The 288358-nt window shown below is 42.0% G+C and overlaps 1 protein-coding gene across 3 annotated transcripts; it reads right to left on the reverse strand.

Annotated features, from left to right (window-relative positions):
• Window positions 1-18644: 18644 nt before the first annotated feature.
• LOC129836223 (VPS10 domain-containing receptor SorCS1-like) lies at window positions 18645-161631 on the reverse strand. Of its 3 annotated transcripts, XM_055902096.1 has the most exons (27): window positions 160605-161629; window positions 91567-91634; window positions 87987-88086; window positions 71874-72032; window positions 61327-61400; window positions 58988-59052; window positions 57908-58026; window positions 57490-57579; window positions 55566-55745; window positions 49792-49938; window positions 48663-48765; window positions 45599-45675; window positions 44287-44378; window positions 43483-43590; window positions 41275-41392; window positions 39122-39255; window positions 37698-37811; window positions 36779-36950; window positions 36313-36499; window positions 35046-35179; window positions 34371-34494; window positions 33987-34099; window positions 29322-29456; window positions 25554-25653; window positions 24764-24869; window positions 23553-23722; window positions 18645-23204 (listed from the first exon to the last, which is right to left on the reverse strand). In XM_055902096.1, the coding sequence occupies exons 1-27, from the start codon at window positions 161415-161417 to the stop codon at window positions 23140-23142; spliced, it is 3867 nt and encodes a 1288-aa protein (XP_055758071.1). In that variant the 5' UTR covers window positions 161418-161629; the 3' UTR covers window positions 18645-23139. The 3 variants fall into 3 exon arrangements, with proteins under 3 accessions (XP_055758071.1, XP_055758080.1, XP_055758089.1); XM_055902105.1 differs by lacking the exon at window positions 18645-23204 and having other exon boundaries at window positions 23569-23718; window positions 160605-161630; XM_055902114.1 differs by lacking the exons at window positions 18645-23204; window positions 23553-23722 and adding an exon at window positions 25102-25199 and having other exon boundaries at window positions 24780-24869; window positions 160605-161631.
• Window positions 161632-288358: the final 126727 nt, after the last annotated feature.

The raw sequence follows: 288358 nt of genomic DNA on the forward strand, positions 1-288358 counted from the left end.
TTGCTGACTATTTGAAATCAAATAGCTGGGCTTGATTGAGCTTGTCTGGTGCAGTGGAACCATTAGAATAGTTGCAAAAGTGTAAACCCCGCCCATCTTGCACTCCTGGCAGAATAAAGCAAACAATATATATATTTGAAAGATTTCAAATAATACTTGAGCCCAGGTCTGACAGTCAGGAGCAGCATTGGGCTGCTGAGCTGCAGTTGTCTTTCAAAGGGCCAATGTCAACGCACTAGAATGGGACCACATGAGAGAGAGAGAGATCTGGGATTCCCTTTGCATCTCAAAATTATTATTATACAGTCCCCATTGACGTTTGTCCTGCGTGATATTCAAGCTTATGCAGTTGGCCTAACTAAGCATAGATATTGAGCTGCTACCAGACTGTTCTATGTAGCTCTTCTGGTTGCTTTTAAACCCACCACTCAAACTTCATTGGGGTTGTCATGATCCAAGACAAATTCAATATTAAGAACTCAATGGGATTCCTTTTGGATCTGCCAGCTCTTCTGATAGTATGAGGCTGTTGAATACATGCATAACCCAGATGGGGAATGGTGATACAGTATTGCGGATGAACACTCATTTTGAGAACATGAAATCAGGGGCGATATCACAAGATGTATTTACCGCGAGTCCGTCGCAGCTTTCATTGGCATCCATTGAACCTGCACCACCTGTTTTTTAAATGAAATGTATCTTTTTTTATATCCTGGAAGGGCTACAGAATGTCAAGAAAGACCTGCATAGTTTCCAACAAACACACATGTTTATTTATGAGAGTTTTGTCTATCACCAGAGGCCAAGGGGCTATAACACCCACTGTGCAACCACTGTATAACACCCACTGTGCAACATTCAATCCAATTGCAGTACCAATCGTAGAAATATATATACATTACTTTCATAGGAGGCTGCTGAGGGGAGAACGGCTCATAATATTGGCCAGAACGGAGTATGTTTGATGTATTTGATACCATACCACTGATTCCGCTCCAATTATTACCACAAGCCCGTCCTCCCCAATTAAGGTACCAACACTATACTATTTTATAAGTGAGAGTTGTCATTTTTGAGTATTCCAAGACATACACGTGGGCCAATAAGATGCCTTGGCTCATTCGAGACAAGACGGCACCATCAATTCTACACCATAGAAATGCATGAGAAGAAAATCTAAGCCCAAAATGAGCCCCGATTCCTATTGGATGAACAACTACCGGTTGATAGACAAAGCAGTCATATAGTTAGTGCCAAACACTGACAGTGCACATCCAGCTATTCACTTTTAGCATACAAGTACTGCACCAACTGTTGACAGTCTGGCATGAGCTGATGTAGTATTTGGCTTCAAACAAAAAGAGGCAAAATACTCAGCACCTAAAGTGATGGAGAAGTCCCTATCTAATACACCTGTTTGTCACCAAACATAGTATAGGCCATTCAGTTTACAATTGGCTCATTCATCCCCCTCCTCTCCCCTGTAACTATTCCCCAGGTCGTTGCTGCAAATGAGAACGTGTTCTCAGTCAACTTACCTGGTAAAATAACGGTAAAATAAAATAAAAAATAATAAAAAATTCTCTTTTGCTGACTCAAGTCTGCATTGTGTAAGAGTGTCGACTAGGCTACTTCGGTAAGATGGGGGTTTCTTTCTGTAATTATGAAATTATTATAACTGCAGCGGCCATAAGTGTTAAGTGGATAATAAAGTGATTTTATTGATGTGAATTGAGAATACAGACACACTGATGAGTCAATAATGGCTTTTAGTTCAACTTTGAAGATGGAGAAAGTCATCAGACTATTCATTACACTTCTGCTCAAGACTGTGTGCACAGTGCCACCGAATGGAAGTCAAGTAAAATGCATAGATGGAATATATGGGAAATGTAACTACGTGTACTATAGCTGGGTATGAGAATATGCCAGTCTTGGTGGTGGGTATGATTGCTAATTCTTTTTAAAAATTGCAAATTTACCACGTGGTAAAAATACCTCAAGTAGTGGTACTGTACAAATGTGTTCAGTATTTTGAACATACTCAGAGGATGAAGGAAAGAACAGACATAAGGCTTAGCATACACGTTGGCTTCTCAGAGACTGCAGTGTTCAATGTCATTTCTTTCCCTGTTGAGGTATTATAACAACAATAGCAGTATAATTCGGTTCTAAGTGAAATCGGGGCTAAAACCGTCAATATTGAGAATTGGGAAATAAATGTCACACCTACGGAAAGCCGAGACCCTCCTCTTTCCAACTGTCACAACAGCTAAATGGGAGTAATGAGACAAAATGGTCATGGTATTGTAGGCTCGGTCTGGTCCTGCATGTCCACGCTTGGAGCGGGAGTGTAATTTGTACCTTTCTGGGGTGACTAATCTAACAGCTCACATTTGTTGCCTATTTTTTGGACCTAGTGCTTATTTGACTCAGGTATCTGGCTTTATTTGACAACCTTATTTGAAAGAATTTAGGGTTAGTTTGAGGGGAAAATCCCCTCCGAAACATATATTTTGATATTTACAGTGCCTTAGGAAAGTATTCACACCGTTGACACCGTTCTTCCACATTTTGTTTTGTTACAGCTTGTTTTTGAAATTGATTCAATTGAGATTTGGTGTCACTGGCCTACACACACTACCCCATAATGTCAATGTGGAATTATGTTTTATAATTATTTTTAAAAAATTATGAAAAGCTGAAATGTCTTGTGTCAGTAAGTATTCCACCACTTTGTAATGGCAAGCCTAAATAGGTTCAGGAGTGAAAATGTACTTAATAAGTCACATAAGTTGCATGGACTTAAAAGTTGCAATAAAAGTGTTTAATAAACATGATTTTTTAATGACTACCTCATCTCTGCACCCCACAAATACAAGTATCTGTAAGGTCCCCCAGTCAAGCAGTGAATTTCAAATACAGATTCAACCACAAATGCCAGGAAGGTTTTCAAATGCCTCGCAAAGAAGGTTACCTATTGGTTGTTGGATAAAAATAAATCAGACATTGATTATCCCTTTGAGCATGGCGAAGTTATTACTTACACTTTAGGTGGTCTATCAATGTACCCAGACACTACAAAGATACAGGGGTCCTTCCTAACTCAGATGCCGGAGAGAAAGGAAACCACTCAGGGATTTCACCATGAGGCCAATGGTGACTTTTAAACAGTTACAGAGTTTAATTAATGGCTGTGATAGGAGAAAACCAAGGATGGATCAACAACAGTGTAGTTCACAGAGTGAAAAGAAGGAAGTCTTTAACCTGTCTAGGATCAGCGTGGCGCTAGCGGCACACCCCCCCCCCCCCCACTGAAAAACCAGTGCCGCGAAATTCAAAAAAATTATTTTTTTAAAATATTTAACTTTCACACATTAAAGTCCAATACAGCTAATGAAAGACACAGATCTTATGAATCCAGTCAACATTTCCGATTTTTAAAATGTTTTACAGGGAAGACACAATATGTAAAGATGTACATCTATTACCTAAAAACACATTAGCATAATCCACCATCTTTTATTTGTCCACCAACACCAGTAGCCATCACCAATTCGGCTAAACTAAGATATTTATAGCCCCTAACCAACAAAAAAACTCATTAGATGACAGTCTGATAACATATTTATGGTATGGGATAGGTTTTGTTAGAAAAAAGTGCATATTTCAGGTATATGGCATAGTTTACAATTGCACCCACCATCACAAATGGACTAGAATAATTACAATGAGCAACGTGTTTACCTAACTACTAATCATCAAACATTTCGTAAAAATACACAGCATACACGAATCGAAAGACACAGATCCTGTGAATACAGACAATATTTCAGATTTTCTAAGTGTCTTACAGCGAAAACACAATAAATCGTTATATTAGCTTAGCACATAGCAATTAGCAGCCCAGCATTGATTCTAGCCAAAGTGAGCGATAAAAGTCAACATCGCCAAAAGATATTAATTTTTTCACTAACCTTCTCAGAATTCTTCCGATGACACTCCTGTAACATCACATTACAACATGCATATACAGTTTGATCGAAAATGTTTATATTTAGCCACCAAAATCATGGTTAGACAATGTGAAATGTAGACAAGCTGGTAAAGAAAACGTCCTTGCGCCACTTAGACAGTGATCTACTCTTATACATAAATACTCATAAACGTGACTAAAAAATATAGGGTGGACAGGGATTGATAGACAATTTAATTCTTAATACAATTGCGTTATTACATTTTTTAATTTATCCTTACTTTTCAATACAGTTTGCGCCAAGCGAAGCTACGTCAAAAAACATGGCGTCCTAAGCCACTAAAATGTTTCGACAGAAACACGATTTATCATAATAAAAATGTCCTACCTTGAGCTGTTCTTCCATCAGTATCTTGGGCAAAGGATCCTTTCTTGGGAGAAATCGTCTTTTGGTGGAAAGCTGTCCTCTTGCCATGTGGAAATGTCAACTACGTTCGGGATGAACTGAAAAGCGTGTCCAACTTTTCACATCGTTGCAAAAATAATAGTCCCAAAATCGCACTAAACGGATATAAATTGCTATAAAACGCTTTAAATTAACTACTTTGTGATGTTTGTAACTCCTATAACGAGTGAAAAGATGACCGGAGAAATATAACAGGCTAAACTAACGCTTGGAACAGGAGAGGGTCGGTGTCTTCCACGCGCGTTACGCAGCAAGAAAAGACTTGCTAGCTAAAGGTTTTTTTCATTTGTAGGGCCTGTGAACGAGCAATCGAGCCCGTTGGAATCGTCATCACGTAAAGGCATCCAGGGGAAGACGTAAGAAGTGTCCGTATAGTCATAGCAACGACAGAGCCCTTTTAAATGACTTCAGAAAAGTGGCCAACGTTTCTCAAATCTGACTCCATGTCAGGGAAATTGCTGTAGAATGGGCTCTGTTCCACTTAGAGACAAAATTTCAACTCCTATAGAAACTATAGACTGTTTTCTATCCAATAATAATAATAATATGCATATTGTACGATCAAGGATTTTGTGGGAAGCCGTTTAAAAAATTAGCCACATTAGCATAAATAGTCTAAACAGCGCCCCCATCCCCAACAGGTTAAAGAATACAAATATTCCAAAATATTAATCTTGTTAGTAATAAGGCACTAAAATAATACTGCAAAAAAAGTGGCAAAGCAATTCATTTTTTGTCCTGAATACAAAGTGTTATGTTTGGGGCAAATCCAATTCATCATATTACTTAGTACCACTCTCCATATTTTCAAGCATAGTGGTGGATGCATCATGTCATGGGTATGCTTGTAATCGTTAAGGACTGCAGAGTTTTTCAGGACAAAAAATCAACAGAATGGCACTAAGCATAGTCAAAATCCTACAGGAAAACCTGGTTCAGTCTGCTTTCCACCAGAAACTGGGAGATAAATGTACATTTCAGCATGACAATCACCTAAAACACAATGCCAAGTCTACATCGAAGTTGCTTACCAAGAAAACGGTAATGTTCCTGAGTGGCCAAGTTACAGTTTGGACTTAAATCTACTTGTAAAATCTATGGCATGACCTGAAAATGGTTGTTTAGCAATGATCAACAACCACTTTGAGAGCTTGAAGAATTTTTTAAATTATAATGGGCAAATGTTGCACAACCCAGAAAGACGCACAGCTGTAATTTCTGCCAAAGGTGCTTCTACAAACTATTGACTGAGGGGTGTGAACACTTACGTAAATGAGATAATTCTAAAAACATGTTTTCACTTTGTCAATATGGGGTATTGTGTGTAGATGGGTGACATTTAAAAAAATATTTAATCAATTTTGAATTCAGGCTGTAACACAACATATGTAGAATAAGTCAAGGTGTATTAACTACTTTCTGAAGTCACTGTACATTTTCAAGATTTTGGACTTTCAAGAAGCGAAGTGTCACTAGCCACATTATCATAATAATGCAAAAATCATGACGTGGCAGGTGATATTTTGCTTCTTGAAAGTCCAATATCTTGAAAACTTGACTGCTGACAAACAAAACATTTTGGGTCTGTATCAACAGTGGTCTTATGCAAAATAAATAGTGGATTTACCAATTTAAGAGTTGGGAAAAACAGGACAACAAGGCATCACTCAATCTTCAACTGTGTAGGCCTAGTTGACCTAGGCCAAAGGTTATAAGTGCAGCAGTGGTGCAGCTGATGGGATACCTTACTGACGGTAAGAAAAGTATTTCATTCTGTTTAATGCAGTTTGTCTTTGAGGACAATGAAGCTGATTTCAAATCTGAACAAAAAACAATGTTAGCCTATTGACTTGTTAAGTCATTGAAATTCATACCCAGCAATGAGTGAGTGTGGAGTGTCACCAAGCGCAACATAGCTTCAGCGTGTAAATCAGCTAGAAAGCTGTGTCGGCATCGAGTGATTGTCTCTGGTCCCCTCCCAGTTAGGGGGAGTGATGACCTCTACAGCAGAGTCTCACAACTCAATCCCTGGTTGAAAACTGTTTTCTGCCCCTCCCAAAAGATAGAATTTGTAGATAATTGGCCCTCTTTCTGGGACTCGCCCACAAACAGGACTAAGCCTGGCCTGCTGAGGAGTGATGGACTCCATCCTAGCTGGAGGGGTGCTCGCATATTATCTACGAACAAAGACAGGGCTCCAACTCCCCTAGGTCTACAATGAGATAGGGTGCAGGCCAGGCAGCAGGCTGTTCGCCACTATAAACATACGTAGTGCGTTATGTCACATTTGGCATTTCTCCCTTTGGTTGGAATGGCTATGTCATTCTTTACACACCATTTAGAGAGTATGACACATGATTATAGATGATTTGTGAAGCATTTATGTTGTGCTTATGAAGCCTTATGTATGCTATATAAAACCTTTATAAGTTGTACTTCGTTTAAAGTGGGACCCAAAAATACAACACAAGGTTCCTAATGTTTGGCATACTCAGTGTAAAGGGGACAATACCATGTGGGAAGATGACACACTTCTTTTGAGTGTAAAAGGAAGAAAAGTGTCCCAACATTGTAGGAGGAGATCCTCCCTCAACTTAAAATCCTTAGTGTATTATAATACAGATATAGACATTCGTCTTGTCCTATATCTATGTGTCAATATCTTATCACATGCAGCACACCTGGATATAATAACAGATGTGTCTATTTCATTTCTCTCCAACTTCCATGGAGCCTTAGTTCAATAGCCTGTATGATAGAGGCAGTCTTTTACTCAGCTATGTGCCTATATCGTATGACACATACCGCACCTGGATATAACCACAGTTGTGTGCTGCTCCTATTCTGTGTATAAGTCTAAAATTAACTCCCGTTCTTCCAAACGCCTTTATGACAGAGGCATGAGGTTTTGAGAAGAAGATGATGATTCACCTCCCAGTCGGTGATCTTTCTGTCAGACAGCCTCCTGCTAGATTTTTTTCGGATGGGTAATAACACGATAATTACAACATGACCTAACAGCTCTTCTTCTAACAAATCTCCCTCCCTCCTTCAATCACTCATTCCCTCTATCCTCGTCTCTTCTCTTCCCACATCTCCCTCTCCCTCCCTACTCCCTTTACTTATACCCCCTCTATCCTGCTCTCTTCTCCACTCATCCCTCTATCCTCGCAGGGGTAAATGTAGCCCCGTCAGAAGAAGCATATGCAGAAAGCAGGAGAATCTGCAATTGCTGCAGATGTAAGATGCCTCTGAACCCATGCACGGGATCTCAGTGTGAGCTCTAGTCGCTGTGCCCATCAGTGACGTCACTCTCGGTGCTACGATGCGGTACACACTAACCCGGCGCCCAGCAGTGGGTGTCGACCCGTTTCCTCTCTACTTCTGTTTTGATGTTGTTTTGTTGTTCCATATCAACCTTCATACAACAATAAGCTACTGATATTGTACCACAGACGTGTGCCTGCATGGAACATACAGTACAGTGATCTATAAAGAACTTGTACCATAATACATATAATACATGCTCAATGTATAGACCTAACCTTTCTATGGAGGTGAACGGCCACTGTTTTGATAAGCCATACCGAACGCTTTACTATGGTCTGTTCTCTCAGTATGTTGCAGATCTACTCAGTGTGAAGTACTTTAACCTGACAGAGCCACACCTCCCCCTGTTGAGGGAAAAGCGTACTGCTGCAGACAGTTTCCACAAGCATAACCACTGTTACTGATAACTTTAAAACACCTCATAACTAGGGCCAGGAGATTTTCCTGATCATGTGACAGGGATGTGAACAGGAAAAACTCCAGGCCCTACACCATCAAACTGAAACAAGACCCTTTTCATATCGTCAGAGTATTGGATAAATAATGGTACTCCAATGACTGTTGCTCAACAAATACACACAATAAACTCTCTATGATGTTCTACGAAAGGGTCTTGAAGTCCAAGCAAAGTACTGTACCCATTACCAGGGGTTCTTAAACTTGTTAGCTCGTGACCCAAAAGAGAAATTGACCATTCTGCCAGGACCCAAATCGTCATCCAATGACCCAAATTAAGAAGAAATAGTGGGTAATTATAGACGCATTCTCATAACTCGCGGCCCACCTCTCACATGCCCAGGGCGCAGTTTGGGTCCCGACCCATAGTTTAAGAAACCCTACATTAGACAAATGTTTTGCCAACATGTTGCACTTCTGATCATTTACGCTCTGTTTCATTTCCGGCTGTCTAATGGAAGAATTCTCTGGGCTAGTATAGTTCACAGAAATTGCATTTTAGTCCCATGAATGATGAAAACGTTTAGTTAGACTAAAAGCTTACGATAGCTCCTGGTTTCTGCACTCACAAGCGCCAAAGGAAAGGAAAAATGTCATGCATTTAATTGGCAATCATCAAGAGATATGGCTCTCAGGGATATTATCAGATCATATGACTGTCTGTGCGCCAACTAGTTTGATTCAGGTTTTATGAGAATTTCATTTTTCCTCAATTAATTATGAATCCATTTTAATCTCTTCGATTTCCTTTCAATTGAATCACAGAAAAGATGAACAGGAAGTTAAAAATAAGCTTTTTGGGAAGAATTGTGTTGATTATCAGCTGGATCATCTTTTTCAATTCAGAATACATGCTTTATTATCTATTCATTACCAATTAATAAGACATTCTTCGAAAACAAAACTAGATTTGACTCCATTATTCAACTTAAAGGAAGGCTTCTACTCTACAGCGTTCATAACACAATGCAAATGAGTTTTAAACAGAGCTATCACAGAAACAGAGATAAGCGAGGAATATGAGGCACCCAGGTGGATTCTAATGAAAACCTGTCAGTCTCACTGCATCTTGGCTTCATATTTGTTTGAGTTGCTAGTAACATTTAAATACCAAAAGCAAACAGTCGCACAATAAACTGCTTCATATTGACTACTGCCTTTATTTCTCTGAATGTTGTCTGTCTTTTATTTTTACCGTTGTACTTATCGTAAAAGTGTCTGAAGCTATTATGAGTTCACCAATCATTATGCAAGAAAGTGAGTGTGTGTGTTGTGTGTGTGTGTGTGTGTGTGTGTGTGTGTGTGTGTGTGTATTCAGTATTCAGCACCATGGCCCAATAACTAAAGAGTCCAACCTCATTGAACTCAGTTTTAACTACCTGGCTGTAAGCTTCCCTTCCAAGGAGAGACCATTAACGTGTAAGACCATTAAACTCCCGGGTACTGTATGTTAATGATCTTAGGAAGGCGGTGAGGAGTGTGTGTGTGTGTGTGTGTGTGTGTGTGTGTGTGTGTGTGTGTGTGTGTGTGTGTGTGTGTGTGTGTGTGTGTGTGTGTGTGTGTGTGTGTGTGTGTGTGTGTGTGTGTGTGTTTGAGTGTGTATGAGTGTGCACGACCATGTGTGTGGGAGGGTGTGCATGTATGCATGTGTGTGTGCCTGTTTACGTGCAGCTGGCCTACTGTGTGTGTGTGTGTGCGTGTGTGCGTGTGTGTCTGTGTGTTTGAGTGTGTATGAGTGTGTATGTGCACGGCCATGTGTATGGGAGGGTGTACACATATGCATGCCCGTGTGCCTGTTTACGTACAGCTGGCCTACTGTGTGTGTGTGTGTGTGTGTGTGTGTGTGTGTGTGTGTGTGTGTGTGTGTGTGTGTGTGTGTGTGTGTGTGTGTGTGTGTGTGTGTGTGCGTGTGTGTGTGTGTGTGTGTGTGTGTGTGTGTGTGTGTGTGTGTGTGTGTGTGTGTGTGTCTGTTGTATTGTCAAATCCTTGTCGAGCCTCCTGTAGGGACATCATCGTCAAATCACATTAATTGTAAGCTCAATGGATGAACACACCATCTGTAGTCAAAACAAAAGGCCTATTGTAGCAGCCTGGTCTTCATTCAAAATATTGCAAACACAGAACGCCCCTAGAATGAATTGAACGAGTAATCAGTAGAACCAAAAAATAAATTCTTTGTTTGTGTTGGTGTGTTTGTGTGTGTGTTGTCTTTCTGCGAACGTTTCCCTTTCATATACAACCCTTCTCCCAAGAAAATTGCCGTTGTGTTTCATATGTGTGTGTGTGTGTTTGTTTGGAATGCATGTGTTTGTGTGTATGTATGTGTGCATGCTTCTGTCTGCACATTTCTTACCAGTCCCTCTCCACTCTGCTGCTTTAGAAGGTTACCAGCAAAGGCATTTCTCCCTCTAACTCTCTGCTCTGAAGCCTCTCTGCAGACGTGTCCCCTCAGGGAACCCTCTTTACTGAAATAAAGCATTTCCAATGACAATTAATATTAGAGCATGCAAATCACTGAGGAGAGGACCAAAGTGACATTCCCTCACCAGTGTCCTCACTCGCCCTCCCTCCTCCTCCCTACTTCCTTCCTTCCTTCCTCGAGGGACAGCCAGCTCCCTCTCTAAAGTACACGACACAGGCTCCATCATGTGGAGTTAATAGAGAGAGGATGGCTGGTTTGTTACTGCTACACTGCACGCTGGCGCCCCTGTATTAGAGGTCCCGGTTCTAACCTCAGTGGTTCACTGTGTGATATACTTCTACAGTTCCTGGGTGGTGTGTGTTTGCTAGACTTTGAGGTGTTGGCTCAAAGTGAAGAGAAGACATGTCCTGCTATTGCTTTTTATCAGATGCATCTTTGGGTGTAAATGTTGTTACAGGATGAATAAGCCTTCTGATAAGTCTACTGATGTGGAACGACCACTACCAGTAATACAGGTTGTTGTCTGTAAAGTAATTCAATTTACTGCAGTGTGCTAAATCAGAGTCACACAGGGTGTTTCTTGGTAATCCTAAACAAATCAACTTTGAAACAAAAGTATACGCCTCACATGGGCTTAAAACAAAGAAGAAACCTGTACTGTGTCAGAAGCATACCACTCTGCATCCTCCTGCTGGCTTGCCTCTGAAGTTAAGCAGGGTTGGTCCTGCTTGGTCCCTTGATTGGAGACCAGACGCTGCTGAAAGTGGTGTTGGAGGGCCAGTAGGAGGCACTCTTTCCGCTGATTTAATAAAATATCTAGGGGCAGTGACTGGGGACATTGCCCTGTGTAGGGTGCTGTTGTGTCTCTGACTGATTAAATGAGATGACAGGCTATTTTATCAAGTTGATTACCTAACGTTTAATTGATTACGTGATTGAATTAAACCATGCAACAATTAACTCATTAATAACATGCGGCACCACGGAAGAGTGTTTATAGAGCTGCTCTCTTCCGAATAAACTCTCTTAAAGATCTGAAGACCTTTTGTATCAATAGTAGTCAATTATTAATCGTCACCTCATTCAGTCTCATTCTGATTGTTGTAAAGTACTAGGTTATCTGCACGAACCCTGGCTAACAAGTTGAATCAGCAATACACAAATTGGCTTAATTATTTATTTACTAATCACACAGAATGACATGTATATACACAGGATAGATCATACATCGATTACTAATCATGTCATGAAATCATGAACTAATCCAATATGACGGCTGGTTACACAAAGGAAGGGGGTTGGGTTTGAAGGAAAGAGAGGGAAGACTGAGGGACAAAGGAATTGGGTCTCTATTGGACCTTGAGAAGCTATGCTTCTGTAAATGCAGAATCGTACGCATTCTAATAACCACTCATTCGGAAAAGGAAAATGCAAGATATATATTTACTCTGAGCTGTGCTTCGATAGAAGGGTCGAAGATGAAATACTGGTTTGCCCAGCAGAGATTGCCATTGTCCTTTGAAGAATCTTTCTGGTCGTAGCGTTGTAGAGCGAATACGTTGAAGTACCCTGTCGTTCTTAGGAGATTGTCTGACCTTTCCTAGGCCACATATGTTTACAGCTGCAGCTGATAACTCGACATCTAGGATGTATCACTTCTTCTTTCGTGAATAATAGTTTAAAGTTCATACCGAGATTCCATAATCAGCTCGTGCTGTATTCTGGCTGGTCTAGTCGAAATTAACCATTCCAGCTTGGTGATCGTCACCTCCATGTTGAAATTCGCCCTTTTTAACGTTCGGACAGCAGTCTTCACATTTCTGGAACTAAATGTTAATGATCGTTACGGGGGCTTTTGTATTGGGTAGTAGAAGGTGCGTGTTTCATCCTTCTAACCAATGTCTGTGCTCCCATGGGTGGGGTTACTGATTGAGTAAAAGTTTACTTATAAAACAATTCTCTCATTTAGAAGCTAAAATCACATTTTATCTTCTCACAAATAGTTTCATGTTTAATCACATTAAATCACAAGTTTTGCAACATTTTGATGTAAATCTGATAACTAGAATGTGTAGACTTTCAAAGATATAATTATGTCGTCCTTTCATCAGTAACAATCTACCAAAACAATGACTGATCTGACATCATATTCTTGAAGTACCAATGGACCCTTCCATTACAGAAATATGGTCTCATTGTTCAGCTTTCTGATGTTACCATCCTGTAGAGTCTTTCTCTGTGGCAACAAAGGGCTTTCCAAAAGTCCATTCTGTAGAGTGGAGAGAGAGAGTTTGGGTATTTATGGGGGGGGTCATAAACTGGTGGGGGGGGAGTGAGAAGGGGGGGGGGGTATGACCCTCACCCAATAGGACAGTCATGACAGTGCTGACTTTTGGATATGACTTTAAATGGATATCCTGACTCTCTGTGGTCACTGAAGATCACATGGCACTGTGCCCTGTGAAGCTGTTTAGAAGCCTCTAGGACCTAGACTTGGCGCTCCAGTAACGCTAGCCGTGTGGTAGCAGAGAGAACAGTCTATGACTAGGGTTGCTGGAGTCTTTGACAATTTTTAGGACCTTCTTCTGACACCTCCTGGTATAGAGGTCCTGGATGGCAGGAAGCTTGACCCCAGTGATGTACTGGGCCGTTCACACTACCCTCTGTAGTGTCTTGCGGTCGGATGTCGAGCAGTTGCCATACCAGGCAGTGATACAACCAGTCAGGATACTCTCGATGGTGCAGCTGTAAAACCTTTTGAGCATCTGAGGACCCATGCCAAATATGTTCAGTCTCCTGAGGGCGGATAGGTTTTGTCGTGCCCTCTTCGCGACTGTCTTGTTGTGCTTGGACCAAGTTAGTTTGTTGGTGATGTGGATACCAAGGAACTTGAAGCTCTCAACCTGCTCCACTGCAGACCTGTCGATGAGAATGGGGGTGTGCTCCTGGACTGTGTTATAACTATGTAGTTCCTTGTCTTTGATTGATGTAAAGGCTAAGAAGGGGCTTTAATTACCCAGGGTGTGTGTGTTTCCACCAGAAACACACACACTCTCCTGTACTCCTCCTGTACTTCCCTTTAAACCTCCTCTCTCTTCAAGCAATTACGTCTTCTTTTCTTCAGCGCTAGACTCCCTGACTTTAAGTCTGGGCTTTAACCTGTTGGGGATGGGGGCGCTGTTTAGACTATTTATGCTAATGTTGCTAATTTTTTAAACGGCTTCCCACAAAATCCTTGATCGTACAATATGCATATTATTATTATTATTGGATAGAAAACAGTCTATAGTTTCTATAGGAGTTGAAATTTTGTCTCTAAGTGGAACAGAGCCCATTCTACAGCAATTTCCCTGACATGGAGTCAGATTTGAGAAATGTTGGCCACTTTTCTGAAGTCAGTTAAAAGGGCACTGTCGTTGCTATGACTATACGGACACTTCTTACGTCTTCCCCTGGATGCCTTTACGTGATGACGATTCCAACGGGCTCGATTGCGCGTTCACAGGCCCTACAAATGAAAAAACTCTGAAGCTAGTCATTCTTTGGGAGCTGCGTAACGCGCGCGGAAGACACCGACCCTCTCCTGTTCCAAGCGTTAGTTTAGCCTGTTATATTTCTCCGGTCATCTTTTCACTCGTTATAGGAGTTACAAACATCATAAAGTAGTTAATTTAAAGCGTTTTATAGCAATTTATATCCGTTTAGTGCGATTTTGGGACATTTATTTTTGCAACGATGTGAAAAGTTGGGCATGCTTTTCAGTTCATCCCGAACTCAGTTGACATTTCCACATGGCAAGAGGACAGCTTTCCACCAAAAGACGATTTCTCCCAAGAAAGGATCCTTTGCCCAAGATACTGATGGAAGAACAGCTCAAGGTAGGACATTTTTATTATGATAAATCGTGTTTCTGTCGAAACATTTTAGTGGCTTAGGACGCCATGTTTTTTGACGTAGCTTCGCTTGGCGCAAACTGTATTGAAAAGTAAGGATAAATTAAAAAATGTAATAACGCAATTGTATTAAGAATTAAATTGTCTATCAATCCCTGTCCACCCTGTATTTTTTAGTCACGTTTATGAGTATTTATGTATAAGAGTAGATCACTGTCTAAGTGGCGCAAGGACATTTTCTTTACCAGCTTGTCTACATTTCACATTGTCTAACCATGATTTTGGTGGCTAAATATAAACATTTTCGATCAAACTGTATATGCATGTTGTAATGTGATGTTACAGGAGTGTCATCGGAAGAATTCTGAGAAGGTTAGTGAAAAAATTAATATCTTTTGGCGATGTTGACTTTTATCGCTCACTTTGGCTAGAATCAATGCTGGGCTGCTAATTGCTATGTGCTAAGCTAATATAACGATTTATTGTGTTTTCGCTGTAAGACACTTAGAAAATCTGAAATATTGTCTGTATTCACAGGATCTGTGTCTTTCGATTCGTGTATGCTGTGTATTTTTACGAAATGTTTGATGATTAGTAGTTAGGTAAACACGTTGCTCATTGTAATTATTCTAGTCCATTTGTGATGGTGGGTGCAATTGTAAACTATGCCATATACCTGAAATATGCACTTTTTTCTAACAAAACCTATCCCATACCATAAATATGTTATCAGACTGTCATCGAATGAGTTTTTTTGTTGGTTAGGGGCTATAAATATCTTAGTTTAGCCGAATTGGTGATGGCTACTGGTGTTGGTGGACAAATAAAAGATGGTGGATTATGCTAATGTGTTTTTAGGTAATAGATGTACATCTTTACATATTGTGTCTTCCCTGTAAAACATTTTAAAAATCGGAAATGTTGACTGGATTCATAAGATCTGTGTCTTTCATTAGCTGTATTGGACTTTAATGTGTGAAAGTTAAATATTTTAAAAATATATTTTTTTTGAATTTCGCGGCACTGGTTTTTCAGTGGGGGGGGGGGGGGGTGCCGCTAGCGCCACGCTGATCCTAGACAGGTTAACTCAACATGACATCATGGACTATTGAAGTTGACATTATCAGGGGTGGCGCTAACTCTATAAGGGATGATAGGGGACCAGGATTACAGTCATTGCTAAAACCGATGTATTACTGATCATCAATGATCAAACGCTATGTGTACAGTGCCTTGCAAAAGTGTTCACCCCCCTTGGCGTTTTTCCTATTTTGTTGCATTACAATCTGCAATTTAAATGGATTTTTATTTGGATTTCATGTAATGGACATACACAAAATAGTCCAAATTTGTGAAGTGAAAAAAAAAAACTTATTTCAAATTTAAATAAAATATAATAATTAAAAATATATATAAATAAATAAAGTGCATATGCATTAACCTCCTTTGCTATGAAGCCACTAAATAAGATCCGGTGCAACTAATTACCTTCAGAAGTTACATAATTCATTAAATAAAGTCCACCTGTGTGCAATCTAAGTGTCACATGATCTGTCACATGATCTGAGTATATACAGTGATCCCTCGCCACTTCGCGGTTCACTTATCGCGGATTCGCTATTTCGCGGATTTTCAAAATGCATTTTTTTTTTTTTTGGTGCATTGTGCTCTGCATTCTGATTCGCTAAAAACTCACTCCCGCTTCTTGTATCAAAACATGCTACGAATTGTGCTATCATTTTGTCGTCTCGTGCAGTTATGTGTACGTACATAAAACAGCTTAGCAAATTTACATTAAGTTGGCCAAATTATCTTGTAATTTCGAACATCTCCTAAACCCATAATGTCGACGAAACATGGATAGAGGCTGGTTATATGGATAGGGATAAAAAAGTTATATGGATATAAAAAGTTATATGGATAAAAAAGTTTTCCATTTCGCGGATTTCACTTATCGCGGGTCATTTTCGGAACGTAACCCCCGCGATAAACGAGGGATTACTGTATACCAATTCTGAAAGGCCCCAGAGTCTGCAACACCACTAAGCAAGGGGCACCACCAAGCAAGCGGCACCATGAAGACCAAGGAGCTCTCCAAACAGGTCAGGGACAAAGTTGTGGAGAAGTACAGATCAGGGTTGGGTTATAAAAAAATATCCGAAACTTTGAACATCCCACAGAGCACCAATTAAATCCATTATTAAACAACTTAAAGAATATGGCACCACAACAAACCTGCCAAGAGAGAGCCGCCCACCAAAACTCACGGACCAGGCAAGGAGGGCATTAATCAGAGAGGCAACAAAGAGAGATTTGAGACTGGGATGGAGGTTCACCTTCCAGCAGGACAATGACCCTAAGCATACTGCTAAAGCAACACTTGAGTGGTTTAAGGGGAAACATTTAAATGTCTTGGAATGGCCTAGTCAAAGCCCACACTTCAATCCAATTGAGAATTTGTGGTATGACTTAAAGATTGCTGTACACCAGCAGGAACCCATCCAACTTGAAGGAGCTGGAGCAGTTTTGCCTTGAAGATTGGGCAAAAATCACAGTGGCTAGATGTTCCAAGCTTACAGAGACATATCCCAAGAGACTTGCAGCTGTAATTTCTGCAAAAGGTGTCTCTACAAAGTATTGACTTTGGGGGGGTGGATAGTTATGCACGCTCCAGTTTTCAGTTTTTTGGTCTTATTTCTTGTTTGTTTCACAATAAAACATATTCAAAGTGGTAAGCATGTTGTGTAAATCAAATGATACAACCCCCCAGAAAATCTAATATATCTATCTATTTTAATTCCAGGTTGTAAGGCAACAAAATAGGAAAAATGCCAAGGGGGTGAATAGTTTTACAAGGCACTGTAGGTATCATGTTCCTTGGGTGAAGAACCATTGAAGTCAAAGCACACTAGAAATGCAATCACATGATTAACTTCAGTGTTTGATGCCATTCTCTCTCTTCTCTCTCGTAGAGTCAGGTGATTTATCAGGAGGCTAGAGGAGAAGTGTTCCAGTGTACACGTCAGAGGCAGAGTTGGCTACCCCTGTGTCTCACTGCTTTCCTTCTCTCTCTCTCTCGCTGACTAATATTGGCATTGCAAGTTGAACGTCATCATCACATGTTTTACTTCAACAGTGTTAAACGCCTTTCTCTGTGTCTGTATCTCTCCTTCAGTCTAATAATACCAGCCCTATATCGGCAGCAGGGCTACACTGTGCTGTGTTGTGTGCTCTGGCTGCTGGGTGTCTGGGGGCACTGCAGTCCATTTCCTTGAGATGTCAGGAGCAGCAGTAGGGAGCGCTGGGCTGGCCCCCTGTTGGCATTGATCTTTGGTTAATCTCCCCTCCGTCTCCCAGGGCACCGGCCCTGATCTGACTTTGAACGATTAAAGAGTCCCTCAAGTCAGTCTGATGCAGCGTCACCATGCATCACTAATGGCTCCGGACGTTACTTTTCTGGTCTCCGTCTCTCTTTCCATTGTTATTTCTCTTTTTCTCCATTCTGCTCTCCCTCTCCCCCTCTCGGTCTTTCTCTCTCACCTACATCGCTCTCTCTCACTCCCTCCATATCTCTATCCCTGTCTCTTCTCCATCGGTCTCTTCTATCGCTCGATCATCTCCTTTCTGCCTCTCTCTCTTTCTGTCACTATCTCCATCGCTTGCTCTCTTTCTCCATCTCTCTCTCTCCCATTAACCCTTTATTAGGGACACAGGGTTCTGTATTACCGTCAGAATTATCACCACTCTTGCATTATGTTGCCTCAGATACCCTCACCGGACAGGGAGCGTGATGAGGATTTTATCGTGAAGTCATTGTTGTGATAAAAGAATAGGCTATATTGAGTGCTTTATGCATGGTAAGGTTTGTGCTATTACTTAAAGTTGACATATTATCAAGTATACCATTACTGGAATCACTTATGAGATGCTAAGTCACATCTACTACACATACTGTACTTCAATGTATTTATCTCTCGAAGTATGCATATGAGAAAATACATTTTGTCATTGTATTTACCAAGTATGCATGTAAAGGTAAATGCAACATTTGTCAATGTATTTGTCATGTATGCCTGGATAAGAAAATACCAACACCTGTTTGATTCGAATTTTCTTTATAGGTTGAATATAACTTCCTCAAATACATAGTATTTTTTTTTACAAATATTGTAAGAAAATGAAAACACTGTTAACATCAACTTTCTTTCCATTTAATAAATATGATTGTAAATGCATAAAACAATTACACACAGCACATTTAAGGTCAAAACAAAAAACATTGTTCACCTAAACTTTTGTATTTTTATATAAAAGCTTTACAGTAATAAAACTCTGTCTACAAAAATAATCTCACTAACTCTATGGGGGAGGAGAGCGAAGTTATAGCTTAGGGATGAACAAAATCAAGTCCTTGTGAAGTGTGAGTGTCTGCTGGTTTCCTTTTAATGCCTTCACACATCTGGATAATGTCCTAAAATGGACACCATACTGCTGGTTTCACTGGTAGAAATCAGACCTTGTTTCAGATGTTAAACAAGGATTTACGGTGTCCATATTAGAACTGCTTAAGAAACAAGACATTCATGCTGTTGAGAACTGGACATGCCCGTTTCTTACTCTAGCTAGTCTGTCGTTCGTATACAGCCCAGCCCACACCTTGGATTCCTGTCCTGTGACATCACAGTATGTTATAACATCCTGTCCTGTGACATCACAATATGTCTGAACATCCCGGCCCAGAGTTTCCCTATCACTTGCCAGCAGAGCTTCCAGGAAGTTCCACCTGTCTGCCTCCATATGTGAACCTGAAGGATTCAAAGGCAGAAGGTGCTTAACTTGAGCCAGTGTGGGCCGGTGGATTCGTTCTCAGCTGAATATTGCCTAAGGGGTGGTTCTGAGAGCTCCGCCATTGTTCTATAGGTCAAAATACTTATATGGAGCACGAAAGCTTGTTATTCGAAGACTTACGTTAAAGAGACCATTCACTCAGAAAAGTCTCTTAAATCCTTTAATGTGATGATAATCAGGAGTAAATATAGGGTCATATTGCTAGAGTTTCCTGCTGCTCTGATGGAGTTATATATTCTGTAGTTCAACCAGTCATTTGTTAAAACATTAGCCAAAAGCTGTTACAATGTCATAGTTTTTGATATACATAAAATAGCAACTTTATAGTATTCTTTCTGAGGAAATGCCTATGTTCTTGTCGACTTGTAAGTAAAAAATAAAACAAAATAAACAAAAGATTAAATTAGGTTTGTTATTTAAAATAGTACTAGCATGCAGCCTCAAATATACATGTTTAAACCGGAGGATGGGCTGTATTTTTTATATATCTAAGAAGCTTTGTTATGAAACACTATTGGAAGATTGCAATGTAACAATGAGTTAGTCCAGTCCATATCTATGTGAAAATACCTCTTATTTCTAAGGTCATAGACATGAACATTGCCCTGTTTCTTTCTCGATTTACAGTACATCAGTCAAAAGTTTGGACACACCTACTCATTCAAGGGTTTTTCTTTATTTTTACTATTTTCTACATTGTAGAATAATAGTGTAGACATCAAAACTATGAAATAACACGTGGAATCATGTGGTAACCAAAAAAAGTGTTAAACTCAGAATATATGATATATTTGAGATTCTTCAAAGTAGCAACCCTTTGCCTTGATGACAGCTTTGAACACTCTTGGCATTCTCACACCCAGATTCATGAGGTAGTCACCTGGAATTAATTTCAATTAACAGGTGTACCTTGTTAAAAGTTCATTTGTAGAATTTCTTTCCTTTCCTTCTTTCCTGAGTTTGAGCCAATCAGTTGTGTTGTGACAAAGGTAGGAGTTGTATACAGAAGATTGGTAAAAAACCAAGTCCATATTATGGCAAGAACAACTCAAATAAGCAAAGAGAAACGACAGTCCATCATTACTTTAAGACCTGAAGGTCAGTCAATGCGGAACATTTCCAGAACTTTGAAAGTTTCTTCAAGTGCAGTCTCAAAAACCATCATGAAACTGGCTCTCATGAGGACCGTCACAGGAAAGGAAGACCCAGAGTTACTTCTGCTGCAGAGGATAAGTTTGTTAGAGTTACCAGCCTCAGAAATTGCAGCCCAAATAAATGCTTCAGAGTTCAAGTAGCAGACACATCTCAACATCAACTGTTCAGAGGAGACTGTGAATGAGGCCTTTGTGGTTAAATTGCTGCAAATAAACCACTAGTAAAGGACACAAATAAGAAGAGACTTGCTTGAGCCAAGAGACATGAGCAATGGACATCAGACCGGTGGAAATCTGTTCTTTGGTCTGATTAATCCAAATTTGATATTTTCTGTTCATACCGCCATGTCTTTGTGAGACGCAGAGTAGGTGAACGGATGATCTCCATATGTGTGGTTCCCACCGTGAAGCATGGAGGTGGTGGTGTGATGGTGCTTTTCTGGTGACACTCTGTGATTTATTTAGAATTCAATGCATACTTAAACAACATGGCTACCACAGCATTCTGCAGCGATACACCATCCAATCTGGTTTGCGCTTAGTGGGACTATCATTTGTTTTTCAACAGGTCAATGACCCAAAACACACCTCCAGGCTGTGTAAGGGCTATTTGACCAAGAAAGAGAGTGATGGAGTGCCTCATCAGATGACCTGGCCTCCATAATCACTCGACCTCAACCCAATTGAGATGGTTTGGAATGAGTTGGACCGCAGAGTGAAGGAAAGGCAGCCATAAAGTGCTTAGCATATGTGGGAACTCCTTCAAGACTGTTGGAAAAGCAATTCCAGGTGAAGCTGGTTGAGAGAATGCCAAGAGCGCAAAGCTGTCATCAAGGCAAAGGATGGCTACTTTGAAGAATCTCAAATATAAAATACATTGATTCGTTTAACACTTTCTTGGTTACATGATTGTATAATAATATTGAAGACATCAATACTTTGTAGAAAATAGTAAAAAATTAAGAAAAACCCTTGAATGAGTAGGTGTGTCCAAACTTGACTGGTACTGTACATTCTAGGTTGTGTGTTGGTGGCTGGGTGTTTGTGTGTGTGTATACAATATGTATGCTACATAGTTCAAGTCACTTGGAATATTTTAGCATCACTGTCCAGCTACAGTAGAATAATGCTTATATGAAGATTCCAGAAACATAACAATTTTCCCTCCATAATTGTCTTTATGGAATGACAATAAGGGTCTTCTGAAATGCCATAACCATCAACCAAACAATCACGTCTGTCAGAACAACACTTCGGGGTTCGACTGCGTCCAACGCTGCTTCTCAAAACAAGTTAACCATCCATGTACCCTACCATCTGCGCTCTACTTCCTTTGGTTCTTGAAAGGGGGTACAATACGCTACAGAGATGGAGAACACGGGGCCGAGACTGGGTGACATTAGCCTAAATGTGTCACCAACCTTAACCAGCATTGAGCTTGACTGGCTGCATTAACTAAATTCCCGACTAGACTTGCAGTTCTGTTCTGTTCTCCCTATTTCAATGCTCTGGTGTGTCTTGCCATAAAAGGCAGTCCACTCTTTTTTCGCTCTGAACGCTCCACTAGAGCTCCGCTCCACTATTTCATCTTAAAGTAGCTGTTTTTCATTTTAACTTTCGCAACCTCCAGTTAACTTGGGAAAAAAAGGTTACTTTGAGAGGATATTGACTGATTTTGATGCCCCCCCCCCGAAATAACTGTCTTCTGCCCATTTCTCTTCTATGAAATCAGGTGTAACTAATGCATGGTGTCAGAGGGAACTGAAAACGTAACGCATCTACATTGGTTTATCTTGAAGTCCCTACCATGGTAGCAGGCTAGCACCATGTTTCTCAGGCAAGCTATTACAGTGGGGGAAAAACAAAGTGTCATACAACTAGTGTTTCTCGTTAAATATAGCTCATAGTGTAGAGATGAACAGAAAAGTTCAATAAAATCACCAAATCGAGACAACCAAACCCTGTATCTGTCTTCGAATTATTACATTGTAAGCAAAAACAAAACATTTTAGTACAAAAGTGTATTGTGCCATAATCAGCTTTTCGTGAGACAGTGATTGGAACGGAAACAAAATGGTTGTATTAATAATTGATATCGTTTTTCAGTTTGCAATTTGTTATTAAAATACACAAATATCACAGACATTCATGATTTACAAAATAAATGTGATTTTAAATTCAATTATATACTTTAAAGTATGTTCTTATGAATAAATAGTGTACCACTTCTGTTAGCGACACACAGTAGCGAAAAAGGATGTAAGACACTTACAGAAAGCTAACCAAGAGTGTTGTTTTTTATGCAGTTTTTTCTTTAGATCATGCTGGCTTTCCATTTGTAGTTATGTACTTGACTTTGTATAAATACATTTCATCAAAAATTATTTTTTATTGGATAGACATATATTATGTATAAAAAAAAAACCTGTATACAGTTTCTTCTGGTTTTCACAGAGCACAGTAAGTGTCAGCAAAGTCAGTAAAGTCCAACATGCACAGGTATAAAGCTCAAAACCATTGTGTCCGCTCAAATGATTCAAAAAGTCCATGACACAGAATGGAGTCGCTGTTTTCGGAGTTGTCCAGAGTTTTTAAACGTTGATGTACGTGGGGAGTTCCGTTGAGAACTTGACATGTGCGTGAGGTTTGATGGATCCTTTAAAAGGAGAAAATGATGGGAGACAGAGACATGAGGAAAGATGTCAGAAGACATTCCAGTCAGTATGAGTTAAGTCACATTTCTCCACAATGAATGAGGCTCTTGCTCAAACCTAGAGTGGAATGGGGCTATCAATTTATTAATCAAAACCTCAGTGAAAGTCTCTTATGTGAATGACGAGATTATCTTCATGGCAACCGATATAGTATGTGAAAGCGATGGAACAAAATGTAATTATATGACAAGAAATTGCAGTCAAAGTGAAATAAAATTTGTAGTACTAGACTTAGTAACTACAGTAAAAAAATAAATATATTTTTTAATAAAAGTGGCGTATTTATTCACCGATGGGCCGTGTGTTTAACTCTGCGTCCATAAGCTCCGGAGAAGTCACCAGCTCCCTCGGAGTGTTCGGGGACACCAGGGTGCTTTCCGTCGGACTTACTGGACTCGGGATCATTTCTTGTTCTTTTTCGTTCTGCATCTGCGCATAGACGTTGAGGCCTGGGATCTTCCTTGAGGAAAGATTTACAATGAGACGGGGGATAAAGAAATTTGCCAGACTAATAAAATGGGAGAGGGATTGCCTGCCTCGGGGACCAAATCATTCTGATGCTCCTCTTTACAACCCAATAATGTGTAGCCGAACCCAGGAGATATACCCAGTTGACTTAAATGCTTTGTTTCGATGCCTTGCGGCCTTATGTCTAATTTTGTATATATTTGTATGTAAAATAGGATTATACTGTATGCTTTTGGAAGGCAGAGGGTCTGGGGAGTTGTAGTCGTGTTTGTGTGTGTCTGTAAGTTGCTGTTCGTATGTATATGTTTGTATTTGATTCAAAAAAAGGGAACACAAAAAATACAATATTATTAAAAAAAGGCAATTAAATATTCTACTGTATAAACACATTTATGTTGTAAGAACTATGCGCTGTTTGGCTTTCGCTCTTTCGCTCTTTCTCTCCCTCGTCTGTTTCTCTCTGTAGATCTCGTCTCATTGACCCCTACTGCTCTTTTCACACAGAACTGTACCAAGGTGGACGGAAATAATTTAACATTTCAGAAAGGTCAACTAGCAAAGCTCAAAGGGCTAAATATTGATAATGCCTGAAGGCTGACTGGCATTTCATTTGCGGACAGAGAAAATGCCTCGACAAAAGGATTCTAAGAAAGTTGAAAGAGATAAGCCATTTCTCCCTTGAAACTGAAAGTTTTCAAATAGACGTTTGATAGACAGTATTTTTGTTAAATGCCAAATGTCTAGACACTCAGTAACTCCCATTTGGTTAGTAATTTTCCCCAATGTCCTTTCTGATGTATAACCATAATTATAATGTAGCTCATAGCTCACAATTGGTGTCAGAAGTGGGATTAGACCCTAGTCGAACAGTGAGATCATAGATCACTCCTCAGTGTCCTAGCCAATTCAAAATGTTTCGTCAACACTCAGGAACTTTCCCACTTGGTTAGTAACATTCTCCCAACGTCCTGGCAACTTACAACCAGATATGGGTTATAGAGATCATCTCTACAGTATATCATGAGCACTGTACCTTTTGAATTTGTAGACGACAAATATCGCCAAACCCAGAACCACAACCGACAGCAGCATCAGCATGGCCGAGCCGCTGTGGTTCTCACTCGTGTCCACTAGGGGCGCTGTAGAGGTGGGAGACAAGAGTCACACAGTACAGTATACATTAAATTCCAAACAGTTTCCATAGAGAACAAGTAAATCATGTGTTTAAGAAGTCAACATGAAAAGTGACACCTACTAATTAATAAAATACAAAACATAACATAACATAACAATAAAATTATTTATAAAAAAATATAAAATTGTATTGTGATTACGTTTTTGATACGGTAAGTATTTATTGACTTCTCTTACTCTTTATCTTATAAGCCCCTAGGACAGTAGCAGCATCCCCAAAAGGAAGAGGCACACATACTTGTAACGATGCTCACTCTCTGAATGTCTCTGTGTAGCTACATGATGGGAGCCAATCAGACAACAGGGTTGGGGGGGTGTTAGTCGCTGGGCAGGAAATAGACCTCCTGGGCCTGTATTCACAAAGAGTCTTAGTGAAGGAGTGCTGATCTAGGATCAGGTCCTTCCTTTCCATATAATCTTATTTGTTATGATCTAAAATGCAAAACTGATCCTAGATCAGCAGTCGTATTTTGAGACACTTTGTGAATACGGGCCCTGGCTCTCTATTTCTATCTAGAACTATCTCTATCCATCTATATAGTCATTAAAAAGACCCAGTTATCCTCAATACACCGAGCAAACACAAACAAAATGTAGGTATTTGTACTCGAAGAGATGCAGACACTTACCTGCTGACAAATGTGCAGCGTATACTGTGACCTGGACCCCAGGCCGAAGGGTGAACTGGACCAGGTTTTGGTTGAGGGCGCTAAGCAAGATTTCAGAGAGCTAGAGAGGGAGAGACAAACACAACAACAAAAAACATTAATTTCAAGTATATGCGCATCAATTGACATAATAATTAGAGTATTAAGATTTCTAAATCAACTTATTGGAGCTTTTTATATCAGAGATATGTGAGAGTAAATTTACATTGAGCGTCTTATCCAGAGCAACTTACAGGAGCATTTAGGGTTAATTGCCTTGCTCAAGGGCACACAATGTTGTCCTGTCACCGACAACGATGAGACAGCCTATAGGGAGGAGGTCAGAGACCTGGCAGTGGGGTGCCAGGACAACTACCAATCCCTTAATGTTTTTTTATTTTTTTATTTAACCTTTATTTAACCAGGTAGGCTAGTTGAGAACAAGTTCTCATTTACAACTGCGACCTGGCCAAGATAAAGCAAAGCAGTGCGACACAAACAACACAGAGTTACACATGGAATAAACAAGCATACAGTCAATAACACAATAGAAAAAAGAAAGTATATATACAGTGTGTGCAAATAGCGTGAGGAGGTAAGACAATAAATAGGCCATAGTAGCGAAGTAATTACAATTTAGCAAATTAACACTGGAGTGACAGATGTGCAGATGATGATGTGCAAGTAGAAATACTGCGGTGCAAAAGAGCAGAAAAGTAATTAAAAACAATATGGGGATGAGGTAGGTAGATTGGATGGGCTATTTACAGATGGGCTATGTACAGCTGCAGCGACCGGTTAGCTGCTCAGATAGCTGATGTTTAAAGTTAGTGAGGGAAATATATTGCTGATATATTTGTGAGCAAGACAAAAGGAGCTGATCGTGGACAACAGGAAAAGGCGGGCCGAACAGGCCCCCGTTAACATCGATGGGGGTGTAGTGGAGCGGGTCGAGAGTTTCAAGTTCCTTGGTGTCCACATCACCAACAAACTATCATGGTCCAAACACACCAAGACAGGGCACGACAAAACCTTTTCCCCCCTCAGGAGACTGAAAAGATTTGGCATGGGTCCCCAGATCCTCTAAAAGTTATATAGCTGCACCATCGAGAGCATCCTGACACGTTGCATTCACCTCCTGGTATGACAACTGCTCGGCATCTGACCGTAAGGCGCTACAGAGGGTAGTACGTACGGCCCAGTACATCACTGGGGCCAAGCTTCCTGCCATCCAGGACCTATATACTAGGCGTGTCAGAGAAAATGCCAAAACATTGTCAGAGATTCCAGTCCCCCAAGTCAAAGACTGTTTTCTCTGCTACCACACGGCTAGCGGTACCAGAGCACCAAGTCTAAGACCAAAAGGTTCCTTAACAGCTTCTACTTCCAAGCCATAAGACTGCTGAACAATTAATCAAATGACCACCGGACTATTTATATTGACCCCCCCCTCCATTTGTTTCTACACTGCTGCTACTCGCTGTTTATTATCTATGCATAGTCACTCTACCTACAAGTACAAATTACCTTAGACTAACCCACTGTATCGTCATTAGCCTCATTATTATTATTTTGTACTTTAGTTTATTTGGTAAATATCTTCTTAACTCTTTCTTGAACTGCATTCAATGATGGTTAAGGGCTTGTAAGTAAGCATTTCACGGCAAGGTCTACACTTGTTGTATTCGGCGCATGTGACTGAGTAACAGATGTTCACTTAGTCGGATCGGCGATTCAGACCAGCAACCATTCGGTTACTGTCCCAGCGCTCTTGACCGCTGGTCTACAGATCAACACTAAATCAACTCCAACTGTATCTAAACTGCATAAATCATCTCAATACACTTCACCATACAGTATAAGAGACATCTAGCAGTATCATTAAATAGTATAACTACTCTAGTCATATTATTGGTTCGTTTCAGAACGAGTTTCTTCTCATGCATACCATGCTGGGGCAGATCTTTCCACCACATACTTACTGATACCCACCACGACTCACTGATACTACACACCCCCACGGCTCACTGCACGCTCCCTCCACCCAGAAACCCATTTAAAGTGAAATATCTATGGATGAATCCATGCAGGTTCTCGCCACTTTAATACATAATGCAGGGCCTATTTGATGAAAAACCTTGCTTTTACTACGGTTTTTAGAGCGACAAGTAACCTTCTGCACAGAGAACGTGCAGTTTGGACATAAATCAGACATATCACCCTGACCTTGAGGCTACAGCTGGAATACAGTGTTTCCTTTCTTGATGCTTCCAATTTAGTCCGGACATGGTCCCCTGAACTATACCGTCCATGTGATATCAAATCACACAAATGATGATTTGTACCATTATAAATCTAAACTGTAACACATTATGTCAGATATGTCATTTAACAATGTTGTATCCTTTTTACTTTGCATTCAGGCCAAAGACTAAAACAGAGAATATATATGCAGGTCATGCATAGAAAGACCCCGGCTAAACAAATTCCCTTTTCCCTGCGGAATCCATCTTATTTCTTTGCTCGGCTTCATTAATTTTATCTGCCTCATTTACCAAATTAATTGTGATATGAGTAGTTTCTCCCAGTCCTTCACATTCCTTCCCGCTTTTATATTTCTTACCAAGTTTAAAATTAGACTATAGCTATGAATAATTACTTTTTCCTCACTGTATCGGGTTCACTAAATCTATTATACATTCTAATAAGCACAACCGCACATTACACTTTCAAGATGCAAGCCTTGAATAAAGATGTATTGCTGGGGCCTGAGTGAGAAGGGTCTTGCCATAGCCAGGCAGATTTGGGGGGGGGGGGGATACAATTCATTTCTTCCTAGTTCTATTCTACTCACATCTTTTTAATGATCATCCATGATCTATTATATGGGCCTTGGAGCTAATTCAGTACATCTTGATACCTGCTGGTGATTCTGTGGCCAGTTTCAGCAGAGACACTATCTTTGTCTGGGTTTATTCCTGTGAAAGACTGCAACCCCCGCCCTCTCACATAGAGATGACTCGGGGTATTCTACAGTCAAGTTGTCCGCAGTGATGGCTTTTAAAAGCTTGTCACACTTATTGATGAGGCTAGTTGATATTCTGCAGAGTGTGCGTGTGCGTGTGTGTGTGTGTGTGTGTGCGTGTGTAAGCCCATGTGGACAATATTGACATCTACTGGAGAAAATATGAAGCCTTAAAAGCCATACAAATACGTTGCAATTCTGTTTTCAGACCATGTAGCAGTATAGACCAACACAGCTATGTGTTAGTGAAGAATGTCAGAAAAGGGAATAGTTCTAAGCCTACTCATGTTTAGTTCAGTGGAAACCTCTAAATTATGCCAAATGGAATAACAAGGAAATCAACAGATGGCGAACATGTTGGTGCAAGAAAACAAGTGCTTAGCTGTCAAACCCAAACATCCAACAAGCAGAGTAATATCCCCCTAAAATATAGCTCCAAGTGTCATTCAGTGATAAGTATTTGTCAAATTAACACATAAAAAGTATGCTCCTACTCCCACTCAAACATCTGGCATGAATCAATATAGGAACTTAATGTATTCAATTTTATGGTTTACTTATGGAAATTATGAAAACCTAGTTGTCAGATACCCATTTTGCTAATAGTTAACTGACAGGTAACACTGACAGATATGTTTTTTTAACCTGTTACAAGCATGAATAAACCTTTATATCATGTTTTTTGAATAACTCACAGAAAACGCCTGTAATTGAATCAATCATACCTGGTCTAAATGAGCTGAGTTCTTCTCTGGCTTGCCCTCCGTTAACTCTTTGTCTAGCAGGAGGAAAAACTCTGCTGCCGTGGGCAACCCTGGTAGGACGGTGACAAGGAGCAGCTCCGGGCTCACCCCTGTGGCCTAGAGAAAGATGAGGAGGAGGGAGAGAAAGAAGAGAGAGATGAGAAGGGAGAGGGGTAGGATGGGGAGTTGGGAGAGGAAGGGGAAAAGAGGAAGCGGGAGATGGAGAGAGAGACGAGGAAGATGGAAGAAGAGGAGGGAGATGGAGAGGAAGATGAAGATGGAGAGGAGGAAGAAGAGGGAGATGGAGAGGGAGAGGAGGAATAGGAAGATGGAGGAAGAAGAGGAAAGGGAGGAAGAACAGAAAGAGGACCAGACTGGATTGCTTTTCATGTCACTCAACTTGGAAAGCAGTCGCATCGAAAAATAGGAATTGTCTGTATGATCATAATTAGTGTGACTGTGATACAATGCTGTGAAACTCACTGTGATGCATTATTACTAACATCAATGAGACTTAGATCTGAAATTATTATACTACTCAGGTCCTGAGCTGTTTGTATCAAATATGGTTTGATTTCCGTTCTCAAATATACTGAAGACTATGAGCAATTCAATACATTTTGTGGATACTACAATGTCTATCCAACATGTCATGTGTGGATTTGAAGTACATTATACAGTTGAAGTCGGAAGTTTACATGCACTTAGGTTGGAGTCATTAAAACTCGTTTTTCAACCACTCCACAAATTTCTTGTTAACAAACTATCGTTTTGGCAAGTCGATTAGGACATCTACTTTAATTTTTCCAAGTAATTTTTCCAACAATTGTTTACAGACAGATTATTTCACTTAAAATTCACTGTATCACAATTCCAGTGGGTCAGAAGTTTACATACACTAAGTTAACTGTGCCTTTAAACAGCTTGGAACATTCCAGAAAATGGTGTCACGGCTTTAGAAGCTTCTGATAAGCTAATTGGCATAATTTGAGTCAATTCGATGTGTACCTGTGGATGTATTTCACAGCCTACCTGCAAACTCAGTGCCTCTTTGCTTGACATCATGGGAAAATCAAAAGAAATGAGCAAGTCTGGTTCATCCTTTGGAGCAATTTCCAAAATGCCTAAAGGTACCACGTTCATCTGCACAAACAATAGTACGCAAGTATAAACAACATGGGACCACGCAGCCGACATACCGCTCAGGAAGGAGACGTGTTCTGTCTCCTAGAGATGAACGTCTTTTTGTGCGAAAAGTGCAAATCAATCCCAGAACAACAGAGGCCGCTCCTCTGGTCTGATGAAACAAAAATAGACCTGTTTGGCCATAATGACCGTCGTTATGTTTGGAGGAAAAAAGGGGAGACTTGCAAGCCGAAGAACACCATCCCAACCGTGAAGCACAGGGGTGGCAGCATCATGTTGTGGGGGTGCTTTGCTGGTGCACTTCACAAAATAGATGGCATCATGAAGCAGGAAAGTTATGTGGATAGATTGAAGCAACATCTCAAGACATCAGTCAGGGGGTTAAAGCTTGGTCGCAAATGGGCCTTCCAAATGGACAATGACTCCAAGCATACTTCCAAAGTTGTGGAAAATGGCTTAAGGACAACAAAGTCAAGGTATTGGAGTGGCCATCACAAAGCCCTGACCTCAATCCTATAGAACATTTGTGGGCAGAACTGAAAAGGCGTGTGTGAGCAAGGAGGCCTACAAACCTGACTCCATTACACCAGCTCTGTCAGGAGCAATGGGCCAAAATTCACCCAATTTATTGTGGGAAGCTTATGGAAGGCTACCCGAAACGTTAGACCCAAGTTAAAGAACTTAAAGGCAATGCTACCAAATACTAATTGAGTGTATATAAACTTCTGACCTACTGGGAATGTGATTAAAGAAATAAAAGCTGAAATAAATCTCTACTATTATTCTGACATTTCACATTCTTAAAATCAAGTGGTGATCCTAACTGACCTAAGACAGGGACTTTTTTTACTAGGATTAAATGTCAGGAATTGTGAAAAACTGAGTTTAAATGTATTTGGCTAAGGTTTATGTAAACTTCCGACTTCAACTGTATATAAAAAAGTATGTGGACACCCCTTCAAATTAGTGGACTAGGCTATTTCAGCCACACTTGTTGCTGACAGGTGTATAAAATTGAGCATACAGCAATGCAATCTCCATAAACAAGCAATGGCAGTAGAACAGCCTTTCTGAAGCGCTCAGTGACTTTCAACGTGGCACCGTCAAAGGATCCCACCTTTCCTACAAGTCAGTTCGTCAAATTTCTGCCCTGCTAGAGCTGCCCCGGTCAACTGTAAGTGCTGTTATTGTTAAGTGGAAACATCTTGGAGCAACAACGACTCAGCCGCGAAGTGGTAGGCCACACAAGCTCACAGAACAGGACCGGCGAGTGCTGAAGCACGTAGCTCACTACCGAGTTCAAAACTGCCTCTGGAAGCAACGTCAGCACAAGAACTGTTTGTCAGGAGCTTCGTGAAATGGGTTTCCATGGCCGAGCAGCCGCACACAAGCCTAAGATCACCATTCGCAATGCCAAGCGTCGGCTGGAGTGGTGTAAAGCTTGCTGCCATTGGACTCGGTTACTGTCCCAACACAGTGGAGAAGCTTTCTCTGGAGTGATGAATCACACTTCACCATCTGGCAATCCGACAGACGACTCCGGGTTTGGTGGATGCCAGGAGAATGCTACGTGCCCCAATGCATAGTGCCAACTCTAAAGTTTGGTGGAGGAGGAATAATGGTCCAGGGCTGTTTTTCATGGTTCGGGCTAGGCCCCTTAGTTCCAGAGAAGAGAAAACGTAATGCTAGACCATATAATGACATTCTAGACGATTCTGTGCTTCCAACTTTGTGGCAACAGTTTGGGGAAGGCCTTTTCCTGTTTCAGCATGACAATGCCCACGTGCACAAAGCGAGGTCCATATAGAAATGGTTTGTCGATGTGAAAGAACTTGACTGGCCTGCACAGAGCCCTGACCTCAACCACGTCGAACACCTTTGGGATGAATTGGAACGCCGACTGTGAGCCAGGCCAACATCAGTGCCCGACCTGTGAGAGAAAAATTACGTATTTACTTGCTTTGTTTTAATATTAATAGTTAACAATTATATGCTTAACAAATAGTAAGAGATTTTCATAACTACTAATGCTGTGCTTTTGTAAAGAGATGGTTCTCCTCTAGCTCCCTGCAGCTGGTCTGTGAGTTTACTCAAGGACATAGGGTGACCTGAGATAGCCTGGACGGAGTAGAGCAAACCCCTATTTGTCCTAATCCAGCAATGACTAAGCATTTTTAGGTCTGCTATATGGTGCCTCTGTTTTTTAAAAGTATTGTTGAGCTCTCGGTCCAACGATCAAGAGTGTGGGGTCAACCAGCTTCATTATTGAAATAATTAATTGATATTAAATAAAGATGATTGTTTGAAGAAATGACAAAGTCTCTCTCACTTGGTTAGAATTTCCACCATAGACCTCACTAATACTCTTGTGGCTGAATGGAAGCAAGTCCCCGCAGCAATGTTCCTACATCTAGTGGATAGCCTTCCCAGAAGAGTGGAGGCTGTTATGGCAGCAAAGGGGGGACAAACTCCACATTAATCCCCATGATTTTGGAATGTGACGTTCAGAGAGAAGGTGTCCACATACGTTTGTTCATGCAGTGCATGTCCCTCACACTGACGGTTGATTAAATTCAGAGCTACAGTCCAGCTGGGTCTAAATTCACTAAACCATGACAATCAGACATTCAGTGAGATTTATTTGTACATGTATGGCCTCCACAAATACGACCCTGAACTCACAGGCGACCAGCAATTCCATAGTTCAATGTGACAAGGAAGGGAGTGCAACAGCAATTTAGAATTTACTTGAAGTAATTTTCCCTTGCCAGTTATCATAAAATGTGGATTCATCTCAGTCACGACCTGAGGTCACAGGGAATGTATTGTAAAGTGGACCACAGACTAAAAACACTGAAACAAAATATAAACGCTAAAGAAGTTGATAAACAAAGCGTTTCATGAGCTGAAAAAAAAAAATCCCAGACATTTTCCATATGCACAAAAAGCTTATTTCTCTCAAATGTTGTGTACACATTTGTTTACATCCCTGTTAGTGCTCCTTGCCACAATAATCAATCCACCTGACAGGTGTGCAATTGGCATGCTGACTGCAGGAAAGTCCACCAGAGCTGTTGCCAGATAATTTTCATATCTCTACCAGAAGCTGCCTCCATTAGAGATTTTGGCAGTACGTCCAACTGGCCTCACGTAGACCACATGTAACCACGACAGCCCAGGACTACCACACCTGGCTTCTTTACCTGCGGCATCGTTTGAGGTGGTGGGGGGGGGGTATTGGTGATTGGCTGGGCCTGGCTCCCAAGTGGGTGGGCCTACGCCCTCCCAGTCCCACCCATGGCTGTGCCGCTGCCTAGTCATGTGAAATCCATAGAATAGGGTCTAATGAATTAATTTGAATTAACTGATTTCCTTATATGAACTGTAACTCAGTAAAATCGTTGAAATTGTTGCATGTTGCGTTTATATTTCTGCTCGGTATATACTCTGTGTGTGTGAGTGTACGTATGTAACATACAGTTAGATACAAGGATCACTCACTTTGACCATGGAGTTCTTGATGACTCTGCTGACGTCCAGTCTCCATTCGGCCACGTCGGGGTTGTGGTCGTCCAGGTTAGATGAGAAGGCTAGTAGATGTGACCTGAAATATTCTGCACAGAGAAACAACTATATGACGATCAGCTGATGACGATGCTTTTCTATTTCTGCCCTATTGTCTGAAATAATGAATGTGTCAAATGAATGAGTAGTTAACAATTACTTTTAAACTACTTCTAAATAGCTACTTTAAAATCATACTTACTAGCCAACCTCCAGTGCATTAAAATCTACAAAGTCACCTAGAAACCAACCTCTAGCAGTATACATGGCTGTCTGGCTGTTTACAATACAAAACAAACAAAAGAACAGCTCACTGCTCACCGTGGACAGCGATGGTTTTCCGGTCCTGCAGGATGGCGTTCCCAGCGGACACCTGCACGGTGACAGTGTTGACGCCTTCCCGGGAGAACGTGCACGCCACGCTCCCTTCCAGGGTGATTATCGGCTGCAAAGAGAAAGAAAAAGAGAGAGAAAGAAAGAGAGAGAGGGAGCGAGCGAGAAAAGGGAAGAGCGAGAGAGCAAGGAGGTTCCCATGGGAGGCCCTTATCAACCTTGTTAACATCTCACACAGGCACTATTTACACTACAGAGGTGTCAGCCGGGAGGCAGGCAGGCAGCCACAGACATAAACACAACCCACATCGCCCCCCAAGGAACCATGATCGCAGCTGTGCTACATAGAACTGTCCGGGGAGAGTTCCATGAGACACCAGCATTTCTCTCTGTCGTTACTTGGATCTCCATTTGTTCTTAAAATGGCTCTGACATGCTAATTCTGGATAATTTCCTCATGTACTAGAGTAGCTAGCAGCTGCATTAGTAGCTAAACTCATTGCCCAACCAAAAAAAAACAAATTCTGAATTAAGTCAGACAAATACTGCTCTAATTTGTAAATCTGGCACAAATCCTTCTTCACGTCACTTTATCTTACAGTGTGAAGGATGAGCATACAATAAAACTACAAGTCCCAGCAGTATTGAAGTATCTTATCTTACCTCAGTGTTATTTCCGAACCACCAGATGTAGGTGACTGTTCCCACTTGGCTAGGCCACAGCACAGCGGTGAGGTTGACTTCCTTACTCTTCACCGCCACAAAGGGAGCGGAGAGATGGATATACTCCAGCTGACCTACTCAGTCACAAAAATACACGACAGTGAACCCACTGAGACTGACTCCACAATGTTTTGGGGCCTCTAATGAAATGGATAAAGGTGCATTCAAAATGATCTGCCCTAAAAATGCATCACAGTGAACTGACTGAATCCACAAAGTAAGTTTGTAGCCCCTTATGATATGAAATGAAGGCACACAAAATACATATTACAGTGAACCGATTGACTCCTTAAAGTTTTCTGGCCTCAAATTAAATAAAGGTAAGCAGGAATCTTCAGAGTATCCGTCTATGGGCCCCTTATGAATTGAAGGCACATTAAAAAAAAAGTGAGCTGCATTCAGAGGATCTGGTCCATTCTGGGACGTTGTGGTCGCCATCTGTGTGTTATTTTTCATCCCTGGCACTCCTGGGTCCTGGCTGGTCCCATTTGTAACGGCTGGCACATCAAGATCGACAGATTGCAAGGTCCCACAGCTCCCTGATCAATAAGTCAACTACGTTACATCTGTCACCCATGAAACCACCAGTGGTGGTCAGCCCCATCATCACAGAGAAGACGGGAATGACTTGCATGTTAGAGTTAGAGTGGGGGTACCCTGAAGGGGCATTATATAGAGAAAAGGGCTTCGGCTTGACTGGAATTGTAATGGATTTAAGCTACCTTCATCTCCACTGATGTCGGACCATGACATGCATATTACACAAACAGATAACAAATATAACGTTCTATGCCAGTGTTTCCCAAACCTGGTCCTCGAGGTACCCCAAACAGTATATATTTTTATTGTAACCTTGGACAAGCACAGCTGATTCAACTTGTCAACTAATCATCAAGCCCTCAATGAGTTGAATGAGGTGTGCTTGTCCAGGACTACAATACAAATGTGTACTGTTGGGGGTACTCGAGGACCAGGGTTGGGAAACACTGTTCTACGCAAGTAAAAGTCTGCAAAGGAACAATTTTGTGTGTCAGAATTGTATAACTACCTCACTCATATGTCTGTAGATTACGGGCTACACTGACATAAGGTAAGGTACGGGAAGAGATAAAACTACACTCACATGTTAAAGGTTGAAGACCAACCATGAAGTATGGCGGTGGAAGACCATGACTTGGTGAACCCACAGTGAGAGAGACAGACTCACATGTGACGTGGAGGTACAGCACCACGCTCTCCGACCCCAGGCTGTTCTCTCCTGTAGCGGTCACACGGTAGATCCCCACAGCCTTGTAGACGTGCTTGACCCCATCCTCTATGGAGCTCACGTTGGAGTAGGTCAGAGCGTGACCGTCCCCGAAGTCCACCATGATGCTGGTCCTGGCTCCGTCGCCCTATACAGGAGGTAACAGTCATCAACGATCGAAGAAAGAGAACGCTATTCTTACAGTAGCTACTGTCGGTATGTTTGAAATAACATTTCCATGAACATGTTATTAGCTAAGACTTTATATGAAGATGAAATGGCATAGTAATATAATAGAGAGTATTTTGTTGCTATTACAGAAGTGGAGAGTTGACATACGTTTGACAATACTGAGTTAAAGTCAGCGCCCGGTCTGAATGAACAGGGAGCCAGTTACTGTTTTGCTCCTTAGGAAAAAAACACTCACCTCTTCAAGAAACACCAGGAAGGTGACATTGGTGCCCAGCGTAGCTGTCAGCTTTCCTTCACTGGTGACGAGGTGCAGGCCTTTGGGGGCCTGGGTAGGACAGTGCTGCCTCCTGGCCGTGTACTCTGCTATCACGCCCGCTGTGCAGTTATTGGACACAACCTTCCTGTAGCTGAATGTACATAGGTCACAACTGCGGTTAGAGGCTTTGCTGATGGATACATGAGCATAGAGAAGGACGACCTTAGCAGGTTGGCAGGTTGGCTATTGAGAACACATTCTCTTACAATAAAGTCCTGTCATTTGAAATATCCTTATTCCAAGTGTACCTTCGCGGTCAGTTTTAATTAAATAGTGAATGAGTGTACATACAGATGTAGGAACTTAATTTGAGGCAGAAAATAACCTTTTACTGCAGTAGGCTAAATCAGGGTCACACGGTGTGATTCTTGGTAGTCTTAAACAAATCTACTTTGAAAAAAAGAGTATACAACTCACACACGTGGTTATGGGCTTAAAAAAGAAGACACATGTACACATGTCAGATATAGAGTTGAAATGTATTCAATTTTTAATTTTCATCCCAAAATTACTCTTTATATACACATCACAGGAGACTGAACTATACCAAAACTGTTTGACATAGAAACACTGGATTTTAGATGTTTTTATGAAAAATTCCACCAAAAACAGCTACTTTGGTCATTGATGGCAAGAAAGGGCTACTGAACATTTTTGTAAGGTTTGATAATTTTTTTGTAAGGGAAAATGATAAACTTCAGAAGCCTTTTTAAACCTCAAATAAACTACAAATTGTACATTTCCTGCATTGTAGGAAAGTTCTCCTTCAACTGGGTGATCAAATTAAGATCCAACATCTGTAAGAGGCTAATGAGAGTCCTGGGGAATATCTGCTTACCCAGTGCTGTTGATGAAAGTAGTCCCTGTGGTACAGCTTCTAGACATGGACGATGGGAGGAACCAAAAGGCGGGGGTGCACTTGCCGTCACTTCGCCTCTCGTAGCCATAGTCACTGTAATGTTTGGATCATACCAAAATAAACAGTCGAGTGAAATGCTACGCAGTAAACTTTTATAAGTGATTCAATTCCTGACTCATAGTGGTGACCCTGGAGTGAAAATAATTGAAGAATTTCACTGGCACTTATTGATTTTACAGAAATGTTGTAATAATATGATTGTATTTTCAGTTTTTCAAACCCAGCCAAAGTTGTTTATGCTACAATAATAGCATTAACACAGTCAAGTGAAATTCTACAAAGTTTGTTTTGATACATTTGATTTATGTGACAGAGGAATTGTCTTTGAGGGTTTGGGGTGGGACTCTGCACTGGGGCCTGAAAACACATCTCAAACAAACTGATTTGACAAAAACTCTATTTTATTTGTACATTTTTTTAAACAGGTCTCTGGTTTGTTTGTCCTATAATTAAAAGGCAACGTTGCCAGCACGCGCGTCCTCAAAATGATAGGAACAAATTGGCCCAATTAGGCCGACATGCACAGAGATGCAGAAGTGTTGTGATAGTTAATGAACACTATTAAGCCCGATGATTAATTGTCTCTTACTAAAACTCATTCCAAGTTCACCGCCTCACTCAAGGGGCCCATGGATTTGGGAATTAACAAAAGCAACATTAATAATACTGATAGATAATTAAAAGAAATGGATTGTGAAGTTTGTAGCAAATATGCTTTGGAAATGCGTCGTTGATGAACAGAGTCACTGGCAAGAGCTGAAAACCACACAAGCAGTGACAGAGTTGGTTTCTTAAACGTATGGTGACATTCAAGGAGAAACACACACACACACTTCCCTATCCCACTTCCTATCCCCATGCAAACTTGGATCCTGTCAACCCTCCTCTCTCTCTGCGCTTTTTCCTTCATTCTTCGACACACACACAGCTTGGAGTGGTGCAGTTGACTGCATTCCACTTAGCCGGGGAAGCCTCCAAGAGAACCCAGAAGCTAAGTCTCTGCAATTCTAATCTGGAGTGAGCTTCACCATGACGGTGATCCCTTATCTTTTCATCCTCCACTCCATATGCCAGTGGTATATTGATAGGGCGGCTTAGGCAGAAGTTGTAACGCTAGATGTGTTTGTGGTCGAGTAGTGTGTTGGAGTCTCTCCTCATGTACCATCAGCCAGTTCCGGTTAGTTGATCTATTCCAGTACTATTCCATTCAAGTAAACCGTTAACTTGTGTAATGTTTACCATGTGTATTGTGTGCCAGTTTACTTACATTGTATTTACACTGTACCTACTTCTGCATAATTTAGGGATCCTTAATGTGAAGCGGGACCCATCTGTCTACTCACCACTCAAAGTCGGCCTCTGTGCAGTCGCAGGGCGCCGAGGTCATCGTGACCGAGTATGTCTTACCCATAACGCACCTGGCTATGGGCTTCAACTTCCTGTAGATTCTTTTCACTCCCATGATGCACGGCTCGCCCTGTGGATATATTTTCCGGGTTTAAAATGTATTTGGGAGAAAAAGGGTTGCTTTTGTTACATTTCACCCCATCGCCATACATAATTTACTGCGGTGCGGTGAACCATGCCTGTATCATACTGTGTGTGAAAAGGCATGCCGTTGCTTTTTCATCGCTTATTTTGCATCGCTGCCCACTGAGGCTCATGTTGTGTGGTGTGCTAGCGGTAAGCGATGCTAAACTTAAAAACACTTCTCTCTCTCATGTATCCTAGACCCAAGCTGTTACAGCTCGCTTGACTTAGTTTCGGAAAAACATGTAGATTTTTCGTTTTGGTACATAGGGCCGTGCTGGATGAATCAAAATGTGTTTTTTTTAGGGGTAAAACAGTAGTTCTGCTATTCTCTCTCGTAGAGTCAGGTGGTTTAACAGGAGGCTAGAGGAGTGTACCATTCAGAGGCAGAGTTGGTGTCTCTCTCGTTTCAAATAGTGATACCTACGTAGATTACATACATATGAATTTGGACTATGACAGCAAATACACTGAATGTGGAGTCAGGTGGTTTAACAGGAGGCTAGAGGAGTATACCCCTCAGAGTTAGAGTTAGTTCGCTCTCTCTCAACGTGATAACACAAATGGCCTGATTGTGGCTTTAAGGCCATTTGGACACAATCTGCTATTTCAACACCTTACCCTGACACAGACTGTTGCTTTAAAAAAAAAAAAACACACACCACAGCCTTTCCTTTGGGCCAGTTCCCAATCTGTTCTTCAATGTTTACCTCAATAATTGAATTGGACTGTTGTCCACTTCCATGGCTATATGTTTTGATCGTTAGGGCCAGCCCAATCATATAGCTGTCTGAGTCAATTATGGTAGCTTGGTCAGAATAAAGAAGCACTCTCCGTCTCATCCTTATGTTTCACTCTGGGTCTGTCTAGGCTTGAGGTGGAGCATTCGCTCTGGCTCAAACGTATGCAGTGATTTATAAAGAGAGTTGTAGAGACATGCATATACATCAGCAAGAATTAGAGGGACTATGCCTAAGTGCTTTTGGGCCTGAGGGAGACGAACGCCCGGCACCTGTCCAGCGCACACTCAAGAGCTCAACGCAAAGCAGAGGGTGGAGGTAAGGTAGTGATCAAGCAAGTACACTGCATGCCAAAACTGTTATTCACTCTATCAAGGGTCTCGGTCTATCTAGACCTCTCTGTCAAGTAAATGATAAGAGATGGAGGTTTGTGGGAATGGCCCCAGAAAACACATAGTAGCAGTTGGGGCAGCATGTAGCCTAGCGGTTAAGTGCGCTGAGCCAGTAACCAAGAGGGCGCTGGTTCGAATCCCCGAGGCGACTAGGTGAAAAGAAATCTACCGAGTTTGAGCAAGGCACTTAACCTGGATAAGAGAGTCTGCTAAGTGACAAAAGAATGCATGTAGCAGGTTAAAGACGCATTATGCAGAAATTGCTCCGCTGTTTCCTGGTTGCTAAAATTCTAATAGTTTGCCTAATTTCAGTGTGTGACAAGTATAGTGCAGAGAATCATTGTAATATCTAAACCACTGTGAAATCTATTTTCTGTAACCAAAACTGTTTGAAGCTGGTGTACAAAATTGTGAGACTCAAAAACAAAACTTATGAACAGGAAGCATAGAAGTAGGACACACAGAACAGATCTACCACTTCTTAGAATTGCTTTCAATGAGAATGACAGAATTTGGTCGGGTCGCCCAAAAAGTTACATATTGCAGCTCTAACGTGATAACATTTTCCTGACGTTAGACATCTTTTTGAAGAAGTCAGAGTAAGTTACAAGTTTTATCCCCATCTTAAAAGTTTGGGTGACACTTCAAAATAGAGATAAGTGCAAGATATAAAGTGCTCACAACTTCTTGCAATGGAAGTTGTTTGCTCATAAAGCACAGAGTTGGGTTGTTAGTGTTCTACATGTCAGGAGCTATCCAAGGCTGAAATGACCAGGCTGAGGTAGGCCTGTGAAGCCAGTTCTTCTGCAGACAGAGTTATGTAGGTGCCATTACCCGGTTGTGTAGGTGCCATGTCTGGTAATCCCCCTCTGTACATCTCCGGTTGAAGATGGACCTGAAGTCAATCTTGACCAGCTGCCACTCGGACCGGTGACTGACGTGGCCAAAGATCCTGCAAACAGCAAAGACCCTTACAGCTGCAGCAGAAAAGGTACACTGGTATCTGGTTGTCAGTTAGCAAACAGTCTGGTTATAAGGACAGGTGGCGGCAGAGGGAAAAACTCTAGTCAAACTAAGGAGTGTCGGGTCCGGCACCCATAATAGGAAGTCCCTCAGTTGTCAGACCGAGGCGTCAGTCAAGACAAGAGACTTCTGAGCTGAATAAAATATACTTAGGAGTAGTTGGCTAGAGGAATGTAAAAGTGTGAAGTCAACATATTTTCTTTCTTGGACTTGGACGAACAGGACAGTTGTTACTAAAAGCTTCAGAGAAATGGCATTTGGCAACTAATGGAATGTATACTATGGAATCCAAATGAATCACTTTACAAGACGAGATATGTCTTAAATATGTGTATTTCCCTCAGATTCAACAAAAGTGTCAGCCGAAATTCATGGTTATGACACCACAGCATTCACAAGTCTCAGAAAACATTCCTTCTCAGAGAAAATTGGGTGGGAGTTTAACTGGAATTGACCTCCTCTCTGCTAACCAAACACATTTATCACAATCAATCCATCAATTAATGGACTGAGGCGCTGGTCCATAACTCTCACTAACTGTAAAATCATTATTAATTGATAAGAAAATGATAAATAATGAGGTGTCCATACACAGAGATGCAGAACAGCTGTACTAGGCTGTCAACAATCTCCTAACAGTATCATATCCCACAGTCATGCCTGTCTCAGCTGGTTCAGAGAAGTGTATAGCACTCTGGGCCTACAGAGAGAAAATCATTGATCCTATAAATTCCTTCCATCTTCCCTGCTCTCTCTTTCTTTCCTTCCCTCCCGTCATCTGTCTGTCTCTCCCCTCATCTCTCTCTCGTCCCACTTCTGTCCTTCCCCCACCCAGACTCAGCAGCTGTGGCCTATCCTTCTGTTGCCGTGCCCGACTACAAAGTCAACTGTCTGTCCGTCACTCAGTTACGGTGATGACAGGTGTTAGAAAACACTGATGTAAGGGCTACGGGAAACCTTTTGCAGCAGCCGTCAAAGTTTTACACCAAAAAGTGCAATGCGAGCAGTATCATCTCATGTAGTATAGCTAAGTGGGTCATTCTAGAACGAAAGACGAAAAACTTAATATGCCGTGTTTCTTAAAACTATTGAGTCAATGTTGCTACATAATGCAGAAAGAAGTTGTAGAGTCGTTCTTTCCTCTTCGGTCCTTCAGACAGAGTCTATTTTATTTTTGATGATGTTCCTCGTGTTCTTCAAACGGAGTGCTCTGCTGTCGCCGGTCTCCCGACACCACTGATGTCTCTGTGACCATAATCCCGAGACAGATGGTTTTGATGTGAGGCTAAACCTTGAGAGGGATCTATTCCATTCATGTTAGGGAAAATGAGCAGTGAGCGCTGCCGTTACTACCAGGGGTTTGGATACGAGCAAACTCCCACCCTCGCACACAACGTCAACACATCTAACACGGTTACGGTTCATTCAATCTCAATTCACTATGTTAACATATCAAACATACTGTTGATCTGCAATCAGATGGGATTTCATTTTACTGTGTGGTGTAGTGGTAGCGCTGCAGTCTATACGGACAACATACATGTAACGATCGTCTGTGGTGGTAGAAGGATCGGACCAAGGTGCGGCGTGGTAAGTGTTCATGTCTTTTTAATAAACAAAACTGAACACTGGAACAAAACAATAAACGAAGTGAACAAACGAAACATGTGTGGCGACAAACACTGACACGGAAGACAAACACCCACAAACCAAAAGACAAAACAGGCTACCTAAATATGGTTCCCAATCAGAGACAATGACAAACACCTGCCTCTGATTGAGAACCATATCAGGCCAAACGACAAACCTAACATAGAAACACAAAACATAGATAACCCACCCAACTCACGCCCTGACCACACTAATACAAAGAAAATACAAAAGAACTATGGTCAGAACGTGACAATACAGTACACTTCTGGGCCAACGTTTGAATCCTGCATCCACCCCTTTTCGGCTCGGAGATTCCCATTACCGGTCTCCCTCTCATTCAAAATTGGGTAAATAAAGTTGACTTACGTCATGATGAGAGTCTCCTCCCCCGGCTCCCCTAGTAATCCGTCCACAAACAGAGGCGACATGGTGAAACTGTATTTATTCCACTGTCTCCCCTCGTCGAAACTCATCCTGTGAGAGGAACCATAGAAATAATGTATTTAACAGTATTAGAGTATTTTGTTCTGTATCTCTATGGGAGAGACCATAGCAATAGAATGAGAACTCCATTCGTGTATTTAACAGTATTATGGTATTTTGTTCTGTATCTCTATGGGAGAGACCATAGCAATAGAATGAGAACTCCATTCGTGTATTTAACAGTATTATAGTATTTTCTGCTGTATCTTTATGGTGGAAACCATAGCAATATAATAATAACACATACCAGAACATATTACAGTGTACAATATTACAGTATTATATGCATCTCTACAGGAGAAAACACAAATCTTCCCCAGTGTCTCATCAAACTAATACAAACTGAATTTAAATTATTCCACCATAACACAGGATATGAGCACTGCATTCTAAAGGCACTGAAAGGCAAGGCTTACATCACGTAACGAACAGGGAAAGGTGAAATTGAATGGCAATCGTCAAAGGAGGCGAATATCTCACGGCCTACTGGTTTGGAATTACACTAATAACTTCCTATGTTCTTAGACATACTCATTACACTATCAGGCTTATGGGAACGTGAGGATTGAGTCTTCCAGAGAGAGAGAGAGAGAGAGCGAGAGAGCGAGAGAGCGAGAGAGCGAGAGAGAGAGAGAGAGAGAGACGATGCAAACCATGCCAAATTCTATTTCTCTAATAGAGATTCACCATAGGTGTCGGATGGGGAGTGGAGTGTGTCTTATAGCCACCAGGGCCCCTCCTTGGTCCAGGTAGAGAACACTGTACTCCTCATCAAAGATCTGAAAGACAAAAGGTATAAAGTATAAACTCATTAATTTACTAGCGTTATTGATTACCAAGACATTTTTGTTTAAGTAGTGGACTTTAATGTTGATGAAAGAGCAACCTAATGAATGAAAGTACACACACACAGGCATGCAAACACATACACACACACCCACTACACACAAACCTGAAATGAGTTATGGCTCAAATCAGCATGATGATAATACATCAGACACCCCTCCCCCGTATGCCCCTCTTTCTCTCCCTTCACCCCTCTCCTACCCGCACTCCCTCCACCCCTCTCTCCCACCACCCCTCCGTCCCTCTCCCCCTCCGTCCCTCTCCCCCACATCCCTCTCACCACCACCCCTCTTCCACCACCCCTCCCTCTCCCCCTCCGTACCTCTCCCCCTCCCTCTCTCCCTCCACCCCTCCCTCTCCCCCTCCGTACCTCTTCCCCTCCCTCTCTCCCTCCACACCTCTCCCTTCACCCCTCTCCTACCCACATTCCCTCCCACCACCCCTCCCTCTCACCACCACCCCTCCCTCACCCTCTCTCCCACCACCCCTCCCTCTCCCTCCACCCCTCTCCCTTACTCCCTTCCCCTCCCTCTTCACCAATCTCCCTCTTTTTCCACCCCTCCCTCTCCCTACCCCTCTCCCTCTTCACTCCAATTTCACCCGCTCCCTCTCGTCACCCCTCCCTCCCTCTCCTTCCATCTTCACCGCTCCCTCCCCACCCATCTTTCCCTCCACCCCCCTCCGTCCGTCCCGCTCTCCCTCCATCCATCCATCCATCCCTCCCTCCCTCCCTCCCTCCACCCCTCCCTCTGTCCCGCTCTACCCCTCCCTCTCTCCACCCCTTCCTCCCTCCCTCTCCCTCCCTCCACCCCTCTCCCTCCCTCCACCCCTCTCCCTCCCCCTCTCAATCTACCATCTCTCCCTCCACCCCACTCCCTCCACCCCCTCTGTCCCGCTTTCCCTCCCTCCCTCCCTCGCTCTCGCTCTCCCTCCCTCGCAATCCACCCTCTTTGCGGCCGTCAAATAAGGGAGGTAGAGGAGAGGTGGCACAGACACCCACCCACAGGCATCGTTGCAAAGGCAGGCAAAGGCAGGGGGGCTACCGAATAACATTAGTCTAGAGAGCTCATTTGATTATCTGCACTAAATCACAGCGGCGGGTGGCAAGGTGGTGGATTAAACACCATCCTGGGGATCTCTCCCTCCCTCTCACCTGTCTCCACGTGTTGCCGGCGTCCGAGGTGATGAACATGCTCACGTTGCTGGTGGTCAACTCCGCTCCGATGGAGCCTGAGGAGAAGAGTGGGGTGAGGTTGGGTGAAGTGTTCGGGATGAGAGAGTCCCGTAATGATTTTAGCCAAGTGCTAAACTATTGATATCCTTGAGGGTGTGGGGCTGATTTAAATACAATCCAAACTTCCACAGCTGCCTGATGTACTGTACATAACCTTCATGAAATAAGTTTCTTAAATTACAGAAGTGATTGATGTCATTTCTCCCTGAAGGATGTAGATTGTACACTCGAGTCAAAGTCAGTCATGTCCTTTCATACATTAACTAAAAAGGTTTCCTAACACACATTACAGTAGTATAGTCCATTTACTGTGCTGTATTAGCCATCCAGTCTCCTCTATCACAGACCTCTGCTATCAGACTGAGGCTATTGGGCCTTCTACTATAATTACTCCCATTTAGTGGCTAATTAGAGTCACGTGGTTTAACAGGAGGCTAGAGGAGAAGTCTCTCTCTCTCTCTCTCCCCTTCATGTACATATCTACCTCAAATACCTTATTATTACCTATCCTGACGCCTAGTCACTTTACCCTGCCTTCATGTACATATCTACCTCAAATACCTTGTTATTACCTATCCTGACGCCTAGTCACTTTACCCTGCCTTCATGTACATATCTACCTCAAATACCTCGTACTACTGCACATTGATCTGATACTGGTACTCCATGTATACAGCTACATTCTTGTGTATTATATTCCTCATGTTACTATTTTTCTTTTTATTCAAATTTCTTAAACTCTGCATTGTTGGGAAGGGCTCGTAAGTAAGCAGTTCACGGTAAAGTCTACACCTGTTGTGTTCGGCGCATGTGCCAAATGAAACGTGATTTGATTAGATTTGCACCCTAGGATTAAGGGCTTTTATCCAGTGTTGAGGTGAAACAGTGCTCTGCTCAACTTCCCTATAGCTGTTGCTTTAGAGATCTATCCCCCAGCAAAACACGGTCGGTTGCAGTAGCCTACTTTGAATGGATACAAAGATGTGAAAACACTATTTGTGTGTTTGTATGTGAATGACTGGTCCCACAGCTGTTGTCCCAGAGCCATGACTCAGCTAAACACAGTCAGTCAGTAACATTATGGATATAATATTCTATATAATGGATACAGAGATGTTCTGTAATAACAATTCCACTTGTACTAGCGATAACCCTTCTGTCATACTATGCCAGTTATACTACCCCATGAAGTCCTCCAGAGTTCTCCAGAGACCCCATGGCGCGGTCTAGTAGTAGACTAGACACACTCCTGACTCCTAAGGCGTGTGGAGACATGTCATAGACTAGTCTAGCCCAGCAGGAATTAAAAGCCCTACAGCTACAAATGGGAAGCCATTCTGAGACTGATGCTGATAGTGAGTCCAAAAATGGCACCCGATTCCCTATTTAGTGCATAGGCTCTGATCAAAAGTAGTGCACTACATTGGGAACAGGGTGATATTTGGGACACGACATAGTCTCTGACCCTCCTGTGGTGTTTGTTTTACTCCACTAACGGAGGGGAGATGATGAGTGCATCGAGGGGATATGCACTCCTGTGCCCGGACTCCCAGTCGGCAGCCATAAAGGGCTAAACCGTGATGGGTATAGTTTTGGGCACCACTGTGGGTTTCTGTAATATGGAAACCTGTGTTTGGTAACACATTTGAGCTGACACAGACATGCTGCCACCTAGGTTCCCGTGGGAGAGAAAAAACGCACTGTGGATGGTAGGGCTGGGTGGTTTGTTTTACAACAAAAAACGAGTGTCCCTTTTTACACAACGGGTGGGTCTAATCCTGAGTGCTGATTGGTTAAAACCGCATTCCAGCCGGTGTCTATTCCACAAGTTACCACCGGCTAAAGCTAGACGTTATAATGCCTATTTACTCTGTTCCATCTGACTGCGCAATCCACCGTCTCATCAGCCCAGCCAGGCACTTTATAAAGCTCACATTTCTTTTAGACTAATATTTCGTTTTCAACAGCGGAGAAACCTTGCTGTCTGTCTCTCTTTGATTCAATATTCAAATTCAATCTCCAGCTGTCCCATAGTAATGAACGTGTTGTGAGTCGGGAAGAGACAGACAGGCAGGCAGGCAACGTTTCTCAGCCAGTTTAAATCATGAATCAGATGGCATCATTTTTATGGATGTATACAAAGAAATGCCAATTGGAAAAAAAAGGTCAAACGAAACAAAGTGCAGCTAGTTTGCAGTCTTTCCAGCTTCAGTTTGAAGTGATTGACTTCATCTCGGGCCTAACAACACCCGTGCCAATATATCCTCCAAACACCGGCTTCTCTGCATTATCACTTAAATAGAAGCATGTTCAGTTGGGTGGCAAGGGTGGTATTTTAACATTATATATTTCGTCTAGATTTAGTCTCTGTTCATGTGCAAATGGGAGAATGTCATATCTGACTGAAAGGGCCATGTAAAGCCAGCGATGAGCAGTGTGTCACGAAGAGTCAACAGTTCCATAGAGCACAATATAAAAGACAATAGAAGGGCGCTAGTCAGGCAGTGACTGGAGGAGAATAAGAAAAGGCACTTAAGAGGAAGAGCAGGCACTCTGACGATTCTGTCCCACTCTAGAATTCCCAAGTGTAGCACTTAGCTAGTAAATCTATCTGTATACAACGCACAGTGGTGACAGAGCGGGGACGTCAGTATGGGTCCACAACAAATAGTATGCATGGCCGTCCTAAAGTATGCCGGATCAGAAACTTTTCAGGAAGTGCTTTGGGCTGAGTACATCATTTAAATCCAGATATATTTGCAACGTGAATGAAGCCCCTGAGTTGTATAACTGCCTGGGTTTGAAAACTTTAACACAGGCCTATATGTTCTTCCCGGAACGATAAGGTATGTAAATTGTCAAAACTCAACTCATAAAGTCAAAAGAAACACCTCAAGTATCTGAGCTTCACAAAATCTTCGCAAATAAACGTAACTTTAAAAATCCACACTGTCACTTTAAATTAAATCCCATGTTCACCTACCTGAGGCCACAATGATCCCCGGGGCAGAGTCCTTGCTCTCGATATTCCCCGACGTGTAGGGGTTGGCCGACACATGTAGGTGGAGGTGTAGGGAACAGTATGGCTGGGGAGGAAGGACAAACAGAACAGTTAGTCTGACTCATTAACAAACAGGGGGGGGGGGGTCTGTCAACAGAATAGACTTAACTATGTCAACACAAACGCTCATCAGAGAAGACCCCCAAGCAAATCGAGGTGGGATTTATTAACACATACAGGAACACACACAACCCCCCCCATCATAAATCCTCACACAAACACTACTCCCCATTGGCTCCTTCCACCATTAGTTTTGATGGGAATAACCTTTAGCTGCACAATTCTCATTAGGACACTGCAAATGCCAGTAGTGAGAGCGTGTGTGTTGTGTGTGTTTAGAGGTTTATTAAAATGCTGACATTTTCTGACAAATGACTGCATCATACTGGGTGAAGGCGAGGTGCGCTATTGAATCACTAATTACTTTATCAAAGGGTAATTCTTTTGGGGTGTATTAAAGAAGCTAAAAAAGGGGGCTATGCTCTACCCCTTGGCTGACTGGGACCTGTCTCTATAATATACACTGTAATAAAGCTGACCATTAGAGCAAATCTGTGTTACTTTTAGACGGCCAGCACACTTACCTATTAGAAAGACACCGAATAGAGTTGATATCCACAAACAACACAGCAATGGTCTCAACTTTGGCCACTGAAAGTAGCTACTAGCTAGCATGAAGTTTGAGGAGAAACAAAGAAAATAAGGGCATAGTTTGTCTCTCTCTTTATCTCTCTCTCTCTCTTTCTGACACATCTCCAGCTCTAAACGTAAGATCAGTTGATTGGACTGGATCAAAATCAAAATGGCTGACCTTTCAGCTCCGCTAGCTTCCTCCGCTGCACAACCTCCGGAGCGCTCAGCTTTGACGAGCAGTGCTCTTTCAGAGCTCTATCCCCCCCTCCCTCACCACCGCGGCAACGGCCCGGCTCAGTCAACTTCTGACAAGGCCCCGTTGACAAGTCCAACAGTGTTATGACGTGTGTGCGTGTTTGGTACGTGCGTGCATCTGTGTGTGTGGTGTGTGTGAATCTGTGTTTTTGTGTGTCCTCACTAGTTCACAGCGGATGCTGTTGCCCCTCAGGTCAGCAGTGGGAGCTTGAAGTAGCCTCCAGTCTCTCCCTCTGTTGTAGGTGATGTAAGTCTTCACCACGTTGTCCATCTTCTTGTTGGCGAGGAACATCCCTTTTATACCTGCCACCTAGGAGATAGAGATTAGGGAAAACATGTTTGGAACATGTAATTCTTCTATTATATCCTGCTATCAGCACCAAATTGTAGCTCGTCTAATTATGAGTGGTTACTTCAAGGAAGGTTCTAGACCTATTAGTAGGGAAATGGTCAGACACATTGTTCTCAACTGAAAGTGCTCTTATGGCATTCTTTGCCTTTTATTAACATAAAAAGTGAAAAATGTACGTTTGTTATGAACAAAATACAAGACCAGGCTGTCTCATCAAGATAATGGATGAGGGTTAAAAATACCTGACTAATGTTACGCATTTTCATAGAGTCCAGACGATAAATCAAGTCTTGCTTATCTTGTAATACAAACATATATTATATGGTGTTTAGCGAGATGTTATCACGCTTTTACGGCTATAGGATGTTTGTGTGCAACGCCAGAGGGGATCTACTGTAATATGCATCATAATATATTGTGCTCTGCTTAATGCAGGAGATATTATTGTTATACAGATGTCGGATCTTAAATTAGACCTACATTGTCACAGCAAAATAACCCTGCAGCAGCGGGATTTGAATGTTAAGTCCATGATGTTGCTTGATTGGTGGTTAGGCTGTTAGCTGGCAAAAAGTAGGCTACATAACCGTGTGTTAGTGCGGGTTTTCAGTCCATTTATGTCAATCACAAAGCTCATCTGCATTTTCTGCAGTGCAGGAATATTCTCAGCAACAAGAGAGAGATCAAATTAAGAGCCGACATCTGTAACACAATCATATCTCCCTTATTAAGCAGAGCACAATATATCATGATGCACATTACAGTACATCCCCTCTGGCGTTGCACACAAACATGCTATAGCCATGAAAGCGTGATAACATCTCGCTAAAAGCCATTTATTATAAAATAAGTAAGAAGCGATTTATCGTCTAGACTCTAGAGACTGTAGTAAGATACGTGTGTCCTAAGTTAATCTGACTTGGGGGCTTGGGAATAACTCTGAATATGAAATTGAGTTGAAGTCCTCACGTGCATCTGCCAAGCACTCCCTTCTCGTCAATAATTGACAGATACTTCAATCTCGCCTGGAGCTCAGATTTTAGCATATGCTGTGTTTCGGGTCCCCGACCCCAATCAAGGGACTGGATTTGATTCTATCGCCGATCGCAAGGCCAAATGAGGGGTTTAGACACGGCTGGTATATCATCAACAGCCTAATTATTTGATTTTCCATGGAGCTGATATCCATTCAGAGCTGCTATTTTCTTCCCTGGCAATCTGTTGCCCCTCGTTTGTATCAGGTATGTAAGCTAATGTCTGCAGTTACTCATCAAAGAAAATAAGGTGCGCGTCAGCAGTTCTGTGTTCATTCCAAAGCGCGTTTGAAAATGGAACAGCAACTCGGTTAACGTCCAAAAGTGACAGGAGATTACTTGATTCTCCACACCTCCTGGTTCTTAAACTCTCCCACATTGATCGCTAGTCAATACAATCTAATATTACCGGAGTAGGTAATATAGAGAAAGAATAGGTCTCTTTGGGAAGATTGCATTGAAACGAGGCTGTGTTTGATGGTTATTATCAGTGATGTATTCATTCCATCTGTCAACTGTGTGATTGGAAATCGCTCAATACACCTTGTACTTGGGGGTCGAACACCTTGAAACTGTATAGTTTGTACTTCTGCAAACAATCGATATCATGGCCCCACAGGGACGCCACCCTTCAAAGCCTACTATAGGCCTGGGCCTATATTCTGTACCACTAGAGTATGTGGTATAAGTGTTCCAGAGCATTATGTATACTGTATACAGTATTTACCCCATACAGGTCTATCATGATGTTGTATACAGTATTTACCCCATACAGGTCTATCATGATGTTGTATACAGTATTTACCTCATACAGCTCTATCATGATGTTGTATATTTACCTCATCAAGGTCTATCATGATGTTGTATACAGTATTTACCTCATACAGGTCTATCATGATGTTGTATACAGTATTTACCTCATACAGCTCTATCATGATGTTGTATATTTACCTCATCAAGGTCTATCATGATGTTGTATACAGTATTTACCTCATAAAGGTCTATCATGATGTTGTATACAGTATTTACCTCATACAGGTCTATCATGATGTTGTATACAGTATCCTAACCTCATGCAGCTCTATCATGATGTTGTATATTTACCTCATAAAGGTCTATCATGATGTTGTATACCGTATTTACCTCATGCAGGTTTATCATGACGTTGTATATGTACCTCATGCAGGTCGATTATCACGTTGTAAATTTACCTCATACAGGTCTATCATTGAGTTGTATATTTACCTCATACAGGTCTATCACGACGTTGTATATTTACCCCATACAGGTCTATTATGACATTGTATATTTACCCCATACAGGTCTATTATGACATTGTATATTTACCCCATACAGGTCTATTATGACGTTGTATATTTACCTCATATAGCTCTATCACAACGTTGTATATTTACCCCATACAGGTCTATCATGATGTTGTATACAGTATTTACCTCATAAAGGTATATCATGACGTTGTATATTTACCCCATACAGGTCTATCATGATGTTGTATACAGTATTTACCTCATAAAGGTATATCATGACATTGTATATTTACCCCATACAGGTCTATTATGACATTGTATATTTACCCCATACAGGTCTATTATGACGTTGTATATTTACCCCATACAGGTCTATTATGACGTTGTATATTTACCTCATATAGCTCTATCACAACGTTGTATATTTACCCCATACAGGTCTATCATGATGTTGTATACAGTATTTACCTCATAAAGGTATATCATGATGTTGTATACAGTATTTACCTCATAAAGGTATATCATGACGTTGTATATTTACCCCATACAGGTCTATCATGATGTTGTATACAGTATTTACCTCATACAGGTCTATCATGATGTTGTATACAGTATTTACCTCATACAGGTCTATCATGATGTTGTATACAGTATTTACCTCATACAGCTCTATCATGATGTTGTATATTTACCTCGTAAAGGTCTATCATGATGTTGTATACAGTATTTACCTCATACAGGTCTATCATGATGTTGTATACAGTATTTACCTCATACAGGTCTATCATGATGTTGTATATTTACCTCATACAGCTCTATCATGATGTTGTATATTTACCTCATACAGCTCTATCATGATGTTGTATACAGTATTTACCTCATACAGCTCTATCATGATGTTGTATATTTACCTCATACAGGTCTATCATGATGTTGTATACAGTATTTACCTCATAAAGGTCTATCATGATGTTGTATACAGTATTTACCTCATACAGGTCTATCATGATGTTGTATACAGTATTTACCTCATACAGCTCTATCATGATGTTGTATACAGTATTTACCTCATACAGGTCTATCATGATGTTGTATACAGTATTTACCTCATAAAGGTCTATCATGATGTTGTATACAGTATTTACCTCATACAGGTCTATCATGATGTTGTATACAGTATCCTAACCTCATGCAGCTCTATCATGATGTTGTATATTTACCTCATAAAGGTCTATCATGATGTTGTATACCGTATTTACCTCATGCAGGTTTATCATGACGTTGTATATGTACCTCATGCAGGTCGATTATCACGTTGTAAATTTACCTCATACAGGTCTATCATTGAGTTGTATATTTACCTCATACAGGTCTATCACGACGTTGTATATTTACCCCATACAGGTCTATTATGACATTGTATATTTACCTCATACAGGTCTATCACGACGTTGTATATTTACCCCATACAGGTCTATCATTGAGTTGTATATTTACCTCATACAGGTCTATCACGACGTTGTATATTTACCCCATACAGGTCTATCATGATGTTGTATACAGTATTTACCTCATAAAGGTATATCATGACATTGTATATTTACCCCATACAGGTCTATTATGACATTGTATATTTACCCCATACAGGTCTATTATGACGTTGTATATTTACCCCATACAGGTCTATTATGACGTTGTATATTTACCTCATATAGCTCTATCACAACGTTGTATATTTACCCCATACAGGTCTATCATGATGTTGTATACAGTATTTACCTCATAAAGGTATATCATGACGTTGTATATTTACCCCATACAGGTCTATCATGATGTTGTATACAGTATTTACCTCATACAGGTCTATCATGATGTTGTATACAGTATTTACCTCATACAGGTCTATCATGATGTTGTATACAGTATTTACCTCATACAGGTCTATCATGATGTTGTATACAGTATTTACCTCATACAGGTCTATCATGATGTTGTATACAGTATTTACCTCATACAGCTCTATCATGATGTTGTATATTTACCTCGTAAAGGTCTATCATGATGTTGTATACAGTATTTACCTCATACAGGTCTATCATGATGTTGTATACAGTATTTACCTCATACAGCTCTATCATGATGTTGTATATTTACCTCATACAGCTCTATCATGATGTTGTATACAGTATTTACCTCATACAGCTCTATCATGATGTTGTATATTTACCTCATACAGGTCTATCATGATGTTGTATACAGTATTTACCTCATAAAGGTCTATCATGATGTTGTATACAGTATTTACCTCATACAGGTCTATCATGATGTTGTATACAGTATTTACCTCATACAGCTCTATCATGATGTTGTATACAGTATTTACCTCATACAGGTCTATCATGATGTTGTATACAGTATTTACCTCATACAGCTCTATCATGATGTTGTATATTTACCTCGTAAAGGTCTATCATGATGTTGTATACAGTATTTACCTCATACAGGTCTATCATGATGTTGTATACAGTATTTACCTCATACAGGTCTATCATGATGTTGTATATTTACCTCGTAAAGGTCTATCATGATGCTGTATACAGTATTTACCTCATACAGGTCTATCATGATGTTGTATACAGTATTTACCTCATACAGCTCTATCATGATGTTGTATATTTACCTCATCAAGGTCTATCATGATGTTGTATACAGTATTTACCTCATACAGCTCTATCATGATGTTGTATATTTACCTCATCAAGGTCTATCATGATGTTGTATACAGTATTTACCTCATACAGCTCTATCATGATGTTGTATATTTACCTCATCAAGGTCTATCATGATGTTGTATACAGTATTTACCTCATACAGGTCTATCGTGACGTTGTATATGTACCTCCTGCAGGTCGATTATGACGTTGTATATGTACCTCATGCAGGTCTATCATTGAGTTGTATATTTACCTCATACAGGTCTATCATGACGTTGTATATTTACCCCATACAGCTCTATCATGACGTTGTATATTTACCTCATACAGGTCTATCATGACGTTGTATATTTACTCCATACAGGTCTATCATGACGTTGTATACAGTATTTACCTCATACAGCTCTATCATGATGTTGTATATTTACCTCATCAAGGTCTATCATGATGTTGTATACAGTATTTACCTCATACAGGTCTATCGTGACGTTGTATATGTACCTCATGCAGGTCTATCATTGAGTTGTATATTTACCTCATACAGGTCTATCATTGAGTTGTATATTTACCTCATACAGGTCTATCATGACGTTGCCCTCGTGTCCCATGCTGCTGACTACGTTCTCCAGGGCCAGGGTGTAGAAGACCCCTCCAGTCTCTGACACGTACAGGTTGTAGGTGTCGTTCTGGTTCCACTCCTGCACCGCCGCAACCACCCGGTTCTCATCCGTACTGATCACATGCAGATCCTAGCAGAGAAATAACGTCAGCGGGTTACATTTGACATTAAGTTGCATATATACTGTATCATGTAATTAATTACAGACGAATATACACAGAGTGTACACGCCCAACAGTTTCCTGTGTGTATCAAGAATGGTCCACCACCTCAAAGATATCCAGCCAACTTGACACAACGGGGGGAATCATTGGCGTCAACATGGGCCAGTATCCCTGTGAAACCCTTTCGACACCTTGTAGAGTCCATGCCACGACGAATTGAGGCTGTTCTGAGGGCAACTCAATATTAGGAAGGTGTTCTTAATGTTTGGTACACTGAGTTAAATGAACATTTAAATTAACCATTTTTACAGCGATTTTGTTTCATTACAATTCAATAATTAGTTGGTAGCTAACCATTTCAATTAGATTGCATTGGTGAAACAATCAGGTTTAATTAATGCCATGCAGGCCCAACTGTAATTTCAGTTACACAAAATAATTACACAATACTAATTACACGGGAATGAATGACTTAATGAAGAGAGTATCAAGCAACATAGACTCAAACGTCCAATTTCTAAATCCCCATGTAATTATCAAATTAACAGAGGTGATGCAGTATGTAACTCTCAAAATGTATAGCTTCCCCCTCCTTTTCACCAGTAAGGTAACAGAAAAACGATCTACTGCTTCAGAAGTATTGCACAGTGGAAGGGATCTGATTAAATACAATTTTGATTTGATACTATCTCTAACTACTGTAGCTCCGCCATGGAGAGAATAGTTCAACCCTGACAAATTTTGCATGCATCTACCCATTTAGAACGCATTCTAATTAATCCAGCACATAATCACAAGAAAATAACAAGTTATAAATTGAATCTAACCTCTCCCTTGATTAACCTGAACAATTGACACTCTGAACCAGCTTTGATTTCTATGTACCCACAATCAACGCCTGTTAATAATAAGATGTCAACGGGTGTATTACAGTGGCCTTTCGAGAACCTCCGTCTACCCAATTTACCATCCCAACCCCGCTGGGTTTAATCATAAGAATAAATCAGTATCAGACCTCATTCTCACCAACGTAACTCCAGCGAGGAGGATATTACACTTATTAACTTGAATTGTGTGCTTGTCGGCCCGCACTAACACAGAGGGACACAAGCTGTTCTCGCTGGTGAATTTCATCTACCTCTGACTGCACCTGCAACACCTCAGTGTGGAGAGAGAAAGAGCGAGAGAGAGAGAGCAAGAGAGAGAGAGAGAGAGAGAGAGAGAGAGAGAGAGAGAAAGAGAGAGAGAGATGAGGATGGCCCATGGCTTGATTGAATAAAACATGTTTAATTGTCAACGGAGAGGCGGGAAGGCCACAAGAGAGGCCACAGGCATATAGCTGCATTGAATAACAATGCCAGAAACAACGGTAGTCGGTTTCGGCCTCAGTTCACTCATAAATAACAAAGAGATGCTGGATAGAAAGCTACCTGTGTTGTTTCCAGTATTGGTCTCATGATGGCTTAGGTTTGAATTCCCATAGAGGTTATTCTTTTGATGTATTTAAGGTAGGTTGAATCATAGATATATAACCACTGGACAGGAGTCTGGTCGAGTGGGTAACACTCTCGCTTCCGGAACCATATACTCCCTCCTGCAGCAGGGATCCCGGTTTGTTCCCAGCATGAGCCCTAGACACTTCTGCACGCTCTACTCTATCCTGGCATGTTGATAGACACACATGGTCACGCAATGGTTGGTGGGTTATACCTTAGGCAAGGTGTATTTGGGTAGCTTCATGGGTGTGAAGACTTCCCGCTTGGCTGACACGTAGTAGATTGGACGCCCACCAGTTGACACCTGCAGGTCATGAAACCATTGAATGAAAACACATTCAAGATATACGACCCATCAAAGCATACTACACACTAAAGCACTGATTAATATGATCTGTTATAATTCATTTACAATAAACGTATTACATGTTCTCTCACTCACACACACCCCTTTGGATTACATTAATAAAACACGTTCATCAGTAAAACGCACCAATCCCAAAAATACATAATAGCCTTAAAATAAACACTTAAGTGTAATATGATCTTCAACATTTCTGATAATCCTACTACATGTTGTCTTACACACACACCTCTGTTCTGGTTCACGTCAGATATGGGCAATTACCTACCTGGACAAACACATACTCGTCTTGCACCACAAGGGAATTGGGGTCAATGTAGCCAGGGAACGGCTTGCCCTTATTGGCCTCGGTGCAGTTCTGCAGCTTGCAGGTGACGTACAGCGCCTCTGCACACACGGAGAGAAGAAACCGCAGCCATAGAACCAATGATCATATTAGCCAATGGGGGACAGGCAGCCTTCACCGCGAGCTAGCCTTCCATCAGGTGTCTCACATTAATTGCATCAATAAAGTGGCGAGCAAAAAGCGAGAGGAAAGTGGATGGAGGACCAGGGAGGCCAATTGCTTTCTTTCCTCTCAACAGCGGTGTGAGGTGGGGAGCGAGGTGTGGGACTGGCTGTCCCTGTGTGTTAGGCTTCAGCTAAATATGTTGTCTGGTTTACACAGCGAGCCGCGTGATCAATGGTGATAGCCATACATGGGCAAGGCTTGCGCTGTCACAAGGGTGTCTGTATCTGTGGCGGCTGCTAACTGGGAGTGATTCTGCCACTCCGGCCAAAAAGGTGTTTTTTTGCTTTCTGTCAGGGATTAGAGGGGAGTTTCTATTTTTGTCTATTGAGTTAGTTGAGGACCGGGGAGAATAACCCTTAAGTTTTGAGAGACGTATCCCCAGTACAATGGCGAAGATTAACTATGAGCTGTGTATGTCATGTGTTACCTCCATATGCGTCTCACCCTTTTGACGTTAGGATACATGTTCATGACAGAATAGAAAAACATAAACTGTGAATTGGTATTGTATCATGCATATTGCGTCACTGTATCAGGTAGATCCATTCAAATTAATTCTGTTCTGCCAAACCATGGACGGATGGCCATTGGGTTTCCATCCATTCCATTGACATTCAGAATGTTGAGCATCGGGATCACTCTGGTTTTAAAAGGCATTCTAATATATGCATTACTTTCCTCAATCGTCATTGTGTCCCCCCGCGCCTTTAAATCGTGTGGCCAATAGCCCTTCATACCCTCTCAATCCCTTTCCATTTTAGTTCAAGGCCCATGGTACAGTAGAGACACTGGAAAACTGAGGAACAGAGCAGGAACTCTGAAAATGTAATTACTCACGTCCTTCAGAGATTATGGTTTCCAGGTGAATTAAGCCCGGTTCTTTGTCTAAACCCGTTTTGGACCTGCGAGGGAAAATACACATTTCTTTCAGGTACATCACTATTCTTTAGCAAGGAAAGACAGAAGGATATCACTGATGCTAACGAGCCTATACTTACCTTCTTATCCCTGACATTGCTTGTCAGATAAATTCAGAACACTGAGGGGAAATGACAACCAGAATGACAATTGCAAGAAACTTCAAGGGCCCCAGGCTATACCTCTGTGGAACACCTCAAAAGGTTGTACATTGAGGTAAAAAGGAAAACTACCTCAGGTGTTGCGTGTGATGTCACCGTGTTCAAGGCAAAACCTTACGAAACTGCCCTTACTTTCCTGACAGATTGATGGGGAACGCATCCTGACATCATTAGTAAGAGGGAAAGTAATTGATTTGCTTGCTCAGAACGCCCGCAGACAAAGTGCAGCTACACAAAATCATTACAGGCCTGAAAGATTTACTAAAAGGAAATCAGAGGGATATCTTCATAGAGCAAAGGAGACAGCACACAAAGGGAAAGGATATCACGCACAGAGCCCACCCCCCCGATCTTAATTATGGCAGTTTGTCAGTATTGGTGATTTCCCAGATAATAACGCATCATCTCTAATTCTCCCTCTCGTTCTCCCTCATTCGCTCTTCAGTTTAAAAACTAAGGGTGAACAACCATTCTTTAAGCTCACCTATTTCAAGTCTCATAGACTGTACTATAGGGTGAATCTGAACCTACAGCATCTACAATGTGAGAAGATGTAAGGGGCAGTAATAATGATTTGACGTTTCATTAGCTGTGATGTTGTCTCCCTTGAGACTAGTGGTAAAAAATTAGGAGAAGGATTGTCATGAGATGGAGCTCTTGCCTCACATTAAAAAAACTCAGAGAGAATGTGACCTATAGATGTGATCCAGATTCCAGATGAAAATCTGCTCACGACTGGCAGGTTGACGTTTTTTGGGACGAGTCCTGTCCTTGAGTCAGAACTGAGCGATTTCCACTTGATGGGCCAGCTGCAAAGTCATATTGGCTATATTGTACAAATGTATAAGCTCTTTGGTTTAATTTAATGTTAGGGTTAGGCATCAGGGTTAGCAGTGTGGTTAAGGTTAGGTTTCAAATCTGATTTTATGAATTTGTGGCTGTGCTAGCGACACAAAGCTGCCTCTAGAACAAGATTCATGACGAAACATGTTAACCTGCTCACGACTGTGCCTTTTCTTTTCAACTACAATGGTCTGATTCAGAAAGGAAGTTTCCCAAAACCTTATTAACAGGGTTGACACAGTTCTAAAAATACATCTCACTCACTCAAGGAGTGCAGAAGCAAACCCTCTAGGCATCGTCCTCCCAGAACTGCCTAGCTTGTTACCCCTGACAGTTTCGCACAAATTTACTCAACAAAAGCTTTTTTTATACATCCGACTTAAGCCAGTTGTGTTAAAAAGGACTGGATTTGACAGTTCGTGTCTGGCAGACGTGGGACCAGCTACGAAGTAGAACAGATGGAGAACAGAGGAGGATAACAAGAAACGAAACAGAAGGAGGAAGATCAAATCCCTGCAGAATATAGATAGAAGACAAGAGCATTCTCATGGGGTGGATTTGACTGACACGGTCAAGTAAGGTCATGCTTTCGAATGACCTAGGGCTATTTGGTTCAAACAGAAGATCAAATCAAACTACAATGCTCTTATCAAATATTATCAAGGACTGCTGTATCCCAAGACAGAGAAATTCCAAAAAAATATATTTTTCCAGCATTAATTGTACAAGGTAATTCATACATATCCAAATCCATTTAACGCCCTCAAATTAACATTCCAAACGTAACTCCAAAACCTTGTATATAACTTTGCTTTAGGAATAACATTGAACAGGACCCTCCAGGGCTCCAACAGGTCCAACTGAAATCACAAAACTCATCCAAAATCCAACTCATGTGTTGACTACTCCGTCTGTTCACATTCCCTTGTTCACTAGCCACGCTCGACCAAACGAAGACCACATCGTTAGCTGCATTCCAAACGCTGAACCATTCAGCACAGTGAGTTCACTAACAAGCCCTAATGCGCCGCTGCATTCATTAGAAGTCTGAACCTCTTTGGAGTGTCAGTACCTTGCTATCTCATGTTGAGAAAGAACAGGCGCAGACACATCAATAATGTAATGCAAAGAAGAGGATTCACTCTGGCATATCTCCTTCCATTAAGAATGTGGAACGACCAATGTATAGTTAAATGTATAGTTAGTCTCGACATTAGGGAAGACAGGAAGAAGGGTAATGGTTGCTGTGCTTACCAGTAGAATCGATTGGGGGCCACCCTCTCATGGACAAGTTGCCACCTCCTTCCAAACTCCACCGAGCTGTACAGCTGTGGGGAGAAAGCCGATGGGAGTTACATACTGTATTCAGTCAGACAAGACAGATTAAATGAATAGTGTAAAATAAACATTCAACACAAACCCTAAAAGTCCAGATAGTTAACTTTAATTCAAATAGTTTAGCATTTTCCCATTACAGTCAATGTGATACAATATGAGCATAACTCGTTATAGAATTAGTCCTGGTCACTTCACAAATAATGCAATTACTTATACCTCCCTAGGAAAAAAATTCTCTCAAGTTCATTTACATTCTTGAGAAGCTATGTTACCTACATGGCACAAGAGGGCAACAAAAATGTGCCTCAGAAAGAATCACCAGAACAGGGCAGAAGCTGAGGACACAATTGACACGGTCAATTCTCCACACATTCCTTCCATGTGAAAACCCCACACACATTCCCAGGTTAAATATGAAGCTGTAAAAGGGATTGTGTATGGTGAGGGTGTCATTGTGCTGGAGATATGGCTACATACTCCTAACAAGGCTAGAGATCAGCGGGGGGGGGGGGGGGGGGCTGATGTGTGTGTGTGTGTGGTGGGGAGCCTAGCAGGGGAGCCGCGGCACAGCCGGTGGTCTCAATGTGAGCATTGTTTCGCTAGTCAGCACTTCGGTAGGTTGCTGAGATATCCCAATCTCTACTGAGAGCTGCTACACAGAGATGGTTCTCACACACACACATAAACATCACAGTCTCTATCGGTAGATGATATGAGCCGAGGGGGGATTCTTTCAAGAAACAGGAAAGCTTATTTGGGGAAGGAAGCATGGTACAATTGAATATCCTGAATAAGCATGGAATAAATGCCTTTTGTTTGCCTTATTTTTCACTATTTATTGTGGAGTCAGTATTTTTTTCTTACTAACTGGTTACTGTGAAGTATCCAAGGTAAATACATGAATAATGTCAATATCGGGCTTTGTTTTGTTTGTTGTTTTTTGAGCTTAATGTGTTTAATGCTGTCCAGCCAATGAGGCGCAAACCTTGTGAGAATGGTCAAGTTGTGAAAGTTTGGATGTTACTTTTTTTGTTTGTTTTTTTGTACAAAAACAGCTACAACAGCTAAGCCAAATTATGTATTAGTTTACTGATTACAGCAGAGAAGTCAACGAGGCATAAGACTTTATTTAATTGTTTTAGTTTGTGGACTTTTTCCATTTTAAATGTGAGCGATCAAGCATAACATGCAAACAGTAATTTATTAACGGCCGACTGAATGGTAATACTGTTTGTTTATATTTGTTTATTTTTTTTAAATTGTAGTTATTTACTCTTTCCTGAAGGGTGAAGTCAAGGCCTCAGTTAACAGACCTCAATATCAGCACATTTTCATTCAAATAATCCCCTTGAAAATTATTGTTATTCAATGGATAATCATATTTAATTAAACTAATCCGAACCACTATTAAAGCCAAGCTGAATTGCAGGCATTTGAACTGTAGTGAAATGATGTTCCTTTACTTCAGGTCTTTACACAATGGTCTTCAAAGAACACCAGTGAAGGCCAACCATAAAGGTCTTCAGTCCACAACACATACTAATACCATTTGTAACATCATTAACCATTCCATAACATTAGATCACATTGAACACGTTACTATGCTTGTACTAAGCTGCATGTACTATACAGTCTGTTCCTTCCATACCATATGTGCCATATAAAATATCTGACTATGAGCATATGCTATTCTGGCCACAGAACAAGGTCAATATATTTCTATGTCAATACATGGCAGTGGAAAATGTGAAAAATGCTATTTGAACTGAGCTATGACTTTCATAAGGAACAGAGTTGAATTAAACAGATGCAAGGAGAAGGAAGGAAATCACTCTGGCTAATTAGCTAACCCCCACAGTGAGGTTGTGTCTCAAATTGCACCCTATTCCCTAGTTAGTGCAATCATTTTAACCAGGGGCCATATGGATCTGGTCAAAAGTAGTGCATCATATAGGGAATAGGGTGCCATTTGAGACACACGGTGTTAGCACTTAGTCAGGCAAGTCGGAGAGGGATTTGTACATTGAAATACGGACTGGCTAGAGAGCCAGTTCCTCAATCTAGGAAATGCCAAGGAGGAATAGCTCCAGGGCACCATAGAGAGTAAATAAAGAGAAGGGGAAAGACAGGAGCAGGAGAGAAAAGGGAGGGAGGGAGACGAGGGGCGAGTGTGAGAGATTGAGAAGGAGAGAGAGTGAGATTAAAAGAGACAGAGTGAGAAAGGCAGAGATAGAAAGAGAAAAGTCAAGAAAGTAGTGACGGTGTATAGAGCCTAGCATATATATATATACATACACATACATACAGTGGGGAGAATAAGTATTTGATACACTGCCGATTTTGCAGGTTTTCCTACTTATAAAGCATGTAGAGGTCTGTAATTTTTTATCATAGGTACACTTCAACTGTGAGAGGTGGAATCTAAAAAAATCCAGAAAATCACATTGTATGATTTTTAAGTAATTAATTTGCATTTTATTGCATGACATACTGTAAGTATTTGATACATCATAAAAGCAGAACTTAATATTTGGTACAGAAACCTTTGTTTGCAATTACAGAGACAATACGTTTCCTGTAGTTCTTGACCAGGTTTTCACACACTGCAGCAGGGATTTTGGCCCACACCTCCATACAGACCTTCTCCAGATCCTTCAGGTTTCAGGGCTGTCGCTGGGCAATACGCACTTTCAGCTCCCTCCAAAGATTTTCTATTGGGTTCAGGTCTGGAGACTGGCTAGGCCACTCCAGGACCTTGAGATGCTTTTTACGGAGCCACTCCTTAGTTGCCCTGGCTGTGTGTTTCGGGTCGTTGTCATGCTGGAAGACCCAGCCACGACCCATCTTCAATGCTCTTACTGAGGGAAGGAGGTTGTTGGCCAAGATCTCACGATACATGGCCCCATCCATCCTCCCCTCAATACGGTGCAGTCGTCCTGTCCCCTTTGCAGAAAAGCATCCCCAAAGAATGATGTTTCCACCTCCTTGCTTTATGGTTGGGATGGTGTTCTTGGGGTTGTACTCATCCTTCTTCTTCCTCCAAACACGGCGAGTGGAGTTTAGACCAAAAAGCTCTATTTTTGTCTCATCAGACCACATGACCTTATCCCATTCCTCCTCTGGATCATCCAGATGGTCATTGGCAAACTTCAGACGGGCCTGCACATGCGCTGGCTTGAGCAGGGGGACCTTGCGTGCGCTGCAGGATTTTAATCCATGACGGCGTAGTGTGTTACTAATGGTTTTCTTTGAGACTGTGGTCCCAGCTCTCTTCAGGTCATTGACCAGGTCCTGCCATGTAGTTATGGGCTGATCCCTCACCTTCCTCATGATCATTGATGCCCCACGAGGTGAGATCTTGCATGGAGCCCCAGACCGAGAGTGATTGACAGTCATCTTGAACTTCTTCCATTTTATAATAATTGCGCCAACAGTTGTTGCCTTCTCACCAAGCTGCTTGCCTATTGTCCTGTAGCCCATCCCAGCCTTGTGCAGGTCTACAATTGTATCCCTGATGTCCTTACACAGCTCTCTGGTCTTGGCCATTGTGGAGAGGTTGGAGTCTGTTTGAGTGTGTGGACAGGTGTCTTTTATACAGGTAACGAGTTCAAACAGGTGCAGTTAATACAGGTAATGAGTGGAGAACAAGAGGGCTTCTTAAAGAAAAACGAACAGGTCTGTGAGAGCCGTAATTCTTACTGGTTGGTAGGTTATCAAATACTTATGTCATGCAATAAAATGCAAATTAATAACTTAAAAATCATGCAATGTGATTTTCTGGATTTTTGTTTTAGATTCCGTCTCTCACAGTTGAAGTGTACCTATGATAAAAATTACAGACCTCTACATGCTTTGTCCATGCTCTGGACACTATATTAATACATACATACATACATACATACATACATACGTACACACATATACATATATATATACACACATATATATATACACTGCTCAAAAAAATAAAGGGAACACTTAAACAACACAATGTAACTCCAAGTCAATCACACTTCTGTGAAATCAAACTGTCCACTTAGGAAGCAACACTGATTGACAATAAATTTCACATGCTGTTGTGCAAATGGAATAGACAAAAGGTGGTAATTATAGGCAATTAGCAAGACACCCCCCAAAACAGGAGTGATTCTGCAGGTGGTGACCACAGACCACTTCTCAGTTCCTATGCTTCCTGGCTGATGTTTTGGTCACTTTTGAATGCTGGCGGTGCTCTCACTCTAGTGGTAGCATGAGACGGAGTCTACAAGCCACACAAGTGGCTCAGGTAGTGCAGTTCATCCAGGATGGCACATCAATGCGAACTGTGGCAAAAAGGTTTGCTGTGTCTGTCAAAGTAGTGTCCAGAGCATGCAGGCGCTACCAGGAGACAGGCCAGTACATCAGGAGACGTGGAGGAGGACGTAGGAGGGCAACAACCCAGCAGCAGGACCAGTACCTCCGCCTTTGTGCAAGGAGGTGCACTGCCAGAGCCCTGCAAAATGACCTCCAGCAGGCCACAAATGTGCATATGTGTGTGCGTATATATATATATATATATACACACACATGTATATGTATATGTATGTGTGTGTGTGTGTGTGTGTGTGTGTGTGTGTGTGTGTGTGTGTGTGTGTGTGTGTGTGTGTGTGTGTATATATGTATGTATACACACACATATACATGTGTGTGTATATGTATATATATATAAATAATACACACACACGACCAGGTGCATCCTATAACAACAGCAAAAAAAACTCCCGAAGTACAATAAGCATCTCCCCTGGAAAAAGTATTATTATTATTTATCAGATGTGAAACATTAGGCCCAAATGGCTCTGGCTGCAAGCAAGGCATTTTATTAATGGTAATGGTCATTCTCAAAATGGCTATATATCGCAGGTCTGGAATATATCTTTTGCATAATTACCTTCTCTCTTGTCTCAGTAGTTCACCGACAATTACCATCACAAGACAGTGTCTCATATATTAGATTATTATCTATTCGATAAAAATATGCACTTCATTCCCTTAGACTCAATGAATTATAAGCACAATGTTTATATGTTTGTCTGATTCATCGAGCTTAAATGGGGATATCAAATCCCTGAGTCATGGAGGAAAGGAATTAGTCAAACCATTGGTCTTAGGGTATATAATACACGTTTAACCTTTGTGAAGGTGCTTATGACTGTTTATCGGTGTTCACCTCTGCTGGTTTTGCAGAGTGAAAATGTCACGGCATCAATGAAAATGTCACGTTTCTATCTTTTGTAGTAAAAACAATAGAGAAAGATTAGTCTTTCCAAGGATATCAACCAATTAGTAGAGAATTAGTAGGCAATTAGTTGGCAATGCCTACTCACAATTGGTCAAAATCACGCGATGCACATCTTCCTCTATTTTTTTTTACTACCAAACATAGAAATAAACTATTGTCAAATATGTTGATGTTGGGGGTGGTGCTGGAGATGATGAATTTGAAGTTTAAAAATGGTGAAGTTTCCTTTTAATAAGGGACTTCGGTATTGGTCCTCAAAAGTCCCCATACAGCAAAAGAAAGTCCTCATGTAGGGCCATCTGTAGGACTCTATGAAATATAGGAAGTAGGTTGAGTGTATGGCACTATACAGTCCATTTGGAAAGTATTCAGACCCTTTCCTTTTTCCACATTTTGTTATGTTACAGCCGTATTCTAAAAAGGATACAACAATTTTTCCCCCTCAATCAATCTACACACAATACCCCATTATGACAAAGCTGAAAAACATCCCCACAGCATGATGCTGCCACCACCATGCTTCACCATAGAGAGATTGGGAAACTAGTCAGGATTGAGGGAAGATGAACAAAGCAAAGTACAGAGAGATCCTTGATGAAAACCTGTTCCAGAGCGCTCAGGACCACAGACTGGGGCGAAGGTTCACCTTTCAGCAGGACAACGACCCGAAGCACACAGCCAAGACAACGCAGGAGTGGCCTCGGAAAAGTCTCTGAATGTCCTTGAGTGGCCCAACCAGGGCTCGGACTTGAACCTGATAAAACATCTCTGGACCTGAAAATAGATGTGCAGCAACACTCTCCATCCAACCTGACAGAGTTTGAGGATCTACAGAGGAAAATGGGAAAAACTCCCCAAATACAGGTGTGCCAAGCGTGTAGCGTTATACCTAAGAAGAATCAAGGCTGTAATCGCTGCCAAAGGTGCATCAACAAAGTACTGACTAAAGGGTCTGAATACTTATGTAAATATGATATGTTGTTTTTAAATACATTTGCAAAAATATCTAAAAACCTGTTATTGCTTTGTCATTATGGAGTATTGTGTGTAGATTGATGAGGAAAAAAACCAATTTAATACATTTTAGAATAAGGCTTTAACGTAACAAAATGTGGAAAAAGTCAAGGAGCCTGAATACATTCTGAATGCACTGTATATGGAGTACATGGCTCTATATACAGCTTTGGTCTCAGCCACAAGAACTGAATTTATTCAAGTATGAGCAAATCCGTTTGAGCAAGTTATGACTAATTGACTTTGCCACTCAGTTGAACTTAAACATATTACACAGTCTAGTGTTGTTATGTCAACAATCATCAATCCACTTCGTGTGAATGCTACTCGCTTTCAGGAAAGTTCAGGGCTACATTCAGGACTACTTTTAGCTTACATCCACCGACACCAATCAAGTCTCTAACTCGTCTAATCTCTCTCTCTCTCCCTCTCTCTTTGTCATATCTGAATATGAGTAATGAGTCAGACAATAGCCTCTCGCCATGGTTACGCCACTCAATCACCGGCAGAGAAAATCGTCCAACTGATGCTGCCTCACCCCTCACTCTCACCCTCCACCTGACTCATAACAGCTCACCTTGTTTTGATGTCTGACAGAGGGCAAAACCGACAGAAGACAGAAAGCCTCTGATGACAAAAGAGACAGTAGCTAGCTACCAGATACAGCAGTTAAGTGATCTCTCTCTCTGTGTGTGTGTGTGTGTGTGTGTGTGTGTGTGTGTGTGTGTGTGTGTGTGTGTGTGTGTGTGTGTGTGTGTGTGTGTGTGTGTGTGTGTGTGTGTGTGTTTTCTAGAAGTCCCTCAATCTAGGACATGCAAATAATGAGGAGAAATAGCTCTAAGGGCCCACTGCAAGAGAAATGAAGGGAAGGGGAAAGACAGGAGTAGGGGAGAGGGAGTGCGGAAGGAATGGAGGGAGGTAGAGAGGTTGCCTGACGACTCAAACTGAATTCTTCCGCTGCTCATCTAAGACTGCCATCATTGAAGCCATTTGCCTTGACGTCAAAATGAGGGGTGTTGTACAAAAAATGTCATCAGTGATTGGATCATTTCTAACTAAGCAGGTTATCAAAGTATTCAAACCCACTGCTTTACCCACGTTTGTTCTGGCTCTGGCCCAACCCATAGGTTTCTGGGAACAATCAAAATGGTTAGAATTTGTTTGCTTTCAAGAAATCGTCGGGGGAGGTACTCAAATTCAGACTCATTGCTGAGAATGATCTAACGCTCGTGGGCGTAGCGTAGCATTTATCTTGGGCAAGGAGTCTGGGTAATCAGGTAAGTAGAGAGGGGGGGTGGGTAGGTAAGGAGAGAGTATGCAATTGAGATTGAAAGAAAGGGAGTTTCCTGTGTGTAACAAGAATGGTCCATCACTCAAATGACATCCAGCAAACATGACAACCGTGGGAAACATTGGCATCAACATGGGCTGGCATCCCTGTAGAATGCTTTCGACACCTTGTAGAGTCCATGCCCTGACAAATTGAGGCTGTTCTGAGGACCAAAGTGGGAGGGGGGGGTTTGCTTCAACTCAATATTAGGAAGATATTCTTAATGTTTTGTACACTCAGTGTATATGCATGGCCAGGTGCATCTTATAACTACAGCCTAACACCTCCCAAGGTACACTAAGTACCTCCACAGGAAAAAAAAGAGAAACATTCATTATTTATCAGATGTGAAACATTAGGCCCAAATTGCTCTGGCTGCAAGCAAGGCATTTTATTAATGGTTATGGTCATTCTCAAAATTGCTATAAATCGCAGGTCTGGAATATATATTTTACATATTACCATCTCTCGCCTCAGTAGTTCATCGGTAATTACCATCATCAGACAGCGTCTCATATATTAGACGGTTATATATTCTTAAAACATACGCACTTCATTCCCTTGGACTAGACTGTTGATGATTAATCGCCACATTTTTTACACCTTTGATGCCTTGCCCGAAAATACTGTAGGGGATATCAAATCCCTGACTCATGGAGGAAAGGAATTAGTCAAACTCTCAGTCTAAGGGTATCTAATACACGTTTAACCTTTGTCAAGGTGCTTAGGACTGTTTATCTGGGTTCACCTCTGTTGGTTTTGCTTTCTCCTAAAGTTATTGGAAGGGATGCCGGGCCTACCTTTAACGGATGAGGAGCTTAAGGGACTTAGGGATTCGTCCTTGTAAGTCCCCAAACTGCACCGGACAATCCTCATGTAGGGCCACCTGAGCCACATATACAGTAGGACTCTATGAAGAATGTGGAGTATATTGAGTGTATGGCACTATATATGGAATATATGTAGAATATTGAGTATACAGTATGGCACTATATACGGAGTATGGCTCCATATACAGCCATATGTAGTAGATTGAGAATATGGCCCTACAGTTGAAGTCGGAAGTTTACATACGCCTTAGCCAAATACATTTAAACTCAGTTTTTCACAATTCCTGACATTTAATTCTAGTAGAAATTCCCTTTTGCCACAACTTTGGAAGTATGCTTGGGGTCATTGTCCATTTGGAAGACCCATTTGCGACCAAGCTTTAACTTCCTGACTGATGTCTTGAGATGTTGCTTCAATACATCCACATACTTTTCCTCCCTCATGATGCCATCTAATTTTTCCCACAACACCATACTAGCACCCCCGTGCTTCATGGTTGGGATGGTGTTCTTTGGCTTGCAGGCATCCCCCTTTGTCCTCCAAACATAACGATGGTCATTATGGCCAAACATTTCTATTTTTGTTTCATCAGACCAGAGGACATTTATCCAAAAAGTATGATCTTTGTCCCCATGTGCAGTTGCAAACCGTAGTCTGGCAATTTTGGAGCAGTGGCTTCTTCCTTGCTGAGGGGCCTTTCAGGTCATGTCAATATAGGATTTGTTTTACTGTGGATATAGATACTTTTGTACCAGTTTCCTCCAGCATCTTTACAAGGTCCTTTGCTGTTGTTCTGGGATTGATATGCACTTTTTGCACCAAAGTACGTTCATCTCTGGGAGACAGAACGTGTCTCCTTCCTGAGCGGTATGGCGGCTGCATGGTCCCATGGTGTTTATACTTGCGTACTATTGTTTGTACAGATGAATGTGGTACCTTCAGGCATTTGGAAATTGCTCCCAAGGATGAACCAGACTTGTGGAGGTCAACAATTTTTGAGGTCTTGGCTGATTTCTTTTGATTTTCCCATGATGTCAAGCAATACATCCACAGGTACACCTCCAATTGGCTCAAATGATGTCAATTAGCCTCTCAGAAGCTTCTAAAGCCATGACATCATTTCCTGGAATTTTCCAAGCTGTTTAAAAGGCACAGTCAACTTAGTGTATGTCAACTTCTGACCCACTGGAATTGTGATACAGTGAATTATAAGTGAAATAATCTGTCTGTAAACAATTGTTGGAAAAACTACTTGTGTCATGCACGATGTAGATGTCCTAACTGACTTGCTAAAACTATAGTTTGTTAACAAGAAATTTGTGGAATGGTTGAAAACCTAGTTTTAATGACTCCAACCTAAGTGTATGTAAACTTCCGACTTCAACTGTATGTATGTATGTATGTATGTATGTATGTATGTATGTATGTATGTATGTATGTATGTATGTATGTATGTATGTATGTATGTATGTATGTATGTATGTATGTATGTATGTATGTATGTATGTATGTATGGAGTTTATGGCCCGAGTCTCAGCCACAGAAACTGAATTTGTTAAAATAAAGCAAATCGTTGAGTAAGTTATGAAGACTTGACTTTGTTGAATCGATTCAATATATTGGAGTTTAGACGAGTGGAAATCAACCTTAAAACCCACTCAGTTTCTTAGTTGAGGGCTATCATAAGTTTAAATCCACTGGATATGCTAATCACGTCTCTCTCCCCGGTAACACACCTCACTCAACTGCAGAGTAAATAGTCCCACCACATCAATCACCCCACCGCCTGACTCAGAAGAACAGTCATTTAATTACCATAGTGAATTATTGTAATGTTTGTTTGTCAATTAATCCCATAAGGGATGGGTTGCCAATTGGCGATTTGATGTCGTCTTGTTTTGATGTCTGACAGAGGGCAAAACCGACGAAAGACAGAAAGCCTCTGATGACAAAAAGATACAGTAGTTAAGTGATCTCTGTGTGTCAGTCAGTTCTCACTCCTCTTACCTTCTGGTCATGGCTGTAGGCAAGGATCCAGTCCTCCTGCTCGGGGTGGAAGAGCAGGCTGAGGATGTAGAAGCTGAGGCGGTACTTCTGATACGTGGCTCCCTCATCGGAGCTGATCAGCAGGCTGCTTTCCACTTCCGGGTCAGTCAGAAGCATGATCTGAATGAGAGCAGACATAAATAGAATCAGAGCTAGCCATGGAGGGAGCTGGTCCTGGAAGACTGGGAGATATTATAGTTGGCTTGGAAGTGAGGCTTGGTTTCAATCAGTGTTGGATAAAGATACCAAAATATATACAATTTAAATCTGAGTTAAACCATGCAGTGGAGGCTCCTCAGAGGAGGAAGGGGAGGACCATCCTATTCAGTAAATATCATTTAAAAAAATTGTGAAACATTAAAACAGTTATCCTTTTTTAGAAAGAACTATACCAAATATATTCACATCAACAAATTATTTATTAAAACACACTGTTCCGCAATGAAAGTCTACAGCAGCCTCAACAGCACTCTGTAGGGTAGCACCATGGTGTACTCGAGGGGACAGCTAGTTTCCGTCCTCCTCTGGGTACAACAACAACAACAAAGAAATGTCCGGAAACTTGCAGGTGCCTTGGTGGAAGAGTCGGGTAACATCTCACAGCAAGAACTGCCAAATCTGGTGCAGTCCATGAGGGGGAGATGCACTGCAGTACTTAATGCAGCTGGTGGCCACACCAGATACTGACTGTTACTTTTGATTTTGACCCCCACTTTGTTCAGGGACACATTCCATTTCTGTTAGTCACATGTCTGTGGAACTTATGTTTATATGTCTCAGTTGTTGAATCTTATGTTCGTACAAATATTTACACATGTTAGGTTTACTGAAAATAAACGCAGTTGACAGTGAGAGGAAGTTTCTTTATTTGCTGAGTTTAATTTAGCCTACTCAAACACCTGGCTCAAACAGAGAGGGATGCTATGTTAGCTAGCTGGCTATGGCTATCCAACACTGGAACTCTTCCAAGTCAAGGTAAGCTTTTGGTTTTATTAATGTATTGCGACCAGGGCCCATCAGTGTAACTGCTAAACTGCTTGCTGCCTGTACACTGTACTGCATGATTGTAGCAGGTTTACTAACATGTTAGTTCTAATAACCATGTTTACTATGACCTTAGCTAATATGGTGACAATGATGTAGGCTGTGTGTCGCGGTTAGGATGATATGAAGGTTTGGCTTGGAAAGTTTTTTTCGGCTGGTCACAGACAGCTGATGTGTTGTGTACTGAAGTCCATAAGCGAAGGGAAAATGTGAGCGGCGGAGAGCGTGTAGATGCGAGAAGCAAAATAATCATGCTGTTTGTATGTGGCTGCTATGAAAGTGAACTGTGTTTGCGTGGGATTAGGGTGTATTCATTCCGCCAATTATGTTGAAAAACATTTCTTAAACAGAAGCAAATGTAATGAAACAGGGATAAACATACCTGAATTTGTCCAATAAAAACTCTTGTTTGAAACTGTTGGATTAATGATTACACCCTAGATCAGCTAGATGCAGCCAAGAGTGTGCAAAGTATTGACAATACTGTGTGCACAGTATTGTCACTGTCTGTCATCTTGATTACTCAAATGTCTCTCTCGACCTTTGCAACCAAGTGGTAAACCTTTCATAGGTTAGACTGTAGCAACCTCGTGACGGGAATTTGAGTATCATGTAGTAACCTAAACCTATCAATTGTACATTGAGCTGGTAACAGAAATAAGACCATGCCCATCCTCCCTCATCTTAAATGTCACCGACCGCCACTGAATCCATGTGATGGGCAGCTTGAGAGTTTGAAGTTGATTGAAAAAAAGTGATATTATTATTAGATTATATGATTTGATTACAAAGTCTACATTTAATAACAGATATAATGTACGTAATTTGCGGTTCTAAATTGGCGTCTTTAGACTCACAGTCATGTCCTGCGTGTTAGATATCTCAATTATAAACCTGTGTTCCGCTTTGCTAGAGCCTAATTATTGTTGTACAGACAGTCTTTTAAACACACCCTTTGCCTATCTTGTAGCGAGTGTGTATGGGTAACGCATTCAGATTTCTCTCCCTATTTTTCTCCTGCTGTCTGTTCAGTCGGGCTTTGAAAGCTCTAATTTCCACAAGGCTTTGTTCTTTTCTTGGAAGTTCACAATTTTTTCCCTGTGATTGTGCCAAGAGAGAAAAAAAACACATATATCAAAAGATATAATCAGCAGCAAATGTAATTGAATCAGTCATCCTGAACACTTACATAACCCCTTATCAGTAGCACAGTGGGGAAGTAGAGAGTGTGTGTGTGTGTGTGTGTGTGTGTGTGTGTGTGTGTGTGTGTGTGTGTGTGTGTGTGTGTGTGTGTGTGTGTGTGTGTGTGTGTGTGTGTGTGTGTGTGTGTGTGTGTGTGTGTGTGTGTGTGTGTGTGTGTGTGTGTGTGTGCGTGTGTGTGTGTGTGCGTGTGCATGTGTGCTTCTCGAGTCACTATGTTAATAAAACCATGAACTGATTGGCACTTATCCTAACTCATCCATCCCAGTAGTGCCCACAATTACAATGTCAGACAACAACTCTGAAACCTCCACAGTTTCAGTGTCAAGACATTATGGCACCGTCAAACCGTCGAAGTCTAGGAGTCTCCTCACACCACCATATTTCTATAGTTCACCAACCCCAGCAAAACCACTGTTCACATTACGCCAGCAAATTGTCATTAATGACATCAGTCGTGCAGGGATCACACCGCTATGGAACAATGCTGACTGGGTTATAGAGGATAGAGATGAGGCTAACAGAGTAGGGAGACAGAACCTTCAACAAACAACCCAAGGTGATTTTAACAGGTTTCCCCATTTGACAAATCTCCTAAGTTTCCCTGATTACCATCAATAGGCATGGATTTGGGAATGGGGCATGATGTAAAACGCCTAACACACTTCCAGCAGGCACCATTGGCTATATAACATAGCAAGCTTGAGCAGGCGCGGCTGAGACTCTAAGTCATTTGTCAAACTATGCATGATAATGGTAGCTATAGTGGGCCGACCCCAAACACAAGTTCATCAATCACAGTGAGCTAGCGTAGCGCCATACGTGATCCACATGCTGACCAATCCAATCAAATATCAGATGCAGCAGCCAACACATATTATTTTTACATTCCATACACAATTAACAGCGTTTTAACTCTGGGCACTATTAAAACTTTGTCTGCTCCTATAACTGTGGAAACAACACCCTATTGTGATACAGCCCTATTCTAGCCTATGTAGGCTAATGCAGCTATTGTGATACAGCCCTATTCTAGCCTATGTAGGCTAATGCAGCTATTGTGATACAGCCCTATTCTAGCCTATGTAGGCTAATGCAGCTATTGTGATACAGCCCTATTCTAGCCTATGTAGGCTAATGCAGCTATTGTGATACAGCCCTATTCTAGCCTATGTAGGCTAATGCAGCTATTGTGAGGGGAGGATTATAAGCGGTTTCATGAATTCGGGAACACTCACATGACTTATTTCAATAATTTGTTGTTAGAATATGGAAATCGATATATCCTAGTGCGACGTGAAAATGGGTTAGGGAGATTCTGGCGAGCTTCTCAGGGATCTGATTAGTTCCACTTCTAACCTTCAGATGAGAGAGAAATGAGGGGAAGAGTTGGACAGATGTGGCAGTGAGGGAATGAATCCTGTAGGAGTTGTGTTGAATACCATATTCTGCTTCATAAGACGACATTAACCATCAGCGGTAAACAGGGCAATGACGTTGCCAAGTATTCAGCTGTTATACTGTCATCTAAAAACTCATCTTCACTTAACATGGTTAATATACGCTTAGCTTCAAGCCTTTAGACTTATGTTATGGCAGAGCTTTACCTTGTCATTTTACACATTTATATAAAATTGTGTAAAAAATGTTAACAACATCCTCATCATTCAAAAGGACATGACTGTTTGTTTAGACATAACTGTATCTTTAGATACACTATCTTGGAGCTTCACCTTGTAATTTAACAGATTTATATTACAAGCTGCATAGAAATGTCAACATCCTCTTCACACAACATGACAATACGGTGTCATGTTTAGACAGGAAATGACAGACGTAACATGTTGACTCAATCAACGTTTCCAAGGGTCATTTGAAGAAACCATCTCACACTGGTCGAAACAACTCTGAAAATGCTTATGCAAATGTTGCGTCATGTTATGCCGCCAAATTAAATCCTTCACTTTTTGCTTTACCGGAGTTTTATAAATAAAAGGAGAAACACTAAAAAGGAATCATGCTGACCCTGAAACTTTCTCCAGAGTTCCATGCTCTGTAATCCACACAAACGCTGGCATTTTGTTCATTTCTACACTTCACACTTTCCCCTGATGGAGCACGGGGAAAAGAGAGGGCATGCCTGGAATTGCTACCATTGTGTGTGTGTGTGTGTGTGTGTATGTGTATGTGTGTGTGTGCACGCTCCAGTGTGTTTATACCAATGTGCGTGTGCATGTATTTAGTTTATGAGGCCAAAGGGGTTCAAAATGACCAAAGGATAATGAAGCAGCCACCAACTGCAAGACGTTTAAGAAGTGTGCGATGAATAACACACTGAGTTAATAGCCGTGCAGCAGTAAATACTCAGTGATAGAATATTAATGAAATTAGGCCCATATTTTCCATTTCACCCCAGTCACAGTAATTGGATTGTGAAGCCTCTCTCTAAATCCAAGCGTAACACAGTCGGTGCCCAAGCAACACATATACTCTGTCTGCACTATAGGAAGTTCAAATGGCAAGATTTCAAGGAAATTCATGGAGAAGAGTAGAGGGAAAGTAGAACTCACTAAATTGTAGCTCCTAACAACAGACCCCCACTTTTAGGCTGACATGCTGCTACTAGTTTGACTACCCAGACATGATTATGAGAGTTTGAATGGGCATGTTTGAATGGGCATGTTACCTGTAAACCAGCAGCAGGTGCGTTGTTGTTGAACGGAAAACAATAGTTGTTGCTTGTTTGCTCATGTCATCCCATGGACTGTCGGTGACCAGTAAGTGAACTCCTCAGACAAAAAGGTCAGTCTTGACTGTCTCTTTAGCCTTGTAGAGATGTCTGAAGAGCAGCAGTAGTGTAGAAGCCATGAATCAGCCACCATCTAGTGGCCCAAGTCAAAATTACACAATACCCAACATAACTAGACCAAGGGTCTTCAACCTTTTCTTGCCAAGGGACCCCCCCAGGAAGTGTAACTCCAAACACATTTTGTCTAAGAGCACTGGTGTAGCGCAGTTTCTCTGGACCCCCGCAAAGCCTACTGCGTCAGCCCCTCAGTATAGACTTCCGATCGCTGTCCGTGGTTCTGAAATGGCAACGTCTGTGTGTCTGCCTATCGATAGGCTATCAGATTGGTGCTAGTGCTTGTAGTAGCCTACAGCTTTGCTTTACTGGATACACATTTGTTTTTTTGGGTCGTCCTTTTCTCATGTTAAGCCTAACATTTATGTTTCACTAAGTTTTAGGCCTACAGTGTTGCAATGCTGCTATTTAGAATGCTGACTGGTTGCAATTATGTATTTACTTGCTCGGTAATTAAAGTAGGACATTCAAACATTGCAGATTGTAAAATGCATGTTCTATGCAACAACATACTAATCAGTAACCAATTTATGTTTTTAATAGGATACAACGGTCCTGTAGACCTATAGCCTACCTTTGCCGTCCTCACGTTCTCGCGCAGCTTGGGTCGAACCAAAGATCAAAACAATAGCTTACTAGGGATTGTTTCATTATGCAGACAATGCAGTCTAGCCTACTAGCCTATCTATAGCTATATACAGTATTTAGCATGGTAGCCTATTTATATTACACACTGGAACTCGGACTCCACGCTGTGGGCTATCCGTCTCATCACTTGTAGGCTTACCAATGTTCACAGAAGGAGGGGGGGGGGGGGGAGTCTCTGGCAGTACCCATCAGGTTGGTTTTCTGGGAGAGGAGGAGGCTCGATACTCTCACTAGAGGAACGGTCACTATTCGCAAGAAGTGGGGGAGCAAGGCCCCTCTCATAGCAGGGCCCGGGCAGTGAGGTCTCAGTCTGGACTGGCAAGCTGCTAGCTGCTGCATAACTAGACCTACTAGCTTCCACCTGGTGTTTCGTTTCGCTGTGTTTTTGTGCACCACTTGCCTTTTGTTCATCCATCTTGAACAATGCACTCACTCTCCATCCGAGTCCGACCTGATTCACCTAACTTTTTTGAACTATTGATAGCCAATTAGGTGAGGAGTCCGTAAAATTAAAAATATCTATTTTCGCAGACCCCCTACAGTACCTCCATGGACACCCCAGAGTTTTAAAATAACAACTACCTCTGTTTAAAACTTAACAATTTGGCCGTTCTGGTCAGCTAGTCCAATTTAGATTTTTGTTAGGGCGATTCCAAAATGTGTGCAAAAACAGAAGAAACCTCCCCAGCAAATAAGTTCGAGTTTGATGGACAGGAAGTTTATGGGTTTTTCCATGGGGGAAATCATGAATAGAAACCATCCAACTTCGCAGGAGAAAAGGCAGCAAGATCATTTTGCGTAAATCTTATAAGACATACTGCTCTTGAACTACAGTAAATTTGAATGTACATCTATCTACTGTGAGTGAAATGTTCCAATATTCACATGGACATTCTATATTAATGTCTTAAGAACGTATCTTAATAATGCTATTACAACTGAGTTAATTGTCCACAGTGCATTTTAATTACTGCCAGAATTGCTTCATTTCCTCTGTATGCCCATCTGGAATTAATAAAAATGGCCTACTCTTTCCTTTGTAAGAAATCTCAGTCTAACACACTCACTAAAACCTAGGAAAGATAATACATCTTTAATGAAAAGCCCTGCAATGCCTTGGAGAGATCATTTCTGCCTAATGGACTTCACTCTCTTCATCTGCTAATACAATGTACTGTACTTGCGCTTACTAAAGACATACCTAAGGCGTTATTTAGCGGTTGCTGCTTTGAACCCAGGCTATAACCTATTTATGGAGAACATGTCAGCAATAGAAAGGGATTGAATGGGTTTAACTACAGGGTTATGTTCATTTAGGGCAGGTTTTAAAATGTTTTACAAAGGGAAACTAAAATGAGCATTTCTTAGTGGACAGGTCCAGGTAGTCTCTTCCTCTGTTTCAGTCCGTTTTTGTCCATTTGAACACAACCCAGGTCTTGCTTTGGATGGGAGACCGAGTAGATGGCTAATTGAGGCTACGGGCAAAAAGGGCAATCAAGCAGGGACAAGGTCTGGCATGGGAAAAGAAGGGAAGTCTTCATAAGAGGGTAATAAAAATGTCAGCCGGGAGACTTGGGTTGCTCGGGCAAAGGTCTCACCAAAGTGAAATGGGGGCCAAGCGGGAAGAAGAGAAAGAGGGACATTGAACAAGTGAGAACACACTGCGACAAATGGTGCATGGATCATCTTCTTGGATTTCTATTCAGACAGACAGTATCATTATTGCCTCGTCATCAGTTCACCTCTTCATTTCACCCGTATTTGATCACTCCCTTAAAACTTTGTCTTGTCTTTTGCATACACTATTACAGCTCTCTATTCTGGACTATAATGAGCCCTTCTCTTTATTTTCCTTCCCCGATGGAGTCCACAAGCCAACCAGGAGCTGCAACACTTTGAACTCTCCTTATTAACACAAGTACTGTCTCTTGAGCTCAGGCATTTGAGGTCTAGACTAATTGACTATCTCCTTGACATTCCCACTGCACTCCGGCCCAGACCTCACCAACACTAACATTGCATCTTCACACTGACGGTAATTGGGGCTTTATGACTCCCATCCTAGTCCCTACCACCCAACACACACACAAAAACAAATTGGAAGACTTGGTGGAGTGTTGTGTACAACAAGCACATCTAAATCGGGGATTGATGCATAATATTAAGCATATTAACGATAACACTGTTTGCGTTGCCTCTAGAATAATTTTTTTTTTTAAGAATTTAAAAAAATATGTATATGATATTTTTTGGAGTGCAGACCCTCATCACATAATGAGGTCATACAAGGAAAGGCACGCAACAAAGTTTGAGCTAGGTCTACTTGAAGGGCAAGGAAGCACACCGTTTTGCCACACCCTTGATTTTGCTTCGTCACAAACAATCACGATACGTGGAACATTAATAAATCAGAAGGGAATGTAAGAATAATCGCACGTGGCGTCATGCAATGCGATCTGTTTGAGATTGTGGAAGCACTCCAAGGGGTTCTCTCTCTCTCCATTGGCTTCTCCCTCCCTCTTTCTTTCTCCGCCTGCTCATGGGTCTTAGTGTTCTTGCCTCACTCTCATTTGTAGATTCTGCCTTAGGGCTGACAGATGTTCTATATTTTTTTCCACCGTTAGGTTGTTCGCTTCCATCACATTTACCACCACATGCAAAGCTACTCCCTTCCTTCATCCAGAGCATGGGTAACTCGCCTTGACTCAGATCACGCCTGTATTGTCTCCCATGAAGTACAGTGAGATGAGTAACCACTCCCGTGCTAGTGTTTACCTCCACCAGCTGAAGGACGGTGAGGAACAGGTCAATTGCACCATGCTAGCATGCTAAACTATCATGCTAGAGCCAGTTGGGTCCCATGGCAGTTCCAGTTGCTAGCACGCTAAACTAACATACTAGTGCTAGCTGGCTCGCATGGTAGTTCAAGTTGCTAGCACGCTAAACTAACATACTAGTGCTAGCTGGCTCGCATGGTAGTTCAAGTTGCTAGCACGCTAAACTAACGTACTAGTGCTAGCTGGCTCGCATGGTAGTTCAAGTTGCTAGCACGCTAAACTAACGTACTAGTGCAAGCTGGCTCGCATGGTAGTTCAAGTTGCTAGCACGCTAAACTAACATACTAGTGCTAGCTGGCTCCCATGGTAGTTCCACGTCCCTGTTTTGCTTTTGAAGTGTCCCTGTATATGGGATGTATCCTGCAAACAGAAGTTATCACACCATGTGTTGCAGCTAGCTGATCATCCACTATAGCTATTAAGACAGATGTTTGCAGTTAATGATATCCTTGCATACTGAGTTTAGCATTCGTATGACATAATCACATGCGTTGTAACCTTGGTGTGTTATCTTACAGTCAAGGCTGAAAGTAAGATTTTCTTAACCTTTCTAAGACACACGTTCTGCTAGCGGAACCTCCCCCCCAACATTCCGCTGAAAAGGCAGCGTGGGAAATTCTAAAATATTTTTTTGAAATATTTAACTTTCACACATTAACAAGTCCAATAGAGCAAATGAAAGATAAACATCTTGTTAATCTACCCATCGTGTCCGATTTTTAAAATGCTTTACAGCGAAAACACAACATATATTAATGTTAGATCACCACCAAATCCAAAAAACACACAGCCATTTTTCCCAGCCAAAGATAGTCACAAAAGCAGAAAGAGATAAAATGAATCACTAACCTTTGATAATCTTTATCAGATGACACTCATAGGACATCATGTTACACAATAAATGTATGTTTTGTTCAATAATGTGCATATTTATATCCACAAATCTCGGTTTACATTGGCGCCATGTTCAGAAATGCCTCCAAAATATCCGGAGTATTTACAGAGAGCCACGACAAATAACAGAAATACTCATCATAAACTTTGATGAAAGATACATGTTGTACATATAGTTAAAGATACACTTGTTCTTAATGCAACCGCTGTGTCAGATCTTTAAAAAACTTTAAGGAAAAAGCATACCATGCAATAATATGAGACGGCGCTCAGAAATACACAACATTTCTCCACCATGTTGGAGTCAACAGAAATACGAAATTACATCATAAATATTCCTTTACCTTTGATGATCTTTCATCAGAATGCAGTACCAGGAATCCTAGTTCCACAATAAATCGTTGTTTTGTTCGATAATGTCCATTACTAGTATCCAATTAGCTCCTTTTGCTAGCACGTTTAGTTCACATGTCCAAACGCTGGCGCCCGTCGAGGCGAACTCGGACGAAAACTTAAAAAAGTGATATTCCAGGTCGAATAAACTGGTCAAAATAAGTAGAGAATCAATCTTCAGCATGTTGTTATCATATATATCCAATAACGTTCCAACCGGAGCGTTTGTTTTTGTCTACAGAGTAATGGCGCTATTATGAGTAATGCGCGTAACCAGGAACAAGCATTCTGCCAGACCACTGACTCAAATAGCTGCCATCCGGCCCCACATCACACTAGAGACTTCATTCCACGTTCTACTGACTGTTGACATCTAGTGGAAGGCGTAGGAAGTGCAAGCAGATCAATATCTTATTGGGATGTGAATAGACGATGAGTTTAACATCAACCAGCCCCAGAATTTCCACTTCCTAATTGGAAGTTTGCCTGCCATATGAGTTCTGTTATACTCATAGACATGATTCAAACAGTTTTAGAAACGTCAGAGTGTTTTCTATCTAATAGTAATAATAATGTGCATATATTAGCATCTGGGACAGAGTAGGAGGCAGTTCACTATGGGCACGCAATTCATCCAAAAGTGAAAATGCTGCCCCCTATCCCTAAAAAGTTAAGTGATGGCAGTGGAGCTGCTTCTTAATCATTTTACTGATGTATGAGGTCAGTACTAAACTGACATATGGAATTGTTTAAAGATGTTCATATGATGGATCATTTAGCTATTTGATTTAACATTTTAGGAGCCCTTTAGGTATCCCAATAAAAAATGTTTTTTAAATGGGATAAAATATTGAATTGTGTTTAGCCCATAGAAAAACATTCATAAATGTCCAAAAAACATAGTCAAAAAAATAAATCATAAGGAAAAAGGTTTCAAAGTGTCTGTCCTATATAGGTAATATAAGTAAGCTCAGGAAATATTTGAGTTTTTTTGGACACATACTTAATAACCCCTTATGTTTTTTTGGCACAAAGCTACCTCCATACCTCCACTCAATTACATGGGTCACCTTCAGATGAATCCTGTGACACTTGTGGGGGTTGTAGAGCAAAACAAAGAACACCATCGTGTTTGTGAGATTTCCCCCCTTTCCAGGGGTTATGGGCCAAACCGTTCGGATGCTACAGACGTTTTCGTGAGAAGACCAATTTTCGGGATGTCTCATGGTCTGACAAATACCGCTGTAGCTCGGTCACCTTCCACCGCAGACGCTGAAGGCCAACATAAGCGGATGCGGTGGATTGAGACGCAGCCAATATATCTAGCTTAAACTGACAGATTTTAAATGGGGATTTTTTTATTATGTTACTTAGATTGACGCATTGGTACGTCAATACACACTTAAAGATTTGAACCAGTGTGCTACAGAAGGAAAATAATCCTGCAGCAACATGGAATTTGCATTATGTGGATTATAATTAATGGACATTTTTTGTGGGGGTTGATACATTTTATGTTAGGGCAAATCAAGTCTGACATTTTAAAGTTGAAATTACAAACTTTAGAAGCCTTTTTAAACATTGAATACAATCGAAGTCTGCATGTCCTGCCGTGCAGGAAAATTCTCAGCAACAAACGAGTGATCAAATGAAGATCCTACATCTGTACGTACCCTCATTTGCACTTCTTTGGGAAGTGATGGGGACATTTCTAAAGAGTTTGTCTTTACTACTTTGAGGACAGTTCGAGGACATTAAATATGAATTTGCACTTATAAATATGTGCTTGTTCCAAAAAGAGTGGCAATGAATGGAAGTATTTGAACTCCGTAGTGGGAGAGATCTCATCTGAAGCAAATTCATATTCCACCCACCTGCCTGTTGATGCTGTCTGAGCTGGACAGAGGCTGTCATTGTTTTGGAGCACAACCCACACACACAGAAATAATTAAGGCCTTCGCCTGAAACATTTGTGCCGATGACTGCCGCTTTAGTCAATATGTTCATGAGAAAAAGCATTCTTCAGTATTTTCTATAAGCGCCGGCCGTCGGGTAAATAGCCGATAACACTCATTGTAAGCCGGCTACTTTTTCCACTTCATAAATTACCTAGGCATTTTTCATTTAAAAGTTTATAAAAGGTGTCGAAATGACTGAATAAAGTCAATCTCCTATGTCCCTTTGCTATTCATAAATCATACAATGTAGTTATGTCCATGGTATTGCATCGGGACATGTAAACCAAAAGATCTTGTTTGTTTTTTCCGAGGATTCGAAGCCCATGAAAGACTTGCCAGTGACCGTAAAGTGGCTCATCAGTGTAGCCTAGTGATGGGTTGTTCGCGAACTAACGGCTCTTTTTTTAATGGATCTGCTAGGTGAACGGAACCGGATCTCATCGGTAAGTGACGTGTGTTTTGGCTCCCTCATTTGCATAGGCCAGCAGCATACCACCCTGCATACCACTGCTGGCTTGCTTCTGAAGCTAAGCAGGGTTGGTCCTGGTCAGTCCCTGGATGGGAGACCAGATGCTGCTGGAAGTGGTGTTGGAGGGCCAGTAGGAGGCACTCTTTCCTCTGGTCTAAAAAATATCCCAATGCCCCAGGGCAGTGATTGGGGACACTGTCCTGTATAGGGTGCCGTCTTTCGGATGGGACGTTAAACGGGTGTCCTGACTCTCTGAGGTCATTAAAGATCCCATTGCACTTATCGTAAGAGTAGGGGTGTTAACCCCGGTGTCCTGGCTAAATTCCCAATCTGGCCCTCAAACCATCATGGTCACCTAATAATCCCCAGTTTACAATTGGCTCATTCATCCCCCTCCTCTCCCCTGTAACTATTCCCCAGGTCGTTGCTGCAAATGAGAACGTGTTCTCAGTCAACTTACCTGGTAAAATAAAAAATAAATAAAAAATACTGGTAGGCTACTCCTGCTTTTTAGTCGATTATCTGCAGATAAATTATGAAAACATTCTGATGAAGATGTCGAATTCTCACTGCAGGAACAATAAGAAGTGGAGAGAGCGCCTCATTCTGGTCCAAAATATGATACAGATTGAAGGTTACAAAAGATCACGTACATGATACTTATACGCTAGTATTAAAGATATTGATATAGGCCTACTGATTTAATTAAAGATAACAGACAACTGGTGCTTTCTGTTTAGCAAAGCCCATGTTTAACACCTGCTTCATTCTTCAATCATACCTGTTGAAGTAAGACTGTAAATGTGACTTGAATCTCAAGATAGGTTTAATGTTAAAGAGGTTTTCTTACTTAGAAAATAGTTGTGATCAGAACTAGGCCTAGACAATATCCAAAACTACTAACACACCACATTGCAATCATTTTCAGTCATATTACTGTAAAGAAATATCTTTCTACAACAACAAATTTGACCAAAATGCGAGGAGAAGTCATTCAATTATTCTATAATTTAGGGGTGCATTTTGGATGGAACCAAGGCATTAAAATATACCAGAGGGCATCAAAATTGAGCTTGTTCTGCAATTTTCACGGAAAAAACAGCTATTACTTCCAATAACAACAAAAAAAACGCTGCTTCCGAGAAAGAACCAGAGAGGTTGTTTGTCTGAATCTGTCCGTCGCTCAATCAGCCTCCCTTCAAATTCCTTTCTTTTTCTGGAAGCATTAGCCGCCCTACCAAACATTTATACAAGATAATGATCTGCAAGCATGTCAGAGGGGTTGTCGATATTTACCGTCAGTACGCGTTATTTCTTACACATTTCTCTGTATTAAAACCTGTTTATCCACTATTTTGCTTGTGGTTACTCTTCAACTGGACTGCTTTGATTCTCTGCACCTTAGCACACATGCACTCACCCACACAGACATATACACATCACAACGGCTGCTACAAGACTATTTATACATTGCCCCCCCCCCCCGCCAAAACACGTGTAAATATTGGACTATAAATTGTGCCTTCCTGTATTATACTTATGCTAAAATGTTTATTCTATTCTACTGAACCATTAACTTTATGTATTTATTATTATCTTTTATTATGTTTTATTGTGGTTTCACTGTCCGGAAGGAACCTGCCAGTAAGCGGTTTGTTGGACGATGTATACCATGCGTATCCCATACATACAAGTAATAAAACTAGAAACAACTGATACAGTTATTTGCCTTCGCAAGCGTTTCCCTTATAAGCGTTCTCATACTCAGAACGAGTCAGAATACATGCAGTGTTCTGATCTCAGTGGTAAAATAGTGGTCCATTGTTTCTGACTGGTCCTTGTACACCAGTGACCCCATGCATCTCTCTTCCACTCCTCTCTACTCCTCCATTCCCTGCAGTAACAGAAAGTTGACTTACCCCAACAGTGTGGGTGACAGCTAGCCAGAGTGATGATGACAAAGGTAACCTGGGTCCCACAGGCTCTCTCTCTGTGTGTGTGTGTGTGTGTGTGTGTGTGTGTGTGTGTGTGTGTGTGTGTGTGTGTGTGTGTGTGTGTGTGTGTGTGTGTGTGTGTGTGTGTGTGTGTGTGTGTGTGTGTGTGTGTGTGTGTGTGTGTGTGTGTGTGTGTGTGTGTGTGTGTGTGTGTGTGTGTGTGTGTCATTAGCACCCAGCTACTCATTTTTACATGTCATATCACCTGAGTTCAGTGTTAAAGGGGTGGCTCTGCAGTAGTATGCTGTTGCCATTTTAGAAACCCACTAGCTGTGTTTTGTTTAGAGAGACGTACACTGAGTGTACAAAACATTATGGACATCCTTTTTGAACACCTTTTAGAGTCCAGTGCCCCGACGAATTGAGTCTGTCTTGCGGGCAAACCAATATTACAAAAGGTGTTCCTACTATTTTGTACAGTCAGTGTATAAGCTAGAAAGTTTGCTGCAGAGACGGGTTGAATTACTAGGTACGGTCCAGTAAGGTCTTTGTATGATTACAGGCTATTTGACTCTTGACCTTCAAGGCATATACCTTCCACTTCTTGTCAATAAAACGTTTTAAACAGCGCGGGCTAACGTTCCACAGGCTAACAGTCCACACTATTCCGCAGGCTAACAGTCCACACTATATTTAAAGGAAATGGTCAAGCTCACTAAACTGTATTCCCTGTATGTCACACTATCAACATCTGTTAGCTTGACAAGCTTTTTCTGGTCTTTGATGTTTTTTTATTTTGCATGATTATCTAGGCTTACCTCCTACCTCTTGTTAATACAAAGTGTCCATGTTCCAAACAAAACAGGCCGGCATTCCACATGACAGTCCACAGCAATGATAAAGCTCACTGCTGTTTTTCCCATCCTCTCACCATTAGCGTGACACCTCTTTCCTGGTCTATGACAGAAGCTTTCTCATTGGACTGTACACGGGGGTGAGGAGAGGTGGAGTGGAGGTTAGGGAGCGCATTTCATCTTCATTATCAGACGAGAATTAACTAGGAGAAAATGACCTGTTCCGATTAGAGTCTTGTTAAAAAGGGAGGAATGTGAGAACGGAAAGGATGAAGGGAGATGGGACTAATGGTTCGAATTGTCAGGATGGCTCCTCTTGAGGGTTGTGGGAGAAGGGGTTGGATGGGGTTGGGGGTGCAGGGGGTGGAGGGGGGGGGGGGGGTGAGCCAACGGTCGCAAATATGAAGAGCTTGTCTATCCTTTGATTAAAACACTGGAATTTATTAAATCCTTCTTCTTCCTTCCTTTTTTTTGTCTGGTCTATAATTCATTAGTTCCGGAAAGAGAGAGAAGTTATAGGGTCGGTATAAATATTAACGATTGGAAGTATTTTCTTAGAAGATCACTGCTAACTCTCTGGGTGGAGATTAGCATGGCTTAATGGATGTGGCGGATATTGTTGAAGATGACAGAGGCACCCAACAGACATGTACTTACTTCAAAAATGTATGTTCGTTTTATATTGGCAGTTGACATCAGCATTGCAAGTCCATTGACGTGCCTTCGTAAGTGTGTCCAACTGCACCGCAATGAGTAGATCAACTTTTTCGACTTCAAAATGACTTTTATCAGTTATACTGATAGATCGTTCGAATTTGAGTCAAGTGGGCTGTTTTATATGAGTTAGGACATTTGTCAGCATTTACAGTGTAAGAAACACCCCACACAGAGAGGCATTTAGAAAGCAGATGGAAAACTAGAATGTTAACTATGAGATAAGACAAAATAACAACACTTAAAAACGCATAAATGCACCTTACCTTCCTCTTGTTGTTGGGACTGACGTACAAGTAGCTGAGGATTGTTTTCGCCCCCACTTTCTCATTGAGCTTCTGGTAAGTGGTTCCGTAGTCGGTTGACCTGGAATTTAATCAGAGTGTTTGATGAAGACTTGATGAATTACTTGTTGTAATTAAAAAATCCCCTGGAGAATGTTTAGTAGTAGCATGCACAATTACGTCCCACCTCCTTGTGGTTCGCTGTTCTACGACGACACACTCAGATTACAAGGGATAAACAACCATAACCTAGCCAGGGTGTATGTCTCCAACTCTCTGACCAATGTCCAGCTCTTCTTTTAAAAACAGCACAGAATTCGAAACAGCATCACCCAGGAGCAATTTTTCTGGAATAGTTTCTCTGTTATGGTCCAGGAAAATATTTTAAGTCAAATCGTGTCATTTACTCCTTCAGTCCAAACTGTTAGGAGAAAACGGCACAACAAAGTGCAAAACTTCACGTAAAAAGCTGAAAGACATGCTGCATAGCCTCAAGTGGACTGTTCTATAGCTGGTCAAAGATGAAGCCATTGAACCATGAGTTAGACTAGCTTTATGTAAAGTTTTCACGTGGCCTCCTGCATTGTCATTCACACAAAGCTTCCTGTTTTGAAAGGAAGTAACGGCAATGTTCCTGTGGATTTTGAAAAGAATACTGAAAAGGCAAAATAATGTGTGAAGTGTTTTTGGAGGTCGTGTCTAGGTAGCACAACTTTGTGGTTTCAAAGTATCACCATATCTGTCGGCATAAAACTACTAACCCAATATGGATCCCAACAGTTGAGTCAAAGCTAACAGTGGATGAAAGGGGGATTGTGCTGAAATATTTAAGCGATGGTCAGAGTACTAATGTGAAATGTGTGTTCCGTCTGGGATGTGACGTTCCAGAACGTCTCGAAGTTTGAACAACTTATCTCCCCTGCCAGGTTCATTTTATTCATAGAGAAGCGAGGCTCAATCAAGGAGCTATTTCATGTTCAGCTAAAACACACACACAAACACACAGCCGTGCAAAGCAGGCAAAGCTTCATAAAACACATCATGCATCACCCTTCAATGCTTGTTACTACTACAAACAAAGCAATCACCGACTTCGATAGAGGGTTTTCATTCATCCTGTGCTTATAGAAATGTTAAATCCTGATTTTGGAAACTCAATTGAAATGGAAGCGGTACAACTTTGAAGTCGTTTTTTTGTAGTGAAGTTGACAAAGAACAAACAGAAACACACAAATAGCTCAGCCCCGTGACACCAGCCTGGTGACTTTCATTTTCCTTTTTTCAGATTTATTATGGGATGGTTTCCATGTCGATTAAATATGGGCGAACTCCTGAATACCAGCGGTAGCATCTATCAACGGGTGGATCCATTGACACTTTGGACCACAGGACAATGACATCATCTGGCTATTGATCTGCTCCTCATAGAACCCCATCATACGGCTGCTGTGATTTAAGGCCCAATTACTTACTTTTAGTGGTGCAGCAACTCTCGACATGAACCAATGAAACTAATACAAATCGGCCACCCCCCCTCACATCATATACCTAGCTACTCCTCACATCATATACCTAGCTACTCTTCACATCATATACCTAGCTACTCCTCACATCATATACCTAGCTACCCCTCACATCATATACCTAGCTACTCCTCACATCATATACCTAGCTACTCCTCACATCATATACCTAGCTACTCCTCACATCATATACCTAGCTACTCCTCACATCATATACCTAGCTACTCCTCACATCATGTACCTAGCTACTCCTCACATCATATACCTAGCTACTCCTCACATCATATACCTAGCTACCCCTCACATCATATACCTAGCTACTCCTCACATCATATACCTAGCTACTCCTCAAATCATATACCTAGCTACTCCTCACATCATATACCTAGCTGTTTTAGTTGAGGGTTCAATTTCAAGCTCTTTTATTCATACAGGACTAACGTGATACTGCCTTGTTCTTTTCATGGACAACAACAACTTTATTTTGGGAGGAGACGTAGAGCACCCCCAGTACATGCCCAATTAGATTTCCCCCCATATATCTACTGTACAGCCCAAAGCCCTGTTGTCTTCCCTATTGGAGTTTAATCAATGAGTGGGGGGTATCTGGAGATGGTTAGCTAGAGGTCGCTAATCGCATTAGCGGGGTGCAACGTAAACAATAAACAGCTTGAAACGTCCAACGGATGGCAGCTTTGCTGAGTATTCCAAATTAATTCATGAATGCCTCGGCGCACTCTGATAGCATTTCTCTCTCGCCACGCCGCTTTGAGAGCAGCAGGTTGGGCTTGTACCCCTTCCCATTTCTGCCCCAGGTTTGATGGCTGTCTTCCATTCTTAAACTACCAGCGTCTCCGTCTCTCCCTCTCGTGAAGTGAGGGAACAGTCAATGTTAGACGCACCATTAACAGGGTAATGAAGTGTCACGCCCGTTCACGTTTGAGCCATCCACGACTTAAGCCACTAAAGGCTAGTGGTTAGGACTTAAGTGGAGACAGTCATATAACGCTACATTTACCACTGCTGTGGCTGGGAGATAGGCCGTGGGGTGACCCACAGATCTGTTGTGGGCAAGACCGCTGAAATTACTAGAGAATCCTGAGGTCCATATTCTGTTTTCCTCTTTCTCATATGAGGGCCGCAATGTTCCAGCAGTCCCGCGCCGCTGAGATTTGTACAGATTTGACAGGCCTACTGTTACAAAGTCTCTTAAATGCCAAAACCGCATTCTATCAACTTTAATGAACGCCAAGTGGAACAAATGTAAGAGCATTCAATTTGTCCCTCTTTTTACGAAAGCCCGGGGTAAAATAAGGCGAGACGTCATAAAACGTGTTCCGCTGAAAGGAGTCTATAGAAGAACAACTCAAATCCTCGAACTGCGGAGTTTACAAATGGACAGTCAAACACTTTCTATTTTCAGCCAAGTCTCAAACATACTTGTACATCACAAATAACCTATTGGGCAGCGAATCTCAAGGTAGCAAGAACGCAACCTGTCGACCTACAAAATACAAGATATTACAACTATAGCCAAGGGAGTGGATTATGTATGAATTCAGTTCTCAGTAATGCGGAGAAGCCCCTTGAGCTGAACGTGCAGCGAGACTCGCTTGAGCTGCACTCAAGGCCAGTCAAAGTAAGTGCACTTGGACAACACTGGAGAGCACATTGGCTGTCCGTGAGTAGCTGTGACTCATATTCACACTAATGCCTGTTTGCTTTGGTCTGAATTAAACATCTGGTCGGTCGGCTGGAAGGTTCTGGCGACAGGTGCACCATTTTTGGCCGAAAAGTCTCCTCGATGAGGAGAGGGCAAGTTGCACCGTTTAAATATTCAAGGTGATTTTGTGTAAGCCTTTGATTTGTCAAGCTCTTTTGGTGATGCACTTATGTATTTATAATGCGGTATACAAAGGAGACAGAACACGAAACACAACCTTGTTGCTCCTAAAATCCGATATACAGGCAGTCACTGAAGACTTTACACAGAAATGTACACAGAAGACTTGCAATGACAAAGTATGATGGTGCGTTACCTCCACAATGAGCTCTCTGTGACACTGTTCAGGTTGAAGTCAAACAGCTTGGTCAGCATGAGAATCACCTGCAAGACATGAAGATAAATCCTTATTAATACACTTTAATACAGAGCCTACAATAAAATGCACGTTTCAACACACAATTCATCTTAAAACATAAGCGTAATCACATGTCACATAGCCTTTCAAAACATTTTATGATTCGTCCTGAATTACATGGTCAGCAGTCAAGGAGTTCGTGTTTCTTCTACAGTATGTGAAATCCAAGGAAATGATCTGTTATTGGAGTTACAAGCCACAGGTCATCAACAATTTGGCCTCTAACACCCCCAAAAGGTTGCTGAATCAAATCCCCGAGCTGAGAAGGTACAAATCTGTCATTCTGCCCCTGAGCAAGGCAGTTAACCCACTGTTCCCCGGGCGTTTATGACGTGGTTGTCGATTAGGGCAGCCCCCCCCCCCCCCCCCGCACCTCTCTGATTCAGAGGGGTTGGGTTAAATGTGGAAGACATATTTCCATTGAATGCATTCAGTTGTACAACTGACTAGGTGTCCCCCTTTCTTTTCCCATGTTCAAGTGGTGTCCCTTTATTTCATGATCACTGGTGTAATACAAGATGCTTCTTCCATACTTTCGAAAATCACCCATCACATCCTTTCAAAATAGAAAGCAGAAGGGACAGACAGGAAGATATTAAATGTTGGATATGTAGCTTCTGTAGCCACACATGAAAAGGCTTAGGCACCGTGGGAAACTCACGGTCTACCTGATTATACTATTATACAAATGTGTCCTCCACCTAGCTTGTTCATGGGATCTGACTGCTGACTAGCAAGCTCAGCTGAACTGTCAGGGAAAGGAACTAAAAGATACATCAGACGAACAGCGTGTGACGACTAATTATTAAGAGCTCATTACTTGATCACATCCTATTCAATCTAAACGCGGCACTGTAAATATTCTTTATAACTGTAACACCTTTAAAGTGCATGGAATTTAGAAGGAAAATCTGGGTCGATCCAAGTTCAGGGAAAATGAAAAGACAGATAAATTGCATTCTGCCCAAAGCAGAATGAGAACGACAGAAGCACGGATTTACAGAAGCACGGAACTACAGAAGCACGGAACTACAGAAGCACTTGCAATCTATTTACTTTATGACTAGAGGTATATTTCAAATTCATTGCAATTTGTGAAGGTGGAGCTATTCACCAAGCACACCTGTAGTTTACCAGTCTACTTTGACATGGTACCATTGACATTTCACCCAATGTTTGCTGTCTGTTAGCATGTTGCTAACTGTGTGGAATCACCTGGAGTATGACGTCATGGGTTTGACAGTTTCGGGATTGTTCAAATGCATGTGGATGTCATACAACAAAGAGGTCAGTAACAACATGGACAAGTCCAACAGATCCAGCAGTAGTCTTATGTCCATCTTTATCAGCCTCATGTCATCCAGATGACCTTAGCATCACCTACATAGCCTATTTTCCTCCCTCCAAACACCCATAGGCAGGCTGAAACTTTTAAGAGGAACTGCACTGTATGCATATTCAGGGAAAAAAAGTCCATAGTGTAAAGCAAAAATAAAACTACCGGAGCCTATAAACAATTTGTACATGCCGTCTCCAAGACCGGCTACACAATGTTCCTTGGCTGCACGCTGCGTCATGGCAACATCCAACTGTTTCTCTGTACCTCGGATACCTTTGAGTCTACCTCCCGCTGCATGTTGGAGGCAGGCATGGCGGAGGAGGAGTCACCGTGGGAGTTGTGTGACTTTGTGAAGTGTGTTCCGCCAGCGTGGGGGCCCCGCGAGTGAGTTACAACGGCAGAACAGATGCACCTCTGCAGTGGGGAATTACATTGTGAGGCAGGCCCCTTTGATCACCCTGTATTATGTATGAGGCAACATCTGCGACCTCGGAACGCACCGAACCAATACCACCCCCCCCACACACACACACACACACACACACACACACACACACACACACACACACACACACACACACACACACACACACACACACACACACACACACACACACACACACACACACACACCTGCTTTGGCTCAACCTGTGGAGGAGTTTAGGTTAGAGAGAAGAACCCATCAACACAAAACTCCTTTAAATTAAGAGCTTGTTCACAATGTAGCCCGGTGTCTCCTCTAAGCGTCTGAGTGGTAGATACTCCGGTGAGGAGAGATTTACCCCAAGGGATGAATAACCTTACATGTGCAGATGAGACCAATGCATGCTAATGACCCAGTCCATTTTGCTGGCCAGCTGGAGGGGGAATTCGCACACAGGCCCGTACACACACGCACAAAGGTGCGCACACACACACACCCACACACAACCACCTCCACAAGGCTTCTCTCTCTCCCTCTATCTCCGTCCCTCCTAAATTCTACCAAACCTCTAAATTCAGTTTTTCTATGTCTGTTTGACAGAGCAGGTGCCCTTGTACCAATGTATCTCTGTACTCCATGCCTAGGCCTCCACCTCCGCCTGTTTCTGTGTACTAGAGCCAGGTTCTCTATCACCTCGCCCAAACAACCAATAACCTGGACAGATAAAGTCCTTTAAAAGCAAAGTAAGCAAAGCTTTAAAAGCAGGGCAGGCCAGGCGGGGCTGGCTGTGTAGCTGGCATCATTAGCTGAAGGACAGTGTGCATGCGGACCCTTCTGTCTGCCACATATGGAGCCTAATGTGGGTGGCCATCAGCGTGCGTCCGTGTCAGATGGTCTCCCCGCTGGAAAGTGCATATGCTACATTACCGAGCTTGCCAATTAGGCCCGTGGGTAGACTCCTACTGTAAATATTACCTTGCCGAGCAATAGAAGGAAAAGACAGACTTAAAAAAAAATTAAGATATCTGAGAAGGGCTAACGATGGGGAGCGAGCTGTGTGAGGGAGTGAAGAAGAACAAGAAGAAGGTCATTCTACCAGAAGCGGTTAGGAGTTGTTTGAGGGAGAGAAGATGGAGGACTGTGACTTTCATCAGCTTGGAAGGTGTTTGGGTTTACGTGGCTGTGGTAGGTTGAGGCGGGAGCTCTGTTTATGGATGCATTATGCTGAAAACCCCACATTGAAGTCAGTCACTGGGCTTCAGAAGATGTTTGAGGTGGTAGGCCTGGTGAGGTCTGTATTAAGATAAGTGTCCCTCTTTCGAATAAGTAAAACTTTCAAAGTGCATTGAAGGCCAGTTGGAGGGAGTTTGCAAATGTTATGCTAAGTCTCTGGTTGGCAGAATTTTAGGGGGTATTAGAAATGCAGAGAGGTTTGAGCTCAGGGTGCGGATCAATAACAGCTGTGTTTCTGCAAAGACTTAAGTGCTTAGAGTTTCTCTTTCACACACAAATACACACAGAGAGAGACAGAAACAGACACAAACACACACACAGAGAGACAGAAACACACACAAGTACACACACAGAGAGACAGAAACACACACAAGTACACACACACAGAGAAAAACGCACATCTTTGTTGCCAGAAAATGGCTCGTTGTGTTTCCCGCTATCTGGTGATTGTCCTTGACAAGGGGAGAAAAAAAAGAGAGAGCCCAGAACTGTAAACAAATAGAACACATAGGGACCCTAGCCACAGCTTTGTCTGACTGTGTAACTCCCAGAAATGAGACATGTTAAGCACACACTTCAGGGCATTCATATACAAAAAACTTTTTCTGAAATCCCCTTTTTCTTCTGTATTTCTTCAACTAAATTGTAATCACGAGAGAGAGAGAGAGAGAGAGAGAGAGAGAGAGAGAGAGAGAGAGTTGTCATGTTTTTTCCTGACTGCATGCTAAAGTACAATCCCGTATTCCTCACTCTCGTTAATGTTTCAGGTATCGTCTCAGATATTCAGATACTGTAGTAGGTGGATGCACTCTAGAGTCTTGAGTGTTCCAAGATGCAATTTCGTAACCATGTAGTGAACACCGCACGCACTCAATACTTCTGTGCTTTTCATCTAGAAGGAATGCATTACACCTCTGCACACTACATATCTATTATATTCTTGAGAAAAAACAAGTCAAATATATAAATATCATATCTAACCATGATTCATCTTCCTAGATGTTCAAAAACCTGAATCTGTCAAACTCCGGAGGGATCATCGTGACAACATGCCTTCTCTCTGTAGGATTAGCTGTTGTCGTTTCATATTTTGGAAATATTTCACAATCCATGCCTATCCCAGATATGAAAGTAAAATGTAGCTGCGAAACCTTGATTTTCAAGTCATCTGTCAAGTTCTTGGATATCCCACCAAAAATCTGTCTCCATTGAGGTTCAAAATGTGTCATTTGAGAGCAATGTCCCAGGGTAGGAAATGTTAGTTTAAATACCAGACATTTATAGTGATGTTCTGGGTTTTGGGATGCCTATTTCTGGGGCCTAATTAACTAGTCTTGTGTTAATGTTTTTTTCTTTTTTTCTTCTGACAATATTACCCAGAAACCACAGTGATATCGTTTTCTGTATACTTTAAGACCAACATATTCAGTGTTGTAAACCCATTTGTTGACATAGCCCCAGGGTTTTAGTCAAAATGCATGGCTGGATATCGTATGTTGATATGTATATTCCAGGTTGGATACTATGTTAATAAGATGTTATATTGTACTGACATACTTAGTAGTTATCTGCCATGTGTGTATGTGTTTAGCCCTATCAGCAGAAGAACAGAAACAGACACACCATGGTGGGAAGAAGACTAAAGTTACTAATATACACATCCAAAGTGAAAACACAGATTTTCATTGCTGTAGTTTGACTGCCACCTACAACGCTAATGACCTGACTAGATGGCAGGATTCACTTTCTTCCCAGCGTGATCACTGTTACAGGGGAAGACATGGAGCTACTGTGTGTGTGTGTGTGTGTGTGTGTGTGTGTGTGTGTGTGTGTGTGTGTGTGTGTGTGTGTGTGTGTGTGTGTGTGTGTGTGTGTGTGTGTGTGTGTGTGTGTGTGTGTGTGTGTGTGTGTGTGTGTGTGTGTGTGTGTGTGTGTGTGTGTGTGTGTGTATGAGCTACTGGGCTCCCCGACTTCATTTCAACTGAACACTGTTGAATTTACTTTTATACTACCAGTCAAAAGCACCAGCAATTAACTAACTGCACCTCAGATTGCAGCCCGTTCAGAGGAGACTACGTGAATCAGGCTTTCATGGTCGAATTGCTGCAAAGAAACCACCACTAAAGGACACCAATAAGAAGAAGAGACTGGCTTGGGCCAAGAAACACTATCAATGGACATTAGACCGGTGGAAATCTGTCTTTTGGTCTGATGAATCCAAATTTGAGATGTTTGGTTCCAACCGCCATGTCTTTGCGGGACGCAGAGTAGGTGAATGGATGATCTCTGCATGTGTGGTTCCCACCGTGAAGCATGGAGGAGGTGTGATGGTGCTTTGCTGGTGACACGGTCTGATTTATTTAGAAACCACACTTAACCAGCATGAGGTGACTACCTCATGAAGTTGGTTGAGAGAATGCCAAGAGTGTGCAAAGCTGTCCAGTCAAAGGGCGGCTATTTGAAAAATCTTAAATATATTTTTATTTGTTTGATACTTTTTTGTCTACTACATGATTCCATGTGTGTTATTTCATAGTTTTGATGTCTTCACTATTATTCAACAATGTTGAAAAAAGTAAAAATAAAAACCCTTGAATGAGTAGGTGTCCAAACTTTTGACTGGTACTGTATACAGCAGGGAACTATGCATATAGACTGCAGAGATCTATTGTTTTTGGGGTTTGAGAGTGTGTGTGTGTGTGTGTGTGTGTGTGTGTGTGTGTGTGTGTGTGTGTGTGTGTGTGTGTGTGTGTGTGTGTGTGTGTGTGTGTGTGTGTGTGTGTATGTGTTTCTCGAGTCACTATGTTAATAAAGCCATGAACTGATTGGCACTTATCCTAACTCATCCATCCCAGTAGTGCCCACAATTACAATGTCAGACAACAACTCTGAAACCTCCACAGTTTCAGTGTCAAGACATTATGGCACCGTCAAACCGTCGAAGTCTAGGAGTCTCCTCACACCACCATATTTCTATAGTTCACCAACCCCAGCAAAACCACTGTTCACATTACGCTAGCAAATTGTCATTAATGACATCAGTCATGCAGGGATCACACCACTATGGAACCATGCTGACTGGGTTATAGAGGATAGAGAAAAGGCTAACAGAGTAGGGAGACAGAACCTTCAACCAACAACTCATGTGCGTGCGAATGAGCGTGTGTGTGTCTGCGCATTGAATGTGCGCACGTGGGTCTTCAAATGAATGATGTGTCTGAAAACAATGTTGATTCGGGTAATAAATCACTCTTCAGTACTTTGCCATAAGGGGAAGATAACACTTGACACAATTATTGAAATTGAATTCATGGACACTCTCGCTCTAGACAAAAGATAACGGGACTATTCACATTATCCCAAGTAGGTAAGGTTCCTGCCTGCGTAGAATGAAAAGCCAGAGCTCCAACAATTGAGTTTTACCTTCCAAAGTAGGTTACAATCCACCCACTGGTTAAATATAGTACATCACTTCCGTGCCGCGAGAGAGGAATGTGGTTGCTCACTCCTGATCATTTGACAAATAAAACTGAATATATGAATGTTAATCCAATGAACCCGTTCACATATCCCCGGGGAATATTGCAATAACCCATAAAACCTTGAACTGTCAACGTGGAAAATCGAGTCTTATGTTAGCGGTGACAGAAAGGTGTGGATATGAAAGCACTATGAAACTCAAGCACTCAAAGTTTCTAGTGGCATTGAATAGGAATGACAAGTATGTGGGTATATGATTTTCAACGAGTTGAATATCAAGTTTTATGTTAGCGGTAACAGAAAGGTGCGGCTATGAAAGCACAACACAACACAACACAAACATACTCAAAGTTGAGACTGGATGCCAAACCGAGTCTATGAGTAAAATGCTGTGCCTGACTTTGGATTTTGGTATTAGACTACAGAGGCCCAAGAGGCCCAAGAGGCTAGTCTAGTGGCCGATTTCCCCCTATGTGTTAACACAACCTACATGACATTATTAACTACAGTCGCTACACTACTAGACAGATGGAGCGTGATAAATAAAGCTAAAAATAATCTCGCTCATTGCAGATTCATTATTTAGATGGTCATCCTCAGAAGTAGCATCAGCTCACAAACGGGATAATAAAAGGTATTTACAAAGCTAAATCTATCCATCTATCTATCTGGCACAGGCACTCTCTTCTCCCTCTCTCCATCTGAGGCTAAATAATCGGTCCACTTTTTGTCTCAATGATATCCCTTGATTTGCCTCCAGTTTGGGGCTGGGTAGTTTGAGTAGTAGGAGCCGAAGGCAGATGAACAGTCCCTCCAGGCATTGCTGCCAGAGCGAGCGAGCGAGAAGCAGGAAGAGGGAGAGAGAAGAAGGGAGAGACAGAAGGGAGAGACAGAAGGGGGAAGAGGGAGAGAGAGCGAAGGAGGAAGAGGGAGAGAGCATGAGAGCGAGAGAGAGAGAGAGAGAGGGTGGTAGTAGCTAACAAGCTCTTCTCTGTCAATCTCTCGCTTTGTTCCCATTATTCAGAATCAAAGACTCCTGATTCCCAGCATTTGCATGTGATTAAAGGTGATTAGCAGTACAGCGCCACAGTCTAAACCAACACTTCCCTTCCTTGGAATCACCACGGCACACCCACCTACTGCTGGTGTTGCAATCACCACCGCCATGACAGACCACCTTTTTGTTGCTGTTCGGCTCTGTTGTGTAACCATTGTGTGAGGCACCTCAATGTCAACATCATTCACGTGCTTCATTTGCGTCAAAGAAAAACACGTTGGGAAAAAGACAAACCAAAGTAGACATGTTGAGGGATAAAAACGATACAGATGAGAAACAAGCTTTTCAAGTGGCTGAGTTTGACGCGGTGGCTAAAGAGATAGCCGTTAACACGAGAACACAGAGGAATGAGAATTGCAATCAACGGGGGTCTTAACCTTGTCTCGCACGTCACTGTAATGAGATGATAAAACGGATCCCCGGGGGGTTGGAACAAGCCGTATTCTAGCGCGTACACAGAAAGCTGTATCAATACGGGAGCAATTGCTGCTGAGCTTCATACTCTGGTAATAGAATAGGAGACACGCGCTGCACACCAATAGGCACACTCAATTTCAGCACAAGAGAGCATTGTATAAGCTACAGTAAGAAAATGTATGGCATTCAGAAGTAAAAAATGTCGTCAATGTTAGAGATATAGCAGTATTCAGCGTAGTCAACAATGTTGTCAATGTTAGAGATGTAGCAGTATTCAGCGTAGTCAACAATGTTGTCAATGTTAGAGGTATAGCAGTATTCAGCGTAGTCAACAATGTCGTCAATGTTAGAGATGTAGCAGTATTCAGCGTAGTCAACAATGTCGTCAATGTTAGAAAAGTAGCAGTATTCAGCGTAGTCAACAATGTTGTCAATGTTAGAAAAGTAGCAGTATTCAGCGTAGTCAACAATGTTGTCAATGTTAGAGATATAGCAGTATTCAGCGTAGTCAACAATGTCGTCAATGTTAGAGGTATAGCAGTATTCAGCGTAGTCAACAATGTCGTCAATGTTAGAGATGTAGCAGTATTCAGCGTAGTCGACAATGTTGTCAATGTTAGAGGTATAGCAGTATTCAGCGTAGTCAACAATGTCGTCAATGTTAGAGATGTAGCATTATTCAGCGTAGTCAACAATGTCGTCAATGTTAGAGATATAGCATTATTCAGTGTAGTCAACAATGTCGTCAATGCTAGAGATGTAGCATTATTCAGCGTAGTCAACAATGTCGTCAATGCTAGAGATGTAGCAGTATTCAGCGTAGTCAACAATGTCGTCAATGCTAGAGATGTAGCAGTATTCAGCGTAGTCAACAATGTCATCAATGTTAGAGATATAGCATTATTCAGCATATTCAATATTTCCTGTATAAAGCAAAACAATTACAAACAAGAGGAAGGAGAAGACAGAACTCTGGTTTCAATCACGGTCCAATGGAGTTTGATCAATCTCCCCATGATGTCAGATCTGACCAAGACTTCAACCCAGTCCACACAGGAAATCATTCAAGGCCAGGCCGTTAGCGCCAGCCTTGGCTGAGGAGGCCACACACAAACAAGGACAGAAGGGAAGCCGCCATGCTAGGGCCAGAAACACCAAAAGATTGATAGGACCAGACGAGACCAACACTGTAGCCAGCAAGGGGGAAAACACAATCAGTTGTCGAGTCAACGGCACCCATTTCTAAAGTGTCATCTGGAGACGATCTCATTGGCTACCATCCACCGAATCCATTTACAGGGGGTGCAATGCGATTCATTGATCTGAACGGTGTCATTAACTAGGGGTTAATACAGGGGACATGATGTAAACACGATCAATGTCCGTCACACCGAGGCCTCTCCTTTCAACACAGCGCTTAATAAATAGCCTCACCTTCACTGTAATGTAAACTCCATTCAAGTACAATTTATAGGCCTCTATCACCTCCTTGATTACTTATGGTATATCATCATATGGGGGGCGCATTCCACGCCATGAACAGTAGTACTCTAAACTTGGAATTGCCGCGACACCTTTAGCGTTGACCTTTGCATAGATGTCCCAGTAAATCATGTAAATAGTGGGGTTAGTGAGCTGTGGTGTATTTGTTTACTACAGAGCGACATGCCTGGGCAAGTCCAGGCGGAACCATACGGCTATTTAAAATCTCAACAATAATGAGTTGTTGTGTAACGGACAGGCGGGAGGCCCCTTTTGGTTAGTGGTTCGGGATCGGGAGTGATTGATTGGTTGGTTGGTTGGTTGACCCGCGTCCGCCGGCCCCCTTTACTGTTTTTAATGGCGTTCTTGACACTATATCCAATTACTTAGAATAATTATTTGGGCTTGGAGAGCTGATGACTGGCTGCATTTTGGAAATGTGAGACTGGATCGCGTCCAAGTTAATGCATAAATTAATAGGGCAGGCCACTGGGAGGGGAGTTGTTCAATCTCTCATGGAGAGAGGAGGTTACTGTATACAAGGACCTCCTCAGTGACGAGTCAGTTGAAAGCAATAAACCCAGGGGGTTATTGGCAGGACATAAACCTCCACTCCCCTTATCCTCTTGTCTATTTAATTGTTTATTGTGACTTCACATATACAAACGGCAGCACACGCAGATCCACTCACCTCTATAGGCCCGAGAAAGGAAAAAGGGGAATGGGATTCTCCTTGGTCAGCTAAAATGGAGGAGAGCGAATGAGCCCTAAGGGAAAGCAGGGAGATTATGGAAAGGGGAATTAACAATTGAGAGACGCATAACTTGTTTAAAGTTTTTATCTATTGACTAATCGACAAAGACTCAGGCAGGATCCATAGAAAGCCAAGGGAAGCTGACCTTTTTGTTGCAGATCGTTCCACATGTTCTTGTAATGCAGGGGAGAAAAGTCCCGTTTGAAAGGCACGGCTAAAATAAGCTGCTCTGCAGAATACAGTGTACAAGTTGGCGGATAGGAACATTCTGCTTACTTTTCAGGGACAAAAGTTCAGCTCCGTCTGTGGAGAAAAGTGTCAGTGGAAGAGACTGAGCATACTAATTAATAAACTCTAAAAACATACTGATGTTCAGTAGGTACTAATACCATTCTAAATTGATGCATTTAAATCCCAAAACTTGAAACAAACCCTTCACGAAGTTGTTCTTTTTGACACTGACTTTGTGAAATTAAACTCCCTCTCCCTAGACAGTTATTACTTGATGATTAAATCTTCAATCTCAAATCTATGCTAACTGTAAAAAGGTCGCCAGCTAATTTGATTTGTGGGCTCCCAAAGAAATTCATTATAAATCTGAAAAACACATGGAGGGAATTCGTATTTGAAATGTGTTTTATGATTACAGAAATGTAGAGAGCGGCTTTATTGTACAATATGTACTATACAGCTACGCAAAGTTCAGTTAGATGTAATTCATTTTGTGTATCCTGGGGATATGGTTATTATTAGCAAAGGGATGTATGATAATACCTGAAATGAGGAAAACAAGCCTGATCCATTCATTACAATTAATTTCCAGCATTCCAAACTCTGCCAATTCAGCACTTAGCTTGCCTTACCAATCGTACTGTCCACCGTATTTACCAGATGGAATTAGTAATATGTAGATGTATTGACTTGGCGAGGTCACAGGAGGTAATTGTTACCCACGTATGAGACGGAATCCACTGTACTACAAACTAGCCACTTCTCTTGGTTTCAAGTGAGATGAATGGCAAATGAGGATATTATCTGAAATAATAATAAATATATATATTTTTGTCAAGTGTTTGGCAAATGTCCAGTTGTTTGCCATCTATCATTATTTGGGTTCCTCAGGAATAGTTGTAATGATTCTGTATAAATGTTACAGAAACTATTCAACACTATACAGTACTTACACAAAACGGAGGACTCATCAGAACCACAGCTAGTTTGTTCTCCGGCTGACGTTTATATATAAATACAGTATACATCCAGTCTCTGTGCATACCCAAACATGCTTTCCAGCCATCCTCTCATCCCCTACTTCCATTCCTCAATCCAATCATTTCAATCTCTTTGTACCAGCATTCGATGGTGATGGCAGGCACAGCTCTTTTTTTCATATTGATGTGCAGGAATAGACAGACGAAACAGATTTCCACGGCTAGGCTAGAGGCAGGGAGCTAACTGGAGCAAGCAGACGTCAGGGCCCATCAGCATGCTATGGGATGATTGCTATAAGGATCCCATCCGCCATTTTAGCGCTAGGCACTAGATTATGGGGTGGCGGCTAACATGTGACGAGGCTAAAACGGCATGAAAAACCTGGTGTTCATCGAATGAGTGAATCTGGGTTGATGGTGGATTTGAGTTCTGCAGTGAGCAATGTTTGTGTCTTTGGGTAGATTTTGGATTGTTGTTGATGCTGTCATTTTTCCACTCAAATGATACCCTTACAATATATTTTGATACAGATGTAGGATCTTAATTTGACCTATAATGTGACAGGAAAATAATCCTGCAACAACAGAGTTTGAACTTTTAGTACATTTGTGTTGCTTGATCAGTGGTTAAGCTATTAGCTGGCCAAAAGTAGGCTACATGAAAAGTGCAATACTGTTAATACAACCATGTGTTAGCGCGGGCACAGGAAAATTGTCAGAAACAAAAGAGTGATCAAATTAACATCTTAGATCTGTATATCTTTAGTGTATTACTACATACAGGGTTAAGTGGAGAAACACTGTTGAGGCTCTTTGCTCCACTGGGAGCTAAAATGAATAAGTCAAGTAAATAAGTCAGTCATAGTGTATAACTATTTTAGTGTTAGCTGTAGTAATGTGTTAAGAGGGGGTAATACTTAAGTAACGCAGACCAACTTGAAGTGTTTAACATGCTAGGCATTCTGGTGCTGCCGTTACAGTTTCCAGTCGATGTGTGCCTAACCTGCCAGATGTGTTTGTTTATACTCAACACACAAGATCATATCTTTGCCAGAATCTATGCAGACGGCTGCATAATCAGTGGTAAGACAAGGATGTCCTGTCTCACCACAAACTGATTGGAAAGAGAACTAAAACAGTGGGCGTGTTACAGTTAGCTAAGATGAAACATTTTCTCTGTCATCAGACAGTCTGTCATACAGGTAGATGTTCGGGATATTTACACAAACCTTAATAAATTACATCAAATTACTTCCCTCGACATCTGGCCTGATCCCTATTGCAAATATTCCCCTGAGATAATTAAATTGATGCCTTATACACTACCAAGTAATACACAGTCAATATATCTCACTGAACTTTAATAGCAAAACAAATTATGATTTGAGTAACCCTCTAACCCTCTAAATGGAATTGACACTTATTGACCTGTCATATGGTAATATACATGTAAATGCATTAACTGAGGGTACTCCTTTGTAGGAGAGCGATGGGGAATTCAGAGCGATGGGGGAATTTACAATGAGTGAATCAGACTTTCATTAGTGATGGAGAAAGAAGTTATTTGACAGAGTAGCGTCGACATACGACATCATAGGATCTGACACCAGGGCTGGTGATGAGTGATAAAAGAAAGACAGCATGACTTTTAAACAGATACACACAATCTCTCACATACACACACTCTCTCACACACACACACACAGTCATGCAGACACACCACCCACATCACATTAAAATGCTTGTTAATTTCAAGCAGATCTGACACTAAAATATGCCTCCAAACAGCTAAAACTCCCACATTCAGTTGAAAATAAAAAATTATATAAATTAGACCAATTAACAGGATGCATATTCTTGATTTTTTAGTCCAATTAGATGAATGGAATAAATGCTACCGCTGGCAGCGTTTTTTAAGACTGTGTGTGTGCGTGTGTAATTCCCCATATTGAGCTGTCTGACCTTCTTGAAGAGTTTGAACAAAAAAAGATTCCCCTTAATTTGGATGACGGAGACAGCCGGATTTTATTAATGAGCTTTCGCATCTTTCCACGCTGATATGAAAAAGACTGCCTCTTTCTAACTATCAGATCATTTATAAGCTGAAATAACATGCAGGGACCAATTAGGTACTGCCTGGAAAGGGAAAGAGGAGAGATGGTCTAATGGGATGGTTGGAGGATTAGAGGAGACTTCTGAAGCATTGCCTCGTTCACTTTCTGACCTTGTTATTGTACCTTGAGATGCTAGAGATGATGTCTTAGAAAACAAGGATGCTAACACGTGAACAGTTCATTGGAAAGACTGTTGATACATTAAAGAGCTAAAGCTTAAGTAGTTTAGCTAATATCTTTGAGATATAGTGGAACGTGGGTACAGGAAGGGATAGTGAGATTCTATGAGACATCTCCATTTATTCGCTGACCATCTCTATTTTGGCACATTTACAAAAAAGGATGTGGTTTCATCACGTTATCTATGTCATTCGTGTGTGTGTGTGTGTGTGTGTTTTTTTTACTTGTCCATTTAGGTTCCTAAATGAATGTGGGAAACTATAGGTCCTTATCAATAAAACTTCACAATATGGTACAGAGTGTTCAATTTGGCTGCTTGCCAATTTGACCTGGTCTATCAATCAATGTAGCCTATCATGTCAATCAGCGGCAATTGTGATTAAACACACTGAAAAACAAATGTTGAAAATGGGCTGTTAGCCAACTTCGCTAGGTAGGCCTACATTAGTTGAAGAAAAAAAGCACATTAGATCTACTTAACACTATACTGTATGTTTATCCAACTGCACAAAGTTTCTACTGGTAGCTTGCAAAGTAAACATTATCAGCTAACAGTACATTGGCAAATGTGCCCTTCTACCGCTTGACAGGCAGAGCCCACAAAGGATGGGAAATTAAACTAAACCACTCATAATCGTCTGGTATAGCTCACTTTTATTTTGTAATACTCAAATATACACATTTATGCTAGCAAATATTGAGAGATATTGTGAGGTTACCCTCCGTATCTGAAATGACCTGATCAATTGAGGTTTACTGATTATGAAAAACAGTTACTTGCTGTATAACTCTGATGATAGAGCTAAATGTGTGCAATTGTTTTGCATGGAATAAATGGGAAATTTGATGTTCTGACTACACTCTTAGAACCTTTTTTTCTATCAAGAACCTGAAAGGGTTCTTCGGCCGTCCCCATAGAAGAACCCTTTTTGGTTCCAGGTAGAACCTTTTTGAGTTCAATATAGAACCATTTCCACAGAGGGCTCTACATGGAACCCAAAAGGGTTCTACCTGGATCCAAAAGGGGTTCTCCCGTGGAGACATCCGAAGAACCCTTCTGGAACCCTTTTTTCTAAGAGTGTATGCTGTTAAAGAGGTGATGATTTCACAACCAAATAATTAACAATCCCTTAAACTGGGGATCCTTGACCCCCTGCAGGCAAATCGAACACTCTGCACCTTATTGTGACGTTGTATTGATAACGATCTGTAGACCGGTTGTGCTGAGAGGGTTAAAACCACATTCAGCATTCCGAGGGAGAGCACAAACACAGTTGTCTCTTCAGCAGAATCAAGTGTTGTGATTATATTGTTCCCTCGCTGTCCATAATGTGTCAGAATCGAATCTCATGGAGCTATATACATATACTGTAGGTAGGGGTAAAGGGACTAGGCAACAGGATAGATAATAGACAGTAGCAGCAGTGTATGGGGTGAGTGTGAAAGTGTGTGTGTAAGTGTGTTCGTGTTATGTGTGTGTAGTGTGTGTGTTGGGATGTCAGTGGCAGTATGTGTGGCTAGAGTCCAGTGTGTGTGCAGTGAGTCAGTGCAAAAGAGTTAGTGCAAAAAGGGTCAATGCAGGTAGTCTAGGTAGCCATTTGATTAGCCATTTAGCAGTCTTGTTTAGAAGTCTTATGGCTTGGGGGTAGAAGCTGTATCATAGCATGTATCTCATGACTTAAAAATCCTCAGCCTTTAAAACAGAAGGTCAGGGATCAGCAAATCCTCACCGCTGGCCAAGGAGCTTATGAGTCCATTGAGAGGGAATCACATCTTCTCTGATTACCTTCCCAGCGTGAACATGAAGCCTATTGATATCTAATCTGTCTGCAATTTCATCTGTCCATGTTCTGACCGATTCCCTTCTCTAAAGCCTGATCCCTCCTGTGATTCACCTGAACACGAAAATGTCATCCTTCCTTTGTCGACATGTGAACGCATGACAGCCTTTAGTATGCCGGTCGACATTTACTTTTCACATACAAATGACATCCGTGGTATAATCTATTTGGACTATAAGTAGGCCTGTGTGTTAGCATAACATCTTTACATTGACATCTAAATGACGTGTGTAATATATATGGAATATAACTCCAGCACAATATCTGAAGAGGAAATGTCAAATTAGATTATTTGGTCAGTAGCCTTATAACGACATAACCTTAGTTGTAGCAATAAACCCTGAAGAGAATATGAATGTAATGGGGGTAAAATGAAATGGAATGTCTTACGTCACATAGTGAAGTGCTAGGGCAATTTGTGCATAAATGATTCTGAACAGATGGCTTGGTTTGTGCGGATATCTCAGGAGAAGACTGCAACTGTTGCGCAGTGGCTTTTTTTTTTAAACAAAACAAATGTATTCCAAATCCCTCCTTACCAGACCAACAAATCTGGAGTTTAAAGAGAAGACATTTTCTAAAAATAACAACCCTCAAAGAGTTTCTCGGTAAAACACCAACGGAGGTATAAAGCAAAAAAGTGAACGGCTAAGCTTGGAGACCTTTGGGATAATTGCATTACGTCGCTGTGAAAATGGCATCAAATGATGCATAATTCGATTTCTGGGAGGTGAAACAGCGTACCTACAGCTATACGAACAGGTGGTAAACCTGATTATCATGGTAGAGTTGTACAGGGAGTCTTAGCTTTACCCAGGAACCACTCTGGAAGGTATTGCATAGATGATTTATGGGGTAGAAGTGTCAAGATGCAGCTGACACTCAAGCATCCGCTGATGCCATATCATCACATAAACTACAGTAAAAGGCCTAAAGTTTTTGGTTATTAGAAGGACAATATCAGTCTAAGTTTTCAGCAGTCTGAGTGTCATATATGTGACTCACCACCTGGATTCGGTCTTAGGTAGCAAGTTTTGAAATTGTGTTTTTTACATTATACAAAAGTAGAGACTCAGAGCTACAAAATGGTATATCATGCACTGCATTTGAGGAACAATGGGAAAGTAACTGCTTTGAAAGTTGAAAGTCAGAATTTTTGTGATCACTGTTAAAGCTAAAATCCTTAAATCGAAACAGTTTACTTTTGGGGTGGGGGGGTAAAAAGCTGAAGGATGGGCCTGGAGAAATGTAACGACTCACAGAGATTTGGATGCAAGGACATGATAACAATTATAGTTTTAACCATGTTTTGAGGCTATACAGTGCTTGGTAACATTTACATTGTTTACAAACATTGGAGTAAAACAAGCTTGTATTTTGGGTTCAGAAGGGGTACAACAGAACTAAGCTCATGATGCATTTATAAGTTATATTCTTCAAGAACCAATCGGTACATATTAGTACTATAGTCCAAAAATGGATGTAGCAACTAAGACTTCCAGCCGTAATCAGGGCGAGTCGTCGATAGTTCAGCCTTATGTCATCAGCGTTCCATTGACTGTGAACCCATCCACTACACCATAACAGTTGGATATTATATAGCAACTTTAATATCGCATGGCATCATCATTCCGTATGTCTTCGTTTACTATAAGTGGCCATTCAAACACAGAGCGTGTTTTCCTCAGTATCCAACAAAGAGGTCTTTATGTCTTTATCGAGCGGAGCTTGAGGACCATAAAGACTGCTAAATATACAAGGAGGAATGGTCAATTGTTTGAGGGAAACTGGCTGAAGGTTTGTCTTAGAGATGTTCAGCATTGTTGTATTCAGGGTATGTACTGTTGTTCATTGAAAAGATCTGTATACTATCGGTAGAATACATAACGCAAATATGAATATTAATGTCTGTCATTATTGCACAGCCTTATTCACTTTGTTCAAGACTTCCTTTGGAACTTTCAAACGCTAGCGCTTAGCGAGAACCATAAAGATTCAAGGGTGAATTATATCTCAAGTTTCCCTTATCAGTGGCTGACACACTAGCTTACCCCCAACAAGCCGCGCCGTGCATTTTGACGACTAAGTGGAGAAAAAACACTGGCGTCAGCTAAATAAACGGTATCGGAGTATGAGAACATATATAACCCGATCAGGAGACAAAAAAGGGGAGAAAGGAAGAATTTGTTATAACGAAACAGCAGCTTTTGAAATTACATTCATTATGTATTCGATGCTAAGAGGGTACCGCTAACACAACAGCTACAAAAAGAACTTGTCACACTATTTGGCTTCCAGACTTGGGAATAATCACCTGGGCAATGTAAAATTAATTCAACAGGAAAAGTATTTTAATACCTGTTATGTGCTTACATTTTAAATCACGGCCATAATTGGTGCACATGCCCCTGTTCCCATTGATTCCACTTCTTCTACTGCTTTCCATCCGCCCTTGTTGCCTCCATCTCCCAGCTCCTCAATATAAAGGGAGCCTTTTTAACAGTATCTGTGTCGGCTACTCGGCTCGGAAACATGACTAGGAGTTGTGCCAGGGGCTTGCAAATGGATTCTGAGCCCCTTCAATAATGGTGCTTTGAGCTGGTATCAGCACAAATAGAATAAAAGGGGGCCTCGCTTTACATTTTCATTGATTGGGACGTAACTTCTTTGGTGATAAATTACTCTTTCACAGAGGCATTGCACGCATGCCTGTCTTCTGGCCACGGGTAGCCTGCTCCATTAGACTAACGTGCATTTCGCCTCTCGGGTCCCTGCCAGATTGTTGTCAGCAATCTATAATATCCACGAGCACCGTTCTACAGCATGATGCTTGGTTCTGAAGATGCACTTACAGTATACCTTTGGCCAAAAATAGACAGGTGGCTTTTCCTTTCTTTTAAAATAGTCACCTGACCGGGGAGGCTTCTTTATAGTTTTTAGAATGACGTCATCCTAATTGTTCTATAATACATAGCTGTGGTATTCATTAGGTCATGTGTAAGGTTGTGTGTAAATGTGATGTTCTGTTATGGATTCTGACACACTCACTCTAATACATCTACCCCTGGATAGTTAAAATTGGACTCGTTCTGTCATTTCTTGATTTCTTGTTTGGATTTTTTCATTATTTGCGCATTTGTAATTGAGCTAGTAACATAAGCATTTCACTGCACCAACTATCACACCTGCAAATCTGTTCGCGCGACCATTCAATTTAAGATTTCAGATCTTTTGAAGACAACACACTACCTAATAATCTATAACTACTTGGTTGTATAAGTATACAGGGGAAACTGCAGTCATGTTGCATGCTGTTAATGTCAATATAGCTAATTGGCCAAATCTGGATTCATGACAGGAAATGTTCATTATCTCTGAAAGTGGACTAGCAGTATAGTCTCAGATTAGCCTATTATGACTCCACTATGTATAAATAGAGTGCATTGGTATCCCCACGGAGAGACTGCATTTCCTGAGTACAGCTGCAAGGATGCAGAATTTAATATAGAAGTCATTTATGCAGATCAGTTTAGTGTAAGCTGGGCCTGTTGGGCTTTGTATTGGAAATTGCAGGTGTAAGCAGCTCTGCCAACTTGGATGCAAACATGCCAAGCTGGTCTTTACCAACATGTTAATGAGCACTTAGATTATTCTAATGTTCAAGGTCCCAGAATTGGACGCAGACTTAAACAACCGTACCTCAAGCCTAATGAGCATAACTTTTTTTGAAATATAAATACATGGAAAAATTCAAGGCCATATTTTCTGCTGTGATGAATAAAACATGGTTTCAAGGTAACTGGGGCACCGTGGAACTCTAATATGTCTGGGGCTTGGGACACGGTAAGGTCAATAATCTGGCAATTTGGAACAATTTTTTTAATGTTAACTGCTATAGTCACATTGAAACCAAAATATTCACTTATTTATGTTAACTTAATTCATCGTGAAGCTTTCCGGGACAGGCCATACTACGACTGTAATATGTGGTTGTCTCACCAAGCCATCTTAAGATGAATGCACTAAGGTCACTTTGAATAAGAGCGTCTGCTAAATGACTAAAATGTTAAACAAAAAATGTCAAGAAAATAACTACTAGCCCCAACTTCTATGTAAATGTGTGAGCTGACCAGGAAGAATTCCTGGCACCAAACTTTGATAGACATAAGGAGGATTGACAGCTAGCTAGGGCATTCAACAGGCCTATATTCATCCAGCTAGCTAGGGCATTCAACAGGCCTATATTCATCTAGCTAGCTAGGGCATTCAACAGGCCTATATTCATCCAGCTAGCTAGGGCATTCAACAGGCCTATATTCATCTAGCTAGCTAGGGCATTCAACAGGCCTATATTCATCCAGCTAGCTAGGGCATTCAACAGGCCTATATTCAACCAGCTAGCAAGGGCATTCAACAGGCCTATATTCATCCAGCTAGCTAGGGCATTCAACAGGCCTATATTCATCCAGCTAGCTAGGGCATTCAACAGGCCTATATTCATCCAGCTAGCTAGGGCATTCAACAGGCCTATATATTCATCCAGCTAGCTAGGGCATTCAACAGGCCTATATTCATCCAGCTAGCTAGGGCATTCAACAGGGCTATATTCATCCAGCTAGCTAGGGCATTCAACAGGCCTATATTCATCCAGCTAGCTAGGGCATTTAACAGGCCTATATTCAACCAGCTAGCAAGGGCATTCAACAGGCCTATATTCATCCAGCTAGCTAGGGCATTCAACAGGCCTATATTCATCCAGCTAGCTAGGGCATTCAACAGGCCTATATATTCATCCAGCTAGCTAGGGCATTCAACAGGCCTATATTCATCCAGCTAGCTAGGGCATTCAACATGCCTATATTCATCCAGCTAGCTAGGACATTCAACAGGCCTATATTCATCCAGCTAGCTAGGACATTCAACAGGCCTATATTCATCCAGCTAGCTAGGGCATTCAACAGGCCTATATATTCATCCAGCTAGCTAGGACATTCAACAGGCCTATATATTCATCCAGCTAGCTAGGACATTCAACAGGCCTATATATTCATCCAGCTAGCTAGGACATTCAACAGGCCTATATTCATCCAGCTAGCTAGGGCATTCAACAGGCCTATTTATTCATCCAGCTAGCTAGGACATTCAACAGGCCTATATATTCATCCAGCTAGCTAGGACATTCAACATGCCTATATTCATCCAGCTAGCTAGGGCATTCAACAGGCCTATATATTCATCCAGCTAGCTAGGACATTCAACAGGCCTATATTCATCCAGCTAGCTAGGGCATTCAACAGGCCTATATTCAACCAGCTAGCAAGGGCATTCAACAGGCCTATATTCATCCAGCTAGCTAGGGCATTCAGCAGGCCTATATTCATCCAGCTAGCTAGGTCATTCATTAGGCCTATATTCAACCAGCTAGCAAGGGCATTCAACAGGCCTATATATTCATCCAGCTAGCTAGGACATTCAACGGGCCTATATATTCATCCAGCTAGCTAGGACATTCAACAGGCCTATATTCATCCAGCTAGCTAGGACATTCAACATGCCTATATTCATCCAGCTAGCTAGGGCATTCAACAGGCCTATATATTCATCCAGCTAGCTAGGGCATTCAACAGGCCTATATTCATCCAGCTAGCTAGGGCATTCAACAGGCCTATATTCATCCAGCTAGCTAGGGCATTCAACAGGCCTATATTCATCTAGCTAGCTAGGACATTCAACAGGCCTATATTCATCCAGCTAGCTAGGACATTCAACAGGCCTATATTCATCCAGCTAGCTAGGGCATTCAACAGGCCTATATATTCATCCAGCTAGCTAGGGCATTCAACAGGCCTATATTCATCCAGCTAGCTAGGGCATTCAACAGGCCTATATTCAACCAGCTAGCAAGGGCATTCAACAGGCCTATATTCATCCAGCTAGCTAGGACATTCAACAGGCCTATATTCATCCAGCTAGCTAGGACATTCAACAGGCCTATATTCATTCAGCTAGCTAGGACATTCAACAGGCCTATATATTCATCCAGCTAGCTAGGACATTCAACAGGCCTATATTCATCCAGCTAGCTAGGGCATTCAACAGGCCTATATTCAACCAGCTAGCAAGGGCATTCAACAGGCCTATATTCATCCAGCTAGCTAGGGCATTCAACAGGCCTATATTCATCCAGCTAGCTAGGGCATTTAACAGGCCTATATTCATCCAGCTAGCTAGGGCATTCAACAGGCCTATATTCATCCAGCTAGCTAGGGCATTCAACAGGCCTATATTCATCCAGCTAGCTAGGGCATTCAACAGGCCTATATTCATCCAGCTAGCTAGGGCATTCAACAGGCCTATATTCATCCAGCTAGCTAGGGCATTCAACAGGCCTATATTCATCCAGCTAGCTAGGGCATTCAACAGGCCTATATTCATCCAGCTAGCTAGGGCATTCAACAGGCCTATATTCATCCAGCTAGCTAGGACATTCAACAGGCCTATATTCATCCAGCTAGCTAGGGCATTCAACAGGCCTATATTCATCCAGCTAGCTAGGGCATTCAACAGGCCTATATTCATCCAGCTAGCTAGGGCATTCAACAGGCCTATATTCATCCACTCAAATAAACTGTAGATACAGCAAAGTCTTTTACATAAAAGTAAGTGAAGCAAAGAGTGGTACCACCTATACTGTAAGACAACGCAGTGTAACTGGTGCAGATGCCTAATGAATATGGTTTGCGTTGGCTTTTCTGGCTCCCAGATTTATTACCTGCATATTACCACTTCATGAATTAAACATAAAAAGTATTTGAAAGCAATTTTAAAACATTTGGGATTATGGCTTATAGTTCTGCAACTGATCCCATAAAACAACCACTTTAGATGCATACTGTTACAGGAAGAGAGCGAGAGACACACGGGCATTTTCCTTTTTGCAAGTCTTCAGCTTCAGTGTAAAATAAAGAGTAATGGCTTGCATAAAATAAAAGCATGTGAGCTAAATAGTGTGTTGTAGAATAGCCACATATTACAATGACAGCATGGGTTCCCTACTCTGTAGTATATCATTCATAATGAGGCATCGTTACAAAAGCGAGAGACACCATGGAGTATTGCTGGGGACCCTGAAACACCCCCTCATTTGGACTATGGATAATCCAAACACTAATCAAACAGGTGATTAGTCAGCAGAAGTTCATTGGTTCTCCCTCCTAACACATCCAGTGGGATTGTAAGATAAAAACGTAATGTGAAACGGAAACGGAGGGTCCATCCCACTTGCTCTTAAATACAACATTACGGCAATTACCAATAAGCAAAGAAGCTCCAGAGGCTCGAGTGGGAATTCGGGAAAATTGTTAACCTCAAAAAAGCTAAACTACTTAGCATAATACGGCAGAACATAATCCCTCCCCAATGTAATCAATTTAAAGAGAAATGTGTAGTAGGGGGGTACAACTAAGCCAACCGCCACTTCCTCCATGTAACAGCTGGCAAGGGCTTCCATAACAGGGAGTCAGGGGACTGGCCACAGCTGATGCTTCCCCCATTAACTTTCAACTTATGGATAGTGTGGCTCTCCTCCAAAGATATCTTGAACCTGGCTCCATTATGATTGCCAAGGTCGTATCTGATGAAAACCTGATGAACCAGCAGTTTGTTTTTCAACGCTTTTATTTTTTCTTCCTTTCCTTCTGTCCTGGCGAGGGCTTCTTATTGAACAGTAGGGGACCGGGAGCTTTTAATTACAACGAGAACCGCAGAGTTAATTGAACATAACAGAGGCACTAATTTCGTGTTACAGCAAATGAAGATGTTACTTATGTAAATTGGGTCCTCGTCCCACTAGGGGGTTGGGGACTTTGCTTTAGATGCCAATGTCACACTCTTCTCTGGTGCCAAGTGAAATTCGCAATCTCAGAAGTGACTTTTCATATAAAGATTTTCTCTGAAAGTAAATAGGCTATCGAATTACATTATTTTTTCATCAAGACATCTCATAGGTCACACATCAATCATTCCTCTTCTACGTCTGCTCACCACTTTTCCTTTTGAGGGCTGACAACCCGAAAAACTAAAAAATAATATGTTTATTCATCCCCTTGAGAGCAGAACACAACCAGGACTAAAAAGGTCCTCCCTTCCAGAATAAGCTTAACAAATGGTTTGGGGGAGGGAGTGTTTTTCAGTGTTTTTCTCCTCCAAAAACGATTGCTGTTGAGATGCCCATGTTAAAGCCCCCATGCAAGGGGGGGGGGGGGGGTGACGCAGGGCCGAGTTTGGGAAACCAAGCACTAGCTCACCAGAAGATGCAGGACTAGAACAGCCTGTCTGGCCTATACCCTGTCTGCCATCTATTAACTGCAGAATGCCATGATTATCTACAGGGCAGACTATAGGTCACTGCGTCTCAGAGGCCTGACACACTAAGTGCTACTTGCTGTTTTCCTCTGAGATGCAGAGGCCCGTGATTTAATCTGCAGTATCATCAAAGTCTATTTCATATTTTTGCAAAATAGACTTTGCGATGATACTGGAGATTATGAATTGTTTAAATGTTTCTAATGAGTAAACAGACTTGAATTAGACATTTCGGAATGTTTTCTGTTGTCGATAGTAATACATTCTCGTCAGTTATTTACATAACATAATTAACAGATGGTAAACAAGGTTATGATGAAAGTCAAAATCATGGCATTTAAGTATCTTTTCAAGTTCGTCTTTTATAACTCAAGCTCTGGAAGGTTAAACTCACAGTAAAAAGTATTTATATTCTGATCCTGACAAAATAAGGAAGACCTTTCTTAGTGACTGATTCTGTTTTTGTGTCTGATTGTATGGAATTGTTCGTGATCAGACACTTTCTTATCCTGATAGTATATTAAATACATGTCGGGACCAATTTTTTTTACAGAAAGTATTGAGTATTACATATGATAAGGAAAGACACACTATTAATATAATATTAATAAAACAATAACTTTATTGAAAGAATATGGTTAGGGGAATACATTGTCTCACTCAAACTTGAAAACAAAGTTGCATAATATAGACTAGGTCTTTACCAAATAGGGCTATATTCTGTATGCCACCCTTACCTTGTCACAACACAACTGATTGGCTCAAACGCACTAAAGAAAGAAAGAAATCCACAAATGATTTTGAAGATAGTTGAGTGAATGCCAAGAGTGTGCAAAGCTGTCAAAGGCAAAGGGTGGCTACTTTGAAGAATCTCAAATATATTTTGATTTGATTAAGTTTTTTGGTTAATACATGATTCCATGTGTTATTTCTTAGTTTTAATGTCTTCACTATTATTCTACAATGTAGAACATAGTAAAAATAAAGAAAAACCCTTGAAGGAGTAGGCGTGTCCAAACTTGACTGGTACTGTACTTTGATATACATACAGTGGGGAGAACAAGTATTTGATACACTGCCGATTTTGCAGGTTTTCCTAGACATGTAGAGGGCTGTAATTTTTATCATAAGTACACTTCAACTGTGAGAGATGGAATCTAAAACTAAAATCCAGAAAATCACATTGTATGATTTTTAAGTAATTAATTTGCATTTTATTGCATGACATAAGTATTTGAAACACCTACCAACCAGTAAGAATTCCGGCTCTCACAGACCTGTTCGTTTTTCTTTAAGAAGCCCTCCTGTTCTCCACTCATTGCCTGTATTAACTGCACCTGTTTGAACTCGTTACCTGTATAAAAGACACCTGTCCACACACTCAATCAAACAGACTCCAACCTCTCCACAATGGCCAAGACCAGGGAGCTGTGTAAGGACATCAGGGGTAAAATTGTAGACCTGCACAAGGCTGGGATGGGCTACAGGACAATAGGCAAGCAGCTTGGTGAGAAGGCAACAACTGTTGGCGCAATTATTAGAAAATGGAAGAAGTTCAAGATGACGGTCAATCACCCTCGGTCTGGGGCTCCATGCAAGATCTCACCTCGAGGGGCATCAATGATTATGAGGAAGGTGATGGATCAGCCAAGAACTACACGGCAGGACCTGGTCAATGACCTGAAGAGAGCTGGGACCACAGTCTCAAAGAAAACCATTAGTAACACACTACGCCGTCATGGATTAAAATCCTGCAGCGCACGCAAGGTCCCCCTGCTCAAGCCAGCGCATGTCCAGGCCCGTCTGAAGTTTGCCAATGACCATCTGGATGATCCAGAGGAGGAATGGAAGATGGTCATGTGGTCTGATGAGACAAAAATAGAGCTTTTTGGTCTAAACTCCACTCACCGTGTTTGGAGGAAGAAGAAGGATGAGTACAACCCCAAGAACACCATCCCAACCGTGAAGCATGGAGGTGGAAACATCATTCTTTGGGGATGCTTTTCTGCAAAGGGGACAGGACGACTGCACCGTATTGAGGGGAGGATGGATGGGGCCATGTATCGCGAGATCTTGGCCAACAACCTCCTTCCCTCAGTAAAAGCATTGAAGATGGGTCGTGGCTGGGTCTTCCAGCATGACACCGACCCGAAACACACAGCCAGGGCAACTAAGGAGTGGCTCCGTAAGAAGCATCTCAAGGTCCTGGAGTGGCCTAGCCAGTCTCCAGACCTGAACCTAATAGAAAATCTTTAGAGGGAGCTGAAAGTCCGTATTGCCCAGCGACAGCCCCGAAACCTGAAGGATCTGGAGAAGGTCTGTATGGAGGAGTGGGCCAAAATCCCTGCTGCAGTGTGTGCAAACCTGGTCAATAACTACAGGAAACGTATGATCTCTGTAATTGCAAACAAAGGTTTCTGTACCAAATATTAAGTTCTGCTTTTCTTAAGTATCAAATACTTATGTCATGCAATAAAATGCAAATTAATTACTTAAAAATCATACAATGTGATTATCTGGATTTTTGTTTTAGATTCCGTCTCTCACAGTTGAAGTGTACCCATGATAAAAAATTACAGACCTGTACATGCTTTGTAAGTAGGAAAACCTGCAAAATCGGCAGTGTATCAAATACTTGTTCTCCCCACTGTATATAGTGTAGCTCAGAAAGTGCATTGATCGAGTAGTAGAACGTTTATTCTGGCATCAGTCCTCAAGAGAACACTCAAAACAATAGAGTGACGAAGCGTGCAACTCGTGATTAGCATGTCCTTTACTTATAAGAGAAAACTAATATAAGTAAATTCAACGACAAACATCCATTGGTCTATAATAATCAGATCGCATTGTGACGTTATGCGACGGCCAAAAACTCCATCCCACCTGAAAAGGCTGAAATTCCTGGCATTTGTTTTTTCATACAGCTATTGCACAAAAAAAGCATTACCATCATAGTGTGGAAATATCCTCCAAAAAACAGGAAAATCTGATTTGACTGCACAGGTCCTTTAAGCATGATTGCATCCCATTGAGCATTCAAATGACATCAAATAGATTATAATAATAATTTAGTGCTAACGGTGTGTAACCGAGGACTGTGACTTTAGACCCAATATGCCAAGGACTTTAAGGGCACTATGCTATCAACTAAATCTCGACCCTAATGCTGGCTTCTGTGGCTACATAGGGCCAAGTCATCGACGCTGCATTGTATTAGTACTCATATTCTGGGACAACTTTGTCCATATTCTTTGATTTCAAAAGGGAGGTTATCATTTGGGAGGGAGGGGGGTTAAAATGTACAGTGCCAATTCAAATCTAGGGAGATGTAAGTAAAGAAGGCACCCAAAATGTGTTAACTAAATTTCGCCCAAACCAGCACTCAGCTGGATTTGCTTCATTAAAGTTTTTCTACTAAAACTCCCGAACGTTAAGCCCCAATGGTTTGCGGAGAAGCAGGTGGAGAAGTTAGGAGAGCACTCAACTCCGCATACAGTCTGTTTGCACTCAGTCCCATGGGAAATCCCATGCAGCCGCCAGCACGGTTGATAACAAAATTAAATTCTCACACTCCCTCCTTGTCTAGCTCTTTCCTTTCCTCACTCTCCCTCCCTACTTTTCTGTGACTACCCCTCTCGCTCTCTGAATACCCCTCTCCCTCCCTACTTTTCTGTGACTACCCCTCTCGCTCTCTGAATACCCCTCTCCCTCCCTACTTTTCTGTGACTACCCCTCTCGCTCTCTGAATACCCCTCTCCCTCCCTACTTTTCTGTGACTACCCCTCTCGCTCTCTGAATACCCCTCTCCCTCCCTACTTCTCTGTGACTACCCCTCTCGCTCTCTGAATACCCCTCTCCCTCCCTACTTTTCTGTGACTACCCCTCTCGCTCTCTGAATACCCGTCTCCCTCCCTACTTTTCTGTGACTACCCCTCTCGCTCTCTGAATACCCGTCTACCTCTCACTCTTTCTTTCCATCCATCTCCCTTCCTTTCTACTCTCCCTCTCACTTTAGCTACCTCACTTTCTATCCTCCCTCTGCCAGCCTTTCCTCTCCTCCTTGACCTTATTTTAAATACCTGGAAGTGGAGGCTCTTGGGGAACTGTGTAGGAGCTGTCAGCTGGGGTCCAATGAAAAGGCCTCAGCGGGGTTGATGGGTAGTGGGTAGTTCAGTTACCTCTCTACCTCTCCTCTGCCCTGTTGCATCGAGGCCAGTGAACCACACACCTACAGCCCACACCTCATACTCTCTAAAGGGCTAGCACTGGAGTTTTAAAAAGTGTATTACAGGTGCATGAGGAGAATGCTAAGAGGCTATTCAAGCGACCGGTCTGGTGGAGATTCATCAGATTTGTAGAAGATCTGTAGAAACTCTTCATGCTAAGGTGTAAGTACTGAAAACCAGACTGGGAAGTGTTGGAAAGATATCTACCAGAGACGGAAGTGGAAGTGAGACACCCCACTCACAGTTTAATTTCTGGTTCAATGAAAGTCAATGAAGTATGTAGACCAGATCCAGCTGCTATTGCACTGGTGTCTATGGGAGACACACCCAGTTAAGTAGACCATAACTACAATTTCAATGGTAAACAGCCTCAGTGAACCATCTTCATTTATCCAACATCTTGTAAGTCGCTCTGGATAAGAGCGTCTGCTAAATGACTTAAATGTAAATGTAAATATCTACTGCTTTTAGGCTACCCATGTGAGGCTGACCCCCTACCGTTGTCCATTGAGGTTCATGAATAGCTTCTGTAATATCTGGGGGTTTTCACCTTTGTGAACACGGTTCACTCAGCCACAAGTGGGAACCATAGATTGGCCTTAACCACAGTCCGCCCAGAGTAAGTCTTCTACAATGAACTCTACATGGAGTCTAACATGATTTTCTCAAAACCCATCTTTGCCATTCCCACTATAAAAGCCATGCAATGGACAATGCATCTCTCATACTGTTCCGGATTGCCTGTTCCTTTAGCACAGTGCCTTCCGAATAAAAGACTGACACTGAGTCGCTCTCCATCCCTCCTTCAGGGAATCCAATACCGAAGCCGTCGCACCGCTTGCATCAGCTTTCAAGATGAGACAGGGGTTAGAGGCTGGAGGAAGAGCTGAAGTCAAAGGAGAAGGCATGGTGCTTACTTAAATGTCATGCTGTCTCCTCAATTTGCATTTGGACCATTGTCGGGGCCCCGGCGACTCCCAAATTGCATAGACGCCAGCAGTGTCGATATCGGTCGCTAAATCAGGAGAGGAGAGTATCGCCTAGATCCTTCTATTATACCAGACCCAGGAAATAAACTACAGGGAATTGCTATTCGACAGTTGGGCTTTTTTGTTGTTGTTCTTGGTAGTGATGATAATAGTGATGGCCCTATTAGATCATTTTAAACATTTTCAGTTTGGGGATGTTGCTCATAGAAAAATGTGATAACCTTGCAGCGGTTCCTCCTGCGTTGATGAAGCTATGATTTTCACTTACAAGCTCCTCCACAAAGCATTATGCATCTATTAATCATCGGTCGATAAATGGCGTCCCATGCCGAGGCCAGTCTGTTATTGTGCACAACTCTGTTTTTCAGGTGGCATTTAGAGGAACAGCAACAAAATCGACAGCAGTATCATCTGCCCAATTAGCTCTCGAAGGAGAGACGGCGGCAAAAATGATTTCCTCCCCAGTTTTCCTGCCTGTCTGTGTTTATTGTTTAATTACCTCAGATGCTCAGGTCTGAGCAAATAGAGGCAAACATCACAGGTAAGAAGAACAGAACGGGGATTGATGGAAAAGAAAGTCCTGTACAAAAAAAGGCCACGGGATGGAAAGAAATGAGTCTTTGTCTCTTCTCTCCCTCTATGGAGACTAATTATTTTTCTGAAGCCTTCTCCGCTCCTTGACGCTGTCCTCTATATTTAACATAAGAATTGGGTAGAAAAATGATTCTGCAGAGATGTTTTTTTGTTCCTAGTTCTTTTTCCACATATTTCTTTCTCACAGGATCTTGGTTAGCCGCTTCCACTGCAGGTAATTTATATTTAGAATGAATCGATAATAGGTTGAAGTGTTATGAAATCATGCTGGCAGGTTGTTTGTTCTGTATCATTAGCATTGCCCTGTCATACACTTGGGGCATTAGCCAATTGAACATAAATTGATAGGTTCACGTAATACAACGTACCTCCGGATATACAGCATAGCAGGTTCACAGACATGAGTCAATATTCATCTAATAATATTCTAAAGAGATAAGAAAAATCCTATGAGCATTGAGTGACAATACCGAAATGAGCGGACGATAGAAGATAGGACAGACAGCCAGTCCACGAAGTAAGTCACGTTCCCATTAATCCTCACTTACATACGATAAGCACAACAAACCTCATACATAACAGCAACCATTTTGGCTTGTTTAACATTTTTCAGGCATGGGTGGACCGTAAGTGACAAGACGTATATGTTTAGGTCTGCCGGGTGGCACGTCTCCCAAAGAAACAGAGGAGACAAATTTGCGCCGAGGCTCACACAATCCCTCTCAGTTCCATGCTAATGACTGATAATGATTTGTTAATGCTCAGATATTCTCTGAGGAGAGATCTAAACAAATTGTGGCAATTTAGTCCATCCAATGGCTGGTATCAATCATTTCCACGAGCAAATGATCATGCATCAATGCCATATTGTCCCCCTCTAAACCAGGTTTGGAGAAGCCGGGAGCAGCTGCATAATATTTAGAACCCGTATGAATTAAAGGTTGTTTTTTGGAGCTTTCGTTTCTAAAGTTGCATATGAGCATTTTTGGAAATTGTTTTCTATATTAAATTGCTTGTCATTATGGGTGTGACTGAACTTCTACTAACGCATTGATACACAATGTGTCCCTGCATACCACTTAGTCATTTCATAATGGAAATATACACTGTGTACAAAACAATAAAAAACACCTTCCTAATATTGAATTGCACCTCCATTTTGCTCTCAGAACAGCCTCAATTCGTTGGGGCACTGACTCTACAAGGTGTCGAAAGCGTTCCACAGGGATGCTGGCTCATGTTAACTCCAACGCTTCCCACAGTTGTGTCAAGTTGGCGGGATGTCCTTTGGATCGTGGACCATTCTTGATATACCCAGGAAACTTTTGAGCCGTTCTTGACACAAACCGGTGCACCTGGCACCTACGACCACACCCCATTCAAAAGTTACTTAAATCTTTTGTCTTGCCCATTCACCCTCTGAATGGCACACATGCACAATGCATGTCTCAATTGTCTCACGACTTTAAAAAATAGTTCTTTAACACGTCTCCTCCCCTTCATCTACACCGATTGAAATGGATTTAACAAGTGGCATCCATAAGGGATCATAGATTTCACCTGGATTCACCTGGTCAGACTGTCATGGAAAGAGCAGGTTTCTTAATGTTTTGTACACTCAGTGTAAACAATGAGTAGAGAGTATAGAAAGAGCAAGCGTGAGCTAGATGATCAGTTCCCCCTCATGACATTGGAACGTGGCCGATGTTTTGGTTTACAGCTGTGAATAGATACCACTTCATATGATGTGGTTCAACGTCAGAGGAAGGACACTTGACACACACATTCTGTCAGAACCAAAATCAGGAAAAACACAATTATTGATTTCTACGCTGTATTGCCAGTTATGCAGAGACCACCTTGAGTTGGCAAGTCCTTAGCATTCTCTGTGTTGCTCCTTTGCTGTTTACTGTTAACATATACTGTAAAACTTGAGAGAAGTTGGCTGTGAGTTTATAACTAAGGATACATCAGTCTTTCTCGAGCTGATCAATAGTATGTAAATGTTTGAAAGGCTGTTGTAAGTGTATACAACATACATCAATCCAGTTGCATTATTGTCATACTGCAGTAGCATACAACTATCGATACATTGCTTCATACTAAAGTGGCATGCTAGAGTTTATATTGGAACAAAGCCATCATGTTGGGCTGCTACAAGTCTCTTAATAACTATGAAGGACACAAAAGATGATCATATCCAAAAGATGACCGTATAAACCTATGTGACAAAATGAAGTACTTCAAGTAGTCAACATCTGTTGGAACTATTTTGGGATCATTTAGGATGTCTAGATGAAAAGAAACGACCAATCAAAAAAGTTACTCTTACAAACGCACTAGAACAGCACCATTGAATCAATAAGTTCCCGTATTACTTCCATCACCGTTACAACCCTCGAACAAGTGTCAAACCAGCAGTCATATATTCTGAGTGATGCCTGTCTGCCTACCTGCCATGCCCGTGACCTTCGTCTTTGCCATCCCCCTGGCGTACAGTTCTCCATCCCGCCCCCTCCTTCCTAGGTACGAAATGTATTCCTCCGCCGCCGTTTCACATGCTGGAGAGCTCAATCACTTCAGACAGGTCATCGTTCTCAGAGGTGATGAGAATAAAAGGTCCCCCCCTGAAGGGAGGCTGAGAGGTGGCCGCGTGGCGGTGCCTTGGGCCGGAGCCATGGCTGGGGCCGAGCCTCGCTGGGGAACCAGGATCAATCACCAAGAGCCTGGCAGGGCCGGGAGGGGTCTAGATGGACGGATGCCTACAGCTATAATTGACTACATCTCCCAGCAGGGGGAGGGACGGGAGGATAGAGAAGGATGTGTTTGGAGGGAATCAGAGAGAAATGTTAGCAAGGAACGTTCATGACAACGATGCCCGACTTTACTTTCTGATGTGAACTTGGGAGTTTTGGTGGCTGGTGAGAAAAGTTGTGTTGATTGGTTCGGGAATGACAGGAGTGTTACTGTACTGCTCATTTGTGCTGTTGGTAATAAGGAATAGTGACTGGATAGAGTAAAGGGAAACATGGAAGACGTTTGCATGACATATGATCAATATGGCAGACTATTGAAGAAATATGAAGTGATGACCCATGAGAGTGAGCGGTAAAAAGGAAGCTAACAAGTGTTGATGATTAACTCTGACTTTCTGGTCAAATTCTCCCTTCTGTGCCATAAGTTAAACATGTACATCAATACCTGAGTGTAGAGCAGCCGCTTCACATCAGTACCTAATTGCAACACTAGCACAAATAATCACCACTTACGACATTGACAACATTGATCACTAATGGTTTGAGTAAGGGGTTGCGCGGGTTCAACTTTTCAAAAATAATTAGTATGTAAGCATTTTATCAAGAGGTAGTTTTGGGGAAATATGATAGTTGGCCAGCACTCCAGCGCACGATGAGAGATCAATATGGACTGAATTAATGGGCAACTTAACAAGGCGCTTAAAACCCTCTTAACAGAAAATATAAAAACCCATTGAACTTTGAAAGGTAATGAACATTTCTTATCCCCTGACAAGATTTCCAGCTTTATTAGCCGTGAGAAATGGAGTGAGCACTTAAATAAGACACTAAAATTGACTACTAAATAAATTAGATACCCGTAAACATATCAGCCGGACCGTTATTGGTCAGGCTTTGCAGTGAACAGCTGTGGTCTGGGCAGACGCTCAACCAACCATGATTTGTTGAAACTTCCTGTCAAACTTCCTCAAACTCTTCTCAAATACATGAGGGATGAAAGCCCATCTGTGGGATAAGAACGGGGCGTGTCACTTTAATAATAGTTTTCTAATTCATCATTAATCTCTGATTTAATAACAGCAATCAACCAGTGTGTGTTCTCCATAATGTCTGTTGAATGTTTTAGCAGTAATCCAAGAAATAGCAGAGAAATCCGCCACTTCAAATCAATTCACTCCCACCTCTGTCAAAAGTACAAATGTACTTAACGGTTGTCTGCTGTCCTAGTTTTCATAAAAGTTAAGAGACACGGTAAAAGTAGACCTCCAGCTTTCTTTATCTAGTGGTGGCACTATTCGTCTTGCTAGTGATTCATTGTTTTGCTTATCTTATTTTCTCCGTTAAAGGTTACCATCATCTATAATCAACAGTGTGTCAACTCCCCTGCTATCAATTCCAGCAAAAGCAAGCATAACACATAGATTTAGGCGAAAACGATCATTATCCTAAATATCACCCTATCTCAACAGCATTGTGTCACCCGCAGCTGCCAAACAGCAGTCAAAGCCCTTGAATAGGAACCAAAGATAAATGGTGTCAGTGAGTCTAGAGTGGGGGGGCACACCCTGAGATATTACCCCCTGACGAAGCACCGTGACGCAATTTAAAATCAGCCAATCCAATTGTGTGGAACTGATTAATGAGAGAGACTTCATTAATAAATGTTTGGCCGATAGGATAGCTACGAAAACGGCGGGAAGGGAAGACATCAAAGGAACAGCCACATACTACTGTTGATTCAATCACAAGATACACCTGCTCCTGTAGTGCGCAGAGCAACAGAAGCGTTGGCTATTCCCCTCAGGGCGGCCATCTTGGATGGAGAGGCAAACTTTGTTTGGTTGAATTACACAGGGCTGTTAGGGGAGCACTGGTCCCTCAAGCAGATGGCTCCTCTTTCCATAATCAGTGTGCTAAACACTGGATAATATAAACTTTAATGAGTTCAATGCCAACTTTCGACTCGCTCACTCCCAGTTTGCCTGGGAGTCATAAATCAATCCACTATTATAGGTAAAACAACACCCGGTCGGATGGGAGGGACGCTGGTCGTTAGCCACCGACAAAGGCAAGGTCTAGGGAACGCTGCTAACTCATCTCACAGAGAAAAGTCTGGTTTCGCAAGCATTGAGAAGGATTGTGGGTCACATTTCATTTGGATAGTCCTGATAGAGCATCTACAGATAGGCTATAGATGGGCATACGTTCAACAAACTAAGGGGCCTGTAACATACTTTGTTTCACGGAAACATGGTTTTCTCGGGATACTCTGTTGGAGTCGGTAAAGCCAGCAGGATTTGCAGTACATCGCACAGACAGGAATAAATCTCTCTCTGGGAAGCAGAAGGGCAGAGGGGTGTGTTTCATGATTAACGACTCATGGTGTAATTCTAGGAACATACAGGATCTCAAGTTCTTTTTTCACCCAACCTAGAATACCTCACAATTAAATGCCGACCATATTGTCTCCCAGGAGAATTCTCCTCAGTCATCCCCATGGCCGTTTATATCCCACCTCAAGCCGAAACCTCGACGGCCCTCAAAGAACTTCACTGGACTTCATGCAAACTGGAAACCACATATCCTGAGGCTGCATTTATTGTAGCTGGGGATTTTAACAAAGCAAATCTGAGGACCAGGCTGCCGAAGTTCTATCAACATATCGACTGTACTACTCGCGCTGCTAAGACTCTCGACCATTGCTATTCAAACTTCTGGATTGCTTACAAGGCCCTCCCCTGTCCGCATATCTGACCAAAACTCCATCTTGCTCCTCTCGTCCTATAGGCAGAAGCTCAAACAGTAAGTGCCCGTGCTTCGTATTATTCAACGGTCTGACCAATCGGAATCCACGCTTCAGGATTGTTTTGATCACGTGGACTGGGATATGTTCCGGGTAGCTTGTGAAAATTATCTAGACGCATGCACGGATACAGTGACTGAGTTTATAAGGAAGTGTATAGGAGATGTAGTGCCCACCGACTACAAAAAAAACATACCATAACCTGAAAGCATATAAGATATATGGTAGCATTCGCAGGAAACTGAAAGCGCAAACCACCACATTTAACCATGGCAAGATGACTGAAAACATGGCAGAATATAAACAGTGTAGTTATTCACTCCGCAAGGCAATCGAACATGCTAAACGTCAGTATAGAGGTGACGTGGAGTCGCAATTCAATGGCTCAGATACGAGACGTATGTGGCAGGGACTACAGACAATCACGGACTACAAAAGGAAAACCATCCACGTCGCCGAAACCGACGTCTTGCTTCGGGACAGGCTAAACACATTCTTTCTTTGCACGGTTTGAGGATTACAATGCCACCAATGCAGCCCGCTACCAAGGACTGTGGGCTTCTTCTAAGTGGCCGACGTGAGTAAAACCCTCACAAGGCTGCCGGCCCAGACGGCATCCCTAGCCGTGTCCTCAGAGCACTCGCAGACCAGCTGGCTGGTGTGTTTACAGGCATATTCAATCTCTCCCTTACCCAGTCTGCTGTCCCCACATGCTTCAAGATGGCCACCATTGCCTTCTTGGGTACAGAACAAAGGTAACTGAACTTAATGACTATCACCAGGTAGCACTCACCTCTGTCATCATGAAGTGCTTTGAGAGACTAGTCAAGGATCATAACACCTCTACCTCTACCTCACCGAAGACCCACTTCAATTTGCTTACCGCACCAATAGATCCACAGACGATGCAATCGCCATCACTCTGCACACTGCCCTATCACATCTGAACAAGAGGAATACCTATGTAAGAATGCTGTTTATTGACAATAGCTCAGCATTCAACAACATAGTACCCTCCAAGCTCAAGGCCCTGGGTCTGAACCCCGCCCTGTGCAACTGGGTCCTGGACTTCCTGACGGGCCACCCCCAGGTGGTGAAGGTAGGATACATCACCTTCTCTCCGCTGAGACTCAACACTGGGGCCCTACAAGTGTGCGTGCTCAGCCCCCTTCTGTACACCATGTTCACCCATGACCCTGTATTTAGTGCCATCAATCATTCCTTCAATTCTGACCAGTTTCCCAGTCCCTGCCGATGAAAAACATCCCCACAGCATGATGCTGCCAACACAATGCTTCACTGTGGGGATGGTATTCTCGGGGTGATGAGATGTAGGGTTTGCACCAGACATAGTGTTTTCCTTGATGGCCAAAAAGCTACATTTTAGTCTCATCTAACCAGAGTACCTTTTCCATATGTTTGGGGAGTCTGCCACATGGCTTACGTCGCACACCAAACGGGTTTACTTATTTTTTTCTTTAAGCAATGGCTTTTTTTTCAAACCACTCTTCCGTAAAGCCCAACTCTGTGGAGTGTACGGCTTAAAGTGGTCCTATGGACAGATACTCCAATCTCTGCTGTGGAGCTTCGCAGCTCCTTCAGGGTTATCTTTGGTCTCTTTGTTGCCTCTCCTTGCCTGGTCTGTGAGTTTTGGTGGGCGGCTCTCTTGGCAGGCTTGTTGTGGTGCCATGTTCTTTCCATTTTTGAATAATGGATTTAATGGTGCTCCGTGGAATGTTCAAAGTTTCTTATATTTTTATATAACCCAACCCTGATCTGTACTTCTCCACAACTTTGTCCCTAACCTGTTTGGAGAGCTCCTTGGTCTACATGGTGCCTCTTACTTGGTGGTGCCCCTTGCTTAGCGGTGTTGCAGACTCTGGGGCCTTTCAGAACAGGTGTATATATACTGAGATCATGTGACACTTAAATAAAGTCCACCTGTGTGCTTAGCCAAATACATTTAAACTCAGTTTCACAATTCCTGACATTTAATCCTAGTAAAAAATCCTTATTTTAGGTCAGTTAGGATTGCCACTTTATTTTAAGACTGAAATGTCAGAATAAGAGAGAATTATTTATTTCAGTTTTTATTTCTTTCATCACATTCCCAGTGGGTCAGAAGTTAACACACACCTAAGAGAAGTAATTTTTACAAGGATTAAATGTCAGGAATTGTGAAACTGAGTTTAAATTAGTTCAATTAGTATTTGGTAGCAATGCCTTGATTGATTTACTTGGGTCTAACATTTCGGGTAGCCTTCCACAAGCTTCCCACAATAAGTTGGGTGAATTTTGGCCCATTCCTCCTGACAGAGCTCGTGTAACTGAGTCAGGTTTGCAGGCCTCCTTGCTCACACACTTTTTCAGTTCTGCCCACAAATGTTCTATAGGGTTGAGGTCAGGGCTTTGTGATGGCCACTCCAATACCTTGACTTTGTTTTCCTTAAACCATTTTGTCACAACTTTGGAAGTATGCTCGGGGTCATTGGAAGACCCACTTGCGACCAAGCTTCAACTTCCTGACTGACGTCTTGAGATGTTGCTCAAAATATCCACATCATTGTCTTTCCTTATGATGTGATCTATTTTGTTAAGTACACCAGTCCCTCCTGCAGTAAAGCCCCCCCCCCCACAACATGATACTGCCACCCCCGTGCTTCACGGTTGGGATGGTGGTCTTCGGCTTGCAAGCCTCGCCCTTTGTCCTCCAGACATAACGATGGTCATTATGGCCAAACAGGTCTATTTTTGTTTCGTCAGACCAGAGGACATTTCTCCAAAACGTACGATTTTGTCCCCATGTACAGTTGCAAACCGTAGTCTGGCTTTTTAATGGCAGTTTTGGAGCAGTGGCTTCTTCCTTGCTGAGCAGCCTTTCAGGTTATGTCGACATAGGACTCGTTTTACTGTGGATATAGATACTTTTGTACCTGTTTCCTCCAGCATCTTCACAAGGTCCTTTGCTGTTGTTCTGGGATTGATTTGCACTTTTCGGACCGAAGTACGTTCATCTCTAGGAGACGGCTGCATGGTATGACGGCTGCATGGTCCCATGGTGTTTATACTTGCGTACTATTGTTTGTACAGATGAACGTGGTACTTTCAGGCATTTGGATATTGCTCCAAAGAATGAACCAGACTTGTGGAGGTCTGCAATTTTTTTTCTGAGGTCTTGGTTGATTTCTTTTGATTTTCTCATGATGTCAAGCAAAGAGGCACTGAGTTTTAAGGTAGGCCTTGAAATACTTCCACAGGTACACCTCCAATTGACTCAAATGATATCAATTAGCCTATCAGAAGCTTTTAAAGCCATGACATCATTTTCTGGAATTTTCCAAGCTGTTTAAAGGCACAGTCAACTTAGTATATGTAAACTTCTGACCCACTGGAATTGTGATAGTGAATTATAAGTGAAATAATCTGTCTGTAAACAATTGTTGGAAAAATCACTTGTGTCATGCACAAAGTAGATATCCTAACCGACTTCCCAAAACTATAGCTTGTTAACAAGAAATGTGTGGAGTGGTTGAAAAACTAGTTTTAATGACTCCAACCTAAGTGTATGCAAACTTCCGACTTCAACTGCATATACTGTTTTCTATACTATTCTACGGTATCTCATTCACTTAATGTTTACATATCTTGCATTACTCATCTCATATGTATATGCTCTATTTTAGTCCGTTCCGCTCTGACATCGCTCGTCCATATGTATAGTCTTAATTCATTCCTACTTAGATTCGTGTGTATTGGGTACATGTTGTGTAATTTGTTAGCTATTACTGCACTGTCGGAGCTAGAAGCACAAGCATATCGCTACACCCGCAATAACATCCGCTAATCACACGTATGTGACCAATAAAATTTGATGTTAACTAGCTGGCCTGGTGCATCGGTGCACATGAAAGGAAGTTTGGCTAGTGAGCAAGCATGTTAACCAGGTTGCCTAGGACATGTTTTTTTTTCTACTTGCACACACACACAAATCAGTTCCATGGAAAGCCACATCATATATAGCTTATGTTGATTGGACTAAATCGGTTTTGGTATCTTTTAGTTGTTACTGTTTTAGACTAAGCATAGGTGATTTGATGATGTTGAAATGGTGCAGCTCCTGTTTTCTTTGCGTCTAGCGATAACTCTCCGTGGTTCTAAATCAATAGTTGTTTAGTGGTCCAAAATCGTTGGAAACATTACCTTGCTTGACCATGCTGTAGGTCATGACATGAAATGTTTTGTGGACTTCACCGGACAGATGTTACTCTCCGGGTTTTGTGATGAAGCAAAGGTGTGGTTGAATTTATTTTGCCACTGGCGTCTTATTATATAGGCCTAAGGCCGAGACATCACGATGTCAAGGCATATGAACTAACAGGTTATAGAGCTAACAACGCAAATATCACAACACAGGTGGAAATCTTTTTCCCCCTTGGCTTGACTTTCCCCAGTGATTTTACCCACTCACCACTAATGGACAAAGTTGGCTCTTTTCCACTGGGTGTCAATGGGAAAGAATGTTTGTTTTCCCCAATTAGTGTGCGTGGTAGAGGGGATTTCCTTATTATTACCTGAATATCGACTATGGCTGACTTGTATTGTCATGACAATTTTCATGGTAATGTAGAATGTTAATTCAAATGATGTGGCTCGTGTAATGGAATGTTCTTTCCGTGAGGTGAATCAGCAAATATTAATTGGTGCACCTCCTGCTTTTACTTCCTGCTTTGCTCTTATGGGTAAACTTGCACCCATTCTACGATCATTGACTTGAATGACGCAGTTCTACTCATTCTATTACTATGGCTGTAAGGGGTGCGTACTGGTGGCAGACAAGTCAGGCGCAGGAGAGCAAAAACTGTGTTACAACGGCGCAGTTTAATAATAAAAATCACCGTAAACAAAACAATCAATACAATGGGTATAAAACCCGTCGCACACCAGACATAACGTGCACAAGCACTTACAACAAACAATTCCGGACAAGGACACGGGGGGAACAGAGGGTTAAATACACAACATGTAATGATGGTATTGAAACCAGGTGTGTGGGAAGACAAAACAAATGGAAAATGAAAAGTGGATCAATGATGGCTAGAAGACCGGCGACGCCGACCGCCGCCCGAACGAGGAGAGGAACCAACTTCGGCGGAAGTCGTGACAATGGCAGCATATGCCACAGTAATATAATGCTATTTGAACGGATATTTGGCTGGCCAATTACCATCATCCAAAATTAATTAACTGTCACGGCCCTAACTGTAAGTCAATGTTTGTTTTCTTGAGTTGCAACTGTAGGTTACATTGCATTACGGAAAGAACATTCACTCAGTGGTATAAAATAACCTAAGGGATCTAACAACCTCTATGCATTTATTGATTAATGCTTTTCTTCCCTTTTTTTTCTTCCCTGTTCTTTGGCACAGATCATGGAATTCAAAATGAAAGACCTACGTAAAGAATGCCTTTTTCTGGGAACACATTTATTATTAAATTATAACTGTAGGTTTATGACACCAAAGTGATTTCTGCCAACACATACACTACATGTTGTGGGCTGCCATCTTGTTTAAAAGGAACAGTTTATTATGTATGCCTATAAATGACTGATGAGCCTCATTGGTGGGTTAAGTACAAGCTTCTGTCTGTAGCCTTTTCTTTCTCGTAGTGCATTGGGGTTGTTCAGAAATGTCTGAAAACATTGCACAAAGGTCATCATTCTGCGATGGATATAAAATAAATCAAATAAAAATGCCCGCTTAATGCAATTAAAATAGGGATTTATATCTTGGCCAATATTGTTTTTAATATTCTGAGGAAACAGAAGCACATTATTGGCAAGGTTAGATGAATGTGAATCACTTCAATTGGAGTATGATACAATCCAGATCCCCTTTGAATAATAGAAATTGGTTACCTTAGCTACATTATTCCCACCAAGCCCTGAGCCAAGTAAATTAAACCCTAAATAACACTAGCTTTAGCTGCCAGTCTTAAATCTGTCACTCGGTGCCTCTAGAGATCCAGAGCTATAGGCCGGAGCTAAATTTGCTGTCTGTAGTAAGTTGGCTTCGAGAATATACACTACTCAATTCAGGGCATTCCAGAACATACCGCACGTGATTTATGTGGATTTCCACCAAAATCCCTATTCAGTGAAGAAAATCCAAGAACAGTGTCTGAGGGGCGGAACAACCTGTCATGGAATGAAACCTAACTCTCTGCTCCTAGCAACCGCTCTCTGCAGTGCTATGATATTGTCATGGTCGGCCCTGGATAATCTGAGTTTTAGCATATTTGAAATCAGTACACGTTGCTTATTATTTGACTAAATGTTGTCTTGAAACAAGACCTGGGTTCAACTAGTATTTAGAATCTTTTAAATAGTTAACCGTGCTAAACTGAGTTTGTCTGACACAATGGAATTGACCCAAAATTGCTAACTCTACCCATCTGGCACTCTAGTCAGGTTCAATCAACAACAACAAAAAAAATATTGAACCCAGATCTGCATGAAACACACCATCAATTAGGCATAGTAATGACCCATAATTCAAGAACACTTTATTTGGACAGTCCATCTGAAAATGCTCTACAGACTATCAGTAACATTTCAACAAACTATCTAATAACCCTAGCCCTAACCTTGCCCCCAGTAATGCGTTGGGCAGACCGCACCACACTCTAGAGAGCCTTGCGGTTGCGGGCGGTGCAGTTGCCGTACCAGGCGGTGATACAGCCTGACAGGATGCTTTCAATTGTGCATCTGTAAATAACAGAGGTGAGTCCCACGGGGTGAGTCATTAAGTTCAGTTACCTTTGCCTTCTTGGATACAGGAACAATGGTGGCCATCTTGAAGCATGTTGGGACAACAGACTGGGATAGGGAGAGATTGAATATGCCCGTAAACACACCAGCCAGTCGGTCTGCGCATGCTCTAAGGACGCGGATAGGGATGCCGTCTGGACCGGCAGCCTTGCGAGGGTTAACACATTCAAATGTTTTACTCACGTCGGCCATGGAGAAGTAGAGCCCAAAGTCCTTGGTAGCGGGACGCGTCGGTGGCACTGTGTAATCCTCAAAGTGTGCCAAAAATGTGCTTAGCCTGTCCGGGAGCAAGACGGCGGTCTCAGCGACGTGGCTGGTTTTCCTTTTGTAGTCCGTGATTGTCTGTAGTCCCTGCCACATGTCTCATGTCTGAGCCGTTGAATTGTGACTCCACTTTCTCTATACTGACGTTTAGCATGTTCGATTGCCTTGCGGAGTGAATAACTACACTGTTTAAATTCTGCCATATTACCAGTCGCCTTGCCATGGTTAAATGCGGTGGTTCACGCAATTACTACCATCTCTCCATGGTTTCTGGTTAGAGTAGGTTTCAATAGTCACAGTGGGTACTACATCTCCTATACACTTCCTTAAACTCAGTCACCTTATCCGTGTATGTGTCTAGATAATTTTTGCAAGCTACCTGGAACACATTCCAGTCCACCTGATCAAAACAATCCTGAAGCGTGGATTCCGATTGGTCAGACCAGAGTTGAATAGTATGAAGTACGGGCAATTCCTGTTTGAGTTTCTGCCTATAGGACGGGAAGAGCAAGATGGAGTCGTGGTCAGATTTGCCGAAAGGAGGGCAGGGTAGGGCCTTGTAAGCATTTTGGAAGTTTCAATAGGTATTCTAGGTCAGGTGAAACAAAGGACTTGAGTTCCTGTATGTTCCTAGAATTAGTATCCCGAGAGAGCCATGTTTCCATGAAACAAAGTATGTAACAGGCTTTGGCTCTCTCGAAAGAAATCGTTACTCTTAGCTCATCAACTGTGTTATCCAAAGACTGAACATTAGCGAGTAATATACTATAATATAATGGCTGACTTTAGCTAGCTAGCCACCGGAGGACAACGACACAATGAGACTCAACAATTCAAGTTTTTCCTGTCAATGAAGTTTGGCTTCTGATGTGAAGTGATTGGTGTGAAGCGAAATCCAAACTGGCTTCCCTTTCCTGCGTAAAGCCCTAATCCTCCAACTGCCTTTGATAGAGGAAACAACTCCAAACACCGAGCGATCAAATTCAACAGCGAGCCAGGTTGCCTTGGCGCATGCTGTGTGTTTAAAGAAAACTAATCAATAATAGCACTTTTCAATCAAACTGGTTTCCTACGTGTCCAGGATAAGTTATACCACAAAAAACAAATGTTTAACTATCTGGTAACACCTTTATTTACAGCCAAATAAGCACTTACAATGTATCATAATAATTCCATAAACGCATATGACCGTTAAAAAGGCAAATAATAATAATCTCAATTTGTGAAAACAATTTTTTTTACTTATACACTGCTCAAAAAAATAAAGGGAACACTTAAACAACACAATGTAACTCCAAGTCAATCACACTTCTGTGAAATCAAACTGTTCACTTAGGAAGCAACACTGATTGACAATAAATTTCACATGCTGTTGTGCAAATGGAATAGACAAAAGGTGGAAATTATAGGCAATTAGCAAGACACCCACCAAAACAGGAGTGATTCTGCAGGTGGTGACCACAGACCACTTCTCAGTTCCTATGCTTCCTGGCTGATGTTTTTGTCACTTTTGAATGCTGGCGGTGCTTTCACTCTAGTGGTAGCATGAGACGGAGTCTACAACCCACACAAGTGGCTCAGGTAGTGCAGCTCATCCAGGATGGCACATCAATGCGAACTGTGGCAAAAAGGTTTGCTGTGTCTGTCAGCGTAGTGTCCAGAGCATGCAGGCGCTACCAGGAGACAGGCCAGTACATCAGGAGACGTGGAGGAGGCCGTAGGAGGGCAACAACCCAGCAGCAGGACCGCTACCTCCGCCTTTGTGCAAGGAGGTGCACTGCCAGAGCCCTGCAAAATGACCTCAAGCAGGCCACAAATGTGAATGTGTCTGCTCAAACGGTCAGAAACAGACTCCATGAGGGTGGTATGAGGGCCCGACGTCCACAGGTGGGGGTTGTGCTTACAGCCCAACACCGTGCAGGACGTTTGGCAATTGCCAGAGAACACCAAGATTGGCAAATTCGCCACTGGCGCCCTGTGCTCTTCACAGATGAAAGCAGGTTCACACTGAGCACATGTGACAGACGTGAGAGAGTCTGGAGACGCCGTGGAGAACGTTCTGCTGCCTGCAACATCCTCCAGCATGACCGGTTTAGCGATGGGTCAGTCATGGTGTGGGGTGGCATTTCTTTGTGGGGCCGCACAGCCCTCCATGTGCTCGCCAGAGGTAGCCTGACTGCCATTAGGTACCGAGATGAGATCCTCAGACCCCTTGTGAGACCATATGCTGACACATGCACATTTGTGGCCTGCTGAAGGTCATTTTGCAGGTTTCTGGCAGTGCACCTCCTTGCACTAAGGCGGAGGTAGCGGTCCTGCTGCTGGGTTGTTGCCCTCCTACGGCCTCCTCCACGTCTCCTGATGTACTGGCCTGTCTCCTGGTAGCGCCTGCATGCTCTGGACACTACGCTGACAGACACAGCAAACCTTTTTGCCACAGTTCGCAATGATGTGCCATCCTGGATGAACTGCACTACCTGAGCCACTTGTGTGGGTTGTAGACTCCGTCTCATGCTACCACTAGAGTGAGAGCACCGCCAGCATTCAAAAGTGACCAAAACATCAGCCAGGAAGCATAGGAATAGGAACTGAGAAGTGGTCTGTGGTCACCACCTGCAGAATCACTCCTGTTTTGGGGGGTGTCTTGCTAGTTGCCTATAATTTCCACCTTTTGTCTATTCCATTTGCACAACAGCATGTGAAATTTATTGTCAATCAGTGTTGCTTCCTAAGTGGACAGTTTGATTTCACAGAAGTGTGATTGACTTGGAGTTACATTGTGTTGTTTAAGTGTTCCCTTTATTTTTTTGAGCAGTGTATTCAGATGTTTTGAGATAATATACTGCCTTTAGCAAGACCTAGCATAACTAACTTATCATACAATCTAAACAGTCTTCAGATGTCAAATTAAAATCTGTTTCGCACTATTACTTAATATCTTCGTAACGCTCCTGTTATATTCATATGAATCCAAAATTATCCATATAAATATATTAATTTGAATCCAAGTGAAGTGAAGAGTAACTACTTTGACTTCATTTTTTCTTTACTGTAAGAGTTTTATATTTTTGTCAAAGAACTTAGCAGGGTTGTGGCATCTTCACCAGCGAAGGATAAATGAAGAAATTTAACTTACATTTTCACTACAACTGGGGCCTTCTGCCTAAACCTATAGATTAAATTAAATTGGCTTTCCTGTACAACCACTGTAATTTAAGAAATTGATGATGCACTTGTATGTGATGTCGAAGCATGTTCAAGAAGTAAAGGAACTAGTAATGCACTTTATGCGTAGGCATATCCAGAAAACCATTTACAGACACTGCAGAAAAAATATGCAAGACACATTTTGTCACCTCGTATCACACTGTGTCCACTTGGCAGAAAAATAGTGGAAACACTTAATAAAAAGCTTTGAAAGCTTTTTTTTAACCAACTATATATATATATATATATATATATATATATATATATATATATATATATATATATATATATATATATACTGCTCAAAAATAAAGGGAACACTAAAATAACACATCCTAGATCTGAACGAATGAAATATTCTTATTAAATACTTTTTTCTCTACATAGTTGAATGTGCTGACAACAAAATCACACAAAAATGATCAATGGAAATCAAATTTATCAACCCATGGAGGTCTGGATTTGGAGTCACACTCAAAATTAAAGTGGAAAACCACAATACAGGCTGATCCAACTTTGATGTAATGTCCTTAAAACACGTCAAAATGAGGCTCAGTAGTGTGTGTGGCCTCCACGTGCCTGTATGACCTCCCTACAACGCCTGGAGATGCTCGTGATGAGGTGGCGGATGGTCTCCTGAGGGATCTCCTCCCATACCTGGACTAAAGCATCCGCCAACTCCTGGACAGTCTGTGGTGCAACGTGGCGTTGGTGGATGGAGCGAGACATGATGTCCCAGATGTGGTCAATTGGATTCAGGTCTGGGGAACGGGCGGGCCAGTCCATCAATGCCTTCCTCTTGCAGGAACTGCTGACACACTCCAGCCACATGAGGTCTAGCATCGTCTTGCATTAGGAGGAACCCAGGGCCACCAGCAAATGGTCTCACCAGCATATGGTCTCACAAGGGGTCTGAGGATCTCATCTCGGTACCTAATGGCAGTCAGGCTACCTCTGGCGAGCACATGGAGGGCTGTGCGGCCCCCCAAAGAAATGCCACCCCACACCATGACAGACCCACCGCCAAACCGGTCATGCTGGAGGATGTTGCAGGCAGCAGAACGTTCTCCACTGCGTCGCCAGACTCTGTCACATCTGTCACATGTGCTCAGTGTGAACCTGCTTTCATCTGTGAAGAGCACAGGGCGCCAGTGGCGAATTTGCCAATCTTGGTGTTCTCTGGCAAATGCCAAACGTCCTGCACGGTGTTGGGCTGTAAGCACAACCCCCACCTGTGGACGTCGAGCCCTCATACCACCCTCATGGAGTCTGTTTCTCACCATTTGAGCAGCCACATGCACATTTGTGGCCTGCTGGAGGTCATTTTGCAGGGCTCTGGCAGTGCTCCTCCTGCTCCTCCTTGCACAAAGGCGGAGGTAGCGGTCCTGCTGCTGGGTTGTTGCCCTCCTACGGCCTCCTCCACGTCTCCTGATGTACTGGCCTGTCTCCTGGTAGTGCCTCCATGCTCTGGACACTACGCTGACAGACACAGCAAACCTTCTTGCCACAGCTCGCATTGATGTGCCATCCTGGATGAGCTGCACTACCTGAGCCACTTGTGTGGGTTGTAGACTCCGTCTCATGCTACCACTAGAGTGAAAGTACCGCCAGCATTCAAAAGTGACCAAAACATCAGCCAGGAAGCATAGGAACTGAGAAGTGGTCTGTGGTCACCACCTGCAGAACCACTCCTTTATTGGGGGTGTCTTGCTAATTGCCTATAATTTCCACCTGTTGTCTATTCCATTTGCACAACAGCATGTGAAATTTATTGTCAATCAGTGTTGCTTCCTAAGTGGACAGTTTGATTTCACAGAACTGTGATTGACTTGGAGTTACATTTGTTGTTTAAGTGTTCCCTTTATTTTTTTGAGCAGTGTATATATATATTGATATATATATATATATATAGTTGAAGTCGGATATTTACATACACTTAGGTTGGAGTCAAACTCGTTTTAAAACACTCCACAAATGTCTTGTTAACAAACTATAGTTTTGGCAAGTCGGTTATGCACAAAGTAGATGTCCTGACAAGCATTTTTTCAAACAGTTGTTTACAGACAGATTATTTCACTGTATCACAATTCCAGTGGGTCAGAAGTTTACATACACTAATTTGACTGTGCCTTTAAACAGCTTGGAAAATTCCAGGAAATTATTTCATGGTTTTAGAAGTTTCTGATAGGCTAATTGACATCATTGAGTCAATTGGAGGTGTACCTGTGGATGTATTGCAAGGCCCACCTTCAAAGTCCGTGCCTCCTTGCTTGACATCATGGGCAAATTCAAAAGAAAGCAGCAAAGACCTGTAGACCTCCACAAGTCTGGTTCATCCTTGGGAGCAATTTCTAAATGCCTGAAGGTACCACGTTCATCTGTACAAACAATAGTATGCAAGTATAAACACCATGGGACCACACAGCCGTCATACAGCTCAGGAAGGAGACAAAGCAATGCTTTCCAAATGTAAATGTGCATAGAACATAGCGTATATCAAAGCGATAGGAACCCCCTACCTGCTTGATGCTGGAGCTAGGTGTAATAACCCCCTACACACAGTGACTGATGGTGATAAACAGCCTCTTGCCTTCCTTGGCTGCTGACAGGTCAGAGTCAAAATAAAAGATGACGCCGACATTAAAGAGAGAGTTACGGCCCTATGGGGGAAAAGACCATAGAAAACCCTCGACAAGCCTACACTAGAGAAATCAAGTCCAAAAACACTTGCCAAATGACAATATTGAGCTTGACGATCACATCTACTTGGAGAAATGGGTAAATCAACAGAAAAGTTTCAACAATCAGGGGGGAGCAGATGCCCATCCAATTTGTGGCTAATTGGCGTTTGATTGCGATTCATTCACTCAATTTCCCCACCATCTTTGGATGTGTCATGCCTAACAAAACTTAGTCATACAGTAAAGATAAACAAATGGGTAGTTGCTGCTGGTTTTACCACTACTTGCTTTATGTACAATCATTTTAATGTATCCTTTATTTAACTAGGCAAGTCAGTTAAGAACAAATTCTTATTTACAATGATGACCTAGAAACAGTGGGTTAACTGGCTTGTTCGGGGGCAAAACTACATTTTTTTTTACCTTGTCAGGTCAGGGATTCAATCCACCAACCTTTCGGTTACTGGCCTAACCACTAGGCTACCTGCCGCCCCCATAATGAATACTCATTTATATATCGTTCAATGTATTCATATAATGTTGATGTTTTACCACCAACAACATAAACATAGTTGGAAATGACGATGTTAATATGCAATAAACAGACAGTTGTCGTGACTACTCAAGAAGGTATCTTTTTGTGACAATTAATAGTACATTAATAACGTGGTCTGTTTGACTGGGGGTTCGGGTAGAGTGTTCGTAAGTATAATTCAGTGAGCAAATCATTCCATACGAGTTGGCCTTTCCACTCCTTTCACACATTTGACAGTTGACATGGTTTACCGTAGGTCAAGTTAGAGTAGGTTAATTTGCACACCTGATGAGCTTTGCAAGTGACAGTGAAAAAAAGCTATAACATCTCTCAAGACACTTGTTAGACAAGAGTGTGTGTACTATTTATAGTTCAAATGACCAAGAAATCAAAAGATATCATATAAACTATATTACCAAAAGTATGTGGACACTCTTCTGGGAAGGCTTTCCACCAGATGTCGGAACATTGGGAGCAAGTCCCCGCAGCATTCAGCCACAAGAACATTAGTGAGGTCGGGCACTGACGTTCGGTGATTAGGCCCGGCTTGCAGTCTGCATTCCAATTCATCCCAAAGGTGATCAATGGAGTTGAGGGTCAGGGCTTGGTGCAGGCCAGTCAAGTTCTTCCACACTGATCTCGGCAAACCATATCTGTATGGACCTCGCTTTGTGCATGGGGGCATTGTCATCCTGAAATGGGAAAGGGCCTTCCGCAAACTGTTGCCACAAAGTTAGAAGCACAGAATCATCTAGAATGTCAATGTAAAGCGCCTTCCAAAAGTATTCACCCCCTTGGTATTTTTCCTATTTTGTTGCATTACAACCAGTAATTTAAATAGATTTCTATTTGGATTTCATGTAACGGACATACACAAAATAGTCCAAATTGGTGAAGTAACAAAAATTACTTGTTTCAAAAAATGATTTTTTTTTTTTTTTGAACGGAAAAGTGGTGCGTGCATATGTATTCACCCCCTTTGCTATGAAACCCCTAAATAAGATCTGGTGTAACAAATTACATTCAGAAGTCACATAATTCATTAAATAAAAACCAACTGTGTGCAATCTAAGTGTCACATGATCTCCGTATATATATACACACCAATTCTGAAAGGACCCAGAGTCTGCAACACCACCAAGCAAGGGGCACCACCAAGCATGCGGCACCATGAATACCAAGGAGCTCTCCAAACAGGTCAGGGACAAAGTTGTGTAGAAGTACAGATCAGGGTTGGGTTATAGAAAAATATCCAAAACTTTGAACATCCCACGGAGCACCAATAAATCCATTATTAATAAATGGAAAGAATATGGCACCACATCAAACCTGCCAAAAGAGGGCCACCCACCAACACTCACGGACCAGGAAAGGAGTGCATTAATCAGAGGCAACAAAGAGACCCAAGATAACCCTGAAGGAGCTGCAAAGCTCCACAGCAGAGATTGGAGTATCTGTCCATAGGACCACTTTAACTCCACAGAGTTAGGCTTTATGGAAGAGTGTCCAGAAAAAAATTATTTGCTTAAAGATAAAAATATGGAAGGTGGTACTCTGGTTAGATGACTAAAATGTAGCTTTTTGGCCATCAAGGAAAACGCTATGTCTGGCACAAACCCAACACCTCTCATCACCCCAAGAACAGCATCCCCACAGTGAAGCATGGTAGTGGCAGCATCATGCTGTAGGGATGGTGTTCGTCGGCAGGGACTGGGAAACTGGTCAGAATTGAAGGAATGATGGATGGCGCTAAATACAGGGAAATTCTTGAGGGAAACCTGTTTCAGTCTTCCAGGCATTTGAGACTGGGACGAAGGTTCACCTTCCAGCAGGACAATGACCCTAAGCATACTGCTAAAGCAACACTTGAGTGGTTTAAGGGGAAACATTTAAATGTCTTGGAATGGCCTAGTCAAAGCCCAGACCTCAATCCAATTGAGAATCTGTGTTATGACTTAAGGATTGCTGTACACCAGCAGGAACCCATCCAACTTGAAGGAGCTGGAGCAGTTTAGCCTTGAAGAATGGGCAAAAACCCCAGTGGCTAGATTTGCCAAGCTTATAGAGATGTACCCCAAGTGACTTGCAGCTGTAATTGCTGCAAAAGGTGGCTCTACAAAGTATTGACTTTGGAGGGGTGAATAGTTATGCATGCTCAAGTAAAAGAAAAAAGGTCTTATTTGTTTTACAAAAACAAATATTGAGCATCTTCAAAAGTGGTAGGCATGTTGTGTAAATCAAATAATACAAACCCCCCCAAAAAATCTATTTTAATTCCAGGTTGTAAGGCAACAAATAGGAAAAATGCCAAGGGGGGTGAATACTTTTGCAAGGCACTGTATGCTGTAGCGTTAAGATTTCCCCTCACTGGATCTAAGGGGCCCGAACCATGAAAAACAGCCCCAGACCATTATTCCTCATCCAAACTTTACAGTTGGCACAATGCAGTCGGGCACGTAGCGTTCTCCTGGCATCCTCCAAACCCATATTCATCTGTAGGACTGCCAGATGGTGAAGCGTGATTCGTCACTCCAGAGAACGCGTTTCCACTGCTCCAGAGTCCAATGGCTGCGAGCTCTACACCACTTCAGCCGCCGCTTGGTATTGCACATGGTGATCTTAGGCTTGTGTGCGGCTGCTTGGTCATACAAACCCCATTTCATGCAGCTCCCAATGAACAGTTCTTGTGCCGACGTTGCTTCCAGAGGCAGTTTTGAACTCGGTAGTGAGTGTCGCTTCAGCCCTCGGCGGTAGTGTTCTGTGTGTTTGAGGCCTAGCACTTTGCGGCTGAGCCGTTGTTGCTCCTAGACGTTTCCACTTCACAATAACAGCATTTACAGTTGACCGGGGCAGATTTAGCAGGGTAAAAAAAATACAAAGTGACTTGTTGGAAAGGTGGCATTCTATGAAGCTGTCACATTGAAAGTCACTGAGCTCTTCAGTGAGGCCATTCTACTGCCAATGTTTGTCTATGGAGATACCCTGGCTGTGTGCTCGATTGTCAGCAACGGGTGTGGCTAAAATAGCCGAATCCACTAATTTGAAGTGGTTTCCACATACTTTTGTATTTATAGTTTTATTACTAAGTTGGTTCTTGTCTTGTAGCTGCATCAATAAATTCATGAATTTTCAATCTCATGTTGAATAAATCCAGTTAAACTTGAAGTACATGGAAACATGTATTCCCTCTTTAGTCGACATTGGTCATAAGTTCATATTCATTGCATCACTGTGTAAGTCCATGTACAGTACCACCAAACACATAGCACTGCATTGGAGTGCGATGTGTGGATCCCTTCCAAGTTACACAGGTTTTGAAATCATCCTATGAACATAATTTGTGCAGCAACAGACAGGCAACTCTGGTGGATGAAACTGAAGCCAACATTAATCATTGAAATTAACAATTAAATGATTGATGGTCATGAAAAGACTGCCCTCACTCTATTCATTAGCAGATTCCATTAGCAGAGACTTCACTCTCTCTCTCTCCTACGAATCCTAACGTTGTCTCTAATACTATTGCCATAACAACCTCATGAATAACTAAGGAATGCCAAAGACTTATCAGAGAATTCCCCAATATGTTAAGTCATCTGTTTGGCAAATCACAACTTCTCCGATTTCCTCTGGACGGGAAAAAGAATCCATACCTTGAGCAGAAAATCCATCCTTTGAGCATTGGGGTTGAAGTGTTGAAGTCTATGTCAAAGTATTGTACAGTACAAAAGATCAGACAGGTGCTATCCAATGGCGAAGAACTCACCATTTAATAGGTGCCTATTATAAGTTCTCAAATTGAAGAATTCCACGATATAAATGGATGGAAAACGGAACTAACTCTATCCAACCATAAACTGACACCTTCAAGATAATAATAATAAGTTATCAATCAGTGCTGTCCCAATGCCATCAATGTATGTAGACTTTTTAGCTTGTGATGAAAAAGTATCAAACTATTCTACTGTAATTACCCTAAAAATGACATGTCATATGGACTACTGTCTAACGAGCCAACGTCTTCGTTAGTTCTGACCTAAACTGATTTTTTATTTCTAATTAATTTTGAAAAGCTTGGAAAGTCAAAGTAGAAGACTTGTGGTGGGCAGCGTGTCTCCTCCCTTTCATGCTGCTGGAGTACAGCACCTTTGATTTGCCTCAGATCAATTCAGTCGGGGCTGACGGATCAAACACGATGGGAATTTGCTTGAGGTGTGAATCTGAAGGAGTCCTTCGACTGAGGAATACGGTAATAAGGTAGCTACCCATTTGAACTAAGCAGGCTTTCGTTTCGTAGACCCCCGGGCAAGGGGAAAAAGATAAGGAAATCTCATTAGAGAACAGGTATGCTACCTATCTACGGGGCCCTGCCATAGGTGTTGGGGGAAGCTGAAGTACTCAGGTTTTAAGGAGTTATTCAGATGAAGAGGTGTAACGAGAGGAGAGGGAAACCTAAGAAACACAGCGCGAGGGAACGAGCGCTTCGTAAGACCTCAGTAGCAGTAGAAACGGAGGCATAAAAAAGCTGCAGCAACTGCAAATTTGCTTGTTAAAAAGTAAAAATGCTCAAACCAGCAATATTTACGAGTCCCAGGTGGAGGAAGCACTGGCATACGAGGCACACATAAACAAAAATTTCCCTCAGATAAAAATAGATCACTTCAAACAAGTCCAGACTTTGTGAATGTTCAAGGATTGCAAAGGGAAGATATCCCACCAACGCAAAAAAAACACGCCCACACACTCCCTTGTTGGAGACATCTTTAGCACAATATTTTAATTAATCTCCAGTAGTGATAAGTAAATCCGATGCAATAACTTAATCTCACGTGAAAATTCCGGCTGAATGTGTTGCACGTTTACAAACAAATATCTGGATGGTGAAATTTGCTAAGTCAGTAAACTACGCTGTACAGCAGACTGTATTATGGTGCAATCTAATCAGCTCTCTGGCATGAGTCATAAAACACAAATTCAAGATGGAGCCAGACGTCTGAAGCACATGGGCTCAAAAATGAAACAAATGCACCATTTATTGTGTATTTCCTCACATCTACCTTTCTGTCAGAGGATTCAGAGCATCGGTGTTTTTCAGACATTTACAACATCAGTGTTTAACAGTTGAACATGTTCAGCAGTTTATCTTAGGCATCTTACACATTGGCACGATGTCGTTTCTAGCTGTCGCATTTATTCTGGGGGGTGGGAAAGCATGTGGCAAAGATAAACCAGGAAGGAGGAGAAGGAGTAGGCAGGGAAACTAGAGACAACATGGAGACGGAGCAGGCAGGGAAACTAGAGAAAACATGAAGGATTCAGGCCCTGTCTACTCACCAGCACACACAAAGAGACAGACAAGACAGGTCCCTGTGCACGACACCACGATCCATGGAATTTGAACACTGAATACAGATGCCACACTACCACTACAAACAGAATATACTTTCAGTATATTAGTCTGCAGCACACTATCAGGCATTGATATCCATAGGGTTTAGTAAAAAAATATATTGAATTCTGTTTTTGTTAATTAGTCTACTGTTGATACGGTCCCAAACTGTTTTGAATTTCATTTTCTAGATATTTTTTTGTGGATTTTGCCTTTTAGTGCCAAATTGTTTATCATAGCCATTCCATTTTTGAATATTATAAGCGATCTCAACTTTTTTCACAATGTATATTCAGTATTATTTGTATGTAAGCAACACAACTGTCCCAGAAGTTTGTGGTTAGCTAGGGTTACATAAGTTGCTGTTGCTTGGAAGGTATTTTTTTTATATCTCAATATAACAACACGACAGATGCATTGTCATTTTCATCAGTGATGCTTCTGTTTTTGTGCCTCACATGTCTAACCCAATTCAGTCAAAATCTGACAGGAGAGAAAGAAAGGACAGAGCGAGAGAGATCTGGCATTGAGGTGGCAACACACAAAGCAAATATTGTTCTTTCTCCGATCAACAGAGGAATACAAGAGCTACCATACAATCTTAGGAAAAAAAAGGTGCTATCTAGAACCTAAAAGGGTTCTTCGGCGGTCCCCATAGGTGAACCCTTTGAGGAACCCTTTTTGGTTCCAGGTACACCCTATTTGGTTCCATGTAGAACCCTCTGGGGAACAGGTTCTACATGGAGCCAAAAAGGGTTCTCCTATGGGGACAGCTGAAGAACCCTTTTGGAAACCTTTTTTCTAAGAGTGTATTGTACTAGTACCTTTACTGGTCTCTTATATTACCATTAATCCCTATAGGCAATGCCGTTGATGGTACTATTCTCTGGTGAGATGCCATCCAACTCTGTACATAGCTTGTCCAGCTAAATAAAAAAATGAAATTATGACAAAATGTAAAAGTGCAAACACTATCCTACAAACTACATTGAACTAAAATATAAAAAGCAACATGTAAAGTGTTGGTCCTATGTTTCATGAAACATTCCATTCGAGCTTATTTCTCTCAAATGTTGTGCACAAATGTGTTTACATCCCTGTTAGTGAGCCTTTCACCCTTGCCAAGATGATCCATCCACCTGACAGGTGTGGCATATCAAAAAAACTGAAACTGATTAAACAGCATGATCATTACACAGGTGCACCTTGTGCTGGGGACAATAAAAGGCCACTCTAAAATGTGCAATTTTGTCACGTAACACAATGACACAGATGTCTCAATTTCTCCAACGTCGTTTTAGAGAATTTGGCAGTACATCCAACCGGACTAAAAACTGCAGACCATGTGTAAGCCAGCCCAGGACCTCCACATCTGACTTCTTCTCTGTGAGATTGTCTGAGACCAGCCACCTGGACAGCTGTAATAAAGCCCTTTAGAACGGAAAATTGAAATTGTTACATGTTGCGTTTATATTTGTATTCAGTATATTATTATGTTTGTATGTCAGCATAATTGATTAAATTCAATTGAATCTTTTGTCTTTGTGCAAATGGTTTGGTAGTCAAAATTATTTTCCGAATCACATTCAACATTCACAAAAGTGCATTTTTTGTGGGATTGCGTCCCCCGTATTGTTTAAACACTTATCGTCTCGGGGAATTATCCGCATTTGTATAAACACTATTTCAAACGTGTTATCTGCTTTCACAATCTCTTCATCCAGAGATGCCACTGTAGGCAACAGCTCTGCAGACCTTGGGTAATTTCGCATGAGACAACCAGTCGAGGTTTTTACAGATATGAAGTGAATAGATATGCTTGTAGTCAGTTCTGTCGGCCGACCTTGACCTTAGACAAAGCTGGAGGGATGTGTGCGTTATGTGGAAAGACTGGACGGTTTTGCTTTGAGCTCCTCTCGCCATCTTCTGCATACTATTGTATTTTTTCTATTTGATTGCAAGTAAATCAAGCCACGGACAATCAAGCACTGCTGGTACAGTATGTTTAAAGCCTAGAGTCCTCTGCCTTGCTATCCTACATTGATAAGCTTTAATGTCAATGGCAAAGTCATTTCGAGATGAAACCCGCCTTGATTGCCCCTTCTGTGAGCTAAATCATAATGGGCAGGGTATAAGACATAGGAAGCGCAGTGCTAGGAAAGGGACTACTCTGAGGCACCATCAGTTACCTAAGTTCACTAAAAGCTCAGTTTCTTGATTCTTTGATCTCTCTGATTTAAATGGGATGGTTATGGGTGTTCTTGGCACCCCTGGTGGTGATGACCAGCGGACAGTGGCAGATGGCCCCAGGGGGAGGTCTCGGTGACGTAGCCACAGGGTTGGGCCATCTGGCATGGGGAGGGCTACCTGCCTTGGGTCCTTGCGTCGGGGCCATGAGCACCTGGCAAACCTGGCATAGTAGGATCTGGCAGGCCGCCAGAGGAGGAAAGAGTCCACTTGATTTGGATGGCACATCCCAGTATGGCACCATCTGACTGGAATGGTACCAAGTAGAGAGGGAAGGTCAAAGGTGACTTCCTACTGGTTGCCGGTGTACATATGCCTCTGTATTTCTCTGTTAAAAAGGGGAATATCACATAAAAGTTGGAATTGGAAGCATTGAATGGAGAGACTAAGAATGGACCATTGTATGTGTAGGAGTGATTTCATTTCCAAAGACCTAAGTTATAATCATATTGGTTGTTAGAAGTAATTATTATGGTTTAATGTCTGCTAGCACAGGCTTTTAACTTAGATTCAAAAGTTCCCCTAATTAGATCATTACTTGATTAAAAAGTAGATGTTAATTAGCAGCGTGTGAAAAAACATCTTAACCAGTTGTCAAATTGAAAATGACAAAATGACGTGTGATTATGGTTCAGTAAGTCAGCTTTTATAGAATTAAATGAAAATGGATGTAATCTTCTTTAACTGTTGAAATTACAAAATGACTTGAAATTACCATAATTATATTACAACGGTGAATAGCAATAAGGTTTTATAATACAGTGGTTGTGTAAATTGATCCAAGAAAGAGCATGAAACAGACTTGGTGATGTATATTGTTAAAATTACTGAAAATATTGGTCTGGTTTTGCCTCTTAAACATTCCTAGAAAAGATAGTCATTGAAGCACTCACCCCGAGTACCAAACAAAGAAACACTCCAGATGTTTGGTGTTTTCCTCAATCAAAATAAAGGCCGGATCCCATTAAAAAAAAACACAATTTAAATATCAAAAGGCCCACCTGCTTTAGAAAAACCCCACCTATGTATAATGAATAAATGACTGATTCATGAATAATGGAATGTACAAACAAACTCCTTTCGATCCTCCACCTCTGCGTTGGAGGCAGTTGGGAGGTAATACAGTGTTGCACCACCAGGGCTCCCATGAGCCCCCTATCTGGCAGGTTGAAATTACGTCCCTTCTCTATCGCATCTCATGCTAAAATAATCTAATACAGTATCACCTAATCTCACAAGAGGACTCACTCAAGCTTCCTCCATGAAGGTCTTTGGGAAAGAGTGAAGGTAGATATCCCTATTACCCCTGTCTCTCTAATCTCTCCCATCCATCTGGAGCATCTTGGCAGTACAAAGAAGTATGAAACGGGTAATACACAGAGAAAGAACTAAATTGACCAAGACCGCCAGACGTTGTATCTAGTCTTGGGGGATTTCTTTTGAACTCCATGTCGACGAAGAGGGCTGAGAATTCATCTCTGTCTGAATGGTAGAAGCCTTTATTTAGGCTCGGTGAACCCCAGGAGCATATCGCTGCTGAGTGGATGAACTAATTAAGCCCCTGTTTCCTGGTACACCAATCGAAAGCCCAGAAATACTAATGAGCTAAGCCCCGCTGTAGTCAGACACTATCAATCAACCGCCACCTGCACTCCCACTGTCCCCTCTACAACTTTACATTGAAATGACACACCAAAAAAAGCATCCCTTTTAATGCAACTATATTTGAGGCACATTTAATATGTAACAACATTTAGATGCAGGAAATCAGATTGGTGAGATGGGGATGACCGTGAGGTTGGTGAATAATGGTGATTAGCCCGTGGTGATGGGATTCAAAGCCACTGAACACCTACGGGTCAATTACACACATGGGGACAATGATCAGGAAAAACAACAGGAGAAACAGACATCCACATATGGTCTCTAGTCTATGAGAATAGAGATTAAAGACTAAGTCCAGTCAGGATGCCTCTACCGTAGCCTAGCCTATGTGTGGTGTCAAAACCGTCACTTTGGTGGCAGCTAATGGAGACCGACGGTTGACTGTTGGCTCCGGGAGCTGCGACATTGAGAGCGGACCGATCAAAGCTTCATCTGAAGGCTACATGGTAATTCGGCAGTGATGAGGCCTGTTGAGGTAAACGCATTTGGATGCGGGTAGTTGTGGCAGGCAGATGTGGCAGGTAGTATCTCCAGATGTCTTCATCAGTCTCCGACGTGTCTTTCAATGAGGTTTCACACAGATGGGAGCTGCCAAAAGCACCAGGCTTATCTCTGCCAATTTCATTTAAACCATTCCTTACTTCAAAGACCAAAATGGCCGCCCGGTTTCCAGGTCTACCAAATTCGGTGGGAACCGGTTCAAGGCACATATCAGAATGCAAAAAAAGCTTTACAAGCCCAGTCAGTCTCAGATTTCTCACACCAAAAAAAAATGGTAAACTAATTTACTGAACAAACAATATCTTACTGTGTAAACAATGAGATTAGATATCGGTTTGTTTTTGCGCCTCAAAGTTATGTATATTTTCATATGCACGCACCAGCTTAGAGATTCAAAGGAATTAACATTTTCTGGGCATGATTTATTTAACATATTAATTCACACCTGCCTTTGATATGTCTCTCACCTTATCAAGACAGGGGGCCCTTCCTCTCCACACTCACAGCTGTTTGATGTTGCATTCTAGGGAAGGTTTTTTTCTTCCATAAATCCTCATTTAATATTAATACCTCTATTCAATCTGCTAATAGGGCCACCACTCACCTGACTAGAATATCCAAAGCTACCAAGGGAAGAATTGAGTCCTTACAGGTTCACAAAAGGACAGCTGAAAGTGTTACTTCTTCACAGTCCAATCTGCAATATTCTCAAGGGAATATTGTATACTGTAACGTGCTTCCTCCTTCTCCTCATCCGAAGAGGAGTAGCAAGGATTTGACCAAAATGCAGCGGGTTGTGAATACATAATGAACTTTATTTAACAAGACGAAACTAAACACACGAAGAACACTTGATAATTTTACAAAATAACAAAACGAACTAGACAGACCTAAACTACGAACTTACATGAAACGAAGAACACATGAACAGGAACGACCGAACGAGACGAGACAGTACCATGTGGTGCAATAAACACAGACACAGCGACAATCACCCACCAACAAACAGTGAGAACAACCTACCTTAATATGACTCTCAATTAGAGGAAAACGCAAAACACCTGCCTCTAATTAAGAGCCATACCAGGCAACCCAAAACCAACATAGAAACAGAAAACATAGACTGCCCACCCAAATCTCACGCCCTGACCATCACACACATACAAAACAACAGAAAACAGGTCAGGAACGTGACATATACTGAAATTGTAAGTAGAGTTAGTCCAATATCTATGTTGCCAAGGGAATATAGACTGAAATGATCAGTAGAGTGTGAACAGTCGGCAATGCGTGCCAGGTACAGCCGATGTGCGTTTTCATCTAACATCAGATAGGATGTCATTTACATACCATAAAAGATTGAGTTGAATTTGTTCACAAAAAAAAGGTTAATTCTACAAATAAATCATCATGTTCATTTGTTTATTCTACCTATGCATATTCATCCTTTCCCTTCTTCACTTTAAGAGCTAAGATCAACTAAATTAACAAGTTTCATTCTTCAGTTCATTTCCTCTTTTCTAATCGGGCTTTATTCACTGACACAATCCAGTATTGAACTGTAGTAAATACTGTAACCAACAGCAGGTACTCAATTATTTTTGTGTGCAACCACAACACTGGTAAACCTTTTTCCAGTTGTTTAATGTTGTCAGTGGGTAGCGGCGGAAGCGGGCAACTAGAATTCTCAGTTTGTTCTGGGCAAAAGCGAGCTGCATGTTTAATAACATTTAGGGGGAATTTCAATTACACATGTAAGGTTGATTTGTCTCTCGCTCTCCCGTGCAGCTGGAAAAATATTGTGTGGACTTAATTAACCAGTGCAATATAAAAATAAAAACTTTTTAAACAGGTGACAAAAATAAAAACTGTATATATGTTCTATATAATAGCATTGTCATTTCTCAGCCCACGGTTAAAAAGAAGCCCTGAGCAGAAGTTGATGCAGAGCCAAGTCACGTACAGAGGGGAATGTATAGATATTAATGTCACAGTAATCCTATCTGTCCTCATAGAAAGAGGCGTTGTAAAGCACTCCTCTAGGTCGTCCGTCGTAATTTAATAAAACTACCTCCAGTGGGTGTGGTAGAAAAAGGAGGAGAACTTCGCCGTTCGCTTTTTGGTTTTGAATCTGAAAGTCCCTTGTATTGTGAGATGTCGGTTTTCCAGAGCGTAAGTGGGGCAAAAACAAGGTTCATCTCGAGTTTGATTTTGTCGCAGTGCCCATAGACGGCCCCAGACATAACCAGACACTTATTGAAAGGAGAAACACATGTTGGCTGATGGTTCCTAAGGAGAGCAAATGCCATTCTATATTTTGTGGGGGTGGGTTACCATTCTCGGTCTCCTTGCTTTATCTGAACCTGGTCAATTAACTGGAGCCAGTCATCTCATCCCACCTCATCTCTTTCACCCCATCTGCCTCCCCAGCCTTTCTTCATTGAAAAAAATAAATAATTTTTATCTTCGCTTTCAGCCATACTCCTCGGGGTCACAGATTGCCTGGCATTCAATTTGTGCCACATACAATTCTGCACCTGATCAGTGCGGAGATGTGCCTAGATGGGACTGTCTGGCTGCCTAAAGAGGACATCCGACTGTCTTTCAATAGCTGCCAACAATCATCCTTGTCAATCTGAATGGCGAAAGGGGACACGAGCTGCTACGAGCTCCGAGGAAACTACTAATGTGTACACACTCTGTGCACGGCGATTCATCCCAATTCACTCCTATTTGCCTGAGATTAAGAGGAGAGAGGAGACGACTAGCTGGAAACTGAACCCATTCTGACATCTTGATGTAGGGCCTACTGTATGTGTCTGGAGGAGTGTGTTGCAACACAACCTATTCCATAAACTTTCATCTTGTTTCTTTTCCATCCGTCTCGATCTTTCTGTAGCCTTTTACTGAAGGGACATAATCATCAGATCTGGAATCACACAGCTGTTCCCGTGGATTGCTTTACAAAGCTGTCGTTCAAACGCCTTATCTCGCGACTGGGGGAAATGTTGCTGGATGGACGTATAAAACGTTCAATTTCTCGATGTGATTAGCGAGATAGACGTGGAAAAGTGGCTCGATGTATCAAAATGTTCCTCATGCTGTATCAAATGTCCAAAATGTCAATGGGATTAGCACGATGCGTGAGTATATGTACGGTCCAGATACTCAACCATCCTCCTACTGGGAGGTTGGAACCTCTACTATTTCTGTCCAGCTCTGGTTAAAGGACAAACTCCACTTACTGGAGCTATAAACAAGAGTAGCTCATCTCACCGAAAAAGTGGCTAGGCCTCGAATGTGAAACTCAACATTTACAATCAAATCTGAAACGATAAATAATACATCTGACCAAACAAATCTAATATAAAAACTCTGCACTGGGTCCCATTCTATTCCATATGGAGAGCAGAGACGTAAGCACACACAAGATAATCAACTCAATAACATGGCAATCAAGGAAATCCAACACTTGAGATACACAAAATGCATTTTCTGTTTCCCTGCTCAAGTAATTGTAAGAATATTGAGTGAATGATCAACAATGATTCATCTTTTCCGTGCCTTTTTGCAGTTTTGAAACAGGTGTGGACATCAACAGTATCCACATTATAGTGAACACATAACTTTTCTACCAGAAGTCAACAGGGTTTTTGTTTTAAAGTAGTCTAACCTGATGCAACCATAACACCCATCACAACAAATATACATATTACTATTTCCTACTCATTGACAAGTACTTTAGCATTTTCCTGAAACACCTGCAGAAGGAAAAACCTGATTCATAATTCAGTCATTCTGATTAACCCCTTCCATATTTGAGTCATCCTCAGAGGTCTCCCTACTCTTCAGTATATACATAAATCATAGGCCGATATCCGAACAGTGAAGAATTCTCACAGAGACTGATCGTGTTCCACCTTGAAGCCAGGCCTTTGCACCGCGCATCAATGCACCTCTAATGGCATGGCCCTGCTAAGCACACCTCTCATCTCTCCCACACAGCACCCACACACACACACACACACACACACACACACACACACACACACACACACACACACACACAGCCAGGCAGCCAGCTCCTCAATCACCATCACTCCCATCATCATGTCCATCTCCGTCTGCCTAAGTGTGTATGTGTGCATGTGAGATGGCTATAAATATATGCCACAACTGAGCAGGAGAGGTGAACCAGAGAGGATAATATACCATTACCACCACCACCACCACCTGCCTGGTATATGACGTGTCACTGGATATTATGAAGAGGGAATCCATCCAGATGGGTGATGTGCTGAGAGGGAGAACTAGCACTTGTATGACTGCACCACTGACTGTTATTTGAGTGCGAGTTAGTTATCCGAATGAACCGACATTTGTCAAAAGGTAAACTAGGGGTACTTTCAAAAAGGAATATGACAAATGTTTTGTTGTTCATTTCAGCTGAATTGGCTGGTGAAAATTATAAAATGTGTAAACATATTCAAAATGAATGGGTTTGAATTAAATGAATTGTATAGTTAATGACAGATAAGATAGATAAGTATATTTTATAGCAGTAATGTGCTCCAATGGCTTCCCATCCCTGCTGCCCAACATCTTGACACCAAACCATGCATGTAAAACCCAATTATTTCACCTACAATCCCCTGGAAAGAGCATAGCATTACACTGATAAACATTGAAATTGAACTACCAGCTTTTACAGCCCCGCAATCTATTTACCCCCAAGCTCTCAGCAAGCATCATCTACCAGTTGGCTTTTACTTGATTCAATCTCTATTGGTAAATAACTAATCTACTTCACTTAACACTATAGGGACCTTGAATATTGTCCAGGGCAAGCAAACATGAAAGATGATGAAATCATCAAAATATGACTGCGACAGGATCCAATAGTGAGTGGAGGAGGGTGGAAGGCAGGGGAAAAGGGCACTTACTGAAATGAAGTGTGCACTCCTGAGGCCTCCTAGGGTGGGATTAGAGTGCTACCCAGGTACATTACTTATAAACTCGTTTTTATTATTTGTCCATGCATGCAGAGTCTGGGGCTCTATAACAACAAGGAAAGCTGACGCTTTCAATATCGCTACTAGATTTTGTTACGGTTTTCCAACTCAGGCCGTCTTTATTATTTGTCAATAATCCTCTGGAAGTTGTCTGAGAAAGAAAAGTGAGAAGCGAAGAGCAAACCTGGGCCTGGTGGGTTTTGTTTACAGGCAAACGAGGGAGGGCCGTGTTAGCCAGACCGGTAAATAAACGCTGGCTAGTGGACCGTGACCGTCTCCGCGGGCCCGCTGCCTGATCAGTGCCTGACCCAGCACATACCCTGCGGCTCAATTATCCCAGACAGTTACAGACACCAGAGTTAACTCTCCCAACAGTGGGGGGGGGGGGGACAGAGCTTGGGAAATGTTCGCCAGTAAGATAAGCCAATCATATGGCATTGATACAGTAGTTATCACAAGATTTTATTTGTATAGACAGACATACATATTAGTGTGTACAGTACCACAACCAACTATTGAATGTAGTACATTATGACAAATATTTGTATCTATTATAGAATATGACCAGATATTTACCAGTTGCTCAGTACTATCATTAGCCCCTTAGCCACTGTAGTTCAGAGGGAATCCCATTGCAATGCAAGTAAATGTGTTTCTATCACTACTTCCTTTCGGAGATGGGGGATAATTGAAAGAGTGGATTGCACTGCGCCTTTGTTAGGCTGCTGTTATTTTTGTTCGTATTCAAGTGATATCACTCTGTGACTCACTGTTTTGTACATGGGAGTTGGGGTGTGAGGAGTGGGAATACAGGAACAGCACAGTTGGTGGTGCAGGATAATAATAAAGTGCCAAATGACTGGAAAGAAATAGCTACAGAAAACACAAACTCCTCTCTGGCCATTTCTGCCAGGGCCAATGAATATGTAATAGTACATTTCAATGGTGGGTGTTCTCTTGTTTAACTGCTGTGGCCCTGATTGTGTGGGTCTGTCAGTTTAGCATACGGCTCATTTAAATTGCCTGTTTGATTTTCAGCCATCTTGGATAACAGGTTGTAAATGTGCTTGGTTTAACACGACTGGCTCCGCCGTGGCCACTACTGCAAGCGGGAGCCGTTGACACCATCAAATTGTTGGAAAACGAGCAAATTACAGAACATTTGATGTGTTAGAAAAACAGAGATCTTTGTTTGAAAGAGGACTTTCTTCTTTTTTTGCTGTCAATGTGCCTTCACTGCTGTACAAGACAACTGCTGTACAGAACCATAAATAGATTCCCTCAACACATAGGAACAGCCAGAGTGAGACTGTCGTCAAACCGAGACAGCTGGTGTGAGCTGGTTTCGCACAACACACTTCTCCACCAACTTTGTGATCAACTCACTCACTAATTGGCAACAAAAACTTTTGATTTTCTTCTTCTGTTCGGCTCAAAAAGAAACTTCTCTGACAAATGCTTTTGTTTCGAAGTATGTTTGATCATTGTATGGCTAAAAACTCATTTCATTTTTAGCATGGGTTTTGTCTTAAGAACTGCCTCAACTGGGAAAATGGAATCAGAGTATGGCTCCTAGCTTGGTTCAAGTCTGGCTTTGGTTCTGGTTCATTGATTCTATGACTCAGACCTGGGTTCATGGAATCCCAGATGGGCGGGGTTGGCACTTTTGGGACTATTCCATTGGTTCCATTGCACCAGGCAAGCTCAGTCAAGCACAGCTGAAGTATTTGACAGAAAACAAATACTATTTAAACCCAGATCTGCCCTGACTAAAGTGAAGACGTTTCTGAGCAATACTGATACTGAGGAGTAGTGTGGCAGCATGAATTCAAAGAAGAAGCTTCAACGCTATGTTGGCCCAATCTCAAATGGACCCCTAAGCCCTACACCCTATGCACTTGTGGAGATCCGAGAGAACTTGATTGTTGTAAGCAACGTAGTTTAAACATCTACCTAACCTATCAGATCTCCACAAGTGGTTTTAAGGCGAAGGGCTTAGGGGTCGATTTGGCATTGGGCCGTTGACTTCCATACCACCCAATCCATATTAATACCCATGATGCATGTGGGCACATTCTATATCTTCCCGAGGCAGTCCAAAGATGCGGAGTAAACTTGTTACATGGATTGACTGTGCCAGGCTGCATCTTGTTATCTTGAGTGACAAGCAAAGTATTTAATGCCCTGACATTTCAATAATGTAAATATGCAGTCTCCTGGCACACTTTTATGTGCATGCGAGGAATATGCCAGTGCCACATATCCCCCGTCGGGACTCTGGTGTGTTTGCTGTAACCTTTCCATGAGATTTAAAATCCCAAGCTTGTCCCAATGTCTCTCCAAACAATGATCAGAATGTACAAATTATCTCAGCTCCTTTTTGAGGCAAACATTTGAATCATCCATCATCTACATGTAGAATCATACAGTATTTAACACACACACACCTCCCATCTCTTCATCTCCTCTACTGCATGACTCCATCACTTAATCCACCACTGTCTACTGGGCTATTATGAGAAGGCATATTCCTTCATATTCCAATCTGGCACAAACACACACACACAGCATATGGGATTATTAATACCCGTAACTATACAAATGCCCAATAGGTTAGATATACAGCAGCAGCACACATCCCATAAAAAGACAGACAGACACAGACACTTCCATTTCTGCTCCACGAAGCATTGTCAACTCATCTGTTTATTTGCACTTGTGCTCAGATGTGAAAATTCTAAGAGTCTCTATTTGTTTCTGCATACAGCAACAACTCTACATATTTAATGCAGGAGATCTATTCTTGCTCATTACAAAGTTGCTTGCGTCACAAGTGAGAAGAGAGGGGGGAATTGTTTCACAGTTGCACACAATTAGAACCCAATCTATTCATATCACAAAACAGCACAGGTTCCATATGGCTATATGGGGGTGATGCTGCTGGGCAATTCCATGGTAACAGAATTATGCTGAGCCTCAAATCTTTCTATTCAAATGTATGTCAAACAAAAAACATTGTTTTCAAAGTTCAACAAACCAACAAATTTACTGGAAGAACTGTGCAGATGCAAAGTTTGGTAACATAATTTGTCAAATCTCCCTTCATTTTTTAATGGGTCCACGTTTTCCCCCCAAAACGTAAATATCTACTGCGAATTAAGATTCAACGATGTCTGCAGAAAGAATGGGGTGTCAGCTATGACATGACACATTGGCTGTCTTCGAATACCCATACCAACATACTGTAAACGTAATGAGTATATACACTACATACTATTAGTTCCTTTTAGTATACTGTAAACTAAAGGTATCCTTTCAGTTGAGCATTCTAGATCTAAGCCTGTCTACCGAAAGTTGATTCTCTTGCTAGCTTGTTAGCATAAATTACTAGCTAGACATTTTTGTCCATTCGTAAATTCTGAGCGTTCAGAGCGCACACTGGCCAAGGGGTAGGGTTGATCCAAGCATTCTGGCCATCACAACGGCACTGCAGTCAAGCACACAAGCTAACCGGCTAGCTACTTCCAGAGACAAATGAGAAAACACCTCTCTGACCATTTTCCTCCTCGCCACAGCAGAGCTGGTTGGGCTGTTGTCATGTTATCCAGAGAGTTGGTGACTGTAACTGTCCTGCTGGCAAAAATTTCATTTTGCTTTTTTGCTGATGTTTACTGACACCGGCCATATTCAACAGGTGTTGAGCGGTCGTAAATTCATCAGTTATTCTCGCTCTGGTACACTCAGACGGGAGTGCTCTGAAATCGGAGTAGATAGCCAGAGCGAATTTATGTCCACTCGAGAACTCACAACGACTCTACCACTTAGCTAAAAATGACGTGAATAATCAAGTCAAACGTTGGGTAGTTAGTTAGCAAGCATATAGTTAATATACTGGCAAGTTTGATGTATTAGTAGCCCATGAACGAGGTAGCCATCTAACATATCGGTAGTACCTACTGGTGTAATGATATGCGGTTCGAAAGGATAGAGTGGCCAACACATTGTCAGCCAACATAATGTGTAGCTTAACTTACTTGAAAAGGCATTACTTTATTACATTGCTCAACATTTGTCATAATTAGTTAAAGCAATTAATTTTATCCGCTCTGGTTGGACTTCAGCTGCATATTTTCCAGCAATTTTCTTCAAATCTGAAAATGGTTGTAAAGCCATGCCCATTTCCTGAAGAATTGCATTATGGGCCCTAAAAGTACAGAAAAAAAGTGTCCACTGCGTGTATACTTCATATTTTGATGAATGTAGTACAACATCTGGGAACTTTTGGCATACTAACTCTATCCATAATATGACCAATAAGCATACTACATTCTCAATTTACATCACAAATAGTATGGTTAGTACGAGTATTCAAACAGCTATTGACTTGAATTTAGACACAGTAACAGAATGACAGTAATGGAATTTCGTCATGGGTCCCTTGGTATAACTCTACACACTGGCTATTATTTTTATGAGCTCTGCCCCCAAATAAAACCATATTTGGTTGGTCCAGACTGGACAAAATCTGAACCAATCATAGATGTCTATGTTTCACAAGTTTGGACATCAAAGTTCAGCACAGTACAGCACAGAACAGTTCATTACACTACAGTATAGAGTAGAGTTCAGTACAGTAGAGTGCGTTAGCGCTGGGTAGGAACAAAAATGGGCACCACTGTGTATTAGGAAACCCTCGACAAGAGACTAGGATGACCATTTAACTACTGCTTCAGAAGAAATAGGTCATACTGTTGTTGTATTTGATATCCCTCCACCTCAAATGCATAAGGTCACACTTTGGAAGTTGGTTTTTCAAGCCCCCTCAGAAACACTGGGGGCATGAGAGCTGGTGATGTGTTTAAATGAAATCAGTTTCGTTACAGACAGGACTAAGTGCGGGTAATGAGGAATGGGGAAAAGGGTCAGAGATTCTCTCTGAGAAGCATGGGGAAACTGTCTCATATAAGCAACAGCTGAGGCGATTGTGTTTTCTGTCTTGAGTGTCTCTGCCATGATTTTGCCATGATTTGTTCAGATGATTGTTCAGTCACTTGATGATATCACTTAACAACAAAAGTGATGCATGTCGAATAGGCTTTGGCAATTATACTGGGGATGACAACACACAGACTGTTGCCTCGGAATGAATCCCACACTCTATGCGCGCGCGCGCACACACACACACACACACTCACTCACACACACACCTTTCGTAGGCCTAATTTATTGGCAATTTCACGAAAGTCAAACTGATGGCTACATTTTCTCTCCGTTGATGCGCTGCGTGAATGCGCACATAAAATAATATTTGGTCTAAGACAACTGTACAAGTATTCACTTACACTGCTATTTTGCCCAGACCAGTGCACCATGGCTTGGTTGTGAGCGGAATCTCCGGTCAAAGCGAAGGTTGAACTGGTGAGTTTGAGTTCGTCCTGCCTCGAACTGGCCGCTCTCCTGTCCTCGTTGCTCCATCGCAATTCGGACCGTGTCACTCTGCTGCGCCCAGCCGGTGAGGTGATGCCCTCTCGAGAGTAACTCAGAGGCAGCGTCTCCCTTCTCTTGGGTGAGCCGGAGGACTTCACTTTATCGTCCCCAATATTAGCTCTCGGGCTGTTCCTACGAACTCGGTGCTTGTGTGTGATGCCGGGAATTAAATCTGCGCGAGCCTTCCCGACATCTGTATTTCCTGCATGAAGGTTCATTTTCAGGTTGGAAACTTTGTACTCACCGCGCGGGGTGAATTTTCTCTGTTTACCACCACCGTAGTGCATTCCTCCATCGAGTAGTGCGTTTTTGGAACGGAACGGCATGTCAGTATTCCGTTTACGCCTTGAGTAGATGTATTTCCCCTGGATGCATTCATCGGACCCAGCTGCGCAACCAAGCTGCTGAGTTTCGGCACTTGCAGAATTTAAACTCCGTGAAGCAGTTGCCCCGTCTCCATTTCCAATAACTTCCTCTCCGTACCCTGTTGCGAATTCTCGTGTGTCAGTTTTAAGCAGTAATTCCTTAATACGCCCCTTATCTCCCGGCTGACATGATCTGCAAGTTAGCTCTGATTTAGCGGCTAGAAAGAAATATATGATTATCAAAAGCATAAACCAAAAAACGTTATTGTGCCAAATAGGGCATAATCTGACAACCCTCTCCATAGCTGGTGGCAAAGAAAGATGCTCAGTCTGGATACAATAGTTTTTTTTTTTACTCTCTTCCCTTTGTGACTGTAATTGATGTTAAGCAACGGAACTCCTCGCAAATTGTGGCTCGTCCAATTGTTCTGCAGTGTTAAAAAGTGCTACTCGGCGAAGTGGTCCCAGATGAAGGATTTGATCGAATGAAGCCCTGCGCGCGCGGGGGAGGAGCTGGCTGAATCCAGGGAAAAGATAGGCGAGATTTCTTCTTGCGTCTGTGTTTTTTCCCCTCACCAAGAACGACCCGTTAATAATTTCGCATTAAATAATTTGTTAGCATTTATCGTACGTATGTAATCTTATTCGCTCTCTTTTTAAATACTATTGCTTATATGATTCCTTTGTCAATGTTGTTGGCTATTACTATGGTCTTGTTAACAATATCCCTAACAGCTGTAGATTCCATCTACCAGTAGCTAGGCCTACTGTGCATAAGAGTCAACTGCTCAATCACATTTCTCAGAAGATGAAAGATAATGGTTATATTCATTATGAATCTGTCTAATTGCTTTAAAGTTAAAGTCGTGATATTGTCCTTAGGGAGAGGGGGTGTTCTGAAATTAGAAAATATTAATTAAACTCCCATTATGCATAATGTCACGGATCACAGAGGTATGATGTATTAAGCAATCATTAAGATTTAAATACCCTCTATATGGGCATGACAATTATTATAGAATATAAACTGTAGATCACATGTATCAAACTCATTCCATAGGGCCGAGGGTCTACGGGTTTTCGCTCCACCCTTGTACTTGACTGATGAATTAAGGTCACAAATGAGTAATGAACTCCCCTCACTTGGTTGTCTAGTTCTTTGTTGAAAGGAACAACCAAAAAACCCGCAGAGACGCGGCCCTCCGTGGAATGAGTTTGACACCACTGCTTTAGATTGTCTCTCTACATGTGATGTGAGAACATCATAAGCAATGTGAGGTCGTTCACTAGCCTACATGATACATCCGACATCCGTTCACTGGGACTTGCTAGAACGTGCCTCCGTGCCAAATTGACGCCGTCAATATTTTTTTATCTGAAAATGTTTCAGAACGTGAGAGATGCCACCAGTGAACAACACTGAAGTAAACATATAGCCTAGGTACGGTTATCGTAATTAGATACTGTTATGTTATCTTCACACATCAGAAAGAAGAGTATTACCATTTTAAAAGGCATGGGTCCCTAGACTGTGCAAACGGTCAATGTCAGGAACCGGGGGGGAAACACAAACACGCCGGAAATGTAGCTGTTTGTTTTTCTCTGCCTTTTAATGACGTGATACGCTATGTATTATGTATGCGATAATTGTTGCGCTGATGAGCATTTAAATGCGTAGAGGGAAATGCAAATGAGCACAAATCACTTTGATAGTTGTTTTTTTCTTAATATTCAGAACATAAAGAGTTGTTGATACAATAAATGGAGATATATAAATATGGATTTTCTTGGCTTTCATCCAAGTAGCCTATAACGTCGGCATCAGATTAAAAACCGATCTAATAGTATTTGTTAAGGTTTTAGATCAGTGGTAGGCTATCCAATTCCCAATGTGTATTTTTAACTTTTCATTCTGGTCATTGGTATAGAATTCCAATAGAATTCCCATTGTACTGGAATGTTTCTCCTCTCTTGGTGGCCTAAAGGGTTAAATCCCCTGACATCCTACCATAGACCTAAAATATATTAAGTATTGCCTCTCTCCGTGGCACACTGCATTAAGCAGACATTTTGGATTGGATTAATGGTCTTGCGATGGGCAGGCCCCACGTGGCTGGAAGACACTTATCACACCATTCTTCCCCCAGTGTGCACACAGGCACAAACACACGCACACACACTGAGGCAGACAGTAATAGACATGATGATGGGAGTGATTGAGGAGATTGCTGCCTGGCTGAGTGTGTGTGTGTGCATGTGTTTCATGTGTGCAAGTGTGTGTCTCCGTGTGTGTGTGTGTCTCCGTGTGTGTGTGTGTGTGTGTGTGTGTGTGTGTGTGTGTGTGTGTGTGTGTGTGTGTGTGTGTGTGTGTTTGTGTGTGTGTGCACCTGCATGTGTGTGAGTGGGTGGTACAGTCTCACACCCCATCATCTCACATCCAAGTCTGGACACGCCATCCATTCACATAGAATCAATGCCCTGTCAATAGCAGAAATTGATTTGGAGGATGTTGCGGAATATGATATTCAGACCCTACTTTGTCTGATTTGTACCCAGTTGTAGTGTACTAGTATGCACTTGGACTATGAATGCACGACAAGGTCAATGAGTCACACAGAAAGAGGGACTGGGAGAGAGGAGGTACAGTATCATGACGCATAAGGAGAGGGGTTAAGTATAAGATGCCACCTGACTGAAGGTGACTGTAGAGGTGTGTCAAGTGTGGGTGATTCAGACTACCCTTTGAATATGTTGAGTAAGATTTCTGAAGGACATACAAGAAACTTCACTGTAGGACTCTTTCAAAAGCAAGCAAATGTATGTCTCGTTTCTAATCCAAATAGTTCCTCGAAATGTAACTTAGTCACGGAACCCCCTTTTTAGGATATAATTGTTATTTCTGGTTTGAAGTTTCTGTGACAGATGATCAACTGGGCCTCCATGCTACTTTTACTCATACATTAGGGATTCAATTAGTTTTACTGCGTCCCTGCATTTCCCTAGTGAAGCTCCCAGGGCCACATTTCAACACCACAGCCACAGATAGCCTATCATAAAAACCCTAGGCTCTATTAAACAGGCCTGCAACACCAACACAAACGAGTCATTGAAATCGCCAGACACAACCTAGAAAAGCCATGGCCTTTTTTATAGTTATCTGCCAAAACATTCCCTTCATAAAAGTAGCTCTCGAAAAAGGAAGTTGTCCAATACATGATTTACATATAGGCTGCGTTTAGAAAGGCAGCCTAATTTTGATATTTTTTCCACTTATTGGTCTTTTGACCAATCACATGAGATCCTTTCACATCAGATATTTTGGTTAAAAGACCAATTCGGGTTTTTTTTAAAGATCAGAATTGGGCTGCCTGTCTAAACACAGCCAAATGGATCTTTTTCTAAAGGGGTAAAAGGAGTGGTGACTAGAATAAAGGGAAAGGGAAGAACTGAAGTCTTGGAAAAAATCGAAAGTCTCCAGCTCCAGGAAAAGCTAGAAAAGACAAGAGATCAAGTGAATGGTTCTTTTCTTTCTACTTTGTGGAGTCTCAAACAGAGAGTTCTAGTGAATGGAGATGTTTCCCATATTACAGACTTTATTTGGTATTCACCCTCTGTGGGGCTCTGCCGGGTTCAATCATCAGGTCAGGAGCAATCAGTTGGCAGTGACTCATTGAGAAGAGTTCAACAGCAGAGTTCAACACTTTCAATTTCCACTGTTTTGGGATGTTTGTTTCTTGGAAAGATTAATTGCCCGACCATCCATCCATAACAATATGAGGTTTCAAACCCAAAGTCAGACTTTGGGAGAATCAGAAGCCCAATTGCTATGAAGGAAAAGTCACGAAAGTAGGCTTGACCGTGGGTGGTTAAGTTAAGTTAACACCCCCGTTTCCAATTCATGATTCAAATTTCAATTCCTTTCTTCTAAATTGGCTCAGTTTGAATTGAATCGACCCCAATGTCTGGTGAATATAGTGAGACATTGGGACATGGATAATTGGATTATCCGTTTAGACAGAACTGAGAGACCCAGGTATAATGGCAATGAGAGATCTCCCCTAATGAACCAAGCCAGAGCTTAGCAATGATGTCATCCAGCTAAAGCCAAAAGCCTCAGTCATAAAAGCATTATACATGTACAGTAGCTTTTACAACAAGGACCCACTGAATCCGGCCAATAGAATATATCATCAGAGAGACTTGTTCAACACACTGAAGGGTGTTAGAATACCAGATCGTTTTTTTGTTGTTGCTGTTCTTTGATAACCTGGTGGAAAGTTTAAAAAAAATTGTTGTTGAAATTTTTCACATTGGGTGATCTTGAAGGTTTGTTTTGCCACACTGTGCAGTTCAGGAGCAACCCGCCTGTACTTGATCAAGCCCTTATTGTACTCTCCTTAATTTACTTAAGCCTCCAAAGGTATGTTTTCTTTCAGGGTGCTTATAGAGCTGGACTATAGAGCTGCCATTTGTAAACGGTTGTTCATTTAGTTCAACTTATTACAGTTCAGTTGTATCTATTTCAACTTCTTACATTTCAGTTTTATTTAGTTCAACTTGTTACAGACACTTCATTTGTATTTAATTCAACTTATTTCAGTTCCTAAGTGCCCTGCTAACCAGAAAGAACAAAGGGACTGGAGATGAACCATCCACCATCAGAAAACAAAGCAGTCTGTCAACACAGCTCTAGACTAAACTTCCTAGCACTCTCATCAACATCATCTGCTGCTGAAAAGTTTTTGGAGGAGCCCAGGTAAGAGAGGAAAAAAGATCCCTCTTAATCCATTTGAGGGATTAGATGAGCGACTACTTTAAAAGCTTTCACTACCGGGGCTGAAATATTAATATTTTGCTGCAGACTGAGCATTACCGGGAGTCTTCGGAGTGAAGCAATGATAATTATTAATGACTCTTACTTCAGAAGCCCACTGTACTGAAAGCGGAAAGCCTCAAATTTGGACTCACCAGACTAGAACAGAACAATCTGTTATGGGATCACAGTTTCAGATCTTGCAGTTGTGACTTTTTTGGAATTGTTTACCTCAACCCTGCTCCTCAACGATGACTTTTTCATGAATCAAGTGTCTTTAAAAATGATAGGACAGATGCCTGGCTTTTACTTCAATAGGCACATCAGTCTCTCGCTCTGTTGCACTGATGCTGGGATGTCCTTTCAAAGATTGTAGAAATGGGCGGGGTTTATGACTTTGTGGCTGTGGTAACTAGTGACGTTCTGCCTTCTTACATTTGGGACAACGACTCCCATTGTTAGAGTGGAGACATGAGCACCTCATCATTATATACAGATTTCTGGCTATAGACCTTTTTTTTTATTGTTCGCTACCAATGATTTATGTATACACTAGATGGCTAACTGGTGGCGCTGTTTTGAAGGCAATGTGCCTCCATCTTGGCACTTCCTCACTGTAATAAAAAATATTTTGGAAGCTTAAGAAATGCATATATCAATGTTAACATTTGTTTTTGCCACGTTTGTTTTGTTACAGACACCTTAATGCATACTTTTAAATTATATTATGTGAGCTAAACATATAAATATAAAATAAAATAAATCCTTAAAGTAGTTTTCTGAAAGTTCTAATGTTACTGTCCCCACTACAACAAAAAACAACTTAAACACATGAAATGTTGTCCTTGAAACATTCCTATGGAGGACTGTTTCTTCTGGAGAGTGCCAATATGGTCGACTGGTGGCTTCTAAGCCTCTCATTGGCCAATACTGTACATACCATCTGTAATCCAGGGTTTATATACATTATTGTTTGCTACCAGGTTGATTGCACAGGTGTGGTGAGTTAGATAATTAGTGTGCTGCCCAGCCATGCTTTCGGTGTGCCTAAGTAGTAGCTCTAATCATGTTCTATTTTATGCAGCTCTGTGTCTTTGAAACTAAAGTGTACTTGACTAAATATGGTAATTTAAAGTAATGAATGCAATAAACTTAAATCAAGTTCTTTACAGTATTGCCTTGTCTAATTAACAAAGTAAAGTTCAGCTAATTAAATGTATATTCTCATTGGTTAATCGTTGTGTTGAGCTTTAGGAGCGTTACAGCCTTATTCTAAAAAGAAATGACTAAAAAAATCCTTAACAATCTACACACAATACCCCATAATGACAAAGCAAATACAGGTTTTAAGAAATGTTTGCAAATTTATTAAAAATCAAAAACAGAAAAAACGTATTGACTTAAGTATTCAGACCCTTTGCCATGAGACTTGAAATTGAGCTCAGGTGCATCCAGTTTCCATTGATCATCCTTGAGATGTTTCTACAACTTGATTGGAGTCCAACTGTGGTAAATTCAATTGATTGGACATGACTTGGAAAGGCACACACCTGTCTATATAAGGTCCCACAGTTGACAATGCATGTAAGAGCAAAACCAAGCCATGAGGTTGAAGGAATTGTCTGTAGACCTCTGAGACAGGATTGTGTCGAGGCATAGATCTAGGGAAGTGTACCAGCAATTGTCTGAAGCATTGAAGGTCCCCAAGAACACAGTAGCCCCCATCATTCTTAAATGGAAGAAGTTTGGAACCACCAAGGCTCTTCCTAGAGCTGGCCGCCTGGCCAAACTGAGCAATCAGGGGAGAAGGGCCTTGGTCAGGTAGGTGACCAAGAACCCGATGGTCACTCTGACAGAGCTCCAGAGTTCCTCTATGGAGATGGGAGAACCTTCCAGAAGGAAAATCATCTCTGCAGCACTCCCCCAATCAGGCCTTTATGATAGAGTGGTCAGGCGGAAGCCACTCTTCTGTAAAAGGCACATGACAACCCGCTTGGAGTTTGCTAAAAACCACCTAAAGACTCTCAGACCATGAGGAACAAGATTCTCCAGTCTGATGAAACCAAGATTGAACTCTTTGGCCTGAATGCCAAGTGACACATTGCAGGAATCCTGGCACCATCCCTACAGTGAAGCATAGTGGTGGCAGCACCATGCTGTGGGGATTGTTTTCAGTGGCAGGGACTGTGAGGCTAATAAGTATTGAGGGAAAGATGAACGTAGCAAAGTACAGATTGATCCTTGATGAAATCCTGCTCCAGAGTGCTCAGGTCCTCAGACTGGGGCGACGGTTCACCTTCCAACAGGACAACGACCCTAAGTACATAGTCAAGACAACGTTGGAGTGGCTTCGGGACAAGTCTCTGAATGTCCTTGAGTGTCCCAGCGAGAGCCCGGACTTGAATCCGACCAAACATCTCTGGAGAAACCTGAAAATACTGTAGCTGTGCAGCAACGCTCCCCATCCAACCTGACAGCGCTTGAGAGGATCTGCAGAGAAGAATGGAGAAACTCCACAAATACTTGTGCCAAGCTTGTAGCATCATACCCAAGAACACTCAAGGCTGTAATCACTGCCAAAGGTGCATCAACAAAGTACTGAGTGAAGGGTCTGAATACTTATGTAAATGATATATTTCCATTTTTTTTCCTCCATAAATTTGCAAACATTTCTAAAAAACAGTTTTTGCTTTTTCATTATGGGGTAATGTGTGTAGATTGATGGGGGAAAACTATTTAATTCATTTTAGAATAAGGCTATAACGTAACAAAATGTGGAAAAAGTGAAGGGGTCTGAATACTTTTCAAATGCACTGTACTTCATGGAGCAAATTAAATAACATACTATTTTGTAAATTCAAACAAACCCCTTGAAACTTGCCATGGAAGTTTAGAATGACATGTATTCCAATTTGGGAATTGAGGAAGTATCGCCAATTAAAGGTTGGTCGAAAATTCTCTGTGCTACTCTTAACAGTATGTCCCTAATAAGGCCTATCAGCCAGGACACCTGTTTATTGTCTATGCATAGTCACTTTACCCCTACCTACATGTACAGATTACCTCGACTAACCTGTAATCCCGCACATTGACTCGGTACCGGTAGTCCCTGGATATAGCCTCATTATTTTATTGTGTTATTTTTTACTTTCGTTTATTTAGTAAATATTTTCTTAACTCTATTTCTTGAACTGCATTGTTGGTTAAGGGCTTGTAAGTAAGCATTTCACTGTAAGGTCTATACCTGTTGTATTCGGCGCATGTGACAAATACAATTTGATTTGTTTTGAACAGATTAATGATGGTCTGACTAGGCAATATTTTTTTATAGCTAATTGAGAGGCTGAGCTTTAGACTCGCCATCATCTGTCATTTTTGTGAGTTTCTTGTATCCTGAAAGTTGCTATGGACAACTGTTTTTCAAGCCAAGCCATGCTTCCTGAAAATCCCAGATGTGCAATATATCGTATACAATTTTTTTTGCAACCCCGGGTCCTCCTCATTCCCACCTATCACCTCCATTGGCTCCTCTGGGTCCGCTATTCTACACACTGTGACAGTGTTTCAGTGCCCTGTTAGAGCTGAAAGAGTGACATCTTTATTTTTCACGACCACTGTTTGTTCTTAATCCAGCAGATCAATGGATCACGATCCAAGAGCTTCAACCTGTGTAACGGATGTGAAATGGCTAGCTAGTTAGCGGGTACGCGCTAGTAGCATTTCAATCAGTTACGTCACTTGCTCTGAAACCTACAAGTAGGGTTGCACCTTGCTCTGCAAGGGCCGCGGCTTTTGTGGAGCGATGGGTAACGACGCTTCGTGGGTGACTGTTGTTGATGTGTGCAGAAGGTCCCTGGTTCGCGCCCGAGGTCGGGGCGAGGGGACGGTTTAAAGTTATACTGTTACTTTGATGCTGTTGACCCGGATCACTGGTTGCTGCGGAAAAGGAGGAGGTTGAAAGGGGGGTGAGTGTAACGGATGTGAAATGGCTAAAAGGAGGAGGTTGAAAGGGGGGTGAGTGTAACGGATGTGAAATGGCTAGCTAGTTAGCGCGTACGCGCTAGTAGCATTTCAATCAGTTACGTCACTTGCTCTGAAACCTACAAGTAGGGTTGCACCTTGCTCTGCAAGGGCCGCGGCTTTTGTGGAGCGATGGGTAACGACGCTTCGTGGGTGTCAGTTGTTGATGTGTGCAGAGGGTCCCTGGTTCGCGCCCGTGTCGGGGCGAGGGGACGTACTAAAGTTATACTGTTACACCTGTATATGGATGGAGTGAGGATATCCAATGCTGAGGGCATAGGTAGTCTGATAGGAAGACCCTGCACGCAACAGATCCTTGAAATGCCAGTGCCTTGAAGTTTATTTACAGCAAGTGACGATTGTGCAGGAGTCCATATTTACAGCGAGGCGATCGAAAACTCGTTTTCAAAAGCCTTTAAACAAAAATGTTAAATGTATTGACTAACAACAAAACTGAGCTAATATGCCAAGTTGGTCCATACACACACCACCTCCTATTTCCATGTACCAAACGTGTTCAATGGAGGAATTTATGCAGCAGGGTAGCAATGTCGTCATTCGTCAGGTTGAATATGCATCCTCTACTGCATGTACCTCTATGCAGTGTATTTGTAATTGACCTCACATCTGAACAGAGTCACCAGCCTGAGAGAATAATTATTAGTGGAACCGAGATAATGATGTCTTTAAGTTTCTACCCCCTCGCCACCCTGACAACTTTGACCCAGGGAAGAGTTTGCAAATTATATAATTGTGAAAAGTTTAATTAAGCACTAATATGAGGCATGGGCCAGAATTTAATTGCAACACGGTCGATGTTCTTGTTGTGCCAGTCTGAGAAAAACGTTTAATAAGAGATGTGTCTTGCTTCTCACGAACTGTTAGCAGTGATCCCCTGTTGTGACGTGTTGGTGAATGATTCCACAGAGAAGCTAGTTGAATATTATTGTTGCCGTCACTGCATTCTCACATTTAGTCCCTCTTTGACCACCAGTGTGAGAAACAATCACAAAATTATCCCTCGATGTTTTGACTGTGTAATTTCAAATTAACTCAATTAATAGAACAATTGGATGTATCAATGTTATTGTCTAAGGGAGGAATTTCCAGAGTGCTAAAGATGCTGACTACCCCACCTGTTTACTATGCAAGGTTGTCAACATGTGACAGTCAGGTTTAATGCGTCATGTCGTGTAATTAAGAGGTGAAAATGCTAGTAGCCTGTAGAGAGATCTCATGATTTGTTTTGCACCGCAGCACCCGGCTCCACAGCTCTGTGACCGTAAACTATCTAGCTCAGATCCAGAGTCAGGCTGTTAGCAGTACACATAGATCCACTCACTGGGGTTTCCTTTGGTTTCATCAAGGGGCAGTAGTACTGGGTCTCCTGGGGATCTTCATGGCCATGCTCCTCCTAATGAATTCACTCAGAGAGTTTGTGGTTCGGAATTTTCCAGTGTGTTGATAATGTGTTTATTCCCTAAAGCAGACGGAGCTCTGTACATATTAAATGCATTTTGGTTTTAGTTTGCTACCAAATCGTCTGAAAACCCAGCACGTTAGGTACACATACTGCAGTGTGTACATGATGGCAGAAACCGTGTTCCTTAAAGGAAAACAACTATGTGTTCTATTTCCAGTCGGGCTATAACTAGAACAGTTTCAATCATGGAAATAGCTCGTACACACTTGCCATATTAACATGGCCCAAAACACACACAGTAGAAAAACAAATCACCTGAAAACAGCTGACCATAACATTTCACACCGCAAACGTCTTCACACCCACACATGAACCTAAATAAATAGCACATTTGTTTACGCAGAGGCTTAGATTGTTGGCCAGGGCCGTGGTGTATATATGACATGCTGAGTGATTGAGTCCACTATGCATATTTATGACTAAATAGTCGCCCTGTCGGTCGGCATTGGACGATTTATCGGCGGGGATCGTGGTTTTGGGTAAGGCTGCTAAGATGGCGGCTTGGCAATCTATGGCTTTATAAAAGGGCTTTGGTGAGCAAAACAGTCAATCAATCATTCTGTTTGGCTGATATATCATCAGATTGGATGCATTTTCAAGAGATTATGTTCCTCTAGCCGGCTGTAGTGTTTATTGGACAAAGGTGACTCATTCATTAGCCCGGCCTGGACAATGAGATTATATTTAATCAAATTGGTTGGAAGGGCAAGGTGCCAAATCTGTGTCAGTGCGTATTTCACTGTGGCAGCCTAAATAGGGTTGTGTCGGATCGAGGTTGTTGTTTTGTAACGTGTGGGTTGAGAAGGAGCTATGGGAGCAAAGGATGATGGGTAATGAGGAGGTAGAAAATGCAGCGTTCTGTGTGTTTGACACCTTGACTAAACACGGGTGTCGACAGACTTGAATTTGAGAGAACTTGGAATGGAGCAAAAGCTCTATTCTGTTATTTTAGTATTCTTAGAATCTGCAGTGTGCTACATGGTGCTGCAGCCAACATGTTGCAACAACTAGTAGAGGTTTGAGTTCATCAACTGTTTAAGACCTGAAGGATCTGCATCACAGAGAAGTCAGTTATACTTCATTACAAGTTATGACTTATTAATAGTGTTTCCAAGTCATTCACTATATGCCATTGAGTACCTAAAACGTCCTACTTTTAGACATTCAGAGGATAATAGTTTACGACCTAAATTTCAATTTTGTAATTTTTATTTCAGTTTTGTTTTTTACTCCCTTTTTTTTTTTAAATCCCCAATTTCGATCTTGTTTCATCGCTGCAACTCCCTAACAGTCTAGGTCGAGTCATGCGTCCTCCGAAACATGACCCACCAAACCACTTCAACCCAGATGCCAGCTGCACCAATTTGTTGGAGGAAACACTGTTCAACTGAAGACGACATCAGCCTGCAGGCGCCCAGCCCACCACAAGGAGTCGCTAGAGCGTGACGAGCCAAGTAAAGCCCCCCCGACCAAACCCTCCCCTAACCCGGATGACACTGGGCCAATTGTGCGCCGCCCTATGGGACTCTCACGGCCGGTTGTGATACAGCCCGGGATCGAACCCGGGTCTGTAGTGATGCCTCTAGCACTACGATGCAGTGCCTTAGACCGCTGCTCCACTCGGGAGGCACGACCTACATTTAAAAGGCAAATAGGGAAACGAAAGATTTGTTTTGAACAATCATCGTTCTGCAAAACTTAACCGTCATGTAGTAGCCAAAGTTAAACCTCAGGGAAAACAATGCAAAACAGGCATTCCAGTAGGCCTGTCACTGTTTATACATCTTCAAGAAATATGATTGCTTGCTTGTTGATTCCACTATTGATGTGCACGGCATGGCAACACCTCGGTATACAGCCATTAATATTTTGCAGGGTTGCCATGAAATATGAGCCATTATGCACAATTTATACCTCTTATTCATCCATTGCAGTATTAAAATATAGTTGAGAATACAGCTGGGGAACTGGCTTTTTAAATGGGAGTGAGATGGATGGTTATTCATAACACACAAACACACACCCTCGGATCGTATATTGCATGGAAAATGGCTCATCATAAAGACTTCAGAATAAGACATACGTCACCATAGGGTCATTGTTTAAATGGATTATGTCATCGTTAATATTTCAGGTGTCTTATTATCAAAAAAAGCCAAATTAATTAAAGCATGCAAATGTGCCAGTGACACTTGGGCAGTGAAAAACTCACTAATGAAGCAGGGGAAAAGGTGGCAGAAGTTGACAAAGTTTGTCCATTTTATTAGGTAGTTATGGAAAGTTAATTAAAGATTTCTGTAAGAAAAAATAGATACTCTGGAATTGGTGAAGGCTCAGTTTAAAACGTGCACTGCATTTGACATTAGGGGGGTTGGGAAATTGCCAAGGCACTGGTAGTGTTCGGTCTTCAAATGTTTAACAAGCAATCTGCATATAAATGCTGTGAAGGCTATGCCCATGAGTCAGTGATTATGTGAGGCCAGTTGCTACCCTGGGCTGAGTGACTAGATCTGAGGGAAAAGCAAATCACCGTAGCTGCAGTGAGTTGACTAGAATATCTTTTCGGGCGGGAAGAAAACAACAGAAAAAATCACCAGACAGCATAAAAAGGTCATTGCCTAATTACATATCTGTGTTGAAATATAATGTCATCACACTTATTCTCCTGGCCAAACCCCATAACTGTATTTAAAGACATCATTGTGAATGAACTAGGTCTTAATTGACTTGTTTGGTTGTGAGTCGTTGGTTGCATTGAAAAGGCAGGAAAGGGTTGCTAGGGGAACCAAATCCAAGACCTAAGGTACTTCCTCTCTGCTGCAGTGGTCATGAATTTGGGCCTGTACTGTACCTTCATTAAAATGCCAGATTCCCATTCCACCCTCTTCCCTGTCGTCGCAGACAGAAAGTGATTCATATTTCAGTGATTAATATGTATTTATAAGGACCTCATCAGCCACCAGCATTATAAGGACCGACCTCATAAGCCACCAGAATTATGAGGACCTAAGCATGACTCAACAAGCACAAGAACCACTGGGTCAGATATGCACAGTTTTATGACCAATAATGCTTTATGAGCTCATTACAAATAAATATTGTTTGAATCAACCCATAGTTAATGCACGCCTGGCTTGGTTTGATAGCTGTTGCGATTACACAATATAGCCATTACCTTATATCATAAACCATTGCATCATTACTCTCGTAGTTAATAACCTATATATCTGCACTAACACAATATGAAACATCGTTTTAATTTACTCCTAGCTTGACTCCTACCTATTTATATTCTTACTGCAAAAGGTTGTATTACAAGGAAGAGGTCAGAAACCTGAAGGGTTACATTAAGATTGCAGTTAATCAGCTCATATCAGCCCAGAACTCCCCTGGTGTTAAACACCAAACTATTTTCAATATTTTCTCTCCTAATGACTGTGCCTCCTCTTTGGTCAGCGGGAAAAAAAACAAGAAACTCTTAGACTGTTAATGAATATGTTATCATGAGATAAAAACAACATATTTGTAGTGTATCCATAGTAAACAATCTTGGACATGAATAACCTTTAGGAAACATATAACACCCCTTTCTAGCAATGTCGAATATGCATATATGTTTTTATTCCGACTTCTTATTCCATTCCCTCTCTCCTCGTTCCATCTCTTCTAGAGTCCTACAGTACCCTGGCTCGGTTTAAGAAAGCCCCCTTGAGTACCAATAAAAAAATATTGAGAACAGAGGAATACCAAATGTAAGCACTATAAATGAATGAGAGAGAAAAATCAGTTACGAAGATTTCTTTTTATCTACTTCCCTCGCTTCTTTGACTCCCACGTCTACTCTGGACCACCATAGATAGTTATGACACTGTGCAACACATCATTTTCAACGCTAAGCATTTTAAATAATTCACTGCTACCTTTGCAATTTTCATGAGCTAGGTGATTACGTATAGAAATGGTACTGCGGGCGAAACAGGAAACATTTTCACAGCAGCCAGCAGCAGCCAGCTCAACATGCAAACCTTTTTCAAAGCTTTATTCTAATTCGGCTGCAGTCTATTCAGCAATCTAAAAAAAGGTCCCTCTCCGCTTCTCAGACTCCATCTTTTAATGAGGGTCGCGACCTCTTGGCTGGTCACATGCAAAAGCAGGAAACGATTTCTACGGAGGGGGGGGGGGGTTAGAGGGTGCGAGGTGGGGTGCACTCATGCATAATGGCGGAATGCATTTCAAGTCATTTTAAGTTACAGAACACCGAGGGGGCATAGTTAACACTTGCGGTCAATATCTTCAAATGTGCAAAAACTCTTTAACCCATTTAGCGGTTGAGCTTGAGACTCCAGGCACAGTGCTGTGTTAAGCACTATCTTATAGCGGACTTTAAATTACAAAGCATAGCATCAAATCAAATCAAATGTATTTATATATCCCTTCGTACATCTGCTGATATCTCAAAGTGCTGTACAGAAACCCAGCCTAAAACCCCAAACAGCAAGCAATGCAGGTGTAGAAGCACGGTGGCTAGGAAAAACTCCCTAGAAAGGCCAAAAGTGAAATGTTGTTTCTTTACTGGTATCAACCTGTCACAGCTATTCATGGTTACCTAAAGTTAGCTAAATGTAATCAATGTTTGATGAGCTGCAATTTGCAGCTGTGTTACTACAGTAGGCTACAGGACATTTGTACTAAGCACTTTACATTTCACAACACTAAAAACAAGCATTGTTGATCTCAAGCACCCCAATCAACGGAGTTGAATATACAGCCCTTTCACTTTTATCTCTCAAGTCATATGTGTCTGTGTGTGAGTGTGCTGGCAAAATGTGTGCCTGATATAAACAGTGGTTAGCATTTAGAATAATTAGGAACTGTCAACCTCGCTCTGTAGGGCTAGGGTCGTCCGTTCATCTCCAGGCTCCTTGACCATCCATTTCTGTCTGCAGCTCCAGCAAGAGAAAGATAGATGCATTCAATAAATGTAGTCTTGAGAAATCTGCAGGAAATGATTGCGAGTGATAAATGGGGACGTGGGGATTTTTGTGAGCCTGAGTTTCACTTGACATCCATTACATCATCGTTGGCAGCGATGAGCTTTTCACACGCACAAGTGGAAGGAGGCTTAGGTGTTCTTTGTAAAACTCTACGTAGCTCTCTGAGAGATACGTGCAAAAAGTGTCTTTCTACAAGTTCAGGAACAGACTTTGTTGTCTTTAATGGTCATGGCTTTCATGCATGCAATGAACTAATGGTGTTAACCTCTGCACATGTGCATTTCTCATCATTTGACACGTAACAGAGATGTCACACCAGATCACCGTGTCTAGACTCCAGGACTTCTTGTGGCTTCTTTCTCAATAGCTGTAAGTGCTGAGAAACTAGACCTGTATTCCACAAAATACATCTGAGAAATGTGCAAAGCTGCAGGGCTCCAACTAGCTTGTAAGGTTTAAAGGGACCTTTTTGCTGGAGAGAAGGGATGCAGTGAGTCTATCACACAGGCTTAGAATCACAGTGGTCCTTCAAGACAGGTCACTCTAGCTCTCAGGAGATTGGTAGCTAGCAGCTCTGGGTTGTTAAATCAAAGCAAGAACACAAGACCAGTAGCTGACATACTGGTACAAAGACAGGGGAGCTGTTTGGAGGTACATTTTAAATATAGCTGCTGTATGATGGATTTCATGTTCTTTATAAGTGGTCAGAAATAGAATGTGTTAGAAAGTTATGTTCATCAAGGTATTTGTATCTGGTGAAAACGTGCTAAAAGGCAACAGGAATCAACAAAACACAATGTTCTCGTCTTTTAATGATACTTAATCACAATTTGTGTAGGATATTGTGTTTTACATGTTTGATACTAGACACAGAAGTGGAGCAGAAGAAGTAAAAAAAAAAAGTGCCTTGGCTGCTAATATTTTAGAGATGATCTGCTTATCGACCATTTCATAGTTTCGAAAGTAATTATCTTCCTCAGAAATACCTAATTTGTTATCTCATTTTACATGGTTCACAAAAGTGAAGCTCTAAAAGTAGAAAAATGTTGGTCTTTTGACCGTGCTAATATTTCAGCGATGTGCTGTGAAAACGTATGTCTGGCATAGGCTGCAGACTTTGGGGGAAGGCGTTGCTTTCTAAGGGACATATTAATTCTGCCACCAGACAGCTGTGCTTGATTGATTCAAAGTCTATTCTTAGTTGCCATTTAGCTTTAAATGATTTTCAGCGCTCTCTCTCTCTCTCTCTCTCTCTCTCTCTCTCTCTCTCTCTCTCTCTCTACGTTTTTCTAGTTCTCTCTTTAACTCTCTCTCTCTCTGGTGTTCTGTCTTGTTCTCTCTCTTTGTCTGTCATTCCTTCTCTCCTCATTCTTGCTCTCTCACTCATTCTGTCTCTCCATCTCTCACTCTCTTTCTCGTTCTCTGTGGCGAGTGAGGTAAAGGCAGCTGCTTTTCCCATTGCTCATGCATTGGACAGAACTTGTTACAGAACGGGACAAACTACTTCACCCACCAGTCAGCGGCCAGAACTCTTTCATTCAGCTCTGTTAGCAATGCAAGGTGGAAGAGCTGTCTCAACCAGTTCCACTTGATTACCGGGCCTATGCTAGAGGACGGGGAAAATGATGCAAGTTTGCAGTTCAGCTGATATTCCTGCAAATCCCAGACACTTATCATGGTTTGAATGGGGAAGAAGGGGTTTGATAGAAGTTTTGGCACATCCAAAAGGTTTTAACCTTAACCTGTCTTTGGGAAATGAGCCTTTCTGACTACAAAAAAATACATTTATTCTGGAGTAGGAAGCATTAAAGCCTAGGCTTCACTGCAACTACTGTCTGACTCAGTTCCATACTGCTGATGTAGGCTCTGGAGTAGGAAGCATTAAAGCCTAGGCTTCACTGCAACTACTGTCTGACTCAGTTCTATACTGCTGATGTAGGCTCTGGAGTAGGAAGCATTAAAGCCTAGGCTTCACTGCAACTACTGTCTGACTCAGTTCCATACTGCAGATGTAGGCTCTGGAGTAGGAAGCATTAAAGCCTAGGCTTCACTGCAACTACTGTCTGACTCAGTTCCATACTGCTGATGTAGGCTCTGGAGTAGGAAGCATTAAAGCCTAGGCTTCACTGCAACTACTGTCTGACTCAGTTCCATACTGCTGATGTAGGCTCTGGAGTAGGAAGCATTAAAGCCTAGGCTTCACTGCAACTACTGTCTGACTCAGTTCCATACTGCTGATGTCGGCTCTAGTCATAAATAGGCCGGCTGGAGCATTCTTCATTACAGTAATAGTGATTGGGACAGTACAGTTGGAGCTTTTCAAGGGGTTGATGCTGATGAAAGATTAAAAGAACAGGGAAGTAATGCACTGGGAGATCAAACCGATCATGTAGAACTTCATCACAAATGGCATTCGTTCCATGTTTGGCTCCACAGTGAAGATTCAGACCTTATTTTGTCTGGGGTTTGGAATGGTGGCTTGAGGCAAGATGTGAAGTTTGATGTGCGAAGGCGGTGTACATGGTTTTGCAATTCATCTCTGATGAGTTCATTCTCATCTCCAACTCTATGTTATGTTGAAAGGTCATTTTCTTGTTAGATTGAAGAGGTAGGTGATAATATACCTCATATGTCAAATAGGTTGGAGCCTCAAAATGGAGTGTTCCCCAGGGATTCAACTCTAAACCGCAAAGTCATTATCTTTTCAAGGTCATGATAGAAATGTTCCTGATCCTCACGCATCAAACTGTTTTGGTTGATTAATCAAACAAATATAGCCACATGTAAACAACAGGGATTAGATAGTTAGTTAGTTTAGTTAGTTATAAATCCTTGTACAAAGGATATTTGGTATTTGGTAAACCAGACATATAGTTGTTCTAGGAAATTGCCCAGAGATAATGGTCATGCAAAAACAGATATCTAACACCAAAAATGACAACTGTAGTGTTGATATTAATAGGACAAATCAATCAATCACTATAGCATAGGCCTCAATTGCTGACAATATTGGCTATGTACTATAAATCACATGGCCCCAATGTGCTGTAACCCGCAGCACTTACCCCGAATTTTTAATATATTATATGTACTTAAGGTGTCCATGGCTCCTTGATAATTGTAATAATAGTAATACTTCTTATAATACAGTATCCATTTGTAATTTATGTGCGCCTGTCACGGCCATTCACTTTTATATAGGTCATTCTGAGGTGGTGATTTATGGATGCTCCTGGCCAAACTTCTTATCTGTCCAGTTTTATACCTCCATTAGGAGCTCTTTGGGAGTTATTGATGGGCCCTGCGAGATACATCGTTTATGTCACCGTTTTTGACACAAGTCCTCCAGATCAAAATCTGGGGCCATGGCTTGCATATCTCTCTCTCTCTCTCTCTCTCTCTCTCTCTCTCTCTCTCTCTCTCTCTCGCTCTCGCTCTCGCTCTCTCGCTCTCTCGCTCTCTCGCTCTCTCGCTCTCTTGCTCTCTCGCTCTCTCGCTCTCTCGCTCTCTCTCTCTCTCTCTCTCTCTCTCTCTCTCTCTCTCTGTCTGCCTCGCTCTCTCTCTCTCTCTCTCTCTCTCTCTCTCGCTCTCTCTCTCTCTCTCGCTCTCTCTCTCTCTCTCTCTCTCTCTGTCTGCCTCGCTCTCTCTCTCTCTGTCTACCTCTCTCTCTCTCTCTCTCTCGCTCTCTCTCTCTCGCTCTCTCTCTCTCGCTCTTTCTCTCGCTCTCTCTCTCTCTCTCTCTCTCTGTCTGCCTCGCTCTCTCTCTCTCTCTCTCTCTGTCTGCCTCTCTCTCTCTCTCTCTCTCTCTCTCTCTCTCTCTCTCTCTCTCTCTCTCTCTCTCTCTCTGGTTTAGTCTCTTAATAATGCATAGAGATGCATGGAGATTAGTTGTCACAGACAATAACACTCTTGAGAGACGTTTTTTTTTCTTTAGTCTCAAAAGCGCTTTCACCTTCGTCTGCCAATATTAAGACAGCCACTAGACTAGTCGACATGCTTTATTGCTTGTGTGTGAAAGATAGAATTTGGCACGTATTTCCTGCTCCTTGACGGACCACTTTGCTGATTAAGATTGAAGGCATTTAAATGGTTTTAAGTGACATAAGTTGAGAATTCATTGATGAAAACACATTTTGGTCACACTCGTTTTGTATAGGCTTTTGGGTAACACACTTTTGGGTAACACGTTGCAGGCAATGCTGGTATACAACTGAATTAAGCACCTTACATGACCTGGTAGTTGACATGGCAGTGGCTGTTTGAAGAAAACCAAACCATGGTTGATGGTTTCTCCAGGCCAATAGATTGCTGTCAATGTGAGGAACCATCCAACATTATGTTATAAAATACTGAACTTCCCTTTAAGACCCTTACATGACCTAGTACGGTTATCAGAGACCAAGTGATTCTGGTCATCACCAGTGACCAGTTACATGTCCTCTTCCTTTTATCTCAAGCCCGACAACTACCCTTACACTGTTGACTATTATCTTGTCGATGAGGAGATTCTTAACAACGAAATTGCCTTCAGGAAGAAAAAACGGCGCTTTAGCTCAAAACCCTCTTTGAAACAATCTGCGCGGCCAACACATCAAGGTTGCACTGGCATTTTATTCACAAATTACATTGTCAGTATCTTGAATAACATTTATTTCCAGCATCAAAACCGAACGCAGGCTCTGAGGCTTTGCCGTTCATTAAAATATCAAGCTCTTTGTGAGCCTGTTCTGATTGGATTAGTTTATACCTTTAATATACACTATCTTTAAAAACCACTTAAATGAAATATGTTTTATGTCGTCCTTCAAAAAGTACTCTCCCGGTTGTATCATCAGAGCTCTTATATTGTATTATTTTAATACTCTTCGGTCTTGGTATCTTGTGAATGGTTACCATCCTGACTATATATGGGTGGTGTGGAAAATCAAATATTCACCAATAGTTTACCACGTTATGCACATAATGTGAGCGGAACCTCACGTCATAGTCACAGTTATTAACATGTTATTACTAGACTAATTACAGTGTAACTACACAGGCGTAGGACAACTTAATACAACGTGGTATATGCTAGGCTAACACCTTGTCGACCTGTCCCCAAATTAATGTCATTGGTTCAGAATTTGTTATGATATTTTAACCTGCGTGTCGTGATCGCGTTTGGTGTGGGGGGGGCAAAATACATTTATGCACGATGGCGCACGCGCGCAGCTGGTTTGAGCAAGGTGTAAGGGTTCTCCCAGTCACATAAACTGAAATGAACGTTTGACCCTTAACAAATGAATGTATCTTATTGAGAAGGTACCACGTAAAAACTATTTTAATTTGTTTTTAAAAATGAATGCCCATAAATGGTCTTGTTCCGCTCACACAATTACAGAAATTAGTATGTGCCAGTAAGACAGAAGCACAGCAACCGTTACCAAGAGCCAATGGCATGCCTCTGCCCAACTAATTAGATCAAATCATAAATATTATAATGTGCCTTTTGTAGCTTAGATGCATTAGCACAATGCCCTTTTGTTAGAGAGTGACACTGTAGGCCTATACATCCTTGTCATTTTTTGCACAACGTTACAAGAAACCTCTTCAAAGACGGTTTTCAATTATTGCTTATATTCAGAGTGTCAGAAACATCATTTTGGTGAGTAGAAATACCAAGCAGGGAGACGGTGCATTCGGACACACAAGGAGACACTGAGGCATAGAGACAGTAGCACCGCTTGTGAAGGATTTCTCTTCAAAAGGACCCGGTCCATTCAACTGGGCCTGCAATGAACACTAAATATTCACTCGTCAAGATAATTGAATGCCTTTGTCTGCAATCCCTTGCAGAAGTCCAGATCCCCGACGATAATGCAAACACAAATTTGCTATAGCACAGGGAGTCAAATGAATGTAAGGAAGGATGAGTAGAGCCCTCTGGGTTCTCTATGGTGTAATAGGTCAGAGCGTGACTAGGTTGGTTTTCTAGTTATTATGGTTCTATGTTGGTGTGTGAGTATGGTTCCCAATTGGAGGCAGCTGAATATTGTTGCCTCTAATTGGGGATCATAGTTAGTGTGTCCCTTTTCCCACCTGCGTTGTGGGATATTGTTTTGTTTAATGGCCATGTGCGCGACGTACTGCACGTTCGTTAATTCTTTGTTGTTTTGAAGTTTCACTGTAATAAATATGTGGAACTCTACTCACGCTGCGCCTTGGTCCACTCATTCTAACGACGAACGTGACAAGATCCTTTGCTCTTTCAGTTGGTGAAGCATGGCGCTTGCTATGCAAGGGTTGTGGGTTCGATTCCCATGGGGGACCAGTATGAAAAAGTATGCGCTCACTACTGTAAGTTGCTCTGGATAAGACTGTCTGCTAAATGACAAAAGTATAAAATAAACATTGTTAACGACGGCCACTGATGATACACACTGACACTGTGGAAAGGTCTTGCTTTGCACCGCTAATAGTGTGGTCGGAGACATGTGCTATGTACAGTGATTTTCTCACTGGTAGTGTTTAAACACCACCGGTTAAAAAACGCCTGTCGCAGAGCGAAGCCGAGGTAACTGCGCACAAGACGTCTATATTAACTCTTCTCCAGGGGGCGTCTTCTCCTTCAGGTCCCCACCCTCCTCCTCGGCGTGTGGTGGAGTAGAAGGAAATATGAACTCATTGTTACTGCAGTGGAGTTACTAAAACAGAAAAATAGCTAATTGTCAGATTTGTTAGCACGTCAGCGTTATTTTAAATAGGGCCCATGAAGAAGAAATCTGCCAGCGCAGCCAAGAGCGTTAATGGAGGGGGAGGTGGGAGGTGTGGGGGGGGGGGGGGGTCAGTTAAGATTGCTTACTGTACTGCCTCTCTACTGTTAGCAGAGAAGTGCTGTAGCGTGTGTGTGCCTGCGTGCATGCGCTCATCTCTGTGTGCGTGCATGTCCTCATCTCTGTGTGCGTGCATGCGCTCATCTCTGTGTGCGTGCATGCCCTCATCTCTGTGTGTGTGCATGTGCTCATCTCTGTGTGCGTGCATGCGCTCATCTCTGTGTGCGTGCATGCCCTCATCTCTGTGTGCGTGCATGTGCTCATCTCTGTGTGCGTGCATGCGCTCATCTCTGTGTGCGTGCATGCCCTCATCTCTGTGTACGTGCATGTGCTCCTCTCTGTGTGCGTGCATGCCCTCATCGCTGTGTGCGTGCGTGGTAAGATACACACAACAGAGGCAACAGGGAAAAGTTTTGATATTTCTGTTGCCTCCCCAGAGGGGTTCAATTCTTGAACATTGGCTGTCATGAACTTGTTAAACCAACACGCTTTACTGAACCAGAAGGATGTTATAGTAGGGTGGCTGCTGTGAGTCCATCAACCCTGTCTTCGTCTGTGGACCTCACAAATCACTGCTGCATTAAGAAGCCTCAATACAGATCAAGAGAACTGAAGGAGAAAGTAGAAAGAAAATGCTCCAAAAATGTACGTTTTTGGATAGGAACAATAAGTCCCCAGTTCCGAATATTGATATGAAATGTGAGCTGAGTATTTTGGACGACAGTTAGACTTCATTTTGGGGCCAAGAGGTTAATGTGAAGGATAGACGGAGCACCTCGCCCAAGACATGATATGGTGTTTGATTTAACATTGACAGATCATGTGGCTGAAACAGCCACAAATTGTAATTGCATTTATCATCCCAAAAATCAAGTTGATGATTGAATCAATGACAATGTGCATAATATAACTGAAAGGAATGCAGTGTTTGTACGTTTGTTGTTATTTCAGTGAATTTACTGCGATAATTCATTCAACTTTCACATAACGAGTCCTATTAATATCTTCTAAGCCTTGTCGTATAATGTAGTATATACCCTTAATGAACAACAGAGAAAATGAAAAACACCTAACCTTTTACTGCAGTGTGCTAAATCAGGGTCACACAGGGTGTTTCTTGATAGTCCTAAACAAATTAACTTTGAAACAAAAGTATACGCTTCACATGGTTTACAAAAAAGAAGACACCTGTACCATGTGAGATATAGTGTTGAAATGTATTCAGTTTTGGGTTTGCCTCCCAATATTACACTTTCTATATACTGTTGTCACGTTCTGACCTTAGTTCCTTTTTTATGTCTTTATTTTGGTTTGATCAGGGCGTGAGTTGGGGTGGGCATTCTATGTTCTATTTTCTATGTTTTGTTCTATGTGTTGTATTTCTGTGTTTGGCCTAGTATGGTTCCCGATCAGAGGCAGCTATCAATCGTTGTCTCTGATTGAGAATCATACTTAGGTAGCCTGTTCCCACCTGTGTTTGTGAGTAGTTGTTTCCTGTTTTTGTCTTTGTTTCACCATTCAGAACTGTTTTGATTTTTGTTGTCATTCACTTTGTTATTTTTGTCTTTTTCCCGTGTTCAGTTAATAAATTTAACATGGACACTTACCACGCTGCATTTTGGTCTGATCCTTCATATTCCTCATCGGAAGAAGAAGAAAATCTTTACAACTGTACAGAAGACTGAACTATAACTAAACTGTTTGACATAGAAACACCAGATTTTTGGTGTTTATTTTATATTTTTTTATGTTTATTAATTATGAAGTTATGAAAAATACGAATTACCTTCCACCCATGAGGCCACCAGGTCATTTGATTGCAGGTAAGGGCTATGTATACAACCATTTATCCATCTCTGTGTGGCTTGTGTTTGCACAAGATTCTAATAAAGGCCAGAGGAAAGGCTTAGGGGAGCCTACCTGGCGCCTTCTCCTTTAATAAGACAAGAAGGAAGCCAGTCATGAGCCCTTTGCTGCTCACACAACTCCCAGGAGAAGGGGGTGAATAAAGATATTGCAGGGGATTTTGAAAGGAACGGCAGAATTGTTGTCATTTATTCATCAGTGTGAAAAGCCTTGAGAGCTATGTAGGCTTCTTGCCAGTAGGATTGCAAGTGGAGAAGACCATGGTTCCTAATTAGCATATGAAAACATGTCAAAACTATGATGCTATTGGGTAACACTTTACATTAAGTTTCTCTTATAACTGCATTAAGTTGATCTTATACGTTTACATAAAGTTGCTCTTATAACTTTACATTAAATTGATCTTATACCTTTACATTAAGTTTCTCTCATACTTTTACATTAAGTTGCTCTTAACTTTACATTAAGTTTCTCTTATACCTTTACATTAAGTTTCTCTTATACTTTAAATGACGTTTCTTTTATACCTTTACATTAAGTTTCTCTTATACTTTAAATGACGTTTCTCTTATACCTTTACATTAAGTTTCTCTTATACTTTAAATGACGTTTCTTTTATAACTTTACATTAAGTTTCTCTTATACTTTAAATGACGTTTCTTTTATACCTTTACATTAAGTTTCTCTTATACCTTTACATTAAGTTTCTCTTATAACTTTACATTAAGTTTCTCTTATAACTTTACATTAAGTTTCTCTTATACCTTTACATTAAGTTTCTCTTATACCTTTACATTAAGTTTCTATTATACCTCTACATTAAGTTTCTCTTATACCTTTACATTAAGTTTCTCTTATACCTTTACATTAAGTTTCTCTTATACCTTTACATTAAGTTTCTCTTATACCTTTACATTACGTTTCTCTTATACCTTTACATTACGTTTCTCTTATACCTTTACATTACGTTTCTCTTATACCTTTACATTAAGTTTCTCTTATACCTTTACATTAAGTTTATTTTATACCTTTACATTAAGTTTCTCTTATACCTTTACATTAAGTTTCTCTTATACTTTAAATGACGTTTCTTTTATACCTTTACATTAAGTTTCTCTTATACCTTTACATTAAGTTTCTCTTATACCTTTACATTAAGTTTCTCTTATACCTTTACATTAAGTTTCTCTTATACCTTTACATTAAGTTTCTCTTATACCTTTACATTAAGTTTCTCTTATACCTTTACATTAAATTGATCTTATACCTTTACATTAAGTTTCTCTTATACCTTTACATTAAGTTTCTCTTATACCTTTACATTAAGTTGATCATATACCTGTGCAATAACTGTGTGACTACTCCAGTAATGTGTTGTTACATAGTAATCCAGTAATCAAAAACTGTTCATCAGAATTAGATCAAATTGATGAATGCAGATATATGTTGGATGTATTTTTGCTCCAGTTTACAAGGTTGAAGGTTTACAGGGTGGTAGACTTTATCATAAAGACATTAACACTACACATGTGGACCTTCTTAACGTCCAAGAACACTGATAAAGAGGCTGAAGCCCTTCCCGCAGCCTTAATGTACTGTACAGCATGCTGGAAAATTGAATAAGGCTCATTACTGTCCTCCGTCATTGAGCAAATTAAATGGGGTACCCTACTGTTTATGCTGTTAGTGTGAGAGATATTCGTTTCTGTGACAAGCGGGGACCGAAGCAGCAAGGGAAGAACATTGTATTATCATGTCTTACATGTGTAACATACTGTATCGTATGGTGATGGATCTAGACGCTCTGATATGAACATGGCTGTTAGAGGCTTGAGAAGTCTGCCTGAAATTACTAATTGGAGTTAATAGTTAGGTGACGGTTATTCCCTGTTGTTTTGCAAGCGCTGCTGTCATTATAATGAGGTGGGTATCCGAGCAAACTAAATCACAGTTGCTCCAGCTAGACTTCGCACAAGAAAACAACACCGCTTTTTTCCGCCTTGTATTAGAATTACAAATCAGCAGTTGGCTAGCACTTAGAGGGAGGAGGGTTGTGCAATGACATTTTCTGTGCAATGTGAATACATTGTAGATGTATTTAAAAGGGCAAATGTTGTCAAACTAAGTCACTTGTTGAACAAAATGTATAGCCCTGTTGCCCTAATGCATACCGGTATTCAGAAAATCCCAAAAGAGTTGAATGGATAGGGAAGTTATGTATTATTAAATACAAATGCACACATTCAGACAGGTTAAGGCAATGTTTCCCAACCGTGGTCCTTGAGTACCCCCAACAGTGTATAGTTTTGTTGTAGCCCTTGACAAACACACTTCGTTCAACTCATTGAGAGCTTGATGATTAGCTGACAAGTTGAATCAGGTGTGCTTGTCCAGGGTTACAATAAAAAGGTGTAGTGTTGGGGGTACTCGAGGACCAGGTTTGGGAAACACTGCTTTAAGGCATAGCTAGACAGTCCTAGGACCCTAAGACATAGCAAGAGTAGATGTATTCTCAGGCTGGCTGGCTGGCTGGCTGGTTTTCTAACATATGGGGGGGCTTTACCTGGATCAACATCAACAGACTGTATAGCAACAATGCTTCCGAGTTTGCTGATAATTGTATTGATTAGGCCTATATTACAGATGTAGTATGTCTTAATTTGATCTGTTTCTGCAAGAAAATAACTGCAAGAACAGGACATTTTCATTATTATGTGAATTATAATTTTTGAAGGGGTTGATACATTTTACATAAGGGCAAATCAAATCTGACATTTTAAATGACAAACTTCAGAAGCCTTTTTAAACATGGAATACAGTACACGTTTGCATTTTAGAATTCTCTGCGACAACAGAGAGTGATCAAATTTAGACTGCATATGTGCACCTATGATCTAACAATCCATCGTTCTTAAGAGTAGATCTCTCTGCCCAAGTGTTTTCCACGCAGAGACCAAAGCCACTGCGCTGATTAGAAATCTGAGAGGATTCTCATGTCGCTTTTGTCCTACTGGGAAAAGAAAGTGCACATCATTCAGAGCCGGTTATCTGCAGTGCCTCTTGTCTTGAATGTGCACCCCTTGTCTATTTTGTGTGTCTTTGTAACCTGCACAATTGTATCCCAAAAAATGAAAATTTAAAATTTTGGGAATTAAGTAGACGCTCTTATCCAGAGCGACTTACAGTAACGAATGCATATGTTTTCATACTTTTTTTTCATACTTGAAATAAATTGGATGTTACAGTATGTGTGTTGGTACACGGGTCTATCAGTATTCAGTGTGAAGTTTGTGATGATGAAACTGGACCAGATAGCAGTAAGGGGTACAGTTAGTAGGATGGTTGAGACATGTTGGTGTCATTGTATTGTACTGTTGCATAAATTGTATTCGAATAATCCCCAAAATGTAGTGCCTGTACTGTACCTATACCTAGTCAAGGACAGCATAGGAACTTATGGAATCGTGTATCAACAATAAATACCTATTTAGCATGCTAGAGTCTTATGAAGGCGATTACCTAGTTAAAATGCTAGGCATGTTTTCATAAAAAGGAGACAGAAACAATGAAAAGAAACAAGAATCTGAATTCTTCCAACCCCTTTGTGGATGAAATCACATTCTCTAAGTTCTCCAATAACTGGCCATCTCAGCATCTCTTCCATACTCGCTCCCAAAGTCAATTTCACAAAAGTATGAGATATTGATTCCATACAGATGTAGTCATAGATGTAGTTATTTCTGAGCAGATGCGTTAGCTGTCGGCTAATCCTTCAGATCTACTGAAAAGGGCTGAACATTGGAACTGGCAAATTTATGCCGTAAATCTGGCCTCTTTTACCTCCTAGTCCTAGAAATCCTCATCTGCATCCCAAATGGCATCCTATTCCCTATTTAGTACACTAGTTTTGACCAGGGCCCATAGGGCTCTTGCACTATATAGGGAATAGGATGCCATTTGGGAAGCAACCCTATAGCTGCTACAGTACTACAGGTGTATTAAATCAACCAGGCGTAAATATGTCTTGATAGACTTTGGAGTTACAAATCAAACATCCTTACTTGTGCAATATGTAAAACCACAAGCTTATTACAGACTCAGACAAATGTCCTAGACTCCCTTGTCAGTAAACGGGAGTGGGATCGAAAGGAGAGAACTCAAATGAATTTCTGGTTAAAACTCATGACTTCATATTGGCCTATAGGTAGGTACCTATGAAACAAACAATTCAATGGATGCATCAAATTGGGACTCAAATATTTCAGCCCTGAAATATGATTTATGAAGCTATCTTCACTGCCTTTGATACTGCTATTGTTCATTCACCAGTTAAGACAATATAGAGAGCTGTTTTAATTTAATAATAATGTTAATTTAATCTTCAATCATATTAATATGATTTACAAGATCTAACAAGATTTTGATCAAAAAAACTACTATACTTAGATGTATTTTTAATATACTGTATAATCTGCTCTTCTGTTTACCCTTGTGCATAAAACATGGACTCAATTTATTGTAATGAACTATACTTAGTATTAATGCATTACTTAACCACAAGACAGAGCCAACCTAGACGTATTCAGATATTTAAAAAACACATTTAAATCAAACATGTTTCCCAAACTGGGCCGAAACTGGTCACAATGGGATAGGCTACACTTTGCTCATATTTGAAAATGAATATATTCTTCAACTCGTCTCTATTCTACTTTGTGTTTTAGCATTGCTTATATTTGAATTAGCCCAATGCTCTAGACTTGAAGATCCTTTTATCTCCCACTGTGGCATCCCATCCCTACAACACTGTGTGCCTTTTCAAGAGGCGAGATTATAGCCTTGTAATCTATCAATCGGAATATTAACCACTCTCCCTCCGCAGAGTTGAAGGGCTGAAACACTCCCCCAAAGGGAGTTACAGAGAGGACTTTTAATACGGATGAAAAACATTCCTATTTTTTACCAGCGGGTGACCTGAATGGACGGGCACACGGAGAGAGACAGTGTCTCTGGCGTCCTCCTCTGTCATGGAGGCTTTTCAAAGCAGGACCTTGTTCATTAGATGTGTAAGACATGGACTATATCGAGATTGTAGGCTACTGCTGTACTGTGTAACTACGCTGTTTTTCATTTTTTTGGGGCTTGGTAAAGGGGATTAAGACGATGACATTTCTAGGGTTACATGATTCCTCCTGTGTATAGCTGTACTGGAATGTCCTCTGTCCTCCATGGCCTGTAGAGAATAAAAGCAAAAGATGCATGTCAAAAATCCGGATTGTCCCTCTCTATTTTAATTACCGTCCTCTTTCTCTGTGCAAGGGACTGATGGCTACTAAATGGTTTTGAGCTGTGGAGGAGCTTTGAGCTGTATCTTTGTGTTATGCCAGACCTCAGGAGAGGAAAGATACTGACCCACCATGGATTCCCAGGGATTCCAGGGATTCCAGACTAGCTCATTAGTCGTTTCTTGTTCTTAAACAAAAGCGAAAGCTGAAAAATATCGTAATTGATTCGTATTCTTCATGCCTAACCCCGACTTCTCATGAGCTAATAATTAGTTCAAATGAGAGCCCAGTGAACAGGCAGCAATAAGTAGCCTTGTAGACAGTTGGAATGTTTTGTATGAAGCATTCCTTTTTATTTGGAACTCATGGGTCCTTAATGACGAATAAAGGAAAATGGGTATATTTTTAGAGAAGATTATTTTGATTGATTCTATACAGTACAAACATAACTTTTCTTCTCTGAACGTCCACCTGGAAATTCAAAAATTACTGGCCAATTAGCGACGTTCTAGTATTGATTTTGGCCAGCTAGAAAGTGGGTGAAGGCTTGAACACCTGTAAATGACAGTCATGCTTCTATTTTGTGGGAGTTTGTGGGAGTGTGGTCTGACAAAAGCATTCATCTCCCGCTTAAGTGTTCTGCCAATGTAAAAAAAAAAAACATTTGCTGGAAGTTTTAAAGCCTTAATTAGTGATTCACTTGGTGTATGTGGTACAGATCACAGAGTAAAAACAAATTATTTCATGTACACTTATACATTTGCTGAATTTTATTAAATGATCGTTAACTTAGACAAGTAAATAATAATTACATTGGTATTCAATTAACCAATTTCTGCTGCAAAACAATGTTATTAAAACACATGAAACATTTTCAAGAAAACACTTATTTCGACGAGAGAAGGGGTAAAGGTAGAACAAAGAGGATCAATAAACTCATTTCAAAGTTTCAAGAAACTCCATAACTTCCAAGCGTCAGAATGGTAATAGGCATTTATACGACATTAATTGCCTGAAATGCGTTTTAATTTAACCAAGCAGAGGGGCGATGACATTTGTAGAGACGCAGCTATTTTGAGAATAGGCTCAGTTCCAATTTGAAGGCCCTGTACTAGCATGGCTCTCACTGAGTATAGTCTATGGTGGAATAGGCTAAAATATTGATGTACTGTAGATCAGTGTGGGGGCCCAATTAATTAACTTCAGTTGGTGTGGGTAAAGAAATCTGTATATTTTCTCTCGTTGGAGAAATGATGAAATGTTTTACCCTTGCTCTTCAATAATATAACAAAATCTTTACATGAAATCAGAATGATTTGAAAACCAGAAACTGGTTTATCACTCTTTACAACTCTATGTATTTCAACTAGCTACTGTCCTATTATAACACTGCTGTAAGACTATTTTGTATTGTGTCCTTATTCTTAGTCAGCCAGTGTATGTGGTGTATTGTCTGACCTGACTGTGCTGTTGGCAGGTACCCAGGCCTCTCTGTACCGTGTTCATAATGAGCCATTCCCAGCCTTTTTGTTTCCTTTACCACAGCCATAATATCTCTGTTTGACCTTTCAAAATACCTATATGAAAGCAGTGCGTGGGCTAACCTTATTAGCACCCTTTATAAACCTTTATTCATGGATCTATCTAAAAAGGGGTGGTTGGAAATGTGGGGGAGCGAGAAAAGACGGTAATCAGGTTCTCAGAACTGACAGTGCCCCGGCAGCAATCAAACGTAATGGAACAAGCCTGGCGAATCAATACCTGAGCAGTGATCGCAGACAGACAAAGGTTGTTCAGTAGCAGGCAGCACTAATTGAAATCAATGGCTAATCTGATGACAGTTCTTAACCTTTACACCCTCCGAGGATTCATAAACGAGTGAATATCATGGCGGGCAGGGGGCCGATTGGTTTTTCCGTTCCCACACCCAACACTTTTTTTTTTGCTGATTCACAAATTGTCCGCAGATCAATGCTGGTGATAATGTCCCGATTTAATGGCGATTTCGCCAAACATGTTGTTTTATCAAGTGCCTTCAGAAAGTATTCACAGCCCTTGTCTTTTTACACATTTTGTTGTGTTAAAGCCTGAATTTAAAATTAATTACGTTTAGATTTTTCTTGTCACACATTACCCCATAATGTCAAAGTGGAATTATGTTTTTCAATTATTTTTCAAATTCATAAAAAATGAAAAGATCTTGAGGCAATAAGTATTCAAGCCCTTTGTTATGGCAAGACTAAATGAGTTTATGAGTAAACATTTGCTTAACAAGTCACATAATAAATTGTATGGACCCTAGACCCACTCCAATTTGCATACCGCTCAAACAGATCCACAGATGATGCAATCTCTATTGCACTCCACACTGCCCTTTCCCACCAGGACAAAAGGAACACTTATGTGAGAATGCTATTCATTGACTACAGCTCAAAGTTCAACACCATAGTACCCTCAAAGCTCATCACTAAGCTAAGGATCCTGGGACTAAACACCTCCCTCTGCAACTGGATCCTGGACTTCCTGACGGGCCGCCCCCAGGTGGTGAGGGTAGGTAGCAACACATCTACCACGCTGATCCTCAACACTGGAGCTCCCCAGGGGTGCGTGCTCAGTCCCCTCCTGTACTTCCTGTTCACCCACGACTGCATGGCCAGGCATGACTCCAACACCATCATTAATGGTCGCCTGATCACCGACAACGACGAGACAGCCTATAGGGAGGAAGTCAGAGACCTGGCCGGGTGGTGCCAGAATAACAACCTATCCCTCAACGTAACCAAGACTAAGGAGATTATTGTTGACTACAGGAAAAGGAGGACCGAGCACGCCCCCATTCTCATCGACGGGGCTGTAGTGGAGCAGGTTGAGAGCTTCAAGTTCCTTGGTATCCACACCACCAACATACTAGAATGGTCCAAACACACCAAGACAGTCGTGAAGAGGGCATGGCAAAGCCTATTCCTCCTCAGGAAACTAAAAAGATTTGGCATGGGTCCTGAGATCCTCAAAAGGTTCTACAGCTGCAACATTGAGGGCATCCTGACTGGTTGCATCACTGCCTGGTACGGCAATTGCTCGGCCTCTGACCGCAAGGCACTACAGAGGGTAGTGCGTATGGACCAGTACATCACTGGGGCTAAGCTGCCTGCCATACAGGACCTCTACACCAGGCGGTGTCAGAGGAAGGCCCTAAAAAATGTCAAAGACCCCAGCCACCCCAGTCATAGACTGTTCTCTCTATTACCGCATGGCAAGCAGTACCAGAGTGCCAAGTCTAAGACAAAAAGGCTTCTCAACAGTTTTTACCCCCAAGCCATGAGACTCCTGAACAGGCAATAAAATGTCTACCTGGACTATTTTCATTGTGTGCCCCCCCCCCCCCCCCCCCCCCAACCCAAACTTTTTACGCTGCTGCTACTCTGTTTATCATATATGCATAGTCACTTTAACTATACATTCATGTACATACTGCCTCAATTGGTCCCACACATTGGTGCTCCCACACATTGTCTGCATTGTGTCCCACCCACCACCTGCCAACCCCTCTTTGCCGCGACTGCTACTCTCTGTTCATCATGTATGCATAGTCACTTTAACCATATCTACATGTACATACTACCTCAACCAGCCTGACTAACCGGTGTCTGTATGTAGCCTCACTACTTTTATAGCCTTGCTACTGTATATTGCCTGTCTTTTTACTGTTGTTTTATTTCTTTACCTACCTATTGTTCACCTAATACCTTTTTTGCACTATTGGTTAGAGCCTGTAAGTAAGCATTTCACTGTAAGGTCTACACCTTTGTATTCAGCGCACGTGACAAATAAACTTTGATTTGATTTGAATAGTGGTTAACATGATTTTTGAATGACTACCTAATCTCTGTACCCCACACATACAATTATCTGTAAGGCCCCTCAGTCGAGCAGTGAAATTCAAACACAGATTCAAACACAAAGACCAGGCAAAAAAAGAAAAAAAAGAAAAGCTCCTATTGGTAGATGGAAGTGTGCATCCCACTTCCACCCTGCATCGCACTGCTGGCTTGCCTCTGAAGCTAACCAGGGATTCCAGATGCTGCTGGAAGTTGTCTTGGCAGGCCAGAAGGAGACACTTTTTCGTCTGGTCTATAAAAAAATATCACAATGTCCCAGGGCAGTGATTGGGGAAATTGCCCTGTGTAGGACACTGTCTTTTGGATGGTACGTTAAACCAGTGTCCTGACTCTATGGTCACTAAAGATCCCATGGCACTTATTGTAAGAGTAGGGGAGTTAACCCTGGTGTCCTGGCTAAATTCTCAATCTGGCCCTCATGCCATCATGGCCACCTAATCATCTCTAGCTTCCAATTGGCTCATCATCCCCTCTCCTCCCCCTGTAACTATTCACCAGGTTGTTGCTGTAAATGAGAACGTGTCCTCAGTCAATTTGCCTGGTAAAATAAGGGTAAGAAATGCCTTTGAAAATCCCTTTGAGCATGTTGAGGTTATTAATTACACTTTTGATGGGGTATCAATACATCCAGTCACTACAAAGAATAAAAAGTGTTATGTTTGAGGGAAATCCAACACAACACATTACACATTACAACACTCTCAGTATTTTCAAGCATAGTGGAGGCTGCATCATGTTATGCTTGCAATCGTTAAGGACTGGGGAATGGAGCTAAGCAGAGGCAAAATCCTAGAGGACAACCTGGTTGTCTGCTTTCCACCAGACATAATAACCTAAAACACAAGGTCAAATCTACACTGGAGTTGCTTACCAAGAGGACAGTGAATGTTCCTGAATGGCTGAGATACAGTTTTGACTTAAATCAACTCGGAAATCTATGGCTAGACCTGAAAGTGGTGGTGTTGCAATGATCAACAACCAATATGACAGAGCTTGAAGAATTGTTTTAAAGAATAATGGGCAAATGCTGCAAAATCCAGGTGTGGAAAGCTCTCAGAGACTAACCCAGAACGACTCACAGCTGTAATGGCTGCCAACGGTGATTCTAACATGTATTGATTCAGGGGGTTGAATACTTATCTATTCAAGATATATTAGTATTTTGTTACAATTTTTTTTTTAATGTTCTTCCACTTTGACATTACAGAGAATTTGTGTAGATTGTTGACAGAAAATGACAATGAAATCCATTTGAATCCCACTTTGTAACACAACAGAATGTAGAAAAAGCCAAGGGATGTGAATACTTTCTGAAGACACGGTAGCTACATACTGTAGTTAACTGAAATATCCAAGCATGTTAACTTCACATAAATTAGAAGGGTTGTACATCTGTACATGTGAGATATATGTGAGAAACACTAGTTTCAACTGGTCACTAATTGATTGATACACAGAGAGATTGGTCATGTGGTCAGGGTGGATGAACCATGGTTGGGCGAATGGGTGTCCGTCAATGAGGATCAACCCAACCAACATGCAACTGCATCTGGTGTCCACTTGTGGATTATATTGATCCCGTAGCTATAGTCAATACTCTAATGGAATCGCAAGTGTCTTTACAGTCATTCATCAGCTAACGTAACAGTTCGTACCCAGGATAGAGGGAAAAGACCGTAGACAGTGGATGAGACCTTCCAATGGGTCAATCAATTGTCAATCAATCAACTAACCAATCATGTTGGGGTGCTATAGTGAGCTGACTATATTAAATTGTCATAATAAGGCAAACTGTTCTAAAATTCCTAGTAGACTTAAAAGTGCAGGATTTGAATTCAAACAGAATGGAAAATATCCAAAATGCCTGGTAAGATATTGCCAGAGAAAATGACGCTTCAAGCTATTGTGTAGTGACTCAGATTGGTATATAAGAGAGAAATACCTATCATAGAATCTAGTGGCTGCTGTTTTTTCTCAACCATACTGAGAGTCCCTGTGGTGGTTGTACAAGTACTCCTCTCAACATGAAGCCTGAGTACAATACGTAGGAGTAGCTACCGCTCCTGAAGTGTGCTTCAGCCAAGGTGATTATTAAAACGATTAGTGGAGATTGCTTTATTGGAATTAATTTATCTCCTAGGAACAACATTATTGACCATTCAAAACCTCATTCATAATCATAAGCCGGCAAAATCGTTCATGTTTCATGTTCGTGTGAAGTCTGATTTATATAGCCACATGAAGAGGGTAATGTGTAAACTTCACTAAATAATGGTGATTTTCATGATTACACGCTTTTGTATAATGTCTCTTCTAACAAAGGGATAACATATTGTAAGATTGTGCCTGCTCTATGTGAAATGGGTTGCTAACTGCTGAGAGCTAGAAATTGAGAATATGGTTTAAAATCAGAATATAGTAATTTTTGCAGTTCATTTACACAGTTGCAGAGGCGAAGCCATGGCAGGGCCAGATTGAACTGGCCCACCCAATCAAGATGGCTTATATATATATATACAGTTGAAGTCGGAAGTGTACATACACCTTAGCCAAATACATTTAAACTCAGTTTTTCACAATTCCTGACATTTAATCCTAGTAAAAATTCCCTGTTTTAGGTCAGTTAGGATCCCCACTTTATTTTAAGAATGTGAAATGTCAGAATAATAGGAGAGAGAATGATTTATTTCAGCTTTTATTTATTTCATCACATTCTCAGTGGGTCAGAAGTTTACATACACTCAATTAGTATTTGGTAGCATTGCCTTTAAAATGTTTAACTTGGGTCAAACGTTTCAGGTAGCCTTCCACAAGCTTCCCACAATAGGTTGGGTGAATTATGGCCTATTCCTCCTGACAGAGCTGGTGTAACTGAGTCAGGTTTGCAGGCCTCCTTGCTCGCACTCGCTTTTTCAGTTCTGCCAACAACATTTCTATAGGATTGAGGTCAGGACTTTGTGATGGCCACTCCAATACCTTGACTTTGTTGTCCTTAAGCCATTTTGCCACAACTTTGGAAGTATGCTTGGGGTCATTGTCCATTTGGAAGACCATTTGTGACTAACCTTTAACTTCCTGACTGATGTCTTGAGACGTTGCTTCAATATACCCACATAATTTTCCTGCCTCATGATGCCATCTATTTTGTGAAGTGCACCAGTTCCTATTGCAGCAAAGCACCCCCACAACATGATGCTGCCACCCCCGTGTTTCACGGTTGGGATGGTGTTCTTCAGCTTGCAAGCCTCGTCCTTTTTCCTCGAAACATAACAATGGTCATTATGGCCAAACAGTTCTATTTTTGTTTCATCAGACCAGAGGACATTTCTCCAAAAGTATGATCTTTCTCCCCATGTGGAGTTGCAAACCGTAGTCTGGCTTTTTTTATGGCAGTTTGGAGCAGTGGCTTCTTCCTTGCTGAGCGGCCTTTCAGGTTTTGTTGATATGGGACTCTTTTTACTGTAGATACTTTTGTACCTGTTTCCTCCAGCATCTTCACAAGGTCCTTTGTTGTTGTTCTCGGATTGATTTGCACTTTTCGCATCAAAGTACGTTCATCTCTAGGAGACAGAACGAGTCTCCTTCCTGAGCGGTATGATGGCTGCGTGGTCCCATGGTGTTTATACTTGCGTACTATTGTTTGTACAGATGAACGTGGTACCTTCAGGCGTTTGGATATTTCTCCCAAGGATGAACCAGACTTGCGGAGGTCTACAATTATTTTTCTGAGGTCTTGGCTGATTTCTTTTGATTTTCCCATGATATCAAGCAAAGAGGCACTGAGTTTGTAGGTAGGCCTTGAAATACATCCACAGGTACACCTCCAATTGACTCAAATGATGTCAATTAGCCTCTCAGAAGCTTCTAAAGCCATGACATAATTTTGGGGAATTTTCCAAGCTGTTTAAAGGCACGGTCAACTTAGTGTATGTAAACTTCTGACCCTCTGGAATTGTGATACAGTGAATTACAAGTGAAATAATCTGTCCGTAAACAATTGTTGAAAAAATGACTTGTGTCATGCACAATGTAGATGTCCTAACCGACTTGCCAAAACTATAGTTTGTTAACAAGAAATTTGTGGAGTGGTTGAAAAATTAGTTTTAATGACTCCAACCTAAGTGTATGTAAACTTCCGACTTCAACTGTATATATATATATATATATATATATATATATATATATATATATATATATATATATATATATATATACTACCAGTCAAACATTTGGACACACACCTAAGGATTTCTCTTTATTTTTACTCTGTTCTACATTGTAGAAGAATAGTGAAGACATCAAACTATTAAATGACACATATGGAATCATGTTGTAAACAAAAAAGTGTTAACAGATTCTTCAAATAACCACCCTTTGCCTTGATGACAGCTTGCACACTCTTGGCATTCTCTCAACCAGCTTCACCTGGAATGCTTCTCCAACAGTCTTGAAGGAGTTCCCACATATGCTGAGCACTTTTCCTTCACTCTGGGGTCCAACTCATCCCAAACCATCTCAATTGGGTTGAGGTCAGGTGATTGTGGGGGCCAGGTCATCTGATGCAGCACTTCATCACTCTCCGTCTTGGTCAAATAGCCCTTACACAGCCTGGAGGTGTGTTGGATAATTGTCCTGTTGAAAAACAAATGATAGTCCCACCAGGAGAGCACCCACACATGATCACACCTCCTCCTCCATGCTTCATGGTGGGAACCACACATGCGGAGATCATCCGTTCACTTACTCTGCGACTCACAAAGACATGGCGGTTGGAACCAGAAACCTCAAATTTGGACTCATAAGTCCAAAGGACAGATTTACACCAGTCTAATGTCCATTGCTCATGTTTCTTGACCCAAGCAAGTCTCTTCTTCTTATTGGTGTTGTTTAGTTGTGGTTTCTTTGCAGCAATTCGACCATAAAGGCATGATTCACACAGTCTCCTCTGAACAGTTCATTTTGAGATGTGTCTGTTACTTGAACTCTGTGAAGCATATATTTGGGCTGCAATTTCTGAGGATAGTAGCAGAGGTAACTCTGGGTCTTTCATTCCTGTGGTGGTCCTCATGAGAGACGGTTTCATCATAGCGCTTGATGGATTTTGCGACTGCCCTTGAAGAAACTTTCAAAGTTCTTGAAAGTTTCCTTATTGACTGACCTTCATTTCTTAAAGTAATGATGGACTGTCGTTTCTCTTTGTTTATTTGAGCTGTTCTTGCCATAATATGGACAAGGTCTTTTACTAAATAGGTCTATCTTCTGTATACCACCCCTACCTTGTCACAACAACTGATTGGCTCAAACGCATTAAAAAGGAAATAAATTCAACAAATTTACTTTTGACAAGGCACACCTGTTAATTGAAATCAAATCAAATCACATTGTATTTGTCACATGCGCCGAATACAACGAGTGTAGACATTACCGTGAAATGCTTTCTTCCAAGCCCTTAACCAACAGTGCAGTTCAAGAAGAGTTAATAAAATATTTCCCAAATAAACTAAAGTAAAAAAGAATAAAAAGAAAAACAATAAAATAATGATAATGAGGCTATACACAGGGGGTACCGGTACCGAGTCAGTGTGCGGAGGTACAGGTTAGTTGAGGTAATTTGTACATGTAGGTAGGGGTGAAGTGACTATGCGTAGATATTAAACAGCGAACAGGCGAACAGGGAGGGTGGGGGTGGCCAATTGATTAATTGTCTCATGGCTTGGGGGTAGAAGCTGTTAAGGAGCCTTTTGGTCCTAGACTTGGCGCTCCGATATCGCTTGCCATGCGGTATCAGAGAAAACAGTCTATGACTTCGGTGACTGGAGTCTCTGACCATTTTATTGGCTTTCCTCTGACACCGCCTATTATATAGGTCCTGGATGGCAGGAAGCTTGGTCCCAGTGATGTACTGTGCCGTCACAGGTGGTGATGCAACCGGTCAGGATGCTCTCGATGGTGCAGCTGTATAACTTTTTGACGATCTGAGGACCCATGCCAAATCTTTTCAGTCTCCTGAGGGGGAAAAGGCTTTGTCGTGTCCTCTTCACAACTGTCTTTGTGTGTTTGGACCATGATCGTTTGTTGGTGATGTGGACACCAAGGAACTTGAAACTCTCGACCTGCTCCACTGCAGCCCCGTCGATGTTAATGGGGGCCTGTTCGGCCCACCTTTTCCTGTAGTCCATGATCAGCTCCTTTTTCTTGCTCACATTGAGGGAGAGGTTGTTGTCCTGGCACCACACCACACTAATTGAAAGGCACTCCAGGTGACTACCTCATGAAGCGGGTTGAGAGAATGCAAAGAGTGTGCAAAGTATCATCAAGGCAGTATACTTTGGAGAAACAAAAAATATATATATATATTATTTGTTGAACACTTTTTTGGGTTACTCTATGTTTTGATGTCTTCTCTATTATTATACAATGTAGAAAATGGCAATAATAAAGAAAAAACCTTGAATGAGTAGGTGTGTCCACACTTTTGACTGGTGCAATACAATTCGACAAGAGACATTGCTTTCTCTAAAATGTGTACACATTTCCCTGAGGTCACCATGGAAGGCTCACTTTTGTTATGAAAGGATATAAGGATTGGAAGCACCTTCGTGGGGGGGGGGGGTCAGGAATTCCCATCCCTTATTGAAGATTTGGACAGCTGCAGCCCTGACATTTTCCCTAACATCAATAGACTACTAACGGCCATTTTCACCCTTCCTTTGACTTCATGTACTGTTCAGACACTCTTCTCCGGTACAGGCCATATAATAAAATCGATCAGATCTTGCATGCTGACTGCACGTGTCAACAAATTTTGCCCTGTTGTCCTTCGATGACCTAAGGCTACGCCTGCGATGAAAGAGAGGAAGGAAAGAGGGGCTCCAAGCGAGGTTAAAAGACGGGCTACACAGTTTTTGGGGAGTCACCTTGTTTTTTAATTGTAAAGGTAATACTTTTTTAAATTGCAGCTGCAGAATTTTAAAACAGCCTATCCCTCGAATATCGTTCCTTTAAATCAATGCACGAGCGAGAACTGTCTTGCAGTCTTTCTCTCTCTCCATCAACTCCATTAAAAATTGCACCGAAACAGATAATCCTGTTCTAGATTGATATATAGCCCTATGTACAGTGCTTTGCGAAAGTATTCACTTTCATTTTTCCTATTTTGCTGCCTTACAACCTGGAATTAAAATATATTTTTGGGGGGGGGGTTGTGTAATTTGATTTACACAACATACCTACCACTTTGAAGATGAATTTTTTTTTTATTGTGAAACAAACAAGAAATAAGACAAAAACGGAAAACTTGAGTGTACATAACTATTCAACCCCCCAAAGTCAATACTTTGTAGAGCCACCTTTTGCAGTAATTACAGCTGCAAGTCTCTTGGGGTATGTCTCTATAAGCTTGGCACATCTAGCCAGTGAGATTTTTGCCCATTCTTCAAGGCAAAACCGATCCAGCTCCTTCAAGTTGGATGGGTTCCTGCTTGTGTACAGCAATCTTTAAGTCATACCACAGATTCTCAATTGGATTGAGGTATGGGCTTTGACTAGGCTATTCCAAGACATTTAAATGTTTCCCCTTAAACCACTTGAGTGTTGCTTTAGCAGAATGCTTAGGATCATTGTCCTGCTGGAAGTTGAACCTCTGTCCCAGTCTCAAATCTCTGGAAGACAAACAGGTTTCCCTCAAGAATTTCCCTGTAATTAGTGCCATCCATCATTCCTTCAATTCTGACCAGTTTCCCAGTCCCTGCCAATGGAAAACATCCCCACAGCATGATGCTGCCACCACCATTGTCACGCCCTGACCTTTGAGATCCTTTTATGTCTCTATTTTGGTTGGTCAGGGCGTGAGTTGGGGTGGGCATTCTATGTCTGGTGTTCTATGTTGTTCTATGTTTTGTTTTCTATTTGTTTGGCCTGGTATGGTTCCCAATCAGAGGCAGCTGTCTATCGTTGTCTCTGATTGAGAACCATACTTAGGTAGCCTGTTCCCACCTGTGTTTGTGGGTAGTTCTTTCCTGTTTTGTGTTTGTTTCACCATTCAGGACTGTTTCGATTTTCGTTGTTATTTCACTTTGTTATTTTTGTATTTTCGTATTCTGTTCTATTAAAGTAACATGGACACTTACCACGCTGCGTTTTGGTCCACTCCTTCTTCCACCAACAGTCGTTACAGAACTACCCACCACAAACGGACGAAGCAGCGCGGTAACAAGGAGCAGCGCGATCTGGAGAAATGGACATGGGAGGAAATATTGGATGGCAAGGGACCCTGGGCACAGCCGGGGGAGTATCACCGTCCGAAAGAGGAGCTGGAGGCAGCTAGAGCGGAGCGGCGACACTACGAGGAATTGGCTCGAGGTAACGGGCCCGAGAGGCAGCCCCAGAATTTTTTGGGGGAGGCACACAGGGAGATTGGTGGACTCAGGTAGGAGACCTGAGCCAACTCCCCGTGCTTACCGTTGCGAGCATCGTACTGGTCAGGCACCGTGTTATGCGGTGGAGCGCACGGTGTCTCCAGTACGTGTCCATAGCCCGGTGCGCTACATCGCAGCTCCTCGCATCTGCCGGGCTAGAGTGGGCATCGAGCCAGGAGGGATGATGCCGGGTCAGCGCATCTGGTCTCCAGTGCGTCTCCTCGGCCCGTGTTATCCTGCGCCAGCTTTGCGCACTGTATCTCCAGTGCATCTGCACAGCCCAGTGCGTCCTGTGCCTGCGCCCCGCACGTGCAGGGCCAAAGTCACCATACAGCTAGGACGGGTTGTGCAGGCTTTTTGCTCGAGACCTCCAGTGCGCCTCCACGGTCCAATGTATCCGGTGCCTCGGCCAAGGACAAGGCCTCCTGCATGTCTCCCCAGCCTGGTGAGTCCTGTGCCTTCTCCCAGAGCCAGGCCTCCTGTGTGTCTCTCCATTCCAGTGATGATCCATGGCACGAAGCCTCCAGTGATGATCCATGGCACGGAGCCTCCAGTGATGATCCATGGCACAAAGCCTCCAGTGATGATCCATGGCAAGAAGCCTCCAGTGGTGATCAATGGCACGAAGCCTCCAGTGGTGATCCATGGCACGAAGCCTCCAGTGGTGATCCATGGCACGAAGCCTCCAGTGATGATCCATGGCACGAAGCCTCCAGTGATGATCCATGGCACGAAGCCTCCAGTGATGATCCATGGCACGAAGCCTCCTGTGATGATCCATGGCACGAAGCCTCCTGTGATGATCCATGGCACGAAGCCTCCAGTGATGATCCATGGCACGAAGCCTCCAGTGATGATCCATGGCACGAAGCCTCCAGTGAGGATCCATGGCACGAAGCCTCCAGTGAGGATCCATGGCACTAAGCCTCCAGTGAGGAGTTGTGGCACGAGGCCTCCAACGAAAGACGTCAGTCCGGAGCCTCCAGCGTCGCCCTCTAGTCCGGAGCCTCCAGCGACGCCCTCTAGTACGGATTGAATTCATTTTTTCTTCAAGCAATGGCTTTTTTTCTGGCCACTCTTCCGTAAAGCACAGCTCTGTGGAGTGTCCGGCTTAAAATGGTCCAATGGACAGATACTCAAATCTCCACTGTGGAGCTTTGCAGCTCCTTCAGGGTTATCTTTGGTGTCTTTGTTTCCTCTCTGATTAATGCCCTCCTTGGCTGGTCCGTGACTTTTGGTGGACGGCCCTCTCTTGGCAGGTTTGTTGTGGTACCATATTCTTTCCATTTTTGAATAATGGATTTAATGGTGCTCCGTGGAGTTTTCAAAGTTTCTGATATTTTTATAACCCAATCCTGATCTGTACTTCTCCCTGAAATGTTTGGAGAGCTCCTTGGTCTTCATGGTGCCGCTTGCTTGGTGGTGTAGCAGACTCTGGGGCCTTTCAGAACAGGTGTATATATACTGAGATCATGTGACACTTAGATTGCACACAGGTGGACTTTATTTAATTAATTATGTGACTTCTGCAGGTAATTGGTTGCATCAGATCTTATTTAGGGGCTTCATAGCAAAGGGTGTGAATACATATGCACGCACCACTTTTAAATTTATTTTATTTTTTCATTTCACTTCACCAGTTTGGACGATTTTGTGTTTGTCCATTACATGAAATCCAAATAAAAATCCATTTAAATTGCAGGTTATAATTCAACAAAATCGGAAAAACGCCAAGGGGGTGAATACTTTTGCAAGGCACTGTATGGATGTCCTAGCCTACCTCTTTCAGGTAATATGTTTCAATGCAGCATTAGCCTTATATCAAGCTAATTCATAATGGGGTATAAATAAGAAGGTTCTAACTTAAAGCCTATGTCTCTTGCTCAATACGCAAGCACCTGTGCTCCACTGGCCTCTCCTTAAAAAATGCTCCTTAGCTCTTGGAGTCCCATGCAGGAAAAGCTAGACCAGAATACCTTGCTGGACACATTTGTTTTTGCATTTCTTATACCAACAGAATATTTGAAGAGGGACGCAAGCTCTTTTTTGCTGAATGTTATATTTAGCAGCCAATAGAACTCACGGTGTCACACCCTGATCTGTTTCACCTGTTCTTGTGATTGTCTCCAACCCCTCCAGGTGTCGCTTGTTTTCCCCAGTGTACTTATCCCTGTGTTTCCTGTCTCTTTGTGCCAGTTCGTCTTGTATGTCCAAGTCAACCAGCGTGTTTTTCCTGTGCGCCTGCCTTTTCTATTCTCTTTTTGCTAGTCCTCCCGGTTTTGACCCTTGCCTGTTTCTGGACTCTTTACCCGCCTGCCTGACCATTCTGCCTGCCTTGACCTGAAGCCTGCCTGCCACTCTGTACCTCCTGGTCTCTGAACTGGTTTTGACCTTTTGCCTGTCCACGGCCATTCTCTTGCCTATCCCTTTTTGTATCAATAAACATCTAAGACTTCAACCATCTGCCTCCTGTGTCTGCATCTTGGTCTTGCCTTGTGCCCTAATACACGGGTAGTTTGAAAGAAGAGCAGTAGGCTATAGCAGTTATTTATTCAGCCCCATAACCATTCAATCTTTGTGAAGAGGAGTGAAGGCCTTTTGCATATAATTCTAGTCCTATATATGACGACAAGGACAACAAAACTTATTCCATTTAACTGTTGAATGCGAGGAAGGAATGAAGCAACAATAGCGAGAGAAAGAGGAGGTAGGCTATTAATGTTAGAAGAGATATTATGAAAGGTATATACAGTGCATTCAGAACGTATTCAGACCCCTTCACTTTTTCCACATTTTGTTTTGTTGCAGCCTTATTATTTTGAATTAATTACATTTTTCTCCCACCGCAACAAGATTCTCTGGTCTGATGAAACCAAGATTGAAATCTTTGGCCTGAATGTCAAGAGCCAGGTCTGGAGGAAACCTGGCACCATCCCTACAATGAAGCATGGTGGTGGCAGCATCAGGCTGTGGGGATGTTTTTCAGTGGTAGGGACTGGGAGACTAGTCAGGATAGAGGGAAAGATGAACGGAGCAAAGTACAGAGAGATCACTGATGAAAACCTGCTCCAGTGTGGGAAAGTTTCACCTTCCAACAGGGCAATAACCCTAAGCACACAGCCAAGACAATGCAGGAGTGGCTTTGGACAAGTCTCTGTATGTTCTTGAGTGGCCCAGCCAGAGCCTAGGCTTGAATCCGATCAAACATCTCTGGAGAGACCTCAAAATAGCTGTGCAGCAACGCTCCCCATCCAACCTTACAGAGCTTGAAGGATCTGCAGAAAAGAACATCATACCCAAGAAGACTCAAGGCTGTAATCGCTGCCAAAGGTGCTCAACAAAGTACTGAGAAAAAGGTCTGAATACTTATGTAAATGTGATATTTACTTTTTTTATATATAAATTAGCACACAAAAAAAATCAGTTTTTGCTCTGTCATTATGGAGTATTGTGTGTAGATTGATGACAGAGAGAAAAAAAGATTTAATCAATTTTAGAATAAGTGTCACGTTCGGTGGAATAAATATCGGACCAAGGCGCAGCGGATGTTGAGTTCCACATCATTTAATCATAAAGTGAAACTTAGCAAAGACAAAAACAAATAAACAATAAACTAACAACGAACCGTGACTACAGAGGTGCTACGTGCACTAACTCAAAACAATATCCCATAAACACAGGTGAAAAAAATGCTACTTAAATATGATTCCCAATTAGAGACAACGATAAACAGCTGCCTCAAATTAGGAACCATATCAAGCACACCAACCTAGAAATATGAAAACTAGAATACCCACATAGAAATAATAAACTAGAATACAACATAGACATACATATACTAAATCACCCCCTAGTCACACCCTGACCTACTATACCAACCATTGTTTCTCTATGGTCAGGGCGTGACAATAAGGCTGTAACGTAACAAAATGTGGAAAAAGTCAAGGGGTCTGAATACTTTCCGAATGCACTGTATGCCAAGAATACTAATAAAACTTGAAACTTGAAAGGGAACTCAGTGCCTTTGGACTATCATGAAATAATCTCCATCTTCAACACCAATCCTATGTGTCTACGCATTGAAACACACAAGAAAGTATGCCTGAATATGCCATATAGGTAGCAAAATAATTGGGAAGAGATTTTTGACGTACCGATTCCATGGCACATGGTTTATGAACTGATACGCAAAACGACGCCAGATTCAAAACTTAGAAAGGATCAATTTAAATTATTTTACAAAATTCTTGCAGCCAATAGAATGTTTTTTATATGGGGATACAACTGTCCCAGTTCTGCAGATTTTGCAGCGAAGAGACAGAAACATAAGATCATTTGTTTTGGTACTGTCCATATGTAGTGTGTTTTTGGTCACAGTTCCAGGAAAGGCTGAAGAATTGCAATATTACCTGGAGCTAACCCTACAGATAGGACTACTGGGTGATCTGAAAAGTATTAGTCAATTGATCAATCATATAATAATACTTTTAACAAAAAAGTACATTTTCAATTTACAATCTGTAGAAGCAATGAGAATATAGAGGTTCAGAACTTTTGTGAAAAGGCACAGCACAGTTGAAAAATATATGGCAAATAGAAAATCAATACTGATGGTGTTAAGAGATAGATGGGTGGAGTTGAATGGAGCTGAAGGTTGAGACAAAAACAACAAGACAACTAATGTAAAACATACTGTGTCCATTAAACTGATATAGGTTAAGAACGTTTGTGAAAGAGCACAGTTTGAAAGATATGGCAAATAGAAATCAAACTGAATGGACATCAGAAATAGATGGGATAGGTTGAGGGTAGAGGAAGGACAGGAGTAAAAACAAACAAAAAATAACTATTGTAAAATAGACTGTCCATTAAAATGCATATAGTATACATGTAAAATCCCGCCAGCTATATATTATCTGTGTCATCGTTCAGCCACGACTCGGTGAAACATAAGATATTACAGTTTTTTATGTCCCGTTTTTATTTTATTTCACCTTTGTTTAACCAGGTAGGCTAGTTGAGAACAAGTTCTCATTTACAACTGCGACCTGGCCAAGATAAAGCAAAGCAGTTTGACACATACAACAACACAGAGTTATACATGGAATAAACAAACATACAGTCAATAATACAGTAGAAAAAAAAGAAGTATATATACATATACAGTCGGGAGAACAAGTATTTGATACACTGCCGATTTTGCAGGTTTTCCTACTTACAAAGCATGTAGAGGTCTGAAATTCTTATCATAGGTACACTTCAACTGTGAGAGACGGAATCTAAAACAAAAATCCAGAAAATCACATTGTATGATTTTTAAGTAATTAATTTGCATTTTATTGCGTGACATAAGTATTTGATCACCTACCAACCAGTAAGAATTCCGGCTCTCACAGACCTGTTAGCTTTTCTTTAAGAAGCCCTCCTGTTCTCCACTCATTACCTGTATTAACTGCACCTGTTTGAACTCATTACCTGTATAAAAGACACCTGTCCACAAACTCAATCAAACAGACTCCACCTCTCCACAATGGCCAAGACCAGAGAGCTGTGTAAGGACATCAGGGATAAAATTGTAGACCTGCACAAGGCTGGGATGGGCTACAGGACAATATTCAAGCAGCTTGGTGAGAAGGCAACAACTGTTGGGGCAATTATTAGAAAATGGAAGAAGTTCAAGATGACGGTCAATCACCGTCGGTCTGGGGCTCCATGCAAGATCTCACCTCGTGGGGCATCAATGATCATGAGGAAGGTGAGGGATCAGCCCAGAACTACACGGCAGGACCTGGTCAATGACCTGAAGAGAGCTGGGACCACAGTCTCAAAGAAAACCATTAGTAACACACTACGCCGTCATGGATTAAAATCCTGCAGCACACGCAAGGTCCCCCTGCTCAAGCCAGTGCATGTCCAGGCCCGTCTGAACTTTGCCAATGACCATCTGGATGATCCAGAGGAGGAATGGGAGAAGGTCATGTGGTCTGATAAGACAAAAATAGAGCTTTTTGGTCTAAACTCCACTCACCGTGTTTGGAGGAAGAAGAAGGATGAGTACAACCCCAAGAACACCATCCCAACCGTGAAGCATGGAGGTGGAAACATCATTCTTTGGGGATGCTTTTCTGCAAAGGGGACAGGACAACTGCAGTGTATTGAGGGGAGGATGGATGGGGCCATGTATCGCGAGATCTTGGCCAACAACCTCCTTCCCTCAGTAAGAGCATTGAAGATGGGTCGTGGCTGGGTTTTCAAATACTTGTTCTCCCCACTGTATATATATATACAGTGGGGAGAATAAGTATTAGATACACTGCCGATTTTTGCAGGTTTTCCTACTTACAAAGCATGTAGAGGTCTGTCATTTTTATCATTTAGCATTATGGACAATTTCAGAAAATGTTCTATAACATAAACATACTCTTGACAAGTAGTGGTGTAATGGAATGTTTTGTCTTGTGTGGTAGGTTTTTACACTCTTATGTAGGTGTCATAACCAGTCATAAAATAACGCAATAATGTCACACCAGGTCTAAATATATGTGTAAGGACAGTGTTAGGACCATTTTATGACAGGTTATGACAAGTTATGTTAGCTGTTATGACCTTATGACAAAACACGTCATGGTGCTGGCTGTCAAGTAAAGTGTTACCAAAAAAACTTTGGCGTCGATTACAGCTTTGAGTTGTCTTGGGTATGTCTGTACTAGCTTTGCACATCTGAGTTTGGGGATTTTCTCCCATTCTTCCTTGCAGATTTTGTCAAGCTCTTAAGTTAGATCTGGAGCGGCGGTGAACAGCAATCTTCAAGTCTTTCCACAAATGTTCAATGGAATTCAAGTCTTGGCTTTGGCTGGGACACTCAATGACTTTGACATTCTTGTTCTGAAGCCATTCCAGAGTTGCTATTGCTGTAGGCTTGGGGTCATTGTCCACATAAATCTTTGCCCCCAGTTTAAGGACTTTGCACTCTGAAGCAGGTTCTCATCAACGATTTCCCTATATTTGGCTCCATTCATTGTTCCCTCTATCCTTACCAGTCTCCCAGTCCCTGCATCCTGATAGCATGATACTGTCACCACCATTCTTTACAGTAGGGATGGTGTTAAACGGGTGATGAGCTGTGCCTGGTTCCAGCACTTTGCATTCCTGCCAGATAGTTATATTTTTGTCTCATCAGACCACAGAATATTTTGCCTTATGCTCTGAGTCTTTCACTTGCCCTTTGGCAAACTCCATGTGCCTTTTTCTCAGGAGTGGCTTTCGTCTGGCCGCTGTCCCATAAAGCCCAGAGTGCCGTAGACTGTTGCCCTTCTGGCAGGTTCTCCCATCTCAGCCAATGAACTCTGCAGTTCTGTCAGAGTGGTCATGGGTTCTTGGTCACCTTATTGACCAAGGTCCTTCTTGCCGAGTTGGACTTCATGTTATAGTTTCTGTTCTATCATGCACTGTCAACTGTGGGAAATTATATAGGCGGCTGTGTTTCTTTCTAAATCATGTCAAAACAATTGAACTGGCCACAGGTGGACTCCATTCAAGTTGTAGTGACATATCAAGGAAAATCAATGGCAATTGCATGCACCTTAGCTCTACATGGAGTGTCACAGAAAAGGGGTGTGAATGACTTCTGTATTTCATTTTCAATACATTTTTTAAAAACTTTGAAAAACATTTTTTCACTTTGTCATTACTGGGTATTATGAGGACGTGTGACAAAAAAATATATTTTATCAAATTTTATTTCAGGTGGTAACACAACAAAATGTGGAATAAGTCAAGCGGTATGAATACCTTCTGAAGGCTCTGTATGTGTTTGATTCCAGTGGGCTATTGTATTCATACCCACCATGATGTTAGGCTATGTGTGATGTTTTCATGTTTTCATGCCTGCCTTGGTAGGCCAGGTTTATTTATTTTTATTAAAGTGAGCTATTGTATTCATACCCTCTGTGGCATTATATTTAATGATAATATGTTTTCATGTCTGAATGCCTATACAGCAGCGTTTGCTTATTCAAAGTAATCTATTAATTTCATGCCCGCCATACAGTTGGAGATACAGGCCATTGTATTGTGTTTGGCTGTTTTCATATGGCAAAAACTGTGACACTTCCAGGGCGTTATATTCTTTCTTGTGCAATAGTGCAACAAGCTGTTTGCCCATATTCCAATGTAGTGCTGAGCTGGTGTCCGGCCGATGCGCTGACCATGGTCCTGAATCCACCTGCCTGTACTGTAGATCGCTACTTTGAGTGGGAGTGGTCGATCTGATCTGATAATATGTTGATTATTTCATGAGGTTGGACTGTCAGACTGAACGCTTCATCCATCATCCGTATTTTGTGACGGCATATTATTTCCCATTTTACCTCTGCACTTGCCTGATGCTCTCTCTCTCTCTCTCTCTCTCTCTCTTTCTCTCCCACTCTCTCTCTCTCTGAACATGTAAGTGATAGACATGTTGTGTATTTCATTATGTTTGTTTACTGTCAGATTCAGACATTCATCGGGCTGTTTTGTAAGCAATGTTGTTAACAGCTCTGTAGTTGCCTATTTTGCAACAACAGACTTGTTTGTCGAGGCAACTTTGTTATGATTTTTGGTCACATTTATCCTGTGTTATGCATTAAATGATGCAATGTGATCACACACATTTTCCCTTAAATATGTTGGGCAGTGGAGGGTATAGTCAAGTTTTGTCTTAATCTAATCAAATGTATTTATATAGCCCTTCTTACAACAGCTGATATCTCAAAGTGCTGTACAGAAACCCAGCCTAAAACCCCAAACAGCAAGCAATGCAGGTGGCTAGGAAAAACTCCCTAGAAAGGCCAAAACCTAGGAAGAAACTTAGAGAGGAACCAGGCTATGAGGGGTGGCCAGTCCTCTTCTGGCTGTGCCGGTTGGAGATTATAACAGAACATGGCCAAGATGTTCAAATGTTCATAAATGACCAGCATGGCCAAATAATAATAATCACAGTAGTTGTCGAGGGTGCAACAAGTCAGCACCTCAAGAGTAAATGTCAGTGGGCTTTTCGTAGCCGATCATTAAGAGTATCTCTACCGCTCCTGCTGTCTCTAGAGAGTTGAAAACAGCAGGTCTGGGACAGGTAGCACATCCGGTGAACAGGTCAGCGTTCAATAGCCGCAGGCAGAACAGTTGAAACTGGAGCAGCAGCACGGCCAGGTGGACTGGGGACAGCAAGGAGTCATCATGCCAGGTAGTCCTGAGGCATGGTCCTAGGGCTCAGGTCCTCCGAGAGAGAGAAAGAAAGAAAGAGAGAAAGAGAGAATTAGCGAGAGCATACTTAAATTCACACAGGACACCGGATAAGACAGGAGAAGTACTCCAGATATAACAGACTGTCCCTAGCCCCCCCCCGACACATAAACTACTGCAGCATACATACTGGAGGCTGAGACAGGAGGGGTCAGGAGACACTGTGGCCCCATCCGATGATACCCTCGGACAAGGCCAAACAGGCAGGATATAACCCCATCCACTTTGCCAAAGCACAGCCCCCACACTACTAGAGGGATATTTTCAACCACCAACTTACTGAGACAAGGCCGAGTATAGCCCACAAAGATCTCCACCATGGCACAACCCAAGGGGGGGGCGCCAACCCAGACAGGAAGATCACGTCAGTGACGCAACCCACTCAAGTGATGCACCCCTCCTAGGGACGGCATGGAAGAGCACCAGTAAGCCAGTGACTCAGCCCCTGTAATATGGTTAGAGGCAGAGAATCCCAGTGGAGAGAGGGGAACCGGCCAGGCAGAGACAGCAAGGGCGGTTCATTGCTCCAGAGCCTTTCCGTTCACCTTCACACTCCTGGGCCAGACTACACTCAATCATATGACCTACTGAAGAGATGAGTCTTCAGTAAAGACTTAAAGGTTGAGACCGAGTCTGCGTCTCTCACTCTCACATAGACCATTCCATAAAAATTTAGCTCTATAGGAGAAAGCTCTGCCTCCAGCTGTTTGCTTAGAAATTCTAGGGACAATTATGAGGCCTGCGTCTTGTGACCGTAGCATACGTGTAGGTATGTACGGCAGGACCAAATCGGAAAGATAGGTAGGAGCAAGCCCATGTAATGCTTTGTAGGTTAGCAGTAAAACCTTAATCAGCCCTTGCCTTAACAGGAAGCCAGTGTAGGGAGGCTAGCACTGGAGTAAAATGATAAAAAAATGTGGTTCTAGTCAGGATTCTAGCAGCCGTATTTAGCACTAACTGAAGTTTATTTGGTGCTTTATCCGGGTAGACGGAAAGTAGAGCATTGCAGTAGTCTAACCTAGAAGTAACAAAAGCATGGCTACATTTTTCTGCATAATTTTTGGACAGAAAGTTTCTGATTTTTGCAATGTTACGTAGATGGAAAAAAGCTGTCCTTGAAACAGTCTTGATATGTTCGTCAAAAGAAAGATCAGGGTCCAGAGTAACGCCGAGGTCCTTCACAGTTTTATTTGAGACGACTTTACTACCATCAAGATTAATTGTCAGATTCAACAGAAGATCTCTTTGTTTCTTGGGACCTAGAACAAGCATCTCTGTTTTGTCCGAATTTAAAAGTAGAAAGTTTGCAGCGAGGGCAATTTTGGGGCTTCACCATGTTTCATTTAAATATACAGCTGTGTGTCATCCACATAGCAGTGAAAGTTAACATTATGTGTTCGAATTTTGACATCCCCAAGAGGTAAAATATATAGTGAAAACAATAGTGGTCCTAAAACGGAACCTTGAGGAACACCGGTTCCTCAAATTTACGGTTGATTTGTCAGAGGACAAACCATTCACAGAGACAAACTGATATCTTTCCGACAGGTAAGATCTAAACCAGGCCAGAACTTGTCCGTGTAGACCAATTTGGGTTTCGAATCTCTCCAAAAGAATGTGGTGATCGATGGTATCAAAAGCAGCACTAAGGTCTAGGAGCATGAGGACAGATGCAGAGCCTCAGTCTAACGCCAGGTAATTTACCACCTTCACATGTGCAGTCTCAGTGCTATGATGGGGTCTAAAACCAGACTGAAGCATTTCGTATACATTGTTTGTTTTCAGGAAGGCAGTGAGTTGCAGCGCAACAGATTTTTCTTAATCCCCACTAATGCATCTCAAAGTGGTGTAGCGGAGGTATGCCCCCTATCAATTATGTAGTACAATAAAGAAATCATGCACAAAGTCGCCTACAAAAAACACAAATGAATATTTGTTTGAAAAGTGTGAGTGTGAAACCATAGCATAGGCCTATATTATTCAGCCACATGGGCAGGTAATGTGGCTTGGCCGGTGCTGGCTGAGCCCGCGAGAATCAGATCAAAGATTTCATAACTGGACAGCTCTGCACTCTTTTCTGTTCTCTGACTCTTAATATTCACATTGAAAAAGAGAGGTGTGCATTTATTCCCATGTCTCACGAGTTCTACTGTTTAGCCTCTTTGTTTTGCTTCTCGATAGAAGAGCTTGAGGGACAGGCTATGAGGTTTAGGCCAGGCCCCTGACCCGGTAGCGATCACCATTTCTCTTATAGATGAAATAGCCTAGGCCGACAGACATCATGTGGCAAAGACCACAGCCTAGAAAAGTTATACAATAATAGTAATATTAGGGCAGAAATATGTGAAAACCATGGTGTATGGAATTGAATGTAGCCTAGGCTTTTTTTTGTAACCAATAATTCTCCTCTAGCAAAACGCACAATACAGAGATGAACCGGCAGCGACTAGCATCCAAGCTTTCAGCTGCTGTAAAGTGTAGGAATCCCTCCTGTATCCCGTTCTCATGTAACGCACCACCACAGAAATCTGTTTATTTTCTTACCTCTGTGCTTATCTGGTCCCTTAGCTTAACATATCAGCCATAATGGCTAGGTCTATTATTTAGTTCTGGATATAACGGTGGATGTGTTTCTCATTGCCATGATTTTAGGTCATTCAGTGTAGCCTACATCTGTTTCTCATAGAATATTTCACACAGGGCACCATTCATTCGCCAGGCAGGACGTTTGGGAAATGTTGGGTAAAAATTGGAGTATACCCTCTTCTCCATGCACCACGACTACACGACTGATGTTTGGCTATTTTTGCTGTATTTTGGCTGGGAAATGTTGGCCCAGTCACTTTCACTCAGGCCCAGCCATACGACAATTTCTGCCTACGCCTCTGTACAGTTGTCATCAGATTAATTTATGATCAGGACATGTTTTTCAGAAACGCAGCCTCGTCACAGTCAAAGAACAAATTCACCTGCAAACAAATCTTTTTCACTTCAAGAGCGAACCTGACATCTAAAAGCAAAGCATTTTCTCTGTCATCTGTAAGATATACTATTTTTTGCAAGTGTAGCCAAGTGATATGTACACTTCGGCAAAAGTCCTTGAAATGTAAGTAGAAGAAAACCTATACGCATTATCAAAGTAGTTGATGCCTCAACTCATTTGAAATCCAAACAGAGAGGGTGTATTTGAACAAGACCTTTGATTCATGCATGCACACACTCCTTGATCCCTCCAGCGTAATCCTTCAATTAGCTAGGACAAGAACACGTTGACAGTTTAAGACCTCTTCCCTCAAAGTATATGGAATATTCCTGTTGACCTACTACAACTTAGTCTCGCGGATCTGGAAACATGTCTTCAATTAATCAGTCTTGTAGCTCTCAATAGCAGTCAGTAAATATACCCACAAGGCATGAACCTATCTAGTTTGAACAGAAAAATCAACATAGTTCAAGTTATACTATGGAAACTTTGTTATAGGTTGAGGCCTTTAAAGTTTATATCAACTTTATCTTCAGTTGCTTATTATTTCAATACCTCTGACCTGCTCCTTCATCTCTCTAAACTGAAATTGAGGTGAATAACTCTTCCTAGTCAGGTTAATGGGCGGTACTCTGGGCAAACCTTACCACCACTGTGACACCTATCAATCAGTGGTCCCTAGGGAAGCTGGGAGAAATAGTCTCAGGTGCAGGGTTGCCATTTTGTGCCAAATGACATAATTTAATGCCTCATCAATCTGTCCATGTTCTGCCATTTTGTGCCAGATGACATCACGTAATGCCTCATCAACCTGTCCTATGTTTTGGTGCACTTGCCAGGTTCAGTCCCCGACACTCATTATCAAACAGACACACCTATGACTGTCTTACACGGGGATCCTTTTCGGTTTCCCGTTTCCTCTCCAGGAACCAGACACACCGAGGTATCAGCAAAGTGTCAAACTGAACAGAACTGGGACTGATGAACACGTAGCCGTCCTCAAAACTGAGCAGACAAACAACTAGAAATGACAATGACTTTTCCTCAGGGGAGGGATGTTATTGAAGACAGGAAAACTTGCCCGTTTCTTGGAGAGAGCAGGGCGTCCTGTGAGGCGCTATCAGCCAAAGGGCCACTTCAAGTTGGACACACCACACGCACTCAGACACACACACACACACACACACACACACACACACACACACACACACACACACACACACACACACACACACACACACACACACACACACACACACACACACACACACACACACACACACACACTATCTGGGGCCTATGTAATCACCAGCCAGGACAAAATAACCTCCCAAACAGAACTCTTCACACGTCTATCTCTCTCTCTTTAGAGCAAATGATTAGGAGAAAAGGGAGAGGAGACAGAGGACAGGTCACTTGATTCTAGGGGTGCAGAATAATACAGCTGAAATTGGGTGACAATGGTTAGGCCCTCGAGGTACAAATCTGTTGCAAATTACCTCTTTTGCAGTGTTTCATCACTAATGGAGACCCAAGACTAGGTTATGTGCCAAATTGCACCCTATTCTCTATATAGTGTACTACTTTTGACCAGGGTCCACAGGGGCAAGTGTTGCCAAGTGCACTTAAAAGTGAACAAGGTACCACTCGGGACGCATCCTATTTTTTTTGCTGGGAGAAAAGAAAAGGGATGTGGTGACAGACAGTATCCAGGAAGGCAGATTGCTTCTGATGCACTGAAAACAGTAACGCCTCAGGGATGCTATGTTTTGTCCTTACCAAACAAGACTTAGTAAGCAGTGTGGCTACGCAGTTAAACAGGTGGTTATATACTGAGGCCCAAAAGTAGTAGGACAGTGACACATTTTTGGTTGCTTTGGCTCTGTACTCTATATGTGTGTGTCTGATTGTTTGCAGGAGATTAACATTTAAATTAAGAGGCCACATTCCCTGATTTACTATGTCACATATTCAATACTTTTTCTGCTATATAGTCCAAGTTGTCTCATTTGAAGCTCTTTCTCCCTGATGTCATTACTTCACTCTAACAAAACAAAGATCACTGTAATCTCATGCATTTGTTTGGAATTGGAGGTTGGTGATCCTTATTTCCTGATAAACTCTGACATTCCCCATTTCCATCGTACTTGCTATGCTAGCTGAGCAAGGTGAGGGATACGGTACTGAAATCTGACAGTGAGGACATTTGCTTCAAAATGGAAGTAGTGAACTGCCCTCAGGGCATCAGGAAGTTCATGTGAAGTAATAATTTACGCTTTGACTCCAGCAGCACACAAAACGAACACTAATAACAGAAGGTCGTTTCTTATTTATCTCTCTTTGTGGCTGCATCATTCCTTTCTTTCTGCTGGTCCTCTCCACATCTGACAGGAGTTTCACAATCCTCTATCGAGTCAATAAAACATTGCAGTACTTGTGGCTCCTAAGAGAACTCATATATCCGGTCTTATCAAAAACAATGTGCTGAATAGTTAGTTCACACACACACACACACACACACACACACACACACACACACACACACACACACACACACACACACACACACACACACACACACACACACACACACACACACACACACACACACACACACACACACACACACACACACACACACACACACACACACACACACACACACACACACACACGGAAGCACAGACACACACACACACATGCCATCATTTCCATAAACAAGACTTATCTAGTAGTGGATACAGTCATACAATCCCCCTACCATTTCTTTGCTTGTACAATCCACACCTCAGAATAACACCTATTGTCATCAGTCATCACCTCATCAACAGAGACTCCTGTACTGAGTGTCTCTTCAACTACCGACAGCTAAGGGCGTGATTACCAGTCTTCTGAAGGTTATGGCTCTCTAGATAGACCCAATCTAGACCGACCAAACGCACACGCACACAGGCTCTCTAGACTAACTTACTCACTCACACGCTCGCTCGCACACGCGCGCGCGCACGCACACACACACACACACACACAGGAACCCAATGAATTTCCTCTAATGTTCTCTATCTCCTGTCAGCTGAGAAACCTGAGGAGATCCTTCACCGTTGCTCCCACACAATATGGCTAAATAATTACCAGCCAACATATAGGAGTCCTTTCAACAATATACCTCTCTGTCCCTGTCTTTCTGTCTTTCTGTCTCTCTGTCTCTCTCCCTCTCTCTATCCCTTGGTGCGTCTCTCTCTCTCTCAACATCTGTCCATTGACTCACTGGGCGTAACATCTGTCATAATAAAGAGATGACCCCTAGATATCAATATTACGGTGTGTTTTTATTGGGCAACATCATGTTGTACTAAAACTTTATGGAGGTCTATATTGGGTGCATGTAAGGACAGCTGCTCATTCTATCCTGACACCTCAAACAGACACAAAACGTGTCAGAAATTCTCCCAAACCTTTGTATTTCATTGATATTGCCACACCTCCTAGAGAGGAACACATGTCTTACATATGTCTCTCTCCAGGTATGATGACTGACAAGCTAGAGAGAAGAAGAGATATTAGCCCATTCTGTGAATCCTGCAACGCCTGTGATTTTGTATTCCCTAAAAACAGCTCAAAGATACCTTGTGCCAAAAACACCAATAAAAGTAATTAAATCCAGCAACCTCATCAATCTCCCTGATGCCACCTTCCCTGCCAACAAACCCTGTCTCTCTCTCTCTCTTTTTTCCCGAGTACAAAATAAACACTGGGTGGTCTTCTGCCTAGCTGGTTATTCACCAACTCTCTCACCTGGCACACCTCCAGAATGGGAAGCTCTGATTGGGCTGTGAAAGATGGAGAGGGCTGCGGACCGTTGGATCATTGGTACCACCATGGGGAAAACAAGGAAGTCATTATGATGATTGTACTGCCTCATACTGCCACCAGTTGATAGGACGCAGATAGGTGTCTGGGTTACTCATGTTGACGTTTGCGAGAGACTGGTGTAGACTGTAACTTTTTGTTACTTTTATTTCTTGTTTTTTGGGGGTATTTTTCTTAAAACCGCATTGTTGGTTGAGGGTTTGTTGGTCGAGGGTATTCGACGCATGTGACAAATTCAATTTGATTGGATTTGAGTGTCGTGCCACAGTGGTCAAATGCTGTGATATGTTGGGAGTTACTGTAGTGATGTTGAGGCTATTTAGGTTCTAGGTGTCATTTTGGGGATTATTTTTCAAATATTCTTGTCAAATGTGCCATGTTTTCCCACCCAATCATCCGTGGAGGTTGCTACACCATAAATGCTCTGTGTCCTGTTATCAACATTCCTTTTTATTTAAGCTTCCTCTCATGAATTGCACGACCTAATGTTAGCCGTGTTCGATTCTGGTTTGTGCTGTTCATTGTCTTCCTCTGTAGTAGCTACATACAGTTCCGCTTGATGAATAAGAGAATAAAGCACTACTCGGACTACTCCATGCTACTTCACAGAAACGACATTTCCAAAAGCGCGTTTCATTAACTATGTGTCTATGGGGAGAACAAAACATTATTATTCGGCACTTCTCAAATCTATTCTAGTCCCAGGATGGAGGCACGATCGATGGGGGAATATGTCTCCTGCCAGTCCCTCTTTCCATTTCAAACAACAATTTGGCGAAATTGCGCGTGTCTACATGATGAATGTGATCAGTTGATGTGATCCAGATTCATTAAAAAGGTGTCTCACCTGAATGGTGATGGATAGGGTGCGAGGACACAAAACAGACTGAATCATTCCTCTGTGTTTTTGTAGTGAACGTGAGGCATGCAGATTATGTAGGCTGTTCTTTTCCACCGTAAAGGTATGCCATTGTGATTCTCAGGGCTTGACTTGGGCAGGAGCTCACCGGAGCTGAGTACCGGCAATTCACACTATCTACTGCTTGAGCTCCTGTTCCTCTTATAGAAAGTAGTGTGGAGCTCCTGCACCTGAATGTAAACAGTACCGCCAACCAAAATGAGTACCGGCACCTATTTCAGTTCAAGTCCAGCACTGGTGATTCCGTATAGCTTAAGGTCAGTTATCATTACATATAACACCTTTGCTGTTTGTGTGTCTCTTTGGATGCTTATAGGAGTAGGGCCTAGAGTTTGGGGCCTACTTCAAGCCACCAAACTATCAAAAACATCACTGCCAAAAAGCACAGTCCCAGTGTTGCATGTAATTAACATTGTAATGACAGACACTGTACATGAACTTCATGAGAAATGTATCTTGTTTCAACTGTCCTAGAGACCACAGTTTCCAAATATTGCCATAAAATGACACAAATTCTAAATGTTTTTCCTACCAGAACACAGCGACAAGTCATTTGCACAATTCCAAATCCACAATCCGACCTAATGCACAGTGGCTCACCTTCTCATTCGATCGGGGACTACGACTTAATCACACTCATCACAGCCGCCGTCCGTCATTTTGTTTCCTCGCAGTAAACACTCATTGGACAGAATAGTAATCGTGCAATATTTTTCTTCATCTCATTTTCTCCCCCCTGATTATAACTATATTTCTCATTGTCCCCCCCCCCCCCCCCACACACACACACACATCCTTCCGTACCTCCCCTCAGTAGCCAGACAACCCTAGGGTGTTGGTTGGTTTATCGAGAAACTCCTCTCGTTCAAGCTGTCGACTGCCACCGCCCTATTTTCCCAGAGCATATATACTCATTACTCTCTGCAATGAATTCAGTGACAACCAGATCTGGCTGCTGATATGATAAAAATAGCTGACAGGGATTTTAGCACAATAGTAACATTGTCTCATAGAAAGAGAGGGCTTCTGGTGAATTCCGATGAGGCCTTTCTTCGATAATTATCTCCATGTCATTCAGATGGGACACCGGATAAGCCATTTTGTTTGCAGAGAGAGTAGAGAGAAAGAAAGTGAGAGAGACAGACAGATGGAGAAATAGGGATGGAGGGAGAATACTGATTGAGCAAAGGGGCCTAGGTGATAATATCGTCTTTGGACAACCTTAGTCAATTGTGATGACTTCATCCAGAATGTAATGTATGTTGCATTGTCTGTAGAGATCCATAGATAAAACCAAGGAGAAGGTAAAATTATTATCATCAATGTTTTGTATATGTAAAGATACTGCCTATCGTGCAAAAGAAGTTGTCTCAATTCAAAAGAGCAATTGGTTATTTAGGGAATATGATCTTATCTCCACTTTAGGGCTTGGACACATCAATAGCATTTGCCTGCCAAACGGGAAATCCACATTAGGTTTTATGAGTCCATTACTGTAGGCCGCCATTTTGAGGCAATGACAAACGTACAGCTATTGAGTTACACAAGAAATATACTAAACAAAAATATACACACAACATGCAACAATTTCAAAGATTTTACTGAGTTACAGTTCATATCTGATTGAGGGGTTTGGTTAAATGCGGAAGACACATTTCAGTTGAAGGCATTCAGTTGTACAACTGACTAGGTATCTCCCTTTTCATTTCCCTTATATGGAAGTCATTCAATTGAAATAAATTAATTCGGCCAAAACCTATGGATTTCACATGACTGGGAATGCAGATATGCATCTGTTGGTCAAAGATACCTTAAAAAAAAATAGCCTCAGAATGGGCCTCGGGATCTAATTTCTGTGCATTCACATTGCCATCGATAAAATGTGTTTGTTGTCCGTAGCTTATGCCTGCCCATACCATAACCCCACACCTACCATGGGGCACTCTGTTCACAACGTTGACATCAGCAAACCGCTCACCCACACGAGGCCATACATGTGGTCTGATTTTGTAAGGCCGGTTGGACGCAATGCCAAATTCTCTGAAACAACGTTGGTAGAGAAATTAACATTCAGTTATCTAGCAACAGCACTGGTGGGCATTCTTGCAGTAAGCATGCCAGTTGACTGCTCCATCAAAGCTTGAGACATCTGTGGCATTGTGTTGTGTGACAAAACTGCACATTTTAGAGTGGTATTTTAGTGTCCCCAGCACAAGGTGCACCTGTGTAATTATCATACTGTTTAATCAGCTTCTTGATATGTCACACCTGTCAGTTGGATGGATTATCTTGGCAAGGGAGAAATGCTCACTAAAAAGGTGTGTAAACTAATTTGTGCGTATGGAACATTTCTGGGATCTTTTATTTCAACTCATGAAACATGGGACCAGCACTTTACATGTTGCAGGTCCCATGTGGCTCAGATTGTAGAGCATGCCACTTTCAATGCCAGGGTTGTGGGTTTGATTCCCACGGGAGACCAGTACGAATTAAAATGTATACACTCACTACTGTAAGTCCCTCTGGATAAGAGCCTCTGCCATAATGTAAATGTATTTCTCTTTTTGTTCATTGTAGATCAAACCAATGTGATCTTGCCATAACACAATCCTTAGCGGAAAACAACTAGCCATGACTCACCACCACCAGTGCGCTCTTCAACCCCCCTTTTCCAGAAACACTATTTCAGTCCAACAAACCCAGAGTCAGATCATTCATGCCGACACGCGGTTCAAGACTGCCATGTAAGGTTATAAAAGAGGTCTTTCTGGCGGTCAATTTACTGGTGAAGGTCACCCAGGCTTCAAATCACACACAGAGGAATACAGGGCCAGATGAATTGCTTTTGTGTATCGAGCCAAGCCACCCCATAACCGCTGACACGGGGCTTAAAGGAATGTCTCAGAAAGGGTTTTCTAGAGGTGAAAGTTCAAACGGAAGGTAGCCACGGTGTTGGGAAACATGGAGACCTTCAACTTGTCCTTTTGAACACCAAACGTAGTTTGATAGCAAATCTAGCTACTACTAGTTACCACTTCTACTGCTACTGTACTTCTACATTTAGCTATTACAACTTCTACTAGCAGCTTATTCTATGCAGTTACTACTTGTGGGCCTACATATACTCCCAGCTACTCCCTTCTAGTTGCGTAATTTTGATCACGGTTGCTGTGAGTGCATTGAAGTCTGAGATCCCTGGTTGGTGTCTAAACATTATGGACACACGTCAAGAGAGTGACACCTCAGCGGGGAGTTGAGATAGGTCACAGTATATACCACGCTTCAGTTTTACTTTGTAATGCCAGACCATTTTGTTGGGGTAATCTAAGATCAGAAACAAGAAGATGTCTCAGCAATTCCAATTTCTTTGTCTGTCTGGTCATGTGTACGCCTTGAGTCTTTTCTGTTTGATCATGTCTCTTCTAAAGGTCTCGGATGTGATGAATTATGTGTGATATACAGAGTAGCATGCCAGTCCAATAATCTGATACAAAGTGGGTGCTTGGCAATTAAAATATTTTTGCTTTCTTTCTCCCACCACAGTCCCTCTCCCTCCCCACTCTTATTTATTGGTGAATTATAACGTTGGTAACCTTTTTAGGCTACTCATCCCCACATTAAAAGTGTTAACCAACAAGAAAGTATTCCTAGTTCAGAAAGTATTCCACATTTTGTTGTGCTACAGCCTGAATTTCAAATGGATTATATTGAGATGTGTTCACTGGCCTACACACAATAATGTCAAAGTGGAATTTTCTTTTACAAATTAATTTACAAATGAAAAGCTGAAATGTCTTGAGTCAGTAATTATTCAACCCCTCTGTCATGACAACATTTGCTTAAGTCACATAATAAGTTGCATGGACTCTGTGTGCAATAATAGTGTTTAATATGATTTTTGAATGACTACCTCCTCTTCGTAATCCACATAAAAAAATTATCTGTAAGGTCTGTCAGTCGAGCAGTTCATTTCAAACACAGATTCAACCACAAAGACCAGGGAGGTTTTCCAATGCCTCGCAAAGAAGTGCAACTATTGGCACCTACTGGTAGAAAACAGACAATGAATATCCCTTTGAGCATAGTGAAGTTATTAATTACACTTTGGATGGTGTATCAATACACCCAGTCACTTCAAAGACACAGGTGTCCTTCCTAACTCGGTTGCCAGAGCGGAATTAAACAGCTCAGGGATTTCACAATGAGGCCAATGGTGACTTTAAAACAGTTAGAGAGTTTAATTGCTGTGATAGGAGCAAACTGAGGATGGATCAACAACATTGTAATTACTCCACAATACTAACCTACATGACAGAGTGAAAAGAAGGAAGCCTGTACAGAACAAACATGTTCCAAAACATGCATCCTGTTTGCAATAAGGTACTCAAGCAAAACTGCAAAAAAATGTGGAAAAGAAATTAACTTCATGTCCTGATTACAAAGCATTATATTTGGGGCAAATCAAACATAACATCATTGACTACCACTCTTCATATTTTCAAGAATGGTGGTGACTGCATCATGTTATGACTATGCTTGTCATCGGCAAGGACTAGGGAGTTTTTTAGGACAAAAAGAAACAGAATGGAGCTGAGCACAGGCAAAATGCTCAAGGAAAACCTGGTTCAGTCTGCTTTCCAACAGACACTGGGAGACAAATTCACCAGGACAATAACCTAAAACACAAGGCAAAATAAACACTGGAGGTGCTTACCAAGATGACATTAAATGTTCCTAAGTGACCTACTTACAGTTTTGACTTAAATATGCTTACAAAATCTATGGCAAGACTTGAAAATGGCTTAGAAATGATCAACCACCAACTTGAAGAATTTTAAAATGAATAATGTGCAAATATTGTGCATTCCAGGTCTGCAAAGCACTTACCCAGAAAGACTCACAGCTGTAATCACTGCCAAAGGTGATTCTAACATATGTTGACTCAGGGATGTGAATACTTATGTAAATGAGATATTTCTGTATTTCATTTTCAATGAATTTGCCCAAAATGTTAGTTTTTTAAATTCACTTTGACATGAGCTATTTGCTGTGGCTAGATTTTCTACATGAGCTGGCATCTTTCTTCTCCCGGGAGAAGGCATATGTCGGTTAGCAAATCCTGCCACAGCATATAACATGGATAATAATAACATTAGCTAGTTAGAGTTAAACTGCTAAATAGCTCATCAAAATGGCTACCTAGACAATCTTCCTTTACCCTTTTTTTTTTACTAACTCTCTTGCAGACACACTAGACTCTACCCAATCACTCACACATACTTACACTAACACCCCAACACACACATACACACAATACACACGCCCACACACACATAACATGCACACACATGCATACTGACGGCACGCACACGCACACGCACACACACACACACACACACACACACACTCACTTTCACTCTCACCACATATGCTGCTGCCACTGCTCAGTCTATTATCTATCCTATTGCCTAGTCACTTTACCCCTACCTATATGTACATAGCTACCGCAATGACCTCATACCCCTGCCCATCGACTCAGTACTGATACCCTGTGTATATAGCCAAGTTATTTTTTACTTGTTATTCGTTATTCACTGTGTATTTATTTCTTGTGTCACTATTTATTAATTTTTTATCTTTAACTTTGCATTGTTCGGAAAAGGACCATGGTTGTTTACACTGGTTGTTTACGAAGCATGTGACAAATAGATAATAAACATGTATCTGTCATTGTTACTGTCGTCTGCAAATCTTCCTTTTTTTCTCAGCTTTCACAAACCCTGTTGTGACTTTGTTAAAAATATATCAACTTCAATATATTTTAGCTTTTTGGCAAGTTCATGTTATTATAATAATGTATATTTTGTATATCTGAACGTGATCCAATTTTTTTTATTGTCTTGTTTTCTAAATAAAATAAATCCTAAATACATCTGTGCTCCAATTTGCCAATTGTTTCTTGGAGATCCTGAATGGTTTTATAATACTCTCCGCTGTGATATTAGGCACAATTATAATTGTTTTACACCTCAAATTAATCACTTTACTTAAGCTCACACTATAACAACATATGACATGGTTATGACGCTCATCATTCCATTCAATGTAATAATGTGACACAGAGATTGGTCAATTATATAACGCAATGTTATAACATCTGGTATGTAGACACTTATGAAGCATTTATACTGAACAAAAATATAAACGCAACATGCAATAATTTCAAAGATTTTACTGAGTTACAGTTCATATAAGTAAATCAGTCAATTGAAATAAATTCATTAGACCCTAATCTATGCATTGCAAATGACTGGGCAGGGGCGTGGCGATCTGTGGGCTTGAGAGGGCATATGCCCACCTACTTTGGACCCAGGCCCACCCACTGGGAAGCCAGGTCCAGCCAATCAGAATGAGCTTTTCCCCACAAAGGGGCTTTATTACAGACAGAAATAATTCTCAGTTTCATCAGCTGTCTGGGTGGCTGGTCTCAGACGATCCCGCAGGTGAAGAAGCCAGATGTGGTGGTCCTAGGTGGGTTTAGTTACACTTGGTCCGCGGTTGTGAGGCTGGATGTACTGCCAAATTCTCAAAAATTACGTTGGAGGCGTCTTATGGTAGAGAAATTAACATTCAATTCTCTGGCAACAGCTCTGGTGGACATTCCTGCAGTCAGCATGCCAATTACACACTCCCTCAAAACTTGAGACATCACTAGCATTGTGTTGTGTGACAAAACTGCACATTTTAGAATGGCCTTGTATTGTCCCCAGCACAAGGTGCACCTGTGTAATAATAATGCTGTTAAATCAGCTTTTTGATATGCCACACCTGTCTGGTGGATGGATTATCGTGGCAAAGGTGAAACGCTCACTAACAGGTATGTAAACTAATTTGTGCACAAAATTTGTTACAAAGAGTTCCAGAAATGTTGGTAAATTAACTTGTATTGTTTAAAGAATTTATGAAAGAGATTGGTGTTTTTTTGTTTTTTAGTATCTAATTATGGTATGTTCAATGACAAACATGTATCAAGATTCCGGTAACTTTAGAAAATTACCGGTAGCTTTGAAACCTCAGTTGTGGTTCACTTATGGGATGAGGCAGCAGGTAGCCTAGTGGTTAGTGTTGGACTTGTAACTGAAAAGCTGACAAGATAAAAATCTGTTGTTCTGCCCCTGAACAAGTTCATCTTAACTGACTTGACGAGTTAATTAAATAAAGGTAAACAAAAAAAACTGATGTTTCTTTAAAAAAATGGTTACTATAAGAGCTCTGCACAGTGTGTGAAAACAGTATTTGAAATCATCTTCTAATTGGTATTATACTGTATGACATGTTTTCATTTCCTAGTACATATCCTGATCCTTTCTCTGACCAATTTCTGACTAAGAATTCCAGCTTATGAAATAGCTTGGTGTATAACTATTCTATTATATTTCATTCTATTCCCAGATAAATCCAACAAAACCCTTATCCTCAGAGATTGAGGGATGAAACAAATAAACCACCTTGCTGTGTTATAAATTACAGAGATGGCCTTCTACACGATCACTAGGTACAGTTTGAATATCACATGTAAAGGCCTTGGGATTTATTATCCTAGTATAAGTTACAGTATGATGACACTTGCAGCCTTAGGGTCACTTAGTAGTACAGTGTTAAGGTTCATGTTTCTAAGGATAACAAACATGCAGCTAACACCATGTCCAGTTCTGTTCGCATTGTCAACATGAATGCTCTCAAGGATTCCTCCAGAGATAGATTGGGATAAAAAGAGGAGACTAAAATAATGAATAATTTATCACGCTAGATTAATTTCATGGTCCACTAGGATTCTGCCAGGACAATGTGTTGTGTGCTTGTGTGTATGTGTGTGTGTGTGTGTGTGTGTGTGTGTGTGTGTGTGTGTGTGTGTGTGTGTGTGTGTGTGTGTGTGTGTGTGTGTGTGTGTGTGTGTGTGTGTGTGTGTGTGTGTGTGTGTGTGTGTGTGTGTGTGTGTGTGTGTGTGTGTGTGTGTGTGCGCGTGTGTGTGCGGGCGGGCGTGTGTGTGTGTGATATCCGAGAGACAATATCCCCAATAGTATCGCTTGGAAGAGGACATACTGTATTATGGTTATGGTGTCGTGACTCGACCAATAACTTTGTAAGGGAAAATCATCAAGGGGTATACGTTCTATGGAAAATAATGAAGGACGTGGAAGGTGTGCTCCACGATGCTCTAGCTGAGTGGGACTGACCTTCCACGGAGTTGAATTATTTTCCAGAGAGCGCAGAGCCCCGAGTTGATTTTCCCTTTTATACCATGGCTATAATTTAAACCATTTGCCGCTAGAAATGTGTTAATTTGCCAGTAGAAATGTGTTCAACATCCTCTGAAGTAGCTAGCAAGTGTACTAGATAGCTACAGTAGTTGCCGTGGTAACCAAACAAACAGGGCTCGAATCACCCAATTTATAAACTCAAATAATATAATGTATTGTTTTTGTTATTCATTATGTATATTTCAGTCCTTGTTAACAAGGACTCCTAGCTGCGTTTAGGTTGTTCTTCATCAAAAGCTTGATTACATTTGCCTAATCAGGGTGTAGATAATGTGATATTATTTTGGAAAAGTTGTTCAAAGCCAGGGGGCATGTTATTTCTGGCACTTTTTCTGATGGTGATTTACTGATCTTGCGATATTGAGAGAGAGAGAATTTGTGTGTGCTTGTGTGTGTGTGTTCCATGCAGCTGTGCTAGCCTAAACTTTGCAAATGAGATACAGTATCCAGCTCACTTTAATCCTCAGAGTCTGATTTACACCACGACAAGCAATGACAGGTCCTGTATATTTGCATGATCAAACACATATGCTATATGCCACATTTCTTTACGTGTCTCTCAGTTTGGGGTTTATTTTATGGGCGTACAGTGGCGAGAATTAATTGTCTCAATTAACACAAGCTACTGTATGAATCTACAAAATGTCTTAAAGTTTAAACCAAAGTTGTAGCGCTTTTATCTAAAGCTTTGTTGATCACTTGTTGGAAATCTCTTAAATAATCAGATGTTTACCAGACCATCATTGTTGTGTCAGACCAACTCTGTGCTTGTGACTGATCCGGTTAAAACCTGAGTCTCCTGCACACCACAAGACTGTGTTGGCCCATTGAGCTAAAGCCTAGGCATTAGCTCGGGGAGCTAACGCAAGTCTTCAGATCTCAGCTAAGATTACTCATCAAACAAGCATGGTTTGGAATCACCTCCATTAGGCTTGCACAAAACATTTCCACATGGCATCACTACCTAAGGTTTCCCCAGTTAATATGCCATTCATCCAGTTTAACACCTAGTTTCTGTTCCCCAAATAGTCTCACATTCACTAGGGGTTTTGCATTTCAATAACCACTCAAAATGTGATTATGTGGATGTGTTTAGCGTGAAACATTTCCGATTTCAAAGACCCTGACGCGAGTGATCTTCTGGGCTCCCTGGCCAACGCACAAACAAAGGGAACTTGCATTGTGTTGACTTCAGCAAACACAAATCTATTATCTACATGTGCTCAGGGGTTTGTTATTTTGGACCAAATACCCAGGGAACGAACGTTCTGTATTTCCTGCAATTAAAACCTGTGTATGCGTCAAATGTTTAAGCACGCCTGACAGAATATCAATCTCTCTGCAGTCTCTCCTCTACTACAGATTGAAGAGCGTTTTGCTTCCCGTTAACCTTTTTTGAAAACCAATTGGGCAAAATCGAGCTCAGAAGGCTGTACCATGTTTTGCTGAAGGGAAGAATTAAAGGGGATGTTAGAGTGACGTGTCAGGTCACAGTAGCTGTTTAGCCGTTTAGCTCTGACCTGACCTTTAAAGGGGCGCTGCAAGAAAAAACATGATTCCCTGTTTTTTTATGCTATTTCCAGACTTTCAGGGTTGAAATAACCCTCTAAAATTGTGAAAATGATGACGAAGCCTTTTTTTTGTAAACTGTTTGGGGGGGGTGAAAACACTGAAAAGGCTTTTACTAAATTAAATTAAAACATCCATGTGACATTGTTACATACAATGATATACCGTGACGTTTCAAATGAGTAATTCAATAAGACAACTCACTTTTCAATGTAGATTTGACTAGTAGCCTTCACGTGTGTACCTTGTTGTTTATGTTCGCCAATCAAAGCGCCAAAGAGGCTCAATGTGTAGCAAGTGGAGGGAGAGTTCACTAATGCAATGCAAGACGGAATCAAATTACGGATTTAAATGTTTGCGAAATGAGAAATAGTAGGCTACAACGAGCAATCAACAGGTAGGCTGCTGTTTTACCTAAATGGGGTTGGGGAGAAAGCGCAACATGTAACCAAAAAAAACAACTCCTGGCCGTAATCTTGGCATTCAACATGTGCATGGAGTTCAGACAATGAACATGAGAAGATGTATAATGAATTGAGTACATTTTGGAGTGGTTTCTAAGACACTTTCCACTGAAAATCCTTCTCAGTGCAGGATTACGCTTAATCTGGGTCCTAGAAAGTGTTGGGTTTGTTACAGGAGAGATGGAAAGGAGAATATGGACGTTTGTTTGTGTGGTACCTGAATGCGAGGGTAAACAATTGTGTATGATGTTATGGTTATGATAGTGATGTAACTTGCACTTTGTTTTCAGGTTTGAGTGAGACAATGTAGTCCCCAAACCTTATTCTTTCAATAAAGTTATTGTTTTATTAATATTATATTAATAGTGTGTCTTTCCGTATCATATGTAAGACTTAATACTTTCTGTAAATTGTTTTGGTGCAGATATGTATTTAATTTACTATCCTGATAAGAAAGTGTCTCATCACAGAAAATGTTACATCATTTTGGAAAAAGTACCTTCAGCCACTAAAGCAGGTTTTCCTTATTTGATAAGGACTAGAATATACATGTTTTACTGTGAGTTATACCTTCCAGAGCATGAATTGTAAAACAATCTGTTTAAGATCTGTTTATTCTGTTATGTAAATAACTGACAAGAGAATTTATTAAGACGACAACCTTTCATTTCAGTCTGGTCAGGTTTATTTATTTACATTCAACAACAGAAAACATTCCCGAAATGTGTAATTCAAGAGTGTTTATTCATTAGAACATTTTTAATAAGTAATAATCTCCAGTATCATTACAAAGTCTATTTCACATTAGTAGTACTTAGTGTGTTAGGCCTCTGAGATGCATTGACCTACAGTATAGTCTGCCCTGTCGATAATCATGGCATTCTGCAATTAATAGACGACAGACAGGGTATATGCCAGGATTGTCCACCATGTAAACAGGCTGTTCTAGTCCTGCATCTTCTGGTAACCTACTTCATCTTCTGGTAACCTACTTCATCTTCTGGTGACCTATTGAAAACAGTACAGCAATGATATAGCAAATTAAGATGCGTGGAGCATGCCTTTCGTTTTGTTGACATAACAAAGTAGCCTACACACCATGTGCCTCTATTGTTGCTTGAAGGGGTAAGGGGGTGGGTTCTAGAGGATTCTATCAGTCAATCAAGGCTGTATATGTAAATATATTCACATTTTTATTCCCACAGGCTCAGGGAAAAAAATGCAAAAAAAAATATTTTGAATTTCTTAAAAAAAAAAAAAAAAACACACAGTTATTTATTAGACATAAAGTGATGATTTAAAAAATGTATTAAAAAGACTGCATGGGGGCTTGCATGGGGGCTTGCGAAATTCAGGGAACTTTCAATAAATTCCCTGGTTTTCACGAAATCCCTGTTGGAAGTTCCCGGAATCCCTGTTGGATGTTCCCGGAATCAGGAGGGAATACTGTAAGCAGGAAATCCGGAACCCTCCAACCAGTTATTCTGGAAACCCCAGGGAATTTATTGAAACCCTAATCAGGTCCAGCAACAAAAGTTAGTGTCTTCAGTCTTATCCTTCTTCCCGTTCTCTCTTCTTGTTCTGAGGTCTTGTCTTGAAAGATGTAGACTATCAGGTTCAATGACAAAGGTTAGTGTCTTCTCCATTTCCTTGTTCTCTGTTCTTGTCTGAGGCTTTGCCTTGTTTCCTTGTTGCAGTTCAGCAATGCTCTTGTTCTCTGTTCTTGTTCTGACTGAGGCCATGTCTTCCTTCCGTTTGGCAGGCTCAGGCTCCCTGCAGGCTCCCTGTCTCTCGTTTTCTCATTTAATTCTGAGCAGAGTCTGCGAACAGCAAGTGTTCTCCCTTTATCTGCCACCTACAGAGGTGGATCTACATCTTTGGACCATTATCTCTGACTGTTCTGGTCTAATGTTTATCTTAGGGATGAGTAGTGGTCGCCCCCCAACGTCTTCTAAAAATATTCCCGGGATTCTGGGTAAATAGTCCGATGCAAATTCCAATTCAACACTTCCACGGACAGCATGGAAATGTAGGAATTGTTCAGGAATCCTAATCCGGGATATATCGTCGTTGGGCTTTGTGGTGTTGTTATTTGTACGGCTTGTTTCTTTTCCAGGGTGTTGGGAAGCAAAAGCACAACAGAGGACAAGAGTACATAAACCAAGCCAGATCCTCTCCTTTCTATTGAATACTATAGTTCACTACACTTGCATTAACATCTGCTAACCATGTGTATGTGACCAATCACATTTGATTTGATTTGATATGAGTTGAAGTAATTCATCCTTTCGTCCTTCAGCTTCAACCACCAACCGGATTCTTAAACTAGATCTGTCGCCACGGGATCCATGTGAAACGGAGAGAGGAGTGAATCATACTCCTCTGTCTTACAGAGATGAGTGGATTAGAGTGAAATATGTTTCCTTGAGCTTCGCAAAATGTCTTGACCCCGTGCTGGTCGGCTATAAGCATTACCCATGATTAATCTTCAACAATAACCGAGAAATTAGCCTCATACCTTATGGAAAATGCATTTAATTACAATAATACATTTATTTGAAATTGCTGGAACTGCCTCCAGACGTATTTTGCCATAGCCATAACTTAATGAAAGATGAATGCAAATATTGAATTCATGTCATTGGGTTCATTATAGTAATATCTCTCCAATATGTGTTAAATGGGACAAAAACGTTTGGCCGCGTATCCATGGGAACTCTGATTAAGCGCGTCCAGCGGAATTACAGAGATCTAAGTAATGATAAGAGATGTATCAATTGCATAAAGGTTACAAAGGTGTCATTATGTATTCTATGACCTGCAGAAGGTGATGAGACTTTTAAAGTCAGAGTTCTCCGATTGTATTTACTGAGATATGATGAGTCGCAGGTATGATACTTGAGACTTGTACGCACTTTGTGACAATCAACGTTTTTTGGCCTTCGTGACCTTTCTGGAGATCTAAACATACTTGTGAATGACAAGTGCATCGATTGCTCCAGAGTGTGCTTTGTTCCCTCAGTCGACTGAAGCCACTCCAGCGGTGAGAGTGCAATCTTAGGAAAAGAGTTCCAAAATTGTTCTTCGGCTGTACCCGTTGGAGAACCCTTTTTGGCTCCAGGTTGAACCCTTTTAGGTTGCATGTAGAACCTTCTGTGGAAACAGTTCGACATGGAACCCAAAAAGGTTCTACCTGGAACCAAATAGGGTTCTTTAAAGGGTTCTCCTATGGGGACAGCTGAAGAACCCTTGCAAGTTCTAGATAGCACCTTTTTTTCTAAGAGTGTGGAAGAGAATCCAGACTGTCCTAAGATAGACACCAAGAAGTCAAACAACAATGAATGACTTGGAAACTTTCACATCTGAAAATATAACAAAAATATAAATATTCCAAGAAATATTCCATTTTCATGACTATCGATTTTGATTCCGGAGCTATAACATTTATAATGCCACTGTCCAAGGTCTTGCATTTTGAAAAGCTGGTTTCATATGCACATGAAACCATTCAAAATATACCTCAATTTTGAGACATCCTTTGAGACATCCTAACTCTGTCACTTTTGAATGAGAGAAAAAGACAATTAGAAAAAGACAATCACAAACCCCCCATCATTATTCACTTTATCATGTCTTCCTGGGTGAATTTGTATAACATCAGCAAAAAATAAACCTTATTGTCAGGGTAGAGAGAGAAATGTTCCTTTAGAAGGCTCATAAATATCCTTGGGCTCTCATTGACAGCTTGTTACTCACTCTATATTAGCAAAGGGAGACCGTAAATCATTGCCTTGAAAATGATTAGCTCCACATATGAGCTACTGTGCATGTGCATGTCAGCTACGGAAGAGAGGAGAGAGAGAGGGGGGGGGGGAGAGAGAGAAAGGAAAAGAGAGAGAGAGAAAAAGGAAAAGAGAGAGAGAAAGGAAAAGAGAGAGAGAGAGAAAGGAAAAGAGAGAGAGAGAGAGAGAGAGAGAGAAAGGAATAGAGAGAGAGAGAGAGAGAGAGAGAGTAAGGAAAAGAAAGAGAGAGAGAGAGAAAGGAAAAGAGAGAGAGAGAGAGAGAGAGAGAGAGAGAGAGAGAGAGAGAGAGAGAGAGAGAGAGAGAGAGAGAGAGAGAGAGAGAGAGAGAGAGAGAGAGAGAGAGAGAGAGAGAGAGAGAGAGAGAGAGAGAGAGAGAGAGAGAGAGAGAGAGAAAGGAAAAGAGAGGGAAGGGGAGCGGGAGAAGGAGCAAAAAAGAGAGAGAGGCGAAATAAGAAATATTAAAGTCCCAAGTAAATTATACATTATCTCCCACCTCTCCAGTAGCACACTGTTTGCCGTTGCTGAATCAACTAGATGACTCTCTGACTAAACCAAAAAGGCAAAGAAACCCAGGCAAACACTGTGGCATTATGTTAACACTCTCCATCAGGTAAATCTACTAGAATATTAGGTTAATCTACTTTGATATGCAGGGAGTGTAGTCACCTCAAGCGGAAAGAGACTTTATGAGAAAGGTCATTTGAGGTGACCTGAAGGTATTGTATAGTTGTTAAGACCACGTACAGAATTTCTGAAAAACTCTGGACCTTAGTTTTAGGGTACATGCCAGCAACTAGAGATTTTCCTGGTCTATTCACACGGTAGAATTCACAACCTCCTGTCCTTGGTCCTAACTAACTGTACAAAAACTTTAGGACACCCCAAGTAGTCTTCTTATGACATGGCTTTGTACTCACAGAAAAATTAAAAGACTCTCCCCCTTCCCAGACAGTCTGGAGGCCTGTTTACTGTAAGTCCTCTAATAATCTGTAATTTAGGGCTTTGAAAGCCTCCCTCCTTCTTCTTCTTCTCCCCAGGAGTCCTGTAGCTAGCCCTATTTCTAGCCTTCATCAAAGCATGTCAAGGAAGATCTGACATCGGGCCGAGCACCAATCTCCAGGCTATCTTCCCAGCAATGATAGCTGGGAAAATGGCTGTTCTTTGGGGGCAGTTTTTAAGGCGCTGCAGGTAGTAATGGGAGTCACATCTTGTTTCCACGCCGACCCTTTCTTTATCTGAAGGCTTATTTCGTGTATGTCATTCTCACCGGTTACTGTCAGAACAGTTAAGCTCCAACCGTAATACTGCTAACTAATGATTTCCCCTGTGGTACAATGACAAAACATACACCACAGTTTGGCTTGACTCTGCTGTATAAGTCTAGCCTAAAAAATAGTGGGGGTTTGAAATTAGGAAGTAGAAAATAACAGTGTATTTAGCAATGAAACTAATGTGTGAGCTAGTTAGCTTTACAATGCAATTGTATATGTCATCAGTCTCATCATATTGTGTTCAACAAGCTGGAATTTCCTTTGACAGGTCCCCCAACATTGATTCTCTCTGCACAAGTGATTATTCAGGAATTGTAACTTTGATGCTAATAGTATTTAACATACACCTGCATAAATTGTAGCTTATAAATGGATTAAAAGTGGTGCAATAAAAAAAATCACTCTTGTAGACTGCATGATTTTCTGTGAAAGAAAAATAAATGCTTTTCTCAAGTACAATTAAAAGCTTAACAGCTAGCCTGACTCCTCTGAAGACTTTGTCTTCTGCTAAGGTACAGTATTTAAGAAGAAATAATGACAGTTCATCCTACAGATACAATATTAATCCTCACAGGAGCGAGCTAGGTCACTCTTCCCTTCTCTACATACCCACTCTTGGATGGCTGCACTGCTTGCTTACACGCAGGTTACCACCATATGCTTATACTAATGAGGTCAGACTAAAGTCTCCGCAGTTTTTTTTCGAAGTGGTCCCGTTGCTTTATAATAAGGTGGTTGTGTTTGCGCCTGCTAATGACCCCGGTGTTAATAAGCTAATTTAGAAACCCACCAACGCTTCATCCTATTCTCCCACAATTGACTCAGAGGTCCATGTTGGCTAGCGACTAGCTTAACATGCAACTATATAATGAGAAATATTTTGGTGGCCATTTTGAACTCCATACTGGTTTATTTCCCAGTCTTTTTGAGAGGTATAACGGTCAGTTACGGCTGGCACAATTAATCGTGCTAATTGTGCCAGCAATAATCATGTCCCCGGGCTGGCACTATTATGAATGAAGACCATCACAAAAAAAACATATATACTGTATTTATAATTTTTGTTGTGGAACAAACAGCTGACTGGACAGTCGGGATTCATGCGATTGAGTCCGTTGCCGCGGTAACATGGACTCATTACAAAGTGATTCGATTAAACATTGTTGCTCGTTGTTGAAACGAGTCTTTGGTTGCCTAGGCAACGCCTCCCTGCAGCAGCACATGCAGTCAGGTGCGGAAGAAAGGAGAAAATGCGTTTTGTTATTCAAATGACTAAAACAGTGACCGCGGTCATTTGGCTGACCAATTCAATCTCATGATCTTCACAGCCCTACGGTCAGTTAGCACTAAACCCAACATCGCTAATAGAAAAACAAGGGTTGGCACAAATGTCATGCAAGGAATTAAACCAAAATTCTACAAAATCAATTCAAATGTATAGACTCAGTGTCTGAATCACAAATTAAATAAAGTTTCTCTTTTAGTTGTGCAACGATGATTTTGTCCTCCAGTAAGTCCCAAAATCCAGCAAGAAATATGACATTTTTGCAAAATATCTAAATAATCTAGCTGAAAGAAATGAGTTACAAGATTAATCTTACCAGCTCAGTTGTTTCCCACTGGGCACACACTGGTTGAATCAATGTTGAACCAACGTGGAATAGACATTGAATTGATGTCTGTGCCCAGTGGGTTGTCTGTGTAATAGTCCAAAGGAGTGGTGAAGAAAAATTCTAAATATTTAAATTGGCTTTAAAAATAGTCATCCGAACTTTAGTCCTTAGAAGCAATACAATACCACAGAGGAAACCTCTCTTAAAAACCAATACAATATCCCTTAAGCAAGTATTGAATGTAGGCTTTTAAACTATAAACAGTTTTCTACTTCTTCTTCTTCAGTTTAAATAGTTTTCTAGTTTGCATTTAACTGTTAATGAACTATGGGGTAGAAAGTAACATACTGAAACGAACATAAGGAAATTCAATTTTATCATATACAAATGTGGTTGCCATCCTACATTTGATTGGTAGACCCTGAAAATAAGATATTTAACTGAATAACGAGGTGTGAGTAAAAACGAGTAAATTGATCAAGGATACAGTGAGGTGAATACGATCAATAGGAAATGTGAAAGAATTGAAACGATCAACTTTTGACAACCCCAATTAGCTACAGTACAAGAGCTGACAAAAATAAAATGAAATAAGAACGAGGTTCTATTGTGACATGGTAGTACGGTGCCCCTGGAGCAAATTAAGGTCCCTTGCTCAAGGACACATCAACAGATTTCTCACCTTGACGGCACAGGTATTCGAACCAGGAACCTTTCAATTACTGGCCCAATGCGCTAACCGCTACCCATTAAATGTGGTCCATCTCCAAATTTCTACCCAATTTAATATTAAGTGTATATTAACTGTATGTTCAATACACTCTCCATTTATCAGTGCGAAAATAACTACTCAATAAAAAAAAACATTTTGGCCATATTGCAAAACTAGAGCCTGCCTCCAGGCCCAATAGCTTTAAGCTGATACAAGACCCTGTAGTCTTGACGTGAGAACCATTGACAGAATGCACTGATTTACACACACTCATTTAAAAAAAAATCCATATTTTATCATTAATAAAACAGTTGGCCCTCTCCTGTCCTGCCAATAGCAATCAAAGTGCCATTGCCTCAGCCAATGTATGGAACATAAACATGTCATAAATCACTTCCGTGTTTTACTGTACTCTAGCTGACCCATCTCTGTTTTTTATTGAGGTGGTTAACGTCGATCTATGAGTTGCATACTACACTGTTCTTCTTATAGACGTCATCCTATAAGCCATGATATGACCAGGCCAAGTCCTTTGGGCTACTGCAGTACGGCTGGACCAATCAGATCGTGCCTATATGTGTTGACCAATCAGAAAGGGCCTGTATGGGATGCTTTACGTCATGGAAGGGTGTCCATCGCGGTGCGGCACTAGACAGTTCAGTTTGACAATGGGACCGCTCAGAGACATTAATGGCATATGGTTACTATATGTCTCCTGGTGGCTTGTGGGTAGCCACGGAGGTCATTATGGATACTTAATCACGTTTATAAAGCACTACGAGTAATTCATTAAACCTTGAACTAATTGTGAATGGCATTTAGTGTCTGTAATATGTGGTGTAAAGCAGGGTATGACACGTGTTCCTCACAATGACAGTGATTTCAGGTGATACGTATTCTCAAGGTCTCTCTGTGGGTTAGAATAGGGTTGTTGTACAGACGTGTCAATGACCTTGACAAGGAACCACGCTTTAACTGTGAAATCTAAAACTTTAAACTGAACGTTGACCTTGTGAACCAACTGTCAATAAAACACTTTCTCCAAAGTTGAATTTGAGTCATTCCTAATCGACAACAAAATATTCTCAAAGTGTAATACCCCTTTAATTTTCATCCCCCGGTGTTATACTCTGTTGGTTTTCACTTGTTTTCCCGGGCCAAATCCATGTAACTACATTACTCTGACAACAATTGTATTGACATTTCACAGCGTACTATACGATAAAGTGATTTAAAAGTAGTACCGTAAGCATGTTTCAGCCCCTTCTCTGATTGGTGGAAAAAAGGCAAATACAGCAGGTTGTTCAGGTGATGAAATATAAAAGGCTGAATCAGGAATAATCTGGCCAAATTGGACCCAAAGTAGCAACCTTTGGTTCTTAGGGGAAAGACAGAGGAAAACAATATGTTTTCCAGTGCTTGATAATATACAGTAGGCTATAAAAAGTACCATGACTTCTTCCTGAGCCTGTTCTTTCAAAACTACAATTTACTAACCCACGTTGTCTGTGTGCGATGATATAAACGTGTGTCCATGAACCCATATTACGGTTACGAGGGAGCTATGTGGAGGTCAGTCCTCCATTTTCACACTCCCTCCATTCCTGCATGTTACACATCACCATGCCACAGCTGCTATTACACATTACACCTATTTCCCCCCCCCCCCCCCCCCCTCCTCTTATCACTACTCTTCATTCCAAATGAAGACAAAACATCTCTCGGGAGAACCGTTATATTCCAAATGATTAGTGGTTCTCCATTTCATGTGCTCTGATCCATTGCAGATACTCAGATTCTCTATAATGTCATTGTGCACCGCCTCTCTTTACTCCTCAATCCGTTCCAATCTGTTTTATTACAGCTCATGAAAGCCAATCCTGGCTATTATTCACAGGGCTTTTCACCTCCGCCATGTGCCTGATTGTGGTATGAAACCTTGACATGTGTGGCCATGAGGTCTGGAAATACTCCCTCTGTGGCTTGAAGTGTAATCACCAAACTGACACTGAACATAACTGTACCCCCAGCAGTCCTGTGTGTGTGTGTGTGTGTGTGTGTGTGTGTGTGTGTGTGTGTGTGTGTGTGTGTGTGTGTGTGTGTGTGTGTGTGTGTGTGTGTGTGTGTGTGTGTGTGTGTGTGTGTGTGTGTGTGTGTGTGTGTGTGTGTGTGTGTGTGTGTGTGTGTGTGTGTGTGTGTGTGTGTGTGTGTGTGTAGTTACATTAGCCACTAAACACTAACTAGAGACATCTGAATGACTATTTGCTGCAGGTGTAGTGTATTTGGCTGCAAAACCATGTGTGTTTGCAATCTGCTACATTTCTGCAGCCTCCCCCATTGAGAATATGCTATGCAGTTTTTTTTCTCATCCGCCCCCAAGAAATTCCATTGTCTCATTAGCAACATAATGAAAACTCTGTCTGCATGGTGCCCCCATCGGATTTATCCTTCTTCGATAGGTCGGTCATTTAGACTGCTCTTTGTATGTAATGCCTACTACAGCAATTGTGCTTCATGCAAATAGCAGAGGTGGGTATAGGTCGTGAATTATACATGATTTCATTGAATTGATTTCCTGATTGATTCAGGAACACAAAGGAAACGACTGTCAGAGTAAGAGATGAGCTAACACTGCCGATGTGTAAGCTCAATGCATTGCCGTTTGCTTTTGTCATTGGGATTCTTAATGGGACCATAATGGCTCAATCCCATTGTACTTATACAATGAAGAAGAGACCATACAAATGTGTTGTGTTAAAGTTGTGGCAGGAGAACCAACATGGTGTACAATTTCTGTTGAATGGAATATGTGATAAGTTTGTTTGGGTGATGGATGATATTTGATGATATTTGTAATGCTTAAACAGATTTAAGTTTGTCTTATAAAAAGGAGAGAGGGAGATTTATATTTATTTATTATATTTATATGTATATTTAGTTATTATTATTATATTTATATATATATTGTATACATTGTTGCTTTGGCAATATTGACACAATGTTTTGCATGCCAATAAAGCAGCTTGAATTTGAATTTGAATTTGAATTTGAGAGAGGGAGAGAGAGAAAGAAAGAAAGAAAGAAAGAAAGAGAGAGAGTCTAACATGAAATTAATGGTCACAAAACAACCAAAGAGCAAGATGGCAAATATCACAATAAGATAAATACATGAGCACTTGTGCAACTTTCATCCCACACACAAAGCTACAATATATTGGTGATATTATGACTAGAATGCTAATGCATATATTTAGTCTAAATGCTTATGACCATGAACATGTTATGAATGGAACCACCTCCTCAAAATATTTCTGGCCCTAATTTGCCTCCCCATTCGCTGGGGAAGCTACCTGCAATGATATCAGGTCTCATTATCTGACCTTTGACCCTTTTCTGAGGAGATGAATCCTCAGAGTGCGAGGGAGTGTGGGTGACCCCCATTCCCCTGGCTGCCGTTTTACCAACGCCACAGCTGATGCTTCAGCATCAGCACTGCTAATGTGATTTCACTGCATTGCAGCGGGAAGTATTGCTATGCAGACAATGACAGAGGAAAATGAGGGCATTTTCAAATTGCCGTGTAGGATGAGGAGCCGCCGTGTTCCAGTCAGCGAAACTTGTCAAGTTCATATCAAATCAGAAGTGCTGTTGGGTGCAGATGATTAGGGAATATTTTCACTTTCTACCTGGTTGAAAAGGAAATTGACAGCCAGGTTAGGATGAACAACACCTCAGATACTAGTAGCCCTATCCTGGGGTCAAATGACCTAGTTGCCTCATTGGTGTCATTTTATAAATATCTTTCATCATTTCCTAATTACTTAGTCAAATTTTTTTGTTTTCTATGCCAAACGGTTTTGTTCTATTTCAGTCTTCTGTGACGTATATAAAGTGTAATATTGGAATGCATACTAAATATTTTAACATTTTACTCTATATCTGACATAGTACAAGTGTCTTCCTTTTTTTTTACCCATAACCGTGTGTGTGAGATATATACTTTTGTTTCAAAGTAGATTGGTTTTAGACTACCAAGAAACCCTCTGTGTGACCGGGATTTTGCATACTGCAGTAAAAGGTTTATGAACTTTGGTAATGTAGTCTACCTAGTAACCATGTATGTTGCCATAGAACATTTTAACCTGTGACAATAAACTGTGACCTCTTTTGCATTGTTACTTACATAAAACATAGACATTGTCATCTATGGTTATTAAGGCATGGTATGTACAGTATTGTCAAGAGGACATATTGACTTAAGCTCTACAAGCCATTAAGTATCGGAACTTAAGTTACTGCCACAATAGCTGCTGTTACGTATAGTACATGCTGCAGTTTTCCCAATATAATGACACATTTTCTCATAATATACAAGGGAGTCTTACTCCAGACCACATGGCAGCCCATTCAGTCTCCCACCATTGAATTGCTTCATCAGGACATGTTACTGCAGCCTCAGTTTTCCACCAAGTGACTCGGGGCTATTGGTGAAAATTACAATGTTTACGCAACTATAGCCAGCTACTGATAACAACTTGGAACCTGCCTGTGAAAATTGAATTTTTTCCCCCCATTACCCCTCCAGTGTTTTATCAACCCGACCCGAGCACTGGCGGCGCTCCTAAACCGTTTCCATAAAACATCTGCGCGACGAAACAACGCAATTATGGAAGCCATCTGGAACAATAACGGGAGGAGAATGGATATGATTAACACTAACGCAAACAGATGGCAAAGTGTTAGATTGCTGTTCCACAAGCACATAATAGAGGCAACCTTAAGTCCAATTATGGATGGTTGCAGGGGACTCTGTCGTTGCTGTCACCGACCGTCGTCGTAACGAGAGTCAAAGCCCTTTTTTATTGCGAGGCTTGAGCTTTCTTAAAGGGAGTCGCCCACACTATTTCCTGACGTGACAGAAGTTGCCACGACACCACTAATTGCAGACAGACAGGTGTTAAGGTAGACAAAGGAGGGGTTCAGTTGATATGATCATGAGAATAAGTAGGTGCACCAGGGTTTGGGCTGGAGTCAGAGTGCAGGACGGTGCGGTACTCAGCGGTGTAGGTTTTGTTCAAATGAGCTGTCAGCGTAGCTGGTCTTCTGATCAGTTTTTGAACAAAGTGACAGGAAAGCTCCCGAGGGACAAGGGGATGTTTCTAATGATAGTCTAATGATAGTCTTCTCTACAAGGGGAGGGAAGCGAGTGATGAAGACTCATTTAGCGTTATATCCCGCAGGTAACGCTCGATTAGAGCCCTCATTTTGATTTGGAGCACTCAATTATCGAAGGTAGCTCTAATACCTGTAAGTGGTCTTTTATTTAGACCAAAATGTGTAAAGTTGGGGAGAGATTTCCCGACTTCACAACTGAAGAGATCATTTATTATTTGTTGGGTTTAGCTTTCGGAAAATGTTTATCCGAGATGGGGTTTGGTTTGACTGTTTCAGTATTATTATATTCACATTTGGACTCTGATTCTGGATCAAATCCCCTCTGCAATTGACCAGCGAGAGCCTGAGAGGATGATGGGAGGAGGAGAGGAGGATGGGGGGGGGGGGGGGGGGGTTAGGGCGGGAGGGATAGGAAGGATGGATGAGTGTTCTCTCCCTCCTCCCCTCCGTAGCAGGTTGTCTCGTCTCCCTGAGAACATAACCAGAGAATGTTGACACCTAATTGCCTCCAGCAGGACTAGCCTCATCAAGTGTGTTTGTGTGTGTGTATGTGGTGTGTGTGTGTGTGTGTGTGTGTGTGTGTGTGTGTGTGTGTGTGTGTGTGTGTGTGTGTGTGTGTGTGTGTGTGTGTGTGTGTGTGTGTGTGTGTGTGTGTGTGTGTGTGTGTGTGTGTGTGCGTGCGGAAGTGCGTGCGGAAGTGTGTGTGTGTGTGTGTGTGTGTGTGTGTGTGTGTGTGTGTGTGGGTGTGTGTGTGTGTGTGTGTGCGAGTGTGTGCGTGTGTGTGTGTGTGTGTGTGTGTGCGGAAGTGCGTGCGGAAGTGTGTGTGTGTGTGTGTGTGTGTGTGTGTGTGTGTGTGTGTGTGTGTGTGTGTGTGTGTGTGTGTGTGTGTGCGTGCGTGGGTGTGTGTGTGTGTGTGTGTGCGTGCGTGCGGAAGTGTGTGTGTATACCTCATCAAGTTGATTTCTGCCAGACATCTGTTCACCGAGCGCACCACCAGCGATGAGCGATGATGAGAATCAACCCAAATTATTTTCTCTATTCTCCCCCTCCTTGTTGCGTCCTGGGGCAACGTAAGTCTGCCAATTGTGAGGTTTATTCGGAATCCTGGCCAGGAAAGTGTGTGTGTGTATGTTTTGGCACAAACAGCTTTTTGGCCTTCAGCGAGTAACAGGCATTGCAATAACCCTTAGAAGTCATATACGTAAAGACATGCTCTCGTACTTTGGCGACTAGTAAGTATTTTTTAAACCTCCTGCTTTGTGTCAATGTGTAGTTTGTACACTCATAATTAGCCACGAAATCACTAGTTTGAAAGAGAGTGTTTTCTGGAAGCTGTACGGACATTTTCCCTACACCCCCCCACCCCTCTCCCACCCATGCGGGCCAGCCCCCTACCAATTTGAGTTCCAGTCAATGAGATGAAGCCCCTTGCCATTTGAGTGACAACTAGCAAGAATCACACACAGCGGAGCGAGTGATGTAACGTAGTAGGCCATTTTCGGGGACCACTTTTGGCTCGTGGGTGCTACTTTCAGAACTACTGACTAAAAAGTATACAAAAGTACCGGAGAATCCCTTGAAAGCATGTTTAGTGTTCGTTTTTTTTAATCACTAGGTCGAGAGAGATTATACTTACATATAACGTCCCAGCAGGCAAAGCAGGATGAAATTATATCATTACAACCAATGACGTCATTTCAACCACTTTCACCCTCCGGGTTACACGTATCAGTTTCTTACAACCACATTAAGTATAAACTAAAACCAGGGACGCTATTGCATTTCATTGCATCGTCTGAATACCAGATTAAGCCAGAGCTTAAGGGAGAAGGCGCAATATGTTGCATCTCCCTCCATTCGATGATGCACGGCTAATTCCATTTAAAAAGGTAATCCATCCAAGTACTGGAGAGTCCCCCTTAGGAGCCTGTTATGAATCAGTTATCCACATGTTCCCTCACTCCTGAAGCCTGCAGAGTGTGCTGTGTGTGCTGGTGTGTGCTGTCCTGAGCACCACATGAATGACAGCACTGGGGTAGACAAAGAGTAAGCCAGCCAGAAAGGGTCGACCTCGAAGCCCACAGCCTATGATTTGTTGATGATGAGTGTCTAACTGTACTGTAGAATATGTCCTTTGTTCGCTGGATAGCGAATACCCTTTTAACACTACTGAGCTGAGCTCTGCTGGCATGGTTAGGCATCCACCATGGTGGCTTGGGCCATGCTGGAAAGGACAGTGTGAAAAGAAGATATGCAAGCCATGCAGGTTGGTTCAGGGGAGCACGATGGTATGAAAAGATTAGAAATGTTTTCATCCGGTTCCCATTTAGTTCAATGAGATGTTCATAAAGAACATGCAAATGTCAAGGCCTTGGGATTCAACACATATACACGTACATGAAATATAATGATAATAACAAGTTCTCTAATGCTGTAAAGACCAGGATTATAATGGAGGAGAATGGTGGTTGGCGGCGCCGGTGCGTTTCAGATGCACACGGTACCTACATAGATGTGGCATTTAAAACCGGACTCACATATCATCGCGGCTATATATGAAATTGTTTAAATGTATCATGCATTTTCCCCGAGGTGAATCACGTTGGCACCTGTCAGGGTTGATGCACTTTCCCAGTGAATTTATGTGACAGTGTTATTCAACGTTCATTCCTCCGATTGTGTCTCATAGGACAAACATTGATTCAGCTCCAACTCAATTAGTCATTAAAGAGAAATAAAGAAGAACTTCTCCATAGGTAGATAGTTATATTATTCCCTATCTGACTGGGGTTCTGCTTGATAGGAAGCAATGGCCTTTAGATGATTCATTCAACCACCGAAACGTGTCACCAGAGAAAAGATCTGTCACATCTCCAGTAACTCCTAAAGAACAGAGAGAGAGAAAGGAGGGAGAGAGAGAGAAAGGAGGGAGAGAGAGAGAAAGGAGGGAGAGAGAGAGAAAGAAAGAAAGAGAGAGAGAGAGAGAGAGAGAAAAAAAAGAAAGACAGGGGGATGGAGAGAGAGAGACAAAGAGAGAGAGAGAGAGAGGGGAAAGAAGGACAGGGGGTGGAGAGAGAGAGGAAAGAAGAACAGGGGGTGGAGAGAGAGAGGAAAGAAGGACAGGGGGTGGAGAGAGAGAGGAAAGAAGGACAGGGGGTGGAGAGAGAGAGGAAAGAAGGACAGGGGGTGGAGAGAGAGAGGAAAGAAGGACAGGGGGTGGAGAGAGAGAGGAAAAGAAGTACAGGGGGTGGAGAGAGAGAGGGGAAAAGAAGGACAGGGGGTGGAGAGAGAGAGAGGAAAAGAAGTACAGGGGGTGGAGAGAGAGAGAGGAAAAGAAGGACAGGGGGTGGAGAGAGAGGGAGGAAAATAAGGACAGGGGGTGGAGAGAGAGAGAGGAAAAGAAGTACAGGGGGTGGAGAGAGAGAGAGGAAAAGCAGGACAGGGGGTGGAGAGAGAGAGGAAAAGAAGGACAGGGGGTGGAGAGAGAGAGAGGAAAAGAAGGACAGGGGGTGGAGAGAGAGAGGAAAAGAAGGACAGGGGGTGGAGAGAGAGAGAGGAAAATAAGGACAGGGGGTGGAGAGAGAGAGGAAAAAAGGACAGGGGGTGGAGAGAGAGAGGAAAGGAAGGATAGGGGGTGGAGAGAGAGAGAGGAAAAGAAGAACAGGGGGTGGAGAGAGAGAGAGGAAAATAAGGACAGGGGGTGGAGAGAGAGAGAGGAAAAAAGGACAGGGGGTGGAGCGAGAGAGAGGAAAAGAAGGACAGGGGGTGGAGAGAGAGAGGAAAAGAAGTACAGGGGGTGGAGAGAGAGAGAGGAAAAGAAGGACAGGGGTGGAGAGAGAGAGGAAAGAAGGACAGGGGGTGGAGAGAGAGAGGAAAGAAGGACAGGGGGTGGAGAGAGAGAGGAAAGAAGGACAGGGGGTGGAGAGAGAGAGGAAAAGAAGTACAGGGGGTGGAGAGAGAGAGGGGAAAAGAAGGACAGGGGTGGAGAGAGAGAGAGGAAAAGAAGTACAGGGGGTGGAGAGAGAGAGAGGAAAAGAAGGACAGGGGGTGGAGAGAGAGAGGAAAAGAAGGACAGGGGGTGGAGAGAGAGAGGAAAAGAAGGACAGGGGGTGGAGAGAGAGAGAGGAAAATAAGGACAGGGGGTGGAGAGAGAGAGGGGAAAAGGACAGGGGGTGGAGAGAGAGAGAGGAAAGGAAGGACAGGGGGTGGAGAGAGAGAGAGGAAAAGAAGAACAGGGGGTGGAGAGAGAGAGAGTAAAATAAGGACAGGGGGTGGAGAGAGAGAGAGAGAGGAAAAAAGGACAGGGGGTGGAGCGAGAGAGAGGAAAAGAAGGACAGGGGGTGGAGAGAGAGAGGAAAAGAAGTACAGGGGGTGGAGAGAGAGAGAGGAAAAGAAGGACAGGGGGTGGAGAGAGAGAGGGGAAAAGAAGGACAGGGGGTGGAGAGAGAGAGAGGAAAAAAGGACAGGGGGTGGAGAAAGAGAGAGAGAGAGAGAGGAAAAGAAGGACGGGGAGTGGAGAGAGAGAGAGGAAAAGAAGGACATGGGGTGGAGAGAGAGAGAGAGAGAGAGAGAGAGAGAGAGAGAGAGAGAGAGAGAGAGAGAGAGAGAGAGAGAAATGAAAGTCCTATTAATGTATCCTTGGCATCAATTATTGACCAAAGTAGAAGCCACATTGTCTTAGATCAAAAACATCTGCAACTTCTTGTACACATCAGGAATATAAATATATATTCAACTCCAAACAGAAACACGTAGCAGGCGTGCATGAGTCAAAGGTGAGCCGTTTCAAAACATAACATTGCCAACCCAAACCCTGGCATAGATTGGTTCTTATTTGACAGGTAAACAAAACCTAGGCAGATGCAACCGCTGCGTTAGAAGCAGACAAGGGGAACTCATATATATGCCGAAGTGAGGAGAGAGACAGGAGTTCAGGAGTTGGGGGTTTGCCATTCATTTTCAGGTGTTAAATATAATTAGATTCTGAGAACGGTTACCAATCTTCTAACCCCCTCTTCTCAGAGTTGCTTAGTCATTGTTATTATTGAAAAGAATAGTATGGTAATTATGTCATGAATCATAATACATCATACATAGCTTATAAAGAGTTATAAGATAATGCATTAGGTCAAGGATATTCATAGGGTCACAGTGAACTTTCCTGTGTCCTTTTCAGTAGAGAGTGATTGGCAATGCTAATTAGCGAGAAGCGACTAAACATGTTTCATGCTGTGCGACAGTGTTCCTAGTAGGAACAGTGTTACTAACATGAGTTATCTAATGTCATGCAGGGCCTGAGCAGACTCAGACACACTGACTGATGTCTGTGTGCATCTCCCTGGGCAAAGGATCAGTTTATTATTGAAATGAATTCATTCAATTCACTCTTTTGTTTTTCAATTTTGTACAAGGTGTGGTTCGTCCCTGTGCTACTGGGGTTGAAATTGCAGTATGGCGACTTATTTCAACCAGATGTTCCCGCTGGGTTGAAATAATATTTTCCTTCTGCAGTTCAATAACCATGAAATATCTAGCTATCAATAGAATGTATATAAAGAGCCACTTTCGCAGGTGTCCATTGTTAAGGTGTTCAAGAGAACATTTCTAAAGACAGACCACAAATAGAAAAACATGCAACTATTCAACTATTCAACTTTCCATGATCTGTTTTCCACTCATGGTGAAGCAGAACATTCTAGTCCACTTTATCCTGCTCTCTTCTAAATTACCTTTATTTTTTACCTTGTACTTCCCCCAACCGCTATGATTTGGGATCATTTGTTTTTCCTCTACGTCTCTTTATTTTCTCTCTTTCCCCCAGGTGGTGAGTGTAGGAAACAACACCTCCAATTCGCTGACCCTCAACATTGGAGGTCCACAAGAGTGCTTGCTCAGCCCCCTCCTGTACTCCCTGTTCACCCATGACTGCGTGGCCATGCACGCCTCCAACTCAATCATCAAGTTAGCAGACGACACAACAGTAGTGGGCTTGATGAGGGCTTGATGAGGGCACTCGGAGTGTGGTGTCAGGAAAACAACCTCTCACTCAACGTCAACAAAACAAAGGAGATGATCGTGGACTTCAGGAAACAGCAGAGGGAGCACCCCCCTATCCACATCGACGGGACAGTAGCGGAGAAGGTGGAAAGTTTTAAGTTCCTCGGTGTACACATCACAGACAAACTGAAATGGTCCACCCAAACAGACAGTGTAGTGTAGAAGGCGCAAAAGCTCAAGAGGCTGAAGAAATGTGGCTTGTCACCATAAACCCTGACAAACCTTTACAGATGCACAACTGAGAGCGTCCTGTCGGGCTGTATCACCGCCTGATACGGCAACTGCACCGTCCTGAACCGCAAGGCTCTCCAGAGGGTGGTGCGGTCTGCACAACGCATCACCGGGGGCAAACTACCTGCCCTCCAAGACACCTACAGCACCCAATGTCACAGGAAGGCCCAAAAGATCATCAAGGGCAACAACCACCCGAGCCACTGCCTGTTCACCCCACTACCATCCAGAAGGCAAGGTCAGTACAGGTGCATCAAAGCTGGGACCGAGAGACTGAAAAACAGCTTCTATCTCAAGGTCATCAGACTGCTAAACAGCAATCATAACTCAGAGAGGCTGCTACCTACATACATACTGAAATCCTTGGCCATTTTCATAAATGGATCACTAGTCACATTAAATAATGCCACTTTAACCTGTTGAGGATGGGGGCGCTGTTGAGACTATTTATGCTAATTGGGTAATTTTTGAAACGGCTTCCCACAAAATCCTTGATCGTACAATATGCATATTATTATTATTATTGGATAGAAAACAGTCTATAGTTTCTATAGGAGTTGAAATTTTGTCTCTAAGTGGAACAGAGCCCATTCTACAGCAATTTCCCTGACATGGAGTCAGATTTCAGAAATGTTGGCCACTGTTCTGAAGTCAGTTAAAAGGGCACTGTTATTGCTATGACTATACAGACACTGCTTACGTCTTCCCCTGGATGCCTTTACGTGATGACGATTTCAATGGGGTCGATTGCGCGTTCACAGGCACTACAAATGAAAAAACCCTGAGGCTAGTCAATCTTTTGGAGCTGCGTCATGCGCCTAGAGGACACCGGCCCGCACCTGTTCCAAGCGTTAGTGGAGGGAGTAATATTACTCGGGTCATGTTTCTACTCGTTATGGGAGTTAAAAACATCATAAGGTAGTTAATTTAAAGCGTTTTATAGCAATTTATATCCGTTTAGTGCGATTTTGGGACATTTATTTCTTTAACGCTGTGAATAGCTGGGCACGCTTTCAGTTCATCCCGAACGCAGTTGGCATTTCCACATGGCAAGAGGACAGCTTTCCACCAAAAGACGATTACTCCCAAGAAAGGATCCTTTGCCCAAGATACTGATGGAAGAACAGCTCAAAGTAGGACATTTTTATTATGATAAATCGTGTTTCTGTCGAAACATTTTAGTGGCTTAGGACGCCATGTTTTTTGACGTAGCTTCGCTTGGCGCAAACTGTATTGAAAAGTAAGGATAAATTAAAAAATGTAATTCCGCAATTGTATTAAGAATTAAATTGTCTATCAATCCCTGTCCACCCTATATTTTTTAGTCACGTTTATGAGTATTTATGTATAAGAGTAGATCACTGTCTAAGTGGCGCAAGGACATTTTCTGACCAGCTGAGTTACATTTCACATTGTCTAACCATGATTTTGGTGGCTAAATATAAACGTTTTCGATCAAACTCTATATGTATTGTGTAATATGATGTTACAGGAGTGTCATCTGAAGAATTCTGAGAAGGTTAGTGAAAAAATTAATATATTTTTGGCGATGTTGACGTTATCGCTCACTTTGGCTAGAATCAATGCTGGGCTGCTATGTGCTATGTGCTATGCTAATATAACGATTTATTGTGTTTTCGCTGTAAGACACTTAGAAAATCTGAAATATTGTCTGTATTCACAGGATCTGTGTCTTTCGATTCGTGTATGCTGTGTATTTTTACGAAATGTTTGATGATTAGTAAGTAGGTAAACACGTTGCTCTAAGTAGTTTTTCTATTCCATTTGTGACGGTGGGTGCAATTGTAACCTATGCCATCTACCTGAAATATGCACTTTTTTCTAACAAAACCTATCCCATACCATAAATATGTTATCAGACTGTCATCTGATGAGTTTTTTTGTTGGTTAGGGGCTATAAATATCTTAGTTTAGCCGAATTGGTGATGGCTACTGGTGTTGGTGGACAAATAAAAGATGGTGGATTATGCTAATGTTTTTTTAGGTAATAGATGTACATCTTTACATATTGTGTCTTCCCTGTAAAACATTTTAACCTGTTGGGGATGGGGGCGCTGTTGAGACTATTTATGCTAATTGGGTAATTTTTGAAACGGCTTCCCACAAAATCCTTGATCGTACAATATGCATATTATTATTATTATTGGATAGAAAACAGTCTATAGTTTCTATAGGAGTTGAAATTTTGTCTCTAAGTGGAACAGAGCCCATTCTACAGCAATTTCCCTGACATGGAGTCAGATTTCAGAAATGTTGGCCACTGTTCTGAAGTCAGTTAAAAGGGCACTGTTATTGCTATGACTATACAGACACTGCTTACGTCTTCCCCTGGATGCCTTTACGTGATGACGATTTCAATGGGGTCGATTGCGCGTTCACAGGCACTACAAATGAAAAAACCCTGAGGCTAGCAAGTCTTTTCTTGCTGCGTAACGCGCGTGGAGGACACCGACCCCCTCCTGTTCCAAGCGTTAGTTTAGCCTGTTATATTTCTCCGGTCATCTTTTCACTCGTTATAGGAGTTAAAAACATCATAAGGTAGTTAATTTAAAGCGTTTTATAGCAATTTATATCCGTTTAGTGCGATTTTGGGACATTTATTTTTGAAACGATGTGAATAGTTGGGCACGCTTTTCAGTTCATCCCGAACGCAGTTGGCATTTCCACATGGCAAGAGGACAGCTTTCCACCAAAAGACGATTACTCCCAAGAAAGGATCCTTTGCCCAAGATACTGATGGAAGAACAGCTCAAGGTAGGACATTTTTATTATGATAAATCGTGTTTCTGTCGAAACATTTTAGTGGCTTAGGACGCCATGTTTTTTGACGTAGCTTCGCTTGGCGCAAACTGTATTGAAAAGTAAGGATAAATTAAAAAATGTAATTCCGCAATTGTATTAAGAATTAAATTGTCTATCAATCCCTGTCCACCCTATATTTTTTAGTCACGTTTATGAGTATTTATGTATAAGAGTAGATCACTGTCTAAGTGGCGCAAGGACATATTCTGACCAGCTGAGTTACATTTCACATTGTCGAACCATGATTTTGGTGGCTAAATATAAACGTTTTCGATCAAACTCTATATGCATTGTGTAATATGATGTTACAGGAGTGTCATCTGAAGAATTCTGAGAAGGTTAGTGAAAAAATTAATATATTTTTGGCGATGTTGACGTTATCGCTCACTTTGGCTAGAATCAATGCTGGGCTGCTATGTGCTATGTGCTATGCTAATATAACGATTTATTGTGTTTTCGCTGTAAGACACTTAGAAAATCTGAAATATTGTCTGTATTCACAGGATCTGTGTCTTTCGATTCGTGTATGCTGTGTATTTTTACGAAATGTTTGATGATTAGTAAGTAGGTAAACACGTTGCTCTAAGTAGTTTTTCTATTCCATTTGTGACGGTGGGTGCAATTGTAACCTATGCCATCTACCTGAAATATGCACTTTTTTCTAACAAAACCTATCCCATACCATAAATATGTTATCAGACTGTCATCTGATGAGTTTTTTTGTTGGTTAGGGGCTATAAATATCTTAGTTTAGCCGAATTGGTGATGGCTACTGGTGTTGGTGGACAAATAAAAGATGGTGGATTATGCTAATGTTTTTTTAGGTAATAGATGTACATCTTTACATATTGTGTCTTCCCTGTAAAACATTTTAACCTGTTGGGGATGGGGGCGCTGTTGAGACTATTTATGCTAATTGGGTAATTTTTGAAACGGCTTCCCACAAAATCCTTGATCGTACAATATGCATATTATTATTATTATTGGATAGAAAACAGTCTATAGTTTCTATAGGAGTTGAAATTTTGTCTCTAAGTGGAACAGAGCCCATTCTACAGCAATTTCCCTGACATGGAGTCAGATTTCAGAAATGTTGGCCACTGTTCTGAAGTCAGTTAAAAGGGCACTGTTATTGCTATGACTATACAGACACTGCTTACGTCTTCCCCTGGATGCCTTTACGTGATGACGATTTCAATGGGGTCGATTGCGCGTTCACAGGCACTACAAATGAAAAAACCCTGAGGCTAGCAAGTCTTTTCTTGCTGCGTAACGCGCGTGGAGGACACCGACCCCCTCCTGTTCCAAGCGTTAGTTTAGCCTGTTATATTTCTCCGGTCATCTTTTCACTCGTTATAGGAGTTAAAAACATCATAAGGTAGTTAATTTAAAGCGTTTTATAGCAATTTATATCCGTTTAGTGCGATTTTGGGACATTTATTTTTGAAACGATGTGAATAGTTGGGCACGCTTTTCAGTTCATCCCGAACGCAGTTGACATTTCCACATGGCAAGAGGACAGCTTTCCACCAAAAGACGATTACTCCCAAGAAAGGATCCTTTGCCCAAGATACTGATGGAAGAACAGCTCAAGGTAGGACATTTTTATTATGATAAATCGTGTTTCTGTCGAAACATTTTAGTGGCTTAGGACGCCATGTTTTTTGACGTAGCTTCGCTTGGCGCAAACTGTATTGAAAAGTAAGGATAAATTAAAAAATGTAATTCCGCAATTGTATTAAGAATTAAATTGTCTATCAATCCCTGTCCACCCTATATTTTTTAGTCACGTTTATGAGTATTTATGTATAAGAGTAGATCACTGTCTAAGTGGCGCAAGGACATATTCTGACCAGCTGAGTTACATTTCACATTGTCGAACCATGATTTTGGTGGCTAAATATAAACGTTTTCGATCAAACTCTATATGCATTGTGTAATATGATGTTACAGGAGTGTCATCTGAAGAATTCTGAGAAGGTTAGTGAAAAAATTAATATATTTTTGGCGATGTTGACGTTATCGCTCACTTTGGCTAGAATCAATGCTGGGCTGCTATGTGCTATGTGCTATGCTAATATAACGATTTATTGTGTTTTCGCTGTAAGACACTTAGAAAATCTGAAATATTGTCTGTATTCACAGGATCTGTGTCTTTCGATTCGTGTATGCTGTGTATTTTTACGAAATGTTTGATGATTAGTAAGTAGGTAAACACGTTGCTCTAAGTAGTTTTTCTATTCCATTTGTGACGGTGGGTGCAATTGTAACCTATGCCATCTACCTGAAATATGCACTTTTTTCTAACAAAACCTATCCCATACCATAAATATGTTATCAGACTGTCATCTGATGAGTTTTTTTGTTGGTTAGGGGCTATAAATATCTTAGTTTAGCCGAATTGGTGATGGCTACTAGTGTTGGTGGACAAATAAAAGATGGTGGATTATGCTAATGTGTTTTTAGGTAATAGATGTACATCTTTACATATTGTGTCTTCCCTGTAAAACATTTTAAAAATCGGACATGTTGACTGGATTCACAAGATCTGTGTCTTTCATTAGCTGTATTGGACTTTAATGTGTGAAAGTTAAATATTTAAAAAAAATATTTTTTTTGAATTTCGCGGCACTGGTTTTTCAGTGGGGGGGGGGGTGTGCCGCTAGCGCCACGCTGATCCTAGACAGGTTAAAAATCGGACATGTTGACTGGATTCACAAGATCTGTGTCTTTCATTAGCTGTATTGGACTTTAATGTGTGAAAGTTAAATATTTTAAAAAAATATTTTTTTTGAATTTCGCGGCACTGGTTTTTCAGTGGGGGGGGGGGGGGGTGCCGCTAGCGGCACGCTGATCCTAGACAGGTTTAACAATGTTTACATATCTTACATTACTCATCTCATATGTATATACTGTATCCTCTACCATCTATTGCATCTTGCCTATGCTGCTCGGCCATCGCTCATCCATGTGTATTTGAACAATAGCATTTTATTTTATTTTATTTGTTTTTCAGGGCCACTAGCTGTTCAAAGAGACATCTTTCAGTTGGCCACCATTGTTCTGTGTATTCATTGGATGGATAGCCACTGTTGACAACCACCCCATGGGTTTTAAATGGTCAGAGGAAAAGACACAACCTACCTTTTGTAGCCCTGAACAATGAAGTGAGTCCCTTCACATTGCTTCGCCTGGCTTCAGAGGTTATTTTAATAGAGGAGAGAGCAGCAGTGTTGGCAGATATTTCCAACGGCCCTACTAAATGAGCTATATCCACAAGCCAGCAGGGACGTGGGGGGAAAGAGAAAGGAGGGGTAACTGCTTCTTCCACGAGCTCATGACACGAGGGGACAGAGGGGAGAGGCTATGATCAAGAAACCTAGTGGTCACATTGACTTGATCAATCACAGTGAGAGAACTTGCCAGTCTGTTTCTTTTCATATAAGGAGCAGCCTAAAATAACCCTGACTTTATCCCAAATAGCAACAGCCTGAAATAACCCTGACTGTATCCCAAATAGCAGCAGCCTGAAATAACCCTGACTGTATCCCAAATAGCAGCAGCCTGAAATAACCCTGATTGTATCCCAAATGGCACCCTATTCCCTTTATCTTGCACCACTTTTGACCAGGGCCTATCTACAGTACATTCGGAAAGTATTCAGACCCCTTAATTTTTTCCACATTTTGTTACGTTACAGCCTTATTCTAAAATGTATAAAATAAAAATAAAACATTTTAAATCTACATACGATAACCCATAATGACAAAGCGAAAACTGTTTTTTTGAATTGAGGACAGAAGTCGAGGGGTCTGACTACTTTCTGAATGCACTGTATGTTCAAAAGTATTGCACTACATAAAGAATAGGCTGCCATTTGGTGCATACCTACTGTATTTTTCATAAGACAGTTTGTTAAGGTTAGCATTCACACACTGACATATGACTTTCTGGGAGAGAAGAGTTCAATCTGCTATACACAAAAAAATTAGAATGGCAACCACTATAGCTCGGAGAGGGTGGTGATTTTGTTGATTTTTTCCCCCGTAAAAAAAATAGTTTCTGCGCTAGATGGACTGTCTGCACACCACAACACTTGTTGTTTTGTCTCTTGTCTGTCCGTCAGTGAATGAGTAGTTGGAATTTTGAAACGTCTACAGTACATCATACAGAACCAGTACCAGCTCTCAGTACCGGTGAACACATTGCATGAAAAATCGTAGTCGTGTTCTCCCTGTAACGTTCTTTGAGGCTATTTATTTTTTACTTTTTAAAATTACTCTTTTTATTTCAAGAAAAAACGTTCTGTTGATACCCTAATCTCCCATATCTCTTGGAGAAGTTTTGGCAAAGTTCACAGGAGTAGTCGACCCTCCTCCTCCCTTCCCTGTGCCTCCCTCCTCTACCTCTCCCCATCACCCCCCCCCCCACCCCCTCCACCCCACCCCCCCTCCTTCCTCTGAATAGCAACACATCTGTCGTCCAGCAGGGGAATCCTCCATCTCCCCACATAATTGAGACCTCACCACACACATCTGGCCAAGCTCCTCAAGGGAAAGTACAGGCTACTGCCACACCTACGCTGCCTCAGCAGCAACTGCAGCCACAGCCTCATTCACTTCACTACTGTAGTGGAACTCTTCGGAACAGTGTACCTGAATACTGTAGGAACAAGGGACTGTACAGTAGGGATTTGGGACTGTACTGTAGGGAGTAGGGACTGTACTGTAGGGATTAGGTGCTGTAGGGAGTAGGGACTGTACTGTAGGGATTAGGTACTGTAGGGACTAGGGACTGTACTGTAGGGATTAAGGACTGTACTGTAGGGAGTAGGGACAGTACTGTAGGGACTAGGGACTGTACTGTAGGGACTAGGGACTGTACTGTAGGGATTAAGGACTGTACCGTAGGGAGTAGGGACTGTACTGTAGGAACTAGGGACTGTACTGTAGGGACTAGGGACTGTACTGTAGGGACTAGGGACTGTACTATAGGGAGCAGGGACTGTACTGTAGGATTAGCTCAGTCCCGTGTAGCTCAATTGGTAGAGCATGGCACTTGCAATGCCAGCGTTGTGGGTTTGACTCTCAATGGGGACCCGTATGAAAATGACCTCAATACTGTAATTCATTCTGTATAAGATTGTCTGTTCAAATTGAAATGATTAGGGGCTGTACTGTGGTGACTGTACTGTAGGGACTAGGGGCTGTACTGTGGGGACTGTACTGTAGGGACTAGAAAATGTACTGGTGGGACAGCAGATCACTTCCTACTCCGACCGTGTCACTGATGTGTGCATCATTGTAGCTGTTCGCTTTGAATAATAAATGAAAGCCATGGAACTTCGATTCTTGGTTTGGAAAAGCATGATGAGTGGTTCAAATCAAATCAAAGTTTATTTGTCACGTGCGCTGAATACAACAGGTGGAGTAGACCCTACAGTGAAATGCTTACTTAGAGGCTCTAACCAATAGTGCAACAAAAGGTATTTGGTAAACAATAGGTAAGTAAAGAAGTAAAAACACCAGTAAAAAGACTGTGAAAAATAACAGTAGCGAGGCTATATACAGTAGCAAGGCTATAAAAGTAGCGAGGCTACATACAGAGTCAGGCTGATTGAGGTAGTATGTACATGTAGATATGGTTAAAGTGACTATGCATATATGATGAACAGAGAGTAGCAGTAGCGTAGAAGAGGGGATGGTGGGTGGCGGGACACAATGCAGATAGCCCGGTTAGCCAATGTGCGGGAGCACTGGTTGGTCGGGCCAATTGAGGTAGTATATACATGAATGTATTGTTAAAGTGTCTATGCATATAGGATAAACAGAGAGAAGCAGCAGCGTAAAAGAGGTGTTGGGGGGGCACACAAGGCAAATAGTCCGGGTAGCCATTTTATTACCTGTTCAGGAGTCTTATGGCTTGGGGGTAAAAACTGTTGAGAAGCTTTTTTGTCCTAGACTTGGTACTCTGGTACCGCTTGCCATGCGGTAATAGAGAGAACAGTCTATGACTGGGGTGGCTGGGGTCTTTGACATTTTTTAGGGCCTTCCTCTGACACCGCCTGGTGTAGAGGTCCTGGATGGCAGGCAGCTTAGCCCCAGTGATGTACTGGGCAGTACGCACTACCCTCTGTAGTGCCTTGCGGTCAGAGGCCGAGCAATTGCCGTACCAGGCAGTGATGCAACCTGTCAGGATGCTCTCAATGTTGCAGCTGTACAACCTTTTGAGGATCTCAGGACCCATGCCAAATCTTTTTAGTTTCCTGAGGGGGAATGGGCATTGTCGTGCCCTCTTCACGACTCTCTTGGTGTGTTTGGACCATTCTAGTATGTTGGTGATGTGGACACCAAGGAACTTGAAGCGCTCAACCTGCTCCACTACCGCCCCACCTGGTTGTCTAGGTCTTAATTGAAAGGAAAAATCAAAAGCCAGCGGACACGCGGCCCTCCGTCGATTGGGTTTGACACCCCTGGTCTACAGTTTAATACAAGAAATGTCCTCTATGGTTGTAGTATTATATTTCTATTCATCAGCCAGATGATTCTTTGAGGATTTCTATTTTGGACATATTAAACTGCTAAGTCAGTAAGCCAGTATAGGGGTAATTACATAAACTGATAGACGGACACAGTCTTAATTCCTCATTGGTCAAAACACTCTCATACATTGGGTTATGTCCAACCTTAAGTGCTTGTGAAGGCTATTGCTCTCCGAGGCGTTAAAGTGAGCCGTTTTGGGAGCAATAGCTCATTAAGCTTATCTGTAATCACCTAAATGTTTTGGTCAAAGGCCATTGGCTCCCTGATAGCCAGCGTCAGCTCTCTTGCTTTCTAGCTTTCTCACCTTGCTACAGCGATCAAGGTTCCCATTGGAGTGACCTCTTGTTATAGGCCGATTAGAGCAGTTCTCAAAACCTCTCCTCGGGGATCCCCAGACATTTCACAATTTTGTTGTAGCACTGAACTAACTCACCTGACTCACCTAGTCAAGGGCTTGATGAATAGTCAACAAGTTGAATCAGGTGTTCTAGCTTTGGATTAGATGAAATACATGGAATGGCTGGTGGGTCCCCAGGGAGAGGTTTGATAACCACTGGATTAGATCGTGAAGTATCCCATCATACTGCCCTGTATTAAAAGCTGATTAGAGTCATGAAGGATCTCATCGTACTGCCCTGTTATTAAAGGCCAATTAGAGTCATGAAGGATCTCGTCGTACTGCCCTGTTATTGAAGGCTGAATAGAGTCATGAAGGATCCCATTATACTGCCCTGTATTAAACGCTGATTAGAGTCATGAAGGATCTCGTCGTACTGCCCTGTTATTGAAGGCTGATTAGAGTCATGAAGGATCCCATTATACTGCCCTGTAGTAAATGCCGATTAGATTCATGAAGGATCCCATCGTACTGCCCTGTTATTATAGGCCAATTAGAGTCATAAAGGATCCCATTGCAGCGCCCTGTTATTAAAGGCCAATTAGAGTCATAAAGGATCCCATGGTACTGCCCTGTTATTAAAGGCCAATTAGAGTCATGAAGGATCCCATTGCAGCGCCCTGTTATTAAAGGCCAATTAGAGTTATGAAGGATCCCATTGCAGCGCCCTGTTATTAAAGGCCAATTAGAGTCATAAAGGATCCCATGGTACTGCCCTGTTATTAAAGGCCAATTAGAGTCATAAAGGATCCCATGGTACTGCCCTGTTATTAAAGGCCAATTAGAGTCATGAAGGATCCCATTGCAGCGCCCTGTTATTAAAGGCCAATTAGAGTCATGAAGGATCCCATTGTAGTGCCTTGACTTTGTAGGTTGATTAGAGTGTGGTAGGACTTCATGGAGTGTGATAGGATGACCTTTTCAGTTTTGAACCCCTATACAAATGGCAAAATGGCAATCTAGTTTTTGGATAAATGATTAATGAAAAGCAATTGCAGTGTGAATAATAATGCAGTGACTACAGTATCGCTGTCTGTGAATAAAATTCCAGGTGAATTCTTGAGACTGTGGCCAGGGGATGGAACAAAGTTAGCTCCGGGTGTAAATTAACTAAATTAAAATTCTCTCCCATGTGTTCCCCAAAACTCAAAAACTCAACATTGGTACAGCCAAAAAAAAGGCATTTTTACTTCATTTAATTTCCGACTTGACACACAAACCCGTAACTTTTAATAGTCATCCCCTCAGAGACTTTTTGTAAGTGTTTTCAAAAGTGCATTAGAGAACTTTTTAAGATACCGCTTCCCATTACCTTAAAGGCTTTCCACCAAGCAGAACTCTCAATACACATTTCCCATCTGTCATCGGAGTGGAGGTGCTTTATGCCTTTAGACAGTCTTGGAGCAGCAGAGAAGGAGGAAGGGAAGAGGGGAGGGGAAGGATTTCACTGCTCTCCAGAGAGAGAGAGGTATGCCCTGATGTATATTCAACGGTACAGGGAAAGGTGATGAATCTATTGGAAAAATGGCACCTTGGATACAATCCTGAAGTAGTGGGGGAGCTCTGACAAGGGGAAAACATGTGCCCCCCCCCCAGAGGCCACAGAAGTGGTGGCCTTTCGGAGCCTTTCAGAGTTGATAGATACAGTTGCTGCATCAGGGTAAGTTAGAGGTGGAGGATCATAAAGGATCCCGAAGTGAGCTGTTTCTATAGATCTTTAGTTGAATAGGTGCATTTATGGAGATGAAGTCCTAGAAAATGTACCTTTCAGCGCAGGATCACAGTGGGAAGTGGGAGAGACTTACGAAGTGCATGTTTATTCATGGCTATAGACTGCTCAAGGACTAACCAATGAGCTGCAATCATAACACCATGAACGTCAGTTCGTCAGAGGTGAACTGGGAGACAAAAGAACTCATCATAGGTCATATTAATTGATCTTGAGAGGGCACGCCATGCTCATAGCTCTGAAAGAAATCCAAATACTTCTGAATCTGACACGTAAGAAAATATATTAGCATAAGAAAACATACAGATGTCGGATCTTACAGATGTAGGATCCCCCTGTTGTTGCTGAGAATGTTCATGTACAGCAGGACATGCAAACTTGCAGTGTATTCAAGGTTTAAAAAGGCTTCTAAAGTTTGTAATTTCCACTTTCAAATGTCACACATGATTTGCCCTAACAAAAAATATATCAACCCCTACAAAAAATGTCCAGTAATTATAATTGACACAACACTTCTCATTTCCTGTTGCTGACTGATTATTTTCCTGCTGTGAGAAACTGGTCAAATTGAGATCCAACACCTGTATCAATGTGAACACCAGGTTTATGTCATAAAGTGAAATGAGTTTTTCTATTCATTTTACCAACCCTAACCATATATTGGAGGATTCTACAATGAGTCATGTAGTCTGATTAGAGATGAATGAACCTGTCACGACTTCAGCCAAAGTCGGTTCCTCTCCTTGTTCGGGCTGCGTTCGGCGGTCGACGTCACCTGTCTTCTAGCCATCGCCGATCCACCTTTCATTTTCCATTTGTTTTGTCTTGTTTTCCCACACACCTGGTTTACATTCCCTCATTACGTGACGTGTATATAACCCTCTGTTCCCCCCATGTCTGTGTGTGGAATTGTTTGTTTGGTTGCGACGGGTTATCTCAACCCATAGTTTGTTGTTCTGGGTGCCATTGGTTTTTCCTCATTAAACTGCTCCGGTTATTACCCAGTTCTGCTCTCCTGTGCCTGACTTCCCTGCAGCCAGTCACGCACCTCTTACAGAACCATTAGGAATCGTACTATAGAGGGCGGGGAATATACTGTAGGGAGTAGGGAATGTACTGTAGGGAGTGGGGAATGTACTGTAGGGAGTGGGGAATGTACTGTAGGGAGTAGGGAATGTACTGTAGGGAGTAGGGAATGTACTGTAGGGAGTGGGGAATGTACTGTAGGGAGTAGGGAATGTACTGTAGGGAGTGGGGAATGTACTGTAGGGAGTGGGGAATGTACTGTAGGGAGTGGGGAATGTACTGTAGGGAGTGGGGAATGTACTGTAGGGAGTGGGGAATGTACTGTAGGGAGTGGGGAATGTACTGTAGGGAGTGGGGAATGTACTGTAGGGAGTGGGGAATGTACTGTAGGGAGTGGGGAATGTACTGTAGGGAGTGGGGAATGTACTGTAGGGAGTGGGGAATGTACTGTAGGGAGTAGGGAATGTACTGTAGGGAGTGGGGAATGTACTGTAGGGAGTAGGGAATGTACTGTAGGGAGTGGGGAATGTACTGTAGGGAGTGGGGAATGTACTGTAGGGAGTAGGGAATGTACTGTAGGGATTAGGGGATGTTCTGTAGGGACAGCAGGTCCTACTCCAACCGTGTCTCAGATTTGTACTTTCAAAGGATTGAGAAAAACTAGATAGCAACTTTTTAAGACGGCGGATGTGAGGTTAAATAATGCTTCCCTGCAGGAGAGGGAAGTTCTTTGTCCAGTGAATTAGGTTGAAGAGGCTGGAGCAGCCCAAGTGGAGCACCCAATGACTTCCGCACGATTTCCCCCCGTCAGCAGTGGGATTCATACCGACAACCCTCCGGTTGCTTTGCTGCTTCTCTAACCTCGAGAAGGCTGGCTTAAGACTTGAGATGCTCTATTTTGATGCTGCTGACAGACTACCAGGAAGGTTTTCGTCCTATCGTACACCTTCAACTTGGTCACCCATCATGGACCTATAGATTTTTGAGCTGGCAGCATTGTTGTAAGGTGCTGTGAGTATGAATTTATTGACTTCTAGATTATTTTCATGGAAATAAAGTACAGTGTTGAACTGTAGTTTTCTGTCCTAGCTACTAATCCTCTCAGGTAAGATATGCAACATCACTTCCTGAGTGTATATTTGAGGTATACTGTACGCTTCTTTCCTCACGTGATATCTGTGTTATGGAGAAACAGAGAACAAACAAAGGCCTGAGAACAAAAAGTTGTATGACCAACAAACAATGGAATACAGAAATGCTGTATAAACAACAAGATTAGAAAAACAATAGCAAACATATATTTTTCATTAGAACAGATACAAAAACATTTTCTCAAAAGATACTGCAGGGGAATTGATTTTATTTTCTTGGAGTATGCATAGTAAATCATTGGGACATGTTGGGAATTGGTGGTATGGTTCAGCTCATCTGTATGGCGCTAATCATGACAAGATGGCAAAGAGTCTACATATAGGGTTACTGATGGACAACAAGGCCAGTTTCCTTCCTTCCTTCCTTCATTCATTCCTTCACTCATTACTTCTTTAGTCCACTCTTTAAAGGGATAGTGTGAGATTCTGGCAATAAAGCTGTTTTCCTACTTACCCAGAGTCAGATGAACTCAGATGAACTCAGTTTGAAGGATGTTGAAGGTAGTTTGCATTAGTCTTAGCGCTAGCTGTACTGGTAGACTTCCAATCATTGCGCTATTGCTAGTTAGCGTATCACCTTCCGATCCTTCAAACTGCATGCAATTTGACACTGGGTAAGTATAAAATTGCCAGAATCTCGCACCATCCCTTTAATTTCTGGATGAATTGGTTCTTAGCTCATCTGTCACTTTGAATTAGAGATTGCCACAAGTAAACTCTATTAAGAGATTTACTAGCCATACAGTAGGCTGTGGTGTAGAGTATCTACAGTCACGTGGATCCCCATGATAATTCTAATGATATCGATATGTGATCATGATAGTGATATGTGATACTGATCATGCAAAAATGATATGTGGTTGTGATAATGATGTGTTCCAATGATAATGACATGTGATAAGGATACTGTGATAATGATATGTGAGAAGGATAATGTGATAACGATATGTGATAATGATATTGCATCCCCACCTGGAAAGTACTGTAGCAACGCACATGACTCGTCCACCTGAGGATCTCTCCTTTTCATCCATCAATTTCCTGTGTTTCAGCCATCTATTTCCTGTGTTTCAACCATTGATTTCCTGTGTTTCAGCCATTGATTTCCTGTGTTTGAGGGGCACAAAATCCACTTGTCACTTAAATCTCACCGGGTTGATTGATCTCATTTTTGCTCTGGCGACTCTTCCCCACTCTTGCTTGTGCCATTCGTTTTTCCCTGTTATACTGGTTTTGGTATGAATTCAGGGTTATATTTATCGTACAATATCACTTGTTTTTCTTATGATGCATTCATATACTATTGTCTTAGTAGATCAAGTATTTTTCAAATACTCTGTGATACAAAAAATAATAGTGTATGTGCCTCAGTTGGATATATGACGTGTTCAAGGGCGTACACAACTCTGAGGAGCGGAAATGGTCAAATCACACGCCTCTCCCAGACGGCCCTCACAATGTTCTACAGGAGCACCATCGAGAGCATACTGTCGGACTGCATCACAGCCTGGTACGGCAACTCCACCGCCGCTGACTGTAAGGCAGAGGATGGTACGCTGCAGCCGAACGCACCATTGGGTGCACACTGCCTGGCCTCCAGGACACCTACAACACCAGGTGTCGCAGGAAGGCCAAGAAGATCATCAGCACTTCCATCACTCAGATACGGGCAGTACAGGAGCATCATGGCTAAAATTAAAAGACTGGCTAATAGCTTCTACCCACAGACCATCAGGCTGCTAAGTAGCCACCCTCTCAATGGACAATTACCCTGCCCACACCCCATTGGACATCTATATTTATCCTTGTCACAGTTGTAAATATGTGCATATTATTATTATTTATTAATTGTTTCATTCACACCTGCACTGTTGGAGCTCGGGGGCTGAAGTACACTGCAACTACATCTGTGACCCTGTGCATGTGACTAAATACACATCTAGTCGGAACTAGGAAACTCAGAAATGTCTGATTTGCGAACGAAGCATAAGTATAACTACAACCAGTTAGCAAGTCGGACATTTCAGAGTTTCCTAATTCCAACTAGCATGTGAATGCGGCCATGGCTGAATATAAAAAACAGTAAGGACACCTGCTCTTTCCATGACATAGACTGACCAGGTGAATCCAGGTGAAAGCTATGATCCTTTATTGATGTCACTTGTTAAATCCACTTTAACCAGTGTAGTTGAAGGGGAGGAGACAGGTTTATGAAGGATTTTTAAGGCTTGAGACAATTCAGACATGGGTGAATGGGCAAGACAAAAACTGTAAGTGCCTTTGAACGGGGTATGGCAGTAGGTGCCAGGCCAGGCGCACTGGTTTGTGTCAAGAACTGCAACGCTGCTGGGTTTTTCACGCTCAACAGTTTCCCGTGTGTATCAAGAATGGTCCACCATCCAAAGGACATCCAGCCAACCTGACACAACTGTGGGAAGCATTGGAGTCAACATGGGCCAGCATCTCTGTGGAATGCTTTTGACACCTTGTAGAGTCCATGCCCCGATAAATTGAGGCTGTTCTGAGGGCAAAGGGGAGAGGTGCAGCTCAACATTAGGAAGGTGTTCCTAATGTTAGGTATACTCAGTGTATACTGGGTGTATTTGCATACATTAATAAATGAACATAAAGGGGTGGAACAGGGCTGCAACCACCAAAAACAGCGCTCACCTGCGGTCTAGACTGCCTTATTAATTACTGTTGTTGTCACATTCTTTGGCATAATTCAACAAGTGTGTCAAGAGAGAGATACCTACGTGATTTAAAATCAAAATGCTTGGTCCTAGATTACACCTATCTATACATACTTTACATTGTTTGCAAGATCAGAGCATCTAATTTGAAAACATTTCAACTGTATTAAATCATTACTTGTTTCAATTGCACAAAAAATCAACACCCACCAAAATAGATGTCTCTTTCTTCTCTTATTAGTGTCGAGATGGTGCGTTAAATCCCTGACAAAACGTTAGCATGATTATAGATGCAACAGAAAGTCAATGTATTCCATAGAGCCCGTTTCAGCCATTACCGAAGTGTGTTTGACAGGTCATTACAAATGTTTCTGTGGTCGTAACGTTAATGTATTATGTGCTATAATTCAGTCATCTGATGGATTTTTAAAAATCTATAAAGTTTGGAGTATTTTCATTTTCAACCATCATTCGACTGTTGCATTTATTTGAATTGTTTTAAAAATCTTTTTCCAATTTTGATTATCGTTGCTATGGAAAGCAAGCCAACATGCCACGTCACTGGTATACTCCAATCGAGATGGCCGCCCGCTGCGATCTCAACCACCGTTTCTCAACTTCAACACCTTAGACAAACAAGGCATTACTCTGGGAGTGTCAGACGGAGCTTCAACAAAACTAAACACAGCGGACCTGTGAATCTCCCTGCATCATTGGAGAGACACAAGGGATGGCATCAGTGAAAACTGCAAAATGGGAGTACATTCGGCTAGTGTGATAAAGAGCCGGGGCAGAGTCACCAGGTTACAGAGAGAGGGGCCCTCACTAATCTTCCGACCCAGAGCAGTGGAGGGGGTCTTCAGCTGGAGGTGCGAGGGCCATGAACATGTCCCAGTAACGGGGGCAGATAAAGACGGCTGCATCTGTTTTTCTGTTAGTCTAATCTCCGCTATGCGCAGACCGAGATTAACAGGCAGACAGACTCTCTGTCTCTCTCGTGCTCTCTTTCTCTCTGTCTCAGTCTTTCTCTCTCTGTGTGTGTCTTTCTCTCTCTTCCTCTGTCTCATTTTCTCTATCTCTATCTCTGTCTCTGTCTCTCCTCCTCTCTGTCTGTCTTTCTTTCTCTGTTTCTCACTGTCCTGACCTACAAAGGCTCAGAAGGAGGATAGAGTATATCAGTAGACTACAAAGCTAGAGAGCTACTCCCTCCAGTTAGATGTCATAATTAGTCAATGTCAAAGGTGTGCTAAGAAGTTTTAGTGGCTCCTCTTTGATCACATCTAACTATTGTCACCACTAAGGGCCTCGAATAGAGGACACTGATGATCTGGATTCATAAATAGTATTTATTTTCTTGAGCACTTGATTCAGCCTGTCTGGTGTAAAGCAGACCGGAGCAGGTCTTCCTCTAGGATTTTACCTTTGCTTATCTATCTTTTAATCCTGAAAAACGTCCCGGTTTTTGCCCATGTCCGCATACTAATAACATGATGCAGCCCCTACAATGCTGAAAATAAGGAGGCAGTTAGTCAGTCATGTGTTATGTTGGATATTCCCCAAACACAAGGCTTTGCATTTAGGCTAAAAAAGTGTATTCCTTTTGCCGTGTTTTGGATCACTTTGTCATTTCTGTTATTATTGTAGAGTCCACTACAACGTTGTTGCTTCATCCTCGCTGTTCTCCCATCACAGACATTGAACTCCGTTGCTATTTTAAAATCCCTAATGGTCTCATGGTGATATCCCTGGGCTGTTTCCTTCCTATCCTGCAGCTCAGTTCAGAGGACGACCTCATCTTTGATGTGTCTGGGGGGGGTTAAATACATCATCCACAGCGTAATTATTAACTCGACCATGCTTAAAGAGATATTCAATGTCTGATTTGATATTGTTGCACATTTATCAATCCCTTCCCTTCTTTATGAGACTTTCAAAAAGCACCCTGGCCTTTGTAGTTGAATCTGTGCTTCAAATTCAATACTTAACCGAGGGACCTCACAGATGATGTATGGAGGACAGAGGAAGAGGTAGTCAGTCAAATATCATGTCAACCCCATTATCAAATCAAATCAAACTTTATTTGTCACATGTGCCGAATACAAGTGTAGGAGGGGAGGGGAGGGGAGGGGAGGGGAGGGGAGGTCAATGTAAATTGTTCGGTGGCGATTTTATGAATTGTTCAGAAGTCTTATGGCTTGGGAGTAGAAGCTGTTGAGGAGCCTTTTGGTCCTATATTTGGCACTCCGGTACTGCTTGCCGTGCAGTAGCGGAGAAAACAGTCTATAACTTGGGTGACTGGAGTCTGACAATTTTATGGGCTTTCCTCTGACACCGCCTATTATATAGGTCCTGGATGGTAGGAAGCTTCACCCCAGTGGTGTACTGGGCCGTTCGCACTAGCTTGTGTAGCGCCTTACGGCTGAGCAGTTGCCATACCAGGCAGTGATGCAACCGGTCAGGATGCTCTCAATGGTGCAGCTGTAGAACCTTTTGAGGATCTGGGGACCCATGCCAAATCTTTTCAGTCTCCGGAGGGGAAAAAGGTTTTGTTGTGCATTCTTCACGGCTGTCTTGGTATGTTTGGACCATGATAGTTTGTTGGTGATGTGACACTAAGGAACTTGAAACTCTCGACCCTCTCAACTACAGCCCCGTCGATGTTAATGGAGGCCTGTTCGGCCCGCCTTTTCCTGTAGTCCACGATCAGCTCCTAGTCTTGCTCACATTGAGAGAGAGGTTGTTGTCCTGGCACCACACTGCCAGTTCTCTGACCTACCCCCTATAGGCCGTCTCATCGTTGTCCGTGATCAGGCCTACCACTGTGTCATCAGCAAACTTAATGATGGTGTTGGAGTCGTGGGTGAACAGGGAATACAGGAGGGGACTAAGTACACACCCCTGAGGGGCCCCAGTGTTAAGGATCAGCGTGGCATACATGTTGTTGCCTACTCTTAACACCTGGGGGCGGCCCGTCAGGAAGTCCAGGATCCAGTTGCAGAGGGAGGTGTTTAGTCCCAGCGTCCTTAGCTTAGTGATGAGCTTCATGGGCACTATAGTGTTGAACGCTGAGCTGTAGTCAATGAACAGCATTCTCACATCGGTGTTCCTTTTGTCCAGGTGAGAAAGGGCAGTGTGGAGTGCGATTGAGATTGCGTCATCTGTGGATCTGTTGGGGCGGTATGCGAATTGCGGTGGGTCTAGGGTGTCAGGGAGGATGCTGTTGATGTGAGCCATGACCAGCCTTTCAAAGTACTTCATGGCTATAGACGTGAGTGCCACGGGACGGTAATCATTTAGGCAGGTTACCTTCGCTTCCATGGGCACAGGGACTATGGTGGTCTGCTTGAAACATGTAGGTATTACAGACTCAGTCAGGGAGAGGTTGAAAATGTCAGTGAAGACAGTTGGTCCGCGCATGCTTTGAGTACACGTCCTGGTAATCCGTCTGGCCCAGCGGCTTTGTGAATGTTGACCTGTTTAAAGGTTTTGTTCACATCAGCTACCGAGAGCATTATCACACAGTTATCCAGAACAGCTGGTGCTCTCGTGCATGCTTCATGCTTGCCTCGAAGTGAGCATAAAAGGCATTTAGCTCATCTGGTAGGCTCGCGTCACTGGGCAGCTCACGTCTGGGTTTCCCTTTGTAGTCCGTAATAGTTTTCAAGCCCTGCCACATCCGACGAGCGTCAGAGCCGGTGTAGTAGGATTCAATCTTAATCCTGTATTGACACTTTGCCTGTTTAATGGTTCGTCTGAGGGCATAGCGGGATTTCTTATAAGCTTCCGGATTAGTCTCCCACTCCTTGAAAGCGGCAGCTCTAGCCTTTAGTTCAGTGCGGATGCTGCCTGTAATCCATGGCTTATGGTTGGGGTATGTACGTCCAGTCACTGTGGGGACAACGTCATCGATGCACTTAACGATGAAGCCAATGACTGATGTGGTGTACTCCTCAATGGCATCCCGGAACATGTTCCAGTCTGTGCTAGCAAAACAGTCCTGTAGCTTAGAATCTGCTTCCTCTGACCACTTTTTTATTGATCTAGTCACTGGTGCTTCCTGCTTTAATTTTTGCATGTAAGCAGGAATCAGGAGGATAGAATTCTGGTCAGATTTGCCAAATGGAGGGCGAGGGAAAGCTTTGTAAGCGTCTCTCTGTGTATAGGTGGTCCAGAGTTATTTTTCTTCTGGTTGCACATTTAACACGCTGATAGAAATTTGGTAAAACGGATTTAAGTTTCCCTGCATTAAAGTCCCCGGCTACTAGGAGCGCCGCCTCTGGGTGAGCGTTTTCTTGTTTGCTTATGGCGGAATACAGCTCATTCAATACTGTCTTAGTGCCAGCCTCTGAATGTGGTGGTATGTAAACATCTACAAAGGAATACAGATGAAAATTCCCTCGGTAGGTAGTGTGGTCTACTCTACCTCAGCTGACTTCCTTAGATATCGTGCACCAGCTGTTGTTTACAAAAATGCGTAGACCGCCACCCCTTGTCTTACCAGACGCCACTGTTCTATCCTGCCGGTACGTATAACCCTATAACCACCACCATCGTTCAGCCACGACTCCGTGAAGCATAAATGTTACAGTTTTTAATGTCCCGTTGGTAGTTTAATCTTCCGCGTAACTCGTAGATTTTATTCTCCAAAGATTGCTCGTTTGCTAGCAGAATGGAGGATAGTGGGGGTTTATTCGATCGCCTACGAATTCTCAGAAGGAAGCCCTACCTTTGGCCCCTCTTCCTCCAACTCCTCTCAGGCCTGTTCCTGAGGAAGCAGTATATCCTTTTACGTCGGGCTCGTCAGAGTCATAAAAGGATTCTTCTTGTCCGTGGTGAGTAATCGCAGTCCTGATGTCTATAACTTATTTTCTGTCATAAGAGATGGTAGCGGCAACATTATGTACAAAATAAGTAAAAAAATAAGTTACAAACAACGCAAATAAAGAAACAAAAAATACAATCGGCTGAGGGCAAGAAAAACTTCTGCCTTCTTTCCCGGCGCCATCTTACTAATGGAATCAATGGAAACAGGATACACCTGAGCTCATTTGTGCATCTCATAGCAAAGGGTCTGAATACTTATGTAAATAAGGTATCTCTGTATTTTATATTTAATACATTTGCAAAGATTTCGCAAAACCTGTTTTCACTTTGTCATTTTGGGGAATTGTGTGTAGATTGCTGATGTAACGATGTGCGCTGAGAGTCGGGAAGCAAGTTCAGGGAGTGAGTAATAAACGTAACAAATAAACGTAACATAATACAAAACAAGAAAACACGAACAACGCACAGATCAGAAACAATGACGCCTGGGGAAGGAACCAAAGGGAGTGACATAAATATGGCAGGTAATCAAGGAAGTGATGGAGTCCAGGTGAGTCTGACGACACGCAGGTTTGCGTAACGATGGTGGCAGGTGTGCGCCATAACGAGCAGCCTGGTGACCTAGAGGCCGGAGAGGGTGCACACGTGACCGCTGAGGATTATTGATTTATTTATTTAATCCATTTTAGAATAAGGCTGTAACGTAACAAAATGTAGAAAAGTCAAGGGGTCTGAATATTTTCCGAAGGCACTCTACATTTCAAAGCCCTAGTTCTATTCACAGTCTTTGGTAAAGAGATACGATTCAGTTACAGTCCATTTTAGGCCACCTTCTGACTTTGATGGATGAATTTGTCCTAAAATGGGCACCGTAAAGGAATGTATTCTGTATTGTTCGCTACCTTCATTACTGGAACCTTGTTCTTTTTAATTATGAATTGGTACTTTGTATGGAATAGACCTTACATTTATTTTATCAAAACAAAATTACATATGATTAATACATTAATAGCAAGTCTCTCACTCAATGTTTATCGCTGCCTGTTTCAATGGACACCAGTCTTAATCCGAGCAAAACTCTCTCAATTTACAAATCATTCATCTGCACAAAAACATATTTTGTGGTTGATGATTCAAAATAATTCAAATCATTACAAAGTATTTCTTGATTAAATTCTTATGCTAATGTGATTGCTAATGTGTCCTTGTTTTATGGTGATTGAGGACTATCCAAACCATTAATGTCGTTTCAGAGTCCACGCCTTGATACACACATTTGAATTGGGAAATTGTATTAATGAGTATCATATTATTGCAAAGTCAGTTGCAGGACGAGGAAGATAAGTATTGGCTGGTAAGTATGTTTGAGGCAATGTCACAACAATTATTATACTATTTGATTAAACACAATGTATTTTGCAATTTATACATATGTGGTGACACAATTTATACATATGTAGTGACACACTGTCCCCGAAAGTAAACATATAACTAATATAGCATTGAGGTAGCATATAACTACAATGGACATCTAATTTCAATGTATTTCCCTTTGATTGATATACTGGGTGGTTGCAATGCATTTTTTTGCTAACACCTTTACTCACGTGTGGCATGCAGTACGCACCTCTTCACTGAGGACAGAATAGCTTATGACACAACATGAAAACAGTTCCAAGGCCAATGCTTCAAAATCTAAATTCTTACAACAAAGCATTTCTCTCTCGCTCGAAACCTGCTATGCTTCTTCATCTATCCACTTATTTATATATTTGTAGCCCTAACTATACACAAGCATAGACGTCTTGCTTATTTCTCTTAGCCCACAAGACTTGCCAAGAAAGATTTAAACAATTTGCTTTTCAAGATTTGTATTTTGCAGGATTTTCCTGTTACAACATGTCTGACCTAAATAAGATCAAGTTGAAGTGGTTGAGCAGACCCAGTGGGCAAAACTGGCTGAATCAATGTTGTTTCCACGTCATTTCAACAACAAAAATCTATGTGATGATGTTGACTCAACGTGGAAAACTGATTTTTGATTTGCAAAAAATCATCAACTTAAGAACATTTAGTCTCTTTTTCACCCAACTTTGAACCTAAATCCAATGACATGGTGAATTTTTTAGTTGATTTCACATTTAATTCATGTTAGTTGACAACTAAATCAAAACTAGACATTGAACTTACGTCTGTGCCCAGTGGAGACTTGTTGGACTCAAGTGTCTTCAAAGAACAAATGTCTTGGGACCCAATTTGTTTCGGCTTGCTCAGGACTCCCTCCCATTGTTCTTACTTTCTGTAATGAAATGAAATAGTTTTAGAAGGCTCACTTCCTTCAGTTGTCCATCTTTACCTCCTCACTGGAATCCAACGTTCACTGTGGATTGTGCCCATCTACACAAGTACCTTAACCTCCATTTCTTCTAACCAGTTATTGAACAGAGTTCAACAGAGTTAAAACAATACTGTAAGCTGAGATTCAGTTTAAAACAATTCGGAACATGCAATATGAAGACCAACTAGTCTTCAAGAACTCTAAAACTGTCAGATAGAGAATGTAAAAAACTGTCAGACTAGACTGAGGAAAAGTTGCTAACAGTACCAGCCAGCCACCCAGCCACTCAGTCAGCCATCCAGTCAGCCAACCAGCCGGTCGGTGGTGGCAAAGGAAGACATGACGTGGAAGCAAATGAAGTCCGGCAGATGCATATCATAAAGGTCTGGTCCGTGATCCAAATGGCACCCTATTTCTTATATACTGTAGTGCACTACTTTTGACCAGATCCGTACAGACACAGGTTAAAAGTAGTTCACTAAATAGGGAATATAGTACCATTTGGGATGCAGACCAGGAGTATAGCTGCCCATTAAAAGATGTTGCCATTACTTACCTCACTCCCAGTCTGAGCTGAGTGATATTGATGGGCTGTATTGACAGGACCTTACCATCCTGCTTGTGTGGGGATGATTGATCTAGAAGGGGAGAGATCATTTTCAGGCTTCACTGTCTTCCCCCCGGTGACTTCACTTACCCAAGCCTCACACTTGGGTGATCTATCTCTTCAAAGGCAGTCTCCCTGAGAGAGGGAGAGAGTTCAGGGATTATCAGAGGGATCTGTATCTCTCCCTCTCTTTTTATCTCTCTCTCTCTATCTCTGTGTGTCTCTCTCTGGCTCTCTCTCTCTCTCTCTCTGTCTGTCAGTTTGTCTATCTCTCTCTTTTTCACTTTCTATCTTTCTCTCTCTCCCTCTCTCAGGTCTCCTGGAGATAAGGCTCACTGGAAGGTTCACTAAAAACTTGGCCTTGGATTAAACAAGAAATCAAGGTTGGATGTAGTTGCCATTTTGAAGAAACATTTTGTGAAAAGAGAATTTGCTGTGACTGTTGATAGAGAGAGAGAGAGGGGGGGGCGAGAGAGAGAGAGAGAGATGGAGAGAGGGAGTTCTGTAGACAGATAGAAGGTTGTATGCTAGAAATGTAGATGTGTCCCTCAGAGCTCATACTGTAGTGGTTAATAGTCTTCAAATCTATGTTAATTTGAAATGAACCAAAGAAAATACATCTCTTGTTCCACTATACAGCATGGATTATAATGAATTGTTTTTAAATAGAGCAAGGTTGAAATGGCGTGGAAACAACATTGGTTCAACCAGTGTTTTTTATTTTTATTTTACCAGGTAAGTTGACTGAGAACACGTTCTCATTTGCAGCAACGACCTGGGGAATAGTTACAGGGGAGAGGAGGGGGATGAATGAGCCAATTGTAAACTGGGGATTATTAGGTGACCATGATGGTTTGAGGGCCAGATTGGGAATTTAGCCAGGACACCGGGGTTAACACCCCTACTCTTACGATAAGTGCCATGGGATCTTTAATGACCTCAGAGAGTCAGGACACCCGTTTAACGTCCCATCCGAAAGACGGCACCCTACACAGGGCAGTGTCCCCAATCACTGCCCTGGGGCATTGGGATATTTTTTAGACCAGAGGAAAGAGTGCCTCCTACTGGCCATCCAACACCACTTCCAGCAGCATCTGGTCTCCCATCCAGGGACTGACCAGGACCAACCCTGCTTAGCTTCAGAAGCAAGCCAGCAGTGGTATGCAGGGTGGTATGCTGTGTGCCCAGTGCACAACTCCAGATCTACACAGAGCTGTTCTGATGTACACTGAGTGTACAAAACATTAGGAACACCTGCTCTTTCCATGACATGGACTGACCAGGTGAATCCAGGCGAAAGCTATGATCGCTTATTGATGTCACTTGTTAAATCCACTTCAATCAGTGTAGATGAAGGGGAGGAGACAGGTTAAAGAAGGATTTTTAAACCTTAAGATGTGTGCCATTCAGAGGGTGATTGGGAAAGACAAAAGATTTAAGTGCCTTTGAACGGGGTATGCCAGTAGGTTCCAGCAGCATCAGTTTGAGCGTGTCAAGAACTGCAACACTGCTGGGTTTTTCACGCTCAACAGTTCTTCGTGTGTATCAAGAATGGTCCACCACCCAAAGGACATCCAGCCAATTTGGCACAACTCTGGGAAGCATTGGAGTCAACATGGACCAGCAGTTCTGTGGGCAAAATGGGGTGTTCCTAATGATTTGGACATTCAGTGTATACTGTATGTGTGATGTGAATGATATTTCAATTACAGCGTGAGCTTATCTCCTTTTTTGTAATCATGTCTCATAATAGTCTATTATCCATGGTTTGAACATGTTTTCATGCTTGATTATTAAACAGGATTTCAAGGCTCGGCGGGAGGCAGCTCGGCGGGAGGCAGCTCACCCGGCAGCGACAAATGAAGCAGAGAATTGAGAATTGATTTCTTATTTGCCAAAATAAAAAAACACACAACACCCAAGGCTTCCCAGGCCAAATCAAGACCACAAAAAATACTGATCCAATCTTCGAAAATACATGACGAATTCATCACAAAAGCTGTCATTTGTCATATTTCATAAAAGTTTGTTGGCGCACAGAAATGTGACAGTGCCACTGCTTTCTCCCTCAACTCTTTTGTTTGGCTTCACGTTGGAGGAAGGTTTGTCTCTGTGGGGAGGGACCTAACCACATACAGGGGGATAGAGATGCTGCTTCACACTCACAGTCGGAATTATAAACCCAGTAGGACCTTGCCATCTTTTGATTATTATTCTTTATGACACTGAGCTGCTACACACACACACACGCACACACACACACACACACACGCACGCACGCACGCACGCACGCACGCACGCACGCACACACACACACACACACACACACACACACACACACACACACACACACACACACACATATTAGAACAAATATAATGGTTAAACTAAATATACTAACTGATAAAAAATACATTTTGGGGGGGAAAAAATGTTTAAAACTGAATAATCTGTGTAAATTATATAATTTACCAAAATTATGATATAATTTACACTGATTACACTGTTTTAAATGTTTTGGTTGTCTGGGTTTGGCCGGGGTAGGCCATCATTGTAAATAAGAATTTGTTCTTAACTGACTTGCCTAGTTAAATAAAGGTTAACAAAATAAAATAAATTGTAATAAATAGGACTGGTGGAGTCATGTCACACATGTCACCAAAATTACAACGAACTGATTCTAGCATTACCGCAAAAATGGAGGAGACATTTTGTATGGAACTTGTCTGTCGGCCCTGCATTAAACATCAAAATTGGCTAAAGAAAAATTGTGGTAAATAAAAAAGTATACTAGTTTCGTTTAAGGGCCAAAAAATGTACAGCTGCGCCTTACAGGTTGCAAAATAGTTGGGATGACATTTTCGATGTACCGATACCTATCAGTAATCAAGGTAAGACCCAGATGCAGACTGTCTAAGTAACAATGTTTACATCAAGGCACAAGGCAAGACCCAGATGCAGACACAGGAGGCAGATGGTTGGAGTCTTACAATGTTTATTAATCCAAAGGAGTAGGCAAGAGAATGGTCGTGGACAGGAAAAAATGTCAAAACCAGATCAGAGTCCAGAGTCAGGCAGGGGTCAGAACCGGGAGGACTATAAAAAGAGAATAGAAAAGGAGTACGGAAAAAACACACTGCTTGACTTGATTAAACATACAAGACAAACTGGCACAGACAGACAGGAAACACAGGGATAAATACACTAGGAAAAATAAGCAACACCTGGAGGGGGTGGAGACAATCACAGGCACAGGTGAAACAGATCAGGGCGTGACAGTTTATTGTAGCAACAGGGGCAGGCAAAGACAGGTCAAGGCAGGCAAGGGTCAAAGATCCAGGGTAAGTCAAAGGCACAGGACGGCAGGCAGACTCAGGGTCAGGGACAGGCATAGTTCAGTAATCCAGAGGTGGAGCAAAGTTACAGGACGGCAGGCAGACCCAGGGTTAGGCAGAGACGTCAGGCGGGTGGGTACAGGGTCAGGATATGCGAAGGTCAAAAACCAGGAGGACGAGGAAAGAGAGGCTGGGAAACGATAGGAACTGACAAGAAAAATGCTGGTTAGCTTGAACTAACAATGACGAACTGGCAACAAACAGACAGATAACACAGGTATAAATAAACAAGGGATAATTGGAAAGAAGGGCGACACCTGGAGGGGGTCGGAGCACAAGGACAGGTGAAACAGATCAGGACGTGACAGTACAATCCCCCCCCCCTTTCTAGGGACGCCACCTGGCGTTCCACCTGGGCAGATACCTGGCTGACTGGGGTGCTGGTGGTGAAATTTGGCGATGAGGGCCGGGTCCAAGATGTCTTTAGCGGGAACCCAGCACCTCTCCTCTGGGCCATAACCCCTGCCCCGTGGTTGAACCCTCAGAAGCCATCTCACCGTGTATGCTGGCTGGCCATCGATGACACGGGGGGAGGGATGGGCCTAGAAACAGAAGACAAGGGGCAGTCAGACGTGGTTTTGACTCTAGACACAGAACAGGAAAACAGGAAAAATATGGAGGGTACAGAGCAACAGAGGACGAACAGCAGAGGGTCTACTAATCTTGGAGCGGGGCAAGAACTGTTTGGCCATAATGACCATTGTTATGTTTGGAGGACAAAGGGGGAGCCTTGCAAGCCGAAGAACACCATCCCGTGAAGCACGGGGGTGGTAGCATCATGTTGTGGGGGTGCTTTGCAGCCGGGGGGACTGGTGCACTTCACAAAATAGATGGCATCATGAGGGGGGGAAATGATGTGGATATATTGAAGCAACATCTCAAGACATCAGTCAGGAAGTTAAAGCTTGTTCGCAAATGGGTCTTCCAAATTGACAATGACCCCAAGCATACTTCCAAAGTTGTGGCAAAATGGCGTAAGGACAAAGTCAAGGTATTGGAGTGGCCATCACAAAGCCCTGACCACAATCCTATAGAACATTTGTGGGCAGAACTGAAAAAGCATGTGCGAGAAAGGATGCCTACAAACCTGACTCAGTTACACCAGCTCTGTCAGGAGGAATGGGCAAAATTCACCCAATTTATTGTGGGAAGCTTGTGGAAGGCTACCTGAAACGTTTGACCCAAGTGAAACAATTTAAAGGCAATGCTACCAAATACTAATTGAGTGTATGTTAACTTCTGACCTACTGGGATTGTGATGAAAGAAATAAAAGCTGAAATAAATCATTCTCTTTACTATTATTCTGACATTTCACATTCTTATAATAAAGTGGTGATCCTAACTGACCTAAGACAGGGAATTTTTACTTGGATTTAAGGTCAGGAATTGTGAAAAACTGAGTTTAAATGTATTTGGCTAAGGTGTATGTAAACTTCTGACTTCAACTGTGTACATACAGTACCAGTCAAAGGATTGGACACACCTATTCATTCAAGGGTTATTAGATTATTCCACATGTGTTATTTCATAGTTTTGATGTCTTCACTATTATTCTACAATGTAGAAAATAGTAAAAATAAAGAAAAACCCTGGAATGAGCAGGTGTGTCCAAACTTTTGACTGGTACTGGATATATATGCATAAATATGTATGTTTAATAATCAATAAAATAATTTCAAAGACACTGATACACCTGGCTCCCTTACACACAGAGACACATATACACACACAAAACACACACGCCTGCTGACACCCCTGGCCCAGTGTATGCAGTAAGATGTAATGATTCAGCCCACTGACCTGTTCTCCACTCTCTGTAGCCTTGGGTGTTACAGCACCAAGTGGTGTGAAGCAGTGGAGGCGGGTGTGAGGAGCTATAGGAGGATGTGCTCATTGTAATGTCCGGAATGGAACGGTATCAAACATACACACCCGTTGCTGACAGGTGTATACTGTAAAATCGAGCACCCAGCCATGCAATCTCCATAAACAAACATTGGCAGTAGAATGGCTTTACTGAAGAGCTCAGTGAATTTCAATGTGGCACCGTCATAAGATGCCACCTTTCCAACAAGTCAGTTTGTCAAATTTCTGCCCTGCAAGAGCTGCCCCGGTCAACTGTAAGTGCTGTTATTGTGAAGTTGTAACGTCTAGCAGCTACAACAGCTCAGCCATGAAGTGATAGTCCACAATTTTGTGGAAACAGTTTGTGGAAGGCCCTTTCCTGTTTCAGCATGACAATGCCCCTGTGCACAAAGCGAGGTCCATACAGTAATGGTTTGTCGAGATCGGTGTGGAAGAACTTGACTGGCCTGCACAGAGCCCTGACCTCAACCCCATCAAACATCTTTGGGATGAATTGGAACGCCGACTGCGAGCCAGGCCTAGTCGCCCAACATCAGTGCCCGAGCTCACTAATGCTCTTGTGGCTGAATGGAAGCAAGTTCTCTCAGCAATGTTCCAACATCTAGTGAAAAGCCTTCCCAGAAGAATGGAGGTTGTCATAGCAGCAAAGGGGGACCAACTCTATATTAATGCCCATGATTTTGGAATGAGATGTTCGACGAGCAGGTGTAAACTATCAAAATAAAGAGAGTCTCACACTCTATATATAAATTCCCAGTAATTTATTGGGTATTTACTAACGTTTCGGCATCACTGTGCCTTCTTCAAGGTAATGTCATGAATACTTGAACCAGGTTATGTAGACAAACAGTACAATTAGTGCAACCAATGACAATAGTGAGGATTGTGTCGTGATGATTAAGTTAATTAGAATTAATTAGTGAAACTGTTAAAACAATAGTTTATGACATATTAAATATATAAGGCTATTATCATATAGAAACATAATTGAATATTGTACATAATATCAGCATCAACATACATTATTGTTTAATTCAATTTCACATATTTAATTGTTTCGTATTTCATTTCATATTTGTCACATGCAATATTTTGGTTCAATCTTAATGCGTAATGAGCATCATCAACAGGGGGAACATATTAGGTGTACGTTAATAAGCTGTAGATATAATATATCAATTTATAAGACTTGTTCATAAAAGAAAGAATTGTTCATAAGAAGGGACTGAGATCAATGTTTTTAGATAGGATATCCAGTAAGCCTCCCTTTGTGTGTCCACATACTTTTGGTCATGTAGTGTGTAAAGCCATTACAATGAGGCTGTGCTCCTCTTGCTCCTCCGACCAGCCTCCTCTGGTGTGGAGCTAACATGGTCCGGTGTTTGCTGCAGCATGCTATTATTAAGAGAAGGCCAGTAATGCCTTGTAGCCTAGCAATACATACACACACACACACACTCCATGTGCAAACTGTTGAGCGTGGGGCTAAATCTAGTTTGATTAAACTATGTGGTGGATTCATTTAGTCATCTTGGATGTAGATGAATATGCAACTTTTCGATGTGCCAAGGGAAATATCAGACAATATGAATCAATTTAATTCTGCCTTTTATGCAGATACAGGCATTGCTATTTTCTTGATTTCTGTATTGCAAAATGCTGAATTTAACTGAATCTCAGATATGCTGAATGTCCTTCTATGCTGTATCGACTTGTTTCTATTCCATGTCTCAATCTTTTGTCGTAATTACCGTAGTCTGTCTGAGAAATACTCCAGCTTCTCCGCTTCCTAATCTGCATTCCGGTGGTGTCAAGTAGAATCAATGGATCTCACATTATAATTCCTTAAACGTAATTACTCAGATTTACCTCTGCCGTTTTAAATTCGAGTCACACTTTGCGGTTAAGTTTATTGATTTGCACCACAACAAGTAATCTGCTATGTGACCACTGTAATTACCAAAGACAATTCACTTACTGTGAACAGTTTCAAAAAGTGTGTTGAAAGTGTTCATCGATATTGTGATCTTTGCATGAATTACTATTCCTTGAGATATTCATTTTCAATAAGTTAGAATGCAGTACCCTCACAGTTCACACTAAAGTGAGAAATCAAATCAAAATCCAATCAAATTGTATTTGTCACATGCTTCGTAAACAACAGGTTTGGACTAACAGTGAAATGCTTTCTTACAGGCTCTTCCCAACATTGCAGAGAAAAATGGAAAAATAATAGAAAAATAATAACGATAACGATAAGTTGGCTGTGTACACGGGGTACCAGAACTGAGTCAATGTGCAGGGGTATATGGTAATTGAGGTAGACATCCTGAAGGGGAAAAGGCGTTGTCGTGCCTTTTTCATGACTGTGTTGGTGTGAGTGGACCGTGTTAATTCCTTAGTGATGTGGACAACAAGGACATTTAAACTGTATTGATGCTTTGTGTGTTTGATGGCTCTTCCGAAGTCATAGCGCGATTTCTTAAAAGTGTCGTGACGTTGTATTGATTAATGTGATGACTGCTGTTCATCGAATGATTAACTGTTTATAATTAAGTGATTAAATGAATCAGGTCATTATTAACTCATTAACCTGGGGCACCATGGGAAAGTTTTGGCTTTATTGAGTTTCTATTTCCCAAATGAACTCAAAGAATATCAGAATATCGATTTTACAACAGTCGCTAATTAATTAATTTCCTCTACAGTCTCATTCTGAACGTCGCATAATCCGGGAATCTGCACAAACCCGAGTCTCACTAAATAAGTCCGTACCACACCAATTGAGTTGATTATTTATTTACTAACAAGCTAAATAATAATATAAGATACACATACACAAACACTGTCACGATCGTCAACGGGACTGAGAGAGGACCAAGGCGCAGCGAGGTGGAAAGTACATTTTCTTTATTTTTAAAGAAGGAAAAAACAAAACAACAAACAGAACAGAGGACCGTGAAGCTATACAAACATCAGTGCTGACACAAAACACTTCGACATAGACAATTCCCCACAAACAGCTAAAGCCTATGGTTGCCTTAAATATGGCTCCCAATCCGAGACAACAATAACCAGCTGTCTCTAATTGAGACCCAATTCAGGCAACCATAGACTTTCCTAGATACCTACCCTCAACCATAGACACAGCTAGACTACTATACTAAACATAAACCCAACTACTCTAATAAACCCCCTAAACCTTACAACCACCCTAGACACTACAAAAAACACATAACATTCCCCATGTCACACCCTGACCTAACTAAAATAATTAAGAAAACAAAGAATACTAAGGCCAGGGCGTGACATAACCCCCCCCCCCCTTAAGGTGCGAACTCCGGGCGCACCAGCACACAGTCTAGGGGTGGGTCTGGGTGGGCTTCCGTCCACGGCGGCGGCTCCGGCACTGGTCGTGGTCCGCACCCCACCACAGTCACTACCCGCCTCCGTAGCTTCCTCCAAATGGCCACCCTCCACATTAACCCCACTAGATTAAGGGGCAGTACCAGACTAAGGGGCAGTACCAGACTAAGGGGCAGCACCGGACTAAGGGGCAGCACCGGACTAAGGGGCAGCACCGGACTAAGGGGCAGCACCGGACTAAGGGGCAGCACCGGACTAAGGGGCAGCACTGGACTAAGGGGCAGCACCAGGATAAGGGGCAGCACCAGGATAAGGGGCAGCACCAGGATAAGGGGCAGCACCAGGATAAGGGGCAGCTCCGGACTGAGGGACGACAGCTCCGGACTGAGGGACGGATCCTGGCTGGATGACGGCTCTGGCGGATCCTGGCTGGACGGCTCTGGCGGATCCTGGCTGGACGGCTCATGGTTGGCTGACGGATCTGGCTGCTCATGGCTGGCTGACGGATCTGGCTGCTCATGGCTGGCTGACGGATCTGGCTGCTCATGGCTGGCTGACGGATCTGGTTGCTCATGGCTGGCTGACGGATCTGGCTGCTCATGGCTGGCTGACGGATCTGGCTGCTCATGGCTGGCTGACGGATCTGGCTGCTCATGGCTGGCTGACGGATCTGGCTGCTCATGGCTGGTTGGCGGCTCTGGCAGATCCTGTCTGGTTGGCGGCTCTGGCAGATCCTGTCTGGTTGGCGGCTCTGGCAGATCCTGTCTGGTTGGCGGCTCTGGCAGATCCTGACTGACGAATGGCTCTAGCGGCTCCTGACTGACGAACGGCTCTGACGGCTCGGGACAGACGGGCGGCTCTAATGGCTCGGGGCAGAAGGATTGCTCAGATGGCGCTGGGTAGACGGATGGCTCAGATGGCGCTGGGTAGACGGATGGCTCAGATGGCGCTGGGTAGACGGATGGCTCAGATGGCGCTGGGCAGACGGATGGCTCAGATGGCGCTGGGCAGACGGATGGCTCAGATGGCGCTGGGCCGACTGATGGCTCAGATGGCGCTTGGCAGACGGGCAGTTCAGGCACCGCTGTGCAGACGGCAGACTCTGGCCGGCTGAGGCGCACTGTAGGCCTGGTGCGTGGTGCCGGAACTGGTGTTACCGGGCTGGGGACATGCACCTTCAGGCTAGTGCGGGGAGAAGGAACAGGGCATACTGGACCCTGGAGACGCACATTAGGCCTAGTGCGTGGTGCCGGAACTGGTGGTACCGGGCTGGGGACACGCATCTCAGGGCTAGTGCGGGGAGGAGGAACAGGGCATACTGGACTCTCAAGGCGTACTATAGGCCTGGTGCGTGGTTCCGGCACTGGTGGTACCGGGCTGAGGGCACGCACATCAGGGCGAGTACAGGGAGAAGGAACAGTGCGTACAGGGCTCTGGAGACGCACATGAGGCTTGGTGCGTGGTGCCGGAACTGGAGGCACTGGGCTGGAGACACGCACCACAGGGAGAGTGCGTGGAGGAAGAACAGTGCGTACAGGACTCTGGAGACGCACTGGAGGCTTTGTGCGTGCTGTAGGTACTGTCTTCACCAGAAGGCTAGCACGCACCTCAGGACGAGTATGGAAAGCTGTTCCCGGTGACATTAACTCACCAACACGTTCGTTAGGACGGATGCCGTGCCTCATGCACCAAACCAATACACCCCTCATTACTCTCTCCTCCAATTTCTCCATTAACTCCTTTACTGTCTCCACGTCTCTCACCTCCAAATCCGCCCTCACCGGCTCCCTACGGTAAGCAGGAGGAGTTGGCTCACGTCTCCCGACTGACCCAACTAAATTACCCGAGAGCCTCCCCCCAAGAAATTTTTGGGTCTGACTTACGGGCTTCCAGCCTTGTTTCCGTGCTGCCTCCTCATATCGCCGCCTCTCTGCTTTCGCTGCCTCCAGCTCAGCTTTGGGGCGGCGATATTCTCCTGGTTGAGCCCAGGGTCCCTTTCCGTCCAATATTTCCTCCCAAGTCCACGAGTCCTGGTTCCTCTCACGCTGCTTGATCCATGGTTGGTGGGGAATTCTCTCACGATCGTCAACGGGACTGAGAGAGGACCAAGGCGCAGCGCGTGGAAAGTACATCTTCTTTTATTTTAAAGAAGGAAAAAACAAAACAACAAACAGAACAGACGACCGTGAAGCTATACAAACATAAGTGCTGACACAAAACACTTCGACATAGACAATTCCCCACAAACAGCTAAAGCCTATGGTTGCCTTAAATATGGCTCCCAATCCGAGACAACAATAACCAGCTGTCTCTAATTGAGACCCAATTCAGGCAACCATAGACTTTCCTAGATACCTACCCTCAACCATAGACACAGCTAGACTACTATACTAAACATAAACCCAACTACTCTAATAAACCCCCTAAACCTTACAACCACCCTAGACACTACAAAAAACACATAACATTCCCCATGTCACACCCTGACCTAACTAAAATAATTAAGAAAACAAAGAATACTAAGGCCAGGGCGTGACAAACACACAGTCTAGGCTATTAATTATAACTTAGTACAATGAAACAGGTCCCTAGCGGGCCAACACAATATGACATGTGTTACACAAAATGGGGATTTCAAAAGAGAAAGAGAGAGAGTGCATGAGAGAAAAGCACACTTGGGTACATTTCTGAACTATGCTTAGTTTAACCCTAACCTTGCCCCGAACTGACGCTCTTGTGGGTCAGAATATAATGATGTAATTACGTGTCGAAGGTCTCCGATGGGATGTCTCTTTGTGGACCGGGTTCGCCTTCTCTGATAACGGCGCGTCTTCGGTTACCGGGTGTAACTCTCTGCTTGTCCTCACGATGTCAGTGTCCTTACTCTTAGTGGTCTATTTCCTCGCCCTTGTTCTGAAAGAGGCGTCTTCTGAGGACGGCTAATCAGCCATATAGGTGGTTCCAGCTTGGGAAAGAAAGCCGTGTAAACACACGATTCCTTGGAGAGAATAACCGGATGGTCCTGCTTGAATTCACACTCTTAGACACAGCTACTCATCCGTAGCATAGATTGTTAAAAGGTTCCTTTGTCTTCTTTAACCTTGTGTTGCGTTTTGGGGTTACAACAAATCGGACCTTGGCTGCAGCTCGTGGTCCCTAGTCATGATGTTAATTCTTAACTCACATGTTTTACACACTCGGGTCAGAAATGGGTGTTTCCGCCTTTAGGGCAAATTCTCTGGGCATAACTAGTTACGAGGCAAGGTCTGGATTTTACTCAGATCCAATTTAGACAACTAATTTCACATTTCATCTTTATAAAAACATTCTCTTTGATCTGGACATTTTCCACACAACGTACAGTATGCAAACAGCAGGTACATATTGTGAAAACTCTTCAAATAACAATGTTTTCGTTATAACGTTGTCATTTAACTTTTAATAGCATAACAAAAGCGACATTAATTTTCACATTCCATCTATCGTCATTAATACCATTTTGCCTAACGAAACATATTGCTCCAAAGTCCATTTATTGCATGTTATTGTTCTGAGGTAGGTTCTCCATAGGCCCATCATACATTACATTCCTCCATACTGAGAGGACAAAGGATTTTGTCTGCTGCCTTAAGATTTACAATGGGCGGGAGGTGTGATAACCCCCTCCCACCCCCCCACCTCCATACTTCTCGATCTCTCCTCCTCTGGTGGGTGTGAGAGATATAATCTGTAGGAGTGTGGTCCCTGGTAACCTGACCTGAACAGGCCAGTCATGACAGAAGCGTCTGGATTAGTGTCCCGCTCCTTGAACGCGGCAGCTCTAGCCTTTAGCTCAGTACTGATGTTGCCTGTAATCTATGGCTTCTGGTTGGGATATGTACGTATCTCACTGTGGGTATGACATTATCGATGCACTTATTTATGAAGCCGGTGACTGATGTGGTAAACTCCCAATGTTATTGGATGAATCCCGGAACATATTTCAGTCTGTGCTGGAGAAACAGTCCTGTAGCTTAGCATCCGCTTCATCGGACCACATCTGTATTGAGCGCTTCACTGGTACTTCCTGTTTCAGTTTTTGCATGTAAGCAGGAATCAAGAGGATAGCGTTATTGCCAGATTTGCCAAAGGGAAAATATCAAGACAAGGATTCCTCTCAAAGAGTATTTCAAGACTATCTGCAAGCACAAAAATGTCCAACAAATATACCACAATGGGAACTGGCCTCAACAGGCTGAGAGATGTGAGACATCCTCATCTTTAACTTTAAATCAATAAACTACAGAGAAGATCTAAGCTCCTATCTGACAGGCATCTCAAGTGAATCGCCATTGTGTAGTAGTACTTTGACAACCTTTTGCTGTGATTTCAGTTTGACTTTAATCATTTAAAAGGCAGGGTGCTGCAGGCATACTAAACCATCTCATCTGGCATTCTCCCTGCCAAGAAACCGGGAACTTTCATGTCCAAAATGTATGATCTTTGGGTGATTTGTTTTATTGCATTATATATAAGAAGATAGTCATTAGATACTGCATCTCAGAACATAATTTACCAGAACCCTAAGTAGCAAGTAGCGACTTCCAAGCAATCTAAGAAGTCATTTGAAAAAGGCTGCTGAAAGTAGACCTACCTAGGATTCTTGTAACTCTGAGATACAGTATTCAAACCCAGAGAAGGTAAGCTGACAAGCACCAAATGTAAACTGCTAGGACATTTTTTAAGCAATAAGGCACGAGGGGGTTTGGTACAAGGCCAATATACACCGCTAAGGGCTGTTCTTAGACACGACGCATCTTGGACACAGCCCCATTGGCCACATACCACAAACCCCTGAGGTGCCTTATTACTATTGCAAACTGGTTATCAACGTAATTAGAGCAGTAAAAATACATGTTTTGTCATACCCGTGGTATACGGTCTGATATGCAGTTGAAGTCGGAAGTTTACATACACTTAGGTTGGAGTCATGAAAACTCGTTTTTCAACCACTCCACAAATTTCTTGTTAACAAACTATAGTTTTGGCAAGTCGGTTAGGACATCTACTTTGTGCATGACACAGGTCATTTTACAAACGATTGTTTACAGACAGATTATGTCACTAATAATTCACTGTATCACAATTCCAGTGGGTCAGAAGTTTACATACACTAAGTTGACTGTGCCTTTAAACAGCTTGGAAAATTCCAGAAAATTATGTCATGGCTTTAGAAGCTCTGATAGGCTAATTGACATCTTTGAGTCAATTGGAGGTGTACCTGTGGATGTATTTCAAGGCCTACCTTCAAACTCTGTGCCTCTTTGCTTGACATCACGGGAAAGGAAATTAAATCAGCCAAGACCACAGAAAAATAATTGTAGACCTCCACAAGTCTGGTTCATCCTTGGGAGCAATTTCCAAATGCCTGAAGATACCACGTTCATCTGTACAAACAATAGTACGCAAGTATAAACACCATGGGACCACGCAGCCGTCATACTGCTCAGGAAGGAGATGCATTCTGTCTCCTAGAGATGAACGTACTTTGGTGCGAAAAATGCAAATCAATCCCAGAACAACAGCAAAGGACCTTGTGAAGATGCTGGAGGAAACCGGTACAAAAGTATCTATATCCACAGTAAAACGAGTCCTATATCGACATAACCTGAAAGGCCGCTCAGCAAGGAAGAAGCCATTGCTCCAAACCGCCATAAATAAGCCAGACTACGGTTTGCAACTCCACATGGGTACAAAAATTGTGCTTTTTGGAGAAATGTCCTCTGATCTGATGAAACAAAAATATAACTGTTTGGCCATGAGGACCATCGTTATGTTTTGAGGACAAAGGAGGAGGCTTGCAAGCCGAAGAACACCATCACAACCGTGAAGCATGGGGGTGGCAGCATCATGTTGTGGGGGTGCTTTGCTGCAGGAGGGTCTGGTGTGCTTCACAAAATTGATGGCATCATGAGGATGGAAATTATGTGGATATATTGAAGCAACATCTCAAGACATCAGTCAGGGGTCTTCCAAATGGGCAATGACCCCAAGCATACTTCCTAAGTTGTGGCAAAATGATCTAAGGACAACAAAGTGAAGGTATTAGAGTGGCCATCACAAAGCCCTGACCTCAATCCTGTAGAAAATGTGTGGGCAGAACTGAAAAAGTGTGTGTGAGCAAGGAGGCCTACAAACCGGATTCAGTTACACCAGCTCTGTCGGGAGGAATGGGCCAAAATTCACCCAACTTATTGTGGGAAGCTTGTGGAAAGCTACCCGAAACGTTTGACCCAAATTAAACAATTTAAAGGCAATGCTAACAAATACTTATTGACTGTATGTAAACTTCTGACCCACTGGGAATGTGATGAAAGAAATAAAAGCTGAAATAACTCATTCTATTATTATTCTGACATTTCACATTCTTATAATAAAGTGGTGATCCTAACTGACCTAAAACAGGGAATTTTTACTAGGATTAAATGTGAGGAATTGTGAAAAACTGAGTTTAAATGTATTTGGCTATGGTGTATGTAAACTCCTGACTTCAACTGTACCAGCCAATCAGCATTCAGGGTGCTCGAACCAGACAGTTTATGATTATCTTTATACACCTCCTAAAATTCTAGTGTTAGTATCGAGGAG

Source organism: Salvelinus fontinalis, chromosome 3 (genome assembly GCF_029448725.1).
Source record: "Salvelinus fontinalis isolate EN_2023a chromosome 3, ASM2944872v1, whole genome shotgun sequence".
In the NCBI taxonomy this organism is placed as follows: Eukaryota; Metazoa; Chordata; class Actinopteri; order Salmoniformes; family Salmonidae; genus Salvelinus; species Salvelinus fontinalis.

Excerpts from the sequence above, each read along its gene's own strand:
- LOC129836223 (XM_055902096.1), bottom strand. The coding sequence starts at position 161,417 with ATGGAGAGGGTTGTCAGATTATGCCCTATTTGGCACAATAACGTTTTT. Across the intron at positions 59,053-61,326 it reads GCCCCCAATCGATTCTACTG|GTCCAAAACGGGTTTAGACA; the intron begins GTAAGCACAGCA and ends TTTCCCTCGCAG. Across the intron at positions 41,393-43,482 it reads GAGGAGACTCTCATCATGAC|GATCTTTGGCCACGTCAGTC; the intron begins GTAAGTCAACTT and ends TGCTGTTTGCAG.